The sequence below is a fragment of the Mugil cephalus genome, chromosome 1 (genome assembly GCF_022458985.1).
Source record: "Mugil cephalus isolate CIBA_MC_2020 chromosome 1, CIBA_Mcephalus_1.1, whole genome shotgun sequence".
Lineage (NCBI taxonomy): Eukaryota > Metazoa > Chordata > Actinopteri > Mugiliformes > Mugilidae > Mugil > Mugil cephalus.
This window is the reverse complement of record NC_061770.1, coordinates 6,911,525-7,137,165: the sequence shown is the minus strand read 5'-3', so window position 1 is coordinate 7,137,165 and position 225,641 is coordinate 6,911,525. Positions and strand designations below refer to the sequence as shown.

Here is a 225,641-nt window from a genome sequence, read left to right as displayed (position 1 = left end):
GCTGTTGAATGCAGTTTGATTTTTTTTCTTCCTCTTCCACATCTTTTACAACAGTGGTTATGTTGCCAGCTCATCAGTGTTAATGGTTTTACGAATAATATTGACATTGCTATGTTATCCGTAGATCTGTGATGAGTTTTTAAGCTCTCATCGCACGTTCAGGCTAGCCTCTGCTTCTCCTTGTTACCAGTCTTCACGTTAGACTGGATTAAACTGGCTAGCTTCACATTCAACTGTCAGACGTTTGGCTTTACGCCGAGCTGTCCCTTCAAGGCCTTCTTGCTAAACAGCCAGCGCCAAACGACCAACCTAAACTGTCCTTCTGTCGATAACGTTTCCGCTCAGTAATATTTCTCTGAAGCGGTCAGCTTTTCTGCTCTGATGACGTACGTTCCCGCTTCGACCCTGGATGACCTCGCTCCCTGTCGTCCTTACACCTTTGCCGTGATGATCTGGGCATCTCTCAATTTCTGATACGGTTCACGCTGACTCAGTGGAACGAGCTTCCTGAAATGTACTTTCCCTTGTTTTTTTGTTCCAGCGCTTCCATCCCTGACCCAGCACTCACCCTCTTCACTCTGTATGAGATCCTGTCACTGTTTCCCTCGCGGGGACCACTGACAGGAACAACACGCACCGCACTGGATAAGGAGCCGCGACACTGAAGGGCTTTTGGTTGTAAAGCCAGTGACTCCGTAAGCAATTAGGCTTAATCCTAACACGATTAGCGCACAAAGGAGGCAAGGTCAGAACTTCTAATGACTTGCTGCTCCACTGAGAGTCTGTTTATTAGTACGCTATGTTCCTAAAGATTGACAGCATGCTACATAAGTGTGCGTAATAAATGCCAATGCATGACAACAAATCTTAGGTCATCAACAGTTGTGGGAGTTTCCTCACCAATAAAACTCAAAAATACTCGTAGCCCGCTCTTTCTGTTTGTCACTACATCCTAAATGGCCGTGTCTTCAATTTTCAGCACAAAGCCAAGCATTCCTTTTCATACATACGAACATTTCAAGCATTTTAACCCTTCAGCATGCACTGGATATTCATAAATTCTATATTATTCGACTCCAGATTTAAATCCGGTGCGTCCTGACCTTTTAATCACAATTTTCCAAGTCCAACTTACAAAATACAGTTTATGGTACCTTAAAGTATGCGTTTTGTACCATGTTCACCCAAAAACTAGTAGTGAATGTTTCAGGCAGGAGGATTGATATAAATAATCTATAATGTGCCTGGTAATGAGGCAACAGTGTATTTTTAGTAGGTCAGACATGGATACACAACCAGTTCTTGTTATCTGATCGTGTCATTCTTGCATTTTTTGTTTTCATGGGAATTGTTAAGGGGATAGTACTTTTTGCGGGAGGTTTCTCTTTGGGTTTAAAATGCAGTTGTAGAATTGTCTGCGTAGTTTTGAAATGTTTTCATGAGTGGGCTTCAATTGATCCATTTTTATAGCTCATGTAAAAGCATGAAAATCAAATTACTGCAGCAGCAGTAGTGAACGGAGGCTGTGAGGGACAAGAGAAGCACTCTGGATGAGGCATGAGCTTCACAGGCTAATGTGCATCGGCAGGACTGTTAAATAAGTCAGCAGTGATCTTAACACGACTGCAAACAGCTTCTGGCAATGTGGAGTTCAAGCTCTGAAAGGTCATGTGTCAAAGGCTGTCAGATGTGAATCAGTATGCAGATTATAAGTTATTAAAATAAGTATTATTAACACAGCTTCCTGCATCTGTTAGTTGAGTGGCTTCTAATGATTTTTTAAATGAAATACACATCTATTTGTGATCCCTCTTTACTCATAAAAGTTGTGAGGTTATGCACTGGAAAATAAACAGGTTTCTTAGAAGTCTTAGAAGTCTGTAAACGGAGCACAATGGCAGCCAGCTGATGTAACATACCTAAACACAGGAAATTGACTTAGTACGCTACTTAATTAGCAACATACAGTATGTTCAAGGCTAACTGTTGCTCTCAGTCTTTATGCCAAGCTAAATAAGATGGCTACTAAGTGCTGATTAATTTTTCCTGTACAGACATAACAGTAACAAAGTCTACTAATGTAACTGAAGTCCGCAAATGAGGGTATAACCTATGTTTTTAGGGAGGGGGGCTAGCTGTTAAGAGTAGCCCCCTGGTGGCTGGTGGCAGTATAGGTCAAACGCACTAACTGCTGTATTTACTGTACAGACATGTCAAAACTATCAGTCTTCTAATGTAATTCTCAAAAAGAACCCCAAACGTTAAACAATAAGATTTCAGTTTAATATCGAGAAGTAGGGAAATCTGCTCAGCTGAAAACCACACAAATACTCTCTATCCTCATTCATTGAAAATTGAAAATACACTTTGGCAGGAAGACCCTGCCAAAGTGGTTCAGGAAGGCTTGCACCTGCAGTCAAAAGGGATAACATTACAAGCTGTGTGCTCAGCAGTGCGACTTGAGGCTCTCTACGGCAGACCGAAGAGGGGAGCAAAAGTAGGTCACCATCCCAGAGACCCGAGCATCTCTCTCCCAGCGATTCCACGCTGCAGTGATGTTTGTGTCTGCCTCTGATGGAAGCAGAAATGGGAGTCGACAGCTTCCTCTCTGCACAAAGGCAGGAAAGACTCATCCCTGCTCCTGTTATGTGCCACGCAGAGTTGGAAACCAAGACAGCAGAAGATGGGTAGCATGAGCAGGATATCACTGATATCATAGCATGTAATCCCCCCTCCCACACATTCTCAGAGTTTAAAATCTTAAATGAATTCTTTATAAATGACACTACTCTTATATTGCTTTAGTCTAATATAAAGCTAGAACCAACACGTGGTTAGCTTAGCGTAAGGGTTGAAAAATGGGAAACACTGAGCTACAAACATTGGTAATAACATCATGACATTTCCCTTCAACAAGTCATTCTTTAATAAGCTAATGGTATCTAATTTGTTTGTATGTAGCTAGCTTGACTTGTTGACGCATTTTGTTTTCTATTTTAATACGGATAAGGCTAGCTAACACCAGAAAGTTAGAATTCTCAAATGTCTGTTGTGTAAAATTTAGCTAAGCATGTCAATCAGTTAGCATAAACCAAAGCTAGATCAAAAGTAGGGTGACCGGACATGTCCTCTTTTTGTAGTATGTTTACATCTGATTTTTATCAAGCTGAAGGCTGCTCTTTTTCCTGGACTCAATCTGGGGGTCAAACGTTATTCAGTTAATTAATTTCCAAGGAAGACATGAATCTAACAATAGCTCCAATTAGCTGAGAGAGCTAGACAAGTAGCAAAACTTATTAGCATTGTTTTAATCTAAGGCTTGCGTTGGACCACATGCTCAGCAAACATTGCACATGATTTATAATGCTAACATGCTAATGTTCTGCATGCCCATCATTGTACTTTAGTGTGTTGCCATAACGTTTGCTAATTAGCATAACCTAAATTTACGAAGTTATGTTCTATTGATCTTCCACTAGTTTGTGGGAGATCTCACTTAATATGTCAAGGCCCCTCTGATAATTACTGGGATGTTTCAGTTAGAGTCAGTGGTTTATGAAGCCTGGTGGTGTCGTTAAATTTACTAATTTAAATCCAAGTTGGTCTTTGATTTCACACCTTGGTCTAAGTTTAATCAGACTGACATTTTTCAAATCTTTCTCCTCAGCTTAGTGACCTGCTGCTACTACAGGCTCACATTGAGACTAGTTTGAGACCAATATCTTCTCTATTAACTAGGACAGTAACTAGTTGAGTATGTTTTCTTCTCGGCTTAGTTCTTTATTCAGAACGTGGTACAATTCTTTGATGCGTCTACCCGAGTACAGCAGGCAACAGCAGCCAATGAATTGCCTAATCAAATAAAAGAGGACTTTTAAGAGCTACCCCTGTGCTCCAACACATCACACATTGTGCTAAGACCATGTGCCACAGTAATCAGCTCCAGAGCGGTGTGCTCCAAGTTTACCGTTAAATTTCTCCTGCAGTGTGCACTTTAAGATCAGCCGCCTGCTGACTCAGCAGCTTTTTAAGAAGGAGAAGGTGCTTTGATCTCAGATTAGTAAAAGGAGCTGGGAGTGAGGCAAAGACGGAGAAGAGACTAGAGGTTGGGCGAGTCCAAATTCTCTGCTTTAGTGTGAAAACTAGAGGAAACATTTATGTGACATGGAGCACACTCTTCTCAAATACTAATATATTTATTTATATCTTATTGTACTGGTAGAGGAAGAATTCAAAGTCTTTACTTTCCAGTGGTGAACTACCATTATAAATACCATTAATGACATTAATCTAGATCATCTGTAGCTGCCTTTAGGATAATGATTTGAGAAATGACGTGAGTGCACAAATTAAAATTGACCTGTTAATGACCAAGGAACTGATTAGGAGTGCATGCTAGGGGGAGATTGAATGGGTCACCAGAGTTTCATGGCAGTCCACCAGATAGCTATTGATGCCCTCTGCAATCAAATGAAAACCTTAGATTCAGAGAATATTTACATGTATGTAGGTTAGTGGGATTCATCCTCTGGGGACAATGAATATTTATACCAATTTCTGGGCCAATCCATTAATTTATGCATTTCACTAGATAAATTAAAAAAAAAAATCATCTGGTGGAGTTGCTAGCTGAAAAGACGGATTATCGCTAAAGACCGTAAGATTCAACCTCTGAGGACTATGCATATCATTAAAATAATTTGTGCTAACCCACATATGAGATTTTTCTCTTGAAAAGTGAGAACTTTATCTGGTTGTGATACCGGCTGAAAAAAATCACCAGATGCAGAAGGAGTAAACTTCTGCGGACCATGAATATCTTTATAAGCATGTGAGTTTTTTTTGATAAATTTAAACAGTTTACTCCTGGAGACGCTAAATGAAAAGTCCGGACCCTAGAAGCAGAGGGATTCACTCTCTGGGGATCATGAATATCTGTTAAGAAGTTCTTGGTAATAGATACAATTTTTCCTGAAATCTTGGACCAGCCAATGTAAAGAGAAAACGTTTTCCTCTATAAATCTCAGCTGTGTCATTCCTCCGACATTTGGTCATGTCACTGAAAGACATAAGCAGTTCATAGAGGCAGTGCTGAGTTGATGAGATCATCTCCATTCATGGCCTGAGCCTCAGCCTTTTTTAAAGCTGGGATAGGAAGGAACAATGGCACTCAGTGAAAACCTGCAGTGAAATCTCAAGCAGCCGCTCTTTTCTCTAAGCTTTCCCGGTTCCTGTGAATTAATAATAGCCTGGCTAGGGAAACATAGAGTCCATTCAAGAGTGGCATGGGAAAGTAGGATGAGATAAAAATCATAGGATACACTAAAGGTAAATTTCACATGTTCTTTTGAAGGAAACAAGTCATTTTTTGTTTAACGTGGCTTTCACAGCAAAACAAACTTAACTGAAACGGCAAAAATACTGTATCAGGGGGATTCTTTTTTTTATCTTCTTATGTTTTAATGTTTCCTTCTTAGTGTTTTCAACAGACACATTACTGAACAATGTCAGAATAACTGTGGCGGGATTGAGTTGCTGTATTCATTCAAATGAGTTACACTGTGACGTCAGCGTTGTAACCGTGTTGCTTTCAAATGCTATCGGAAATGTGGTAATCGTTAAGAGTTGCGCACAAAACAACATTATGGGAACTCAGAATTTAGCTGTGGTCTGTGGTGCAAGGTAACGCAGCACGTTTACATGCTTATGTTTTAAACTTACTGTACTAAGACACTGCTTTAAAATATATGTGAGATCGTTTTTGCAAAATTTTCAGACGGAAATATTTGACTTTTTAGTCTGATACATTTACGTGACACTTGTAATTACATTGAAAATTACGAATTAGCATACAAAGAAATATCTGGCCAACGTACAGTTGCTACACGTACGTAAGTAGACGTACTTAAATAGTACTAGTAAATACTTAGTATGTAGGCCTATAATATTTGTATATTGTGGTACAACGACTTCTAGTTAGTATAAAAGATCATAATACTCCTTCCACCTCTTGCTGTTCCTTGTACAAATACATTATGATGCTTAGGCAAAGTGGTGCCCTTCATGCAATAATAACATTATTAATATGTAGCGTACCATATTATTATTTGGTCATTTAATATTTAATAGTAGCTGTGGTATATTGTAATGTGTGAATGCATTGTCGTTAACAGTATTTGAAAGCATCGTCTGCAAACGGAATAATTACCATTTGTGTTGAAACCTAGGTAAAAGTAACTTACCTTTTATTTCGATCTTGTGCTACTTTACAGGAAAATGCTGCACTTTATTATCTGCTATATGTATTTAACAACTTGGTTGCTTATCGCAGATTCAGATTGATAACACAAAATTGGGCTTTTGCTTGTATGGAGGCAGATGTTTTTATTTGCTCTGACTAGAAGCCACTTCGGGTCAACTTCGGGCTTTGAATGTGCCATATAAACAGAGACAAAATTAACAAAAATACTTTAAATCGTCATTTAAATTATAATCTCTTATTAATGGTTAAGATCAAGCCAGATATGGCTTCAGGAAAATTGACAACCACAAAATAATCATGTGTACTACTGAAGAATCAACATTTAAACAGTCCACGTTTGATTCATCGGTGTATGAAATAGGAGAGTCTGAGTAGTATGAACTATTTCATGTGGGACCAGTTATACTTTCATGCATTATATTGTATTGTTTTCATTAACTAAATAAATAAATAAATACTTCCACGTGCAATTCAGTAGCGTAAATAAAAACGTAAATAAAACACGAGTGCACTGAAAGTGTGTTTAAGTGCAGCAGTAGTTACTTTTCATTACTGATTGCATGTTTCCCTTTAAATTCAGGCATCGAGTTGCAAACTGGTCGTAGACCGGAGTGTGGAGCTGTAAAATCCGAGTTTAGTTGGAGCAAGTGAAGGCACCAGCTGGTCCAGTACTGAGGGCAGCGGCTCCGGATCATCAGAGCGGGACTGAGCGGTGGGGGACTGATCCGCAGCAGGAGGAGCAGGAGACGGGAGGAAGACTCGGATAACTTCCACCTCCACACTAATCCAGCCAGGAGATGAAATCTTTCTTTTAACGCGTGGAAACTTCTCTCCGGCCCAAAGATGACTGTGGATTTTGAAGACTGCATTAAAGATTCACCCCGGTTCAGGTAAGAAAAACTTAACAATGCGTCTTCCCCGTTGACTTCAACTGTTGGTTCTCAGTGGGACTTCTGTTCGCTGATCCGATAAATGGCGGGTTGCGATCACAGCTGAACGTCAGTCCGATCTGTGTGCATTTTCACAGCCTCGTTTCTTCTGCTAAGCTCCTTGATGAGCACTGCAGCCGTACGAGTTGTCACATGGGGCTGAGTGGAGCCGCTCATGGATCAACGCCTTGCATCCATGTGTCATCTCCCACAAGATGTCATTGTCCCAGTCCGAAAGAAATAAACGTTTCTCGCTGTGATGTATACGACTGATTTCCCTTATACATTAGTTCATGCTGAGCTATGGCTGCATTTAATCATTTCTTTAATGATTTCACACAGGGAGCTGGAGGAAATTAATTTAGAAAGAAAGAAAGAAAGAATAGCTGCTGATTATTTTTCTCAGTCCACATGAAGATAATAAACTCAGTGTTTTAGCACCGGTTCAAACAGTTGTCACTAATCTGTGGATCAGAGGAAACTGAAGGCTTCCACACAGACAGTGCCAAAAGCCCCTGACCGCCGAGCTCCAAAGGTTACACAAATAAGGCAGGAATTCTTCTACACCCACATCTAAGCCTGGTCCTCTCCTCCCGCAAAGTCCTGTCCGGCTGTGAGGGGAGGTCTCGGGGTCCTTTTACTGTGGTTCTGCAGAGGACCAGAGCATTTACTGAAAGACAAATAGTCTGTTCAAGAAAGTAAAAGGTGCTCCGCAGGGAGTACGAGGCATTCAGATGGTTTTAAAACAATAGTAAAAGGCATGAGTCGGTGCAACATTCAGGATGAAATCAGATGGACACGTTTTCCTGCTGCATTTCTCAGACAGCATTCTTGTTCTCACTGACAACTTTAGTCTTTGCCAAATTTACAAGAATGGTAGGTCCAGCTGGAAAAAAATGTGGGTGCACCTCAATTATTGGCGGCTTCAAAGATGCTAATCAAAGACAAAAATGAATGAAATTTGGCATCAGTTAAAGAACTGATGCCAATCTAAACCGGCACAGATGTTTTTTAAACTCTAATCTTTTTCTTTTCTATGAAATAAATGCATGCTCTTATTGTTTTATGTGTGTGTGTGTGTGTGTGTGTAAAATCTTAATTTAGAAGCTCTCAGATGACCGTAGTGGACTAAAACAACAGACTAAAGTTAGGTAAAATGGGAATTCACAGTTATAGTATTGTGATTGTTCTTGTCTCGTTACTTCCCAACGCTGCACTTGTGCACTCTGTTCGATAAAATCTCTGTTTCCAAATCAAAGACTTCCAGACTTGGCAGCAGCACCTTAATGACTGCCACCTGGAACCGGAGGAAGGCACACATCTCAGCCTTCTCCTCACACGTTTCATATGCTGAGGAGCGCGGCGAGGCCACGGCGGGACAAGCTGCATGCTAAAGAGTCACATTGCTCATTATTTAAAGCTCTAAGACCCCGTGTCGCTAATGGCTGCATAGAGTTATCTCCTATCTGCCCTGCGACGCCGTGCTTCCGCCTCCCCTTCGTAGACACTATTTTCAGGTTCGTCTTCTGGCTGATGTTCCCTTAAGTGAGCCTTCCTCTAGTTTACAGTCTGTTAAGAGTCTTTCATCTGCTGCCCAGGATGTTTAAATGACTAGAAGAGACGCTGAAAGAGACAAAGTAAACCGATGCTCTCACAGCCACTGAAGCCTGTAACAGTGTTTTCAGGCAGCTCCTTTGTGGAGCTAAACGCGGCGATGCTGTATGGAGTGTTATGTAACAACCGTGGAGGTGGATGATTGGAAGGAAGCGGCAGGAAAATCGGGGCTTTTCACTGTTAGGGTTGGCGTGACCCACCGCAGCTTCCCACACATGTGAAACGCTGAGGAATCAGTTTGTTATTGCTGTTATCTCCGATGTTTGATGGCTCCTCTTATTGATGGATCACCCAGAGGAGCCAAACAGTTACATTCTTCTCGTCTTTCTTTTGAGCTGCTCTCAACCTGAAATGAAAAAAATGAAGGCCTCAGTTTTAACTGTAACAGGTCTTTAACCTGACTTTTTTCCAGCTCTTCCTATACTTGAGTTAGGTTCAAGGTTCAAGGTTCATTTATTGTCATTTGGAACATGTCGACACATGAGGGGAACGAACTTTATGACTCAGGTGCAGCAGTGTACGGTAAAGACAGTATTCATGATAATAGTTACCAGTTTACATATTGTCAGAAAATACTGAACTCGAGGTGTGGTACTTCCACTGATCAGCCATGATGTTAAAACCACTGATAGGAGAAGTAAATAACATTAACCATCTTGTGGCAACGCCCCCCCTCAACCCATATAGAAGACCCTTCAGGAGACCCATGTCCATTCTCTGATGAGGGAGAACCGTTTCGGCAGCAGGAGGAGGACCATCACAGTATTAGGAAGGTGGTCATAATGTTGTGTCTGGTCGACATAAGTGTGTTGTCACCACAATCTAAGCGACCAACCTAAACGTAGCCATGGACCTTTGCTCAGACAACTGTTTCGCTATGAGTTGTTTCACTCAATAAGTCTGCGTGAGTCAGCTGATGTTTCCTGACTCTGAGCATGTGGGAGAGAACAGGTCCATAGATTTAGCGCTGCAGTGTTTATGCATTACTACTGTTCTTTCATCTTAGTGTACAAATGTTGAAATGGTTTAAATTTGGTTTTAGTTTGTCCTCTTGCCCTTGTCCTCTTGATAACAGAAACTGCATCCTGGACGCCTCTCAACATCCCAACAAAAAGACAGCTTCCACCGTAACTGCCGTAACTTGAATTCAGGCCTCTTTTTAGGCTTTCATCAGACCTCGGGCGCCGTTGTTTGTTTACATCTTTCCGTCCGGTCGTCTGTCTCTAGCACCTCCAAGTCTTCGAGCTATAATTGACACATTGGAGCGTCTTAACCAGACATAGATGTGACAGTGGAGATGAGTTAATGGCCCAGAGATCTCTTAAGCCAACTGTGAGTTTACTCTCTGTGACTCAGGCAGATGCGGGGCTGCAGCCGGCGATGCTCTGAGCGTCTGTGTTGGTCTGTGATGATTACACGGCCACAGGAACTCCTGTGTTTGTGTTTGCTCTGGAACAACATCGGCAGCAGGCGACGGTTGAGCTGTTTTCTCCCCACCGACATGTCAATTTGAAGTCACACTCGCAGGCTGATGGAAGATAATATACGAGACACAGCGAAAGGACGTGTAAATGTTTGGACTTTGGAAGTTGATTGATTCCTTCATTAACTCGTCCTCCATCAAAACCATTCCTCTAAGGCTTTGATAAAACATAGAGGCGTCTTGCAGGTCGTGAATGTCAAGAGGAGACTTCACTGATGCCCATTTTGCCAAATTGGCGGGATTCACTGCGTCCCCGCTGGTCCGTTCCCGTGAGCTTCCAGTCCTCCAGCAGAATATGACTATTGTCCAGTGAGCGTCTCACTTCCGCTGAGAGACAGACTCCTTTCTCTGCGTCTGAATGGCCCAGGGCAGAGAGCCCTGATGAGCCTTCCTCCCCTCCAGTGTCACCAGCTGGAGGCGGAGAGCCGGGGCGAGGCCGCCGTCACCATGAAGGCCTCCTCAGTGAGTCGCACAGTGTGGGGCAGAGAGCCCCGACAGGCGGGGAATCCGGGGCCAGTGACCTGTGGCGCTCGCTGCATGCGAGTCGCCAGCATCTGTGAGAAAACGACTGGATGGATGGATCTGTGACACATGACAGGGGGGAGGGAGGGTATGTGTCACATTCCTGGAGAGGCCAGGAATAGAGGATGGATTTTGTGAATTAATTTAGTGCAAAGCAGGAAACAAATGAAGTTGCCGAGTGAAAAGTTAGTTCTCGAAATCACACCTCACACTGTGTTTAATACATGCACATTATATATTGATTGATCAAGCTGATGGTCAGTGCTGGACTGGGGTAAATTTTCCTCTTAGTTTTTAAAAGTCACAGCCACAATATGTTTGTGGAGGAGTTTTGGTCTGGAGTTACTCTGTTGGGAACTGATTATGCTCCAGCAAAGATCTGCCTGGCCAACTGAAGAGTTTGTGCAGGTTTTATGTGCTGATGGACGGAAGAGTAACAGCAAAGAACAAAGTGGAGTTGAATGAATTTACAACAAAATAACTGATTGGATCCAGAACAATTCTGTTGCATGCTGACGCATTTTTTCTTCATCCAAAACACCAGACTAGTTCCATCTCATCACGGTCATGTGTTTCCAGCTACTGCATCATTTTTTAGTTCTTAATAATACCAAAAGTAATACATTAAAAAATCTTCCTCCTCCATGTCAGGCCAGTTCCCAGGCATCGGGTTCGCCTCGGTCTACGGTTGTGACGAATCGTTGCGGAAGCCTGGCGGATGTTTCTTGTTTTTCTGGAGGAGCAGCATCTCCAGCTGCATGGAGCTGGAAGGGATCTCTGCTCCGCCGCCTTGTTGCTTCTGCTCTATTTCAACCTGACCTCCTTCCAGCTTGAATCTGTGTCAGTGGCCCTTCTGTTCAGCCAAGACTGCTCCTCCCAGGACCGTGACTCCGGCCGGAGAAGGGCGGAGGATTCACCAGCGTTGTGGCTGAAATGCCCAGCTGTTCTCCATCACCTCTGCCTCCTGTCTCTCTCTCGTGTCATATTTCATGTTTTCTAGTTCGGGCGGGAGCAAAAAACAAAAAGCTGCTCTGTCTGGTGTGTCATCGGTTTAATGACCTCTTCTGGCGATTCGGGCTTCGGATGCGTTACACATATGCTCTGCTACCACTTCCCCACCCATCCAAGTTCATTCTGCTGTTTTAATTTTCACACGTGAGCTCGTTTTAATGGCCTCATTCAGCTCAGTGGCGCTGGCCTCTGGGCTTCTTTACCATCTTGTTAAGGGTGTCGGTAGGTTGTGTGCGTTCCAGGTAATGAAAGTGACAGGGATTATGTCCCCACTGTGCAGTTTGATGGTCTTAATCAGGGATTGACCCACATTCACAGGCTCTGTCTCTGGACGGTAAGGTGTGACACCTGGAGGCTTAAAATCCAACTGGTGTCATCCTAGTGCAAACAGAACCAGTGATACATACGGGTATGTGATTCTTCAGTCGCAACGTTGTCGCCCTCCTGCTGAGAAAACATGGCACCATTAGCTGGGAATGGCTTTTATCTTTTAAAAAGTAAGACCAGGTGAAGGGCTTTTCCTCGTTTGGAGTGTGGAAGCTCACCAGGCTCCACAGCATATAGGGCAGCTATAGGAACGTCATTTCAAAGAGTGTCTTCTGTGCAAATGCAAAAGCAGCAGATAAAAAATTCTTCAGGAGAGAAGGTCTTTCTTTGCACTGCATGAAGGTGGACTGAGGCCACGTTGGCGTTGATATAGCAGAGGCAGCATTTGTGGATCGTAATCCCAAAGCTTGGAGCTGGAAGTGTGGAGCTCCGCTCAGGCCACTCTAGTTTCTGTTTTTCTTGCAGCTATTGAGCAATAATTTAGGTTGACACTCAAATGAAATGGTGCAGGGTAAATGTTGAATAGCATAGAAAACAGGGATTTATTCCAGAAAATATGTACAGTGTATGTAATGTGCACCGATCAGACATAACATTATGACCACCTTCCTTATATTGTGTAGGTGTCCCTCCAAAAGTGTCTCCAAAAACGTTGTGACTCATCAGTGAATGGACATGGGTCTTTTAAGAGTGTCCTGTGGTGTCTGGAAACACAATGTTGTTAGTGGGGGCCTTTGGGTCTTATGGGTTGAGGGGAGGGGCCTCTGTGGATCATCACACAGATACTTGATCAGTTTGGGATCCAGTGAATCTGGAGGTCAGGTCAACACCTTGTACTTTTTTTTAGTTGTTCCTAAACCATTTTTGTATCTGTGTGTGTGTGTCAGGCTGCATCCTGCTGGGGATGGATGCTGCCATCAAGGAGTGTCATTGCTATAGGGTGGGGGTGCCTGCCTGGTCTAGTTGGGTGGTACATGTCTAAGTAACATTCACATGAATGTCAGGTCCAAAAGTTTCTCAGCAGAACACTGAATTGTCACAAGATGGACAGTTCTTTACTTCTCCTGGCAGTGGTTTTAATATTGAGGATGATCGGTGTATATAAAAATGGATCATGCTTTGTTCCTCGTTTTGTGCAATACTGAAGCCAAGGTATTGATCTCATGGGCGCTGCCATCAAGCATTGTTGACGTTAGTGCATCAGTGATCAATTGTAAATCGAGGTTTTGCCTCCTGCCTCACCAAAATGTGAGCAAAGACCCTTTGAACATCTTATGGCCAACCCCTTACAGTCTATGCGTGTCATGGGCCCTCAATATTATCATTAGCTAATTGTTTGCTGGCTCGCTACATATCAGTTATTACTATTCCCCATAGACCGGTTGGCAACCTGACAACTAACTTCTGTCACGTCATCCATCTTCATATCTGTGGTCTATGGTTGAGACTACCCGTCATAAAGTCAGGTTTTGTAGCTTGCACAGGAGCCCATTTAAATAATGTCATTCAGTGCTATATGAAGTGTCTCTATTTATACTGTATGTTGTGTTTCCTGGAAGTTGAATGATGCTTTGAGTAAATGGAGATTAGTCCTATGCAAAATGCTTCGGGATCCAGAGATGATGTCATCCCCTTTTTTAGTCTTTTGTGTTGAAGGAGGCGACTCGCTGCAGGAACCCTGGCTGTCCCCTCTCATTTCATTATAACGAATGGCAATGCGCTTCACACACTGCACACACAAAGAGCCCCCAAAAGCCAGGCGCTGCATACCGGAGGCTGTGCTAATCTGCTTCTGTCGGACATCCTGAGACGCGACAAAGACCTGGGCCTGCATGCACGACCAGCAAGAGCACCAACGGTTTATTAAGTGCGATGAAATCTAATAGCCAAACCTCACTGCTGCTGCTCTGCTCAAATCCTCTTACCCCTCTTTCACATGAGCCATCCGGTGTTGCCACAGGTTGAGCACGCTGTGCCGCAGACATTGAATCAGCACTATGGCAACATCTTGAGCCCTTAATGATGGAGGAGTTGTAGTAAATTGGCATTAGTATTCCTCGCACAGCCCGCTGTGAAAGGGAACAGCAGTGACTAATGCAAGGCAGGGGAGTTAGAAAACAAGGGCCCGGCCAGTAGCGCCACACAATGAGCAGATTTTTAACGCCGATCAGTCTTTGGTCTTAGTTCACAGTGCGGCTGAACAAAACTGCTCCAACTTGGCGTTTGTTTTTCCTAGCAGATTGGATTATGGTAATGGCGGCCGAACATCTGATCTCAATTCTTTATGCCTTTGGATATCAGATGTCTCATACTGTTTGCAGGAGAAAATCCACTTTTCCCTTGATATGCAGGCGAAGGGTTTCAATTTGGCCGGATCATGTGTTTTGCCCCGGGGTGGCAAAGAGAGAAACACTGAACATTCGTATACTGGAGCGTAACTAACAACAGGTTGCAGGAATCTTCTATTTCACAAGGCCGATAATGCCTGGTGAAATGGACGATGATTCTGAGTTTATAAAAATAGTCCACCTAATGTTCCTATTGGATTAACCACACTGTAAAGTGGAGCCCTCAGACGTTCCATAGCAACAGGACAGCAGCTATTATCCTCCACTCTGCCCTGACCAAGCCTCTGTTATTTGTAGCTCTTATTCTACATTAAAGAAATAGCTAAAGAGTTTTAGAAATACTTTTTGTGTACTCACTGTACCAGCCGTAAATCACAAGAACACAGCAACCGTTGGCGTCTAGATGTTTCTGACGCTAACAGTTTGGCAAGCTAATGGCAGGCTAACTTAATGTAGGTAATGTAAAGATATAATGAAAGAGGGAAGGGTAAAAAATTGCAGCATATTATCTTATATCCACCCCCACCATTTCTGAAAGATTATTGGCCCGTCATGTCAAGTTAAAACCGTGGCAAACCAAGTTGATGGTCGGCCGTTTACTAGTTTCTCTGATTGGCAGCTTCATAAATTGCTGCCTGAGGACAGAGACTGAATTGCTGAATGTAGCCTTTGACCACATGCTGTTATGAAGAGTTTATTTATATCACATAGATGTCCCAGCTGGTTGTTGGCGGTGTGTTCAAGTGCAGCTTTCTGATCCAGACACAGGTGACATGAGGTGGTGTCACAGTCAACCTTTGTTGAGATGAGACAAAATTAGTTTACATTTAAATTAAATGCTCCTTGTGTGCACTTCTACACAAACCACAGAGAAATTGTGAGACTTCATATTGGATCAGTTGACTGAAGATCATGGCTGATCAGATATGACAGTGGTATTTGTCTTTTAGCCCATATAATAGGTCTCAGCCTAGGCGCTTTAAAATGGTCCCTCTGCCTAATGTAGAAACACCACACAAGCTTTAGCTTTTAAAAACCAGATTTATCAGTAGATTTGTCTCCGATCTCGATCACTAATTGGAAAATACTCAATTTCCTCAGCGCATACCAGCTGCACCTCTCCTATCTCGGGTGTTTCAACCGCGTTAGAGGAGATTTGCTGTTTTTTTTAAAGGCTCGCCATCTCCATCTCAAAGGCAGCATGTGAGGAGCCGTCCTCTGGGCTTTGTGCTCGTGTCATTGAGTCGTTTGTCAGCAGACTCACAGAAAGCAGACATGATAACCTGCATTTGGCCTCCTTTACGCTCTTAATATTTTAGCTTATTTTAAATAAACTTTACGCAGGGTTGAATCTGGGTTTGATAGGACCAATAGAAAGTTATGACTAACATATTTCACTGTTTAATGTCTCTGAAATGTCTCCTGGGCTGCTTGGAAAGCTGGGTAGTTTCCAGGTGTGTCAACATAGGCCCATGCTGCACGTTTATTATCAGATGGGTCGGGAAATGGGATAGAACCACCGATATCTCCACAGCTGTGGCTGTTTGTCATAACCTGGGGAATATGAAATGACTTCAGGTTCAACACAGATACTCGGCCGTTAAGTGTGAAGTGGAGATAAAGGGAGATTTGGCCGGGCTGCGTCTCTGCTCAGCTTCGAAATGCTGAATCACACGTGTACAAGCATCTGTTTTTGATTTGTTCCATCCCTCTCACTCCCTGCCTCACACTCTCTCCTGCTCTCCCCCTTTTCCATCCTCCCTGCCTTCCTCTGTGTGCGGGGGCAGACTTCTGGTCGCGGCTGGGCCAGAACCGGGTCTGGGGACGGGTCAGGAAGTGCGTCAGCTCGCTCAAATATTAAAAGCAGGTTCGGAGTAAAGGGCAAATCCTTTGGGAGACGGTGTGTGAGAGGAAGTCGCTGACTCTGATGTTATGACATCCAAACCTGAGTCAGAGCAAAAATCCCTAAAACACCCTGAAACGACTTCTAGTGTTAAAAATGCAAAAGACAGTCCGACCCTGAACACGAGGAGAAGAATTATTCTTTCTTTCTTCAGTCCACCAATTAAAAAAAAAAATGCTTCTGACTTGTTTTTAATCAAAGGAATAAAGAAGTGTTTTTAAAGTTTAATTTCCTGGTTCCAGATGTTTTGCTTCTCTGTTTTGCATGTTGAATGCTTTCGCATTGGCCTTCTTGGATTCCTTAGTTGGCAAAAAATAAGAACAATTCAAAGAAACATCTCTTTGAATATTTAAAACCTAATCTCCTCACCAATCATTTAGAGCTGAAGAAGCCGCTTGGATGAGAAATGAAACGTCCTCAAGAACAGTCAGTTCCCTTTGTTTAAAAGCTGTGATGCACCAAACCGACGTTGGGCAATTTGCCGGTGTCGTGCCGTCAGCGAGCGTCTGTGGTCCTACATTTTTACCGGTTGCTGTTTGACAGATTCCAAATGGCAGGTTTTCATATGTCTCATATGCTGAAAGAAATCTCCATGATTGCACACCAAGGCACGAGACGAAAAACTGAAGTGACGGAAGGTTTTAGGTCCGTTTTATATTTTCATTGAATCTTTCTTTATAACTAAAAGATATTTTCGACATGATTCACCTGCTGACCCACATGATTCAGGAGAGGTCAGCTCTGTCCTGAGGGCTGTGCCTCTTTGTAGCTTTTTAGCCTCCCTGCTAACAGTAGCTCATCATGTTTCCCCTTCTGAATGATGAACGCAGACTACAGCAACCTACTTCCTGTAGTCTACTTCCTGCTTCACTTTTAACAATGGCGACTGAAACGTTCTCCAAAATTTCACCGAAGACGAGTCGTACGAATGTTTGTAGCTCAGAACCTCCTCGGTTAGCCTTTCCTCAATTTGTTTGTTGTTATTTATACAAAACAATACATTTGAAAATTCACAAATGGTGAAGCTGCAGGAAAATACTAAAGCAGAAATACACTACTTGCTGTCTGCTGGCATAGTTACATTTCTGGAGAGGTGCTAATCAGGCTTGGCTAGCATAAGTCAGTGCCACAGTCGGCTCATAATTGCCGCTAGTTCTGTAATGTTTATTGCGTTTGACATTCGTTGATATGAATCTCATTTGTTTGGTACTTTGTGTGATTTCCATAAAAGACGTGCAGGATATCATTTCCATAAATTCATTTGCCTGTGTTTTGCCTGTGTTAAATGGTGCTGTCTTGATCGTTCAGGGCTACTAGAAAGTGCCCTGTTCAGTTTTCTAAAGCTCAGGCTGATTTTTTTGTGTTTTTCCAGCCAACCGTTTGAAATGACATCAGAGAGTCTGTAACTGGTAAATGTTTCATGTTTTTGCTTTAAACTATTACCTTAAGGTCGAACTAATGAAAAAAAAAGGCAGGAATGATGTTGGAGACTTCAGCCTGTTTTTCTTAACATTTTGATGAATCTGCATCATAAATGATGGCAGAGGGGTGGCTTTGTATTGAATATTGATATAAATGCACAGCCTTTTACTAGAATGACTTTTAGTCAGAAGAAATATGACTCTGAGGTGAGATCTGGACCTTCAAAGTGTGGCTTTTCCCCAATGTTTTTGGACTCCGAGTTTATTGTATTTCCCACCCAATTTTCAGTCACTAAACTGGCACCCGTATCGTATCATTTCCTTGACCTTTTCTACATTTTGTAAGCCGACCGTTGCATTCCACTTAACTCATTTTTCATTGTTTCCTCACGGTTGTTGACGTTTGGAACGGCTCTCCCTGGAGAGCGTGGTTTAGCGAAGAAGCCAACGAGCCGTGACTCGGCTTCATTTTTCTGTAATTCTCCTGTTTTCTTTCTTTCCTCTGAGTCTGGTGGAGCTGCTGTGGCTGGGATTCTCCGGAGGGCTGTTTTCGGTTCCGTGATAGCGTTTTTATCTGAGTGCATGCGTCTTTCCCACACATCGCCCTTTGGACGTCACTTGTCGCTCACACTTCATATGAAGATTTCAGATTGAGGAAGAATAACTGCAGCCTGTCGGTGGGACTCATGATTCCCTCTCTGGCTTTGTTTCCTAGTCATGCTTCTTTGCAGGTGGTGTCAGGGTCTGGTTAGATCTGTTGTTAACTGACGCAGGAGTCACGTTGACGTTCACGTGTTGGGGCTGATGTCGAAGGGGTCAGGGGTCATGAACGAGAACCGGAGAGTGACGTCAGGGCCATGCTGCTGACTACAGGGGGAAGGAAACACCTGGGGGAAATCCAGGAGGACGTGACGGCGCTTTCTGTCAGTCAGCTGAACTTACACTGTGACACTCACATGACGGCTCATTGCTGTTTAACTCAGTTCCTCATGTTACTACACATCTCATGTAAAAGGCAGTTTGTTTAATTGTTGGACCAAATGTAAGAAACCAGACTTTCAATTTGAATGAGAAGGATGTGAGCATAATTCATTCTTGTCGTCTGCACTGTTGTTTCTGCGAGCTCCATCTCTCAAGCCTCTAGACAGGAAGGAGCTGAATGCTTCACACGTCTGGTATGTCTTTCTAGTGCAAGCCAAGCTGCTTGTTTAGCCCACAAAAATGCTGGGAAGACTCCCAGCTCAGCCCCACCACCACCACCACCACCACTGCTGCCGCCGCCGCCGCTGGACGCATCACGCCTGCGTAAGGATTTTCACTAAGGGGAATTCAGCTATTTCACCAAAATGTCAGGGTGTTACGCTGCAGGCCCGGCTTCTATTCTGCGCTCTGTTTTTCACCCAAGCAGCCTGGTGTGCTGCCCAGAAAAAGCCGGGAAGAATCACCGCGTCTGTAGGCTTTATTGTCTCCCTCCCTTCAATGGAACATTGTCCAGGCCGGCTCTCACAGCCCAGGCCTCTCATGGATCCTCCGCGCGTGTGTGTTCCCGCTTTCGTCTCCCTCGTCCCGAATATCTTCATTGACATTTTTGCGTGTTGCAGTCATCTCGGACCACCCTGAGTTAATCTAAACCTGCGCCGCGAAACTCACATGCTGACCTTTCTTTGGCAGCCTGATCACCAGCGTCCCTCGTCCCTCCCCTCTGTTACAATGCCGGTGTGACGTCGCGCACATCCTCTCGTATCCTATGCAATAATAAACACGCAGACGGAGACTGTCCATTCAAGAATGTTTCCCTTGTGACGGTGCACAGGAAGCTCCCATAGACCAAACTTGTGCAGGGGGCGACACAGGACACAGGAGTGGTGTAAATACTACAGTGCGTTGTAAAGGGTTAATCTGCATCACATTGCCCGTCTTTGTTGCCGTTTCCTCATGGGCCGTGGTCGCCTAATTGCGCACCCCCCCCCCTTGCTGTAGCTAATGGGGATGGACCCGGCTCTGCGTTATGTATGGCGACTGAACCCAGCTGGTTTGTTAACTACAGCCGCAGTTAAATGCCTTCTCCCTGTTACGAGACAATTTTATAAAACTCTCTAACTTGCGGTCCTCTAAGTTGTAATCGCTCCACAGTTTAAGCTGAACACAAGAAGGGGTCTGCCCTCCATCTAAAGAACTTTTAAAATGAAGACCTACACGAGGAGTTAAATCTGTATTAACGTCGCGGGTCCACCTGGATGCAGTGTCGGGAATTACTGTGAAATTTAGTGCAAACGTTAAAGTTTCCCTCAGGAAGAGCTGAACACACTTTTATTGTCATTCCAGAGTTGTAACATATACTGTAGTTATGATCCAGTGACTGAAAAACAGCAGTTTGCTGCATTTAGCAAATGTCATTCGTTTTGGTTTCAACTTCTTGGTCAGTTTTGATTGTTTACATGTTGGGGTCATCTGAGAAACAGAACAAATACAGTGGTATTTCATAAAAAGCAGTCATATCAGCATTGCATTCTGTGAAGTTTCAGGCTGTTGCATCACATCCTCTTTTTCCCTCCTATAAATCTGCAGTTGTGGTTTGCACTCATGATTTCTCCTCTAACGCGGTGATAGAGAAAGCAGGATGGCTGTATCTTCCTGTGTTGTTATTGGAGTGGGAGTTTAATGTTTATGAGCTCTCCAGAATGACTTCACCGCTGACACACAGCAACTCAAGGTCATGCAAAACCTATCTGGCCACGTTCCCAGTCATTGTCTGAGGAACATTGAGGAACAGTGGGATGTTTAGAACACGTGTCTGTGTCCAAATCCACTGTAAATACTGGATGCAGCACTGTAAATACTAGATTGGTGGTTACATTTATAGATCTACTTCCTCCTCTCATCCTTATTACGTGCAGCAGATTGAGCTCTTTGTCCCAACCCAGTATCATCAGCTGATCTCTATAATCTTCTGTGGTTGCAGTGTTGGCTTCAGACTGGAGCTCTATTAGCAGCTAATACAGTTCTAACCACAAAGCTCCAGAGGCTTTTAGGGACCTGATTGGTGAGTGGAAAACTGCAAAAGAGCTCACATTAACAGCACGAGATGTCACTTATGGTGTCTCTAGTTAAAGCATCTAGAAAGAGCTGCTTAAAAGCCAATTTAAACTTTTATACTAGACGGCTTTCTACATCAGCTTCAACTTCAACAGTTATTAAGAATTCATCAAGTCAAAAAAATGGCAGAATATAATGAAAAAGTTCCACAACAATTGTTATTTTGCCTGACCACCAGTCTAAATCCAGGAAGCATTTGATTTCTAATGATAAAGAAAACGGAAAAAGACATTAGTCTTCATTTTGGAAAGACCAAAAACCAAGAAAGATATCATGTATAAATATAAATATTAAATAACTAATCAAACTGAAATATAATGTGAAATAGCTGGGCCCTCTCCTGGTTTTACCAGTAAGAACAATTTGCTTAATACTGACCCTTTATTTCCAACTAAAAAGTGAGAACAGACTTTGTAACATACTTTGTAGTATCATTATTCTTAATTATTTGAATCAGTTGAAAGATGCAGAAGTTATATCCATCTTCTATGAGATTCAGCTTCTCAGTTCACATAAAATTGTGAGTAATTAGCTGCTGGAGGAGCAACACTAACAATTAATTAGATGTGAAATGAATTACCAAGCCTTCCTTTTGCTTTGTCAGTAACTGATTAATAGTTTCATATTCGATTGATATATTTTAGCCTCAGTGAATTGCTCACATTGTCTATTTATATGCAGTTAATGGTGCCCATGTGGCAGCGTCTCACAGATATATATTTTAGCCCGGTCTCATGGGAAATTATCTAATAGTCACAAAATTTGATGAAGGACCCAATAACTGGTGTCTTGGACTTGAGTTACATATTTTATTTTATTTTTTGAGGACCTAGGTCAATCAGGTGAGCTAAGATTGTCTTTCAACCCAATTCATAGTCTCTTTCTAAACCTAAACAAGTAGAACACAGCAAGTGAAAACTAACCTAGGTTCACCAACCTCGCACCTTCACCCTATTCTTTTCGCCAAGAAATATGGAAAGTTTTGTCTGTGTACAAATTTCGGTTAGTTCAGTTTTCATTTGTCCATTTCACAGACTATGTGTTTTCATTTTATTAAGTAGTGGGATGATGATGCCCATATATTAGATTGGCAACAGCCAATCTAATAGTAGTATCTCATTGGTTCCCAGGGCGTTCTAACAATATGTTTTCAGCTATCTGGATGAAGAGATCAAGAGGATTATTGTAAAAATAACAGGGAGACGCACAGTCAAATGGACAAAGGACGTGTTTTCTTTTCGGGATAAATGGGATTCGATGCTGCTTTGAGACACGTTGAGTCTTCCTACTGAGTGTCTTCAGCGTTGAAATCTCTCCAGCTGTCTGAGTGCAGAATGAAAGGAGATATTGTGCAGGAGACGTCTGTTCCAAAGCTGACCCGTAGTTAAAGCTTTGAAATATTAGTGGAAAGGCTGACACAGGAAAGAAAAGCCTCGCAGATCCAACTCAGATGTAGCAGAAGAGAGGCTTTTTTTTTTTTTTTTGCCACATTCTGGCTTTTTAGTTTGACACATCCGTCCATATTCTTGACGCAAGCAGAAGAATTCATGTCTGATGTTGTGCTAATGGGTCTGGCTTCAGTCGGGTCGTGTACCCTCAAATGAGTCTCTCAGAGTCAGAGAAGCTAAATTTAGATTCCTCTTTTTCTCTGTGGCACAAATCGCCGAGCCAGACCAGTTATTAATGGAAGCCAAGTTATTTTCCTTATTATAGGCATTAAAAAAATCTCAGAGGATGATTTCAAGGAGAAGAAAGCAGCGGTATTCAGCACATTTCCATATTGTGTACATGAAAGGGGCCTTTTATCATGTGGTGCCTGACTTTCACTCATATTGAGATATTTATTCGATTTGGTCCAAATGAGGAAAGCGTCCGTTGGTTGTTGTGATGGATTGTGTTCTGGATTTGAGTTTGAAAAAAGAAGCGGGAATGACCTCCTCAGCAGTTGTTCTTTTGGCAGGCGAACACTCCTCTTGTCTCAGCGTAGCTGAGCCTGGAGAGTGATCAGACGGAAGCTGAAGGCAGCTGCTCGGAGGTCACTGCAAGGCTGGGAGTCAGGGTTTGGCAGCCAGTGTTTACTGTATGCGTGAATAAGTATTACTCAAAGACTTTGGCTTTGAATAAAGCTCAGGGGATTGTGAGCGCCTGCTTCATCCATTAGTTTATGTAGCCAGGGTTGCAACCAGGCTGTAACCATGGTAGTGTTAACCGGTAGCTCCGATAAAATATCTTAATATCTGACATTCATGGTTCCCAGGTGATGAATTTGATGATCCCCTGACATTTTTTACATTCGTTTTACCATGAGCTTGACCTGTCTTGACAACTGTTTGCTATGTCCTTAGATGCATTTGAAACTTAAGTGGTCTCTTCACTTTTCCCAATTTTTAATTTGTCCAAAACCAAGTTTCAGGATCAAACACCTGTTAAACTACAGCATCAACTACACTCTTACTCAACTAAACTAAGTGATCTCTGAGGCTGGGAAATGAACATGGTAGATCCCAAAAACTCAGTGAGTCAATCCCCATAGACCCACGCGTTGAAATGCTCAACTATAAGGCCGATATAATGCATAATGTGGGTGAAATCATATGGGGACAGCTAATGCTTCAGAAGGAGTGCTATTGTGGCATCTTTATATATAGGTCTAATTAGCAAAGCAAGTTAAGACACACTCAATGGTACCATTTAAACAGTCAATCAAAGGCTATAAAATGGTAGAAAACATGAAGATGAATCCATAAAATGTAGAGTTAAGCTCAGCAGCCAAGCATGCTTCTGTCATGGCTGTGCTGTATTTAATATCTTTAGGTGGCACCATTGGTACATCAGCAATTACAGATAGTGACAAAACACAACAGTGTATGGTCTTAGGAGCTTTGAAAACAGGGGATATAAAGGGATATTTTTAACTGGGGTTGTGTGAGGTACTTAACGGTCGGCATGTCACCAGTTTGGAGAAGCAGAGGCAATGAAACCAAGCAATGAGCTGCTGTGGACAGTATCAGCGCTAATGTGTGTTGTAGCCACCTTAAAAAAAAATCTACAACAGTTTAAGTGAACAGACTCTTGCTGTCTTTCTAATGGAGCACAGAATCAGTTGTACCAGACTCCATTGATAAAACTAGTAATTTTACCTTGCAGGACACAGGAGTTGCTGACCTCTAAGCCCAATTGCCATTTTATACTTAGCTACACTAAATATGAACAAAATAAACAAAAGACAAAATTAAAAATTCTATGAAATACCTGCTCACTGTATTTATAAATTAGACACCTACATACTTATTTACGGAAAACATTTTATACGCAAAAATTATGTTTGTTTGCGACATCTTGATTGACAACTTGATTTTGAAATTATAAATGTACTGATTACCATGGCAACACTTCCTAAAGTTAATCAAATAGGTCCATCTATTCTATAAGTGTTTATATTGGGTGTTCACATTTTTTATTTTCTTTTATTAATTAGGGCATGCAAACCGGCATCATTTTTCATTACAATAGTAATAATAATAATAATTTTTACTTTATTGCTCCCACATGGTGAAATTCTCTGTCTTTCACTGTAGTCTCCTGCATTTCACTCTGCAAAACAGACTTTCTGTTGTATCACCAAGTTTATTTTCTCAGACCCTGCAAAGCCTTAGAAGACGTTACACAACATTTGTGCTCCTCGTGATTAGTAAACAGATCTCCGTGTGTAAAATTGTTGGAATGCCCCTTAAAGATGCACGAAAACAAAGCAACACGCAAGGAGAGGACGATCAAAAAAACCTCTCTGTGAGTCCTTGATTCACAGTTTCACGCTCTCTCTGTAAACCGTCCCCACTGTATTATCCTGTTAGAGTCTTGTTCGACCTTGAACAACATGTGCGCATATTTTCCCTTTTCTTGGCAAGAGAGGTTAGTCCTGGCGCTGTCCGTCAACCGGCGCTTCACAGGCCGTAAAGCAGCCAGGCAAACGGTCCCTGAGCCGGGGGATAATGTTCCCGCTACAGTCTGAGCTAATGAATCTCATCTTCTCAACATCTACTGCGTGTGAAGAGAACAACAACAAAGAGACATTCTTCAGCACAAACATCCAGATCACAGAACAATCCCTCAGCCAAGGTTGTTCTCTGGTATGTCCCGTCAGATCCAGAACTTCAAAATAAAATGAAACAACTGTAAAATCTTGCTCTCACATTGTGGGGTTTTTCCTGCTTTTTTTCTTTCTTATACATTGATGATCATTGTCACATCTGTCTATTTAATATACATCACAGCCATTGGACATATTTAAATATTTAAATACATGTTAAAAAATACCGTGGAATGGCTTTACTTTTATATTTGTCTCTACAGTTACACTCATCAACGGCTCCTTTGAACGGCTTATAAGTCATTTTGTGTTTTGTTGGTAAATCTTTTTAAATGCTTTTGTTTAAGATTAAAATTCCATTTCAAACAGGAAAAACTCTAAAAAAGACCCCAAACATTTGCAATTCTTCAAGCAGAAAGGACATAAATGGGCACCAGTCAATGAGATCTTTGTTATAAATACTTAAAACCGTAGAAAGCCTTTTGTTTTTCAAGCATAGCTTCTGTTTGTGTTTTTCTTTACGCTAACTGCTTGTTTTCCCAGCATTCTCGGGCCACTTTCTGAAAAGATTCTCGAAGCTTTGGTCTGATTTATGCGCTGTGGTCTGAGAAACAGTCGTAGGAGGGAGAGTTTTTCGGGGGTGTGGCAACGGCAGAGGAGGAAGAGGAGGTGGTGGAGGGAGCAGACAGGCAAAAGTTCACCCACAGCAGGCAGACTGGTCATCTGAGGTGGAGCGCTCAACCGCTGCCAGACTAGATATCCCCTTCAGTTTGAAAAAACATAAGGAGTGTTGATTTTGGAGAGGTTGTGCGCAGCCAGGAGAGATCACTATGTATTGTCACCCTGATTTAACCTCTCTCTTTCTCCCTACGCTCCTTTTACCTTTCCCCTCTTCTTTCACTCTCCTTTTCAACGCTTCCCGCCCTTTCTTTCCGGGCCAGACATCTCTCAACTGCAAGATGGCGACCTGTTACGATAACCTCAGCTGGGCTCCACATGCAGAGACGTTTCTGATATCTTATCCAAATTTAGGCCGTGGTGAATTCCTTGCACTGAAGTCACAGCAGCGCATGATGGATGATCATCCAACAGCTCTTATGATAAAGAAAAACCTCAGTGAAGCTCAAAGCTGTCTGAAGATTTCTTGATTCAAAGCAGCAAAGATAAGAACAGAGAAGTATATATTTATAGTGCTGTGGAAGTTTGCAGCTCTTAACTGGAAGTGCAAAGATTCCTTAACTGCTGAAAATGTTTTCCATTTTCAGACACGTGTTAAAACTTACTTGCACTTCAGAGGCTTCTTATTTCTTGCCACAAGAAAGCTGTGCAAATTGGCATGAAGGGGTTCATTTTAAAGAAACTCATATACATGGCTGTTGGCTGTTCGGTATATTATTATATTGTCGAAGGCTTTACATGTGAATATTTGGACATTTTATGATTTTTAATCTAGGTAAAAACACTGGAGATTTTCAACTGATTCAGAATTGAGAAGCTCTAAACAACAGGTGTTTCCCATTTGCGCTCAGTAAATAACTTCTAATCATTAGTAGATCTACAGCAATGTCTCTGATGCGTTTTCTCTAGTCTTAATTTATTGATTAATTGCTCCTCAGGCCTTGTCTTCTTTTGAACTCATCTCCAGACAGTTTCTATGCAGAGGGCCAGGGATCAGACGCCCGAGGCCCCTGTGAGGAGATCTTTGGTGGCCTCTCTTCTGAACCCTCTGAATGAGTGGGTGGGCTGGGAGTGTCGTCTGTCTGCCAGGGTGGATGAATGTGGCTGTAGAAATGGGGCTTGGTGAATGGTTGCCACTCAGCTGTTTGGCAACTCGCAAGTATTTGGCACAGAAGAAAAGCACAAGGGGGGTTGGTGAGGACTAGCTTATACTTGTAGAGGCGCTAACCAGGCCTTGATGCGTGACCTGACGTAGCCGATGTGAGACGTTGGTGTTAACCCAGTGATGGAACGGCATGGCTGCAGCTCTGCATTCAGCGAAGGCTTAATGCCCCAGCGCACTGTAATCGGAGCATAAATGAGAATTATTGCTGCAGCAAACATGTCACTTCTGCAAAGCCATTAGTGCAGATGTGTGTTGCTGGAAAGGGTCTGAGGTTTAAAGCCGCTGCGCACTCTGCAAAGTCTGGTGTAGAAATGCGAGCAGTGTTTATGGCGCCTGATCGCTCTCAGAACAGAAAGAAGGCCATTTTAAGGATGAGGCACACATCTAAGCTTTCTAGTGGAAATAAAAGCCCGGGTTTATGAAACAATAGTCGGGGCTTTGAACACATGTTGGGGAGGGTATTACCGGAGACATTTGAACTCTCCCTGCACCTTAAACGCATTAGGGTTGGGTTACTGCAGATTACGGGCCTGCGTAATTCTTAAATTATCAGGATGATAGAGTGAATGTGACACCAGCTGGATAGGTGAAAAGGTTTCTTTGGGGGTCATGAGGTTGAGGTCAGCGATTGCAACATTAGCTGTTTACAGCGCAGCGTGTTGTTTGTTCACCCCCACCCACTTGTTTACTGCTACTTCAGGCAAAGGGGCAGCAGCCTCTCCAGATAAGGGTGCTAGCTACTTCAAATATCATCTACATCTGAAATCTGAATTTTTGCAGTTCTATAAAAGTGTATTTGAATATTGTTGTTTTTTTTTCCAGTTAGCACATATTCATTTTTCAATCTTAGAAATGAAAAGAATTTGAGATAAAGGATAGATGTGTTTACCAAGTACAGGCTAAAGAGCTGCGAGCGTTAACTATGAAAGCAGTGAGCAGTCAGGACAGAAATATTTTCCGATGGATGTCAGTTCACAAACTAATGTCATGCATTCGTTGTTTTTTTTAAATGACATCAGCTATTTCATACACCCTTGTGTTGTTTGTTCATAAAAGACACACACTGCTTGAGTGTTCGGAGAAATCCATATCTTCATGTGCCTGCCAGTCACTGCTCAGGGTAGCAGTTTAACAAATGATTACACGTGCCGGGACGAAGGCATTTTTGAGTGTCCAGTTAGTGCTCTGAAAATGGTCTGTGAAGATTTATTTTTAAGAGGTTGACATCTAAAACCAGGGCTCCTTGACCCTTCTTTAGTTTATGTAGAAGTCTGGACAAGTAGGAGGAGGAAGAGGAGGAGGAGGTGGAAGAAGAGGATAGGGCAAGTCAGGACAGAGGGCATTAAGAGCCATGCAGCTAAGAATAACCTGAGCCTGAAGGGAGAATGCTGAGGTCCCCAACCCCCTTCAATCAACCATTCAACCCTGCAATCTAACCTCAATTAGGGCACTAAAGCAATCAATATTACAACAAAACGCTGCTCCAGACAGGAAGCTGCTTTTTCACAAAGGGACAGAGAGACAGACAGACAGACGGCCCCCCTCCTCCGCCTCCACCACACCCTTTCAGGCACACTGATGAAAGCTTCTGAATTAGGATGAGGCTGAAGATGCTGAAGAGCGTAGGAAATAGCAAACAGCCTGCTGATTGCTGAGGATCTCTTGAAGCTTGCATCAGGTCTGTTCTACAGCTGCTCTCATTTGTATGCTGCATCGCTCAGTGGTTAATTCACTCTCCCCGGCGGGCCGCCGTCTGGAGTTTTCATCTGCGCGCCCCAGCTGGAGGACGAGGTGGGTTCGGTCGTATTTCAGGGGTCACTACCTGGACCAAGCGCCGGTGTTGTTCTCAGCGTTCCACCTGCTCTCTGCCCAGACCACCAGACAGCCCCGCCTCCGATCACCCTCCAAAAACACGACGCTGTGGGACTTCTGGGCCCAGCTGCCTCTGCCTCGGCCATCCGGCTCACAAACAGCAGCCAAGATACCCCTACTGGGAGTGGTGCAGAGTAACTAGTGCATAGCCACAACATTAAAACCACTGACAGGAGAAGTAAATAACTTTCACCATCTTGTGACAATTCAATGTTCTGCTGGGAAACTTTTCGACCTCTATTCATGTGGATGTTACATGGACATTTACCACCGAAACAGACCAGACCAGACCAGACCAGACACCCCCACCCCATAACAATGACACTCGTTGATGGGAGCAGCCATCCCCAGCAGGATGCAGCCTGACACACACACAAAAATGGTTTAGGAACAACTCAAAAAAGAACAGTTGTTGACCTGACCTCCAAATTCACTAGATCCCAAACTAGTATCTGTAGGATGATCCACAGAGGCCCCTCCCCTCAACCGAGACCCCCACTAACAACATTCTGTTACCAGACACCCTCAGGAGGCCCATGTCCATTCTCTGATGAGTCACAACTGTTTTGGAGACACAAACTAGACAATATTAGGAAGGTGATCATAATGCTTGATTGGTGTTTAATGGTGCCTTTAGTTCCCATACTTCCTTTGGAGATAAAAAAAATAAAGAAATAAAGCTAAAAGGTGCACTAGGTGATTATCCTTCCCCTCTGTTTACTATAATGGAAACATTTTTTTTTTCATCATGGAATTCTTTTTCTTTTAATTATGCTGGTGGAACCTCTAAAAAGCAAAGTTTCACACGCGAAACAACACCAGCATGGAGAAAATGTTTATTGGCGTTGGCCTGGCTTCAAGCGAAACTGGTTAATGTGCGCAGTAACTTGTGAATTAAAACTAAACAGAGGTGTTCTGCGACTTCGGGCCAGTCCGCGGCACCTCAGCCGCTCCCCTGGCCATGCCCCGTCAGCATGTCACCAGCCAGAAACCACCAGAGCTGCAGCTTGCTCAGCACAGTCTCCGTGTTTATTATGTTTATTCACCGCTGCTTAAATGCGCTGCTTCATTTCAAATAAATGATCCCCGGCTAATCCCGTCTGACAAGGTTTAAACGTACTGTGTTGTTTCTGTTGTTCGGCCGTAATCAGCCATTAAGAGCAGCCATGTTTATTTGAACTTAGTCATGTCTGTGTAGAAGTAGTTGTCATGTGACCCACAGGCAGATATATTACAGTTTAATAGTCTCCTGACGAGCTTTTAATGGTGGCCTTCTCTTGTCACAGTAGCCTTGATGCTCGGCCGTGTTATTGTCTGTTAGCTTCTCCGCTCCTCGTGGTGTGAATGAGGGTCAACCTAAAAGAACGTCAGGGGGGACCTCTGCGGCCCACTTAGGAGGTGGTTGCCACGGCTACGGGCCTGGGGCGCTGTGTGCATCCATTACGGGAGGCATGTGCAGTGAGAGAGGGGCAGTGGGTGGGGGGGGTGGGATACAGCCTGGGGGGAGCAGCTGCCTCATGGGCAGGAGTCCACACATCTGGAGCAGCGGGCTGGAGGACGGTTACCGTCTAGAGCTGCTGGAGAGGCAGCAGAAGCGAGGCGGTCCCCGTCCATCACCGCGGGGGACACACACTGTTGACATGAGGGTATTTTTAGACTGCTACCGATATAAAAATTTCTGCCATCTTTGATTTATTTATTTATTTATTTTGTGGATAAAGGGTCACGTTTGTGAAGGCGGCTATTCTGCCTTTTCCCACAAGAACAGATTCAATAATGAATGAAAGATTTAAAGACCTTCATATTATCACTTTTAGACCGCATCACATCCCTGGCAACTGTCAACGTTTGACATTCTTACAATAATTAAATATGAGAAGCAGCAGAGAGATCAGATCAAAAAACAAAAGAAAACAATATTTTAGTGGGAACTTATTGCAGTTGATTGATGGTTGAATGTCCACATGTGTGGTCTGTTAAATGAACATTTCATTACCAAATGATTTTGTCTGCAGCTTCCCAGAAGAATGAAACCAGCTGATTGTCACAGCTTCTTAAAGCCTCTGTGGAATTTTACCAACAAGAATATGTCTTATTATAATCAGCCTGTCTGACTGGCTGCTGCTGCTCAAAGACGTAGGGAGAACCATCCTCCTGAAAAGCGAGAGCCCGCTAAGCTCTGCATTACGAACATAAAAAGAGCAGTTTCAAAATGACATCAGCAACCAAAACAGCTTTGCTCACTGCAAGATTATCCCTGGGTGTGGTTGGCTCAAGGCTGCTCGGTGGGAGATCAGTGACAGAAACCCTGGTGCACATGTGGAATATTATGGTATCGATTATTTAGGTAATGCACGTTTCCATTCTGCGTGAGTTAGAGCTTTCGACAGATACACTCTCTCTGGAGTGTTCATTCCACTCTCCCACTTCCATATTAAATTAGAGGGTGAGAGTAAAAGCTGTGGGGGTGGAGGACGCGTGCCATCCTTCATCCCCTGTGCCCGGCCAGGCAGGCTAATCCAGCTCATGAAGAGATGAGACACAGATATAAGTTATACTGGCGATTCTGCCATCCATGACTGATATCTGCCACAGATGCTCTCATCACACGGTTGCTGTGCAACACAGCCTCAATACCAAATGGAAAACAAGTTGAGAAGATGGTTCCCTCTTTACAAATTAGGGAGTGCTGCAACTTTCCAGAAATCCAGGATCCTAATTCACACCCATTTCCTGTTTTATCCCTCTGGCTTGTTATACTAGTTCTGCCACATTTTAATCCACATGTCAATAACTATATTTAAACATCTTTCTGGATGTGTCCGATGTTGCCATGGACAAACAATGTAAATAACATGACGCCTCCGTTCTCCAGCAGTGTGAACCCGGGCACGTTCACAGCAACTTGTGTAAACACGTCACGCCTGATGCTGCTGCTAAAGCTCAGCTGTCTTAATCAGTAAAAACTAAACAAAATTAAAATCCTCAGCTAATTCTTCCAAACACCCTTAATGAAGTGCAATTTGAGCGAATCTATTAAATGTTAGCAGTTCATTACCTTTGGAAACGGCTTTGGCGGCCATGAGATAATCATGTTTGCTTGCTGTTGACATAATTTCAAGTCAGATTCAGCTCAACTTTCGGAAATTCGCAACTTGGTAATTACACAGACTGACAGAAATTATGTTGGCCATCATTAGAGAGCGCTGCGACTGTTCTAAATCGAGAATCCAACGTTCGCACCCTCTTTTCTCTCTCTGGCTCGTTACGTAACTTTGACTGCCGCTTATTAATACACATGTCAATAGCTATAAATATACTTCTGCGGTGACGTCTGAAAATGTCTGCCATTATTGCCACATTTCAAACAACATAAATAATGTCTCTAAGTGGCTTGACGAGCACATAAAAGACTCCCTCCCTCCCTCTGCTCCCTGCACACCATCTACTCTGACGTCTTCTCTCTTTCCTGCTTCGCCGCAACTTCACCAAAAGTAACTGCGGTTCCACATTTACTAGGTCCTACCAAACCATTAGCCTCCCGGTTCCAGTCACCATAGTGTGAAGTACACCGAGAAATGCAACGCAGTCAACTAGCCACAGACTAGCAATTTGCCGGCACAATTACTGATCAGTGCAGACAGTGCGGAGTATAAATAAGCAGTGTGAATGCTTCTGATGGTATAGGATTATCGCGTGGGTTCTGGTGTAGGATCTGCAGAGGGGTGAAGAAGAGCGAACATGTGCTAATTAGTGCATATTGGAGTATCGTCAGTTTTGGTTCATCCTCTGGGCTACATAACTGTCTGCACAGTTCCACACAGAACCAAAGCCCAACCAGCTGACTGACGTTTCTAGGTTGATGGAAACGCAGCAGCGGTTAAACGAGGCTGGCTATAAATCATCTTTATACACCACTGAAACCACAAGATCCCACTGTGCAGAAGGAAGACCTCAATGGATGAACGGCACATAGAAATTGACACATCAGGGCGATGAACACAGATCAGTTGTAAGTCAGTCAGTCACATTAGCTCAGAGAGAAGCGGTGTTTTTAGGGGCTACGTCATGCAGCCTCTGGGTGTAAATCACACCTCTCCTCTCCCAAGGGTGGGGTGTGATGGGGGGGGCTCCAGATGCTGTTGGGTGTGGTTTTGGTGGTAGCGGTGTTGACACAGATTTGGGGTTGTGGGATGAGCCAGGGAGGCATGTTCTCCTCACTGCGTCGAGACCGTGTCACGTTGTTTTGACAGAGTCGAACTGCTCCCCGGACAGCGTCTCACTCGCTTTAATCGCAGCCAAACTCTCGCCGGCTGCTCGAACACGTCTGGCTTCGGCTCCACAAAACTCCGTCTGCCACTCACAAGATTTATGGAGTCGCTCCACGCTTTCTGAGAACGTGGGAAATCACGAGCAGATTGTTGAACGGCTGCGTTCCAGCAGGATAAATGACTTCGATGACATTTCTTAGAGTCGTGCCTTAACACATTACCACGCGAGTATTAACTGACTCTGCTGCTTTTGTTTTTCAGGGCAAATATTGATGAGGTGGAGACAGAGGTTGTGGAGATTGAGGCGAAACTAGATAAGGTAAGGCCGTGCATCCATCAGCTCCATAACTCAGCAAATGTTAATGAGACCATTCTTGATTCATTGCTCTCTATGGGAAACTTTTGGTTTCCCCCTTTTGTCTTCCTTTCAAACACTTTCTAAGTTATGCTGAATAAGGTTTGTTTGTTCGATTGCTGCACAATTGCTTAAGAAAACCAAAAATTGCGGCTAGAACTTGTCAATTTGACCAGTATTTAAAGTTATCGTCTTATAACTCTCTGGCAAAAACAACAAAGCATTTTATTCATCTGTTACAACCAACATTTGTTGCTTTTCTTGCTCCACAGGCCACCAGCTGATTTACTTTGTGCTGAAGGCAAAGTTACATAATGTGCTTTAAAGCAGCAATGATTTGTTCCAAGGGTGTCCTCTTGGGACTTTAATTCAGAAATTAGAACCGTGTGATCTGTAGGATTCAACCCTTATATATTACTTGGGTGTGCAAAATTCAAAGCAGCTAAATTTGGGAAGGTTTAAAAAATATTCTTAATTATTTTCTTGTTATTTGGCTTGCGTGGACATCGCAGTGTGATAGTTGTTTTGGTTGCACAAATACTATAATTAATGCATCCACTGCATATGAAATTGACTGTAGTTAATTTTAAGCAGTCCAACATACGACTGGCAAAATACGAGAAAAAAAAAAACAGGTCCTGCAGGGTTTAAAGCACCAACCATTAATAATGATGTACCCAGTTGGTGTCTGTCTGAGGGCCTTTTGGAGAATGAGCTTCATCTCTCTAATGTCGGCATAATGAAGCTGCAAAATGAAAATTCCTTTTACTACTCAACTAACCCATTTCTTAAAAATTAGTTCTGTGTCTCACAAGTGCTGTGCTGAACGTTTTAAATAATATATAAAGGAATCCATGAAACATATGGTGCCCCATGGTTTCTCACTCTCATTTCTGCTCCATGGTACAGTAGTAATAGCGCATAACAAATTACGGAAAAGGAGAATTCGTGGTCGTCCTTCACATTCTGTCACACTTTATAGTGTCACGGGCAGATATTAGACACAGCTTGCCATTACAGTCAGCTGCTCACTGATGGCGATGCATTACTCCGCAGTGCCTAATCCCATAGTGCTAACATTCCTGGCCTGCACCGCTCGCAGTCCTCTCTCTGCCTTATCTGCTGCACATTACGCCGCTCAGTCAAGTTGAAAAGTTCAGTTAAGGTTTGGTGAAACGTGACATGGCAGCAGTGCAAGATGGGAATCACGGAAAACATCAGACTGCGCGGTTTTCAAAGCTTCCAGTTGCCCTCTAATGAGGCAGCCAGATGCTGTTCCTGCAGCGCTCGTGTCGCAGGTCCATCTGGTCCTTTTGACTCCGACGGTGTCGAGGGGGCCACAATTACTGGAGTGCTTTTTCTGCCGCAACACATACTGCATGTGACACACACATATTTACCTCGCACCTAAATTTGATAACATCTGCGGGTGTGGGAACACTCAATATATATTTTAAGTACTTTGGAGAATTTGATCTAATATAAACCAGCTGAAAGGTTTAAAATTAGACCTGGAAAAGGAGAAAAAGCTGGGGGAAAAAAAGCTGACTTACCAGTGTAATTTTCTACGGTTAACAAGACAAGGCTCTTAAGGCTGGTTAAGTAGCAAGCTCATGTTAATTGAGTAGGTCAGTGTTTTTGATACTGACCTACTTTCCCAGTTTAATTTGAATAGTAAATATGAAGTGAGACAACCAGGCGCACCACAAATGATGCTATGCTAAAAAGACACTGTTAGCTTAGCGTGGCATAAAGAAACAGGGGAACAGCTAGCCTGTAAAAGCTTTTTATCTTTAAATTATGTCTACTGTGCGACATGTATTTACCTAATATTTATCTAAATTTGATAACGTGTTGTAAGTTGTAGGATTGCTATGAAACGTTCATGTCTGTATGCTCAAACAAGTTTTCTCATCTAGCCATCTGCAAAAAACAAAAGAACTAATAAGTGTTTCTTCCCAAAATGGGAAACATGTCCTTTAAAGTCACGAAAAGACTTCATCAGCCTCATGTCTGGTTAGCAGCTGGGAGGAAATAGGACTGGCCTTAGAACAAAGGGTTGAACGTTAAGAAGAAATAAATTTTCCTCCCATGAAAGTAGAAGCTAAACAAAGCAGGCTTCACGGTAGACGTCACAAATTTCACTGACAGTCGCAGAGAAAATGCACATTGACGTACACAAAAACATTCATGCTGAATTATCGGTGTCTGGCATCAATTATCCGGCCCTGGCTAACGTTAAGCCACTGCGCGCATGTGTGCTTGGTGGCATGCTCATGTGAGGCGCTAACATGTGGAGCCCACCTGTACCCACTACTGTACTGCATGCGAAAACAGGTGGACAACAAACGTGCAGCTGCGTGATCATGACCAGAGGCTGGAGCAAAGTAAAACAAATGTTTGAGGGTTTTTACTCGGCACATGAGGTTGGGCCGTAAACATTAACGCCCTCGAGCGCTGATTGCGCCTCACTGATGGTCACGTGAGGCCTCTCGGTGGAGCGGAGTTCTGTTTATGTCAAGCATTGTCACACATCAAGAGGCGGTGTAAACACTAGGAAGTGTAAAACCTCATTGAGACATGATTAACTCATCGTACTGGACAGTATTTTACCAACAGTAGCATTTCCATGGTGGGATGGGTTAAGCTTGGTTTATAGTAATGTATCACCTCTACAACATAGCTCCAGACCTTACGGGTGAAGTCGAAATCATAACTTGTAAAGAATGATTTTCTTCACCTTCTCAGGATGCTTCTACCACCTGTCACAAGTTAACACACACACACACACACACACACACACACATATATATATTCACACTCTCACAGTCTGTTTTTGGCATTGGCATGACTGTAGCACAATTTGTGGCTTCCATCTGCTCATGTTGCTTCAGACCAGCTCAAATAACGTTAAAAACATCCCTAAAAAATCCTTCAAAGTGTCTGCACCAGCCAAACAAGACACGTCCTCATTGTCCCTAATGATAACTGTAGCTCTGCTAATATGATATGAATGCTGAAAGCTTCACACTACTCTACATGCTGTGGTCCCTGCGTTTAACCTCCCGCCTGTCTCTTCTCCACAGCTGGTGAAGCTATGCAGTGGAATGATCGAAGCGGGGAAGGCGTACGCCAGCGCCAACAAGCTCTTTGTCAGTGGCATCCGGGATTTGTCTCAGCAGTGCAAGAAGGACGAGATGATCTCGGTGAGGTCTACAGCCGCACTTTGATCCAACAAGGCCTTTGTTGTGGCTTTCATGGCTTTATTCGTAATTTAGTGGAGAGGGTTCTTGCAGCTTGTGTCGTCAGAGAACGGGGACTTTCCTCCTCTTCGGGCGTTAGCCGTGCAGCCCGGCCTGTGTGTGAACAAACCTGATTACTAACAGATTAGTCAGTGAGAATCAGTTGGGCCTGGAAACTTACATCTGGCTCGGCTCGTAGCACCGTTGGACTATTTTCATTGCTGCTGCTGCTGACATTAAGTACTATTAAAAGCCTTCTTGGCTCCGGTCGTATGACTAATTGTGAGTTTCTTATTAAAGTCTTGTTCACATTTGTAGTTTCCATTGTTAAAAAAAGAAAGGAACTGAATCAGCCGGGCGGCTATTAAAGCTCTTTTTTCCCGTACATGGTTCAAGTGCACCTTAGTGACATTAACCAGGTTTGACTTCACTTTTACATTGCTGATCTTTTCATTTTCTTCTATTAAAAATTCAAATAAATTATGGATTCAGTCTGTGGTATTGTCAAAAATGCAATAACAGCAGCAGTTAAGTGAATATTTACGAGTATGTTATGTTGTTAAAGAATGTTTGGTGTCATTTTCTGTGCAGGAGTGTCTGGAAAAATGTGGGGAAAGCCTCCAGGAGATCATAAATTACCACATGGTAAGTGAGCCATTAGCTCGACATACAGTAGATGAGGCCGTGCAGCACAATCCTAAAGTAATACATGACATTTGAAGGCTCACTAAGGTGCTATATTCCCTTTACTTTGATGCTGAGGAGTCACACTGAGCTGCGTTTTCATCTTCTTTTACATGTCAGTATGGTGCAGTCTATCTGCTGCTGTATCGGCATCAGACTGCAAAAAAGGACCCAGCTAAGATGCAAGATTTATATGATGCCTCACATAGCATCGCTAACCAATAGGACTTTAGTGAACAGATAATGCTTTATAATTTAGAAGCCATTTATAAAAACAAGTTTGAGGTTGCTGGGTTGTGAAAAAATCCTGTCTTCTAGGTCATATAAGTCTGCTAATTATCAATTAAGTCTAAATTGATAGTCTTGAGGATCTTTAATTATCAAATAATTGTTGTTAATAGTCCTGTTTGGCAGATTGTTCCACTTTATAGGATTTTGCATTTTAAAGCAATGTATTTAAATATGAATTCATTGACTATATACAGGTTTGTGTTTCTTGATCTGCGTGAACCTTACATCTACCCACAATTACATCATAGTGTAAATCATAGTGAATATATGAGCAATGTTTCGGAGGTATTACACTGGAATGTGTTATGCTGGGATGTATTTCTGATACTTTTCCCACCATTTTGAATGCAGTATGAACCACTACTCCAAACTAACCTCACATTAAACGTTAAGTTCTATTAATTCCCCTCTGCTATAGATTAAAGGCCCTGTTAACTCATTTATAAAAGACTGATCAACCATTGAGTTGCTACTCATAACCTGGTAACAGTTACATTAAAGCAATATTTTCCTGATTCCCAGGTTCGTTACTGTTATTTTCCCCTTTACTTACTGGGTCATTACCTCCTCCCAACCTTGAGGGCTCATGACCCCCTGCCTCCATCCTGCCCCTCCAAGGCCCTTTGAACTCCATTAGCTTAAACCCGTGCTTGGCAATGCTGTAAAGTGCAGAAGGTGTGTGTGTTTGTGGATCACATTCCTTTCTGAAGCCGTGAAAAAGATATGTCGCCGTAAATCAGCGCTGCCTCCGCCCCACCAGTTCTCAGTCTGTCGGTCCAGCAGGAGGTCAGCTTTCCACATCGAAGGTTAATGGCCCAGGTCGCTAAGACAGGCGTGGATTAGCATTAGCTGGTGGACAGTAGTAACCCTATATAACCTTGACTTGTTGTAGAGCGTGTCAAATACAGTCAGTCTTGTGTACAGTACGCATGTCAATACCGTGTGTGCATTCAGCCTCTCTCAAAAAAATAAATACCTTAAAAGGTATTGAAAAGAATTAAGTTTCATTTACAAAGGTCTTGAATAGTTGTTTTTGGACGTCTGATGTTTGGCAGTAATGTTGGTTGTAAAAAATCTGTGTGTAGCGGGAGACTTTCTACTCCCATAAACTGAAAGTACGACTGTTGCAGCAAAATTTCAAGCACAGTCGCTGCTGCAGCTGCTCTGCTAAAGTAAGGAGGTCCATCAACTCAGAAGGAAGTTGGTTTATCCATTTAGATCGATTCGATAGGGAGAGGCGGTGTAAGCATTTAACAGTCTGTTCAACAGGAAAATATTAATCAACGCTTGATGTAACCGTGTGACTCTCTGTTCAGATTATGATTCCGGTTGGGTTGAAGAAATATTGACCATTTAAACATCTTTTCTTGTTGTCACCTTTTAAAAAGCAGACTTCAAAGCTTCGTCTGTCAGTCAGTGTTTGTGTCAGGCTGACGGATTCCCTGTATGTCTGGTTCATTGTGTCACAGTTTAGAGACCACGAGAGAGCGGTTTGGCCTGGGACCAGCTGGCCTCCGTCACTGTGATCTCAGCTGGGTTTTCAGCCTCCTGCTTCCCCTCTCCCTCCCTACAGTCCATTAGAGCCGAGAATCTGACTGGACATTAATATGATTGTCTCTCAGTGGTTCCTTTTTTTTTCTTTGATGTGAAAGTGGAACAGAGCAGGGCGGGAGGGCCATTGTAAGAGCACTGTGATAAGAGGGATTCCCCCGAGATGAAAGAAGATACGCAGTTACATTTTCTACTTGGCATAATTTGCATGTTTGTATATTTAACCAGGAATGTGCATTTTACTGTGCCATGATGGTGTAGCCGAGGGACTCCAGCAGTGCTCCAATGAATAAGAAATGATGATGGTTATATCTGCTACTTGAGATGGATGTCCCTCGGTGTGCATGCTTTGCCGTGCAGCTGCCGCTGTGCTTTCCCAGCACAGCAGACACTCAAGAATAATAAATGCCATCGTTCAAATGGGGTGCTGAGTGCCAGCCAACCCTGTCTCAGCCGCGCTCTGATGCCTTTAAAATCTGGAGGAGAAACACAAATGGCACGTATGCTTGAACATATACAGAGACAAGCAAACTCAATGATCCAAGAGAAGTATAAAAGAGTCTTGGCCCTCGCTTCCCTCCATTTCCTGATAGCTTGGCTCTCTTGCCAGTCCAATACCACACAACAGAACAAACAGGCTCTGTTTGTATGAACGTCGGGAGCAGGCCAAGTATAGCTCTTTTTAGTTCAGCGCCAATCCTGCGAGTCCTTTTCCTTCCAAAGATTTCACAATAGCGTTTTCTTTTACACGGGCAGAAACATCAACTGAATCAGGCCAACATTTTATCAGTTTCTGTTCAATTCAAGCATGAAACTCCATTTGAATACTCAATGAATTATTGACTGATGTTTGACTCTCTGAACATACATTAGAAATGAGGGGGGACTGACATAAAGAGCCAAGGAGAGGTGAGCTGAACTCTCATGTTCTAATGTACTGAAACCTGTAAAAAGGTCATATTTAGATGGGATTCACAGTAGGTAGGTCACAGTTAAGTCTCATGTATTTTCAGTATGATTTCCTGGATTTGGATGCCTTTGGATGAAATAATTATGTTCTTGCAGTGGGATGTAAATACTGAATGAGTGAATTCCCTTGTGGGATGCTAAAGCCAAACCATCTCTCGGTTATATTTGGAAACTGGAAAACAAAGCAAGGCACAGTAGGACGGAAAAGAAATCCTTACGCTGCTCTTTATTCATGGAAAGAAGTTACATGAATGTGAATCCTTCGAATCCACATGTGATGCTTTTCCTGTTGAGAGATCAAGATCACTTTCGTGTTTATGAAGTAAATGTAAAACGTGGGGTCTAAGAGTGGAGTCTTAAGCCCCCTTCATGTGTAAAGCTTTTCGCTTGTCACCCATCGCTCTGTGCCAGACAGATGGTTGTTAGTCGGGGTTCCAGACTCCGGTTGCCTAGGTAACCCTTTTGCATATTTTGCACCCCAAATATGTCTAAATGATTTAAATAAAACCCTAATATGACATTATGGATCGCCAAGAAGTAGCTCTTCTTGGTGTCTCTGCTTTCTATGTGACAACAAAACAACGCAGCTTCATCTGGTTTCACCCAATGCTTCAAGCCCAATAAAAGCACAGAGATCGCTTCCTGAATTTCATTAACATAACATATATAACAGTCCAGTGCCAACAAAAATCCTCTAATCAGCACAATTAATACACATTAGTTTGCTTCATCCAACCAAAGACCAAAGTGTAAAAACACTGAAGCCTCATCTTTTCATGGAGGACCTGTTATTGAAATGTATGATGCATGAACCATAACTGGAGCAGCACGGTGCCAACAGGAAAATGTGGACAACCACATGTCATTATTTTAGGAACTCCAACCATTTATATGCTGTAACTTCCTGTCTGAAAGTCTAAAAACACCAGTGATTTATAGTAATGAGATTTTTCCCTGATTTAACAGACATATGTGTTCTGACACTTGTGCAGGTCTGAGGGTAATTGCTCACCTGATTTCATGACATTATTCTGTCTGAACACGCTGGTGGACTGAGAGGGGAATTAGCAAACTGACAGTGGGTACAGTAGTCCCTTGTGATTTATCAGTATCCGCCTCATTCCTTAGCGCTGAAATCAGGTTGCTGAAGATGTGCCAAATTTTCTTGACTTACTTACAACATGTTTGACAATGTTTCCTTTACATTCAGTCACATTCCAGCTCCATTACCTGTTTCTATCTGTCAAGCGTGGGAGTAAAATGCTCTGGTGGTCTGTCTTTCAAGTTCATACAAAACAATGGCTCGTTCATTAGGCTAACATGACTAATCTGTTGCTACAACAGGAGCTTTGTGAATGTGTAGTGAGCAGCACTTTGAGCTAACATAAGCTAACTATAATGCTAATGCAAGAAACTTAGTTGGTCCATATGTTTATACAGTTTGAAACTAATAATCTAAACATGCAGCCTGTTAAGTAATAAAATACATTTTCCAAAAGTTGAGATATGCTGTCTACATGGAGCCCTCTAACCCAGGATGTTACAATGCTCACAGTTAGCACATTGGAATGCCTTTGTTGTTAGCATCTTAGCAAGCTAACACTCTCAGCAGAGAAGAAAAGTTTTATTTCTGTACATTAGAATCATCATATTGAGTTTAGTTTGTATATATTTTAGTTTGTATTATATTTTATAAAAATACATATTTTTTATAACATATAATTGAGGGTGACCAGATTTAAGTCTTGGCTCTAGTAGAACAAAATCACAGACAGTTTTGAAATTCTTTCAAAGTTTTGGTTTGACGCTTTTTCATGTCTCAAAAAGAGGACATGTCTAAAAAAAAAGAGCCTGTCTGGTCACCTTAAATAATATTTCTTGTAATGCTATCCCATTGTTTTGGTTGACTAGCTAGGAATTGAACAAACCCTTGATTATTAGCTTGTTGTGTAGCAGCAACAGAAGAAGAAGCTAAAGGTGAACTGTGATCAAAACATTTTAGCATGTTTTGCTGCTGTAACAGCCTGTGAACATTTATTGTAAAAAGTATATCATTTAGGCTTATTACTTATTATTTCTTAATACTTTTTCCACATGTAATTTTTGGAAATCTGCATTGTTTCATATTTTTAAAATGTTTACAACCTTATGTATTTCACTAGCAGTTATTTTCCATCTCTCATGGTTCATAGCCGCACTTAAAGGTAACAGTTGGTCATTTGAGCAGCATCAAACAGAAAACAGAAAAGTTTGTTTTTTTTAAATAAACATGGGATGTAATGTTCAATGATCAAAACTCAAAGTGGTACCTCTAAGCTCAAAGTACAGCTTAAACTGACAGAAATTCTGTTTTCTTATGTATTAGAGCCTAGACTAGAGTATCTGATAAGTGGAGTTTTGACCTGATGCTGACCTGCCAGATGATGTAGCTGTTGTTAAGGTTCAACCTTTGTTGTCCTTGAATGTCTGTTATTCATTTCTAACAGGCAACTGACAGCCACCACCATCCCCAGTACCCAGTTGTCATTTATGCAAATTAAATATGGGCAAACTTCGTAGCTTGAGGTCCCGTATATTTAGTGCTGCTGTCCCCTGTTACAGTTGGTCTGTTTCACGTTTCGCAGAGACAACCTGTGGCATCTTGGTCCAATGAGAGTAGGGTGTCAACTTGCCACAAAGCAGCTCAGGAATGCAGCAGGCTGTGCTTACCCCCAGAGCCAGGACGTCTCCCAGCAGCTCTCATGCCACACACAAACATCATGGAGGTGTGCCGGTTGAACTGACTGCATTTAAAGACGTTAAAGAAGTCAACATCAAACCACCGTCCATCTCCGATGGACTAATCTGACGCTGGTGTTTGTGTGGATTGTGCGCCCCGCTGCACTGCTGATTTTGTCTTGAGTCATCACCTGTTTGTGGGAGTCCTGATGGCACAAGCTTTCAGTTCTCACTTGCACTTTTCTAAGGATGCTTGTTAAACTGCATCCATGGAAACAGATTGGCCACACATGTGCAATCAGACCTGAGTGTTTTGCTGCCTTTGAACATGCTGCTTTTTAAGAAGTTGCCTCACCTTTGAGCGTGTAACTGGGGAGTAACATAAGGCAGAGTAGTGTTGCTCTTCTTGTTTGTCCTTTAGCATGAAGTCTATAATATAGACTCCTGCTGTGTACTGATGCAGATGTAAGAAGGTGCCGTTTGTGTCAGCTGGCTGTTGGCTGTGTTATTTGTGGTGTGTTCAAGTGCTTCGGTTTGGCCCAAACACAGCTAAATTGTTGCCGGTTGGTCTTTGTTGTCATTTATGCGTGTCCAGGCCTTGAGAGGCGTTAGAATCACAGTAAAACTGATCTCTTCCATCTGAGCCACATGTTTATTTTTAAGTATAATCCAACAGCAGTCTCATCGTCACTGTTTGTAATCTCCAAGCTAAAACACCTATAAGCTTAGATTTATCGGGCCTGGCAAACTCAAATCATCTAATCCACACATACACTTGTTTATCCAATTATTCAGGTAGGATGAGAGTGAAAACCATTTAACGGGTCCAGCTGCTCAGGAGTGGCGACAACACATGGGCTTTGACAATTTCACTGGTTTGCACACTGCTTTGGATGCAGACTCTGCAGTGTCACATTGTACCTAAAACCTCCTCTCCTCCCTCGCGCTGCTTCCCTCCCTCCCTCCCTCCCTCTCCACCCGAGTGACCTATTTAGAAGCAGCAACCACAGATGAAGTGCTCAGAGGGTGAAGGAGAATAGGAGGCATCTTGAATGTAAAACACCTCACTGAAGGCAGCGTGCTATTGTGCTAGACCGGGTGTATTCGAGTCAGAGTGCCACATTCCTCCTCTATTCATTCCAACAGGCTTTAAGGTCTGATTTGCATAATCTGCATGCATCTTGTAAAAAAAAAAAAAAAAATCAAATGAAAATAAAATGTGTACTTTGTCGCCCCCTGTTGGTTAAGAGTGCACCTCCCCTCCAAATTACCTAAAACATGAAAGAGTACAAATTACTGTTAACGTGCATTCATTTTCAGTTTTTTGACCAGGTGACAATTTATAACTATAAACATTTTTTAGTAACACCCTATCTAACAATTAGTCATATTTAAAAGTAACTTTATTTTTAATAGATTACAGCAGATCACATTTTAATTTAGCTTAATAACAAGACTGAAATCTAGAATATGCTGCTGCTAATTGTTTTTCATATTAAATATTAAATAGTCATTTCTGATTTGTCTTCAGATATTTCCTAAAGGTCTTGTTGTTACATTTTAGATGTTTTACAGTGTCTGGTATTTTGACTCGGTTATTAAAATGGTAATCTGGCAGTGTCCGAAATTGGTTGCTTTTCATCTCCATTCGAAAATGATCAAGAAGCACTAATGTCATGTTTTCATCTGTTACAGATTCTGTTTGATCAAGCCCAGCGGTCCGTCAAGCAGCAGTTGCACAACTTTGTGAAAGAGTGAGTAAAACCTCCAATTTTGCTGCAGAATATTAAAAAAAAAGTGTATTAAATATTGAGCACAGGTGGAGAAAGGCAAAGTCTACAACCTTTAAAAGGCAAACATGTCCTTGTTAACCCTGAAAACCTTTTTAGTGTGCTGAAATATTAAACATGACACAATCTGCTACAGCCCAAATATGTTGTCTGGGACGTATCATGAGCGATGCAGCTAAAGTAGACGACTGTGGGGAATACTTCTTGAATCTAAATACTAATCCAGTGCGAAGTTTCTGTGCTGACGTGTCACGTGAATTTCTGTCAGGGATGTTCGGAAGTTCAAGGAGACCAAGAAGCACTTTGACAGGGTTCGTGAAGACTTGGAAATAGCGCAGGTGAAGAACGCTCAGGCGCCCAGGAACAAGCCCCATGAGGTTGAAGAGGCCACTGGCACACTCAGCATCACCCGCAAGTGCTTCCGACACCTCGCCCTGGACTATGTACTGCAGGTCAGAGAGACGACTGTGAACCAATACTTCTTCATTGTTCCTGCATAGTGTTTCCTATGGAGTAGTGGTGGAAGAAATAAACAAGATCAACCAACAGCATGTACTTAAAGTATCCAAGTAACTGTCCCCTATGACTGATCCCTATATGGATACATGTGTGTGTTACCAACATTACTGTTGTGGCTGCTGGCTAAATTATTAGAGGTAGCTTTAAAGTTAGTTTATTTTGTTGCAAAATTCTGTATAATTACTAATATAATAAATTAGGAATAAATATATTTAAACACCAGATCACAGAAGCATGGAGGTAGCAAGTGTTTGAAAAGATAAATGGATGTGGAATAAACGTGGACAGCAGCGTAAAAACGTAAGTGTGGACACTGAACTTAAACTACACATTGAAACGCTGATCTTTTAATGTAAAATCTTTTCAAGACTGAAAAGTTACTGACATTGAAATATGTCAGATACCACATTTGTGTATAGGTGTTTGTGTTCAGACTGACCAGAGAATTTTTACTTTTTATATTCAGCTTTTTCTGAGAAAAAGATACATTTGTCGCAAATCAGGTGGGTGACAGGGACAGATGTCGTCTATTTTCAAATGGTAATTAGTTTGCGTTGCCACTAGATGAACTGTTGTTGGCAGTACGCTCAGGGAATGATGTACCCCGCTGGCCTGCGGCGATGCTTGTTTCCGTCCTTCTGCTCGTCGGTCGCTTTGGTCATGTGCGGCACGGGTTTATGTCGTCCACAAGTGGTGCCTGCGGGAACAAAAGGAGACTGATTCAGAGCGATCGCTGCGGTGGCCGTGCCCTCCTTCTATTCTTCAGCTTGTCTGCTGGCACTTCTCTCTCACGGCTCTCAGACATATGACCCTTTTGAGTCTTAATTGAAAGTGTCTCAAGGCAGAAAAGGTCAAAGCTGTAGGGACTACAGCACTATATATGTCAGTGACCTGTTAAATGTAGCTCAAAATACCATTTAGGTTTGCATCATTTATGAAGTACAATGAAAAGGCTTTCGTTTTGCTTCTGAGTACATCACACAGCGTGTGATAAAGTTTGTCTCAGATCATCCTCCGCGGTGTCGCAGTGAGAAAAAGGGAAGCAATGTCCACTAGGGGGAGTTATCAGAGTGTCTTGTATCCCAAACACTACATGCATGTTCATTTTCTGTCCTTGGTTTTTCTACAGATCAATGTCCTTCAAGCGAAAAAGAAGTTTGAGATCCTAGACGCTGTAAGTCATTTAATACGTTTTAATAAAGCATAAAAGTATAACATTTTCCACACGTACAATTTGACTTTTCTTTTCTGTATTTTTTGCACCTGTTCCATACAGATGCTGTCATTCATGCACGCCCAGTACTCGCTGTTCCAGCAGGGCTACAACCTGCTGGATGAGATCGACCCGTACATGAAGAAACTGGCTGCTGAGGTGAGCAAAGCTTCTTCATCAGCATCACCGCCACCAGCCAGGCTCCGTCCTCCCCTCAGTCCGTTTCTGTCTGAATTCAGTTTGTTTAAATTTGTGCTTGATTATTGAAACATTAGATATTTTACTTCTATTTCCCTTTGAGAAGCTTTTGCTTTACAGTAGCTGCACGTGTTAACAGTTATCATGAAGCAGCTTATTTGTCGCAGTGGGTCGAGAACCGAATCAATGCTTCATTACAAAACACTGACCCAACATGTGATTGCAATCTGTGTTTGCTTGTGTTCCAGTCAGCGGCTCTGATTCACTCCAGCTCTGCAATGTTTACTGTTTACCAGCCTGAGTTAGTGTTATTTCACTGCAGCGTGTATACAGAGGGTACTTCTGACTGATGCGACTCCTTTTTTTGTCTCTGTGAACTGACCTTTAGCTCGATCAGCTGGTGATTGATTCAGCCATGGAGAAGAGGGAAATGGAGCACAAACATGCAACCATTCAGCAGAGGGTGAGTCCCCATTATTCATAAGGGTGTCTGAATAAAATTTGAACGTAGTCATTTATACAGGTTTGCTTAAGTTACCTCAGAAATGGCTAAGAGTGTGTGCGGTAAAAGGGTTTAAATTTGATTTATATACATCTTATTCCGTAATGATGGTTGCAGCCAGTCTGTGATCTGTTGGCTGTTAAAAGTGTGTTTGTTGTGACAGTGGATTGTGCTGCAGGAGGCTTTGTGTTGGTGGAGTTTGGGTTAGCAGCGTCAGACTTGTAGCGAATAAATACTGTTTGATTGGTAATACATCACAGTGGGTGCAACATTACTGGCAGTGCCAGATTTAACTAGTTTAAGTTAAGTTTTATAAATTAATTAATTGAAGGAGAAATTATGTTTATTTGTGTCTTTGGACTTTTGTGGTTTTGTTTGTATAGTTGCAGATACAAGACAATACATAAAAGTGTAGCAGTTACTACTGCACATGGACACTGTTATTCAACTTATATTTGAAATAAAAATCAGAACAGATTGGTCTGATCAGAAGGAACTGTCAGATTGAGGTGGGTGGTGTAAACATTTGATAATCTGTTCTCTAGGAAAATATTACTGGAATGCCAAATAACCACTTATAAACTCATGATTTCTCTCTGGATGGAACAAGTAAATTTTCTCTGTGCTACTGCACCGTGTGGGGTTAATGCCAGATGTCATGACAGGCAGAAACATGGAGGTAGTAAAACAACGTACTCTTCAAGCAAAAAAAAAGAAGAAATATGGAATAAATGTTTTTCAATCCATTCACTAGATATCAGGCTGTTATCCGAGTCCTGGTCACATACATTTAATATCACTATGAACTGTTCCCATACAGGTGACTGCAACTATTCCATTTTTTTTCAGTGGTGTAAATGGATGTCAGACATTACCTCTGGTTTGAGGTTACGCCTATGAAATGTGACTGTTCAGTCGGCTGGTACGTTGCTGTCGAGCTGTTCTGAGCCGCCAGGGTGTGAATGTGCTCACATCACACCTCTCAGATCCAGTCTGCCACTTGGTCCAGTGCGTCTGTTGTGACTGGGGAGGGATTAGACCTGGGCAGCTGGGAAGTGTTTGATTAATCTCCCTAACAAAGTGCAGGCATTGATTTAAGCATTAATTCAGGTGGAATTAAGTGTTTTAAGAGATATTAATCCCACTGTTGTCTGCTGTAGATGGAAACAGTCAGCATATGTATGTACTGATGAATATGCAGGAGGCTTTAGGGCGTTTTAGTCCAGTGAAGTGCTGACGCTACGGTCTGTTTAGTGTTAGCAGAGTGGCTCTGTGAATGGCTTATCCAGAATGAAATATCTCAGCAGCTATGGTTAACTGTGCTAATACACACTTACACACTTTACTTACATTCATCCTTCTGGCTTCAGTTGTCCACTGACTGTATCTCTGTTGCCCCTGTGAGGTCTGTGTTTTTAGTGGGATATTTCATATGTTAGTTGGAAATTTCCTATAACCACCGGCAAACCTTCCTCAGAATTTATTATCAGGTTTCATTTCATCACCATAAACTTCTGCAACCTCCAGCGAGGGTCATGTGAGTGATGACGAGAGCCACAGGTGTCAGCGAGCTAGTTTTAATTAGCTTCGCTAACTGACCTTGTTGTACTGAAAATAAAAATGGGATACAATTCAGACGAACCTAACAAAACACAATTTAGTAACAATTTTTTTTGTTTGTTTGTTTTTTGTTTTGAGGTTTGACAAAATTGGCAAACTAGCCTCCATCATGAATGTGGCCTGAAAGGCAGCAGATTGTCAACGTACAACACATTGACATGTTAATAGACAAACCTCACTTTCTTAAAGTAAATAGAGCCTTTTCTGAGTTTCTTGGTGTCAGTTATCAATAATAATAATGATGAATAATGGTAATATCATACCAATCCACAGTCTACAGCCTTCCTAGATACATCAGGATGCTAAAACACTCACGGTAGCAATGCTAACATGCTGGTGATTAGCAGGGTCAAAGCTAATGGTGTGGAATTAAACCAATAGAGTGAACACTGCAGTGTGTTAGCATGGTAAAATTAGCAATGAACATAAACTACAGCTGATGGTAATCCCGATAAATGCACAGCTGTTTGGTAATAAACAAAGTAAACAGATGAAGTTAAAGCCGTTAGCTGGAGTCAGAGGATTACCAACGTTTCCTCAGAGGACCATGGATGTCTGTTGTTTTTTTTTGTTTTTAATTTTATTTTGTGGTTATCATTTCAATTGTGAATTGGTTCATGGTGGACCACAAAATACAATCCCTTGGTAGTGCAGAAGTAAAACTCAGTGACTCACCAAGTCTGCATTTTAGCTACCAAACATCAGATTTTAGCATCTATCTTAAATCACCAGCAAGTACCAAGCGTAACCGTATTTCCTGTTGTTCAAACAGCACAACCCATAAATACAGGGTGCTCTCCCTGCCTCCATCTTTAATAATTCAGAAAGCCTTATCTTCAGCCGGGCTGGGCCCGTGTCTAGCTCCCCTGTACCCCAGGATCAGTGACCATCTGTCAGACAGCTCCAGCCTCCGGGCGCTGTGGTGTGTGCTGTGGAGAGACCCGCAGGGAAGGGCTGGGTCACATGTGGGGCCAGTTATTGATCTGTTTTTGCCAGAACTTTTAGACACTAAGCTTCATACAACATCCATCACCAAGGGACATGCAGTGGCAAATCAACAAGGGAACACACTGAGGCCATTTTTAATGAAAGATTGTGTTGTGAGCTGTTTTTTTCCCCCCTCTTGCTGAAGTGTGATGTGTGGAGCCATCAAGGAGGATAAGAAGAGAAGTGCACTGGTCTTGAGAGATTATTGTATTATCCTTGTTTAAACCAGACAGAGGCTCTAATGCTCTCTTCTGTTTTCTTCTGTTTTTCTGTTCCCCATGCCACCCCCTCCTCAAAGACCCTCATGCAGGTGAGTACACCTCCATTTGTTTTCCTGTATTCTCTTTTTTTTTTACTGTAGTTTTGTGTGTGAGGAGGTTACTGTGTAGCCCACAGTGTTTGCAGGGAACATTACCAAACCCCTTTGAAATTTTTGTAGTTGGACTCCAGAAGCCTTGGGGGCAAGCTGAAGTGCATCCTGAATCATTTATACAAAACAATTAGAAACTTAGTTTGGATGGCCTATATACGCTAGATACTGTCTGTTACATCAGCCGTCCTAAAATAGGTAACCCTCTTTACCACAGAACGTGCTTTTCCTGCATAAAATTAAGCCAGTGAGCTTGTCTATTTTTACCTTCTTATACTTTATCACTGTTATTTCACTTTATGTCTTATAATTAAAAAGTCATATTTCTGAAGCTGAAATATGTAATTACAGATTTGACAAATTAGATTTATTCGTGCACACAAGTTATTTTATTTATGTATTTTTTTTTTTTTTTTTTTTTCATTTTTTAGCCAATTTTAGAACAGTACGGACTCTTTTTCTTTGCTCCCTTTTCCTCCTCATCCCGTTCAGTGTGTCCAATAAGCCTTGTGTAAATTTACACAGGACAAAGGGGCAGCCTTTGCTTAGCGCAAGCAAAAACCAGGAGAGCAGAAAGGGAGTTAAAGTGCTCCGACCGTGCTGGCAGGGAAAGCAACTAAATGCCAGGGCCATTCATTTTTAACCGCGGGTTTAATGGAGAAGTCCTGTCCAATGGCAATGGCTCTGTCTGCTTCTCTGTGTTTCTGTGTTTACAGTGGCAGCACAGCACTACCTACTGCCTCTGTGCATTGCTGTTTTGTTTTGTCTTTTGATCATTTTCATGCTAAAAATTTCCTCAGAAGTTGTTTGTCCTCTTTGTTTAAATATCCCTCTCCTTCAGGAGTGAAAGTGGATGAGCGAAAATAGGTCTTAACACGTTTACTAATTAACACATGCTGTTTCAGCCCTCCAGCCTTCATTAGATCGACTGAAGGGCCGAAACATCAAACTCAGCACAGCTCATTAGAGGAGTCATAGGGAGTCATGTTTCCAAGGGTTTGTTTCCAGAAAAGTAAAAATGGTTTTGTGAGGGATTTGGGTAATTTCTTCACATGTGCTCCTGAAGACTGTGGCTAACTTGGGTCTGTCTGATCATCACTGTTTGATGTCGCTGTGTTGTGGTAGTTTCCATCACTTTGACACAAGCAATCAGTTACAGGACACCGCGGACTCGTGCTCGCTGTCTTTTGTGATCGGTGGTTCAAGGTGGGATCCTGCTTGAACAGACGTTCTGTGTCTTTGTGGTGAAGTGGAGCGGGCAGGTTGAGGATTAGATGTAGGAGGCAGAGCAGATGCCGGGCAGGTACTGTCCGTGCGCCTCAAAGCCGGACTGAAACAGGTGAAAGCTGTCTCGCTGTAGTAATAATGAGACACAGAAGGAACCCGCAGACCATAAACGAAGCAGACTGAGTAATCACTGCGACCAACTGGACTCTCCGTTTGGAGCCCTGCAGCATGGCCTGTGGCAGCAGGTGAATGAAGCATCGGGGCGTTTTGTCTGCATCATGGGGCTGTTTTTATTTTTGCCTGCCTGCGGCCCCACAACAGTTTACTTATTTGCTCGAAACATTTGCAGGTCTGCCTCTTGTTCAATTATTCACCGATATTCAGTTTCTGTCCGTGTGACGTTGCCGCATTAAAAATAGATGATCTTTGTTGTGGGCTTGGGAGATTGCAGGGTACCACCCAGTGCACATCTTGTTCAGCGTTTCTGCTCATCTGTCTGATCTGCCTCATTCAAGGCAGATAGGATCAAGGTAAGCTGAAATTGCAACTTTTTTTTTTACAGATTTATTAGTTGCATTGCAACGACTAACGCTGCTGTCGTTGTCGAGTCACTCGAGCCTTCGGTCGTATCTGTTGGTGATCTTGGCCGTCTGCCAGATAGATTCCCAGTGGGTCAGTGTGGGGCTGAAACTCCCACCTACTTCAGTAAGGGAGGTGTGTTTAGGGAGTTGTAAATCTGAGACAAACTCAGGGCTGAAGCGTCAAAGCAGCCCGTCTGTTTTTGGGTCAAGGGCTGCTCCAGTACCATGAGTCCACTATGTCTCTACAGCACCCAGCCATGGACTCATTGGCAGCTGTATGGTAATTCGCTGTAATCCCGAGGCTCACGGGGCGGCAGGCAGGTGGCTGGAGTGGAGGGCACACATGTCAGTGTTGGAATCGCGCTCTTCGGTGCTGCAGCACAGCGTTCGCTGCAAGAGCTCCGAGACTGGAGACTGACATGTTTCTACTCTGAGTTTTGAGTTTTTTCTTCTTCTTTTTTTCTTGTTTTTGAGTTGCTACTGGAACACAGTAAGCGTTTGAAAATGAAGATCTTTTGCCAGTGGGACCACAGTTCGGTGGGTGGATTTGCATTATTCATTGTACATGCTCAACTTTATTTTTACCTAGCCTGTCACTGTCTCTTCCTAGGTCAAAGAGTGTGTTGGTCTGTTGTTACTTTTTCTCAGCAGTCTCTCAGATAATTTTCATTTTTATTTGTGTTTTTGTGTCACACCTGCGTTGATTTATTTTTATTTTTCATGGATAAGTCACTGACGTGCTGGCTGAACAGTGATTGGATACAACAAATGGTGCTTTTAGTGTGAAATCGTTTTCGTCTCACGTCGTGGATTTTAATCTCTGGGGAAAATTCTCTACAGGAACATAGTCAGAAACATGTATCACCTCCCGCATTTTAAGGATCAGTGATGTGTTTCTCCTTCTCTCTCCTTCATGATGCTCAGTGACGTATGTATATATATATTTTAAATAGATGCACACATGTGTATACACATTTTGAATAATTCATGCAATATTAGTATAATAACTTCATATTTCCTTAATTGCAATTTATTCGTCTTCGTCATTTGCTTGTTTGGTTATGAAACTTCTTTATAAATGGTTTATTTTGAATTACTCTTCTCTTTTCTTAGCATATTAAAATAGTTTTGTTCTTGCATTGGTTGCCTGACTGTGTAGTGGATTGGTTGCACCACACAGTCCGTATTTAGTGTAAAAATGTTTTGTCTCGTATTGTGATTTTAATGCCTGATTAAGGCTCTCGACTGAAACGCTGCCTCCAGGAATTCAACCTTTATCTTTATATGTACACGGGTTAAAATGGTGACACGCACTAAGGCGTTCTATTATTCAAACAAGCAGGAAGAAGTTAGTGGTGTGCTGGGAGCTGCTGTGAGTACATACACACTGTTATGAAACAGTAGTTGGAGGTTGTTTTTAAATGGGTCACGCCAGCAGAGACATTCATAAATTCTCTGCATGTTAGCGGGAAACAGCTAGAATTTGCTCTGGTGGGAAGGCCGTGTACCATTTTCAGCTGGCTAGCGTTAGAGTGCCAAGTGTCACGCTGTAAGTCATAAAGAGGTTAGAGGTCAATTTTAAATGAATCGTTCTAGGTTTATGTAATAATGTGCGTCACACTCACATCTGTTGAGTTATGAAATGCCCCAGTGTGCCACACAGGAAGATGGTATGCCACTTCTATGCATACATGGACTCACACGTGATCGTTTCTACACGATCGCACAATTTATGTTGATCTGGCTGGTTTATGGACTGAATGCTGCTGTCGTTCCATGAAGATCTCACATGCCGTCTCTTCACTGCAGACGAAATGTTTAGCGTAGCGTTTGATCATCACAAGGTTAGATAAACATCCTGGGAAATAACCAGCAGTCCTCCGATTTCCAGCCAGGATTAAATTCGCCTCGCTCTTTCTTCTCCTCCAGGACTTTGCATATGACGACTCTAAGGTGGAGTTCAACGTGGATGCTCCCAATGGTGTGGTGATGGAGGGCTACTTGTTCAAGAGGGCCAGTAATGCTTTTAAAACCTGGAACAGGTAACTACTATAGCTCTATAACTCTGTTTTTTACATTATACATAGGGAATTTATGATGGGATGTGTCAGTAATGTTTGCCATGAAAACAGAATTAGCGGTTTACTGTATTTCTAACATTACACAGTAATGTGGAACTGCGCAGGAAATTAAGTCTACATACAGTATAAACATATACTATAAATTGTTCATTTAATTCTTATTTGTAGCAATTTAAGTTAGTTCATGAGAATAAAGCCAAAACAAATGCGTTAAATGAGTTCAACCAACTTTGAAATTAAGACAGTTACTAAGCAGTAAACGCTTAAATATCATAGTCCTATGTTGTCTTAAATCTTCATGTACATTATCCACCATAAAGCTGTAAGTAAGGTGTTGTAGCATTGTAGCTTATTGTATTGTAAGATATTGTAACGTGCATAAAACCTTGTACTCCTTCTCAAAAGTATATTGCATACATTGCAGAGACTAATAGTTCAGCAAGCTAATGACTTATTGTAGGAAATACAAAGGGAAAGAGAAATATCAACTTTTTTCAGACACATTATAAGAGAAAAAAAAAGTATCTATGCAGTACAACTCGTGATAGTTGTCTTTACATCCACTGGTACACTTCAAACAGAAGCTGCTAACAGCTGATTCAGTCACCGTGTAAACCAACATAAGCAACAAATACAGGATGAAGTGGAAACCTCTGCACAATGTCACGCTATAACTGCATTGAAATATATACTATGTAAAATCTCAATAGGATAGCAAGTGAGTGTTTCATCTTTGTGCACCGACCCTTTTGAGGGATATCTCATCATGTTTTATTTATCTCCCCCTCTCTAGACGGTGGTTCTCCATACAGAACAGTCAGCTGGTCTATCAGAAGAAGCTCAAGGCAAGTCCATATATCTTCCAGCTACCAGCCTTCCCCTGGGGGTAACGTGGGCTCTTTGTGGTTAAGTGCAGCTTGGAGTTCTTTACCTTGATCTTCACTGCAATCTATCATTGCTCACCAACCGAGTCAACAGATTTCAGATGATATCGATGTGCGGTGTGGCTTTCAGGTTATTTTTCTGCTTGACAACGGTGTGTAAATATGTAATGATCTGGTACGCCTAGGCTTCTATCTGCCTGGAAAAATGTTTTATCAGAGAGAGAGACAGCTGTTTTCTGCTCATGTTGTGTAGTTAGCTGTTAAGGGTTGTTTTTGTGTTGGCAGGATTCTCTGACGGTGGTGGTGGAGGACCTCAGACTATGCTCTGTTAAACCATGTGAGGACATTGAGAGGAGGTTCTGCTTTGAGGTCGTCTCCCCCTCCAAGTAAGGCCCACTCAGCCACACTAACATCGTTTACATAAGAATGCCAGTGTCAATCGTTTGTTCCGTTTTGGTCTCTTTGATTGTCATGGACCTTCGTGGAGCACACTGACTTTAACTATCCCCTGACTCTTCCTATAGCAGCATCACAAAGTTAAAATGTATCTCGTGCTTTGGTTTATTTCTAAATACCTGCAAACTATCCACAGTATATGGGCTTTCAGTTAAGAGCAATTTAGCACATGATAGCTGTGCTTTTATGTTAGCATGTTTCGTTAGCATTGCAAAGTTGAGGTATGATTAGTTCTTAACAGTAATTGGTAACATAGATGTAATGACTCTTTTTCTTAAGCAAAATGTAAACGGTGGCTGTAGCTCTTCTGTGAGTTTAGTGCTATTTTGTGAGTATACGCAATTAATTCAGCTAAACCAATAGCAGTTTAGCAAATATTAGCATTCTAACATAGTAAACTGAAAAAATGGACACCGTAGACATTACAATATATATTAAACATTAGCATGCTATGTTTATTGTCCTTGTTAGCAAGTTCATGTTAGCATTGTAAAAAAGTGCACTTTCATCATGTTTCATTAATCTGTTTAATTGAACAAATATATTGTCATTGCATGGATGTTAGCAGGCTCATATTAGCATTAGCCACATGTAAACTCTTATTACTCTATCATGAAATGATAATTGCAGTACAGTAGATCTGTGGTTTGGTAATACTTCTTTATCCGTCTTACAGGAGCTGTATGCTTCAGGCTGAGTCTGAGAAGCTAAGACAAGCGTGGATTCAAGCAGTTCAAGCTAGCATTGCTTCAGCTTACAGAGAGAGCCCAGACACCTACTATATAGAGGTGAGTCATAAATACATTCCACGGTTTCTTAATGTCAAAAGCTTTTTTTTTTCCCATGTGTACAACAAATTAAGTGTAAAAACAACAATTCACCAAAAATACAAACAATTCTCCTGACCATAAGTCAAACACAACTCAAATCTACTTGTGATTTGTTCATTTTACATTGTGAACAGACAGATTCACGGAGGGAATTCCTACAGTCCTAATGCATGTTTCTTGTTTTTATTTTTAGCATCTGGACAGAACAGCCTCTCCATCCACCAGCAGCATCGACTCAGCCAGTGAGCCACGGGAGCGCAGTGCCCGAGGGGAGACCATCCTCCAACGCATCCAGTGTCTGCCGGGAAACGAGCAGTGCTGCGACTGTGGTCAGGCAGACCCTCGCTGGGCCTCAATCAACTTGGGCATCCTGCTGTGCATCGAGTGCTCCGGCATCCACAGGTACGGTTTATTACACTGCAGGATCTTCTGTGTCTCATTGTAAATTGATAAGTGAACAACTTTGCCAGTCTGCTGTAGATATTGATTACAGTTTCTACCTCATTCACTGTCTTTACTTCAGAAACAGGTTAACATTATCAAACTAAATTGGCAAGTTTGTTCACTTGATTCAAGAATGGAAACATTTTTCACTTCCACACCACCCCACAACTGTATGACATAAAATAAATAGAAATAACTCAGCTCATATTTGCACTTTAAATGATGTCTTATAAAAATGCAGGAATTAAGACTATATAAAGCAGGTTAAATGGTTGTCACACATACAAACCTTGCAGTTGAAATTAGATTACCTTCCACAATTTAAAAACTATTATAGAAGTGATGTTTTAAGGAAATAGCTTCTATTTCCTTCTTTGGATATTGCGTCTAAATATGTTAAGGATCTGAATGCCTCCTCCAGTCGTGCCATGTGCTGTGGGGCTGCTGGCTCTGAAGACAAGAAGAGGATCCAGTTGTCTCTTATTACTTTGGCTTAAGAGCTGCTAAAGACAGCGAGCACGTTCTGCCACACACACTGCCGAAGGATTAAAGTGCAGTACGTTGCTTATTGGATCAGTCGGGCTTTGATTGAGTTTTCATTGAGGAAGGAAAGCTAGTATAATTCAGTTCCTGGTGAACAGGATGCTGAATGAAACTGTCATTGTGCAGATAAGCACAGCCTCTCATTATCCACACCAGTGCATTGCAACCTTGTTCTGTTACATCACACAGTTGCGTCATTGATGTTCCCGGTGGGAAAAAAGCCCCCTTGGAGTTCTGTGTTCATTTTTAAATTGAGATTATTTCTGCTTACGTAATCACAAACCCCCGTTCCAGTGTGTGTTCCCACCTGTTGAATATTCATGCACTCTCTTTGGGCTCGTCTTCTCACAGTGAGATCAGACGTGGCCTCTTGTTCCAATGCACTTTCTTTCTAATGTGCTGCTGTTGCCTGGATACCAGACAGTGATTTGCATGACATTAGGAGCTGGGATAACACTCGCAGCTATTCAAACCAGGTCACCGCACAACAACATAGTGCATGACTCATTTGTTAAACTTCCTATTTTCATTTATTTGACTGGTTCACCATCTGCTAACTTACTGCCGTAACAAAGTTAAATTGTTCTGCTACAAATAGTTGGACCTTAGAACATCAACAACATATTTTGAATATATGTTTGTTTCTTGCAGGAGTCTTGGAGTTCACTGTTCGAAGGTGCGCTCGCTCACGCTGGACTCATGGGAGCCAGAATTATTAAAGGTACACTCTCAAAATATGAGCCACAGAAATGTTTTTGATGACCTGTGTGTGTGTGTTTTACATAGAACTTGATGGGAAGGTTGCTAGTATCATCTTATCTCTCTGTCAAACAAGAGGCCACATATAGAAGCTTGTCACTTAGCTGAGCATAAAGGCTGGAAACGAGGGGAAACAGCTAGCTTTGCTCTGGCTGAAGATCTACCAACCCACCAAACCCACCTTCGGACATTTCTAAAAGTGATGCTATCTGATATTATTAGAAGAAACTTATTTCTAAAATGCGGTACCTAAATTATTAGTTTTCACCAATAAGTAGGCAAGCACAGGCTTTAAACCGCTCTCAACAAGAGTTTAAATGAGCACTTTTCCCACAATGTCATGGCTGGTGTTTGAAGTTACAACCTTGATGTGAAGACTATTAAAGTTACACTTCTTATGTTTCCTCATAGTTAATGTGTGAGCTTGGAAACAGTGTCATCAACCACATCTATGAAGGCTCATACCAAGAACAAGGTCTGAAGAAACCACTGCCTTCCAGTTCAAGGTAGGAATTCCCAACCAGTATAGACAGTAAATCCTGTACATTAGTGTGAAGGCGTTAAAATCTGGAAAACACTCTGTTGTCCCGGGCAGGCAAGAAAAGGAGGCGTGGATTAAGGCAAAGTACGTAGAGAAGAAATTCCTCAAGAAACTAGGCTCCACAGAGATACTCATCAACGGAGAGAGGAAGTCGGAGCGGCGGTGGAGCGTGAAGAAGTGTCGGAGACACAACAGCGCCACCACGGTGCCGAAGACACGGAGAAGATACCGTCAAGAGCCTGGAAGCACCTCCCCTTCTACACTCTCCTCAGGTATATCCGATGATCTCTATCCGATGGTTTATGTGGTTCCTTTGTTTTCATATTATGACATTATGGACAATACAGTGTGATCTAACAGGTATCATTGACCTGTGTTTGTCTCACAGCAGCTGCTAAGTTCAGACGAGAATCTCTGTTCTGTCCTGATGAGCTGGACTCTCTGTTTTCCTACTTTGACACGGGATCTGGGCCTCGAAGTAAGCGACTCACTAGTTTGATACCTTTAACCACACAAGCACACTAATCTCATGTGGTCAAAATGTATAACTCCTTGGCATCAGCCTGAAAGTGACTAACGTGTCCATGTGGTGGCGTCTCCCGGTCCGGCAGGTCTGAGCAGTGATAGCGGTCTGGGAGGCAGCACCGACGGCAGCACAGACATCCTGGTGTTTGGCTCAGTGGTGAACAGCGTCACAGAGGAGGGTGAGTCCAGTGGACCAATGTTTTAACAGCTATCATCAGCTGCAGGAAGGGTTTATTTTGTGTATAACGTGTTGTGTGAGTTACGTATTCACGGTTATGTTGTCCTCAGAATGTGAGGTGTCCGAGGACTCGAGTGGCGAAGCGGAACTGGAGGTAGAGCCAGAGACGTCAGACCCAGAGGACACGAGGGACCTTCACCCTGGAGCGCTGCTCTACAAAGCGTCTAAAGCCCGCAACCTGCCGGTCATGGCTGAAGCGTTAGCTCATGGCGCTGATGTTAATTTGGTCAACGATGAGGACGAAGGAAAGACGCCCCTCATACAGGCTGTGATCGGGGTTCGTCATTTTTTTCTATTTTAAACTCCATTTGACCTCCAGAATATTTAGTCACCATTGCCAAGCTAATTAGTGTAACTGCTAACGTTATTTTAGGGCTCATTGATCGCCTGCGAGTTCCTGCTCCAGAACGCTGCTGACGTCAACCAAAGAGACGCGAGGGGGAGGGGTCCACTGTATCATGCCACAAGTCTGGGACACACAGGGTGAGTCATGAGGGGCAGTGGAGCTGTTTACTCCTCAGGTTACATTTGTTCCATTTGGAACCACTTCACACACTATTTACAAGTTGGTAAAAATCCCCCTTGTGGACGTGATGCTCAGCATGTCTGGTACAGTGGGACTCAGGACTCAGAACAGTACAGATTTTCTTAAGGTGCATTAGTAATCTAAGAGATTTTAATCCTCATAAGTAGTTTGGACTTGTACAAGTCTGTAATAGTCTAAGTTAAAGTTGCCACAATTGACACTTTAGCATTTTAGCTGTTTGCCTGCAGCTTTATTGATATGGGTCACTGTCATCACTCTCATAGTCGAACATTGCCTGCAGGAGGCATTTGCATTCAACAAAAAAGCTCTTATGCCCTACTGTTTATTAAATTCTCAGCTCTGAACAGCAGACAAACACAATTTAGCAGTTGAAGAGTCAGATATTTCCTCAGGTATGGGTAGATACCAAAAGCAGAGCTAAAAGTTAAAATAAACCCTCCATTCATGGTCTGGACAGGAACACAAGTGAAAACAAATTAAATCTGTACAGAACACAGAAATATAAATCATAATTGTTTCCTAATTTATTACAGTCCACTTTTCCCCCAATTTACAAATGTGCTGGCATGACCAAAGTGTTAAGGGACTTGTGGGTCAGAACTTTGTCATTTGCCCTTGAACATAAACATAAATTATTAAACTTCTGATTTTAAAATGCTGCAGTTTGATTTATCTCTGGCCCTTTTTCTTAACATTTTTGTGAATGAAGCAAATTAAGCCAAACCAGAAGTCTAATATATGAATATATCATATTATGAGTCCACTTCCTTGTGATGTAGCTACACATGTAGACTTTATACAGACCTTAATGATCCACAAGGGAAATTTCTTGGTCACAGGAGTTTAGTTGCACATAAAAATACTCCTAAAATAAGATTAAAATGAATAAAAATGTTTACTGGTATTTATCTCCATTTCCTTTGTGTTTCCAGGCAGGTGTGTTTATTCCTCAAAAGAGGTGCTACACAGAACGATGGCGACGAAGACGGCCAGGACCCTTTGAGTATAGCCGTACAGCAAGCCAACGCGGATATAGTCACACTGTATGTTAATTTATGTACACGCTTTACAGTCAGTCGGGTTCTCTCCTGTCTTGATGAATATTTAATGTCCTCCCTTCGTCTCCCCGCCTTCCCTTCAGGCTCCGTCTCGCCAGGATGAATGAGGAGATGCGGGAGTCAGAGGGACCCTTCGGACAGCCAGGTCAATACCCAACCAGCAGCCCCACTGAGCAGCAGTATAAGAAATGCATTCAGGAGTTTATCTGTCTCAACATAGCGGACTGCTAATCACGTCCAGTCAGGTTTGACCACAGTGTTACACTAGCGTTCAGGGGGTGCCAGAATACAGATGATGACACGTTTGGGATCTTATAGGAGGAGTTTTTGTCGTCTAAAAAAGACTTTTCACTACCAGATTATGTTCTTGTCAGCATACAGTATTTCTAACGTTCTTCCACCCCAGCATGACCTTAGACCAGAAGCCTGCTTGCGGTCAGTTCCCATCTCAGGATCAAACAAGATCTCAGCATTAGCCCTTTTTAATGATGTCACGTTTAAGCAAATAAGGTTGGCATAGATGATTTTAGTGCGGTGCTGATTAACCTAAACACAGCAGATAAATCACTGCCAGGCAAAAGTTCACTTTTTAATAAATGGACCACTAGTCACCAGAGTATTTGGGACCAACGCTTCCCTCTGTTAGGAGGTTTCAGAGGGAGCGGAGTGCTCTGAACCAAAGACCGGCTAAAGAACAGCTCCTTTCTTCCTTCTCAGCAGTTCTAGGTTTTATTTCATCATGTGGCTGAGTTGTTGTTGTGGTGGGAGTAGATATTCTGGGCACCGCTGGTTCCTCAATTGAAAGGCTCTTGAATATTTCGCACTGACCTTTTACAGGACTCACAGTTGGGGCGTTTTTACAGCGTGGATTGGCACGAAAACCTCCAGCAGCTTGTTAAGAAAAACAGATTTTGTAATTTGCAGTTCAGTTTGTGCCTGTAGCTGTCTTTGTCTCCGTGGCAACAGCACCCAAGGAGTATCTTTTCAATTGAGTATTTCCCTTTAATGTCGGTCCCACTAACTTTGCACTCTTAGCTTTTGTTGTTGAGAAACCAGTGGTGTTCAGGAGGACATTTCCATGAAGAGCTTATGCATCAACTAGCAAACTGTGATGACATCCAACTGTGATTCATGCAGCCGCACCCAGAAATATCGATAACTCTAAGGGTCTGTGTAGGGTCCACGGCGACACCATAACTATGCTGTGAACATGCAGTGAAGTATAAATCGCGCTTTTAAATAATTTAAACAGATGAGTGATATAAAACTTTCCCCCTACAGTTGTCATTGCTGGGGAAATTAATTATTTTTTGTCCCTGGCTGTAAATGTGTTTTTTTTTTCCAGCTATAAAGTTGGACATAACACAGAGGTCTATGGGGATTGACTCACTTTTGGAGAAAGCCTCAAGTGGTCATTCAGGGAACAGCGGTTTTGCTGTTTAATTGTTAGCTTAGCTTTTCAGCTGTAGAGGTTGCTGCTTGGCCCTTCATGACGGAAATGATTCCTATGGAAAGTCCCTCTTGCTAACTGCTCCACTGATGGGTATTACCTATTGAAATGAATTGAAATCTTTCCCACTTCATAACTCTGCTCACTGTTTGTAGCCCAGTAATAATAATAATAATAATAATAGATAATGCTGCAGCCAGTTCACTTCCCTGTTCAGTGAGTCTTTTTTTTAAATTAGGGTCTGTTCACCATTCACGTGTGGTAATAAAACAGAGGAGCTTTTTACCTAAATATTATTACCGTCACAAGGGGAAACTGTGAAACTAGCGATAACTGTGACTGAGAGTACATGATCTTAGAATCATGTCTCTGTATTGATTGAGAGATTGATCAGGTGAAGCTTTTATTCATTTGATTCAAGTGAAACGATGCACTTTTTCTTACCAACAGTGATTTGAATTCAGTTCTTGTTGTTTTCATTTTCTTATTTATGACAAAACTCCCAGAGCAATAGTGCAATGGTTATTTGGGTGCAGATAATCAGTATTTTTTCTATTATGTTTACCAACAACTGCAGATGGTATTTTTTTAAACTGGATATATTTTGGTAGATTTTATTTTGCCGTGCACTCACATAGCACCGGTATACTCCACAGCTTCATAATATATAATCACTTGTCGGTGGAGTTATTCTGCAGAACAAACTGCACTGGGAGATGGACGTTTTTTTGATAAATCACACTATGTATTACTGTATATACACTATTTGTATGTTAAAATGTTCATTTATGGTATTCTGATGTATCACAGCTCGGCCTATAATAGATTTGTTCTTTGTTTATAATGCATGGGTGGCTTTTGCCCAGGTCCTCCAAAGCCCTGTTGCTTTAGTTTATTTCTGTACCCGGTGTATGTGAATATTTGACATGTAGTATTGTTGAATAATGTTGATATCTTATGATATACTGCCAAATCATGGTGATAGTGCATGGAATGCCATTCATGACACAAATCAGTGGGTGCAAAACGCCCTTTTGCTGTTTTCCATTAGCTGGACACTGGTGACAGTGCACATGGCTACATTTATCCATCCCATCTGTACTCTAAAATTTGTCTTTTTAGTTGTAGCGCACAGTAAATGGCAGTACGTCCAAATACACTGGACATACAACGTTGTGTTTTCTGAGGTCAGTTCAGCCGACAGATAAATATTGGTGAATTTCCAAAGTTTGATGCTGTTGGGGTTTAGTTCAAACCAAAGAATAACTGCAGTTTGTCAGAGAGCCAGCGGGTGTTCTTACCATTTTTTTTGTGCCGGACATGGACGAATAATTATTATTAACTGCAAGGGACTGTGCAAAAATTACTGAGTTGTTTTATTTGCTGTTTTTAAACGTAATAAGCTTATTGAATAGTCTTTTCATATGTTGCCCAGATTGCACATAGGGAGTGGAATTAGTTTTTTTCAAATTAATAGTAAGTGTCAGAAATGGTGTGTCTGGTTTACTTCTTTATCCTGGAAAATAAAACCCCGCTACAAAGACATGGTTGTTTAGGAACCATAGTGCTCATTAAGAGTTTAGTCAATCTTGTATTCACCGTAAAATTAAAACCAAAATACATAAACAAAATATAAAGCTCCAGTCACATCAAAAGTCACCACAAAAATAGCAAATACATGCTTGAGTTTGTGTTAGTAACTATTAACACGCTAACCAGCCAGGAATATGCTAATACTGATGCTAATCAGTCACAACAGTTTGTATTGTTTCTTCTTCTTTTTCTGAAGTGTTTTATCCCCCATCTGACAATTTTTTCTTTTTAGTTTGCACATACACTAATTTAAACACGGCCAAATAAAGAAAAAAAGAAAGGGTGTTAACCGAGATAGAAAATGCAGCAACTGCAAAACTCTGTTCTGTAATATTTGTGCAGTCCCCCACTTGTATTCGCCGATTAAATGTTTTAGAAAAGCATGGCCGTCCTTCGTCATCAGCGATAGATTCAAAGCACTTTGAAAACACACCGTCTCTCTCTCTCTCTCTCTCTCTCTCTCTTAATCAGCCTTCTCGTGCAGTATGTGGTGTGAGGGCCGTGGGAGCCACGCAGCACAGTTCAGAGATGAACGACAAAAACAATCATTTGCATTAAGCCATTGAAGGATCACGTGTTGTACAGTTCAGTGTGTCTACAGTGACTGTTGTGTATAGAAACTAAAAACTACTTACACTTTAACTTCTTGCTTCTAACCTGCTGTTTTTAACCTCCTTGTATTTTTTTCCTGTCTCTTCCTGTTATCTGTACATTTTCTTTGAATATTGTGAATATAGAGTACCTGTGCATATTAACACTGCTACCTGCCCCCTCCCCCCGAAATGATACTGAAAATAAACTAATGTGTGACTAAAACTAACCTCTCCCTTTGTTTCTCTGCTTCGTTTCTTGATCCTCTTTCACCGCCTTTAGCAGCCTTTTTACTAACGTCACATGTTAATTGTGACATATGGAATTATGCATGTGTATTAATTAGCTTATGGATTCCACACTGATGTAACTGATAAAGAAAAGCACATTATTTCCCTGTGCAATGCAGCTTAGTAACAATTTAGTTTATGCATGTAACAAATAACAGGCACATGGCCGTACAAGAAACAAAATAAAGGTTTCTGTGGTGAAATAAAACTAACCCATGTGCAAAACATAAAGAGACCAGTAAACCTGATTTTTGGTTTTGAAAAAGTATGGTACAATGACATGAAACCTGTACTTGTTAAATATATCTTCCCAACAGTGTAGGGGTTGGAGTTCTTTTCAAATATTTTTTATATTGGGAACAGATTAACTGCCTCCTAAGCATCGTTTGGCCTTAAATATATTAAACCTTTTACTTACTTTCTTAAATCTTTTTTTCTTACTATCCTTTGCATGTAATCTTAAATCTCACTATTATAACTTGCATGCTGCTTTACATGTTTTTCTTTGCGGGGTCCTTGTGTCAGTCTTTTAATACTTTTATTATAGATTTTTTTTCACAGTTATTACAATGTAAATGTATTTTTAAACGAATAAACCTAGAATTTTCACGCAAGTCTATTTTTAATAACTTTTAATGATGAAGTGAAAGCATTTTTTTTTTTTTTTTTTTTAGAAAATATTAATTCTTGATGGACAAACAGATGCTCTAATGGCTGCAGCTTTCTTCTGTGCTTATTAACGCCAAACAGTGGGGGTTAGCGAGAAAGCTGCACATCTGAGACTAGACGTGAACTCTTTGTCACTCGCTCAGACGCAAACAGGGAAGACCAGGAATGTCCGTCCCCTTTTTAATTAGCCGACTCTGGGAGCTCTCACGACACAAAAGAGTTCAGCTGCCTTTGTTGTGGCTGCAGATTCAGCCGGTTGCCATGACGACAGAAAAAGTAAAAGCCCTGTTTGTAAAGTTGAAAGAGAGGAAGCTTCATGGTGCCTCTGCGTGTTTCTGAGGCCTTCATTCATGAGGCTCCTCTGCTGTGCCTCCTTCGTTGCCTGTATTCTTCATATAAAAGATGTTTTGACTCTGACAAGGAGAGCTGTGAGTTTCATTGTCTTTTTTTTTGTTTGTTTGTTTGTTTGTCTTCTTCAGCAGGAGACGCCACGTACCTCGACATCTTCAGAGAATTTTCCCACATGGCATCCCACAACCCAGAGAAGCTGAAACGAAGGAGCCTGCACTTCCGACACTCCTTCAGGTAGTCCTCCGAGCATCCGGAGAGGAGGAAGGAGGAATACTTGAAGTGCAACTCTCCATACATTAGTCACAGCTGGAGTTAGTTTAATGGCAAGTGATCCTTGAGGAGAAGGCCTGATACTGTTAAATAAATCAAAATGTACTACCTGGTTTGCTTTATTCCACAAACGTACAAGAGTCATATTTAAAGTGCATTAAAGCAAAGAAAAGAAGCTTAGGATAGCTGCATTGTATCTCAGATTTAAACTTTTATTTTGATAGGATTGTGTTCTGTGAGGATCTGCGGGTCTTTTCCTCTTAAATGCGTGTATAAATACAACATTGCCTTTGTGCATTGATAGATAAGCACTTGTTTCTTCATTCATTTATACGCTGCCATCCTTCCATCCAAGGAATTTCATCAACACTTTATATAGATGTTGTTTCTCCTGCATGCATGTACTCCATTATATTTCATACTCAAACTTGAATTCTGCTATGGATAAAAAAAGAAGTGCCGTAATATCATTATTGTCGTCTTGAAGCTGCAGTCTGATTTTATTTTGCATGGACTATGCTGGTGTAGTCTTCGTGATAATTTGTTAAAATGTACTTTTGCAGTACCACTATGAAATACAGGGCTTCTGTTTCTGTAAACATGCTGTAGAGGTAAAGATGCTAATATATCAGAATGATGAAAGCTGGATGGGAATAAACAGTGTCTGTGTTTGACTGACTCACGCCTCCTTCCTTATAGAAGAAGCAACGGCGCCCCCCTGTGTTGAAATGTGAGATGGCGCCGTGTTTTTATACCATTATGCAAGATTTCTGATTAAAACATAATTTTTATTTTATTTGTCTTTTTTTAACCGGGCATATTAATTTGGGTTGGGCGACATCATTACGTTTTCCAGTTAGAACAACACAACGTCAGACAATAGAATAGAATAGAATAGAGGGTATGCACGTGACGTCACAACAAGCGTCTGTGGTTGCGGTCACTGAGTTTCAAGAAGTGACAGTTGAGCATGGAGATTAGCAGCATTAGTTTGTATCATAGGCTTTAATAGCGTCTAAATTGAAAAATTAATTAAGAAATGGGGAAGTGCAAATGACTATACCACCATGTTTGAAAAGCAGATATATATTTTATATATATATTTACAGATATCTGCCAAAGAAAGGAGAAGTAAATGGATCGCTGCATTACGAAGAAACAAATGGAATCCAGGAACAGAAACCTGGTGTTGCTGTATTTGTGGTGTATTTTTGATGAAGTCATACCTTAAGTTACTTCTTAAGTTACGTTGAAGGCTGTCAGACAAGCTTGTGGGTGTTGTTTTTTTGGCGTAGTTTCGGCTGACAATAACTATTTCAGTTCCAATAATAAATAACAATAAACGGAATATTTGCGATCACTCCTCGTCTGGTCGGACGCTACAGAATTGTATCGCTACTTACAATATGGTTACTTCTTTTATTTAGCTACATTTATCATAACTGAAATGACCTAAAACTAACTTAAACTAACTGAAACTGAGCCGAGTCCACTTTTCCAAATCCATACTAGTTCGTCATTGTCGAGACTAATTATCCTTTAATTGATCTGTATTTCACATTTTTTCCCGGTTTTGCTGTATTTACTACATTCCTGTTTTTGCCACTCAGGGGGGCGTGGCTGAAGGCGGCAGTGACGTCAATGCATACCCTCTATTTCCATTAGCACAATTAAAAAAAGTACAGATACATCGGAACCATTGACTGTATATACTACGGAACTGTGCGAAGTTCTCTGAATCATAAATACATTTATTAAAAAAGAGTCACACAGGTTGATGATGGTGTTATCACGAACTAACCCTAACTACTGAACAGTGTCACTAAACAAGCTTGGTTCTTCCACAGATGACTCAAATTGATTCATTGCAATCTTTTCACAATGAATTTACTCTTCACAATCAGATCACGTTCCCGCTTCCTCATATGTGACCACATAAAGTGAAACGAGACATTTCCCAAATAATAAACTGTTAATAAACTGAATTTTATGGATGATGGATTAAATGTTTATCAATTTATCTCTCTCTCTCTCTCTGAGAGGATGAGAGGATGATGCTGAAGAGCCTTTTAATCAGTTCTCACACAGGTTAAAATCAGTGAACAGTCGTGAACAGCTGGGACGAGTTTTGTGAAAACACCAGATGCCCTTGTGCTGCTGAAGCTTTCCGTGTTTCAGCCACACCACTAGAAAGAAAGACTTCATCCACCCTTCACTGCAAATTAATTTTATAAGGCAACACCCAGCCGTTGACACATTATTTCTTAATGAGTAACCAGCTCACATTGGCCTACCTTCAGTTGACTTTGGTGTGGTGAGAAACACATTATCGTTGTCTGCATGTGAGATCTGCTAAACTTAAAAATTAAGATGTTTTCTGCATGCAAAAGAAGTATCTATACAACTTAACGGCCACTCGTGAAGATCCTTAAGATCAATATATTTCATAACCCCAATATCAACAGTAGTCTAGAGTCTAGACCATACAATTTAATTCATACTATTCAAGTTTCCCTAACTGAGAACAATAAATCAAGGTGTGGCAGAAATGAATTACATTAAAAACTTAAACCTGAGTTTTGAGAAAGCACTCTGCACCTTGTGCTAGTCAGATCCAGTCAGTCAGGGTGATGGGGAAGTCAGGTAGTGTTGTGTGAAATGTTCATCAGTCTGAGGGCTGATAATGTTTGTGAGTCCTGTTGGTGTAGGGGAGTTGGGAATGAAAAGCCTATAAGGATCAGATAATTTTCTCCCCGAGAGAATAAATCTTTATCAGATTTCAAAGCACATGTTCGCATTAGAGTGCAGTCCATTGTTTCGTATGATCTCAGTGGATGTTTACTGGTCCAGCGTGTCCGTGGTTGTGATTGTTTCTGTCAGCTGTTCTCAGGAACCACGAAGTCCTCTGCAAGTGAATAAAAGTTTTCCTGCATTGCAGTCAGAATTTAATCCACCTGTTATGAAGTACAGGTCTGGACGTGGAGACAAATTGTCATATATTATTTATATTAATTATCCCGACCGTCGAGGGAACGGATTCTGATACACCTCCGCCGCTGACGTCATTCACGTTTCTCCGTTGGTTGGTTACGTCGGCAGGACAGGAAGTAGCGAGCAGAGACGGAGACGGGCAGACCGAGGTGATGGAGCTCCGTCTGTCCGGGCTGCGGTGTTGCTCGTCATGATCTCGTTTGACATTTCGAGTGACATGCTTCACGTTTGCCGATGTGACAGCGCTGATGTGACAGTCAGGTATGACTCACTCGGGTGCTCGTAACCAGTAGCTAGTTAGCTGTTAGCTCGGTGATCGCTCCCTCCTCCAGGCTGCTGCAGCACGGAGCCCGGCGAGGAGGAGATGTGACGATGAGGATGAGGCCTTAGATGACAGATCAGCGACGGTGTGCTCAGTCTTCAAATACAGGTACATGGTTGGTGAAACGCTTGGTGGCTGGTAGGGTTTGACTAGTGGCGCAGGGCACCGAGACCTCAGACCTCATGTGGGGGGACATATAGAGGAAGTCTGAGGAGGACGGGCTGCTCAGAGGGAGGACAGATGTTACAGGTGTTTTATGTTGGGTTTGTCTTGTTAATTCAAATGGATCTGTTTTTAATCCCGTTGACGAAGAAGGTGTCACAAGTCTGAGACAGTCTTTAGATTCTCTGAGCTGATGTGGTCCAGATGGGACAAGTTTAGGTGAGTGTGGTTTCTAGAGCTGCAACAGTAAACAAATGAAACCTGTTACAAATGAGAGGTTTGCTTTTGTTGGTCCAAGAGTTTGGATTTCTGGGCTTTGGTTTTGCTCCTGAACATTATTTGGAGTTGTTGACATGGATGCTTTATTGATCATGTTACGTTTGATTAATTAGAAAAAATAATCCACAGGTGTGTGTGATCAATGTGTGGTTCCTCATCAGGAGGTATACAGGAGATATATTTAATTTAGACCTTATCCAGCGTGGGCTGGATGGAGAAAAATACGTGAAATATTTCTACTGATTGTTTTTACAAGTTGAATAAAGGTGTCACAAATCTAAAACTCTATGTGTTAATTAATATGATGCTGATGATTGGTTTGGAAGGTGTACAGACATGTTGGGGGTTTTAACACTTTAGATCTGACCTGTTGCTGTCTGGACAGGGAAGAATATAGATTTTGTTGCTTCTATAAATCAAATAAATATTACCTAAATAAGATCTCTTAACGTTCCCAGCATCGTCAGTCTACATCACGGAGTCGATGAATCAAGAAACTGAATGAGAAAATTCAATAGCATCTATATTGATGACTGATTCATTATTCAGGCTATGTTTTCAAAAAACTCTCCAGGTTTTCTCTCTTTTATCCCCTTGAACTAAATATTGTTGATGCTTGGACTTTGGACAAATCAACAATTAAAAATCAGTTTGTTGCACAGAAACACATCTGAGACAAAATGGACTAGTCCAATGGGACTAGCTAGAGTTTCAAACTAAGTGTAGCTGCTGTCCTCAGAATTCACCTTTGTTGTATTTATTGCATAATTGACTTTGTGTAATCCAATCTTTGACGAATCATAAATGATTGGTAAATTAAAAAAAAAAAAGTTCACATAAATAAGGTTACTCAAAAAAAATCCTGGCCTGAAAAAAATGTCATAACAATCTCCCCTTGTATTATGTATTTATTAGTGTTATATAATGATCCATCTGGAACATGATTATTGAAAAATGTTGGGAACTACTGCACTATGGCAACAAAACAAATTAATTTGCGGCTGATAATAGTCTTTTAAAAAAAACAGGTTCTGTCTTTTTGAAGGGATTCGCAAACGATAACAAAAATACAGAACACAGCTTATTTAAAAGTTACTTGTCCACAGATAGATAGATACATGGATGGATGGATGAATGGATGGAGCCCAGTTTTACTACCACTTACCCAAGTAGCTTCTTCAGTTTTAAATGGGTGAACATTTGTGGGTGGTGTCCACCTGAAATTTACATGATTCTGGTCTGTTAACCACACAATACTTACCTGTAATTAGAGGATGTTGTTCAGATCAACCTGCGAGGTATCCTCTTTTCATGGCCCGATGTGATTGTGCCATAATGGAACGGCCAATTATGTCTCCGTCCACCTCCCTTGTTCAGAGAGGAGTTCTCCAATTTTAGCTCTGATCTAAATCGCGTACGTGCCACTCTGCACGATGTCTTGAAGCTGTGCAAGGAAGTGGTGCCTGTGGGTGCCTGGTTGAAAAGTGAATGGCCAAATAATAAATGTGGAATAAACAAATGATTATCTTATCTCTTATCAGAGTCTCATAGAACCTGAACATGTTCAGCCCTAAACCTAATAATGTACCTATGTGTAAAACAAACAAAGGGGCACATGTAATAAGCTAAAACAATCAAAAGTTTATCACCAAAGTTGAATGACGGGTTGTTAAGGATCAAGATTCGGAAAAAGGTGCAGATTAAGTTTCTGTAACCGTGGCAGCTTTTGTCTTTGGAAAATAAATATTAACAGACATCCCAACAAAAATACATTCATTAAAGACGGTTAAATACCATGAACAAATATGACATCTTCACTAAAGTGACCAGCCTCTTGTCCTGATGCTTGTCTCTAATCTCCTCTGCAGACATGGCGTCGTCGCAGCTCCAGGCGTTCTCCTCTCCCTCCGTATCCTCCAGTGCCTACTCTCGGTCAAAGAGGCTCAAAGTGGAGAACCCTGCCTGGGATGTGTCCAGTCAGCTGGGAGACAACGGTTACTACCAGCAGAGCCCCACGCATGGAGCCGCCCCCTCCACCTCCGGCTCCGGCTTCAACCAGGTGTACAACTCCAACCAGGTGCACCCGCCAGCAGCCGGCTCCCGGGAGCAGACGGTGGTGAGGGCGGCAGACAGCACAGGCAGCCTACGCGGGCCTCCTTCGTCCTCCTCCTCCTCCTCCTCCTCTAGCAGGCGCATCAAGGATGCAGAGTCGTCCTCGCAGCCGTGCGACCTCTACCACAAGCAGTACAGCTTGAAGAGGAAGAGCGAGGAGGTGGACAGCAGCGACAGCGTCCAGATACTGGAGGAGCTCTCGGCCCCCGTGGTCTCGAACCGCACCGGCGGCGGAGGGGGAACCACCACGGCTCAGTCCATAGCACACTCCACCTCCACAACCAAGAGCAGCAACTCTCACAGCGAGGGCGACTACCAGCTGGTCCAGCACGAAATTCTGTGCTCCATGTCCAACAGTTACGAGGTGCTCGAGTTTCTGGGGCGCGGCACCTTCGGTCAGGTGGCGAAATGCTGGAAGCGGGGCACGAATGAGATAGTGGCCATTAAAATCTTGAAGAACCATCCTTCTTATGCTCGGCAAGGTCAAATTGAGGTGGGTATGAGGCTGATGAATAGAGGGCTGATCTGTCCATGTCTCTGCTAAAAATACTCTCTACCACACACTCTATTTTTCTTTTTTAGCCACATTGCTGCTAGTTTCTTCCAGTGTCCTCTAGCATTCAGTATCGCCAGAGCACTGAAACCCTTTAATAGATATGTGCATCATTCATTGATTCCTTCTTTCCTCCCTGTAGGTGAGCATCCTTAGCAGACTGAGCACAGAGAACGCTGACGAGTTCAACTTCGTCCGTTCCTACGAGTGTTTCCAGCACAAGAACCACACGTGCCTTGTGTTTGAGATGCTGGAGCAGAACCTTTACGATTTTCTGAAGCACAGCAAGTTTAGCCCTCTGCTGCTCAAGTGTATCAGGCCCATCCTGCAGCAGGTCGCCACCGCGCTGATGAAGCTGAAAAGCCTGGGGCTGATCCACGCCGACCTGAAGCCTGAAAACATCATGCTGGTGGACCCCCTGAGGCAGCCGTACAGGGTGAAGGTGATTGATTTCGGCTCTGCCAGCCACGTGTCCAAAGCGGTTTGCTCCACTTACCTGCAGTCCCGTTACTACAGGTGAGTGTTTCAGTCCGAGTTGCGCCGGTTAGGGCTTGTCAACCTGTTGTGTCTGTCTGTAAATGACCTGCTGTGCATTGCATCATTCGTCTGTTTTGACAGAGCTCCAGAGATCATCCTGGGCCTTCCTTTCTGTGAAGCCATTGACATGTGGTCTTTGGGATGTGTCATTGCTGAGCTGTTTTTGGGATGGCCTCTGTATCCTGGTGCCTCAGAGTACGATCAGGTCAGTTTGAACCATTCACACTTTAAAGTGACATTTTTGGTCTTCTTAGTAGCAAATGCTAGTAAATAATCCTGCATATCTTAAATATTAAAATATTAATGCTAACAGGAACAGAGTTGTCATAAATTTCCATGAACTTTGACTAGCAACTAGGTTAGGGCAAATACTGGAGGCTCTGAAACGAAATGACTGATTGGATCTCAACGGCTTCCTCATTGTGTCCCAGGTGTGTTCACACCTGCACTGTAAGATGAACGTTTACGATCAGATTGCTCAGGAACTCTGTTTCCTTCAGTTTCAGTCTTTATGCTAAGCTAGGCTAACAGGCTGCTGCTGCCAGTTAGCCTAACACAACGCAGCGTTGGCTTTAGGGTTAGGGTTAACAGTGGAGAACACAAGCACAACGCTGTTAATCACAAACTGTACATTTCTCATGCATCCTTCTCTGTGTCTGTCAGATTCGATACATTTCCCAGACGCAGGGCCTTCCAGCAGAGTACCTGCTGAGTGCAGGAACCAAGACCAGCCGCTTTTTCAACAGAGGGCCCGACTCCAGCTACCCACTGTGGAGACTCAAAGTAGGTGACTCCACGCACGACGAGTCAACTAAATAACAAACACCCTAGTTCCAAGTTCACTGTATGTACAGTACACATAATGAATTCATGCTGTGGCTATTTTTAATGCAGACACCTGCAGAGCATGAGGCAGAAATGGGCATTAAGTCTAAGGAGGCCAGGAAATACATCTTCAACTGTCTAGATGATATGATGCAGGTGAGGATGTAACTGTTTGATTTTAGATCAGCTCCTGCTCCTCTTCTTCTGTGATGTCATTTACAATAAAACACTTTTATTTAAGCTGGTATTTTAACATCAGTGAGGTGAAGGGATGTTGACAGATTGACTTGCTGCAGGTGAACATGACAAACCTGGAGGGCACAGACATCTTGGCGGAGAAGGCCGACAGACGGGAGTTTATAGACCTGCTGAAGAAGATGCTGACACTAGACGCGGACAAAAGGATCACTCCCATGAAGACTCTGAACCACCCCTTTGTCACCATGACACACCTGCTGCACTTCCCTCACAGCTCACAGTAAGGAGATTAGTGAATGCGTCTTTGGCAGACGATTGTGGTGGCTGTGGTTTAGCGTAGGATTCCTGTCTGACGGCGCTTTTTTAATGGTTTTCATTCCGCAGCGTAAAATCCTGCTTCCAAAATATGGACATATGCAAACGCAGATGCAGCGCCTTCGAGAATGGGAAAAATATGTTCGCCAGCAACAACACCCCAAGTGCAGCCACCAACCTCACCGTCACATTCAGTAGCCAACTAAACCAGCACAATCAGGTGACTATATCAACACTGAGCTGACTCATTTCATAACGTCATTCTTAGTGATCCAGTTAATCGTGGTCAGCAACTTTGCGAAGCGAGAGCATTTGTATTGTTTTGTGTGTAAGCCATGCACATGCAGACTGTTTCATTTAGACTCTGAGTCACACTAACGTCAAACAGTAGGAAGTAATGCAGAAACACGTGTGAAATAAGACTTTTGTTCTGATTTGCTGTCGTCCATTGCTCTGAAGCTGTGGACGTTCCAGGCTCTGGTTGCCTAGATAACCTCCATTTTTCCCAGCCCAAATGTTTTCCAAGTGGAACATAAAAATACTAAAATGCTAGAGTGTGGACGGACAATCTGAACACATTTCATAGTTTCAGGTTCAGAGTTTGATCTTTCCTGTGTGCTGTGTTTTCCAGATGGCCTCCACAGGAGGTCAGTCCTTGTCCCTCAGCAGTAACGTCCCGCTGCTGAACTACCAACCCGGCCTTTACCAGCAGGCCACCATCAATATCCCCGGTCTGACCCAGCAGGGCGTCCCTCTGCAGACCAGACCCACTCAGCTCTGCACCCAAACCGAACCCTTCCAACAAACGCTCATAGTCTGCCCGCCAACCATCCAGGGTCAGAAAGCAGTAACAACCAAATGCAACGTTCTGGAAGCTTTTGTGCCATCGTGTCCATTGACATAATCTGCCTGTTTTTTTCCATGTAGGTCTTCAAACGTCCAACAAGCCGTCCAGTTACCCAGTAAGAATGGACAACTCAGTACCCTTAGTTCCTCAGAACCAGCCCTCCCAGTCTCTTCACATCCAGCCCAGCATGCTGGCGCAGGTGAGAACTTTAGTATTTCTCCTGTTTTTCCAATTTCAGCATGAAGTAAGCAAAGAAGCATCAAAGAAACATCCCCCCTTAAAACAGTTTGTTTCATTTAAGTCGATTTTATGGCCCAAATAGATTAATAAGATACACTCAATCAATTAAAACAGGGAAAAAAAAAATCTGCACAGTTGGATAGTCCCTCAACCAATCAGTTTGATGATGTTAAATCACTTTGTTGCAAACAAATTCAGCTTTTTGATGCTCAGCATGTCTGTTCCAGATATGTCTGCTCAGACTCTGCCATGTTTAACATGTGTTTACAGCAGGTGTTCATTTCTGCAGACACCTCCATATGCTGTCTGTTTAGATATCCAGACAGGTGGCCTTTGGTTCTTCACGTCGTTGGGAATTGATGTTGTTTTTAACAAATTCAGTTTTTGGTTCCTTCTCTGAGAATAACCAGAAGTCACCAGCAGTTGGTTCTTCAAAAAACACAAACAACAAAAAAAATATATGCAAAGCTACTTCCCCCATCTGTTTACATGGAAAATACTTCTTCCAACCAAGTTCATCTTTTCAAACACTTGTTTCATAACTCGTTTGGCTTCTTCTTTTGCTGTCACTTCTGGATAAACATGGTCAGAAAGAATAGATGAATGGTACAAGACCCTTCTTAATCCGCTTGAAAATTCCTCCTGATCAGATCACTCGGTTGTGATTGACGTGGTCATGTGAGGCATTTTCATTTCTTGTGAGTGGAATGCTTATATGTACATAAAAGCTAATAATTAGCTGGTTTAGCTTCGTCATGGTCTGAATGTCCCAACACATCCTCCGCCCTTCCCTTCACACCTCCTCTCAGGCCTCCTTTGGCCCCCTGCTGGTGGGCTGCCAGTACACCTCAGTGGCAGGAATGGCAGGTTTATGCTCAGCCCAGCTGGCGCTCAGATGTGGAGGTGGAAGCCTCAGGGGCTCGCTGGATCCGTGGGCCTCCATGCCGGTAAAGCACCATCATCACAACCTTGGATGAACTTGCTTCTCTCCTCTTCATAAATCCCAGCGGTATGCTGCATGTAGCAGTCTGTTTGTGCTTTAGCCTCCGGTCTTCCCCGTTGTTTCACAGCGTTAAAAGAAGTGCAGAATAATCTTGTTGCCACACAAGTGTGTTCAGTATTTTTAATGTGACTAATATTCCGTTACAGATTATTTGTGTGATACTGACACTGACACATCTCATTATGTTTACTACTTACCTACTACTCTGATACACGGCGCAGTTTGAGGGAAATGATGTGAACTCCTCAGGCTACCTATTAATTTGCCATAATGTTAATGAGATGTGGCCTCTTTGTCCTTACAAGCTTCTGTGTTTATTATTGATCATTTCTCAATGCCCTTCTGGATATAATTAGATTTACATTACCCACGATGCATTTGAATGAGGACAGTTCAGTTGGAGTTTTCTGGTGTGTTTTTCTAGCTGCAGACAGTACATTAGGACACCCCACAGCTGTAGACAGCAGGACACCGTTCTTATACTTCTCAAACTTACACATTCCTCTCATTTTCAGGTTGGCTGGATTGTTATGTTTTCTTTTTAGGACTGTGGCATGAACATTGGGCACCTCGAGATGTATTCCTGTATTCTTACATTTGGTATTCTCTGCTTATGTAGCACATTTCCTTCTCTTCAGTTTCTAATGCAGTTGTCTCTAAACAGAAACGGAAAAGTAGAGCGAAGATGCAAGAAACCAGGCAGCATTGTCCAGCTGTCAACCTATCTCAGTTTTCTTATTAGAGTTGCTGAACGTCTTGTTGTAAGACAGAGGCGTTTGTCTGCAGACTGCGTGTGCTCATTAAATCTCCTCTGTCCATGTGATTCTGTGAATAGCTCAGACTCCTGTCCTGCTGACTCATTGGATTGTGAATTTATCGTCTGTTTCTTGCAGTTTATCAACTTAATTGTGTGTGTGTGTAAACAGCAGGGCTGGCCAACAGGAACACAGCAGATCCTCATCCCTTCCACGTGGCAGCAGATGCCCGGCATGGCCCTCCACAATACCGGACAGGCCGTGGTGCCCGACTCGCCCATGGGAGCCTCCATCTCCGACAGTCAGCAAACGTCTGGCTGGAGGTCAGTTTGGTCTGACTTGACTTTGAGCCGTGCTAATGTTGCAGGTGATTGTTGGTCACTCATGCAGAGGTGATGTCTCCTGTTCCTAGGGGTCGTCACGGCAGCCAGTACGATGGTGGCAGCCAGCAGGACTCTGGTGTTGGCCGTCACGCTGCCTCTCAAAACCAAAGCTCAGGGGCCGCGCACTCAAGATCCCAGCAGGGCAAGAGATCGAAGGCTAGACATACGGAGAACAGAGCCAGGTATTCGGTCAAGCTATCACAAACTTTAAGGTCTTTAGATAGTATTTAAGGTTAAATCCATCATGTGTATGTTCATTACTATATTTATAATGATAATTTAGAGCTGCCCTTTTCAGTTTACATGTTCAATATTTATTTTTCATCATCATGTTGTTTCTATTTTAAGTTCCTTCCCAGATTGGGAAGGAATTTAGGATTATTTTGTATTGTCGTGGATCAGGGTTGTCACAGGTGACAAAAGAACACTCCCAACACTTTTGTCTTTTTCCTCTCCAGGCCGCTGACGTCTGTGCATTCTGCCACCACTGTAGTCCACAACACTTCTTCATTTGCTGGGGACCAGTCTCAGCCCATCGTCATCTCCGACACACCGAGTCCAGCCGTCAGCATCATCACCATCCACAGCGACTCAGAAGATGAAGATGAGACCAAATTCCCTGCTACCTGGTGGGTTCACTACCTCTCTATTCCAGTGGTATTTCAGAGGTGAAATGGTAGTTTACTCTTCTCTTATTCTGACTTGTAGCTCTGGAACAAGCCAGAGGACCAATGTGATCAGCTGCGTGACAGTGCACGACTCTCATGACTCCGACTCCTCCACCAGCAGCCCCCTGAGCCCCAAAAACTCCTCCCAGCCCACCAAGACTCTAGCCATCATCATGCCCTCTGTTAAGAGCCAGCCTGGAGAGAGCACAACCCACAAGGCTCCAGCAGCTCCAGGTTCTAATTTCCTCAGCTTTATTTATTTCAGTCCATTTTGGTGGACTAGTGTGGAGCCACCATCAAGTGGATATTAGTCATGATGATTTTCCTGCCACATGCAAACTTTTAATCACTTGATATCGCAGCTAAACCAATGCTCATCAAATGCTAGAACTTTGAGCAACATCCTATGCTTTGTCTGTACATTTTATATTTGTGGGTTACTTCTTTTATTCTTTCAGAGGAAATTTATAAATCCCGAGCAATTTGACTTTTTATTATATTCTGATTAATCACGGGTTAAATATTGGACTGACACAGATTTACCTCCTGCAGCTGTAATCTGTACTCCTATTAGTGCTCACAGTTTCCTGTCTGGTTTTGCACCTACTAGATGAGGCTACGAGTGGATCGGGAAAATCCAAGAAGGCGTCCGGTCGACCCGGAGATTCCACCACCGATCGCCATCAACGGGCCGCATCCAGCAGATCGCAGCCTCTCAACCTGAGTCAGGTAACGGGTTTTAAATGCAGCCGAGGGGTGAAGCCATTCATTATTACACAGGATGAGATGTTACAATCCCTCGTTCCAAGATCCGAGGCAAAACACATTTAGAAACCCAGTCCAACTGAAAAACACAACCAGCAGGCTAGCAGTCAGCTACCAGCTAGCAACCAACTCCATCTCACTGTACAGTGGTTTTACAGGAGTCTCCACCTGGTGGTTTAAAGGGCCACCACCACAAATCTACATTTGCATGTTAATATATTTTTACAGGAGTCATTTCATCTAAAAATGGTAATAAATATAAATGCAAATACATTAAGAAGTTGAAAAATAAATGCATTTATGTTTAGAAGCAAACCTTACAAAGCACAGCCTCCTGAGGATAGTCATAAAAAGATTTCAGAAATCCAAGTCTTGTGAAGAAGTGAACATTATTAAGATTAAATACTGTATCTACAGTAACAATGAAGTGGTTGTAAATAAATAACACTACCACAAGTGTTATTACTCAGACAGAGCATCAGTTTACATCTTTCTCTGTCGTTGCAGATACAGCAGTCTGTGATTCCATCGTCACACGACCAAACAGGAAGCAGCGGTTCCCTGAAGCGTCAGCCCACGTACCCTCCACCCGTCTCCTCCCACTCATCCTACCGCCTCCATGAAAGCACCCTCTTCAGCTCAACTCCAAACCTCTACGCTTACCCAGCCTCCGCTGCCCTGGCGTCCGTGTCTCATGCTGTGGACCAGATGCAGGGCGGCTCGTCCCGCCACGGCTGGGCGAGCGGGGCTTACTCCTCCCTGGCTCTCCTCCAGAAGAACGGAAGCTTAACCCTGGCGGGGTCTGCCCCGGGTCAGTACGGTAACCACCAACAGCAGCAGCAGCAGCAGCAGCAGCAGCAACAACAGCAGCTGGGGGGGCAGCCGTTCCACCGCTCCAATGCTGCCTACCAGCGAAAACTCAACCAGTATCCCTACCTGTAAACACCAAACCAAACTGAGAGATGAGAGGAGCACAAGCTCATCACAGTGATCGAACTAGCTTTCAACTCGACTTTTTTACTTTGATTGTCCAGTCCCAGAATGTGTTCATGTTTTAATCACGGTTAGTTTTTATTTATCACTTCCACCTTAAAGGTTTCTTTCTGTTGCGTCAGATCGCGTGAACCAATAGATGAGTCCGTTTAATGTGGTTGATCACAGCGTTGTACTGCAGCACGTATGATTGGAAATAAAACATTAAGGAAAGTTAAAGCCTAAAAGCATACAGGACTGTTTATAACTATGTCATGTAGGAACTATAAGCACCAAATTTAGGAGACTGAACATGAAGATTTTAAAGTTCATTCTTCACCTACAAATCCCAAAATATGGATTTTATGTGGGGTGTATGTTGCAGAGAAACTGAAACTAAACTGTTATGCTGCTCTTTTATTATTTTTAAAGATCATGATTGATTGTCGTAAAATAGTAGTTTAAAAGTATAAATTTACATATACACATTTGCCATGCTTAATTAGCCACATGTCTTATTTTAAAATTTAACGTGCACATTTTCATTAATATTGTACTTTTTATTTATGAATATACTGTGTGTGTTTAGCTGTGCTCTCTGAAATCCTAAGCTACGTACTGTACTGTATAATAATGTGTCACTGTTTTCCATGTCGATTCTGTTTACTGAGCTTTGGCTAATTGTATTTATATGTTGAGGGTGTTGAATGACATGGTGCATTTTGACTTAGTAGGAGATACTCAGAGGGGACTTTTTTTTACAGTTACCGTTAAGGTTGCATGTGTCTGACATGGAGTAGCATTCAGGAGAGATTTGTAATCTGCATCATTGCCTTCAGACGGATTAGTAACGTTAATTTGTGCAGCAAACACATAATTAATATTGGGAAAATGTCAAAGTTCTTGTCTTGTGAAGTGGTGTCTGTGAAGTAAAGTGTGCACATAAATAAAATCCGATTGGCGATCACACACTTATGTAAAAGTCAAACCATTTAGGTGAAAATTCACAGTGCTGCGTTTGAATTGTGAATAATCAAATCTGATTTATAAGAATAGAAATTGATGTTCAGTATGTTACTGCTTCTAAACAAATCATTGGTCTGGTGAAATGATGGTTGTTCTTCCGATCCTGCTGTGTTGTGAAGTGCTACATTACATTGAACACACGATGAACCTTAACCCGTATATACGCAATAAAATCTTCTTAAAACAGGATTTGGGACTTTGTGATAATTTAAATATAAACAATACTGAAATACAAAACCTTAAAAAAAGAGTAAATCAGTACACCCAATCATCTATGTCTATCTATAAACTGTGCTCATTTTATTGAAGCAAGCTATGCACCATGGGAAAACAGCACGTTAGCGGCGGTAGGTAAAAACTTTCTGGATGCGCTGGTCTACTTTTGCGCTTAGCGGAGGTAATTTTGACCATATGATTAGAATTGCCTAACATTAGCTTCACAATATTTTTTTTAAAAGACATCTGGATATTTTAGACATTGCCTGTACTTTTAAAATAAGCGTTACCTGTGAGACTTGTATGCTAATGCTCAGGAGGCTAGTTCAAGCACAGCTGTGAAACAATGTACCATCTCTGACCATTTGTCATCAAAAAATAAAAGAATGAAAAGTAATCAAATACTCAAAAGAAAGCAATCTTCATTTGGTAGAAATATTCATTTATTGGTATATTTGCGGTAGTTTTTTATAAAGCTGCGTCACATTCTGTTATCATAAATCTTATTTTACAGTCGGACCATATCGGCAGGAGAAACTGCAGCAGGATCCAAAGTCTCCACAGGTTACTGAGAACTGCAACGAAAATCCAAGGAATATAACTATTATTTGTCCATGCATTTGAAAACAATTACATATATTAGCCGTCAGCATTCAAGACTTCGTCAAAGTGATGACGAGCTAAGCGAGGTGAGGACTAAATAAATACACCTGTGTGACGGTGAGAGATGCAGCTGGTTCAGATGAAACCAGTCGAATAAATTCGTAGACTAGACAACTTGTAGTGAAGAACAAAACACCAGGCTTTAATCCGAGGGAACATTTTGAACGGACACAGATGAAATCATGTTGCTAATGGCTGAATCTCATTTAGGTGCTATTGTTATCATTGTGGATGACACCTGTGATTTTCCATCAATGGGTCAGAACATCACACACATTGTTCTCATATATTAATATTTTTCCTACATTTTGAGCAACTAATAATCTGTAATTATAATCTTTAATTATTTTTTTTTTATTTAACTCTGTCCTAAGTTGGTTTACTGCTTGTTGTAACGGCTGCTTTTAATTACTGTGGAAGGACGGATACAAACTATTGTGGAAACAATGCTGGATTAGGAGAACACAATAGTAACACATCATTTGTGTCTTTTCAACAAGGCTGTAGTATTTATCTAAGGGTTCAGCATTTTATCCCTAACAGAGGCATTAGTTTGTGACAGATGTGACTATTTACACAGAAGCCAGACGCGCCAGCTAAAAACAACAGATGCAGTGGAACAAACAACTCACTGAGCTGCAACTGAAGATGAAGTTAGGGATAAAAGTCCTGATATACACAAATCTCACAATATCACATAAATTAATTTGGAACTGGTGCATCGCCTCAAATTTAAGGGAAAAATTTAAAAGTCAAAACGTCCGATGGCAACGCAGAAGGCTGATGGTCCAGGGCTGAAGGAGGGGAGCATTAAGTGGAGCCAGCGGTGATGGAGGCTGTCGATGCCGAGTTTTTAAACACTGAATTGCACACTAGAATATTTTATTGTTATGGTGATTCCCCCCCTCAACCTCTTTGTAGGCTTGTCCCTGAAGGTGATGTAGGAGAGGGGGGAGGGTGAGTCTGTCTTCAGAACTCCTCGTGAACGTTTCTGGCGTAATCCATGAGCTTGCTGCCTGTGAAGTATTCGCTGTATTTGAGGATCTCATCCAGCTCCAGGTTGTGATTCTGGTTCTCGTCTGCCACAGCGATCATCTGCTTGGCCTCGTTCAAAGCGTTGTGTTCGTTCATTGGATCCATGTACTCCTGAAAGATGAATCATTGAGAGAGAGAAGGAGACAGAAGAAGAGAGATTGAGACATTACACAGCTTATTGATTTTATTAACAACAGGAAGCTTTTATACCAAGTGCAGATTGATATATTCATGTAATTTAATTTATTTAAACTATAACATAATACAATTATGCAAACTGTGAAGGGATATGAGACATTTCTGAATTAACTGCATGTTTTATGTTCTTGTTACTTCCTCTAATATTAACCATCACCAGTTAATGGGAAGATGGGACCTGTAGTTCCATGATTTGAAATGATCTTTAAGATAAAAAAAAAAAAAACAGCCTCCCACTTATTCACCTCTTCTGTCACACCTGTATTATTACTATACTTTGTTTTATTGAGTGAAATGATTAAGAAATATTGATGTGGTGAATTGCACTAAACGGACACAAAACAAACTGGACTTTTATTCACCTCCAGTTCCTCCATGGTTACGATGCCGTCGCGGTTTGAATCGATGACATCCTCAAACTCCTTCTTCCTCTCCCGGACCCAGTCGTCGTCGATGTCCTGAGCCTGCTGGTTCTCCACGGTGCCCACAGGTAAAGAGATGAACTCCGACATGGTCAGTTTCTTATCACCGTCTTGGTCTACGAGAAAAGGACAAGAAACCTCAGATTTTTACCCTGCAGTGGCTGAATTCACCTGTTACACGGTAAAATATGCAAATGCATTATTTATCTATATGACACTTGATTAATTCATTAATTGACCGAGAGACAATTAATCTGCAACGACATTAAATGTATAATCTCAACAATCAACAGACTTCTCTTTGTAAACTAGTCTTTTAGATAGAAACTCATGATGACTGACATAACCTTACCAACAGATGACAACAAGGCTGGTTTGTGCAGACAGAACTGCAGAATGGAGATATTTACATGACCTTTGAATGTTTCATGGGTGACCTTAAGATGGTAACCAAAACTGAGGTGTAAAATTAACATTCACTGACACAAAACCAGATCATCCAGCAAAGTCTGGAATTTTCAACATGTACAGCACCATCTTTAGTAAATCACACGCTTGTTGTTGTTTATGCAGTTAATGACACAGTTTCTGTCAGCACTGTAATCTGTTGGGGTTAACATGTATTATGTTTGCAGTTCATCAATGTCAGTGTAGGCCATGGACGCATGCTTATTCATCCATTATTGATAAAGTCGACAGACAGAAGCCCATCAATTTATCAGCTGCTCCATATTTTCTGGTTATGAAAAGAAGCCACTATCTGCTAACATGTTTGACATATCAATTTAACATGGTACCTCTACATTTACTTGACAAAAACTTGACACTGTGGGCTTGACACAGCGAAGCACAAACTATGAATATTGAGTAAGTAAACTGTACCCAAGTCTCGCACAATCTCCTTGACCATGTACTTGAGCATGCCCCTGCTGTGCTCTGGATGGAGGAACGACAGGAACTCCTGCTCGTTCAGCAGCTGGTCAGCTGGAGGGTTGTCAGCCTGAAACCAGCGGTCCTTCAGGCTTTCCAGGACCTCCTGAGCTGCAGCGATGAGGACAAGAAATCAACCTGTGACATCTAGACAAGAATCTATGAGCGTGTGGAAAGCAGCTAATCCATTATGTTGTGCACTTACTTTCCTCATCCAGCTTCAGATCTTCATTGTGCTTTACTTTCTCCGCAATGTCTTTTTCGTTGAAACCTTTGCTGGCCAGAAATTTGATTCTGTATTCGTCCCATGTCACGTGACCTACAGAGAGAATGAATTTCAAACATGTGTTTTCGTTCGGTTGAGACAATGTGCTGCAAAAGACGCTGGAAGCAGCTTTCTCACCATCGCCGTCCGGGTCAACAGCACGGAAGCTGTTCTTGTTCTCCTTCACGGCCTCCTGGAAGTGCTCCTCCGTCTTCTCCATTATCCAGCGCTGCATCTCCTTGGCACTCACACTCTTGTCTTTGTTGAAGTCAACTCTGTGAAGGGCCACTTTAAAAATTAAAGTGGCTCCTGATGTTAGCTCCAGCTATGGATCATTACTGGCTCTGTAATAATATGGTTTGACTGAGAAGTCGATCTCCGTCTGGCTTGTGTAAACACGGGCTCGTGCTCATGCCTTTAATTAACACTGTCACTAAAAGGAAATTTGAGTCGGTGTCAATATAATTTAAATTGTGGCATGACTATGCAAACAAATATTTGCATTTGCTTGTTTTTTTTCCCCCCTCTGGTACATTCGTTCTTTGAACAGAGTGGTATAAGAGCTGCCATGTCTTGAATCTGCCTCCTACAAAGAGGAACGTCACTCAGATATAACAATATTGGGGTTTCACAACCCTGTAGCTCAGTCTGTCCACTCTACGTGTGTTCTGCAACATTGTGTTGTTGTGACACAACCCAAGCACATCTACATCAAACAAACCTTCCAGTAACAATGATGTGATGAGGCACAATTGCACACAGGAGTTATACAAAAGGAAGCACCCTTTATTATTATTATCTAGCATGTCAAATGAACAGCAGACTTCATGTTACTGAATTTTGACCAACTCAATGAGCAGAAATGATCTAATTTAGGAGTTGCACCAATTGACCTAAATGTCTCAACATGGTAGAGTCAACTGTTGCATCATACGTGTTGTGACATTTGAGATAAAATCTTACACACTGTCACTTATGAGTGTTTACGGTAAAATTAGTGGAAATGGTGTGTGACTGGCCCAGCAGATCTTTAACAACCTTTCCACTGAAAAGACTTTGTGAGCGGGGGAAGTTTGGCCGACTTCTGGGCTAGACACCTGTTACAGTGGGACTGAATTGTTTCAAGAGATGCACATGTGATCACTGCAGCAGCAAAATGTCTAAAAAGCCACGTTTTGGTTCTGAACTGAGAAAGCAACTTTGATGAGTGGTGAAAAATCTACAAGAAAACTTTTAGATTTCCAAAATGCAGTTACTGATACAATAAATGTAAGCGAAGGAACGGACAGCCGCGCAATGTACGTTTTTGTGCCTGTTTTAAAATGCTTATGAGAAAATTCATGAATAAAAGATTAGAGGATCAATGTAGAACTTAGAGTGATTTTTATTAGTAAGTAAAATTTAGGACATATTGACTAATCTTAAAAATAATAAAAGCTTAATCAACTCATCAAGAAATCAACTAAAAACATTTGTCACAACCGCTTCTGTAACCAAACATATCCCAGATATTCCCGTCTTGGAGCTGGAGCTGGAGCTGGAGCTTGGCTGCCTGACATTCATTCTTTGGTCACTGTGGACTGTCCACAAACCTCATTTTACTCTACGTCACTGACCCGTGAAAGTTGAAAGTCGAGCCTTTTCTTTTTAGTCACCGTTTTGTTTGCGTACCAAATCATCCATTCAGTGACTTAATGTAGGCTTAACTCACAATCCGAATGAACGCATTTCTGTTTAAACATTAATGTATTTATTGGTCCTCCAAGTTATAAAACAAATCACCTGTCACTGCAGCAGCATGTGTCAGCGTGAATGTTCCTACAATACACTGGGCGTATCTGCCCCTAGTCCTAACACAGGTGTAAATATTTATTATAAGCTGAATGGAGCCAAGCCTGACGCTGGGCCTCTGAGGAATGTTGTAACTCCTGATTGAACCCGAGAGTGACAAGCATATCTTACTTGGTGAAGATGTCGATGAGCTTCTTCCTGTTCCTCCTCGGCTCTGAGTCCTCTTCAAACTCCTCGATCTCTTTCCCGAGGAAAACCTCCTGATGGAAGTCCTTGTTGAGGTGTCCGTCCATCTCCATCTTCAGCCCGTTCAGGTGGTCCGGGGGAAGGATCTCGTTCTCGTCCTTGCCGGCAGGAGCCTTGTCTTTGACGGCTGACATGTTGGCCGGACGGGCGTGAACATCCACGGAGAGGAGCAGGGCAGAGAGAAGCACGGACACAGCCAGCAGGTTCCTGCACCACAGTTTCCTCCAAGTAGCCATGGTTGCCTTTAGAAACATAAAGCAAAAGATTAGTGCTGCGAACAAAGACGGCTAAGGCAAAAAAACACCACAATGCTGCAACACACAACACGGAGCTGCTTCAACTTTAAAGCCGCGTCCACGCCCACTGGAAGATCCGGTCCGACCCTGACCCCAGGATACTAAAATATTAAAGAGGAGGACGAATAGTCTCAGACAGAGTAAAACGAGCACAGGCAAATTAGGCAACGCAAATCTAGCCGGCGACGTCACTTTGATATCGTTAACCTGAAACCATCTACGTGAGCACAAGAACACCCGAGGGCTTCAAGCCAAGGTAACTGTTAGCAGGCTAGGCTAGCCTCGTCACACACTGGTACTGATCAGGCGCTACTTCTCAATGCTAAGCGGCTAGGCTAATAACAACATTATGGTTAACGACAGCACTGGTTAGTGAGTAAATAGTCCACGAACCTCTAACACGCAACTAGAAACGACTCTAAAGACAAGTTAAAGCGACTCGAGGGACAGAGAGGCTGCTCGCTGCTTGACAGAGTTACCATCCAGCTGATGCTACTAATAATATTAGCGGTGAGGTCCTCTTCAAACAGACCTCAGTGGTTCCAGTCAGGCAGTCAGGCTGTCAGAGTCCACTTCCTGTACACGTGGCTCCTCCACAACACTCCCTCTCCAGAAGGTGGGACGGCTCCGTCTAAACACAACACTGGAGACACGGCGCGGCCGCCAAACTTACTGCCGACGTGCAAGTCCGTGTGAATTCACACAGGCTGTCACCGGAGCTGGTGGCTGGTGGCTAACCGCAAACAGTGACTGTTCATTAACAGAGACTCCACACGCACCACTTCCGCTCAGCACTTTCAGCGTAAAACACTGACTTCAGGACTTCGACTGAACTTCTATGAATGTGATGTGGCTCAAGTAATTTGAAAAAAAAAAAAAAAAAAAAAAAAAAGCCTTTATTGTTAAAATAAACCAGATAATAAGGAGCAGTTGAACAAAAGTGTTGTAAAGGAAGTGCATCTAGCAAGCAAGGAGAAAGAAGCAGCTTGGAAATTTAAAAAAATAAATAAATAAATAATCCGTAGATGGCACCAAGGTTATAGAGAATTTATGAATTTCATGAATTATGTACATAGTTCACAGTCATGGATATTGATTGCTAATTTTTTTGTGTGTGTGGTCAAACAGGTAATGTCGATACAATCAACTGAGAAATATCCAAAATATCTTAAAGTAATGGGTGAACAGATATAGATAATGGATTCATTCTTAATATAACTAAAAGCAAAATAGATAAAGTAAAAACAATTGTGTTACCAGGCTAAATAACTATTAGTTAAAGGTAATGATGGTTTATAAGCATATAGTAATAAGTAATAATTACTAGTAATGAATGGCTGTAATAACTACATAGCTGTAGGTGAGAAAAGACATTGATAGCTAAGGTTAATTTTACATGTGTAATAAATACATAAATACTACAGTATAATACTACTAAGTAGTCCATAAATAGAGAGGGATCTACACATTGTGAAAATAGCTAAGAGTAATGGATATAGATTAGCCAAAAATAATGTAGATCAAATAGTTAATATCTATTTTTAGCTCTTGACCTAACTGTAGCCTTAAAATTACCAATGACATGATTTGAATGTAATCATAGAAGTAATACAACTAAGCATAAATAACTATAATTAATTGATATAGTCTGTCTGAAATACTTAACAACTCATGGATAAACTGAAAGTAATGAAATAATTGTGAAAAAGTATAAAAAGCTTGGATACTGAAGCTTTTATATAAATGAAAAACAGTTCAAATAGTTACAAGTAATGTATAAATAGTTAAAACAGCTAAAAATAGAGGATAGTGGTAGATAAAAGTTCAGATAACAGATAAAAATAGTTAAAAATATGCATTTGAAGCTGTAGATGAAAGTTAAATGCTTGAATTTGCTGAAACGTATTTATTAAATAACAGAAAAACAAGCACAATCTGGTGTGACGAGAAGATTTTTCTTCATTTACTTCAACTGGTTTAGTTTGAAAGCAGATTCCGATGGTGTTCTGTCTTTCATCGTCGAGCTTGACCTTTCTTGGCTCCAGCTTCCTGCTACGTTTGCAGACAGACGTGCCAGCAGATACAGGAACGGAGATGTCACCAGTAAGAGTACTTCAGACTGCTGCCTCTAGGTGGCACTATGTTAAAATGTAATAATGTTACACAGACCAAACAGCAGACTGAAAGTGTAATTTGTAAAAAAAAAATATATATATATGTGTGTGTGTGTGTGTGTGTAGCACCCATGAGCTAACATGTTATTTGAGCAAATAAAAGCATGAGAGAACTGAATTCCTTTTAGACAAATGAGGGTATTGTAGGAATACCCACACCAACAGTTTATTCTCATCAGTCACCGGGGTATTTACTGAAACCCGCAATTTACACCGGTCGAAATATGAGTATTACTTTCACTCTTTTTCTTGCTTGAGAACTTAGAGAAGTGAGGCATTTTACTGAAGGGTGAATAGAATAAGCAGGTATGCAGGGCAGCGTATTTGGCAGATTTTCAAACAACGAATTACAGAAGATAATGCCTTCAGGCCACAAAAAAACAAAACAAAATATAACAGTATATCAGTTTGTTTCTATTTCACGTTCTGGTCTAAATACAGGGCTTTTCTAGGGTAGGTCAGCATTGAGCCAAAATGACAGATACTCAACTTCACACACACACACACACACACACACGCAACTTGACTGCCAAGGAACCTCTTCAGCTTCATCTATGAGATAAAACAGAGCTGAATAGGCTAGTAAGGTTGCCAATAGAAAAGAGGCAAGGGGGAGAGAGAGAGAGAGAGAGAGGGTGAGGGACAGGGGGAGGGAGAATGGCTGATGATAAAACTCCACAGTGAGCTCTCCTGTAAGCTCAGTCAGAGAGCAGCTGAGACCAGAAGGGCAGGGAGTGCGGCGGAGCAGGCGAAAAGAGACCTACCAGGCACTAAATCTCTTGGACTTGTTGGGACAGACAGTAGGCAGCAGCTGAGCTGTGTCAGACGGAGGCAGAGGAGCGCACTGCTACCTGTAGAGCTTCACGTTGTTGTGAGGAGTTTGTGCTTCAGGGGGGTGAGAAGAAAAGCCCAAGATCAGCACTGGACCTCATCCATCTCCTCCTGAGCTCTGTCGCCTCTGCATCCCTGTGGGTGCACGGCGTCCCGGCGGAACAGACTGATCTCGACGCCGGCCCTGAAACTTCTGTGGATCTAGCAGCTTTTTTTTTCGACACCACTGTGCCGGAGTCTGGATCCACTGCTCAGTGTGAGAAACAGCAGGAGAGAGCAAGGGGAAAAGAGAACATTGCCATCCATCTCTGGCTCCCAGCAGCCCTCCCTCAGCTTCTCGGACGCCCCTCCTCTCTGCCTCTTCCTTTGCCCCCTGCACACCCACCCCGCCCCACCTCGACCCCCTCCAACACTTCACCCCCCAACAGAGCAGAAAGCGTGAAAAATCTCACTAATGGGTTTATTTGCTGTCAGATCCGCGCCGATCTGTCATTCCCTTGGACCATTCTGCTTGACACATTTCATAGTTGAGTAAGCCTCCTGGCTTTCTGGCTAGACTTAACAGTGCCCCCGCAACGTTGTTCTGGCTGAGAGCTCATCAAGAGAGGAGCAGCGGCGGCAGCAGTCGGTCTGACAGCCTCTTGGACAGGGAGTCCCTGAAGCCTGCATTATTCTGGTCTCCTTCTCCCCTTTGGGACTGCGTGTTTGTGAGCCTCGTGGGCATCCTCGGCTTCTGCCTGAAGGCGTCCTTGCGCTGACCCAAAGAGCGTGAAGATGTGGTGCGGCGCTGGGCCTCTGGCCGTGGTGGCTGCTGTGTTTTGGACTCAGTGTGTTCTTCTAGATGGGGTGGATGCCAAGAAGGAGAGAAAGAGGCTAAAGGAAGCCACTCCACAACACACAGAGGCGTACAACGCAACCCTGTCCAACAGCGAGGAGGTCGGAGGCAGCACCAAGGCAGTGAGTTAACTTTTTTTTTTTTGTTGTTGGTGCATTATTCTCGTTGTGCATTTACAAGTTTCAGGTTAGAGTTTGAGGTCAGCCTGCAGATCAGTCCCTGTCAGGACTGCAGGACAGGCGGTGTGGGAAAGGTAGGAACCCAGACGGGACAGGTGTGCCCCACCAGGTCAAGCCTCAGACAGTGTGATGGACCAGAATGTGTGAAACTCTAAATGGATGACTTCCGGAGGAATGCCAGGAATGTGGATGTCTGAAGGCCGATCAATGCATCAATTAGTGCGCGCCACGGGTGTCTGCCACCAATTTTCCAGCTTATGGTAAACGAATCAGGACCCAGATACTCAGAAACACCTCGACGCTGCAGCAGGAAATTGATTTCTAAACAGGACAGATTAAGATAGAACATTTAGAGACTTGTTTGAAAAAAAAAAAAAAAAAAAGTGTTCACTGGTAACTGCGGAGCCACGTTGTTTTCATTAGAAACATAGCCCTCTTGCGAAAGAGCACTGCTGTGGTATACTTCCATTTTCAGGAGCAACAGTTGGCCCTTGACTCCTGCTATTTATTGGTTTATTGCTGGTGTTGCATATTTGTGAGGGTATTTGTTTTGCTTTCAGCCCACCCATTATGTTGGCATTCTCATGTAGCCCTCAACGCTCTATATACCACTCCTCACTTTAGTCTTACCAGGCACTAACCGCCGCTGCCTTTCAAACCACACAGTGAGGTCTCCTTTGTAACTTTAAGAACACTTTGTAGGTGGTTGCGGCCTAGCGCTGTTTATTTGTCTTGGACCGCCCCGTAAAAGCGGCAGCTATGAGTGATGACCTTGTGTCAACCTATAAGCTTCACGAGGATTGCACCCCACTGGGATCCCGCTCCGTCGCCTCGTCCCTCTGGGAGCAGGGTGTCTTCACAGCCGCTGCTTTCCCCAGGCAGGCGCGCGTTACAGGCCGCGCTGCAACTCCTGGGAAAGTTAGGTGGGCAGATATTTAAAGACCTGCGCCGACGTTGTTCCCAGCCCATTGATTCTGTCATTCACAGGCCCGGTCTGACTCCGCTGTGTCTGGGACATCCGATAGGGGCGGTGTGGCTCTGAAAACTGGGGCAGCGTGTCGTGTAAGCCCCTCACAAAGCCCCATAGAAAGGGTCCTGAAAGGGAACACCTCAGCGAGGATTAGCCCCCCGTTCCTCCCTCTCTAACATTCTTTTCATCTTATCTCCCACAATCAGACAGTAATGACATAATCACTCTTAAGACGCAGTGTTATGCCACATAGGGCCTTTGCCAAACATTGTCACCTCTGATGGAACTTGAGATTTAAGCTTGACATCAGTGGAAGTGGTTTTATTCAGGGTCGCATTTGTTGGTGCCACTCTATCTGGGTTTCTGCTCATCGGGGGGGAAAAAAAAGGGAAAAAAGCATGCCACACACCATGAAGAGTGGTAAACTTGCTTTTCTTGGGCAGTTTGTGAGTTTGTCCTATTACACATCTGTTAGGTCTCAGAGAAAACAACATGTCCGTTGGAGCTGTCTTGGCAAGCAATTTGTATTCTCAAACAAGCCAAACATTTACACTGCACATTTACATTTTTTTCCCTTGTGCCCAGTGGAAACAGTTCTTATGATGGCATTCGTTTTCTGTCCGACCAATCCTGCGTGTGGGCTGCTGGCAGCGTGCGCTCCAACGCTGCATTCCTCTGGAGATTTTCCATTTGAAAGTGATCACAACAGTGAGGTGTGGAGTTGTGCTGCGGGTGGAATTTTTTTAATGAGATGATGAACATTTCAAACAACCGTGATCCCTGTGAACCGCCACGTCGTACAGTTTTAGAGCAGTGTGTCAAAGCCTTATTGCTCTCCACTCCGAAGATGAGAGGGATCTGTCACTGCTGAGAGCAGCGAGGGATCTGTGATGGCTGTAATGGAGGGAGTCAAGTCAAACATCACGCCTGGCGTGTTGAGTAATGGCTGGGTTTTAGCCTGAGGCGAGGGTTTTTGTTTCCTCTCTCTCATCCCTCGTGATGATTAATGCAGCAGCGTGTGGGACCTTTTGGATCAACCTTCACATAAAAGACGGGGTCCAGTTCCCCAGGAAACGGGGCCACTGTGGGAGCCCACGCCCCCCCGTACACCACCGACTCTACCTGTGGCCTGTGTGCCACGATAGTGAACTCCACTCTCAACGTGCCAGACAAAGGTTATGCTTGTTTAACATCATACAATTATCTAATGAAGTCATCTGAAAGAGTGAGAAAAAGAAACAAATAATAGCCCTTTGTCATTTTATCCTAAATTTGCAAGTAAAACAAACCACAGGGTTGTATTTCCATCTCAGCGACACAGTTTAATTTGGATTTAGTTCTATTTATAATTACTTCAGATTGATGCCAGATTTATAGAAATCCCTTAATCTTGCTTGATTCATGTCATGTGCTAGTTCATGTTCTTCAAACCACAATTTTTACAATATCTTGAGTAAACTGTGGTTTGAAGTAAAACAACTCCAGTGCTCATTCACCTGCATGTGTTTTTATTTAGTTAATTAAGATGACATTTCAAGATGATGCCGCAGATGTGTGTATTGAAAATTTTCAGTATTTGTCTGGGAATTATTTAATATTTCTCTAACTAAGGTTATGCACTGTTGTATGTGACATATAACAGATGCAGATGCTAGCTTATTTCCCCTTAGTTTAGCATAAAGACCTGAGATTATAAGGTTACAAAATCTGCTGTAATTGACCCAATTTGGTGCAGCTATAAGCTCATTTATTAATAACTTGAAGTTGTGTCTGTTTATTCTGAATAAAAATTACAGTTTGTTAACTTTGTTAACTAACAAAGAGAAAACGTGTTGAACCAGTCTAGCCCTTTTTATTATTTTTCCAATCGTTATGCTAAGCTATCTTGTCTGCTAATTTTGTACATATACATTTTTAGTACCCAGTTACCCAGTTATGTTAGGTTAACCTGCAGGACAGAACTAGGATGTTTTTAAGCTAAGCTAAGCTAAGCTAAGCTAAGCTAAGCTACCTGTCTGCTGCTACTCTGCGTTATTTGCTGCTCCTGCTTAAGTAACAGAACGTGGCTACTTGTTCCGCCCTAAAGTCTTTATGCTAAGCTAAACTAGTAGTTTCATTTAATATCCTTAGCCGTTTACATTCCCACCTTTCATATTTCTACATATGTTTGTAACCCAGCTGGTCTGGGGCAAATTAGTGACATAAATGTATAAAAAGATATACAGTATGTAACATTAAGCTCAGAACTACAAATGAACTGTATAAAATGAGGAGGCTCTAATGACTTCCTTAGAGTTTTGCCCACTGTTAAACCTTGTGGCCTAAACCCGTACCTGATATGGAACGAGATCACTGGTGCTTTTCAACAGCTCATTTTACCTACCACAGAGAAAATGAGCACTCGCTTCGATTTCAAAGCTGTAATTTGTACACAAAACAGATGTGACACAGCGATCAATGTTTCTTTCAGCTTAGATTGCCTTTTTATTTCACGAGGAAACCAAGATCGTCTCTGGTGATTTCTAAAGCATAAACACAAATTTATTCACTTTCTCTGACAACAAAAGAGACACACGTCTGTTGGGACAACAGAGAAGCTCTTAGAAACAGTAACTGAAAATCAAGAGCAGGTTTAGCCCTATCATTATATAATAACCATATTTAATTTACACCTCCATATGTGCGCCCGCAACATTTGTTGAACTAATAACAAGTGTCTTCATAGTGGAAGGCGGCTTCCCAATTGAGTAATAATACAGTAGGCAGAGAGCAGAGTCAACATTGCATGCCTAACTGTATTTAGCTGTACAGCGATAAATCCTCAAGACAATCTGTGTCTGTGAAGTGCAGCGGAGGGGAACATGTGGGTGGATGCATGACGACTGGGATGCACGCAGGTTAGCAGGATCCCCTCACCCCACACAGCCCGGGGATCCCTGCTTCTCCAGGGGCGGCACTGGCCCAGCATTAGGCCCTTCCACCCATGCATGGATGACTGCACAGGGAGCAGTATAGGGATGTAAAAACAAAGGATTATAGAACACTCCCCATCATCCTGCCCAACCTTAAACCTGCATCTGCAACATTTTTATCAGCGGCCAAAAGTTTCATGTCGCCCAGTGCGTACGTAAAGGTAGCAAAACAGATAAAATCTTAGAAAAGAAGATAAGTTCCACTGTACACATGGAAATATTCAGGAGCTGCCTGCAGAGGAGTAGTGTTTCAGTATCTGGTTGCGGCCCCAGAGACATGTTTTAACAGTTGTGTTTGTGTTTTTGGTGGCATGTTGCCCCAGGGAAATATTTCCCATTTTATGGCTTCAAATAAATTCAACCTAATTTTCCCCAAACTGCATGACAAACACATTTACAGCAGCGCACGTAGAAGAGTTATTCATGCAGACCAGAGTCATTCTTTTCTGGGTCATAAAATCTTACAGGCTTCTGTGAATGATCAGCAATGATTACAGCCGATCCACTAATTGATCCAAAAGCTTTAAACTCACTATGTTGCTGATTAATAAAACAATCTCTCTTCACTGTTATTGTAAGCCGTGGATACCTGGTAGGATCTGCAGGAGAACAGGACCAACTACAACCCAGCATTTAAGAATACTTTATCGATCCCCATTGGGGAAATTCAAATGCTACAACAGCACAAGCCAAGAAAAACCAATGACCAGAAAAGAAATTAAATAGGACACATTTTTGACTGGTGTTACAAAAAATGTCATTTAAACCACATTTTATCTCTAAGATGTATACATTCAAAATACGAGTACATAAGAACCTTCAGTGCACATTTGTGTCACTGTATTTCACGCTTCGTCGTCCCCCATATCATAATCTGGCAATTTCTCATACACTGTTGCCCTTAAAGCTTAAATACCTTTGTTTTCAGACAAATTCCTCTTTGTATTCCTATTAAATTTTATTCCAACTTCATGGGCAACAGTATATATTTCTACACTCTAATTCACCTAGGTTGGGAACTACATAACAAAATAGTTTAAAGAAACTACCTGCAGTAGCGAAGTGATGCTTCTGCTGTGTTGCACCCTTGTCAATACTTGTTTTTCATATAATACATTAGACATTTTGGAAATATTTTCTTATTTGCTCTCTTCAAGAAATCTTTTTCCTCTTTATAATGTAAGTATAAGATGACTGCCAGTTAACTTAGCTTAGCATAGAGACTGAGCTGGAGTGTACAGCCTCCTGAAGGCTGTGATGGAGGTAACTTGTGTAATGATACTAGTTCCTTCAACTCAAATGACTCAGAAGTTGCCTGCAAAGAAATATTCATCAGGCTTCCGTAAAACTGCAGTGTTTTTGTATAGAATAAACCAAAAACAATATGACATGTTAATTTGAGACCTTGTTTCCATTTTTTTTTTTTTTTTTTTTAATTAGGCTTGTTGTTTCCCCTGCTTCCAACCTTTTAGTCTGCTAAGCTAACCTATGCTAAGCTAAACTAAGATAAAATATGATAAAATGAGATGAGATAAGATAATATAACTAGCTGCTGGTTGTAGCTTCAGGCAAGAGAGTTTGTTATCAATCTTATCAATGTCTCTGCAAGGAAGCAAATAAGCTCACTCTGGTATTTTTACTTTACTGAAGGGTCTGATTTTTTTTTTTCCGCTCGTAGACACAATGCATCCCATTATTATGATCTGAGCCGTGGTAATGTGCTGGGATTTAGAGCCCTATCAGCAAGGATAAACACTGTCTAGAAGATTTAACATTTCTCACCTTGAGACAAAATACCTGACACATTCTCGCGGTCCGTGCTGCGACGGCGTACGCTCACACCTGCTGACAGACGAGGCCACTTTGAGGCACTCACACATCAGCGGTGATCAAAGCCAGAGCTCCGGTGTTCTTCAGCAGCTCTCAGACTGATACCTGGATCCACTCCCTCCCCACTTTGTTCAGGGCTTGTACGTGCTGATACAGAGCTATGCCAGAGAATCCATAGTTTACTTTACGCTGCGGTCAATAACAGCCAGTGAGAGACTGAACACCTCTGACAGCTTTTTCTGTGTCTTCAAGCAGTGTGGTATTCATGTCTGCTTTTGTGGAGTCTTTGAAGTTCTCGTTTGAGACAAACGCCAACCTGCATACAATGAATCAGATGGTAGTTGAAGAGTTGTGTGAGCCATCCCAGCCGGCACTATATATATAGCATGTAAGTCTTAACAGCACAGATGGACGAGGACAGACCACTGGAACTGTATTATTTACATTTAATGGAAAGAGTTGAGCATGCCCTAGCTGATGATTAAATTATTTATACACTGATTTGCTATTATTTTTCTTCGCTCAGAAATGGAGGTAATAATTATCTTGGTCGTAGCCTTTCTTCCTTGAGCACAGAAAATCCTCGAGGGCAAGGGTTTAATGGTTTAATTACAATGGCGTGTGTTAAAGAGGATACCAAGCTCAGAGTATGGATGATTTCCTGGCAAGGACATGCTGTCTGTTTTATTTTTTTTACATAGGGAATGGAGGAGAGGTGTAATTATAAGTCACATGTGTGGGCCAACTTGCACAGTTTTGTACCCTTGAAAAAAAGACCTAAGCCCTATGAGACTGACTTAAGCACAAGTACAATTAGTGACTCTAAGTCAGAGTTGATAGAAAGTGTCACAAGCTGTTTCCATTACAATATTTCGCAAAATAAAGGCAATATTTCCAAAATTTCGATGAAGTACAATTTGTTTCTATTGAAAGGTGTTTTGCAGATGAGCTGTAATTCTCGTAAAGTCTCATCTCGCAATATCCCATAATTCTCCTATATTCTCCTCAGGCTAGACTTCATTTTGAGGAAGTGGACTTCAGATGAACTGGTCACATGACCCCCAGTGTCACCGGGGAAATGCGTAAAACTGTAAAACTAGCAATATTGGAGAGTTTTTTTTGGAATATAGACGTTTCCATTACCAGTTTTTAATTGCGATATTTAGGTTTTGCACATTTCTAGTGGTAATGGAAATGCAACAGTTGTGCTATTTTACGTCCAGATGTTATTAAGCTCACCATCGGTATTTAGACAGACAGACAGACAGACATCAGCCGGTTTGCTCAGCACAACATAAAGACCAGAAAGACGTGGAAACAGCAGGCCCACTCATTAATGTTATGTTTTGCATGTTCAGTCTAATCAAAACGGATTTAAATTTTTTGTTTAGTGTCAAATTGAACGGAGGGGAAAGAATGCCAAGTTTACATGCAAACACATTACCTGACAACTGGAGTGTGTTGCGTGGTTGCAAAGTTGATTGTGGGCGTACGTTTAAAATACTTTCATTAGCAACATACCACTGTATATTTATACATCAAATCCAAGTTTCGCCCCAAGGGTCTCTGCCCCGGGACCAGACAGTATCTCATTAATTATAGGTGTTAAAGCTGATGCCATTCATAGACGTGTGGCACATTCATGGAGCTGCTGCTCAGTATTACTATGATTAAAATGGGTGTGGCGTTGTTGTGCTTAATGTCTGTTGCGTAAAACTTAGGTAGAGTTGCAGTGGAGAATTTATAGTGCGGATTCAGTAACAGCAGGGTTTATTTAGTCACTGTAATAGGGTTGTTCTTCACTGAAATCGTGTCTCACTCTTACCTGTATTTTAGTAAATCTCCCAAACTAGCCATAATGACGAAGATTTATTGGGCTTGAAGGGTTACATTACACTGAACAGTGGGATTTGGCAAACACAAGTTTTCTATGTGTGCTTGCTGTATTTTATTAAGTCAGATACACAAATGTATTAAGGCAAATCCAAGCATTCAAATCTTAAAAGCCACCATTAAGTAATTGTTTATAAGAACTCACCTGTTTAAATAAAGACTTTATTGTCATTCAGCAACACACACCATCTGGGCATATATTAAATGAAATTTCGTTACCTTGGCTCACAGTGGAGTAGAAACATAAATTATCTAAACTACACATATTCACAAAATTTTAAAAGTAAGGCGTAATTATGGGCGTGACCGTTTTGAGTCACACGTAGTTGCCGAGTCTGGGCTCAAATCATTTGCCCATTTTTGAATCAGAATGGAGCTAGTTGGAGTCAGTCACTGCCAAGATGGCGGCGGACAGTCACCTTCATTGAGCTTCAGAACCTCTTTTCAGGAAACGTGTGGGTGATGTCATAGAGCGGTTAGTCCATCTTCACAAAGAGTCAATGATTAATAGCAATATGATGTGTTTACAGGCAGATTTTGTTTCATTTGCAGAGTTAGCTGTTTCCCCCCAGTCTTTATGCTAATCTACGCTAACCTGCCTTAGCTTCATATTCTGTAGACAGACATGAGTGCTGTCAGTCTTCTCATCTAAATTTCAGCAAACAAGTTTAAAACGTTTTATCAAAAATTTCCACTAAAGCTTGCAGAGCTGTTGCGCTAACAAATATGAAAAATTGACATGGCAAAGGAAAAAGCAATTTTTCTCCCAACAGGCCTCCGATATTTTGGAAACAGTTGTGAGCAGTGTAAGAGTATTCTTGACCAAATCAGCGCTGCTTTTATCTGACGCCAAGCCTCAAAATCACAACAAAAACACAGAACAATCCGACATGCAGCCAGCGCAGCGCCTGTTAAGTTGTTTATTTTGTCTGCTGTCAGAAAGAGGAGAAAGTCGGAGAGAGGGAGAGGGAGAGAGAGCTGCAAAATCCCACACATAAAAAAGCTGATTTTTTATTCCAGCATATTGAAAAGACAAACAAGGAGTTACTTTGTTGCGGTGAAACAAGAGGCACGTCTTTAGCAGTGAAGAAAGGGGCATGTTGGTTTAGCAGATAAGTGAACCGTGTCCTGCTGCCAAACCTAAACAAATTCCATTTCAGACAGCTCACCTCCATGGCTCGTCTTTATCTCCTCTTCTATCTCAACTGAAGGCTCTTGACATTTGGGGAAGGGTTAGGGTAAGATCTGAGCTTGCTGTAATTGGACTTCATTCAGCCTCACATTTTACCAAAATGAAAACAAGTCAGTTGTAGCACTACGCATAAAAATACTGCCTCCATAGTCCTTCCTTGATTTCTTATCTCCCTAAAAGATCCCAGGCATCTATACAGCAATTTATTATAAAAGAGTCATTTCAGAGCGTGCAGTCCGATTACAAAACAGAATCACATCTCATAAAACACGCTCTATATACATTCGTTATCTGGCTTATTAAATTTTCCATCATTGCATAACTCACACAAGTCAAATAATAAAAGAAAACGCTAGTTTGTCTTTGGGTGAGGGAGAAAGTGTTGGCCACTTTGACATGTTGTTATAAACTACAGTAATTGAGGCCTGCGGTCCACGGGATCGACACACACACAGGGGCAGACTCATTTTTCACTAGGGTGCTCATGGAAATTTCGATGTGCTGAGAAAAGAAAATCACTTGACAAGGTTTGTTTACATTCATCCGAGTCTGTTGGGCAAATAAGAACTGACGTGGCACCTGAGCAAATTATCTGGGAAGAAAAAATAAGCATGAAGCGAAGCTTTCGGAGGAGAATGGTGACTGATGGCAGTCTGAAAAACCCTGCAGTCGATCGGGCAGGAGAGAAAGAAAGAAAGATGTTTCCGTGTTTGACCCTTCTTGGCGTCTGGCACAGTGTAATTGCAAGAGATAATGACTCGGGTTAAGATTCATACAGTATTTACAGCCTTTTGCACAACATGACAATGAGCAGAACTATCTTGATATAAAATGATAACTTTTTTACAGGCTTGTTTGGCTTTTGAGAAAAATCCTTTTACCCTCTTAAAGGTGTCGTCAAGTTTGCTATCCCTGGGTTCAAGTCTCTTGATGTTCCCTATTTGACTGGTTGAAATATACGTGGCCGTCTTTTCTGCTGCAGATTTCTGATCACCAGAGGGTGGACCCACTAGGTTCATGGATGGACTTTGTCAAAAGACCTGTTGGAAACTTTCCTGGAAAATGTCGCAAACGCAAACGACCCCTGGTAAACCCAGACAGTGTATCTCAAAAAGTATCTCTACATCACATTTCGATTTATTTATGCATTACAGTGTTTTGTGTATCTGTTTTCCATCAGCCAGGTCCACCTGGTCCTCCAGGTCCACCTGGCCCCCAGGGACCTCCTGGCTTTCCTGGGGCTGAAGTGACCCAGGAAGTCCTTCTCCAGGAGTTCAAGGAGATGATTAAAGGTAAAGGCAAGTTGTTCTTGAAATGACCTCAAGTTTAATTAATATTTCGGACTTTTCTGTGAATCATCTTTAGAGAATAGTTTAGTTGTGGTCCTGCTCTGTAATAACCTGGTTGTGTTTCTGTCAGAGGCTACAGAGAGGAGAGCAGCAGCACTGGACAGACAGACCAGCCCCAGCCAGCTACCGACAGCCCTCCTCACCCTGGAGGGGATGACCTCCTACCGCCGAATAGAAGAGGCTTTCCACTGCAAGCTCAAGGGACCTGTGGTGGTCGACAAGAAGACTCTGGTGGAGCTCCAGAACTTCCAGACAGTACGTTTGTTTGAAACCAAGTAAATGTTTATGAATCGGTTAAGCTTCGCTCCCTGCTTGTGGCTGAAAAAGTGAAATTTGGGCTAATCCTCCTCTGCATGGTTACATGCTTTGTTTCTCTGTCTTAACTGTGTTTGAAAGAGTGAGTGTTCAGTAATCGTTGCTTAGGTTGCATGTGGGAGAATTATGAGAGGATCATCCCCTCTCTGGTAACTGGCACTGGCAAAGCATGCGGTGCCACTCTGAGACTCTGACTGCCTCTTTGGTCAAAAATATCTACTTTTTCAATTCTACACATCACTCTCTGGGCGGCATACAAAAGGCACTCTGTCTCCGACTTGGAATAAAGTGTGGAGAGGACAGAAATAGACACTGTTTGAAACAGCATGCTGTAGTGGAAGAACTATGCCCTGTTAGGACGGGCTGACAAGGCTGGAGGAGGGAGGATTAAGCTTTGCAAACTATTTATCATGCTAACACAGGACGATGTTATGAAGACGTGTTTATGTGGCTTTGGAAATTTAGATTTGAATGTTTTTGCAGAGTCAGAAATAAAGAGGCACACAGTGAGGGGGGACATAAGGAGGCGGCAGGATAAAAATGAGGTCTGAGTCGAGGGGCCTTATTTATGAGCTAAGCATACACGCAATTTATGGTCATATGTAGAACCTGATCCGTCCGTTTCTTCCATCCATCAGTTCCATCAATGTATACACAAGGCAGCGAGATTTTCATTGTCATTGTCTTTGTCTTTTGCTGGCAGGATTGTGCATAATTTTATCAATTAATGATTTAATGAAGGTTTTCCCTAGCGGTCTGGCTAATGCAGTTTCTTTAAGAGACATGTTTTTATAACTGTTTAAAACATCTGTGGACAATTCCTCTTATTTTATACTCAGATGTTTGGGATACAATGCAGCTGTGCTACAGTGTCTGCCTCCATTTTTGACACTCTGCTTCTTCTTATTCAAAACTGGTATTCAGTCTGGGTTTACTGGTGGTATCTGGTTACATTTTAGGTAATTTAACTGACTTACAATCAGTGTTAACAAACGTTGCCAGCTTCATTATAACTTAAGGTTTATGTACCATTTTTTTGTGAACTCAGAGAAGATACCAATGTATTGTCACCATGAAATGTTCACATATTAATTCAGGTGTTTTCATGTGTTTTTCAGCCGCCCGCTAAAGGAGCTTTTCTTAGAGGGTCGGGAATGGACCAGTCCACTGGGAGGTTCACAGCTCCCATCACCGGGATCTACCAGTTCTCCGCTAATGTCCACATTGGTAAATTGCTTCCCACATATACCAAAGCCTTAAAGATCCTCACTCCAATAATCTGCCCACATATGTGTTGACGCGTGTCATAAACTTTCACTGCCGGATGATTTGGAAACACCAGTGGTTACTCACAGTAACACTAGTTGTGGCTTGAGCAGACACAGCAGAAGTTATACTAACTATTTAAAGAGCACATCCCTGCCTTGAATAGCTATTGTCTAATTTCAAGGGGGAGTCGACTACCGTGTTGGAAAGTTGGAGGTACAGAAGCTCTTCATCTAAGAGCTCACTCTAGCTGCTTTTTCAGACTCCATTAGTCCCTGCAACCTTTAAAAACTGACTCGATGTTAAAAATGCAGGAGGTTGTGTTGGGTTGCTTTGACATTTGCTGCAAGCTCAAATGCTAGTAATAAATAAATTAAATCTAAAGACACTGTGTGACTGGTTCTCAATAAAACATGCTGCTGTATGTTTCCGTTTAATGCTTTAAATGTGACTCAGAAGTCAGAAAATGTTTGAGCTGCAGTAAATAGTGAGGCTGAAACAGAAGCCTATAAATCCCTTGCGGGTATAAAAGGTAACTTGAGTCCTTACGTGCAGAAATGCAATACTTTAATTGCTTTATTTATATGTATCCTGTAAATTTTAGCCAGTTCAGTTCAAAAGGTGAATATATGTTTTGGTTAGCCTCTATATTTTATGTGACTCTCAACATTACGCCTTCTTGCAGATCACAACGAGGTGAAGAGGAGCAAGAGTCAGCTTAAGGCCAGGGATAACGTTCGGGTGTTGATCTGCATTGAATCACTCTGCCACAGATACACGTAGGTATTCTATAAGGTTATTAATCATGCTGGAGATGAGTCTCCTGCAAAGTCATCCAAGTCATAAATAACGCACCTATCTGGCGCCTTTGTAACCATGTGGTTTGCATTTGTTATGGCATGCTAGTGAGCAGCAGACCCCGCCGATCACCAATAAGGGCTCCTAAAATCGATCATTAATCTGACCCCGATAACCACACTTTGCATTCTCGACATTCTTGACAGTTTATTTATTTTTTCCTCCCTTTTAACAGCGATACTTTATTGGGATTTAATACTGCCTTAACTTTCACTAGAATTTATGAGCTGTTAACAGTGTTGTCTGTTACACTTTGTATGGAACCAGTTTGGCATTTCCTGTGTAAAAGCAGAGCAGGTTTTAAAAGGAAATGTCCTCTCATTCAGAGCCCTTGTCCCTGTCGCCTAACTAATCTTTATAGAGTCACCTTTGACACTTCAGGCAGAGCAGCACAGCAGTGAAATGCCCTTGTTTGGGATGTGGGAGACAGATAATGAAGTAAATGATGCAATGGCTGTACAAATAATTAAAAAAAATATGTGCAAATCCAGAATGAGTTCTTTCCAGTACTTCAAAACTTCTATTTACATAAAGTCAGTGAAAATAGTTGAACTGAATGGCTCCCTGAAGTCTTCTCCCTCCCCGAGTGAGGAGAGCTCCGCAGCCTCCCCCCCTAGTGTGGTACAATTATAAATAATATTATTATGAAAGGTAACCCAAAAGAGTTCTTGGCTTTTGGTCTTCCTGAGCCAAAACCCCGTCCAGTCTCGCCCTCCCACACATGAAAATGCAGAGAATGTGAAATGAGGCTCGTTGTGACGGCAGCTCGAAGTGAAGACAAACGTGATTGATTTGCCATAAAAATGTAGCATTTTCCACTTAACAGGAGCCAGTGGTCTCTCTCTGTGGTTATATCTGCAGGGATGTTACAAACCGTCAATGCAGGCTCTGAGCTGAGAACACTGAACTGTTTAAGGAACACTGTGACTTTTCGGAAGAGTTAAATGAGAAGATACCACTCATATGTCTTTTTGCTGAATAGCTACAGCCACCAGCTAGCTAAGTTAGCTTAGCATATGGACTAGAAACAGAAGGAAACAGCTAGTCTACCTCTGTCCATGTTAACAGAATCCACCTATCAGAACTCTCTATTCACACATTGGATCTTGCTCAAATGACAAATCTCAGAAAACCTACTGTTTCACATTTTAATCCATGACCACTTAAAACACAAAAATGCCTAGCTCATCCTTTGTGTCTAAAACTAACTTAGCTAGCAGCTAATGGTGGCTCATGTTTACCATACAGGTATTATAGTCATGATGCTATGTTCACGCTAGTAGCGACAGGTTACGATACATTGGTAAATGGAAGTCGGTGATATGAGTTGACACTTGTTGCTACTTGTTGGGCAAGAAGCACAACCTGCTATATTTACAGTCAATACCCACTCCCAATCTGCCTGACGTGACCGAGCACTTGAATGACACTCGACGACAATGACATTGGCAACACTGAACAACCTTTTGTCGCTTGTAGTGTGAACACATACATCATGAGAACATCGATGCTTGGTTAATGTTGGTGTCTAAAAATCACTAATGCTAATAGTGTAACAAGCTAACAACTAGGTAACCTAATCTAGGAAATGGAAAGGTATTATGAAACCATTCAGAATATCCATATTTTCCTCAGACAAATTATAAAGTTACAATGAAAACTCTATGCAACTAAATTACAATATATTAACTGACCAGCGCTGGACTCAGCCCTCACTGCAAATTTACACTTACAAAATCATGAATACCACCAGAGGGCAATGTTCATACTCATGTTTCTTGTAAACTTAACTCCATTTGACAGCAGCCAAGTCAAGTCAGTTTCATGTCTAAAGCTCATCTAAAAACTGAAAGAGTTGACCAACAGCCTATAAAGCCACGCTGTCAAAACAAACACACGGACGAATAAGAAATAATAAAAAATAAAACCTTAGTTGAAAAGATACAACGTAAAAAGCTGCTCTAATGCTAAATTAAACAGCCAGGACAAAAACGCGTGTCTTAAGATGGGATTTAAAAACAGACAGTGTCTGAGTCAGCCGAACATGCAGTGGCTAGTTGCTGAATGCAGGCTAAAGTCGTAGCATAGGGAAATAAACAATAAATACATAGTTTCATGTCAAGGAAAAATCCTCATTGATCCTTTCAACCAACGCTTGGCAAGGAAGCACACCATATGTCTATCACTTTAATAAAAGGCTTTTTACACTTGATTGACCTTCCAAACTCTAGAAGAATGCAATACTGACAATGTTATGTTATTTTTTAATATGGTTGCAGTTCACTTGAGATGATTGTTGGATTAGAAAGTAACAGCAAGATATTCACCGTCAGTGTTCAAGGTCTGCTGGAGCTACAGGTGAGCACCATGATAAGAGACTCACATATAGAACATAAAACATCTGTGCAGTCTTCAAACATTAAAGTTGTGTTTTTCTCTGCAGGCTGGGCAGTACACCTCCATATTTGTGGACAACGCAGCTGGCGCTTCCATAACAATACAGAATGGCTCAGATTTCATGGGCATGCTGCTTGGCGTATAGCCTCACACCTGAGCAGGGTGTCCTCCGAGCCGTCCACTGCTGCCATTTTCATTTTGCGTCTTTCAAGGGACTGCTTCTGAGCACTGTCACACAGGACCGAACCACAGGAGAGGTTTGAAGTAGGTAAAGGAAGTAAGACTGACACTGACCTGACTCCTAGTCAGATGGTGAAAGGACAGCGTGAAGAACTCAAGGACTGAGTTTGTTTTTCACAGTGCACTGCCACTTCCCCCAGGAACTTGGATGCATGTTGCTTCACCAATAAAATAACCTGAAAACAAAACAAAGAATATGTTTGTTACAGTATATTTTTCATGGTTGTTGAAGACCTTTGCAGTAATCCAAGCAATTGTTTTTTAAAGTTCTAGGGAACATGAAATAGTACATTGGTGTGTTTAATGTATATTGACATGTCATTGTTTTTGTCTGACTATATCGATTGTGTACACTCTCTTGAACTATTATTTTATGGATTAAAATTCACATTTATGGTACATAGACTCTGTGAGTACACTGGACAGTTGAAATACAGGCAGAATGTCCCATTTACGTAAATACACAGTTTGTAACATATTATTATCTGTGGCCCTCAAATAAAGTGTTATATCCCTTGCAAACCCTTATATTTAAAGTCTTAGAATTTTAATTTGTCCAATACTCTGGTTAGTGACTAAATACCTCAGCTGTACTTTGCCTTTTAAAGCTAATTAGCAAATGCTAATTCATACACAAAATGCTTGACATTCTAGTGGTAACGTCAGTGCTAAAGGGGTGTATCTACACACAGGAAGATACAAGCAGCAATCTGTCAACGTGAGACCATGAATGTTAATGAAATTCAGCAGATTGTAGCGACAATAGGAGAAGAAACTGTTGGTGACACAAAGTGGCCAAGTACCAAGCTAAAAATCATCTTACCTTTGAGGTGACACTATTGGCTGAATGGGAGTATCCGATACAGTTGACACAAGTGCAGAATTCCCCAAATGTTTATCACAAAGAAACATGTGACATGACTTTAGTCAGATTAGCAAATTATATGGTAACCATAGCGGATTTAGAGTAAACTCAGATGGATTTGGCAGTATTTTCAAGTAGAACTCTTGATCCATAATGACATGTACGGATCAGTGAACTAAAACAAAAATTGATGAATTGTCACTATTTCAGCCAGGCCAGCCCCACACTAGCAATATGTTTGTGTTGTGCTAGACCCTAGAACATCTGCACGTGACCAACTGTCTTATTACAAAATAATGGACGATGAGTGAAACACCATATGTGGAAGGGCTCTCGTCCTGAGAACACTGTTGCTAGGCAACTTTTGTTGCCTAAAGGCCATTATCAGTTTACCAAAATAATGACTGACTAGCTTAAAGAAAATAATGCAAAGCCATAACAAAAGGATGAGACCATATGGCTGGACATAGCAACATAAAATGACTAAATTACAACAATTACAATATATTTACTTAACATTCATCTCTCTATATTTGGCAAAATGAAAGGATTATCTTATCCTATTATCTTACAGTAAATGAGAACCCTTCCTGTTATCTTGTTTGAAGAGAAGGCATATCTCTGGCCTCTGCTTCTTTGCCTAAAAAATATCTAAAACACTAGACATCAATGGTCCTGTGTCATTACATTGTAATCTTGAGCATGTCTATCCAACAATGTGACTCCATCACTTTTATTAGGTTCAGACAAATCCTCATTTTTTTATTTTTATTTTTTTTGTATTGAAAGGCTTTTTGCTCTTCTGTGTCTTCTTTAGTTAATGTTGGCAATTTATGAAACAACAGATGTCACTGGAAAGCATTGGTGTTTGAGATGTAACCACAGTTTATGGCAACATCTGTGAATCAGCACAGATAAAAATTATATCTTTCCTATATTTTATTACTGTATGCTGTAATTTGAAAATAAACATGTCTCTATTTGGTCTTTGCATGTAATAATCCAGCATTTCTTTTCTTTCTTCATCTCCTCCTTATCCTTGAAAGCATCAGGCTTTTCATAACCATGTGACTTCATTTGAATTGTAGAATGCCCCAAATACCTCAAATACTTTTGCTTGGCAGGCTGCCAAGTAAATATGACTGCGCTTCCTTACCTATAAAATATTGCTAGAGCATATTGGACCATGTGTCCATACAACTATATCCAATCACTGTTTCATCCAGGCATTTTTATGCGTTTTATATTCCTCAAGTTTCCAGTTTAATTAAAACAGAATAACTATTGTCCCTCACAGTACACTGCAGTCCTGATAAATCAGTGCTACTATGGTGGGATTATTAAAACTATAATATCATATAATATCAGTATATTGTTTCTTGGGTGGTCTCACAATGAACGCTTGTCCTGCTAGTAAAATGAGCTTGTTAGCATCATTGCATGAATGCCTTATAATAGAGCCTACTCATGGAAGCATAGCTGAAATGCCAAGTGTCACATACTGTACCAGAAGACCGACCACAAGAACGTTGCACCCACGTGCTATTTCAGCCTCTTACTGTAGCACACATTTCAGACAGGAACTCGCTGAAAAGCACACCCAAAATTTGAAAAACAAACATCTTTATTTATACGTGAACTGGCAAACATTTTTAGGTACCACTTATTATGTGTTTTTATTTCCCCACAGTGTAATTTTCTACCAGTCAAGAGAAATAAAAATGAAAATAAAGATGTTGAAAATAGCACAACCACAATTTATAGTGCATTAGGTGAGCGGGATTTCTCTTCACTTTCCATTTTTTCATGGGCTGCAGTCTTTCAGCGTGTTTAACTGTGCGGGGATGACAGACGATATAATATTTGCCTTTTCATTGCTCAAGCAATAGGAGAATGGCACACACTTGTGAGTTTTGATTGTCTTATGTTTTTCTTTTTTTTTTTTCAATGTTTTATGACGCTTGTGAGCATCCGTACGCATTCGCTGCCTGCATGTTGAGTGAGTCTGTCAAAGGTGGTTGGAATGACCGCTTGCGCACGCCTGACAGGATTTCCCATGCCTATATCTGCAAAGACGAAGCTGAGGACTTGCAAATTACATCGCCCAATTATAGAAGACAACAATGCATTACTTGCTGTCACTGCTTTTTCTCTTTTCCTTCGGAGAAGTGAGGTATTATGAAAGGCTCCATTGTGAATCTCTGAGGTTCCTGTCTGCCCTGTAAACCAACATAGTTGGGCTGTGTAGCTTTAATGAGGCCTTAATTATGAGATTCCTCTACCTTAGTGACTGACTCATTGGGGACGGCTATAAGCAAATCCCTCTGTGGGCAGTTTCCTTAAGACAAAAGGAGATCTAGTGGGGTCATGTTTACAAGAAAAGTCACAGATTTTTGATAAGTTTGGAGTCCTCGAGTCTTGACGTGTTTGTTGACGTTTTCAGAAATGGTAGATGGTTGTAATTTAGTTGTTTGACGTTTTTCATAGTTTTTTCCTTTATGTTTCCTGCATTAAGTTAGCCAGACCTTAGCTTGCTAAACTGTTAGCCTCAGGATTTATAGAGTCACACAGAATGATGGGGAGGAGTGGGGCTGTGTTCTTTCTAGCCCACAATCATCTCCACTGATTTGGCAGCGTTCAACTCCAGGTTGTTACGGCTACACCAAGTCACCAGGCGGTCAATCTGTGTCCTGTAGATGGTCTCATCTCCAACAGAGATGAGCCTGATGAGAGTGGTGTCATCTGCAAACTTCCAGAGCCTGACAGACTCATGACTAGGGCTGCAGCTGTTGCTGTACAGAGAGAAGAGCAGAGGTGAATGGACACAGCCTTGGGGGGAACCTGTACTGACGGTACAGGAGTCTGAAGTGTGTTTTAACAGCCTCACATGCTGTCTCCTGTCAGACAGGAAGTCTCTGATCCACCAGCCATGTTCAGCTGGGAGAGTTTGTCCTTTAGCAGTGACAGAACGACCGTGTTGAAGGCCGAGCTGAAATCCACAAACAGGATCCTGGCATATTGTTCTGATGGAGTCCAGGTGCTGGAGGATGAGGCAGAAGGACAGGTAGATGGCGTCATCTTTTTGGGGACTGGGATAATGGTGGATAATGGTTATCCTTGAAGCAAGCTGGCACATGACACGACTTCAGTGAGTTGGTGAAGATATCCATGAATACTGAAGACAGTCCTCTGGATGGTCTGGAGCCTCTCAGTGGTCATTGGACTAGAGGTGGGGTACACCCCGGACAGGTCACTGGTCAATTTCACAGAGACAAACAACCATCGACACATGCACACAAACGGCCAACAGAATCACCAATGAACCTAATGAGCATGTCTTTGGATGGTGGGAGGAAGCCAGAATACCAGGCAGAACATACAAACTTCACAGAGAAAAGCCCCAGTCAGTCAGTGGATTCAAACCCAGAACCGTCTTGCTATTACTGCAATTGGCTGAGTTTAATTCAGTTTTATTCCACGACCTTTTGTCATTGTGTGTACACCCATTTACGGTCAGTGTTACCACTTGAACACAAGTTTCATTCATTAGTTTACCCTAAATTGTCGCACTTTCCATTTCAATACACACCTGTCAGCATAATAATTAAATACTATGTTTATGGTCTGTCACTGGTCACTGCAGAGAAAATGGATAAAATACGATGGTAAAGGACGACTATCCAGCGACTGAAAGTTTTACTTTGCACCATCTCTTCTCCTATGTATCTCTGCCTGCTTTACTTCCTGCCTTTGTTTTCCCGTCCTTGTAATTGTGTCCTTAGTTTAGTTAGCTGAGTCCTTCTCTCTTTCCTTTGTGGCTTTGTTTGTGTATCACCTGCAATTCTTTCACTTGTGTTCCTCCTGTTTTCATCTAGTCCTACAACATTTAAGTCTTCTTTCTTTTTTATTCTAAATACATGTCACACCGTGGTGAGGGTGTCTTGTCTTGGGGTTGTTTTGTCCTGTCATTTCCTGTTTTATTTTGAAAAGTAACTCTCCTCTTGTTTCAGGTCACTTGCCCTTCCTCATGTGTCACCACTCTGATTGTCTTCCCTGATTCCTGATTGTGTCCACCTGTCCCCTATTTCCCTCCATGTGTTTAAGTAGTCTGTGTTCCCCTTGTCTCGTGCCAGAGTGTTATCGTCTTCTACCTGTTCTCGTGCCTTGCTTCATGTCTTCAACCAAAGAAGTTTCAAGTAAGGCTGTGAATCCTCTCGAAGAGAGAGTTTTTGTTTGTTTAGTCTTTTCTTAGTTAAATCCTTAGTCCTGAGGTTTTCCTCCATTCGGAGTGTTTTGTGTTATCTTTTGATTTGTTACTTTGATTTGAATTTCCTCCTTCTGGAGAGATTTTTGTTTTCACTGGTCAGATTAGCGTCTAGGTTTTTTTGTGGCCATTTGTTTGTCCCTCTGTGAGGGATCTCTGAGGAATCCAAATAAAGCCTTTTTGTCATCTCTGCATTCTGAGTCCTGAGTCCTGAGTCCTGCTTTGAGTCCCGGCCTGACAATACAGTACAATACAGAATGATGAATTCAGGGTAGATAATTACCCTCCTTGTATTCTATATTGTTAAATACAGTTTATTTTGTGTTTCCACCAGGGAGTGACTCACTAGTAATTCACTATTTAGTTTTTTTCACCAGATTTTCATCTGGATTTCAGGCACTTTCACATTATTTAATAATTTATTTATTCAAATCCCAAATCCCTTCACTCTTTAAGTCATGTTCCAGGATGACTTAATCAATCAATTTTAAAGTAGCACATTAGTGCAGTCTACTGTTTCACAGCAAGAACCTGCTGAATCGCTGCAGCCTTAGTAGCACTAACCAATAAAGTGAAACGATTAGTAATTACCAGGTGTACGCTCCTGGTTATAATGTCAAAACTAGATGTAAAACATATGTTGTCAAACTGTGCCCTAAGCATGCTCTTAGTTTATCTTAAAAGTTGCATTTTCAAGGGGTAGTTTGTTCTCTCAGTGCAACAAATACTTGAGCACCAAGTGGAAACAGAGGATAAAAAGATTACTACAGTTATTAATCAAAAATAATTTTCATGAAGAGGTAACATTATGAAGTTTTTAATCTATCACTAATGTTTGACCATATATTGACAATTCTTTGGTTGTATGCTGTCTTCACAAACTCCACCATTTAATATATAAGAGAAATATTCATCCAAATCACTGCTGGTATTTACGAAAAGCGCTTAAGTTTACTCGGAATACATACAATCAAGCGTGGTTATGAAAGGTGACCATAGTTGGAGCCCAAATATGAAGAGGATGTGACATTTTGGAGAGGGGCCAGCCACCGGCTCCAACCCCATGCTTTCTGTCTTTCTTCTCTGTTTGTCAGCACTTCCAAACATGGCTACCTGCAGAGCGCAACAGACAGGGAGACTCTCTCTTAGGGATGCCAGGCTCCTGTATATTATGTTTTTAGCATGCCTCGGATTTTTTCAACGCAGCCTAAGTTACTCCAAACAGAGTCGAGCAGTCCAAGTCCTGCTGATACCGAGGCGGCCCTAAACAAACCTGTTGCTGTGATACCGTCCTCCAAGTATAGAGAATGAGATGAAAGATAAATGCAGCGCAGTGAAGCTCATTGCATGCTGGTTTTCACATTAACATTATTCCTAGTGAGCTGTAATTAATGACTTTAATAATATTATTGTAACCATTAATAAAAACGACTTTTGGGGTAACAGGTTGTAAAAAAAGATCTTCCTCCAGAGTAGCACTTGTTTTGAGAAGATTTGAGAACATGTCTCACATGTTTGCATGTTACTGTCAGGTAACTATTCTAGAACACAACATCATATTCAAACCTATATACTGTTTTCAAATGCACTGTAATGATTTTTAATCTGCAATGAGTAGCTTTAATAGAGAGCACATTAAAAAGAGAAGGTGAATGAATATGTTCAAGTAAAGTGGTCCATTAGTTTGAGTGTATCTGGTGAGGAATGTGAAGCGTAGAGCAGGAAAAGTCTCAAATGTTCCTAGGAACTGGTTAAGACCAAAGCTAAAAATAAAGGCACTGTTAACTATCTTCCTAAGCTTACCCAGCATTTGGCTGGTACTGGCCTGGTAAAAGTTGTGTCACTGCAGTTTGGTTTTTAGCTCCGTTTTGTTGCTAATATCCACCGAAAATGATAATTTATATTTTATTTAAGTGGTGCAGCGGCGGATCATCATCTTATCCAAAAATGTAGGTGCTTCAAATGTTGCTACAAATAGTTGTTGTGCTAATAGCTCGAGAATGAGAGGGAGAGTAAGAGGCCATTTCGATTCTGATTTGTTCCTGGATGTTGTCGTCTCAGCCACTTATTGTCCTGAAGAAGACACAGATCATGTCTTGAGACAGCGCCTGCAGGACATTACCATAATATACTTGAGCAAACGAGTGCCACAACGACTTCTCTGAAGAGTCATGAAAGCTAACCGTGTCACATTTTCCTCTGTAAATGGGCGTCAATGGTTTTTCAAACTCTGACAGCAGGTATGTAAGCATTTTCTTCAATTTGGATCTCAAATTGCGGCTGTCAAGTGCATTTCGAGGCTTCCCTCAGTCATGCAAGGCCCCTTAAATTGTGTCTCATGTCTCTATCATGTCTCGATCTTTGCATCTTTGCAGGTTCACTCAGCAGCGTCTGGTGCAATTACACAGAAAGTTATATGAGGACACAGGACACATTAGAAACGCTGGTCCAGCTTGAGATTCACACAACGTGCACACACACACACACACACACACACACACTCACACACACACACCGCACAGCATGAACAGGCAGCAGGAAAGGAGTCTGTTGTAGCTGGAGTGGAGACGGTGGGTTTTAATGACGCAGTATCTTTCAGAACGCCATTCCCATAATTATCCTCTGTCTGACATGGATCTGTCATTAGCATTGATTGTTTGTCCTGATGCCCACCTCTTTAGGGAGGAACGTTTGTGAGTGGTGAGGAGATGGAGGGGAGTGGACATTTGGACTCCCCCGAGCTGGGCAGGTTGCATTCAGGAGCCCATGGGAGGCCCAAACTGGAGCCATTGGTGAGATTGGTATCGTATTAATGGCTCTGCAGGCTCCAAGATACATAGCAACAAAACCATAAGAGGCACTGGAATGTGGAGCGCCCTTGAATCATTGTCATAATTAGAGACAATTGCACACGCAGAACCAGGACCTATTGTGCTCATTTGGAACCTATCTTTCGCATGCCTCAATACACTGTGTGTGTGTTTGAGAGGAATTTGGGGAAATTAGTTTGTTTTTGACAAGAGCCAGATGAAAAATTTGATGGCACTCTCACTCTGAGGCTACAGCTGGGACCTTCCATCTGTTACACATTGTTGGCAGTGTTGAAAGTGTTTAAAATTATCTACTGATAGTTCTCGCTTGCAAAGTATCCATGACTGTAGTGTTGACTTGACTTGAAGAAAGTCGACCAAACTAACATCAAGAAAATACAGACAATGAAGACTTAATATTACAGCTTCTCGAAGGCTAGGGGGCTAGAAAGAGCTACTTCTGTCTCCTGAATCAACTGATAGGTTGATCTACAATTTAATCCTCAGTGAGATCACAGAACCTCACCATGATGAAAATGTTTGCATATTTGGTGTGTTCTGATAAGATGAATGTGTGCCACTTGTTTTCTTTCGTTTCTGTCGTTTCCCTTCTCCTGCAATGGGGTCTCGTCTCCAATCAGCCAGTCATAGATCTTGCTAATGGTTTCATTCTGTCCCTAATCCAACATGCCCCTGCCAAACCACCAACTAATCCGACTAGTTGCAATGGTTTGCAAAACGCTCACAGCCACAAATAGGCCACCAGCCGACCATTGGCTTGGTATGTCATGCTTAAAGAGGATTGTGTTTAGATTTGGTCACTGTCGTAGGCTGGCCCAATGAGATTAAACACTATTATACTTGTACTTATATAGAAACTAGGCTTGGTTGTTATGAAAAACATGTCAGGCCTCTCCGTATGACATCATTAGGCCTTAAATAGCAGTATTGACACTAATAAGGGAAAATGTCCCTCATTATCTGTTCCCTGACTGATAACAGAGGATGGAGTGAGGGTTACGGATGGGGCGACTCAGTTCTCGGAGCTCCTGGGAATAAAAACACCAGATCTGCTGGTCTGCTCGAGGACATGTAGCTCATATCTCAGGCTGCGGTGGGGTTGATGGTGTGGATAAGGCAAGGCCTTGTGGTGATAAGAGTCCTGAGGCTGACGTGTGGACAGCTGAGTGATGAGGCGATGTCAGCTTCTAAGGAGTCATACAAATGCTCTAAGCTTGCTTCTCAAATTTGTGTAGCTGACCACACATAATTAATATAAACTGTACAAAAGTCCACAGGAGCAGTGTAAACTTAATGTAAAAGTATAAACATGAGTTGTGTTTGGTTCGCAACTGGCATGGTATGTTTAAATATTTATGTGAGTAGATAAGTACATAAACAGTGGATTTAGAAAATATTCAGATACATTCACTTTCTGTGTAAATTGATAAACTTACATTTTTCCATCAACTTAGACTTTGTAATCACAAAACATACTGTATTATAAACATAGTATATGTATATACTTATTTACATGAAATATATGTATATATAAACAAAAGTACTTCATTTATGTACTTATGTCATGTTTTGGAAACTGGCGCAGCCATTGCTTGCATTATGATGTGTATGTTACTACAATGTCCCAATCAAGTTATTTTTATGCTCCGGATCCAGTTTTATTAAATATCAATCAATGCAAGTCCCATTGTTAAAAATAATTCATTTGCAGGCTTTCTGAATGAACAAAATGTTCATCACTTGTTTCATAAAGGCTTTCCATATACTTGCAATACAGAAACGTCATCAAATTTTGGCACATTTGCAGTTAAATAGATCTGTGATGCTTTAAGAAACAAAACTGCCTCCAAGCCTTCAAGATTTTCACTTTATTTTATAGATGACAGTATCAACTTCCACGTTGTGCAAAATAAGTAACGGTAGAGAAACTAAAAGTAAAGTAACAAACTTACATTTCTCAAATAGTGGTGTAAAGTACTGTCACAGTAAATGCTAAATGACAGTTCTCTTTCGATCAGTATTATGAAACTTTACAACAGAAATCTCAGGTCTGTAAAGTACTTCCACACAGCAGATATGTTTAGTCACCTTCTTTATATATATTTGGTTTTGGTTTAAAGGTGCTGTAAAACAAATACAAAAGATGGGGTTTGGCAGCCTGATGCCCATCCCCTGATACCGATCGGGACATTCCTCGTTGCTACTAGCTTTCAGTTGGAATTTGTGAGCTTGTGGTTACAGCATGGGATGTTGTGTAAACAAAATGATTCCCCCACTGTTGGTGTTGCTAAAAAATACAAAAAAGCATAATGAAACAAGAGAAGAAATTTTGATTCAGACTTTATAAAATTACAAATTAAAACACAAATAAATAACATATCCTTTATTAACTTAGCATGCACCTCAGACCTGATCAAAAATGTTGAGTTGATGACATTGGTGTAATATCAAATATAACAAGAACAGACTCCTACGGGAGTTACAGCTAAGGTTGACGGGAATTATATTAGTAATGTAGGGAGTTAGTCATAAATCCAAATTTCACTGAGCTTTGATATCTCGTCGTGGCACTGGATGAGACATAAGGTTATCAGTGTTTTTGCATTTCATATCCTCTCATGACCATGGAAACACCGAGTAGTAAATGTCAGCCTTCTACTGGCTTTTAGATGGAATATCAGAGGATCATGGAGGATGACTGCTCCTGAGCAAACCTGAAACTCGTCTCATGAAAAAAAGTTCTAATCGCCATTTAATTTGTGCTGTTGACAAGATGCAGCATGTGAGCAAATCTCTGTGGAGTCGTCCCACCACAACACTTTTTCATCACTTTTTCGCAGCGTTCACTCCTCTTGTCGCCGACAATCTAATGAACTCTGAACCTCAGACTGGACCACCCCCTGCCTCATTATCACGCGTTAAATCTTTCCCTTTTGGGCGTCTCTTTGCCCTTCAAGCTTGAGGGGAAGATGCTTCTGCCGAACCCCTACAACTTGACCCTTGAAACGCCCGAGTCAGTGTCCAGCACCTTTGTGTCTTCCACAGAGTGAGTTTCCATGACTCAAATCAAGACATCCCAGCAGAGACTGATCCTCACGAGTGCTCAGACGTCTGTCATCCGTTTACTGACATGTTTGATCTCATATAAAACACTTATGACTCTTAAGCAGCTATAATCTCCCAGAGGCTTTTAGGAGAAATCCTTCTGCCAGGGTTTATTGAAATACCTTGAGATAAATCTTTAACACATCTGTGGGACAAAAAGAACCTTTAAAAACAAACCGCACAAAAAAGTTAAAATAATCTGATACATTTTCCAACTTTTTAGGTCTTCTGTATGCCTACATCATCCAAAGATCTGGTGTATTATCGCCTTAAGGCATTAGGATATAATGAGACGGCTTACTGATCAAACATTCAGTCTGAAAGGATAAACACAAACCAGCAGTGTACTTTCACATGGTTCACACACTGGGAACTATAATCTTCCAAATCCTGTCAAAATCTCAGATGTAAAGTACGGTTCACTAGTAAATACACACACTTGTATGGACCCTCCCTCTCCCACTGCTGTGTGACGTTGTTCAATGAAGAAGAGGATCTAATAAAAACTTTGAGAAAAGTAATATTTGTGGACGTAACTCTTCTGCTTTGAGACAGGTTTACAGTCTCGTGCTGGCAGGATGGATTCCTGAAATAAACTTTCCAGACCCGGGGAGTGAAAACAACTCCCTTTCTTTTGTGAGGAAGACGAGGCTCGGCCCGATATTCATCAGTCGGGATAACCTCTGACCCCGGAATCATATGACGCTGAGTGCTGGAGATCCCGCTGCAGCCAGACTGTCTGTCTGAGACGCCATCGCTCTCTCTTCCTGACACTTTCTCTCCCTCTGTCTCTCTCCCTGTCTCCCACTCTTCCCTCTTTCCTCACCTCTTTTGCTATCTCGGGGACTGTATGAAATGTGTTAGGCCAGGGAGGGGTGTTGAACCTCACGTTGCCCTTGAAGGAAAAGACTCCCCGGAGGAGCTAATATTTACTTTGGAAAGAAAAACCGCAACACGTCAGAGTAACATGATAGAATTGATTATGTTCAAATTCATTCAGTCATCATTAGCCTTTAAATACCAACTTGAGTTATTAGCCACGCTGGGTACAATTCATTGTGTGTTTGTACTTTGCATGTGACGTCACAGCAAGCAAAGTCTCTGAACTTAGTTGCAAAAAGTGACAGTAAAGTAAAGTTCTTAGCATTAGCATCTTTTATGTGCTAAGTTGTCCTTAATTTGAGTTGATAATCCACATTTTTCCTGGTGTCACTGTATTTACTGATCCATTTCACTATGTTTTTGTCACTCAGGGGGCGTGGCCCCAGGCGGCAGTGACGTCAGTGCATACCCTAAAAATTCTGCTTCTTATTGTTTATTATGGTTTTTGTACTATTTCAGTTTCAGTAAAGAAATAACTGACATCTCCTCCAGTTGACTGTGTCTGGACCAAAACGTTGCACTAGAACACCCACACGTTGTGCACCTGCGTGAAAGTTAAATAAGTCTTCTTACCATGGTGGCAATAGTCTGTATTATTTAAGATGATCTACTATTAGCTGGGAAGCTAGGGAGCTTGGAAGCGCGACAAACTGTCGTGCACAGCTGGCCTCTCCTGAATCAGGCTGATTAGTCGGTCCACAGTCAATTCATTCTAGATGTCGTAAAATAAATCTACATATTTGAATGTTCAGATGTAAAATGAGAAGAGCCTTTTGCCTGTGGCGTTTGAGCTGCACTGTTTTGTTCAGTTTCTCTGCTAATGCACTCGCTCGCTATCGTCTCTGTGACCGCTTTATCTCCCCACTGCATCAGCATGCAGAGGTTTGTTCAGAATCAGACAGAGGAAAAAAGATGAAACACCCCGGCTTTAATTAAAGCACAAATCTCCCTAACTAATGCTTTCTTAAAATTCATTCAGTGAGATAGCTGTGAATATTCTACTCACTCTAAGATGAGATCAGATGGAGACACATGTAGGAGTATGTGGCCCAGGCCTAATGATGTGTGATGCTGAACTGAGTATTGAGTGGATGGATGTGACGCGTCTAAAAGTCGCGTCAGGCACCAGGTGATTGTGTTAAGAGAGACAGGATTGTTGTCATCAGCATTTAGTAAATTGCCCCATAAGGCACACCAAAGTCATCACTAATACATGTCCTTTTTTTAAATAAATAAATCGTACACAGGGAAGCTGAAATAAAGAATAGGAAAAAGTACATTAACTTCTGCTTTAAGAGACTTAGAACAAGCTGTAGCCCTACCAAAATGCACATAATCTGAGAGACATCTTAAAATATCCTGTAACAGACACCCCCCTCTTTCTCTCTGCTAGCACTGCTGTCGCCTCCCCTGCAAACCCCTGAGATACCAGCATGCAGACAGGACGGTGGGCTCTCACCGCTCCAAACAATTACCATTAGGTAGGTCATGACAGAGCTTTTCCACACCATGCAACGGACTGAAACAGCTGCTGACAAGCCCATCTCTCCTGAGCCCCTCTAGAGTCTGCTGTGACGCACTGACAGCGGCGCTGCTTTTCGGGTGAGGTGCTCTCAGGACATACCTCAAGATGACGGGCCGAAACACAAAACATCTGATTTAAATTAACCGAAATCCAGCGAATCATTCCTTTCTTGCAGCAGCATATTCGCGCTAATTGTAGCTGCTTATCGGCACGATCACAGGTTTCAGCGTGACGCAATGGATGTCATGGCTGAAGTATTGTAGAGTTTTTTCATACGTGACATGTGGTAATTATAAAGCAACTATAGAGAAAGCTCGGGGCAGGATGCATTCATACTTTCACTAATCCAAACATGGGGCCACTAAACGTGTAATTACCTTACAATAGAAGTATGGCCTGTTAACATGCATTTAACAAAACTTAAAGCAAGCTAATCTGGTCATTTTCAGCAAGATAAGTACTTGGATCTGGTGTTTACACTCCAATCACCGCCTAACATAATGACCCTGAGCAATTACAGCAGCTGTAATTTAATGTCCACAGACTATTGCCTCATTTTTATTGCTCTGGTGTTTACCGTAAATTAAATATATGTCATGGTGATGTATGGAAGCAAAACATGACGGGAAAAAAAGGGGGTCTTGCAGGTGGCTGCCACTTACAGGAACACGAGGCCTAACCCCACGCATACATTTCTGTTCACTTCATAATCTGGCAACCATAACGTTTGAGGCATTTCACTCAAGTGAGTCATGGTTAGCGTGGAGCGCCCTGCCAGAAAGGTGTTGGGTTTGAGTGCCGCGGCGCTCAGAATGCGGCGGACAGCATGAGGTGACATGTTTTGCTGGTATAGAGGATATGGGAGACACTCCTGTAATGAGTGCTTTGTGAGATAATGGTATGCACGAGTCCACCTCCTGCTATGTTTCCTCACTCGGATCCAGAGGCAGAAACAACGGGAACAATGCCGAAACATGTCATGTAGACAAGGTCGGGTTGACGGGGTGTGTAGGCAATATAATCTGATTTCTACATGGCACACGATTATGAGGGGATGATTGCACTAAATAAAACTCCAAAGTACTGCTGACAGCTTGGAAACTCTTTGTTCCCACTTGTAGCTGTCATCCATGTTGAAGGGAAATCTGTCTTAAAACAATCCTTTACACGCCTCTGTTGAAGTCCTTCCATCTATACTGGTAAATAAAATAAAAAAAACTCTTTGTTCAAATGCACAAAATGTAATCGAACAACTGTTTTCTAAAACTTTCAACTGGACAGGTTGTGACTTTGAATGGTATCCACAGTTTAACTCATAAGCCTTACCTGGTTGATGCATTTTTTGGACACTAGTGAGAAACATACATCAGAGATGGCGCAACATTATCATCACTTTCTGGTCAATATTCACTCTACTTTTAGCTCAGATCTCGGTCTGAGAAAACAGCCTGAAAAATGAGTGGTGAGAACAAATACAAAGAGTAGGTGTGCTCTGCTAAACAATAAGTTCCAACATGCCATGACGCTAATCTTGAAGGTTCACCAGTACCAGCTCCCCTTTTCACATCAACTGATAAATTGTTGTTATGAAGAATAGATTAGGGCTACTTTCATACATTTTTGGATAGGTTTTGGCACAGAACAGGAACTAGAAAATCTGTCCCCACACTCCTATAAAGAAAGAATAATGGAAAGAAATATTTTGAATTCAGTTTTTACTGCGAGCTAAATCTTATGAGCTCATAAAACAATCCTTTAAACTACTAAATCCAATATAGCGCTGGAGCCTCTAGTTTGGAAGCGCCTACGCTGCCATGAACAATATTTCTTCAAACTGATTGAAATCATTCTGATAAGCGATTCCAACTTAACCGTTTAGGAGGCTTAATAAAATGATATGATTATAGGTTTACATGCCACAAAACAAAGTGGCTCTGCCTTCCGTTAAGTAGAACAAAAGTGCAATTATTCTATAGAGGAAAATAACTAGAACCAACCTATGTTTTCAAAGGTGTTGCCCACATCCACTTTGGCTGCTTTCGTCTTTTAATTTTTGAAAAAAATGATTCTTTTGCTACTTCAATGTTTCTGTTTCTGATCCCATGTGCAAAAAGAATGTATTAATGCCAATCACAGAGAGGTCCAGTCAAGTATTCATGGTTATCATGCACTAATATTTTGCTGCTGAAAGGATTATCAAAGGTTTACACCACCCCTCTTGGTGTTGCTTACATGATGTTAGCATTCTTAATATTGGCAGAACACTGGTCTCCACATAAACGCAGCAAATGACTTGAACTTGAGCTGTTGGTGGACGCTCAGCAGAGAGCGGCGTCTAGACCGTGCAGCAGTATGGCTAACAGCTGTGTGCCCCTGTCCAGGGACAACTGCCTGTGACGGCATTTCCTTGGATACTCTCTCACATACTGTGTCTTTATTTCCAGCGGTCAAGCTCCCATGCAGCTCCCACCATGGATAAATGCAGCTTTGTCAAGAGTTTTTCCCCTCTGAGCAGCTGTCCGCAGCCCCTTAGGCACTCGTCTGCTCAGCAACCCAAGCAAGTGCATGTCGACTGTCAGTGAGCGTTCAGGTTGAGAGACAGTTTTCATTATAGAGCGCGGTCTACCTCAGATATCATGTTGGGGAGAACTATTTTTGTCAAGAAGGCCCTGTATGCATTAAATTAAAAGTGGACACACCTGTGTAATGTGTATACTTGATGTGTGTATATAATGCATACCTCACTGAAATCTGGCGTGGATACACCTCACACCTCAAACCATTTCACAATTCCTGGTAGTTACATGACTCACCGATGGTCTGTGAACGTTCCCAAAGTCGGTTTGTAGTCTCACTAAGCTGTTAACTTTCCAAGATTATGTAGCCAGCAACACAAACACGAAGATCTGGCGCCGCTTTGACAGTATATAGACAGTACTATTGTGGATTATGGAAAAGTTTTCACTGCAGAAGATGCAGAGGTGACGAAAGACCAGAAACCAACCTCTACAATCCACAGTTACGCTCTGATCACAAGTTATACATACATACAGCATGGACGCTGGACTTCCTGAAGGGCTTGTTTTAGTAATAACGTGAACTGAAAAACAGCCACCTAGTGGTTATTGGTGGTGTTGTTGCCCGAGTTACAAAGCAAAAACCAGTTGTTCAAAGTAATGTGACACGGTCTAGTTAGCCTCATGTTCATTTACCCATCTGCTGGGTCACTTTAGACATTGCCCAACACCGCCAGCAGTTCCCAGCTGGAACCACCCCTGCCTTGCTGTATTTGATCCGGGGCTAAACAAAGTGCACGCCCCTTCATCATGTTGATTTATATGTGAGAAAAAGAAAAAAGAAAAAACACCTATAAAATACAAGGAGCTAGGCTTCAAAATAAAAGCACACAAAAAAATTTAACTAAAGATGGGCACGAAAATATAAATATAATATAAAGCATGGATGAGACTACTCCCCCTTTCTCCAGTAACTCTTCTAGCACATTTTTCTTTTGTGCTTGTTTTTATGGAGAACTTACTAAAACATGAATTATGAGCCTGATAAAGTTTTATACTTCTTGGTTCCCTCACTCCTCGTCCGCAAATACACAGAATTTCAAGTCAAACGTTTTGATTCGAATAAGATGCACTTGGTTTTAAAAACCAGATTAAGTTGGGAGATTTTCCACATATTTGCAGGCCATGGGTTGGAAATAAAACCTGCATTTTTGTGATGGATATCTCGGTTTATATTAATGAGCTATTTAAGTAAAGAAATCATGTGAAGCAGCTCCGCAGAAAGAAAGTCTTCATTCTCTTCCTGAGATCATAAATCCCAAAAACCTCATTTCACTTCCCAAGAAAGTTGATGTTTCTCCCTCTGGGTTCCAAACCGATCGCTTCAAACTCTTGCAATAAACAGAAGAAAAAAGAGGTTGGTTTCTGGAAAACTTGATAAAAAAAAAAAGAATGTGGCGTCAGCGGCTGAAACCAGCAGATGAAGGTTTGTAGCCAGGCAGAGCAAGCGTGTCACTAATCAGGCCTTGACTATTACCTGGACTGACAGCCAGAGAATGGGAGGAGAAGGGCTGGTTCCACACTGCTCAGTCAGCCAGAAAGACCCCAAACGGCAAGGCTAACGCAGGTCAAGTGATTTGGCGCCTCGGGTGTATTAAAGCTATTTACAAGCGACTAAAGGATTTACGTTGCTGCACCCACTCGGTCTGCGCTTTTATACGACCTGGCACCGGACTGCTGGGTTTTTCTGACCCCCTCAATCAATACGAAAGGGTAATAAAGAATGTTGCGTTTACGGGTATTTGGCTTTTTGTTTAGCTGCAGAGGAAAGAGCTTTTTATGACTGGCTCCTGATGCCTGGTGTGAAGGCAAACACACAGAGAGCCGTGAGATTAAATGAGATCCTGCACTCTGTCACACACACACACCAAGACACACAAAACACACACACACACACATGCACAGAAACCTACTTACCATCCCTGTATCACTTTAATACTTCATGACTCCCAAATCTGTATTGGAAATGCTTATAGAAGATATATAAATAATAATAAAATAATGGATTACTTGACTAATAACCTTAGCATTTGACATTTTATTCTGGTTTACCCTTTGTCTCTGCAAGACTCTGCTGCATTTTAGTGATATGTCTTTCCACATGTAGACGCGTTTCTGGGAATATTTACCTGAAGAAAATCTGTAGTTAATTTTAGAGGAAATTGTGACACTTTAACTGCTGTAGTTTTGAGGATGCACAACTAACTTTGTCTAATCGACATCATATGCTTGAGACACACAGAGAGTGTGTATCATTTGGTTTTAATAAAGTTGTATGGAAATGTGAAAATAAATATGGAAACATTTTGTCAGTGAGGAAGTCATTTATTCAAATTACCTGATTTGCAGTACAATATCATGGTACCTTCCTTCTGAAACACTGCTTTTAATAATGTGAAGTGTAAAAAGTTTAAACATGAAGTACCAATCAAACCCTTTCAGAGTCAGACTGAGGTCTCCTGTCTAATATCAGATGTCTGAAAGTTGACATCAGTTTTATTTATGAAACATTTCAAATCTAAACTTCTCAGGTTATTTAAATAACTATTTACAAAACTAAAAGAGGTGCAATTGTTTGATATTTTGGCACAAAGTAACTGCAGAGACGTTGTGTTTCTTCTTTTCTCTTCCATCAAACATGTAAAAGGACCCCTTGTATTTATCTTGTCACCCCTTGTAGGAGGTGAACCTTCGGGTTGGAAACCACTGAACAAAACAACCCAACTATTTAGTTAACAAACATGTGTCAGCGATAACAATTTTTTCAGTAAAATATAATGATATAGCCTCATTTCTTTATAACAAATACTTTAAAGTACTTTTTCGCTAACATATATCTATTTTTTTCTTTTTCTGTAGCATTTGTACTTTATTTCAGTAAATCTTAGAACACAAATGTCATCAGTGACTTTTTCACATAAGGACGGATGCTGCCATCTTGTGGATAACTTTGTGAAGGAACGGTGCTCGGCGCGCTGGTTAGAAAAACTTGCCACAAGACATTTTTCCTGAATAAATATATCAAGACACCTCCTGATCAAACGTTTTAGCCCCTCACCGTACACCAGCCTCGAACTAAAAGGTTATGAGACTGAAATATGCCGATGCACAGTGGAACATAATGAATCTTGAATGATGTTTTGCCCTTTGATCACACCAGAGTACTCAATGGTGCAATTAAGCCTGTAATGAATAATAGATTAAAAATCCACAATGAGTGGCAGGCACTACGTGAAGCTTGCTTCAAATCGATTTTGCAAAATGGAAAAGGGGTCTGAAACTGTAATTACTTGCATCAATCAAAAAGTATGATTGACTAAACCCCTCTAAGGCATAAAAAAAAACGCATGCGGTTTACAGCCGGTGGCCTGTTAGTGCCCCCGCCTGCCAGCCCCAGACAGGCAATGTATTCCAGATTAGATCAAACTCCAGGTTGCCCATTTCGAATCTAAGAGCAGCCGTTCTGCACTTTGTTACCATGACGACTCTCGCAGTCTGGCCTGCTGTCTGTTGGCATAAAAATAGACAGGGGGGTTGTGGTTCAGCTCGGGACTCACTGAGATGATAGTGGGCAGGGGACAATAAAATAAATAAATAAATAAAAAAAATACAGTATGATTAGACCGCAGTCATCAGACTGTTGGAGTATCTGGCTCCGGTGCTTAATCAAACTTTGACGATGAACCACCAAGGTCAGTGCAACTTTGTGGTTTGTTTCCTCAAGTGTACAACAACAGTTCCTGGGTTACAGCGTAATCTGTAGTGGCAGTGGTGAAGACAGAGGGGTAGCCAGGTTGTGCTGTTTTTCATTTTTTTTAAGCTCCTGTTCCTAAACCATTTTTGTGTGTCTGTGTCAGTGCGTCACTGCGTCAAGGAGTGTTGTTGCTATGGGGTGGGGGTGTCTGGTCTAGGTGGGTGGTACATGTCTAACTAACATCTACACGAATACCAGGTCCAAAGTTTTCCCAGCAGAACGCTAAATTGTCTCAAGATCAATGTTATTTACTTCTCCTGTCAGTGGCTTAAATGCTGTGGCTGCTCATCACTGTTACACTAATGTGCAGTTTGCGGGATTTAAATGTCAATCTTAACACATTTACATTCACTTTACCTCCTCTTGGAAATAACAGACCTCAGTTTCTAGCCCCCGCATATGAACGTTTCCAAACCACCTCTGTCAGGTCAGAGGTCACATGTTGTCATTACCTGTGTAATCAAACCCTCATGCACCGATGCCCCTGCAGAGAGAATAAGCCAGGATATATACGCCGCGCGCTCGTATCAGAGAAATGCAATCCCCTTCCAAGCAGCAGTGTAGAAGTATTGACTCATTCTGGCTGTCAAAGTGGGAGTAGAGCTGCATGCTCAGACCAGTGAGACAGCTCAACCATGAGGACCACTGAAGCCATAAATGTCTGAATGTTGTTTAATGGAGCAAATGCACCACTGCAAATGTTTTTTTTTTTTGTTTTTTTTTCCTCATAGAACTTTTAAATAACTACTGTTTGGCACTCGTTTAGTTGCTCTGGTATCCAAATCTTATGTGTTGGCAGAGTTTCTCTCTAAACTCTTCACCTAATCACACATTTTTGTGACATTTTCCTATTTTTTTTTTATTCTTTCTGTGTATTTTTGTTCAAATATTGTAATTAGACTAACACTAACACTGAATTACTACACATTTGTACCGTACCGTCTAATTACATCTCCAAGGAAAGAAGTAAAGAAATAAAACTTCACCACGCTGACATGGTGTCAGGACATACATGCTCACTGAAGTTCTTCTCCTCTGTTTTGACCATCAGATTGATTTTACATACAAAGACTACAACGCTGCTCCCAAGTTTAACACAATTCCTAGTTAGCCAGAGGACTTACCTTCCCTAAGACAGGCCACTGGATTGACATAAACTTTGAATGGTGCCTAATAACTATGTATCTGATTGTTTCCCTCTGGCTGCGATCCACAACAGACTGAAAGACTTTTCCCATATCAAAAAAGCTATAGCCTGATGTTTTGTGTTTTTGTGATTTGATAACGGGGCTTTTCATTGTGGACGAGGCTGTCAAATTGTCATTTACTTACGTGCTGTTATGTGCAACGAGCCCAGCTTGTAAGATGTGCAACAAGCACACATGCACAAAGTGAGTGGAGCACATTCACTTTCTGAGGCTCAAAGCTCCTCCCTGAGAGTTTGTGAAAACATTCCAGCAAAGTGAGAGCGGTCGAAGAAACTCTCAGAGCGGCCTCTTGCTCTCTCTGTATCCTCTTCACCTTTTTGCTTGGGTAGCCACAGTTCAGAAACGTTCATCACGGCGCATATCTCAGGACAGCTCCGCGGAGGAACACATCAAAGAGAGAAACCTGAGGACAAAGAGACTCAGCTGTCCCATTGATCATATCACAATGAAGCCGCTGTTTGTTCTCCTCGTTTCCACTGCCTGGACTTTCACTGGAGCTCAGTATTACTACCAGGGGCTGATGGATTATCTTGAGAACAGATTGTTGGCTATTGAGGTAAGAAGCAGCTCCCTTTTTAAAGTATTTATGCTTGAAGATGTAGCGCAGACCTGTGTCTGAAGTCATTAAAAAATTTGAAACACCAGTTGACTGCATTTCTTTTATTTGACTGTAATGTCTTAACCAATTCAAACCAATTAATGCAATCACTGCCCAGCTCATCAGCTTTGCTGGGGCCTCTAGGAGGGGGGAGGGGGGGTATCAGCTGATGCATGCAGAACTCTAGTTCTCATGCAACACGCAGCTTCTGTTCAGCAACATTAGCATTTCTTCTGCGTTTAAGACAATGACCCGCCAGTAATGAGTACAAGCTCAACCTTTGCTGCTGTGGCATCAAACACACCGAAAGCGTGGCAAAGGTAGGGGGAAGCTGTATTAAAACTAAGTGCCTCGGGGAAGGCATCAGAGTACTCATGGTTTAGTGTTTTCTCTTAAAAGGGTGGTTGTTAGGCAGCGCACTGGATCAGTGTCAGGTAAAGTTTGTGTAAGGTAAATAGGCTGTTGTGTTCAACTGACTGCGATATAAAATGCAAGGTGATTTGATGTCTGCTCACCTCGGCAGGTAATTTTACCCTCTTCTAAAGCCTGAAGTTTTCTGTTTCATCAAAACTGCGCCCAAGACGCAAAACAATGACAATATTAAAGTGTTCCATGCGTGAAATGAGTCATCTGTTTACAGCTAAATCCTGCTGACTTCCCTTCAGTCTCACTCCCAATATGTGGGCCTTCGGCGCTGATATGAACACGGTGATTCGTCACCGAGCTTTCACTGAACTTTCATTTTCCATTTGACCACAGGCCTCAGCAGGCAAAGGTAGAAAATGAAACCGAGGCAGAGGAGACGTCAGTTATCACATCTCACCCTGAAAAATCCACCTGTCGCTCTCCCTGTGCTAGTCTCTGATAAACACTGTCCTCTTTGGTCAGGGTGCATTGACTAAAACAGGGATATTTGATTTATCTATGATTTATTATAGTAGGAAACAGAGTCAGAGAGGCTGTGTAAATGCAAAGGCTAGCAGGTTAATACGCTACGACCTCACTGATGTGTTGCCTTTTGGTGAACTACAAAAAGGCTTGTGTGGGATAAATTGTGGCTAAGACACAGGCATTCATCGCTTTTTACTAAATTCCAAAATGAAAACTACTCCCAAATGAAAGGGAATTGTCGCGAATTTGGCACCTGCTCACTCATAGCTTTATTAGTTTGTTATTCGTTCAGCTCTTCCGAGGATTCATTCGAGCTAACATGCAGAACAAAACAATAAAAACAGATTGATTGATAACCGCAATCATAAACCAGAAGGAGACAAACGGGGACCTGTGGAAAATGAGGAAATTGCAGAGCTGCAGCAGCTGTGAAATCAAAACCAAGGACAGCATAGAGGAGATGAGAGCGCAGACTGCAGGTCATTACCTTTCTCTGAAATGATGGTGTTTCCTGGCACAAATTTGTGTCTCCAGTGAGAGAAGACCACATTTAGAGGGATTTCAGAGACGCTTGCCCAGTGCACACACAAAACCTGCATTTATGTGGCATTAGTATGAAAATATTTATGCCAACGTCATCCGTGTTAAAGCTGCCATTAGGATCAATGTTTACTATTGTTAAATACGGCCTCGCTCTCACTCATGTTATATTGAATTTATTTATTGAAGGTGCATATGACTACTGATGTAAAATCCATACATGCCTCAGTTCCTCAAATGGCCACTAAAACATAGGTCTTCAACTGGGGGTTTGTGACCCCTAGGGGGTACACGGCGGTACTGCAAGGAGGTCACAGAATCTTTGGTTGATTAAACATTTTTTTATACATATTTTCCCCCCACAAATTTAAAGAGAGCCTCTTCATCAGTTTGGAGATTACTTGCCCTGAAAAATGTTGAAGACCCCTGCTCTGAAGTGAATCAGTCCCCATAGACCTTCAAGTTAAAATGTCATAATTTACAGCAGAAATAAACATGTTTACAGCCTGGTAAAAAAAAAAAAAAAAAAAAAAAAAAAAGTAAGTTTAAATTATAATAATTTAAAGTTATCATATTATTATGTCCCACTGCACCCCCACCAGCCTTACAGTGACAGCTCAAGTGTCACTGTCAGACGGTGTGGCTAAAAGACACGGCTAAAGAGACCTACTGCAGCGACTCACTAACAGGGACCACAGCCAACAACCACAGTGAACACTTGGTCAACTTGACTCATCCAAGAATAAAACCCCGACGTTCAGTCTGCACAGTGGAGACCAGCATCAGAGCTACAAAGATAAAAGGTTTATTTAATTTAAATCGGGCGTGGGAGAAGAGTCTCTGCAGCTCAAAGTGTTGTGTCCCCAGGCCTCTTCAGCCAAGTCTTTCACACACACCTTCTGACTCGTGCCTGCTTGGACTAATTAAGCCGACGCACCAGCCAAAGACACTTCAGCTGCTACTGAAAAGTCAGTGGGGGTGAAAGGGGACATAACATCATGGATAATTGAGGTCATGGCCAATATGAGTGACAGGCAGGTGCCCTTACAGGTACTTAGGTGTCTGCCTTGATCTCACCCCACTGCCTCACCTCCAGCTCTCTGCACATTTTTGAATAAGGCAGGACTTAGACGAGCTCTTAGAGTCAAGCACAAACCACACGGTGACACCACTGTTTGAATGACGTCATGGAGGGTTTACAACTTCATATAAAGTGAATGGACTGACTGAGCTCTAAAAATCTCAACTAACTAGACATACGTTTTTGTCCTCACTTTGCAGTACATTGTAACACTCGAGTTGCTTTCTCCGTCTCTATATAGGACCAGATGCAGCTGTGGCACGAACAGTTCCATCGGTACCACACAGAGATGCAGGATTTCAAAAAGCTGAGCGCTCAGGCCATGGAGGGGCTGAAGAACGACCACGGCATGCTGTTCAAAGACCTGGAAGGAGCCGCGGTCCGAGTTGACAGGATGGAGCGAGAGATGGACTTTGTGGAAGCCCAGACTTCCCCTCGAGCCTGTGCAAACAGGGCAGACAAGGTGGTGGAGCAGGAGGCCTGGGGGCTGGAGGAGAGCAGAGGAGAGGAAGAGGAGGAAGAAGAGTGGGAGGAGTTGCACTCTAGAGTCTCTGGTGAGCTGCGCGCACACACTTCAGCCAAACGTCCTCTTGAGGTCTTTGATCTTTCAGTTTCATTTATTGCGGTACAAGCCTGGTAAAGCTATAACTTGCAGGACGGACAGGATCTATGGTCTATATACTACATTATTTCCACCAGGCATCTTTCGCAGACTTGCTGTCTTGGAAAAGCCACTGGAAAATGGGGAATAAACACACCGCTGTTACAAGTCATTTAGTGGAGTGCTTTGAGTCAGGGTGCCGTCATGTTTTCCAGCAGAAATGTGGCTTAATGCAGCTCATTTATTTCTGCAGAGCTACTCCGCCGTTTGTGCTGTTTGAGCACAGCGTTTGTCATTATAATCTCTGCATCCCAAAGCGTGCTGCTACTAACGATGCTGAGACACCACAGCTGCACTGAGTCATTTACTTGGGTAATATCGGGACTTAAAGTTTGTACGGCTGGGAAGTTATGAAATCAGATTTCAGTTCCTGACTGTGTCTTGGCAGGTTTGACTGAATGTGGTGCATTAAGAAATAGATCTATTATTTTTACACTTAAACGTTTCCAAAAAAAAATATAAAATAAAAATAATAAACCCCTGAAGATGGATCATTAATTTCCTTTGGAGTCATTTAGACTTCTCGCAAAGGAAATCAATGTCGCATAAATACAAGAATTATGCAGTGATATAAGACCTCAGCTCTAAATCATGATGTTAGACATGCACAACAAAGTTAGTGATGGTACAGTGCCGGGAACAGTCTACTCTATTAGTGTTTGTAGGCAATGGAGGAGGAGGGACAGGAAACTGGCCTGGGGTCAGTGGCATTACTCTCCAAGCTCATGTTCACAGCAGTGAGCTCTGCACACAGTGATCCATTGTGAATGTGTGTGAGATGACCCAGAACAAACTTTATAGCATTGCACGGACCGGGTTCAGATCTGTGAGTATAATGATGATTTTGCTCCTGGACACATGAGGCATCAGGGCATCCTTTGTTTGTGCATTATAGTGAAAGCATGCCCTTCTTTTCCAGACAGCATCTCCAGCTCGCCTCGACGCTGAACTCATACTTTGTCTCATTATGAGTCTGTGTCCAACTTCCCCCTGACTGGTTTGAATTTACCTTAATTTGGAGAGCCAGATATTGACGACTGCAGGCTGCTCAGCGTTTTCTAAAGGCCGCAGAGACACATCTCACCCAAGCAATGGCACTTTAATGAAACGTGCTAATGGATCTAATTATGATCTAAATTATTATTTCAACTTCACATCTGTGAAACATTTCTGTAATTGTGTATTTTTTAATGTGTTTTAATCAGCAATCTAAAGGTGCAGCATCTGGATGCTGCCTTTTGCAGATTTCATTTTTTTTAAATGTCTGCTTTTCGCTTTTGTTTTCCCTGTTCCCCTAAGCTTTTTTTTTTTTTTTTTTTTCACTGGGTATCTGCAGAGTTCAGCAAGCTAAATTTAGGACTGCATGGACTACATGATCAAACTGTCCCAGTGAGAAAGAACACTTTTGTTAGATATTATATTTTGCCCTCCCACTATTAATTAACATTTTGCTTGAAGCAGGAAAATGGATGAACAGCTTTTCCTATTAAAAATATAACTTAAAAATACAGATCCTTCCATTTCACTTCCATTTTGCATCAAATGAGAAAGCAGGGCTTAGTATAACTACAGTACGGTTACTGTGAACATACTCTCTCATGGTTGATTCACTAAGTGCTAAAACAGTCCCTTCGTCTGGTGTTTTCTGTTTCTCGTTGCAGACTGTGTGGAAATCATCTCTGGCATCCGATCCGTAAAGATCCTGAAGAGAGTGGGAAGTCCCAAGGGCATGTGGACCAGAGACCCCAGGTCGTCCAAGGTGTACATCTTTAACGGGACATCAGGAGACACCATCTACCAGTTCAACTCTGTGCGTGACTTTTCCCGCTCTCCGGGAGTCACCCCCAGCAGTAACGTCAGGCTTCCCTCTGAGTGGAGCGGCCCTGGTAATGCCATTTATAATGGTTATTTGTACTACATTCAGCAGGAGGCTGATGCAGACATGCAGGTGGTCAAATATGACCTGCTTAGCGGCTCAGTGACAGAAACTGCCATGTTCCCTGTGGAGAGTCAAGCTAGTGTTTACAGCCTCAATCCAGAGACCGTTGCAGACCTTGCAGTGGACGACGAGGGCCTCTGGCTCCTGTATGCCACCAGTGACAGTGAACCAAACATCAACCTCGCAAAGATGGACGCTGCCACACTTGACATAGAGCAAATCTGGGACACACGGTGCCCACGGGAGAATGCAGAGGCGGCTTTTGTTGTCTGCGGGACTGTTTACGTCGTTTACAACACCCGACTGCCCAGCCGCTCCCGGGTCCAGTGCGTGTTTGACGTCAATGACATAGTGGTCAGCGAGGAGGCTCCTCTACTCTACTTCCCTAGGCGGTACGGAGCCCACTCCAGTCTCAAATACAACCCAGAGGAGAAGCAACTCTACGGCTGGGACGATGGCTACCAAATCATTTATAGACTGACCATGAAGAGGAAACTTCTGGCCTGACAGCACAGAAGTGGTGGTTGAAGGCAAGCATTTAAAACAAGGGAGCAGTGTGGTCCACCCTTTTCCTTGTCCCACAGTATCCTGCCAGGAAAAGCTTAGTTTAGCATAAAGTTTGGAGACGATGAAAGAACTCGTCTAGAAATAACCAAAAAATCATAACAGCACCTCTAAAACACCTCGCTGGAACTACACTAATAAACATATTTTTACCACTTTTTAAATTGTGAATAATTATAAGGTAATATTGGTGAGATTTAGAGGTTCCTTTGACAAAGACAAGCTAACTCTTTGTGACCTGGCTTCACATTTAGTGTTTAAATAATGAGGGGTATTAATTTTTGGATGTAACTCTTGCAAGAAAACAAATAAGCATATTTTCCAAACTTTTTCTCAACCTTTATGGATGTCACAACACCAGATATTTGGTATTTGGTACCAATACCACTAAAATTCTACAATTCTTATGAATAAATCTGTCTCATAAATGTTTTTCAAGCAATTATTTCATTCATTTGAACTGTTATTAGATATCACTGCATCAGTCTACAAAGATCATACAATAACCTTTGTGTGCATTGCGAGCATGACCACAACGGATTCAGCTGAGCTGTCATCCTAGTGTCCAGTATCTCTAGACGTCAGTTACTCACATCTGACAGCGAGTGTGTAACATGCTGTGTGCTCTCACAAGCACTGGTTGTAGATGAAGATGGACAAACCCTCTGTGACGTCATCCACAGGATTCCTGAAGAGTGGTTTTGAAGTTAAGTGCAGTGTCTCAGGCCATTGTCATTTTGATAGAGCTTGGCTAAGCCTAACTCCTGTCGCACTGGCCAAAAAGAATGAGTGGAGACGAAGCTGCCCTCTCGGCACCTGTGAGGTCACACAACAACCACCCGAAGCGGCCATTCCACAAAAAAACTTTAATGTCAGATACAATTTAGACTCAAAGTGGTCATTCAAGGTTATTTTATAGTGTGTAGTCTCACTGAAAGACTGTTTGCCTCTTTTGCTGCTATCTGCTATGGCCGACAACGTAACAAAACAACCAAAAATCTAGGGTTGTCAACTCCCTGAAATATAAATAACAAACTAGGACAAAAAATCGGCCCTGGCATTTTAGACCAGACCGGCCCACCAAATTTGCTAACACACACCTTTTCGGTCGTTGTTTTGGATTATCTGATAGGCATAACACTGGCAATGAACAAAATCATGTCATTTTAAAAAGTGTGATTTTCTTTCATAGTAGCCTGCCTTGTCTTCAGCCACCTAGGCTACGTAAAAATTGACCCAAACACAAAAGTAACAAAAACAAAAGTAGCTTAGCATAGGTCTACTAGTTAAACAATTAATAGCCTAATGATGAAATCAGTTTTCATGTTAGTATGTCATGGTTTTACATTTACAAATATACTTATTGGATTGTCTTGTAAATAGGGAACACAGCTGCATTGGCATAAGATGGGCAATGGACAAAATGATGTAATGCTGTGTGAAAAGTGTACTTTTCTTTCATTTCTGTACATTGTCCTTAACCGCCTACATAAAAAACAATTTACTTTTTCCAGCTGTCACAGTTTTAAAAGACTACGTAAGAGCGAGACATTTCATTGTTTGGGTGCTACAGAAAAGGTGCGCTTGTAGGCGGTGCAGTACGCCTTGTACACATTATCATTGTCTCTCTCCAACCGTACGTTGCTATTCTAATCTGTTTTTTTAGTCCTTTTTAGACACGTTAATGTTACTGCTCGTTCAAGGTGTACCAGCCGAGGCCATTGCGTCAGTGTCGTCTATACTGCTTGTTCTTCTGTGTTTAAGGTTTGTTGTCATTTCCTAGCAACAGGTAGGCCTGGCAATAAGATTACCGCAAATGTTCATATAAAGCGCCCCTGTCATTCATTGATTCCAGTCACTTTTTTTGGTTCGCATGGAAACACGGGACAGAGTGTGCCCCAGTTCAGCTTGATATGAAATGCGTAACTTTGTTTCTAAATACAGGACGATTCTGCTTTTCAAGGGACGGTTGGCAACTCTGTCAGCTAAAATTCAGCTGTTGGTCGTCATCCATTTAAAAATGAATTAGTGAAACAAAGTTAGTTGAACTTTGACTTGTGCTGCATCACATCCATCACAGCGTCTAGTGTCTAGCATCAGTTTGTAGCTTCATATCTCCGACTTCCATTGAAGATGACTCGTAGTCTGTGGTGTTTTTTCCGTCGCTAGTGTGAACACAGTATTTCATGTTAGATTAGCGCAGACTTAAGTCAATGAGGTTGACCACGAACTGATCAACCTTAAAATGTTGCCTTTTAGTTTTAAATTATTTTTAGATTGTTAAACACTATACATGTATAAAATGATATGTATGCTTTGTTAAGCCTTTGCTAGTTGAAGGCTGATGTATTTTTACATTTTCCATTTTAATTTACAATGTACTGTGTGTGTTGTTTTTTTTTTTTGTTTGTTTGTTTGTTTTTTAATCATTATTCAGTTGTACATAGCTGCTAACCCTCGCAGACCAGTCATGTAAGAAGAGTAGCCAGAAGTCATAATATCTGCAAGGTATCAACATTTCGGTAGCTCTTCAGTCATGGTAAATGTAGTGCAGAATACAGATAATATCACACATTTCAAATCAAATCAGCTAGCCTTTGAACACTGATTTGATCATTTCCATATATGTACGATATAAACAGAACAAAGAAAAAAAAAACATGAAATGCCGTTCAGTTTGAAAGTCTTACTGCTGTGTGATGTGCATGTCCTCCCCTCGTTTAATTCGACTGTTTGATTCAGATGAAATCCCATTTCCTTTGTGCCGGCTCTTGCGTGTTAAGCTACAGGCTTTGTGGTCATTATCTGGTGTGTTTGCCAGAAAACTCACAGCTCCGTGCCCATTTTGCATAAGTCTTTTAATCAAAGAAAAGAAAACCATGTCACAGAACTGATAACACATCACACCCCGTGGAAGAAAATACAAAACAAAAAAAAAACAACAAGCAATTTTCTGATGTTGATTTTCAGACTTGTTGAAACAAAAGAATGACAATTTTTAGTGGTGGAAATACTGTATGCTATTTCGGTTTACTTTACACACTCGGGTTATGAGTTTTCATAATTATCAAGAACCTAAAAGGATAATAGATATTAGTCTGAACTAACATTTTCTCAAACATTTCTATTGTTACAAATACAAAATGTTCAATAAAAAATTGGAAATTCGGTGCTATCAGTTGCAAGGGATACGAGATCATATCAAGAAACGTTACAATATTAGGCAAAGCTAGAAGGTCTTGAAACAGTCCATGAACTGAGGCAATTGATTTATCTACTATGAAAACACAACACGTCGTCAGAGAAATATATGACCATCATAAAGCACGTTTCATAAAAGAAGGAACAGAAACAAGATTATTATTATTGTTATTATTAATATCATTATTATTATTATTCAACCACTTGTTTCAAATCGTACACTTAAAGAATATATTAGAAATCTATAAATAATGCCATTAGTCTAGAGAGGAATTTCACCATTAAAACGACTGCGCGAGTGAGAGCAAATTTAAGACCGTCACATTAGTGGAGGGGTGTTGATGCTATGGTGGATTACAGCAAGCACTAACAACAATGCACTGACTCATTCTCGCTACGACAAGTGCCAATTAGAGAAATGCCACTTCTCAGTAGATGCTGACCCCTCCACCCATCAGCTGCCCCTGCTCTGTCATCTCAGTCTCTTCCACAAACACAGAGCCGCTGCAGCTCTCTGAGTAAACTATCCGCGGAGGTAATGGCTAAAACAGACTCTTCTGGATCTGCTGAATGCATCTGCTCGTGTCTTGATGTCTAACCCCCAATTTTTCAATGACATCTTCAAAAACGTGGTGATGGATAGCTCGTTTCGCAGCGGACGGAAGCTGAGCTGTGCCAGAGATGTCTAGACTCATCTCCATCCGGGCCCAGACCATATCAGACTAAAGATGCTGCTGTAGAGATAATACAAAACTACTGTTCAATAAATGTTCTCCTCTCCTATCAAAAGGAAACGATCCGTGCAAGCCCTGCTGAATTTAATCTGTGAATGTTGGCTGGCAGCTTTCCTGCTTGATATCACTTTTTCTCTGTAGCTTAACATTTCCTGGTGTGAACGTACTGATTGTATCTGGGCTTGCCAATTACAGCAAAATAAGTCTACTGACACGGGAGGAAAATCCTGAAACTGGAATGAAAGAATTATTAAGGTTTTGTTTTTTAATTATTATTATTATTTATTTCATTTTTTTTTCAGTTACAAAGCTATCTCCAATCGCTAATATTTTATATTTTAATTATTAAAAACTCAGGATGGGCACAAGACTGGGAGGTAGAAAACAACAATAATTCAGGGGCATAATTTAAAAACCTTGCAACACCAAGGAAAGTTATAGGTTGCAGGTGATTTTCTCTCTCGTTTCATATTGTTTCTTTGCTCATGATGTAAGCTTTCTATTTCAATGTCACACGGAATGTTTGCAGTGATAACACAAACTCTGGTTACACAAACTTGCAGGAATTAAATGTGCAAAGGCCACTCATGAAAATGATGCCATCATAAAAAGGTAAAGTTAGCATAAATTTGTGCTGTGTGGTGTACATGGCAACACGTGTGAACAGTTTACAATGTACTGTAAACAATGTGTACCGCATTAAACTGTCCACCACTTCTTTAAAACACAGGGCTCTGACCAGATTGTCAGATAGAATTTAGACTCGCTTTTGGACTCAAGTGGTCATTCCAGGAACTGTGTTTTTTACGACTTCTGCATTGGCTTAAATTTTAAGTCCCAGAGATACTATTTTTATTTATAGACAGTGCAGTCTCACTGAAGGAATGCTTGTCTCTTTCACGGGCCTTATCATCTTTATACTTATACACAATTCTTTGGTGTCACAAAGGACATAAGGGTGACCTGACCTGAGTGTCTTTAGATAGCAATAATGCTACATGCTAATGGATAATGTTGGTTTCTTAGGATTTTGTATGGTTTTCTCCTCCTGTTTTGGCACAACAAACAGTTCTCAAGTTGTTTTTTTCTACCTCCCGTGTGTGTTGCTGCCTTCAAATAGGGTTGTGTTTTTGCAGAAAACAGGATATTAATGCCGCCCTCTTGCAGCAGTCACAACCTTGAATGTGAACAATTAGCTGACGTTTTCAGAACTGGTGGAGGAGGATGTTTAGTGAATATATTGTAATTTACAGTCATTTTACAGTATGTCTGATTGCCAACGGCTTCATGCTTTCATTAAGTTACCCAGTCTTTAGCCTGCTAGCTCGCTAAATTGTTAAGTCTTCCAGACATCGACAGCTACCCAGTGTTCCCATGAGTAACAACTGACGTTACCACTCGAACAACAAGCAGTTTAAGGGACACAACTTCCCATGTGGTTCCATTTAAAGGCAACAAAACTATCAATCAGCTGTTTAAAAGGCAGCGCTTTTAAGCAGAACGCTATGCTAACAGTATGTCTATTGAGGTTTATGTGAGGTTTCCTTCTTGAATTATAACTATTTACCAAACATTACACTGGGATTTGGCATTTTATGGCACACAAACAACTTGTTGTCGTTTTTCTACCCTGCTTGCATGTATCTAATGCTGTAAAACAGGAAAACAGAACTAGTACTACTACAGGGTAAATGCAACCCATATTATTCAACATATATTTTTATTAAAACAACTACATTACTACTTTTCACCTGAACGAGTATAAATTGATTACAGGATAATCAAGGCCTTAACTGGGATTTTGTGCATCGTCTATCTGATAAAAACCTTTATCTGTCTTTGCAGGCACCCACTTAAGGAATCACACAGATAAGAAAACTTTTTTTTTCCCTTTCACACCAAATATCTTTTAAACAGTAACAACAGTGGTCTATGCTGCAGATCAATATCAAGCATCTGGGTGGAAAATACAAATACGCATATTCTGTGTACACCAAGCGAACAGTGTAATTACTGACAGAATAAATGCAGAGTTGCATGTCTCTGAAATAAGGAGTATGTCTGCTTTTTTTTGTTTCGGATTTCCTCAGTCATCAGTCACCAAAAGTCAAATTTTAAAATCTTTTTTTTTTTTTTTTTCAGTTTAGAAAAACAAAACGTATGTACGGTAACCAGAAGACACCTGTACATTAAGCAATACACATCCACCAGTTTCTGTAAAAAAAAAAAAAAAAAAAAAAAAAAAAAGAACAGTAGGAGACAACAAAGTGCTTTAAAGAGTGTTTTTTGGAAGGAAAACATTGTGTGTGAGTTTCCACTTGGAAGAAAAGGTGAGATTGCTCAAAAGCGAACGTCAAACAGAGAAAGAGGTAAGGGTGTGTAAAGTGTGCTCAAAATGTCCCTGTGTACAGAAACCTTTGCAGCTCTTTTTGTTGTCAAAATTCTCTTTTAACATCTGTTTTTTAGGTTGGTTTTCAGTTGGTAATGTAAAGTAGTTGTGCCTTTTTTTCTGGTAATTTAAGCTCCCACTTCCTGTATTGAAAAAAAAGAAAAGAAAATGCAGCCAGTTTCCTCTACTGTGAATTCCAATAATCCTGTTGTTTCTTCTTCTGCGCCATGTAAAATGGTTGCTTTTGAAGACAAAATTGCGAATGTTTTAAGCTGTAGACCAAATATTTGCACGTTAGTGACAGTGAACCTGGAAGTACGGTAAACTCAGCTGGAGCATCACAAATGATAATAAATTACTTTTTAATGTCTAGTTCCAAAATGCTACAGTCCGGATACGTCTCATGGGAATGCAACATTGTAAGATTCACTGCGAGCGAGCTGTAGAGGTTTGAAAGTCCTTCAGATCTCTTTTAAGATCGACTCTTTTTGTACCACGGCCGTGTCCTCAGCTTCCCTCTGTAGAACTTCCTCCGCTTTCAGGTAGCGATACCCGAAGCACTTTTTTTTCCATCAAAGAGTTTCTGCGGCCTCTGCAAAGCTGAATCTTCAGTGTTTGGAAAGACTCCTTTGAGGACGAGATCAGTTCGCCTCAGCGCGGACAGCTCGATAATAAGTGTCTAGCAGACTGGATGTCCAGCCAATCTCACGGACGACAAAGCTGACTCTGGGCCATCACAACACCCACATTTCAAATGGACAACCTGAAACTTTAACCCGAAGAGACGGCGCTTCACACAACTAACTGACTGATGGTAGATCAGTTCTTGGAAGTGTTCTGGGACTAGACTTGAGGAAGGTAGGGACAGAGAGAGAGGGAGAGGGAGAGGGAGATAGAGAGGGGGAGAGACAGTGGGGTTGTGTTTCTCCTCAATCAGACAGACAGGAAGTGGATCAGCAGGAGGGAGGAAAACCCCCTTCTGGGCTGCTGGGTCACAGGTGGCTCTGCTCAGGGACTAGCAGGGGGCCTGGGTGAGGGGCAGGAGCCCTGGCTGTCAAAGCTGGCTGTCCTCGCCTTCCACTGCGGGACACACAAACACAAGGCAGTGATTCATCAGGCATATGCTGCTTTCAATACCAGGCAAATATCTGTAAAGCACAGTGCCAGTGTCCCAGGGTAAGACAGAGTGCATTCATACGAGGAAGCCTCAGTAAATCTAATAAGAGACCTGTGTGAAATCGCAATAAAAACAAAATAAAGAAAATAAAAAAAATATATTTTCCTGCCCAGTTTTTTGAAAGCTTTCCTATTAATTACCTAATAAATTAATTAAAAATAATTAAAATAACACATTTAGTGTATCGTGAAGACATGAAGACATAAAAATATCCAACCTGTTAGCCTAGAAATAAAAATAATTATAATGATAATCATGTAAATGTAGTCATGTGCTAAATGTTTAAATATTTGAATTTTTAATTCCCATAATGCTTTGCTGTGTGTAAACAGGAAGTGTTTGGATTCAGTGAGTGTGATTGAGATCTTTGATAAACTGGCCATTCATTGTTCCTGTTTGGAGTGTGTTCAGGCACCTCGCAGCTATCACTGCAGAACTTTAACGCAGAGGAAAGTTCAAAATGAGACAATGCTCAAGAATGTTCTGGACATATAAAGGCTCTGTTCTTGGTGGATTTCTAGACATTTGTTGTAGGACTTCAGATATGGTGACGTCTTTGGCGAAGGTAAGTCATCCTAGCTTTAAACATGTGTATTTCATGTGTTTGTCACAGTAGTCAAATTTAATAGTTTGTTTGACCCTTGCAAGTAGCTTGCAATTCCTTAAGAGGAGCTGTTGATTCTGCTGTTGCTGCCAAACTAAACAAATCACTAAATTTCATTGTTATACAAACACCAGTAGGCTCCCATCCCTATAACAGAGGACACATGAGGTTATAGTAGAACCTCATGTGTCCTCTGTGCCACCCTTGCAACTCCCTCAGAGTTTAAAAAACTCTCACCTCCAGCAATATTCTTTAATGTAGGCTCAGGATTACCAGCCAAGCATCTTCATTACTAATTTGAGATGATAAACACGTACAGAGTAATCCCTTAACCCTTTAACATTCTGCTTGGTCTTACATGGGACAGCAGTAGCCTTTTGAACCAACCAGAGCTCTGTATACGAGTGATGCTTGAGTAAATTCTGCATGTAATTTCACCGATAAAAGTTATTATAGGATTCAACACATTTTTTCAAAACTAAAAGAAAAAATCAGGTCAACTTCTTATTTTTTAACTGTGTGCCAACTTTGATTCCTCAAGAACAATAGTGATTCTGACTTTGTCATAGGACCTTCAGAGTCTTGACTTTCAAAAGAGACCATGACCATACATGAGCTCCAATATGGTCATGAATGGAATTCAATTCACTTTGGATATAACCTGAATGGGTATTGTTTTTGCCAAAAACCTGGAATGATGAGAGGTAAGAAATGACTTCAGCCCCAGACTTACCTCCTTCTCAGACTTCTTGGACTCCAGCAGGGGGTGCCAGTGTGCAATGGGCTTCCTCGGATAAGCCAGCATTTCGTTCCAGTGGTCCCTGCCAAGTCCGTCGGCGTGGCATCCAACCCGCATCACACCAATGATCTCATTATGACCTACCCTGTGGGGACACACGCATACTGGTATGAATACGTCTGATTTAACCTGACATGACATCTCATACATCACACTGTTCATAATTGCAAGAAGAGCATTTTGTAATCAGAGGAGACACAAGTCTCAATGCGTACGTCTTGTCCATTGATACAGTGAATCCGTGACCGATTGTCTCTGTGACACCAGAGCTGACTCACTTCAGGGAGGCATTCAAAGCTGATCTTTGCTCCGTTAACGCTGTGTGAAGTGTAAATGAAAGCAGACTTTGCTTTCTCCATATAATCCCCGGATTATTAGCACAACCTGAGTTAATCCTCTCATAATGGTGGACTGTAAAGAGAACAAGTGTCTAATCCTGCAAGTAGCCACTCTGTTCATAGTACACAGTCAAAAGAATACACACAGCCTGACCTTTCTCATCCTGTCAGATGCCCGCACTGCACTCTTTTCTTTTTCCTTTTATAGATTCACATAGTAAACACAAAGGTAGGTATGAAGGTCTATCTATCTATCTATCTATCTATCTATCTATCTATCTATCTATCTATCTATCTATCTATCTATCTATCTATCTATCTATCTATCTATCTATCTATCTATCTATCTATCTATCTATCTATCTATCTATCTAATTATATTATTGGATGATGATTAACTTCTAAACTCTTCTCGATTTATTGCTATCAAGCTGGTCATACAACCAGATAAATTTTTAAGTCAGGACTTCAGATTTAAGTAAAACCTTGTCTCTTGTGTCAGACTCTGCACATGCATTATCCTGCTCAAGATGTAAAGAGTCAAGATGAAAGTAAATTCCATCTTTTACATCTTATTTGTGCTTGATCCATTGGTTTCAGGCACACCCACCTATTGAGCGTATTATTCGATTTGTTCTGCTACCCTTAGTGTGACTTTTATTTTTTTAAGTAAAAAATAGCCATCACGTGTGCTCCTAGTGCCAGATAGCGTCCTGAGATGTCTGTTCAAACAAAGTCCCAAAATTCAAAGTTATTTCATTTAGGCAGACTTTTAACGAAGAAATTCAGCAAAGCCTTCCCTCTTTTTTCATTATTTATCACCAAGCTAACCAGTCATTCTGGCTCTGTTATGTACGTACAAGTCGTAGTCCATGACAGAGATGTGCAGGCTGACGTGGTCCATGCTGTCTGGCGGGATGTCAAAGATGATGGCCTCGTTGTAGGTGGGGTTCAGAGTGTTCTTCTTGATGCTCGTCTTCTTCTTCTTCAAACGCCTTCCGTCGCAGATCAGTGACACTTTGACGTAGGGATCTGATCCGCGAGAGGAAAAGATTAAGAGCAACTCAGAAAACTTGACTTTACATTTAAATATAACATCGTGTTTGGGCGTGCTCCGAGCTATCCATCTCATTTAGGAACTGCCAGGGCGGTAATGAGATCAGTCTTCCGGGTTTATTAAATGTTTCGGTGTTTGTTTTGACGGCCAAAGCATCTTGAGAGAAATCTGCGAAGACGGTTCCAACCGTTTCCTATTTTATTATCCCTTGTGCATGTCTGTGTGTGTTTTTGGTTTCTACTTGAGCATGAAAGTAACCCTGGAGGACCTGGCATCAGTAATGTGCAGAAAACTAGATGAGTCAACACCTTGCGTAAACAAAGTGGATGGGAGGCCACAGATAGCTACTAAATAGCGTGACTGAGAAAGCTTCCTGAATGCTGATTTGAGTCTTTGTCCGTCAGCAATAATTCGCCTCGTATGATCCATTATGGCACGTTTTAGTCAGATATGAGCAGCGCTGAATCTATAAACAACAATCAGCTGCGTGTACTTGAGAACACAATTCAATAGATCTTTGTTTTATGATTCACAGATTGAAATAATGGCAGACAGCTAAATCCCCAAAAAACTCAGTGAAGGGGTTTTAAAACTGTCATTAAACGTGGGAGGATAAATACCACCTTCGTTCAGAGTTACACCTGATCCCTGACATTTAATGCCCAACAAATGTCACATTTTACAAGCGATATCAGTATTGTAGGGAAACATGCGATAGGAAATTGGAGCGGGAGTCTATTAAAATGAGCCGAGCGCCTGCATCTATTCGCTGACAGTGTCTTAATATCGCAAGTGCTGAATGTTATTAACTGCTGAGATAAACAGAAGGCAGCGGCGGCCAGGGCCTTCCACTGTTTGTTCCCTTCATGTGACATGCTTATGGTTGGATATTCAGAGGAGGATCGCTGCAGCTGTAATGAAATCACAAAAACACACCTGAGTATCCGGTGATGTCCATGGCCTTGAGGTTTCTGCACTTGATGACAGTAAGTGTGAGTCTGCCTGCGGTGGGCAGGTAGCAAAGTGAGAACATGATCTCCCCAAGGTCAACGCTCTCCTGTGGGAGGCAAACAAAAAAACAAAAAAAACAACAAGTTTTTGTATTCAGCTCCGATGCTTTCAGTCCAAAGTGAAGCGGTGTACAATAAAAGAAGGGTCTCATCCTGAAGGTCTGTTGCTGGGATCAATGCCTATATTTTGTTTAAAGTCTGCTCTATGTAACCGAAGAAGGACTGCCTAATGGGCCTTGGATTATATGTTATCCTTTTCAACCTTGACCATGAAACCGCAAAAACCTTGAAAATATATGATGTTGTGATGACTTTCACAGTTGTGGTTCGTGCTTAAAATACACATAGAGGTGCACTGAAGAGGCGATATAATGAAAACTTTTATATTTTCAGTTTGAAAAAGAGCCTCATTACGAGCTTGCTGTTTGATGATTGCACTTTCCTTTTAAAATTGTTTTCAGAAAGGACGCAGGTATTGCGGCGTGGTATTTTATTTTAAGATGTGAAGCACACTGCAGTCAGAGAATGAGTTGTATGAAATGCCAACATTCTCGTTTTGTGCTCGTTTTGTTCCTGGCTTTGTTAAACAGAGCCAGGAGTGAAATGACAGCCTCATTTAAACTATGGAGATTGGGATCTGTTTCTGTCATATTATCAGGATTTCTTAGTCAAACATTTTGTTCAAACGTTGTTCATTTAAATGATTATTTGTTGATTTCGCGATTGAGCACCCGCAGAGCACGGTTAGAAATATTATGTAAGAATAAGGACGGGTGTCTTCCTTAACCATTTGATTGATTTACACTGATCAGGCAAAACATTACGACCACCTGCCTTATATTGTTTAAGTGTCCTTTGTGCCTCCAAAACAGTTGTGACTGATCAGAGAATGGACATGGGTCTTCTGAGGGTGTCCTGTGGTGTCTGGAAACAGGATGTTGTTAGTGGGGGTCTTTGGGTCCTATGGGTTGAAGGGAGAGGCCCCTGTGGATCATCCCACAGATACTTGATTAGTTTGGATCTAGTGAATTTGGAGGTCAACACTGTGCTGTTCTCCTTGTTTTTTAGTTGTTCCTAAAGCATTTCTGTGTGTGTGTCTGTGTCGGGCTGCATCCTGCTGGGGATGTCTGCTGCCATCAAGGAGTGCCATTGCTATGGGCTGGGGGTGTCTGGTCTGGTCTAGGTGGGTGGTATATGTCTAAGTAACATCTACATGAATGTCAAGTCCAAAAGTTTGCCATTGTCACAAGATGTTCAGTGTTATTAACTTGGCCTGTCAGTGGCTTTAATGTTGCCTCTGACAGGTGTATGTGACTGTTTCAAACCACAAAATGAAGTCTCCTACTAAATGTGTGTGTGTTTTGAAGGGTAGCACAACCATATGTCCATGTAATTTAATACTTGTCTTGTACACTCACTTGCCACTTTATTAAGTGCACCTGTTCAATTGCATGTGAACAAATGTAGCAATTCGATGCATTTAGACATGTAGAGGCGACCCAGACAACCTGCTGAGGTTCAAACCGAGCATCAGAATGGGGAAGAAAGGAGAATTAAGTGACTTTGAACGCGGTATGGTTGTTGGCGCCAGACTGACTGGTCTGAGTATTTGAGAAACTATTGGAATTTTCACGCACAACCATCTCTAGGGTTTACAGAGAATGGTCCAAAACAGAGAAAATATCCAGTGAGCAGCAGCCGTGTGGATGAAAATGCTGTGTTGATGTGAGAGGTCAAAGGAGAAAGTGCAGACTGGTTGGAGATGATAGAAAAGCAACAGTAACTCAAATAACCACTTGTTACAACCAAGGAATGTGGTTGTAACCATCTCTGAATTTACAATTTGTCGAACCTGGAAGAAGATGGGCTACAGCAGCAGAAGACCACACCGGGCGCCACTCCTGTCAGCTAAGAACAGGAAACTGAGACTACAGTTCACACAGTGAAGTAGATTGGGAAAACGTTGCCTGGTCTGACAAGTCTCGATTTCAGCTGTGGCATTCGGAGGGCAGGGTCAGAATTTGGTGTAAACAACATGAAAGCATGGATCCATCCTGCCTTGTATCAACGGTTCAGGCTGGTGGTGATAGTGTAAAGGTGGGGGGGATATTTTCTTGGCAGACTTTGAGCACACTTTAAATACCTAATGTGACCGTGTCCATCCCTTTATGACCTGACGGCTACTTCCAGCAGGATAATGCACCATGTCACAAAGCTCATATCATCACAAACTGGTTTCTTGAACATGACAATGAGTTGGCAGTGGCCTCCACAGTCACCAGATCTCAATTCAGTAGAGCACCTTTGGGACGTAGTGGAACGGGAGATTAGCATCATAGATGTGCAGCCAACAAATCTGCAGCAACTGTGTGATCTCTGAGGAATGTTTCCAACACCTCATTGAAATGCTACGAGGAATTAAGGCAGTTCTGAAGGCAAAATGGGGTCCAAAATTTTACTGGCAATCCAACGTTTTTTTTAGTCGTTTGGACCAAACGGGTATTAATGGCCCCCTCTTGTGGAAAGGTTTCCCTTAAAGGTCAGAGTTCATGAGTTGTGTCGTGTTTACTCAAGTTTTCAGAAGTAAGTTTCAGAAATGTACTGTATTTTAGTCCTGTAGAGTTTTCTTTGTGACTTAATAAGGCCTCATACTTTCATTATGCCTTTGCATTTACCATATTGAGTTATCTGGTTGTTAGTCAGCTAAACCGTTAACCTCAATGTCTTCTAGACACCAGCATTCACTTAGCAGTGGTGTTCTGGTGACTGATGTTACCACCTCAACGCTAAACGTATTATGTACTTGACTTCCCATATCGTAACCCCAAGTTCATAAGTTCCATTTGAAAGCAGCATGACCAATGGACCACATCACCACCACAGCTAATCAGAAATAATCCTGAGTGAAAGAATATGTACTCTGGACTTTTCATTAAAACCCTGATGAATCCATGAACAACTTAAACTGAGGAAAGCTGAAGGTCTCACTGTCAACATCTGACAAAAAGTGGAAAGAAAATTGCTTGAACTGTGAGATTTAATTATTCTCATTTGGATTACATACTCAGAAAGTATGCATTTTGATCATTTTTCCACATGATCATCATCCATTTCAGTAAATTGAAGCAAAATTGGGAGGATATCAAATTTACCGCTTAATGCTTTGATGTAATTTAACTCGATTACTAACATAAATTAGAGTGAATGATACGGCTTTGAAGGCTTGTACCATCAAGATCTCTTATGTAAGAATGTTTTCTACATTTTAAATTACAGACAGAAACTTTCCAAGCATAAACTAAAATATAAACTCTTATATGTACAGACAACCCTGTGTGAGCCCCCACTGAGCTAATAGTCTCAAGTGTAATGAATGTCCTGCATTCTGTCCCGTGTGAGCTCTCAGCCCCATCCTACAAATGGTATTAAGGTCTCACAGACCCCTAATCACCCTGAATGAGCTTCGTGAGAACCCGGTTGATTGGCAAATCCCAAAACGTCTGAGTGCCGCATTCTCAGTGTCTCGTCACACATGCAGCTGCAATTTGGCTTTCTCTGCTGTGGAAGTGAGGGATTTTATATGAAGGGTGTGAAGGTTCAGCCCAATGTGAGAGCACAGCACGTGTCAAGTGTTGTAAATGCACAAAACGACACTTGCTTGTGGAAACACGAGCTGGTTTTGTGCCAGTCAGTACCATCTGCAGTACATTAATCTTTTTTTTTTTTTAGCCTTACAAAGGGAATTGTGTGCTTTGCCCACAACTACTTTATAAGTTGCCGTAGTACTTAGTAAAGTTTGTGGACTTCATCTTCTGACAAACTGAAGAATGTTCTCATGTATCATAATCAAATACTTTTCTTCTATGTACTTTGTGGTTTTAATAGGCAAAAACAATAGGCAGATGAGATGAGACATTCAGTCAGAGCTTGATATGGACTCCAGCTGGACTCCAGTCAGAGAAGCGAGCTCTTGCTGTAGGACACGAGAGTCGACAGTGCTTGACAGTTGGTGACAAGAGTGCTAAACTTGATGTTTTTGAGCCACTAATGTTGATAAATGCTCTCCTGAAGGCAGTTTTTCATCTTTTTAAGCTCCTTAAATAATTAATAATAAAACACATAAAGAAAGAGAACAGGACCTTTTCCACATCTCCCTAACACAGTTAACCATAATGTGCACTTTCAAATGCAGCTGCAGGCACCAGATTAAAATGACAGGCTCTAAAATCAATCGAATGAGGGAGCTTTTATTAGAAATAAATAGCACATTGCTCCTTTTCTCCTTGCAACTCTGAAAATGTTTTAGACCCACATGTATTTAATTCATGCTTTCGTTCCCGATTTATTTTTTTTCTTTAATATTTAATTTGGTGGCACAGTGGTTAGCATTCTGTGTGGAGTTTGCAGTTCCTGTTGACTCATATAATCTATATGACTGATTGATGGACTGGTGAGTAATCCCCCCCACTACCCCCCTACGGGATAATCTGTTATTGAGATCATTACTTTTTTCTTTAATTGCATTAATTATTGAGGGGGAAATGAGTTTTAAGTGTTTTAGAAAACATATATATTCAAAGAATAATTATGGATGGAACTGTGATTATGAACATGGTAGCGTGCTTCAATTTGCATTAAGTTTAATGAGTCTCAATTCAGATGAATAATATATTGTAGTCACTTTTATACTGACTACCTGCCTTCTGACTGAATATTTGGGGTTTAGTCGCCTCTGCAGTTGATAAATAATCTTCACCCAAGTGACTGATTAGCCTGTAAAAACCTTCCCACAGTCCTTATGCTTTGGGTCGATGCTATTGACGAATATGCCTCATCGATCTGTGAAATGAGGAGAGCTGCTGGCCGTGTCTTCCTGCTCGGTGCACTATGCTGCGCAGTACTTCGTCTTTCTTCAAGCCCCCCCCCCTCCATATTTGTTTTTTGTTTCATCTGAAGCTCTGCCATCTGTGCATTCTTTATGTTGCCAATCTTGAATTTATCGCGAGCAAGGGATTTTGTCATAAAATCATTTGGTAGTTCAATAAAGTTTGCGTGCCAAGGAGAACGCCGCCTGCGTTTCTGTCCACTAAGCAATAATGTTGGGATTATTGAACAGGCCGGGAAAAAGTTCAACATCTTGAGGAGGCAGAGGACTGTCAGATAAAAGGGGCTCTGAGGACGTGAGAAAGTAACAATGTGACCTAACATGGTGCCAAAGGCAAAAACAACAACAACAGCAAAAAAAAGAACATTTTCATCTGAAACTGGCCCTTGGACATTGTCAACAACTGTATCTGCAAAGAGGTGTTTTACTGAGTTTATGGGTTTTATGAATTTTGGGAGTGCTGAGACCCTTTTACATGACAACTGTAGTTTTCATGTAAAATGCAAAAAATAAAATAAATAATGATGCATCGAATTCACCCTTTTTTTTGTTTTGTTTAATTTGTCTGTAAATTCGAGCTGAGGAATATTGCGTCTCTACTTTTAGAGCCTGAATATAACAGGAGCTTATATGTTTGGGCTAACACACGAGGAGCGCTTTTTGTGTAGACTCTGCTTTAGTCTCAGATCACTTTCATTGTTTCTTTTGGCTCGGTGGTGACGGTCAGGGCTAGTCAACTCAGGGTTGAAGCCAGGTTTAGTTACTGTGGATGTGAAGCAGCATATGTCTTTTTATGGCCCTTGCTTTGATACATCATTGCAGGAAAAGCGCAGATGGGACATGATATAACAACCATTTCATTTACATGAGCCTAATGTCCTATCATCCTGTATAGACCCTTTTCACAGCAGACATTTTGACTTGTCACAGAGGGGAAAGCACAAGTCTATTGATGATGACTCAGATCCACTGAACCAGCACGCATGAAAGCAGGACCTGTCTCAAATGGAATGCAGCCATCATTATTACACCTGTGCCCGCTGGGTCATTGTCAGAACCCATCGTTTTCTCTCACCTGCACTTTTCCTGCTACAACAAATCTAAACATCTGCTGTGAACATGGGGTGCGGGCAACTGTTTGTCTGTTTGTCTTCTGCTGAGAACTGTTGAGCCGCTTACCTCCACATTTGTTCCCTTTGTGAACAAAATTTGAACAAAACACCAGAAACAAACTTTAGCTTAGTGCTAAAGTGTACGTCAAGTAGACACTAAATAGAACACCAAACACAACATGAGTTTAATCATATTTGGCAAATATAACAAGGCAAAAGTGCCCTTTATCAATGTGTTTTTGTTTTTTTTGTTTTTTTTTTATAAGTGTGTCTCTGAAAGTCGTCTGTATAACAAAAATTTAGATCTACCCTCGGGTGATTGGTCACATGATCCACATAGACATGCCCAGAAGTGCCTCCAGCCAGTAGCTAATGGCTAGTAAGACGTCAGAGTAATTAAAAAACGGATGGCCTGGCAAGTAGGTTTTGCAGCGGTATTCGTTTGTAGCAAGATGATTGACAATGTGAAATGAGCATCCTTCCTGTTGTGCATCTGACTCTGCACACACCTCCCATTTGTTTGTTAATAAGTCCACTCGTTAACCACACACACCGTGCTGAGAGGAAAGAGTATGTCAGGTTTCCTTTTATTTTTAGTGCATTAGAGAGATGTATCATTTTACTGTCAAGTAAGTTGTAGTGTTTTTCCTCCAGTGTTTTTAGAGACAATGAAGCTTAGGCCTATGTTATTTCACTAAAACTATGCAATGTACATGCATGCTTATATAATTTTGGACTGTTACAGTATAAATATAAGAACAAAAATAATTTGAAGAATTTGAATTGTCATTTCAACCTCTCATTAAACATAACATATCAGTACACAGAAATTAAATATAATATATATATATTTTTATTATTATTATTATTTTATTATTTTTATTATTTATTTATTTACTTAGTTGTCAGCATTAGGAATAATTATGAATCAGCAAATTCCTGGCTATACAGTGTAATTGTTGAGTTAGAGAATGTCACTGTGTGTTTTATAAGCATCATTTTGTAGCTTATCAATCATATTTCATCCTACCTCGTAAGGAGGCGAGGTTGGAGCTGCGTTGGGGCGGCAAAAGGCAAAGACTAGACTACTTTTGCTTTTCACCGCTCTCTCATTTATGGTATGCTGTAGTTCCATCATACATTTATGAGTATGGGCTGCTACAATTCAGCCAGTTATATTGTAGGGTACGTTTCTGTGTGGTGTTTCAAATGCATGCTCCATGTGCTGACGTTTAACTTTGAGGTCTGCACGGCCCTGTTAAAATACTATGTAGACCAACAAAGAGTGTCAAAAGTTTTTGAAATGTCCAATTCAGTTTTACCCAACATATGCATTTTAACTGTGGAACATATTGTCATGGTGGCTAAAGCTGGGCCGTTTTAATCAGCCTTTCTGCACTGACTTTTAAGCACACAATGTACGGATCAATTAACCAGCCACGATGTGGAGCTTGTGCTGCATGTAAACAAACGTGTTGATTTTCTCTATTGACATTTCTAGTAAAGTTTATTCGACTGTCTCATTACCGACATTGAATAAGAAGAGAGAAAGGCACCATTGCTTTGAGAAATCCTGCAATGAGCAGAAAGGGAACAAGAAATCTGGAGCTGCAGATGGCTGGAAAAGTCAGACATTATGTTTTGTCTGTTCGTCAGAAAACGTCTAATATCGGAGCCAACTGTAGTTTAAGCCACAACATAATATAAAATATAGCTGCAGTGATATTAAACCAACCCCCTATATTTTCGAACAGATCTTTTCACTGCAGCCGTGTGAGGAATCAGAAATGAGATTTGCTCAAACTGACTAGCCGGGCAGGCGCGAGAATATCAACTGATATCTAAGATGAATAAGGGGAAACAATGGTTGGCATTGTGTGGATCACTGCGTGCATAACTAATTAAAGCATTACAGAGGATGTGTCTGCAGTGTAGCAGTGCCTCTGGTTTAAACTGATATGTATAGATACATCCTAACCCAAGAACCTAAGAATCACTCTTCAGTTAGTCTTTTCACATCAAATCCAACAGAAGGAACAATAAAAGATAGATTCTTACACTGGTGGCATACTGGATGTCCCTCCATATGTTTGTCTCCCTGGACAGGTCTGACGTCTCAAACAAGTTCTCCAGAACCACCTCCCCAATCATGTCGTGCCGTGAAAAGCGGTCAAAGTCAAAGACGCTCATGTGGAGCTTCCTGGCAGCCAGGTCATCGTAAGGCACAGGGAACTGGAAGCTCTCACTGAATGTGGGGTTGAGCGTCTTCCGGTGGACACGAGTCTGGAACTTCTTGCGGTCGGGTAGGAGGTAGACCTTCACGTACGGGTCGGACGTGCCGCATAAGTCCTTGGCAGGAAGGTCTACTGCCTTGATGATGTTGACCAGGAGGGCCTCGTTTTCGTAGTCGTACTTGAGGGAGAAGTTAATCCTGCCACAGTTTTTGCTGCTGCCGTTCTTGGATGACTCCTCTGACTCCGCGGCCTTCTGTTGGTAGAGCTCTGGCTGTATGCGGCCAATGCTGGTGGGCTTTTCATCCTTGTCCACCATGTAGTCATTTCCGAGGTCTAGACTGCCTACTTGCATCTGCCTGGGCAGGTGTCTCTTGAAAGAATTGTGCCTGCAGGGATAGATAAGACGAATAAAGAGGGAGTGACAGGTGCTGTTAAAGAGCTGTAGTGAAACCCCAGGACCTTATTGAATTAAGGGACACCTCAAAGAACTACTGTTGACCAACGGCAACGTTTTATCTCACCTCATGTCCTCTGTTGAAGTTGCAATTAATCAATGATAACAGCCAGCGCCTAGGTGAATTATTTTGTTTTTATCTTTTAGCAAAGGGAAGGTGCACTTTATTAAAAAGCAACAACAAAAACAAAACACGGTGGCAGCTCAATCAGGCCCAGAGTCGAGGTCATGAATGCGAATCACTCCTGCTTCGGTTCAACAACAAATAGATGTGCTTTTAAAGCGTGTTTACATAAAAGATTAAATGAACCACCGCGGTTCACTTATTAATATGCTGGAAATGCACAGGTCTGCTGGTAAATGTACAACAAATGTTTTCCATTCTACACCATTAGTTCTTATAAAACCAGCATCACATATAATTAGCTTTACCAGAATGACCTGCAGAGATACCCCGAGGCAGGGTTTCACATCCCTAGTATTTATTATAATTAGCTCTGTAGAAATCGAATCGCTTAGAAAGAATATTTAGAATATTTCAACCCTTATTAGAGATACTTTATATTAAGGTTATTTGGTGCCTTCTCTATGAAAACGTGTCACACCAAGGCTCCTCCTGATTTACACAAATGACTTTGTTTGATTAATGGCGCTTCTTGGATTCTGTACGCATGCTTGCATGTAAGCCTGAGCATACTTGCACACGGATAACCACATCACACAGGCTTATTGTGTGTGTTAACAGTTTTGCATGCTCATGCATATACGTGACTAACCGAGTGGAAGAGGCCGGCTCAGTGGTCTGTCTCTGCATGCGTTGCGTGCGGCGCAGGAAGTGCTCCCTCATGGAGAGCTGAACGTCGGTGGGGATGTCGGGGGAAGTATGGCTTATCTTCACCGCCGCCTCCAGGAAACCCATCGAACCCATGGGGTCCTTCACCTTCTCTGTCGCCATGGTGACGGGTGACTGCTGGGGGCTGGGCAGCAGGAGAGGCGGCTGGAGCGGGCAGTGCTGTGGGCCGCAGGCCGGACTGAGGGATGCACTGGGGAAATGGGCCTTAGTCCGCCAAGGCACCCAGCACAGCTTCCAGGAGACGAATGTAAGAAGGCCCAGCAGAGCCAGGCCACAGACCACAAACACACCAAGCAGGAGGCCAAAAGTAGCGTCTGGTGGCGAGCGACGGGGACCAGAAACAGAGGATCACACAATATGGACAAACAGATGGTGATTACAAGGGTGAGAGAGGACAGAGAGAGAAAGAGAGAGTCTGTTAGAACATGATATTTCATACAGTCTCCAGCTAAATCAGTCCTTTCTATATAAGACTACAGACACTGAGCAAGTAGGAGACTGGAAGATATGCTTCATAAATATTAATCTCCATTAGTCTTCTGCTCAGCTGCAGGACATGTAAAGCATTCTGAATTCAAATGTTCCTCTAGTAGTTACACACCCATATGTGCGTGTATATATTTTACATCATACTCAACACAAGGGTAAGAAAGAGGTAAAAATAATTAGAGTCTGGCAAATTATTTAAAAACAAAAACACAATTGCAAACTATTTGAATTAGTAAAGAGGCTCATGGGAACAGGAACAAGGTGTCAGGAGGCTTCCTCGGGGACTTTTAGCAAGGAGCAGATAAAAAAGAACCAGGCACAGTCCAACTCATTTATTTTGTGGTATGAATAAAGCATCCAGGGAACAAGCAGCATACAAAGAGCTGGAGACGCACCAAGAATGCTGACAAGCACCCTGCATGGATTCACATGGACTAAAGGATAAAAAAAAAAAAAGAAGAAAAAAACAGAGCAAACACTGCTGTATCTCTGGGACATTTTCCTACAAGTAATTACATTTCATCACCTGATGCTTGGATTGTTTTCCGCACACTAGAGCCGGGAACTGGAGTCAGTTTTCTAAAATCTTGCTGGGGTGCTGTTTTTTCCGCACACCTTGATTGCTCGGATTTATCTGCAATAACTCGCAGTGAGGAGCATCGCGTGGCCTCTCAGAGGATGCTTCTCTCCTCCACATAAACACACAGCAGATAGCAGGGAGCTGCCTCTCAGCACACTGGATTTGCTCTTTTCTAACATTTACCCAACTCGTCCTTTTTCTCAGTAGAACCTGAGCGTCAGCGAGTTCAGAATCCTGCAGATTATTCTGTATTTACTTAGAGTTACATTATGACATGTAAATCAGGTAAATTGTCAGCGGTGAAGGGATGGAGTTTGCATTTCTGCTGTACTGTACTTAAAGCTATAGTACGGGAATTCTGATAGAAAGGATTGTGTCACGCAATGCTGATTGATATGATTACGTTTTTCAGCAGGTTGAACATAAGTTCTTTTTTTAACTATTTTACATATGTAAATATGTATGTCATGTCAAAAACTGTAATGTAACAAGTCAGATAAATGCAGAGGACGAAAATGTACAGTACATCCATTTAAAATAGTAGAAAAAGGTTTAATGAAAATGCTCAAATAAAGAGAATTCATCACTAACTCTTTTAATATGACACACTGCTGCTTTTATGTTAAACTATGCTACTCAAAATTGCCTTTTTCTTTTCTTTTCTTTTTTTTCCACTACAAATCAAGCGCGTTCATGTCCAACACTTAAACTAAATGGAGTGTCCACTGAGGCAGATTTATAGCTCAGCCAAGTGGCAGACAGGATTTCAAGCCTGGAGGATTTATCCCTGAGGAGGATTTCTCGGCTGTCCGCAGCCCTTGCCTCTCCGTGTCATCTGAAATTTCACACAGCTCTCCACAAAGCTTCATCTCGACCGGACTGTCGCTTGCAGAGTCTTCATCCTCCGTCACAGCAAATGAAAACTGACCCTGCACCGCGCACCGGAATATGCCATTGCACGCTCGTACGGATGACAGTTTTTCGCATCGGGATGGCGTTGATGGGTCAGAAACTTGTATGTGGGCATGTAACTCTGGGTTGTTTTACTTTTTCAATTGCAGAAACCCGTCACAGTGTGCGCTAAAATCGGACAAAAGTCAGAAAACCATACCCAAACCTCCATGTCAGACATCAAACACTTAGAGTAAAACACAAGGTGATAATGCTCTAACTGAAGTTCCTATAATGCTTGGGGGATACAAGTAGGAAGTATAATGCTTCCATGGTTTCAGTAGAGTTTCAGTTTGCTAAAACCCGAGCTCCATTTTTGTAAACTAGCCCCATTAAAAGTTAGCAGAATCATCTTGTAGCAATTCAAGTTTGCTGTGGAAGAGAAGTTATTAATGGATTCCTTTGTTACTGAATAATCTGGGGTCACAAGGATCGCCTATTTCTACGATACCTGAGCACGGTTGATGGATACCAGAGATAATGATACCCTTTAAAAGTCACTCTGTCTCAGTGCGTCATAGCCGTGTGTTCGGATCTGACTCAGAGACGGAGTATGAATGTTGATGCCGCAGTGCTGACCATGAAGATGAATGTTTTTTTTTATCCCCCCACCTCTCCTTCACCTCGCACAATGTCTTGAGGTGAACTTCACAGTTAGAATACCTCTGCACTAAAACTGACAGGGTGCGAGCAGACTGGCACACAAAGTGGAGGCTTGCGTACCTGGGAGTGTGGACATAACATTTTCAAATCTGGAGACTATCTGCATGCAGAACGGCATCAAATGTATGGTAAACGGCCGGCACTGCCTCTGTTCATTCCTGTTTATATCTATGTTTACATGTACATATAAAGAGCCACAGAGTTCAGCTGAGTGTTGGCAGCAAATTATATTTAAACTCTGTGGCCAAATGTTATCCTCCTGTAGAAATTGTATCATACAAAAGCGATAAGGACAAAAGAACCAGCGGTAATCTGCCGAAGGGTTTTGAGATAAGACCGACCGGATGTTGACTGGCAGGGTGGTCTGGAAAGGTCTCCCTCAGCAGGTCCGTCCTCACGTCTTGATGTAACATTCGGCCACTTCTTCGCTTCAGGAGACTAAAAGCTTGGAATGTGCTGGTGATAACAAAAAAGGGAGGAAGCTTCTGTTTGAAGCTTGCTGTGTACGCACTCTTACTGCAAAGTGGGTACCATCGAAATGGACTTGCATCAATCGAATTACGACGTTCCTGTTTGTCTAACTTGATCCAGAATGGGCTGATGCTTAGCAGTCGTCACTTTCACTCGTCACTTGATGAGAAGCAGGCTTGAACAGACGAAGCGGCAGAACACACGACACAAGAACACATATCGCGAGTCATGTTGTTTCTGTAATTATATTCCGTCCACGACACAGCTCCGCTTCAACTTTGGGGCTTTGTAGATGTGCCGATGCCTTAATTGAACAAGGTATATTGCGAAACAGAAATCCAGATTTGTCTTATATTATAACAATCACAGTAGCTGGTTCTGAATCATGCATCTGCCACCGCCGGTAGTTAGGTGTGGGAAGGTTAATGAGAGGACTCTAGCTTTGCAGTGGCTGCCGTACAGCAAGTCATTTCTAACATAATGAACGCAAAAATAGAAGTGTTGAAGATGAAATTCTGCTAATTTCTCAGTTTCTGTAGCCTCCGAGTGTTGAGAAAGTCAAACTGTTAATGACCCTGCGGTGGAGTCGGTGTGAATGTTAGAGAAATATAGAGTGATAGAAAAGCCATTGTTCTTCCTCTCCAGACAGATGGGTAATGGAGCTGAGCTGTGTGAACACATTACTCGCTCTGGAAACAACCTCCTCTGACAGCGTGAGACTAGACTGACCTCGGGGTTTAGCACGCTATTAATGATCACACCCGCGCCATGGAGGAGTGGACTATCACTGTCCACTAGTCAATCAGAGGAGTCTTTTCGTGTCCTTTCGCAAAAAACAAACAAACAAAAACAATTCACCATCAATGCAGCAGAGGCTGAATCAGTCTCACTGTAAAGCCCCTTCACTGGGCCTTAGAACGGGGGCAAATAGGCAAGGACATGGGTATTTAGTTATGTTTAGTTATTATGGCACTCTGAGCTGAGCTGTCTTTCACGGATGCTGTGACAGCTCCAGTTTTAAAGGCACTGCGGCACCCATTCTCCGCCGCCACTTTTGCATGTTCGAGTACGGTCTTTGATCCGGTTGTGGAGTTTAGTGTCGGGGTGAACTTTCAAGTTCTTCTGAAAATGGCAACGCTACAAATGATGAGGTGTTTCTGGATGTGTTCACATTTAATTAAGGTTTGTTTTGAAGTTGAGTCAGAGTGAAGCCTGAGGGTTTCCTTTTTTTTTTCCATTTTAAATTGAGTCGAATCGAACCTGGTTTCCATAGTAACCTGGTCATTAGAGAGAGCATGCACCCTCTCTGTTTGCTATTATGAATTGATTCATCTTTGGCAGGAAAAGTCCACCTGGCTCAAGGTAACACACTAAGATCACAGAGATGTCCAAATGTGAGGAGTTGATTTTCAGTAAGTTTGGTTGGAAACCACTTTAGGCTTTGGTAGAAAATGACGGCAGTTTTATTCTAATTTAGGGGATTAAACAGGTTTAGGATTTTTTTTTTTGTTTGTTTGTTTGTTTTGTTTCATTTCAGACTTAAATCTCACAAGAATGATTGTGTAAATGAAGGACCGTGAGGGCTTTAGCGTGGGCCATAAAAAGTGCACTTTGCTAAAAGCAGAGCGGAAACGTGTCTGTGTTTGCAAAATCAATCCGTAGATAATGAACCCAATATGTCTGCTTTGAGAAAAACAAAACACACTTTGTCTCCATGGACAACTATCATCCGCACCGTAAGGAGAAACATTAAATGTATCATATAAATAAAAACTCTGAATCGCAAATCGGCCTAGTTCTCTTATTCTGTTTAATTACTGATATTATGTCTAACTTTTGTCTGGCATATAATAAGGTATCTGTCATTTATTTTTATTCTTTTTTCTTTTTTTTTTGATGGATGGTCCTAACCTCACTCTGTTGCCGCGTTGTTCAGCTGGACAAAACCAGACAGAAGAACGATTCCTATTTACCAAGCAATGCTGACCCTCTGTTAACTACACATACACTTGCACCTATAGCTGCATTAATGTACATAGAAAGAAATGTAGAAATGCAAATAAATAAAAGTCATATAATTGCTGTCTAGCAGAATATATTGAAATATACATATACATAGAATAAAGCTATGAGTGCCATTTCATTTTGACCTTTTACATTTCTAAGGGGTTCTATTTATTTATTCATTTTCATAATTACTGTACCTGTATTATAAACCAGATAGAAGCAAACGATTGCCTAACAAAACACATCTACATGATCAAAGCTAACATTGTGTAAGGCACACACAGTGGCTTTGAGAGGAGTCATACTGCCAAATATGCAGATGCAGAAGTATATAAAGAAATAAATGTAGAAATAAAGAGTCGAATTAAAAAGAGAAAAACAGTCTTAATAAAAGTGTATGCATTGCAAAGTGGAAATATATCAACCAGTCATTTAATGTTGCCCCTTTCCATTACCAAGATCATTTTTTTTTATTTATATGTATTTAATTATTTATGCATGCACTGTTCTTAAAATATTTGTGTTTACTACTCGCCCAGTTAAAAAATGGACATTAAAAACCTTGTAGAAGCTCTCATTCTGCTGGTTGTAATGGTTCAGGATGAAAAAAAAGTATCTCAATTAGTTTTTATTACAGCTACGCTTGTATTTGTGTGTCTTTTAGGCAACATATGGTGTGCTTGACTTTATTGCTCAATCTGAACTGATTTAGGTGCGACATTAAAAATTTAAATAAGAAATCGGACTGAGAATGCAGAATGAGGGAAAACACTCGCTTAACTAGTCTCCGCTTACACTTCAAAACTGTCAACTTGATACAGTTTCTAATTACGCTCACTGATCAGTGGCAACAGCTGCATCTTACGCTGCAGGTTTTCTCTTAACATACATGTACATGATAACTGCAGGGACAAAAAAATGTGGATGTGAATGAACCGCAATTTATGACTATAGGGGTCACAAAACCTTGATTGATTAGTGTCACACCGTGGTGAGGGTGTCTTGTCTTGGGGTTGTTTTGTCATGTCATTTCCTGTTTTATTTTGAAAAGTAACTCTCCTCTTGTTTCAGGTCACTTGCCCTTCCTCATGTGTCACCAGTCTGATTGTCTTCCCTGATTCCTGATTGTGTCCACCTGTCCCCTATTTCCCTCCATGTGTTTAAGTAGTCTGTGTTCCCCTTGTCTCGTGCCAGAGTGTCGTCTTCGTCAACCTTCTCGTGCTTCGCTTCACGTTTTCTTCCCAAGTAATTTTCATGTAAGCCTGTGAATCCTCTCGGAGAGATTACTTTGATTTGTTTAGTCTTTTCTTAGCCTTTTTCCTCAGTTCTGAGGTTCCTCCTTTCGGAGTGTTTTGTGTTTATTTTATGAATTGTTTCTTCATTTTGAATTTTCCTCCCTTTGGAGAGTTTTTTTGTTTTCCCTGATTTGAATTACGTCCAGGAATTTTTGTGGCCATTTGTTGTCCCTCTGTAAGGGATCTCTGTACATTCCAATTAAAGTCCCTAGTCATCTCTGCATACTGAGTCCTGAGTGCTGCTTCGAGTCCCGGCCTGACAATTAGACATTTTTTATATATATTTTAAATTTTCCCCCCACAAATTTAAAGAGAGCCTATTCAGCCCCTAGGCGTATGTATGTATGTTTATGTCAGGTGTGTTTATGTTTACGGCAGTTGCACAGCCACCCTACTGTTTCACATGTTTGAAATACAAAAAATTATAATATTTGAAACTATGTGGTATTTGCATAGCTTAATATTGAATGCAAAATGATAATAATAATGTATTTATGTATAAATAGCACTAGTCAGAGTTTAATGTAGAGCACATATAGTAGGTAGGGGGTCCCTATGTAATCTCTCCATCAGTTTGTTCATTAATTTATTTAATGAACTATTTAATGAATGTTATGCTGCACAGTGTGTCTTTGTTGTACTGAATAACCTCCAGAAAGTTGTCTCAAGAATGGAACACAAGAGGATGATGTGCAGCAGGCGTGTTATTAATGGCTGTGATTTCCAGAGAAAATTAAACTGTTTCAGGAAAAGAGTACTATACATAACAGGCAATGGCATTTTGTGGAATTGGAAACTCTGTATCGACCCACTACATCTGGTTTCAGCCCTAAGTAGGGTTTTGTGGTCAGCGATCCTCCTTAAATTGTAAATGTTTCACAAACACGCTTGTTTCAAAGCTGTCACCAGTGACTTTCCTGTCATTTGTCCCTAAGGGGTGAAATAATACGCTCTAATCTTGATGTGGGTACCTCAGCCATTTTTGGATTCCTGTATCCCATGGTGTCTTTTTCAGAGCCATCAGAAAATCCCATAATCCGCCCAGATCCCCAAATCCTAAAGCCCCACCACCGCATTCGAAGAGGAGTTTAGACCCCAGCGGATCAGCCGGAGGTGTGAAGAGGAGGCAAAGAAAAAAAAAAAGATTCTCACACTCCTCATACCAGAGTGAGAAAACTGTGTCACATTTACAGGAAAATTCTCTCAATTACCCATTGCTTTTAATGTGAATAAATCATTTCCCAGCAATGGTGGAAGGAGAGTATACTCTACTTCAGAGGCCTAGGCTGTGTTGGCAGTAAAGATAAAATGGGACAGAACGTTTAAAGACACAATAGATAACTTTTTCCCATTATGTGAACTCAGCAGCCTTAAGCGAAAAGCAGAATATTGGGCCCTACGTCAAAAAGCAACAGTGCAGACAAAACATTCAGGCAATGCATCTCCTCAGCTATATCCTCTTAAAACCATTCGCCCTGCTTTGTCAGCTCAATCACTCTGTGTGGTTGACAGCTCCAACCTGCTAGGCCAAGATATACTGTCAGCTGGGAAAATGCTCAAATATTTTAGAGCTGTCCGTTAAAGCAGGTGGTGTTTTTTTCCTGTCTCAGTTTTGCCAAAATATGCCACAGAGACGTCTTTTCCGGGAAACAGTCACGCTGAAAATGTTCAAACTCAGAGATGACGCAGACAGCCCAAGGACAGGGTTTTGTCACAGGAAAACAAAACGCCAAACACTGTCACCTTTTTCATCCCTGCAGTATAATTTCAAACAAAAACAGCTCCAAGACAAGTTACTGTAAGTTTGTTAATAACGTATTGTGTAGTGTAGGGTATATATAGGCTTGTTCAAACTTAAAACATGAAATAACAGAATGTTAATATAAGTGTAATACATTCATAATTAAATTAAACAATGCAATGTCAACTTAAGGACTGTGCAAAAGTAAAAACAGCGTAGTGTGCATTGACACTATAAAAATCACAGTCAGCACTAAACTTTAAAGACCAACCCTGCTACACCTGAGACACAACAACTATTATAGGTACAATATACTGTGTTATTACTGAAGCAAATGTCCCATATGGAGTTAAATAAATTTATCCTTAGTTTCTGCTTTCTGATTCTCCATTATAGTGTTTCATATCAGGCAAAACATGCATTTATTTATTTCCCGTATAAAAGATGGCCAGCTTGGCATTAAAGGACCTGATCTCATACGATCTAACTCTCAATACAACATGATAACATTTATATGTCTTCTAGCACACAGGCAGATTTTTACTAAACTAGAAACAGGCTCGACCCGATTCACTCTGCCCTTTTGAATGATGTTATGCAACATTAACAATTAGAAAAAACTAAATTCTCATTGAGAGGGTGTGAAGACAAATACTATCAAATCGGGCGCCCCTTTATAGATTACTTCACCAGAAGCAAACCAACACTTCCTGCAATTTAACCTTATGTTAATATAAAGACAGCATGAGTTATTCTCATGTGTTTTTTTATTTTTTTATTATTCTTTGGTGTAAAACAGTGTTAAAAAAAAAAGATGGCCAGCCTTATTAAAATATTAACCATGTCTGTGGTCTTTCCCTTAAATATATATATATATAGTACCTTAATGTCACTTTTATCTTTGCATCCATGACAACAGGTTCATACTGAATGCATTTTAAAATGCTCATATTCATGATCTACCAGCAGATGTCCTGCTACTATTCTTTAACTAGTTCCCCCCACGACCACGCCCACCTCACCTGAACTTAATTCCCCAATCAGGTCTCCTGTAATTAATAAATAATTGCATTTGTCTAGCTCCTAATTTTTATTTTTCACGCCTGCTTTCCCTATAACTTGGTAACTGCAATCTCTACTTTGCTCCCTGGGTTTGTTTGCCCAGACTATTTAAGCACACACTGACGTCCTCATCCCTCCTCTCTGCTACTGTATTAAATCCAAATTCCATCGAGCTAATAGCCAGCTAGTAATTCTGCACTAACGGCAACGTTTCCTTATTGACCGTTTTTCACCCATCCGTGCAGCACATTAACAACTCCCCATGCTGAACTCTCCACAACCTCTGCCATTTGAAATAAACTTTCAGAAGTTCATGACTCCTGTTGAAAACTCATTCTGCAGCTTTCAGCACACTGGCGTGACGTGTGTGAATTTCAGGTTTGTCTTTTTAAAGAATCTACTTGTTTTAAGTTAATTTCTTATCAGCAGAAGTGTGCATCCCCGATGCCTCTGCCTTACTACGTAATAACTGGAGTTTGCTAATAGACTTTAAAGGGCTCATACAATGTGCCAGTACTCACACTGAATAATCCACCCAAGAGAGACTCTCAGGGAGCTGTTATCTCCTCCACATGTGCGAAAGTAATCAAGGTGCAGACTCTCATCTCTTTAGCGTCTTTCAACGGTCCAAAACGACCCTTATCTCGCCAGGAAACTTAAAATATTAAACTCATTACTGAATTCATGCGTTTTGGCCTGAGTGTGCTCTCCGTATGAAGAAGGCCATTTGTTTGCTGTGTTCTGTGGCCAATCAGAGGCCACAGGGGGGGAGCGTCCCACGAGGCTTCGGGTGTTAAGTTCCCTTGTATTAGCATCTGGTCCTATCACACAATTAACCTGCTTGTTGACCAGGAGCCCCTATCTCTGTCACACAGCTTTCGGTGTGCCTTTACTCAAGGGGGCCATTTGCACTAAGCAAATATTGTACTTCACAGCCAAGCTTTACAGACCTGCATCTCCTCGGTTTGAGAGGAAATAAACATTTAAAATAAAATAGAAAGATTATTCTGAGTAGTAGATGAGAGCCGTAAACAGCAAAACCAACTCATTACTCATTAAGAGACTACACTGTGACTTTCCTGAGGGTAGCCATAAATGAAAATTAATTGGATTCATTGCATACAAATTAAAGGACTAGTGTGTAGAGTTTAAGGGTATATATTGGCAGAAATGAAATGTATAGCATTCATAATTACGTTTTCATTAGTGGAAGAATTTCTGTAATTATGAATCATTGTGTTTTTGTTAGCTTAGAGGGTGTGAGTATTTTTTCACTGAATCCGCCATCTTACACTGCCCTGTTTCTACAGGAAACCAAACATGGTTGCAGTCAATTAGTTAAAAAACAAAGCAAAAAAAACAAAACAAATATGGATACTGGACTACTAAAAGAGTGAAGCTCTGGACGCACCAAACCGACATAAAGAAACACAGACTGTGACATAACACCGTCTGTGTCTGGACCAAAGAAAATGCATTTGAACACACTGCAAAGACCACAGCCAATAACCAGCTGGCACATACAGTACATTGTGGCTTTGGAAAGGAAACAACTCTCCATACTAGCAGGTGGCAGTAGTTTGTATTCATCATTCAAAAGGGGAAACTGGACTGACTGTCCCATTTCGCTGCCGATCCAATTTGCATTAGTGTTCTGACTTGACTAGTGGCAGTGGTGCAGAATACTTTACAGCCACGGACGCTTGGAACAAAGTTGTCCATCGCCTTGGTGTGTCACGGCCTTAAACATGGACCACTATTAAGGCAGGACTTTCTGTAACTGAAGTAAAATTGTTATTCCAAAGAGACAGGCAAAAAAGTAACGCTCAAAACAAGTACATAACTAATGTAAACTGAACAAAGGCTACGCTGCAACATTAATTTCAGTTCAATCATTTAAATATGTTTATTTAAGGAGCACTTTAATAAAGTATCAACAGTATCATACTGTTAAAAGTTCACGTCTTGCTGAGAGTTCAAAACCTCTTCATATTAACATGTTGTGGCATAAGATGTAAAATCCAACAGTATCTTGTCTGTGGTGAGCGTTTGTTTTAGCTTGGTCTCTTTGAATCCTGCTGCTGCAGGGAATTGTGGGACGGCACTGTCTCCTTTCTTCTTTGTAAAGGATGGTCCAATGTATCCTATGCTAACAGAGATAAGAAAGGCATTAAAGCACCTTTCCTTCCTTTCTGTATCATGGCTGCCATTTAGATTTGTGTGGGCTACTTCACTCAGGAAAGCAAAAGAAAGGAGTATTGAAGTGAAACCTGGCTCTGAAGCTGGCATTTTTAGAATTTGTCTCGTAGGTTGGAAAAGCAGAATTGAAGGAACGTACAATGCCCAGCTGCATAACTCTCATACACGTGTTTGTATGCTTACTACAAATAAAAATGCACAGTATAAAACTGTGGGGACATGGGAAGTTCTGTATAGAGAAGACTTGTTGGTCACATGGTCAAATCAGCTGTAGGTCATGAGAACGCTGCTGCTAGGCAACCATTGTCATCTAGAAGACACAGAGGCTAATGGTTTAGAAAGCTAACGACCAGCTAATTTAATGTAGGAAATGCCACGTCATAACAAAAGAAGGGGGCTGATGGAACTATAAACATTTTCCTCAGACATATAAAATTGCGATATATTATTGCACCATCCACCTCCAACATTTCTGAAAATGTCAATAGACACGTCACTCATGAACTAATGCCCTTTTAACAATTTCCACCCAACAGGTCAATAATTCCACAAGAGCGGGGTCGTTCTTATGGACTGTTCTCGTGAACACTGTAAACATCTGAAGGCAGCAAAAGTGGTATGTCGCTACAGTATATACTGCAATTAAAAATCTAATTTCTGTCAAGGGATGAACTGCCGATGGCCCCAAACCTCCTATGAAAATGTGCAAAATGCCAGAGTCTGTTCTTACACCTTCCCCATTTAAAGTGATTGATGTATTGTGACTATGCTGAGCTACCGTGACAAATAACAGTGGAGACATTTCGCTCAGGAAATGAACTTCTTTATGTGCCTGTGTGGTAGCAACGCAATAAAAATTACCATGCAGCTTGAGCAGAGAATGTAAATTACAATACACTATATGCTTATTTAAAAACACCTGCAAGTTTCAAGCTCCTGAGAAGCACAACACTCCTTCTACTATATAACTGACTTCAAGGGATGCCCCCGATCTGCCCTGATTGATTATTTCCTCAGGCACTGCATTTGGTTTGCACAATTCCCAGCGTAGTCACATATAGGAATCTGCCCCCATTGTTCAGGTGTTATGAGCCCATGACCTTGAGCCACCCCATCATTGCCCTTGTTGTCAGTTAGACACATGCCATTTCCCAGCCACCTGACCCGTGTTACTCCTGCAACCGCCGCACCCTGTCTCACGGATCACCGTGTCGCTCTGTAGATAATAATTTTTTACGGTACAGAGACCCATAAATATTATATCCAATATGAAGGCGCATGATTTGTTTTATATGAGATTCGGAGGGAAGGAATGTCATAAACCCGCTGGAGTTAGAAGCTCAACGTCGCGCAAACTCCAGAGACGGACAGAGCGTCTGTAGGACGCCATCAAATAAAAAAGGCAGGCAATTTACGACATTACAAAGGTGGATGACCTTTATCGATTCGGGCCATGCCTACCGCTCACAACTATATGGATGTTTTCATTTCCATGAGTATAGCAGTGAAAATAACAGTCTGCAATCAGTCCAGGTAAAAACAGCTTAAGCTCATTTTCAGTCTCTGTAATTTCCATCACTAGGGATTTCAAATGGATCTGCTACACCCATTACAGACACAACTTAGAATTGCCTGGCATTGCACGATTAAAGCTTTTGCTCTGCTCAAAATGCTTCATTGGCCCGGAATATTGCACTGTTAATCACGACAAATAAATATGAGTAGCTGCTAACCTGTCACGTGTATAGAGAGGTTGTGAGTGATGTGGAGGCGGCGTGAAGATGCTATAGCTTCTTAGTGTCGCTGATTACGTTTAGGAAAAATATGTGGGAGAAACATAATTGGAATGAGAATGTTACTTGAGAGCCTGTTAAAATGGTTGATTGTTTACTAGAGGCTGAGAGGGCAATGGATATTAAATATAGTTTGTTTAAAAGACAGAGTGAGACAATAAATGTCTGCATTCATATTACAACTGTATTAATGTGACATAGTGTTGTTGCTGGATGCTGTAATTTAAAGGGATAGTTGGGGGATTTGGGGAAATTAGTTAACATAATTTGGACAGTGCCAGGCTAGGTTGTTGCTGTTTCTAGTTTTTATGCTTCTTAATGCGAAGCTAAGCTAACCAGCTGCTGGATTCAGGAAACAGATTTATGGTGTATTTGTTGTGTTCAGAGTTTGACATTTTGGGGGAAATGTTGACTGGCATCCCAGAGTGTATACCACTAACATGTTTGTCCAGTGATTATGAAAATGCAGCCAGTAGCCAATTAGCTTAGATTAGCATAATAACCGAAAGCAGGAAGAAACTGTTTACTGGGCTTTGTACAAAGGCAACATAATTCAAGCCTGAAGCTCACAGAATAACACCTTATTATAACAAATTAAATATACTGTATTACTTACCAATGTCATGCTAAGCTAGCCTGCTGCTTGCATATGTCAATAGCAGCCAGTTAGCGTCTGCTTTGCTTGTGTGCAGATTTTATTTTAAACTAATCAGCTGCGAATCAGCTGTGACGTCGGCCACTCTTGTACTGATATTTGCCATACTCAGGCTTCACATCAAGGGGTTGGGGGTTGCAGGAGCTTGGTTTGACCTGACCTTCGGCCCTGGGGCCCCGAATGATGGTAGCAAACAACAAGTCAGCATGAGGAAATGATGCATCCATCACTCTGGCTGTGTTGATTCAACCAAGGCCTGACATTTGGGACCCACGTGCTCAGAAGCCAGTAGTCTTATGATGCATTATCCCTCAGCTGATAACAAGGAAAAATGGCAAGCACAAAGCGTTTCATCATGACGGGAGAGTTATCGGGCTAAAAGGGGCTCAAGCGTAGCTCTGAAAGGCAGCTGAACCCATTCATAATTCTTCTTCATATCTGCACTGATCCTTCTTAATCTTGATTAATGGTTATTGATTGTGCAGTGCAGATGCAGAAGCCCTCTATACTATATGTGCGTCCATGTAAAGTGTTTTACTGTAAAAAATTTCTGCGATGCCTTTTTAGATGTTCAGCTCAACCACGAAAGCACATTTCTCTCCTGTAAAGGAGATGCAGCCTCCAACGCAGAAACTGTCCTTATCGACTTCTTGTGTTGACCGTTTGAAGATACCTAAATTTATGTTCCTCTGTATACCAAACCAAAAACAGGACCAAACAGGGGCTTGAGGGTGTTTTGGTGTAATCTGTGCAGGTGATGTTTGAGGAAGAGATCACAGTGTTCAGCAACAGCATCAGGTTGAGATGAAAGCCTTGGTATACAGCTGCAACGGGAGTTACATCACGGAGCAGCGCCTGAGCCTTAATGAAATAAAAGGCTTTTAAATTCTCTGCCACTCATGGCTGCCTTTATATTTTTATTTACCTATTCATTAATGCATTTCAAGTTCAGATAGAAAGTGTAATTATGGAACAATCTCATCAACAGTATGTAGAGAAGCTGTTGAAAACGCATTTGATATGAATTAGATCAATTTATCAAACCTTTTCAGCTTGTTTTGCTGCTACTTTAATGACCAATGCTGCCAAATATTCACAATTAACAGCTTGTTCTGGTTCAGTGTGTCCCAACCTGGGGTGAATTACCCCTCTTATGGGTCACATGATGAATGTTTGGGTGCAAATGCCCATAAGTGAATTATTACCTCCAGTTTCTGTCTTTTGGTCTCATATTTTTGGGATCAAAAATGTGTTCAAATGGGGCGATAGTGTCACGTTTATGTTTCAGTTTTGTTTTTGTTTTTTGTTTTGTTTTGTTTTTCTTTGCACAGTTTTTAAAAATACACATAGAATATGGCAAATAATAATGGAACAGTGCGGGGAGAAGCAAAAAAACACAGTGGCCTCCACCTTATAATAATAGTAACATCATAATATATCGACATTACAATTTCATGTTGTTATAAAACATAAAACATCAGAAAATATGACTGATAACAACAATAATAAATAAGAAAATGTGGGTGAGTGTGCTAACCCTCAAAAAGAAGGGCCATAAAATCCTACAGAGCCACAATAGACAACTGATGGTCTGTGTTAAGAATTAGTATTTTGAAGGAGGCGTACTCCACCGTGAACCTTGTGTTAAGTCCACTTCAATCTGCTGCCATCGGACTGCAGCTCACACCCTGGCACCACAATGCAGCATCTCGCTGCATATGAGAGAAAACCACAGGCTGTGAATGTGAATATACAGTATTTGTGCACACTGTTAAGAGTGAAACCCAGTATATTTCATGGATCTCCAGCCCTCATTTTTTTTTTTTTTTTTTTTTTTTTTTACTGTCAAAGACAAGTTCACAAAACATTCAGCATTTGACGAGTATCTTGGTGAACTGACTCATGCAGCATGTCTTCTTTCTAGGAAATTGCATCAGTTTCAGGAGTTGCATTCTCTGCTTAAGCATTCATTCTTTTATTTGTATTTCAGTAATTTATCCAGATCATCTCAGTAGTTCTGAATCAGGACCAGTATTTGACTCGAATAGCTTGTGATAATTGGAAACAGCTTTATTGGCCAAGTTGAAACTATAAAGACTTTGGTTCCAGTCGTCGGTCAATAAATGAGGCGTGTCAGATTTAGTAGCTCTTACTACTGTCGATAACCCTATTTCTACTGAGTATCTAGGCTTGAAAAGTATTTTTAAGTTAAGGCTTTCTGAGATGTTTAGTCAAACTGATAAAATATATATATTAAGGCTGAGAGGCAAAACATCTACGAGAGACGTGTTCAGAGCGCAGCTTCACAAATCAAGATGATTTATCAAAATGGACATGGTGATCCGAACCCAAAACAAACAGCCATGTTTATCTCAGCTGCGGCTTTTCTCACAAGTGCAACATTTAGCCACCTCATGAACAAAAGCTTCTCTCCCTCAAGTGCTTTATTAAACATTAGCTTTTTGTGCTTCTGCCAAACAAGTGCAACGGTTGTCAGCATACCGTAGCACATCCCCTTGTTTACAAGAGCAATATTGTTTCCCCTCGTGAACACCCGGGGTTATTGATCCTGGCCACGGGCTTGTCAAAATTCGGCCCAATTTTATATTGTATTGAAACAAATTGTGCCTGGAAGGCGGGTGTCAGATAGCTCAGCATTATCTCGCACATCCTGCGGCCGTGTACTCCCATTTGTGTGCTTTAGTGGGTTTATCACACCACCTTGCACTATTGTTCGCACTAGGCTCCCGCCCAGGGACATTTTACAGTCCAGCCTTAGTGAGTGACATTTTAACAAGAAGTCATAAAACATGTCACAGGAGAGACGGAGGAAGACAAAATGCCAGGATCCTTGAATCCACTCACAAAGAAAAGCAAACGACCCCTGCGGCCATCCTGATCACACACAATCATGTCAGTGCTGCTCACTACACACACACACACGTGCGCATGCATGCACTCAGTCACATGAGCTTTGTAACCATGTATATCTGCACATCCATAAACACACACACAGCTTGCCAGGAAGGCCACCGGGGTCCAGTCATGGCAGGAGCCAGCAGAAAACTGATAAGGCTGGGTGGATTTGTTTAATTCAGCCCGCTCCCAAAGCTCCTGCTGCTGCTGCTGCTGCTGGAGGGGGAGGAAAAATATATAACTGCACTGTAGGAACAGGTGAAGGGAGGCAGGGATTACACTCAACATAAGTTGTGCATTTACACACTATTCCCCCATGTACCTTTTATGATAAATTCAAAGCAAAAAATCTGAGCTTATCATCGCAGCTGAAGTACTTTAAATCCCAAGTGACAACATGGCAGACAGGGATCTGAATAACACAATTTCCCCTTACACAGGCTGACATGAGGCACAGGCTATCCTGCTGTATTTCTCCCCTATTAGCCCCTACAGCTCTTGCGCTTCATCAAAGTGTCATGATGCACGTTGATCAAACCCAGCAAGAGCGAGAAGAGGGGAGCGGGGGGTAAAAAGTGACATAAGCGCGTGCAAACAGAAGCAGACAGAGACACAAATAGAAAACACGCACGCGCCCGCACACACACACGCAAAGCAGTGACCCGGCTTAACATTTTACGCTATGCAGCGGAGTAAGTCTCCTCACTTCTGCCGTACAGGTGGAGCGATGCACGTAAAGCATTAGTTGTTCAATAATTGATAAAAGCTGCGGAGAGGACAAGTCAATATCTCAATGATTTCACCAGGGTTCAGCAGCAGTATAATGTTCAGAGGTGTGTAAGACAGAGGCGGAAAGTGCAGCTGCAGGCATCCACTCTGATCAAATATTAACACGGTGCTTCATAAATGATAGAGAAGAGTATGATATAGTCATAAAGGCTTCCTAAAAAAAGAGTTTTACATCCACATGCATTATTAAAAAGTAAACACACAGTGTTAGCCCTGGATTACCAGCTGAGAGGTTACAACAGCATCAAAGACTGATTAAGAAATAAAAAAGCTGCTCTGCATCTGTCCCTGCGTCTCAGTGGGAAGCGGCGCGAGTCTCACCCTCTCACATCCCCCAACAAACTGACAAACCTGCAACCTGTTTCACAGCACCTCAGCAGCACTGAAACCAAGCCAGAGAAATCAATCGTCAAAAAGCGAACAAAGACGAGGGGGGGAAATAGGCACTTAAAGCGTCAGATTTGAAACCAACTGATCCAATCTGCTGTGACAGCTATGTACTCACCAGTGACAGTGCCTCTCACTTTTTCTTCTCTTGATCCTTCGCTCTCTCTCCCTCTCCTCTCTTCTCACTTCTCTCTGCTTCTCTTTTCCTCTCTGCCTCTCTTTTCTTTCCCCCCCACCTCACTCTCTCCTCCTGATCCTCTCCCTCGCTTGCTCCTGAACAGAATGAGCCTCCACTGCACTCAGGAACCCTGTTTCTATGGCAGTACGAGCAAGCAAGCAAGTCAGCAGGATACTGTAGTGCAAATGTCTAGGGGCAGATCCTTCACTCAGCCCAGCGAACAGTCAAACCGGCTCAATAGCCACTCACTTCAATTCTTTTTGTGCTAAAACACCCGCAAGCCACTCCAACTTCTGTTTTGGGGAAACACTGTAGCGCAGCGGAGTAAACACGCAGCGAAGGAAAAGTGAAACAGTGTGGAAACAGATATTTGCTCCCTAAAAACACACTCACTGCAGCACCAGAAAGTAAACACACGTAAGTTTGGCTGCATGAATATTGATGAGGGTATCCTCATAAATATCAAAGCTTCCCTGTGAATAGATGTCCAGATAACACATTCAGAGAGTTGTTTTATTCCCACACAGAATGAGATTAGGCAAATGCGCCGTGAAGGATCAAAAGGGAGACTTTTTTTTGATGAGCAACACATGCAAGCCAGACGCTTTGTTCTGTGTCAAGAGAGCCTGCGGTAAGCTGCTGTGATGAACACATGTACGTCCACACACAGCGCTTCAAGAGCCACGCACCATTGATTTAATAAGCGCTGGAGAGATTGCGCCCCAGTCTGCAGTCCTGACCATGGTCATGCGACATATTGCAGCACAATCTGTACAATCTTCAACAAAGAGAGGGAGGAGGAGGGAAGGAGGGGGTGGTAGGAACAGAAAGTGCAACCTCCAGTCTTCCCTCTATCTAGATTAGCATCAGTTCCTCAACAGCTTTGGGTCCGCAGGGGATGCTTCTCTGACCAGAGGCTCCGGCTGCAGGAGCACCCTGAAATCAATTGGCTGCGCAACACTGACAAAGAAGCAAATAGAAATTAATTGCATCGGAAGCGCTGCACACATGTATGAAATAGTGCAGTTGGCAAACGTTCAGAAGTGAGATCCTAGATAGAGTGTTCTATATACCGTGAAACAGCACAGGGCTACCAAGGGATGGGGTTTCTTTGCTAACAGTTACAGTGGATAATGCATTATTCATTCCTCTGAAAACTCTGGCAGAATGTTTTGAAATTCCACCATGGCAATGCTGCGTATTGGATCATCCTTGATACATATTTTATCTTCTGAGAAATCAGGACACTACAGAGACTGTCCTCCAAAGAAGACTGGCGGCAACAGCAGCCCATAATATGTGTTTACCAGCAAGGCCCTCTAGTGGCTGGAGTTATAATGAGCGAAGGAGGAAGTCAGGGAATGTTGTTTAAGAGCAGGGAGGGGGTTGGAGTAGATGGACGGGTCAGTAAAACGTGCTGTTTCACCAAGATCAATCCCAAATGCTTCTAGCAATGATGAAAACGCTCCTCTAGCCTGAATGTACTCGTTTTAAATCTAAGTATAAGACCTAACTCAGTCAGTCGTTACATGGACAATATTTCTTTAACTTGATTGAAATCAAATCCAACTTAGCTGTTTACATGGAGGCCAAAAACGTTTTTACATCAATTAGAACTTTTTCTGTGAGGTGATTCTGCCTGCTGGAGTGTTGAATCAGATGGAAATATAACAAAAGAAGAAGTTTTTATTTCCAACTTTATCGACAACACTGAATCAATTTGAGACGGCCAAGATGAACCCCCATGTTCAATTCATAGATTCTGGCTGTGTTCAAACACTTGTTTGAGCAGCACATTGATTTTCTACTTGCACGTTTCTGTACCTCATGGGAAACACACATGTCACCTGATATTTACCCCTCATATGCAGAAAGGATGTACTTAGTCCAAACTGAGAAAAACAATCAAAGTCTTAACATGGTTGGTGATATTAATATTTTCCTCTTAAACTGACCGGGCTGCTATTCTGATAATTATTTCCATACTTCTTTGTTGGGCCAGTGTATGGGAAAGAAAGGGTTTCTCTAGCTGAGAGCTCAATGCACTGCAGCTCAAAAAAACACATGCAAATAGACAAAACACAAGCGGAGTAAAAAAAACAAAAACATCTACGTTAATTTGAGAAGACATGCCCTGCAAATGCTTACAAAACCAGCAAATACAGACACGTGCTGCAAAAAGTGCACATTTTCAGAGGTCACAAAAAAAAGAGGTAAATCAGGCTGGGATGCGCTAGTTATTCAGATTTGAAATTTTGTTGACATTTGCTACTAAAATGTGTTTTTTTATTTCATTGTATGATTCCTTCTAAGCCTTTTGAATTTTATTAGCTTGTCACACATGTGCCATAACTGCCAGGGTAGACAAGATAAGAGGACTTGATTAACACATGGTAACATCTCCAGCGAAAAACAACTCCATATGTGGCACTGTCGAACCTTGCACCTCCTCTGTTAAGATAAACCTATTGTTAATTCTGTGAGAAGCTAGATACACAACGGGCTATGAGTCTCTCACCTTCTCTCATCTTGCAATAAAACCGTTACAGTTATTGAATGCATCCAGTCTCTGTGTTTCCCACCAGAATCTATCTCTGTACTGAAGGGAGCTGAATTCCACAACATGTGTCAACTCAAATAATTTGATGACATACTGTAGGCTACACAATCACATTTGCAGATTGCTGGTATTATTGATATTTAAACATTTCTATCAAGCCTTTTCATCACTTCTTGGAGTCCCCAGGAAATATTTCCATTTCTGTCTGAGCCACTTGCAGCACATTTCTGTATTTGGCTGTGAGGAGCTGCAGCATGGGTTTTGTCAAACTGATCAAGACATTTTCTTTATTTTCTTGTGTTTTGTCTATTTGTATGTGCTTCTTTGCATTGCAGCACATTGAGCTCTTTCAGCTACCACACATTTGTCAGTGATCACATGAACATTTTTAATCCACGTGCTTGGAAATGAGTAAATAAGTGAGGTAAAGAACATTTGTGTCGCAATGTCTGATGGTTTTGTCTCAGCGTGTTATGATGTCTGATAAAAACGCTGCATTTCTTCCCAGCACAGGATGTCTTGCTAAGAAGATTATTGTGATTTTAACCTACAGCTCTGTCGTTTCAGTCAAATCAAGGATTTTTAAGCTGAACAGCCAACAGCATTGTGTAATCTAAAAGAAACCAATGCAGTCATGATCAAGTGGTGCTCTGGTTCAATTAATCCAGCTTCTTGTGATGTAGCTGCTGCAAACAGCATACACAACAACATCTTTTAAACACTGACACTGCATGACAGATTGGTTTATAAGAAGCAAACACGCATGACAATCAGCTGAAAAGGGCTGGACAGGCCTTTGATGGGGCATTGATGATGGGTGTAAGCGTAAGCATGGGTGTATTACTTGCTGATTGTGATGCACATACATTTTAATTGCTCGGGCGTGACGTCTCAGTCTAATTTTGATTCAGTTTAAATAGATATTTTCACTGTGAGTCCAAGATATAAAATTACAGGATATAGCCTCGTGAGATCAAAGTAATTAAAGGCCAAATATAACTTGGGCAGACTGGCATTGTTAAGTCGGGTCGATACGAACAAAACCACACACACCCACTTATCCTTGCAGTCAAATTAATATGGTTAATTACACTGTGATAATTTAAGGGCAAGAACTGAAGCTCAGATTTAGCAGTAGCAGAAAGTAGGAGTAGCAGAAAAACCCATGCAGCGTTCACTTCCATTCTTATAATACGCAGTTTATTCATACAACTGTGATTGTACATATAACTGGCAGTCAAACATGAGGCATTTTGAAGATTAAACCAAAGTTGTTGTTTTTTTTTTCAGATCCTCACTTATTTTAAAAAGCAAAACCTCAAAAATATTAGTAGTTTTTAATAAGAAGATGTTTTCCACAATTACATAAAAAATACATTGTTTCCCTTTTATGGGAATCACTTATCTAAACTACCTAACTCACAGCTCTCTGGACTTTGAAGCTGAATTTGTCATTCAAAAGACCTCTTTCTCCATGTATTTCTGCTCTTTTGTTTCTGCTTGCTTTCTTCTTCCTCTGCTTCTTTTAGGACTTTCGGAACTTTTGATGATACAGGACATAAAACTGTGCTCTGCAGAAGTATTTATTACTACAGCTGTTCAGAGTCTGCTTGCTTTCCATAGCAGCTTTGATCACTTCCTGATTTTCCAAATCGCGGTTGGGCTGAGATCATAAAAACAGAACGTGGTTGCGTTAATCGTATATTAAAAAATGTACTATGCTACATTTACATCAGGGATCTTTAACCCCTGACTGATGGAGAGATTAAGTAAGGACCCCCTACCTACTATATGAGTTCTATATTAAAGTTGGTCTAGTGCTATTTTTAAATATCATTTTGCATTTTTACTTCAAACATTAAGCAACAGTGGGGGGGCTGCGCAACTGCCGTAAAAATAAACATGCTACTGTTAGCTTCTGTTCAACTAATATTGCTTCTGGGTTTACATGGGGACTGAGTAGGTTCTCGGCCAATTGCGGGGAACCTGACAGAGTCAGCGTGTAATATGCAGCCTCATGATTGGCTCAGCAGTGATGGGGCGGGGCCTACTGTGTACAGGAAGCTTAGACAGGTCGGGGCTAGTGCTGTAGAGACAGCTCCTGTATCGCTAAATGAGGGACGTACTGCCTCCATTTATCCCTTTACAGAAATATGTTGGATTCATGTTAATGTGTATTTAAAGAAATTTAAACTTGTGGGAGAAAATTGTGGGGGAAAATCTATGAAAAATGTCTAATCAACCAACGGTTTTGCGATGCCCCTACACCATCTCTGCGGAACCCCTGTTGAAGATCTGTGGTTTACATGTTATTCCCGTATTACTTTTTGCAGGTACGCTAAAAATCTATTTGAGTCTATTGGTATCATTGAATGTGATTTGATATTCTACAAATTCTTCCTTTTTATGGTCATTTATAATTCATTTCAGCTAATAACACTCCCGGCAGAGTGCATTTAGAGCTTGTGGTTGTTTAATCAAACTTGGCCTGCAATTTTTGATTCAAGATGAAAACGAATCAAAACATTAGGAATGAGATTCTCACAACCGGTTTTGTTTGAAGTCAGAATCGATGTGGGAAGTGCCTTTGAAAAAGTGTGGGGGGGTTTAATTGGATTTGAGAAATATTCTCCATGTTAGCCTAAACCGTGTTGGGTGTGGTTACACAGGGCAAATGAAGGTGAAACAGACTGCAGCAGTTTTCTAGTTACCAACTAAATATGTCTAGATTTCTTTGCCTTCTAATTCATTACTAAGTCACAAGGCTATAAAACGGAGGCTTCCGTGAGGACTACAGTGAGTATTTATCAATATTTCAAACCCTTTAAACCCCTCAAACCACCTTTGTGCTCAGTTTTATTGTACTCTCAGGTAAGGTTGTTTGAACAACTTGGAGAAGTTGTTACAGTTGTCCTGTGGATTTATGTGTCAGTGTCTTCTCTCTTCACATAATCCCAGACTCTTTGAAGTTGAGATCAGGGCTCTGTGGGGACCAAACTATCTGTTGCAGGACTCTTTGTTATTCTAGTGGCTGTAGACGGCACTTTATGACTGCCTGGATGTTTGAGGTAATGCTGTAATGCAGCAGAATGGGACCAATCAGATGCCTCCCTGATGGTATTATGTGCTGGATAATAATCTAACTATCTGAAGTGCTTAAAGGCTTTGCGCAGCACTGTAGGTGGAGAAACATACAAACATGTACCAGCTAATCCACAGGCTCCATTTCACTCTAGTAATGAGCTGCTAATGAGGAGGGCCAAGAGGGCATTTGTCTAGGTAGAGCACAAGGTCCCTGTTTTGCTTCTCTCCCATCAGTACACCAACTGTACACATGCACTGTTTTGTATTTGTGAGGCTCTAACGTTACTCGCTTTCTCATTATGAATGCAAGTGACTACGGCAGAGTCTGCCTCAGCGGACCGCAGGAAAAATGTGTGAGGCGGGCATGTGATGAGAGAATTCCCAATGTGGCCCAGAGTAATGAGTGTCATGACATGAATGTGAACCAGGAAGCAGAGCTCACAGGGGTCTTCTTAGTCTCTCAGCGCATTTAGACCAGTATGCAGAGACAAGCGTGCTGCATGGCTACTACACACCCGGAGAAATCACGTTCAGCCTGTCTCGGGAAAGAGGCGTGCACTTTTCGTCCTCCTCACATAGCAGATTATAAGTTCAAGTTGCAGGCAGCGAATTATCCTCCTGGCTGATGATGAAGACGCTGAATGTGGCTTCGAGGGTTGTCACAGGAAAAACAGATGCACCACCAGGATGGACAGAAAAAATGCTCTCAGTTAGTTTTGCAGAGAAAAAAGATCACCATGGTGCCATTTTACACGCGTCTGCTATCAGAGAGAGCCCAGCATGATTAATAACTACAAGCAAAGTCACAAAAGGATAAAATAGCTGAAGAGCTCCAGCAACCACACACACACAATGAAAAGTCAGCCGTGCCGCCCGGGGTGGTGTGCAAGCCTGGGTGAAACTGGGCAACCACAGACAATACAAAGTGGTAAGGATGTAAGGAGAAGTATGCAGGCGACGAGCGGAGGAACAAGGCGGAAAGTAAGATTCAGTCCTAAGCAGCAGACAGAAATTCAAACAGATAGATGGATAAAGCTATTCCTCCTGGAGCAGTAACCTGAGCATGTGCAGCTGACTAACATAAGTGGATTAACGCTGATTAGGGAGCACTCCGGGTTGATTTCTACCCAAGGAGCCAAGAAGAGAAATACTCATGCTACGTAGCACAAGATACACTATCATATGAAGAGAGACTTTGCTCAGTTGTGACTACAATTTTAATGTACTTCAATGAGTATTTCCATTTTCTGCAACACTACTCCCTACATTACACTTCAGAGGGAAATATTGTTCATTTTACTCAGTTTACATAAAATAGGTCGGTGCCGAGTTTATAAACCAACTTTAGAGATTAAGCCAAGGATTCAGTGAAACCTATGAAATATTTGTAGTTTTTAATAAGGAAATGTTTTCCAAAATTAAATATAAAACAATCTACAGAACAAGATACTTTGTTGCCCTGTTATAGAAATCACTTACCTAAACTACCTAACTACTGTCGTGACAATGCAGTTAAGGTGTCTACAGTAACCTAAGGATTGTATTTTGCTATTTAACTCACACTCACGCAATATCACCAGTAATCACTAGTAGTCACTGTTTGCATCAGCAAGCAAAAAAGAGAGGTTACGAAAAATGAAAGCACGACAAGCTTTCCCACAACCCATTCAGATTGCACAGTAGTATCTGTAGTTTGGGGGAAAAGTGCAATATGAAGGTCTTTGAGAATGACCAGGGCTAATTTGCAGCCAATCTGAAATCACCAGCATTACGCTTATTAGACATCACTTACGAACATGTGAACAGCTTTGACCAGTGACAGCCATTGACAGGTAGCCAAACACTGTGTTGAATGTAGGAGAAAAAAATTCTTTCTCCCTTTGGTATCGTCCCAATGGAAAAACCACCCATGGTTGACAAAGTAATTTCCCTTGTGGATCATTAAAGTCTGTCGAAGCCTAAGTCTATATGTAATATGGTTAAAACTAGCTTAAAACTAAAAGCAGTGTGTTTATACATTGACACACCTATTTCTATAAAGTCAGTTTTATTTTTAGTACATAATGCTGGTAATATTTCTACTATTAGTAACACTAATAGGTAGTTTGAGTACAAGAGCTGCACTTTTACTGAAGTACAGGATCTGAATTCTTCTTCCAACTGACTAACTGAAACTGCATGAGGCTATTTGCAGAAAGACAGCTGACTGACAGATGGACAGATTTCCCTGATGATGCGCTTAAATGTAGGGCGTTATGTGGAAAACTAGTGGCTTGGCAGTGACCTGTGTGCATGGAAGTCGATCTTATCTGCTATTAAACACTCGGTTAAGTGACAAGGCAGGAAGAAAGGTTCTCTACCAATGGCTTCTTTCACTTTTTTTTTTGACATCAGTCTAATAACAGATAAGGACATCACTTCATGAACAGTTTTATGACCTCGGCTTTGATCGTCGTTGCTCCCATGATGTTTGTCACGATGTTTCCAGCTCTTCCCTTGACGGCTTTTCTGGGTCAGTTCTCCAAACTTGCAACCCGTTTGCCCAATTTAGAAGATGATCATAGTTTAACAAATGGTACAACTGAAACTTTGTCTCTTGCTGACTTTCAAATTTGCAACAAAGTTTTGTCATTAATGGTAGTAGGAGCAAAGGAAATCAGATGATGTTGTGTTATATAGAGAGGAGGTCTGGGTTGATAGGTCGTTCAACAAAACATTAGAACTTCGAGTTGTTGCACATATTGTTTGAATAAATGGTAATATAGTAATATGTATGTTTTCAGATGTGCTGCTCACATGTACATATCACTCCATGAGAGCCTCCTTGTAACCATTGTTGTCCAACCAGCTCACCGCTATAGGTGTCTACAATATACGACAGAGTTTCAAAACTCAAAGGAATATGTGATAATATAATAACTAGCGAGATGCACCCTTACACTTGAATTGAAGAATTACTGAGTTCATGCAAGTGCTGCCATGATCACTGGCTTCCATGTGATGTTGCCCTCCCTGCTGGAATATTTATGCTTGCATACTCTAATATATCACTGAAAATAGTATGCCCTTCACTCACCATTGGTATCATATGAAATAAAACTACATGGAAATGGTAGGGTGGGGTGAATAAATGGCATATAAGGTTGGAGGACCAGTAGTTTTACAGCAGTGTCCTGTCATTGTAATGTAGATGGTGAAGAACCATAAGACTCTACTTTTCAGTTTAATTTATTTATTTTTATGTTTAACTTGCTTAATATTATTGTACAGTTGGTACACAATACATGGTTAATGTTTTTATTTTCTTCCAGGAACAGAAATACTGTGTTCTCCTTTCTGACTGGTTTGGCTTCAGATTTTTAACTCAATCCCCTTCCTCTCACACAAGGATATAGCCAAAATATTCTCTTGGGGGAAGCTCCTGTGGCTTATTGCCTCATACCGAAAATGTCATGTGTCATAGCACAGTGTGCTCTTCTTTTTAAAGGGAATGAAAGAGAAGTGATTTGATGGGTCCAATAACTTGCCTCCTTACAGCTTATTTCTTACCTCTCTGAGATTCTTTGACACTAAATTATCAAATGTCTGTCAGCACTTTAAATGCACTCACACAGCCTAATCTGTGTTCAATGTGGGACTGCTCAACAACACTAGAGCCTTTAATCCATGTTTGCAAAGCAGACAGATCTCGTAGACTGATCCTACATTGAGTAGTTTCAAATGCTAAATATATAAATTTGGATTTGCCTGTTTTTTGACATATGAGTCTGTAAGAGTTCTGCAAAACTTGAAGCTGCAGTGCTTTTGTTTTAACTGTTTACTACTGTCCTCCTGCTTGACATGGATGTGAAGGAAGCAGTGGCTTCAGTACATACGGTACATAACTTCGGAAATTGCTCAGGCATATACAGGAAAGTCAATCCTCGTTAAAGGTGCACTCGGCACAATTTATCTTTCCAACGAGCCATAAATCAAGAGTCTCAACAACACACAGGATCTGCTTATGGCCAGCAGCCCAGTGAGAAAATCAAAGTCAGGTTCAAAGGGAAGTGGCCTCAGGCTGGAGGTGCTGTGTCCCTTTGGGGCTGATGCCTCAAGAATGAAATGAAATCACAATCCACCCTGCTATTCACCTGAAGAGCTTTAATACAGCCCCCTGAAATCCTTCCACGCATCAGCAGGGATAACCTGAAATTGGGCGTCAAACTTAGAGTAGATGGGAGGAAGGTTAAATGAGAGATTTCAGAGGGGCTGGACTCAAGAGGTGAAGGGCAGAGCGGAGAGAAGGCAAGAGAGCACGTTCAGAAGTGGAAAAATATCTTCTATGGGTTTAATGAGGGAAATCCCTTCTGTCTATGGTTCTGTTTTCACAAAGATGCATTTATTTTATCACATGATACACCAACACATCTCCTAACTGGAGACAGTGTTTTTTGTTTTCATTGATGCATGACAAAGTAGAAGAGCATTAATAATTGTATATAGAAATATACATGTTTGGGGAAGTAAATAGTCAAAGGGAAAATAAAAACAAACGAAAAGCAATGATGAATAAATGTTAAGTCAATTAAGCAGAGGAAATTGACTCAAGGTGACAAAATAGACCCCTTCATAGCCTACATCACTGTGAAGTCACAATGTTAGCTAGAGGCAAAACAGAAGGAAGCTTGAGGCGAACACTGTCACTTTCAACCGTGAAAATGTTGTCTTGCTGTATTTTTGGTGCTAAAACCCAAAAATCAAAAACACTAACTTGAAGTTTTATTACATACCAGCCACTGCCAGTCCTAGACAACTTTGGTTTGGCTTTAGCGATTAAAAGAAAAGACTGGAGTGAGGCAATCAACAATGCGCCTTCATATCAGATAAGATTAATATGTAATGCATCATCAGTTTCAGCCTTGATAACATTTGGGTTAGATTAAATAATGACCATTAAGTTGATCTTTATTTGGGGGATTCTTGTTACATGTTAATGCTAACCGCTAGGTAACGCAACGTTAGTTATATGTTTCAGCAGTGTGCAAGCAGAAGTTGCATTTACTACATTACCCTCCACAGTGGTTCCACTTACTTCTTGTAATATCGTTGTTGGAGAGACTTCGCTTGATAAAGACAGACCAGACTTCGTCCCCTCTGTGTCCTCATTTGGTCAAATTGACCATCCAGTGAGTGAGAGTGTAGGGGTTGGTGAATGTAGTCACATCAGTCAACTGAAAGTCTTTTCTTAAAATAATACGAGAGTTAGTGTATTAATATGTTCTCTAAATGATGTGTTTTCCTTGTCCATTCGTGCCGAACAGTCCATTGAAATATGCTAACCGCGGTTTACAAGCTATAGTGTTGAGATGTTTTGCATCCAGTTAAGCCCCACCCCTCAAAAAATTGTTTACAAACCCAGAAATATCAATTACATAGTGCCCATAATTTTTTCTAACAACATTTTGGTGAATTTAATAGAATATGCATTTATCCATGGAATCAATATTTATGTAGGATTTTAGACGTTTTGGTTCTGTATAAAATGTGTGTGTGTGTTTTAAGTAATACTTATAATGAATGTTTTGAAAATGTTCTTCTGACCTTAGGCTTAGTATACCCTCACTTAATCACAGATTGGACTCATGGATGTCATGGTTATAAAACACGGCACAGTTTGCTGTTTGATGTCCTCAGGGCCACAAATCAAAGATTACAGGGTTTTAAAGGTAACCACTGATCTACCTGGAAGTCTTCGAAACCTCAGTGTAACCTGAGGCAACACAACTTTCCAATAAATAACATGATGCATGATGCTACTGCCTGTGACCATCTTCATATACTGTATATTAATACAAATCTGTTTTTATACATGAAGTAGATACAAAGGACAAAGCAGTGCCGTGTTTAGAGGATCCATTTGATCCCCTAAGCTCCATTTTAGACAAAAATGCAGCCGGCGTGTACAGGTGCTGAAAACCAAACGTTATGCCCATCATTAAACTGGCTCCAAACAAACAGCCACACAAACCACAGTACTCTATAAAGCTCTCACAGGGCAGAACACTTTCCTGGACATCTCGTAAAACTTTAAAGGGCAGAAAATACTAGTTTAATCTCCTTTTGAAAACATCCATGCAAACAAAAGTGTAAAAAATGGATCAAAGTGACTTTACATTCCTCTTGATTTCCATGTTTTCTGCAGGGATGAAACAACAGGATGTTTACTTTTGGAGGACGCATATATTTATTTTTTGGTATGTATCCATTGAGCACTGCTTATTTTAAACCAAGTCAGCTTTGAATAATTGGCCCTTCAAACCTCCTCAGTCAATCTTTTTTCAGCGTGGTCCATCTTTATCGATCCAAAACAGTCAATTTAAAAATTGCGCAGATGGAGAAGCAGACAGAAAATACTAAAGCAATACACCATCGCTGTGGTTCGTATAAACCATGGATTAGCTCGGTTAGTTTGGTTAGTTCATAAAAATCTTGCAATTCAGCAAAGTCAACTATTTATGGGTTAGGGCTAGCTTGTGTCTGTCTCTTTGTGAAATCAAGGAACCATTTCTATTATAATTACCAATAAATACTATTAAAACTTAAATACATGAGCTCTCTGCAGAGGCTCACAGAGACATATCAGTTCCTGATCAAGTCAGGCAGAGGCCGGATATTACAGGATTTCTCCTTCTAGTGGTTTGAGCAGTCCATGGAGAGCGTTTCCATTTCCTCTCTGAGACGGAGCTGCTCCACTCTGAATGCGTGGCAGCTCTCCAACACCGACACATTCTCTCCTCAGTCTTGGCCAAATGCCACAGAAGTTGGCCGCGCCTATAAGAACCCCTTTCAATGAATGTATTATATTTGCAATGTATAGTTTGCTGAGGACTCATTATCATGTAGAATACCTGTTGGTATGCAGAACACACTCTCCTTGAAGGGTATTTTTATGGTGCGGAGGACCCACAGTGAATTTACGTGAACAGTATCCTTGAAGAGGCGATTCAGTCACTGTCAGCTGAACAGAGCTCCTAGAAAAAACTTTGTCAAACCCCTTAACCAAACCTGAATTGTGCACAGTTTCAATCAGCCATTAATCCTTCACAGTCAGACCATTTGTTTCATGATGGTCCGATCATAGCGTTGATTTCCAGCAGATTACACACTTTCTGGCACATTGATGCCTTCCACAGTATTACAGAGCAGGTTTGCCCCATTCACGTGTGAAGGTTTGTCAGCTGGAAATTTAATAACATGCTACACCATCAAGATGGCCGCAGCTTAGCACACTGAGATAACGTGCTTGTTTTATCATGCTGAGTTGTGGGAAATGAGGCCGTGAAACTGCAAGACCAACAAAATTTCTGACATCCAGATATTTAGCTGAGTTAGATCATTGATCGGTATAACATAATCAGGACATTGTGCTCTTGTTGGAAGAGAAAAACAACTCGAATGAAGTGAACAAATAATCAAAGTTTGAGAGGATTCAATAGATTTGCTGTAATATGCAGAATAATAGAGCAAACCAAGGCTGGCTCACGAAGCAAATCCTAACAAAAAAGTCAAACACCTCCTTTTTTTTATTCTGTTTTTGAATAATATAAACTGTCCCCTTGAGAGGGCTCATCTTTATATACTGTGCAGTAAACAACTGTTCTCAAGATGTAATGTGTGAGGCGTGCGTCATCTTATTCAAATGTAATGGTGCAGTGATGACGTGGTGAGCCTTTAAATTTGTAGATTTCTCTGGACTACACTGACACAAATACTCATGCTCATATTCACATTATGTCCGGATCCGATCACCAGACCCAATTAGTTTCACGCTTTGTGAAAACAGGTCGGCTCACAACAGCAGCACGAATGCTAGACGTGAACATCTCAACAGAGAAGATCCTCCGGGCTCGAGACAGAACCAGACAGTAACATCAGTATTTGAACTATTACAGTGAGTGGTTGTGGTGGGTGGTGTGGTCGAGACATCAAGTCAACTCAGTCTCTCTAGAATACCTGTGCTATTGGCCAGTAAGCAGTTTGTTTCTGCACACGTAGACCTATAAAACTGAACGACGTTCCATTAACGTTACACTCGGAGTAAGTCGGAGTAAGCAACCTTTTACAGATAAATAATAAATCTGCATTTCCAGTTAAAATCAGCACAGGCCACTAGAGTTAAATCAACATTATGCATACTTGCTACATACATACATATACTACAGTACATGTTACATCTTTTTTCAATCAGGCCTACACTGAATAAATCTGAACTTCTGGTAAATGGTACCAGTTGGTAAAAAATTTACTTTTGAAATGATTTCTTCATTCATAAGTTTTTATGCTAAAATTAACAAATGTTCCAAAAGTTTATTGGTATAAGTGATTTACTAGTAAATAAACCAAAAGATCCATCTCTGACTAATCAGATCATTCTCAATAGATAAATCAAAACAGATAATTGACAGATATACTGATTGCAAAATAAATAAATACTTTTATTCCTGCCCTACTGTGAAACTCTGCATGTGAAGATATTTAGTTCAATTGTATGTTATGTTTCAGGGTTTTATATTTCAGACTGTATTTAAATTTGCTTTTATAAAAACATATTTTAGAAACATATTTTCATTCCTAAGAGCATAACATGTTTAATATTATACATAATATGTTCTATAATGTTAAAAGATGTGTTCTCTGCATAAGAGGCAAATGGACTGATGAAAATTAAATTCATCAGCGACAGCATTTTAATTAAAAGTTCCACAGATTTGTTGCTTCTTTCTGTCGTTTGTGATAATAAGTGAAATATTTCCTATTCAAACAAAAAGGAGACACTAGACGATGTTACCTTGGATACAGTGTAGCTGGAATGGACTTCGTATTTTATTTTTTATTTTTTTTTTTAGTCTTCTTGACATTTCAAAAAATAAAGAATTAATCCAGAGAATAATCTAAAGAGCAGTTTGTAAAGAAAATAATTGCTTGCGGCAGTGCTGCATTTACAGGTAGAAATTCAATATTTTTAAATGTGTCTATCTGTGTTTTACTATATTTCATTAAATCATTATTCATCTAAAGAAATAACTAGTGAGCGTAAAATGGGCACACTGAGAAACAGAAACTGTCTATTTAACTATATTTCATTTGCCTGGGTTTGACTGATAAGCCACACAACAAGGCAAACAGGAAGCTGCTTGGTTTAATATGATAATGTATGAGTAAAAGGAGTGCTGACTAGACTCTCTGGAACAAACCCTCAGGTATGTTTCTGCTGCAGTGAAGTGATTATGATATGGATCCTGCACTGTGTAAAGGATGCCTTATGCCTGAGGCACCAAACACCAAACCCCCCCCCCCCCACCCTCAGCCTTAAAGCAGCATAATAAAAGACACATCGGTGGTTTGTCGCAGCCTTATGCAGATGAAACATCCCGTCAAAGGTAAAATTAGATAATGATTTTGTATTCATCACTCAGTGACGCTCCTCTTCCCTGCCTTCTTCCACACCTGGCACATCGAATGCCTTCGTGACTGTGTTTGGTCAGCGACAGGTGATTAGACCGCTGCTTCGCTGTCATGTCACTTGCGCGCGATGCCATCCCAGCATATTCAGCTCTGTCCTTAATTACACGCTTGGCTGAGGATTAGCTTGTCAAAGAGGGGAGCTGTGGTCTACCAGGGGATGAGTTGCCATCTGTAAAACTTATTTACATAGAGAGCTCTCCCTAAGTGACCTCCGGGTCATCGCTGATAGCTTGTAAATTGGGGTGTCTCATTCCTGTACCGTTCACGGCACCTGTTATAATGTGAATGTCACACAGGTAACAATCTAATACAGACATCACAGCGCTCTGTCGACCAGCACATAATCCTAATGAGCATGTAAATGAAAAGGATCAGTATTATGATTACAGTTTAGCTGGTGATCCTAAATGCCAGTCAGGTAGTTGACTTTTGTGGAACCTAACAGACGTATAATCGTGGCTTAATTATAGTGAATATATTTAAAGTTTTTTTTGTTTTTCTTTTTTGATTAATCTCAATTTTATTTTTTGTTCAGAATATAGAATGCAAATTGTTTCTGTTTCCTGTTCTGTTGCTTGTTTGCTGATATTAATTCGCCAGTGAGCGGCCTCCAATAACAGTTAACCCTGTTAACCCAGAGCCATATGTTTCCTGAAGAGCTGTTGTGAAGCCCAGTGCGCTGGCTCCGGCCGCCACCATCTTGGCACTGCCTAACTCCCAGCTGTTTCAAAACAGTCAAGGAAGTGGAGCGTGAGTAGAACTGAGGCGGGAGGGTGACATGAATGCAGAAAGGAAGCAAAATGTTAGGGCACACACCTATCACTCAAGGTGGCATGCCCTTATTTTAAGTCTAAAGTTGAACCATTTCATGTCCAGGTTTCTGGTGATTGATTCACTTTTGGAACCGGCGTCAAGTGAACTTCAGTTTTTTCACACTTTTGCACTGACTTCATCTTCCCCGGAGATGTTACAGCTTGGCTGTGAGGAAATTTTACCACTGAGTTTAGCGTTCGATTCACATTGCCTCTAACAAATGAAATATGCACAATTATCCAATATCTTATTTCAGCTTTAAATTGTGTACTGATCACATTTCATTGTGATTAAATGTTTTATTTCATATTTGGAGGTAATAAGAAAGTAATTTGGCTTGGACAACTTAACGCTACTTCCAACCTCATTAAAACAAACCAGAAACGGTAACACTCCTCCTCCTGGGCAAAGCAGGCAAGAATCTACAGAAAAAACCCTATGAATTCAGCTATATTTGCTTGTCATGGCAGCCAGTTTTAAACATTTCACATCACATTTAAGTGGCATCAAAAAGCAAGGTGGTTGGAGTCAAAGCCAAGGACAGGTGTAGGCGGTCCTTAATTGAGACTACTGGATGTTAAGAACACGCCAAGTCAAAAATGTCTACAGATATTACCAGACACGACTGGCATGTTACTCACACGCTGTTGGATGTAGCGGGCTGCAAAAAAAGCACAGAAGAATAAATAATATATTATTTCTACTTCTATTCCTGACCTCCGATAGATTGTAACAAACTGCAGCATGAAATGGCTGAATGCAGTTCTCCTTAGTACATCAATAAAATAAAAGTGCACCCGTCCAAAATAATGGAAAACAATTTAGAGGAACATATTAAATAAATGTCACAGTCTCTTCAACTCTTCACACAGATCTGATGCTTTTGTCTGCTGCCATTTCTTTGTCTCGTCGGTGGATTGTAAATCAAATGTGTCACAGTTTATCGCCTTCTGACGGTTTGCTGTAATTTAACTTTTTATATGTCTTGGAAGAAACTTTTTTAAATGTAACTCTGCCTGGAAATCTGTCAGAGTAATTTACTTTGGTCCCTCCCATTTGTTGTCACATTGTGTTCTGGTCGAAACGTGCGCGTCTGCCCCAGAATTAATGGAGTTCTAGTAATTCTGAAGCGGAGCACTGTCTATATGTGGATATTTATTACAGCATCTAACAGATAAATGAAAAATGCTAATTTAATGGAGATGCATGCATTGATGAATAATGGAACATTGCTCCCTGACTGTGTGTGTGTGTGTAAAAGGTGATGATGTATCTACTTGTTGTCGAGCTGCACATCAAAAATACAATCTGCCGCGTATTTCGCTGAGTATTCTATATGAGGCAGTGTTTTCTGTAAGTTTGGGAGGTATTACACTGATGTTACGCAAATGATGAAAAAGCAACAGCTGTTTTCACATATCCAGTGTGTCACAGCGAAACCACTGAGCCGTTTTCCACCAGTGGACAAGCTGTAAGGTCACCCCATCAATTCTTGTCAGATTAGGTAACATCATTTCGGACCAGGGCAGCGGCTGCTTTGCAGAGGGCGCTAATATAATCACAGGATGAAATGTCACAACAAACCTCAAATTGCTCCTCTATTTCCCTGTTCTGCGCAAAGCAAGAGAAAAATCTAATTCTGTCTTTAGTTTTAATGAAACCCGATCGGCCCGGTGTTCTGCCGGCTGCGTGACCCTGCTCACCCGCATTAAAGAAAACAGAAGATACATGCACATGTTGACGTGCTCACAAACGGACACACACGTTGACGCACTTTTCTGTGCCTCCTAGTCTTTTGTCATGAGGTTGTTATTCAATTTGTCCTTCCCCCATCTCCCTGATTGTACTTCTTGTGGGTCATGTTTCCTCGGGGGATTGTTAATGGCAGTATAACTGAAAACACAAAATATAGGAAGCAGCAAAGATTCCAGGAAATGGGAAAGATAGAGTCTGAACTGATGGAGGGCCTAAGGCACCATATGTTCTAGGTGGACTGTGAGTAACACATTTTCTGGCAGCTCACGAACGGGATTTATATGCGGACACAGAAGACTACCTAAAACGGGAATCTACTACATCATTAACTAATATATAAATGTTTGCTCTTCCCCTTTGGCTGAGCCTTAAAACCAATGAAGAAAAACATCTTTAATCAATGTCACAATAAAAATTCAGTACACCGCTGGCATCGCAGTATAAATCAGTGCCGCGTTGCATGCTTTATCGCACCCTTAAGCGCTGGTATTTGTATTTAATTTAGCTTTCCTAGCGTGCAAAGTGTCCATCTAATTAGTGAGTAAAGTTTTAATGCAGTAGACCTCTTCCTCATTGTCTCGTCATAGCCTGTAGGTGGTTGCTGTTTTAGTAGAAGGAAGGCGGCTCACATCCTTCGCGCACAGGCAGCAGACGAAACAACACACAGCCGGCTGTTGTCTGGACCTCTTCTGGTCAAACATGACGGCTGAGAATAACGGCACCATTCCAATAATACCTATCTATATTCAGACAAACCAGGGGACCTGATTACTGCCACTGATCTGGTGTTTTGATGAAAATGAGTGGATCCTGATAACGTTAGGTTTAGCTTAATTTGATCAGTAATCTCCTGTTAAAATTAGTCTCTTGACAGTTGAAGGTACAGATTCACCAGACCAACATCCAGCTGGAACAAACTTGCCACGATTAGCTGGGAGGCTAAAAAAAAAAAAAAAAAAGAGCAACAAACTACTGCACAGAACGAGCCTCTGTATTAACCCTCTGGAGTCCAGAGTATAACTGGCCGTCATTGACTCCTTTGGTTTGGCCTTTCTATTTCATCTTAACAAATGGTTTTCATTGTCTTGTTTGGTGTCATGCCTTTCAGCACATCCTCACCTGTGTCATTTTACAATTCTTTTTTCATTTCGACAAACTGTATTAACACACTCAACCTAAAACTACACTAAAACATTAAAAAGTTTTGCTGTGAATACCACAAACATGTTTAATTTTTAGAACTTAGAATGCAAATCTAAAGTGTAACTTTCAAAAACTATGGACAAATATGGAGGTATTTATTACTATTTCCATTTTTGTACAACCATTTACAAAACCATCAGGTGTCACAATAATTAATAATATATAACAGTCCCAAATCTCTGGCCAAAAGTTGAAACAGAGATTCAGTGATGCTGCGTCTTGCTGCTACGTCGTCTTAAATTGGTCATGTGATGTGGACGCACCGGCGCGTCCGTCGACTCCAGAGAGTTAATGATCAGGTTACTGGGGAAATGTTTGTGTATTTGAATGTTCAGATTAGCTTACGGACCAGCAATAAAGCCAAGAACAGTGGGATGAAAAAACAAGGACATGGGACGCTCATCGCCTTGACTTGGTGTGTCACGGCCTTAATACCACAGGTCAGTGAATTCCTATTGCTATAAATCCAGCTACTCTTACTGCTGTCACTTTTAGCAGGCAGCAGTAGACATAAGTCACTATTACTTGTCACCAGAGTAATGGCGGTGCCGCCAGAAGTCGCACAAATTGTTGGCCAGATAGTCTGTGTAATACATCACTGTAGTAAAGTGAGGGACTTGTCAACTGACAAAAATGCACCCATGCATCGTCAAAGAGGAATAAGGAGAAACTAAAGCAGTCATTATGGGCTGGCTACTAGAGAAAAGTGCAGTAAGAGATTCAGGAATCTGTTTTAGATCAGATGCGCAAAGTGTTCATTGACTGTATTTCATGCTGTCTGGAAACGAAGACCTCAGTTCTAATGCACGCAGCAGCAACTCTACGAAATATGTCAAACTAATTTTTTTCTTTCTCCCTCAAATCCATGAGCCAAAACATGTGGTATTATCCAGGGCCCTCTAGTCCAATGTGGAATGGACCGTGTCAATAGTATAACAGGAGTGAAGAAATCTGTTCATTCGCACACTTCACAGCCTTCAAGTGTTCTGACCTGGAAACCCTTTCAGAGAGATGTGTTTTTGCCTAGTCGCCTGCTAAAATCTCTCACCGGATGAAATATTAGAAACACCTCTCAGTATAAATCAGCTCCACAGGCAGCAGCTTTCAAACTGACCATGAAGTGGGAAGTTTGACAGTGGAAGTAGTAGTAGTAGTAGTACCACACAGTAAAAATGTGCTATTACAAGTAATGGTGTGTTAAGATTATTGCTGAAAAAAAGAACTCAAAGGTGAAAAATAGCTACAAGTGAAGCTATTGTGTCACTTTTTTAAGCACTTTGACTGCACCTTCTTTCTCTCCTTCTTCCTAAAATGTCTCATCTGTCTGAAAAGGAAAAAAGAAAAAACTTCTTGCCGCAATTTAACCCAGTGCTTATTTACTGCACAATTAACAGCTTAGCAGTCATTGTGTGATTCTGTGGTATGTAACAAAATCCACCAAATATTACGTTTAGTCTTTTGTTTTTATTTTTTTTTTACTATTTTCATTTTTTTTTTCTGACATTAATTAATTAATTAAAATTTCAGAAAACAGTGAAATATCCTGGCACAGTGATCCAAAGTGACAGCTTCACAATGTTGGCTTTGTCTTGACTTCTAAATAAAAAATAAATAAAAAAATTATTTGAATTCACAAGGTTTTGGCATTGAATTTGATAAATTTACCGTAGTAAAATGTAAAAACACATGTAGGAGAGCAAAAACATTGTGGCAGTGAAATAAAACACTCAAGTACTTCTGATTTATACTATAATAACCTAATTTACTGAATTTACTGTAATGGTGTTTACTGTAGAGTATGATTAAGATACATCCTTATTTCTTTAGTACTTCCCTGTACTATTTAAATACTTTACTGTAAGAATGTCATTTGTAAAATTAATGAACATACAAAGTAATATTTCTGATAGTTCATTTACCGCCTCTCTAATATTTAACGCACCTTTAATTGATATTTGGCCTCCATGGGAGCTCCAACACTGACACACCATAAATTCATATAATTGCACGTCCACACAGCATGAAAACTGTTTTGATTAGATGTGCTAAAAATAACAATAGAGTATGAAACCAAGTGAGAGCACAGTCATTAAAGTAATCAAAGTTTAACATGATTATTATTGTTATTATTAGTGTGGTCTTTAATGAAGATGCCTTCAAGCCACATAAATTCAATTTTCACAGCCGCAAAGTCACGTAATTATACACAGCAAGGCTCAATCCATACAGTATATAGATGTTCCTCACGCTTGTGCTTGCAGCCTGGTCTAAGTTTGAAATAGTTTTCCCTTAAAATTAAATGTGAATGTTCAGTAGGTTACTACTAAGACACTTTTTAGACAGAAAATGTTGCGCAGACTGTGTTCTGTCTGGTGTCAGGCTGGAGAATGGAGCTTTCATTTGTTGTCGGACACCTTGTTTAAGTACTGTTTACATAGACATTTTCGTAATGGAACTGGATAACATCAGGTTGTTTCAGCTGTGCAAACCGTCGCAGCATGGGCGCCTTGTCCCATGGAGCGATGAGGCAAGACAGAGAGGGAATTTCTCCACCACGTTTAAGCACAGTGTTTGGCTAGCTGTCAGCGACTGTTACAGACATTTTGTCCACGTGAACATGGTCCAGGCAGCATCAAGCATCACCATGCATTGGACGTCACCTTATGGGAGATTTCAACATCCCTTTTCAAATGGCGCAGATTGTTCAGAGAGACTTTAATTCTCCGTGTGTCCCAGGAGTTCTTGAGCTCACGTGCTAACATCACACATCCCGTTTCTTCCAATCACTGGGGCAATCGAGACTTTCCTGAGGAAAGTCGCTATGAACCGGCTGGTTCCACTGGCTTTCCACAGGAAGGGATTTAATCAGGAACATGCCTGATTAGCTCCAGATCATATTACTCCACAGAGAGAGAGACGAGAAAAAATAAGTGAGTAATGTAATTAAAATTGAAAACTGATTACACTTAATGCATATTTAGTTCAATGATTGAATTATAAGTGTTTTGTTTAATTTTACATTATCAACCCCAGTGCCACTGCTCTCTAATTTAGATTTGCTGCACCAATGAAATGTGGTGAACAGAATCAGACAAGTGAGAGGAGTTTATTTTTCATTTAGTCTTTGCATTCAAAGTTGCTGAGCTGATAAATGGGAGCCATCTAGTGGTTACTGGTGGTATTGCTGCCTAAGGTGAGCAGCAAAATGCAGCTGTTCAACGCAATCTCACGATGTCTAGTTGGCCTACTCTTAATTAACCCGTAGTCACCTAAACCGCCACAGCAGTTAAAAAGTTATAAAGAGTGATTTGTAAAATGAGACAATATGTCAAAAACTCCTGTGTCAGCGAATACTGACACAAAGACTCACCACTGACACGAACAGGTCAAGGGGAAGTATGGAATTTAAAATGTTCAGAATTTACAATTGTAAAAACATACTGAAGCATGTTGTAGTTTATTTTATTTCTTCTATCAGAATTATGTATGGCTTCTCTTGTTCTCGTTGATCACTGAATGGATAATAAGACTATTCTCATGAAATGTCTTGATTAGATCTTAAAACTGTCTCAATAAGACTGAGACTAATGCTGGAAAAGAGATCCTTGCTCGAGCATTAGTAGTGACAGCAGTAGTTCAAACAGATAAGAGAGAAGACATCTGAGTACATGTGTAGGGAGGCAAAAAGAGAGTTACTGTCTACATCGCTGCATTATGAAGTTACACATCTGGGGCGATGCACATCAGGCCACGGTTTAGTTTGATATGATATGGAGCTACAGTGTAGTACAGTGTAGATCTGATGCACATTTGATCTGGCTGTCGTCGAGGAACATATATCTTGGCTGCAGTCATCTCCACTGATTATTATAGACTCCAAACCAATAATTTATTCTGGATCTACATGCAGAAGAGTACACAATCGTTAAACTATAAAACTACTTTCTAGGGTAATAACGAGGCATAATTTAAAAAAAACTAAATTAACATCACATTAAAAGTTATACAGTTAGTCAATCATCTGCCTTATTGCAAGTCTTATGATAATTAATTAATCTCTTCAGGCATGCTGTTAAAAATGTTGGTTTCAGATTTTATTGGTCACATGACTGAATAGTTTTTGGTTTTTGAATGTGCACATTTTGTACCAAACCCTCCAAGGTGGAACAACAGCAGCACAGTTTGTCTTTAAAGATCTCAGCTCCTGTTTTGTTCTTTCCTGGAAGGATACAGTATTTTTAGTGTTCAGCCTTTCAGTGATTGAGTTACCCTGTAAGACTGAACATTAATTTGTGTGATGAAGTGTGTAGGCCCCACGTCAGATTCTACCCCATCAACCCTGTCTGTGAGCGTGACAGGAGTGTCGGCCCCAGAGGCTTGGGGCTTTGAGCGTGACAGACAGCTCAACAGCCATTATGACAAAACTGCTACATGAACTGAGGCAGCCAGTGAAACTCCAAGACAGACGAGGTTTTGGTGCTTTGTTGGGAGAAGAGGAGGGAAACGAGAAGGGCTTGACATCAGCACTGTGAGAGTCAAATGAGGCAACGAAAAAAGGACCACATTTTCTCCTCCTTCTCTTAGTTTCTGCACATAATTGGATTCTCCCACTCACAGTCTCCATTATAGAGGGAGTAATGAATGAATGAAGGATACTGGCTAGGGTTTAATAAAAGCAGCAAGGTGACGGTCGGCTGTTGGCTGGTGTTGAGCCATTGGCAGTGTATACTACACCACTGGCACTAGTCCTAACCATGCCTGCAGCTTGATGGATTATAGGCAGATCAAGTCGGTCAGAAAAGTCCCTCTGATAGTCCAGTTATCGAACCCATCCTAGCTTCCTAACCTCTCAGCGAACAGTAGTTCCTCCAGTTTCTCCTTTTGAATGATGCATATAAACTACTGCCACCTGCTGGTATGAAGATTTATTTCAACGTGACATTTTTGAGGGGCGGGGCTCAGCTGAAGGCAAAACATGTCAAACACGTTAGCTTGTAAATGCCAGTTAGCATATGGCATGTTTTAGCAAGAATGGATGAAGAAAATGCATATTTTATAGAATATACTAATACACTTACTCCCCAAGACAGTGAGGGTTCTTTTAAAAAGCAGAGTGTGACTGAGGGGACTACATTCATGACCCCTTCACTTTCACTCACTGGATGGATTTGACAGGACTTCCTACCTGCAATGGCCAGACATTTACACGGACTTAACTGAGAAACTGACCGTCTACACAAAAGAAAAATCGAAGGCATACTGATCGTTAGACGGAAACACTGTGGAGAGTAATGGAGTAAATACAACTTCTGCTTGGACACCCCTGAAACATACAACTAACATTGAGTTACGTAGCGGTTAGCATTAACATCTAACAAGAATCCCCCAAATAATGATTAACTTAAAGTAATTTCAATCACAATTTAGTCTAACATTTTCCAGGCTGAAACTGATGATGCATTGCATATTAATCTTACCTGATATGAAGTGTGCGCCTCAAACATGACCGTTGTTGATGATTGTCTTGCTCCGATCCTTTCTTTTAATCATGTTCAACCAAAGTTGAATGACTGGCAGTGCCTGTTATGCTTTAAAACTTTGTGTTTTTGCTTTTTCACTTTTGGCCCCCAAAAATACCGCAAGGTGACATTTTCGTGATTGAAAGTGACAGTGTTTGCCTCACACTTCCCACTGTTTTGCCTCCAGCTAATGTTGTGACGTCACAGTGACGTAGGCCATGAAGGGGTCTTTTCTAACACCAATACTCTGATGCCAGGTTTCCCTAGCGGCCATTTGTGGTATTGCAACATCACAGGCAGATGTTAGACACTACAGTGGTTAGCACACCATGGTTCCACTGCCGATTCAAAGCTGAATCTTACACTCATTACAGATACACACTTGAGATAAAATATTGTGCACGAGCTGCCAATGACATGATTGAATTTTGACACTGACTATAAATGCTGACATAGTTATATGATGCTTGGTAGAAGCTGGTCTTCAACTGAAGGCCAATGCACTAAGGGCTATCAAAGTAAGTGAGTTATAGCCAGATCAACCTCTACATGGAAATGAAATCACGGGCTGACCTTCCCGCCACAAGGAGAAAGAACTTGTGACATTCATCATCACAACAAGAATGATTGTCCCGAGTGACGTCACATGACAAGAGATACATGAACACAGACACAGATCAATATTTTCTACTTACTATCGTAAAATGAGCTAGACTAAGAATAAGGTATGTCAAAGGAAGAAGCAACAGACATCGAAATTGCAACATAAAAAGCCTGGATCAAAAAATCAGTTTTTCTAATATGTAGACCACCAATATATAACAGATGTCTCATAATTTTGTTCTTCAGTGAAATGTTAAATGTTAGAACAACGTTAATGAAAACAAAGGTGATGGAAAACTCCATCCACTCCAAGCAGCAATTTTAATTCAAGAGCAGGGGCCCAATTCTGGGTTCCAGAAAGCCTTCTATTTCTGTTTTCCATCTGTGCTGAAACAGAGTGTACAGCACAGGAGCGACCCCACCACGACCCTAATCCATCCCAAATATATTTCCTTTTCCCCCACACCACTGACTTGTCATCATCTTTTAAGCTGAACCCACTTTAAATTCAAATTTAATTCTCCTTTTTGCTCCGTATTTTGTTTTTTATCTGGGCCTTTAGCTGATAAATGCTCCACTATGGTCACTATTTAGCGTTTAATAGTGCCTGCCTGCCTGCTGTTTGGTGATAAGGTGCCAGCGTGCCGAGTCACATTAGCTTATATAGCTAGCAAGGTAATCAATGCTCGCTGGCTGGAAATCGCAACCAGGATTTTATCTTTTTCTGAGATCAGGCAATAATTGTTAAATGGAGTGACTGGATTTTGGTGGTCTTCTCTGGTTTCACGTGAAAACCAAAGTAAGATGTAGTAAAAAGTAAGTTAGTATTCATCTGGTGCATGTATGTGCCAAATTGTACTGTAATGTTACGCTCCAGTGGGGCCAGCAGGAGAAGAAATATTATTTTCTCATGCTGTGCTGCACCTCTCCTTGCCCTTTGAGGCTCTTGGTGCTGTGCTCACTTGGGGCCTGATTCTTTAATCAATAAACCAATGTTGCTACTCAATAGCTCAGCAGAAGCCTTGCCCAGAGTGCACACAGCAGCTTTCCAAATTACTCACCCTCCAAACATTTTGTCATTAATAACATTAATTTATTTTGGAGTGAACTTGTAGAGAGCACAGTCCTGTGTTAGTATCCGGTAAGAAGGATGTGTTTCATTTATTCATAGAAATTAATTCTTGGTGTGTAACTGGAGAGAAGCCAACATCACTTGAAGCTGCCACCTTAGGGGATGTCCCACTTGCTATTGAGATTCAGAAATAAAACCTTCAGCGAAGGAGATGAAGGCATTTGAAATGCTGTTCACAGACTTCTATACAGAGGAGCTGATTGGTATTCAAGCTGGTCTTGTCTTTAATGCATTCATTTTAATGAAAAATGTGTTCCACGTGGCTGGTCATTATTTCCTCCACCCACTGAGCCGACTCACTGACCCGAGACAAGTGCCATGACGTGTGTTTGATTTTAACTCCAGGATGACAAAAGACCCTTAATGTTACTAGTCAACACTTTGAGGAGTAAAGAAGGGATGAATAAATATTGAATGCTCTAAAAAAGGGACAAAAAAGTGCTTAATTATTCTGATGATTACAGCAATGAAGGGACAAGCCTTTGAGGACTCATGTTTGGTCTTTTACTGACAGCTCAGATAGACAGTTTTCTGTGTGTTATCTCTCACAACAGGAACAGACGGTCTCCAGTGCTCTTTTGTGGTCTACAGTGAAATGTTGTATCAATAAAATACCGGGACAGTAGACAGTGGGTATGAATTATTGAAAGGCACAGCGGTTTCGCCTGGGGTTCTAATCTCCACAGTGCAGTTAATTTGATGTTCTTGTTTTTCTGTTTTGGATTGGACCTGCAATGCACCATCCTTTCCTGCAAATACCACGAACCAGAGAGGAGCAGACCATTGGGAACCAAATGAATGATCGTCTGATGCTAATGTCCTCTGCCAGCCAAGGTCTTGTTTGATGAAGCTCAAGATGAGATGGGCGTGCGAGAAATAATCAAAAATAAGCCTCGTGAATTCAAGCCCACACACCTGAAGCTGCAGCTGATAATGAAAGTGGAATTTGTAATGAGGGTGAGTGTTTGGAGGAGGGGGTGGAAGGTGCGCTGAGCCATTTAGGAGCTACGCAGGCTTAAGGGATATGCTTTGTAACCTGTATCAGGGCTCTGGAGTGAATATCAATATCTAAGGCAGGCAGCTGATCAGTGGGAAATGTTCGCTCAGCGCAGTGTGAGACGCTGATCCGAGCTCTCATTTATGCGCTGCCTTTTGCAGCAGGTGGGTTCAGCCCAGTGACTTGATTGGAATACAATCAGCCAGCTCAAGACTCAACAAATTGGTCAATAACAACAATAGCTTATTATCTGTTAGCCCCATCAGGATCAGGGAATTCACGTCCCAAGCTCTCCAATTAGTCATTCTTATTTGATCGTAATCGGTCTGAAACTAGTGGAGGGATACTCAGCAAACAGCGGGGGAGTTCAGTGGGAAATTTGCTCTGATAAAACGACTGCTGCTGTGAGCAAGAGGGCTGCGTGTTCGCAAAACAAATGTGCTCTTTTGCAATGTCACAGATAAGACAATGGGGCAAATGAAAAAATTAAAACCAAAATTTAAATATCATTAAATGGGACAAAAAGAAAAAAAAAGGCCCTCCAAACGTAAGCTAACATATGACTGAAACAGATATTAGGAATTTGTATTAAAGATCAACACATGACAGGTTCCTAGGCATTTAACGTAAAATAATCCAACATTAGTAGTATGTTGTCTGTGCAGATACAGCCACCTAGACAGATCTTGTCTGCAACTAGAATGCTGAGTTGCGTTGCATCATCAGAGTTACAGCAAGCTGTGTGTTTGATACATTATTCAACGTTTTTTTCACAAGTTCATAAAGCTTCCCCGAACTCACACCAGTCGCTGTGTCTGCAAATCCAAAAATGTTCACGACAGATGGAGATTTCACCGTCCATTTTCTTTTTTACTATTGTCGGCCATTCGATAACTCTTTTGCTTTTGTGCAATAATTTATCGTAATTTGTCTTTCATTTAATCAATGATTCCAAAAACTGCACAGTCATGTTGATGTCATAGCTCTTTCCAAATAAGAGCGAAGTGCTCAGGAGCTTATTGGAACCAGCCTAATTTGTTTCCATCATTATCGTCGTCATCATCATCATCATCATCATCATCACACTAATCATATCAATAATGTTTTACAGAAAACAGCACTTGGAACAGCTGTTAACCCATCCATTAATCACATCATTGCAGTTAAAAACCTTTTCAGTACACTTCAGTCCACATCGTGCATGAACAGTAGTTTCCATTGAATATGATACTTTGGAGTCTTTGTCTCAGTTTCTGACATTGTTGCAGTTTTCATCCTTCTTTTGTGGATGTCTTTAGTTATTTTGTTTTTACCAGTACCAAGTCAGCTATTCTTCAGTCAAGCCCGTCTGCCAAAATAAGAGACTACTTATTTTTTTATTTTTTTTTTAGTGCAGAAGCTTCATTTCTTCATTTCAGTTCCGATGTGGCTGACACAAGACGCCTGCACTCATCAAGTTCAAACGCATAGTCTGATTTCCCTGATGCATATAAAATGATTCTCATGACTTATAACAAAGCACACAGAAAATGTTCATTCACCAAGTTACGACGATGAACCAACGCTGTTGCATTTGGAACTTTTCTGTACGTTAAGACACTGACTGCAGCTGAACGAAAGTGAAGCGAAAAATATCACCAATATGGAGACTGCCTTCTTTTTTTGGTGACATCATTTACCTTTTGAACCTTGCCTAGCCAAGCATGCCACCTTGACTGTCTGGTATTGTCTTGGACGGTTGCTGCACACGTGTCATTTACCAGATAAAAAGCTGCTACCTAAAGATCCTTCAGGAAACCGCAGCTGCCATTTTTGGACACAACTCTCTACTGCGACCGAATCCACTCACCTTACGGTGGAACTTTATTTCAGCAGCTCGCATCTGCAATCCTTAACTACGGTGACATCCCAGAGTTCATGACCACAGCCGAGGGCAGGAACTTAGATGGACTATCAGTCAAACGCTTTGCCTTGGGGCTCAGCTCTGTTTTCACCACAGTGGTGGTTATAAGTGTAAGGACATTCCACAAGATTCAGTGTAATAAGAATATTTTCAAATAACTTGCAAGCCTGCGGTTTCCAGTGAGTAATAGCTTATGACACGTTTAAAGAGAATAAGGCTTAATACGCTGTAGTCTCAGTCCACACCTTTTTCCGTGTGTAGAAAATCATTTGTTTCACTGTCAGCCTCATCTCCACCCTCCATTATGCTCACCGAACACATAACCACATATTGCTCTCTGCGGGATCTACGCATTGTTGCACAGAAAATACATGCGAGGAGACATTTCCTACAACCCCCAACCTACACATCCTCCAACATTATGAGAAGCATCTTGTCTTTAGCTTCCATGTGGCAGAAGGAATTTGCATCAATGGCCACATAACATGCAATGGCATTTAATGTCCCCACAGCTCTGTAGTGGATGCCAGTGGCACTGTGATGTACGTTCAATTCGTCTGCTGAGGATGATGTGAGGTGACAGTGGATTTGGTCAGGATTGGTGTGGCATGCACTCTGTGAACAGAAAAGCCCACCCTCGAAAAAAGAGCCACAAATAATATTTCCTCTTTGCCGTGCACCTGCTGACAAAGCTAAAGCTTTTTCTGTCAAACACACAGCCTCAAAATCAGCCACAAAGTCTTTTGTTGTACAAGAGATAAAAAATCCAATGGATTAGGTAACTAGTAAGGTAGCATATCACAAAATAATTGGTATAGAATTATATACCCCGACGTCTCTCTCTCTCTCTTTTTTTTTATAGACACCCGTGTTTATCTGCTATCTACAAATCATCACAGAGAGAGCCTGCCATTCTAAATTTATCTATGCACCTATATCGGCATCTTAACTTCACATTAACTTTCCTCTGCTTCTAGTAAACTGAGCCTATATGCGCTGGATTAAATGGTTAAAATTCATCACACAAAGAGACACACGGTCTGTAGTAGTGCTGCTGAATTTATAATGCTTTTGAGGAGAGGGATTATTCCTTTAAGAGAGGGTGAAGCCCACCACAAGTGCCAAAGCAACAGATGCACAGGGCTGCAACAGATGTGTAAATCAGCTCTCATGAATAAGTCACACATCCCTTTCAGGATGCTGAAACTTTTCTGTGCTGATTAAACACACCACCTCACTCGCTGCATCAGTACATGTGTTTGTATTTGTTACAAACGCAGGCGGAGAACATGCATTCCTGAAAAGCTTATTTTTTTCTTTGTAAGGCTGAGCGGTCAGGACGGCATCAGCTGGCATTAGTCAGCCTTAAGGCTTATCTATTAACAGTACGCAAGCTCTGCTCTCTGGAGCAAACTGGGCAGTCAGTGTGTGTTTGTCTTATTCACCTATTACTCCCTGTTGCCCTGGGGGTCATTAAGGTCCCATTAATGGATTTGAGTGTTCAGTCAAAGCAATCATGTGATTGTACATGTGATTAAATAAAGAAAAGAGGCAAGACAACCATGTATTCAATCACACACACACAAAAAAGGCAGAATGGAACTTCCACAATCAAGATAAGCATTCACAAGCAAAATCCTTTACAATTAGCTTCTTTTAGTGAGGAACAAATATGCCTTCCGAAGCACATCAGGAGGGCTTCTGCCTTACACCCATTATAGATCAGGAGTTAATTACTTACCCTGTTCTTTGTGATCAGAGCTGTAGCTGGACAGTAGGAAGAGGAAATCCTGACAGGTGTCCTCGTCCAACAGTGTGCTGTTGTGCAGGCAAAGGTCAACAATTAGGGTCACAGCTTTCTGACAGACCATGTCATTCTCCTCTCGGTCAGAACTCATGCTCCCAGCTGCATCCTCAGCCTCGTGTGCTCATCCAAGGGGACTAACACACCCACACACTTACACACACACACACACAGACACGCAGCAGCAGCAACAGCAGCAGCAGCCTAGCATGCACAAGATAGATGCAACTTGTCTCCGTCCTCGGCTGATTCTTCTCCTTCTTCCACGCTCTCTCAACAGTGTGTACACACAAATACACTCAAGTGAGCGTGTGCATGTTTGTGTGTGTGTGTGTGTGTGTGTGTGTGTGTGTGTGCTTTAGTCTCTTTGTGTGTTGATGGGTGCACGCTTGTCCGAACAGGGATGTGTGCGTGTGTGTGTAGGCTGGGCTAGTATTGTGAAGTGCATGAACATGTTTGTGCTATTCCATATTCCGCATCTGTGTGTGTGTGTGTGTAGACTTAATGAATCACATTTGTCCCCAGGTGATATAAGGGCGAAAGTATTGCATCACGTCCAAAGAAGCAGGACAAATGAACCAAAATAATCACTTGCAAAATATGCTAGCAAATGTCAGCGCTTAATGACCCCACACCCTCCACCCTGACTGTTATGTCACCACTCTCTGAGTGTGCGAGATATTAAAAGAAAAAAGAAAAAAAAAATCAGCACGACCACTAGACTTGTTTTTCTCAGGTCGACTGACATGGCTGGTCTCTGGAGGTCAGAGCATCTCTCGTGACAAATTTCCCCTGAGCTGAACCACCTGTGACTGCCAGGTCTCCAGCTCCCACTGACAACCCCCCCCAACGCTTCGATTGTGATCCCTGAGTGTTTACGACCTGTAATGATGATGGCTGAAGTGTTTGTGTGAGAAAGACAGGGAGAGAGAGAGTGAGGCTGCATACGATGTGTTGAAATGGTCACTGAGAAATGCTCATGCAGCCGCTAGTTTATTAGGCGCAGAAAACCGCAATAAATTCTCCTTTCATAGAGGTTGTAATGTTTATGAGAAAGCGGTTGATTTACCTGTATTCAGCTGTATTGCGCCGGCAGATGTGTCTCTGATGCCAAACACAACTAAACTTCATCCATAAGGACACTTACATAATAATCAGCATAAAAAATGTCTCGTGTAACCACCTGATTTAGAACAGACTGACATGATTGGAAGAATCAATGAGGTATTAGCCTTTACTTTCAACCTTTGGTAATTTGTGCAATAGGAAAATATTAACATCTAATAACCATTTAAACATATCCCATTTTAGGTTGTTTCTGAGAACGTGATCTTAAGGACGCTTTAATGGGGAAATGAATGTGCCGTGTCCTTGTACTTCAAACTATATCCAAAATAACGCCTTTGCTAAAATCAGATGTTAAAAAGTTACTAAAATCAAACATTTAAGAAGTTTATTTTTTGTTATTTCCGCCTAGCCTGCCTGCTGGGGAGTCGCCATTTTGAAGAATCGAATACGTCACGGGGTTGGTTGGATCCCTCTGAATGCTATTGGATAGGGATGAGCATTAAATGAAAAGAGGTCTTGAGTCCGATATAAATCCTATCCTGCATGTCCTGCAGTAGCTCCATGATGTTCACCTTTTGTGTTATCGGTTGTTTTTTGTCTATTGTTTCTGTGCCTTGAACCAATCAACATGGTTTTTGGTCATTTTTGTGCTGTTTTTATTTATTTACTTTTTGCGTTTGGCTGTGTCGTTGGTTGTGGCGTTCAGTGTCCATTTGTGTATTCCTGAGACCAGCTGCTAGCACTGTCCGTGTCCCCTGAGCTGCCTGGACTGAGGCTTGAGATTCCAGATGAACTTCACAAGAAGTGCTGGGGACGCCAGGCTGGAGTTGGAGGTGGAAGAGCGGCCGTGCCGTTCTCGGGGAATGTGAGGTATTTGGCAGCGGGATGGATGGACTGTGTGCACTTGATGGAACCCAGAGGGAGTGTGTCATGAAAAGTGCTTTGGAGACCGGGTTCATACGGACCACAGTACGTCTGTGCCCGGCCTCGGGACTCTATGAGCAGACACGCTCCATTGGAGTTTGTTTGAGTTCATAATGCTAATTCTGTTTTTGTTTTTTTGTTTTTTTATTATACTGTTTAATTTATTTTACTAGATAATAAATTTGTATTTTATTTTTAATCTAATCTTATTTTATTTGTGTTTACTTTTATGTGCAATGAAGCTACTGTGACAAAGTAATTTCCCTCGTGCATCATTAAAGTCTGTCTAAGTCTAAGTCTAAGTTAACCGATACAGTGTGGAAACCGAGCAGAAGAGGTGGTGAAAGTGGTGGTTTGCAGAGAAGAGCATATTGGCAACACCGCTGGACCATTTAGTCTTGGTCTGTCCTGTATCACCACAGTGCGTGCTTTTGACATTATATGCCTGGAGGTGGACGTGTTAGAAGTGGCACTGCTTTCAAGATGAAAGATGTTTGAGCAGAAACAGTGCATGTAAACAGTGCGTTTACATGCAGAGCTTAATCGAGCTATGCTCAAAATTCGACTTTCTATCTAAAGTCCTTGTCCCAGTTTACGTGCAGCGCAAGAAAATCGAATAACTGTTCTCCTCTTCCACACTAGGTGGCGATACGTGTCTTTTCAGCGGGTTAATACCACGTTAATACGGCCCAATTTCCGGCTGGCCTATTACGTGATATAATAAACAAGAGTCGTTCATGCGCAGACCGGCATTTTAAACCACAACCAGACGGATAATAGTACATTTTTTAATCTTGTACGTAATGTTCGCGTTACTTCTGCTGCAGGTAAGATCCGCGCTATCCCTCAGAAGGCTCCGTTTCTCTTTTTCTTCTTCTACGCGATATAATGCGATATAAAACAAGTACATGCTACATGTATCTGACTGAAACGACCTATCTTCCACTATCTATCTTTCACTGTCCATCTTTCTTAAGCTCTCTCTTCTCCAACTCTATGAGAATCACCAACCCCATGACGTCACAGGCCCCAGTGCAGCCATGCTAACAAAACATAACAGACGTCGTATTTTCTCCTCATATGCTAACATTTGTCAGTAGTGTTATATATTGTTGATAATAGTGGAACTCCATCTATAAAATTCAGTTTACTCGATTGAGTGCTTCATTTCCCCTTTAAGCATCATGTAGACGAGTCACTGACCAACTGACAATAACAACAAAGACGATAGGTGAGGAGCCCAGTGGGACATTCCAGCAAGCTATTTGATTCCTCAAGTGTGTGAAAGTACTTCACTAAAGATGAGGCTCATACTGAAGTCATTCCTGAAATACTAACAGAGAGAAGATGGCTGCACATCAATAATTTCCTGGTGAAATTCATGATCAAAGTTGTTTGAACTTTACCTGTAGTACACAGAGAAGGCTTCAGAGAAATACCACTTTCATCTTTTAACAGTCGACATCTGAATTGGTGCAATCCCCAGTGGGTAGCAGTGTTGAAACCTTTGTCATCAGCTGAATTAGACCCATTTGCAAGTTTTGTGAATACATGCACCAATTAGCCACAACATTAAAATTCCTACCTAATATTTCACAAGGCTCCCTTGGGTGTATCCTGTGGTGTCTGGCACCAAGATGTTGGTAGTAGGAGTTTCTGGGTCCTGCAGATTGAGAGCAGGAGCCTGTTTCAGTGTATCCTGCAGACGCTCAGTCAGTTTGGAAGCTGGATCAAAACCTTGTGCTATTTTTAATGTTTTTGGAGCTGTTCCTGTGTCTTCAGAGAGTGATGTTGTCTGTGTAACATCCACGGGAATAACAGGAGCTTGCATTGTAACGAGATGTTGGGGCTGACATCATGTGATGTCGCATCCATGTAAACAGTTATGCTGCATATAATATGTTAAATATTGGTCATGCAAATGCAGACATTCTTGTATTACACTGCACACAACAGAGTGCACTTGTTTATTTTATATAACTTAATGTGAATTTGCAGCGATGCAAAACTATGAAATTACCTTAATGCGTCAGCTGGAACACAGCAGCTAATGAAGCCCAACCAGCACACATCTCCACTTGCTATTTTTTCCTCGTAAACCTCTCAGGATTTATTTCAAATTAATTTCTCTTATTAAATCAGACCATACATATTTTCAAATCAAGGAAGAAGTACAGAAGAAGAAGAAAGAGAAGAGGGAGAACGTAATTGGTTTGCCTTTTCCATTATGTCACACTGAACTTTATGTGAACTTGGTTGAACTTCTCTCTTAATTATGGTCTTACCAACTTAACCATTAATCAAAGTAATTTAATAAACCCTGTGACGAACAAGAAATGATTTTATGCCTATCTAATTACAAAATGATATTGAGTTTAACCAGATCTTCCTTGGCTCGCCTCCTTAATTGAGTTAAATACTACAGCAGCCACGTTGGTGGGCTATTGTTCTGAGAGGGCTCAGAGCTTATCAAAGTTGCCCTCTTCTCCCACTCGCGGTTGAGTCTGGGGTCTTCTGCGCTTTTCTTTTAATGGAGATTGGATCTACTGTTCCCGTCAAATGCTGATTAACGGGCAAATAACAAATTGTTTCTGGCTGCAGGTTTTCTAAAGAGTCAATTACTTTGCTGCGTCTGCTGTAGCTGATAGTGACTCGCACCCTCCTCATTTGCCCTTTGATAGCGGTCCGCTCCTATCTGTATTCACAAGCTCAAAACAAAACTCAGTAATTACCTCCAGTGCTGCTGCACCGTTTCAGTGGTGTGCACCAGTCATTCCTTCTTCTTCCATTACATCACTTAGAAAGTATTGTCCAAGGATGTCTGACAATAATGCGACGGCATGTTATGGTTCCTTGTTAACTCATATCCCATCATTTCGGGGACAGCTCGGAAATAGCCTGCCGTGAAGAAACGATAATGCCCCATTACCAGGAAAAACCTGTTGCTTCCTCTTGCCACTTCTTGTCCACTCTAATGGCAATCCTTCCGATAAGTTGAGTTTGAGGTAAATTTCAATTCACAATGTGAATCCACAAGAGTAAGGTGACTAGTTTTTGCTGTAGACAAAGGTTCAAAGCAAAGGTGTAACAGCTGGTATAGAGGTGGAATATGTTAAAGAGAACAAAGCGTTGCTTAAACAGCTCAGATTTAACTGCAAAGTACATTTTATCCTCTCTGTTAATTATTCATGAAACGCAACAGAGAACACAAAATGCTATCTCTGTCTCTAAATAATTTAAATCTCCGCAGCTACACAAGTGCGTTAAAGAAAACAAACAGAAGCCCTTTGTGTGGTTAATTGTTGGCGAATAATCACAACAACCGCTGAGAGAGCTTGTTTCCCATTGTAACGTTAACAACGATAACCCTGCAAATTTACAGAACGGGTCTCCACGTTGTCATTCCGGATTCTGCCTATAAGCTATGAATAAATGAGGAAGGTTGTGACGGCCATATTGCAGTTTTGTAGCAGGTGCGGGCATATTTTCCACAGCAAATGAGGGGGCTGTGTCACTTGAGGTTCTCAGTTTGATATGCAAATCAACTTCATCTGTGGTAAATCTTTCTGCGGTGATGGCCCGGTGGCTGCAGATGTTGAACTTGATTCATCGTGTCAAATGCATGACAAAGGGTTGGCTCACTCAAAGCTATGCTAATCAACTTCCAAACTTCTCCGAGGGCTGCGTTGGCGGGATTTCTGCAGTGAGTGTGTATCGGAGTATCCTAGCGTGTGTGTGTGTGTGTGTGTGTGTGTTTCATTGTCACAATGCGTTAATCAAAGATTTCCAACTCAGCTGTGGGGCATTGAGAAAAATATTTCTATTTTGACTCGCATTTAAGCTCGTTAGCAACAGTCTTAAATTGTGTACGCAGGATTTTATGGATGAGCCACAATACAGATGAAGCGATGATCTGCGAACAAATAGACCTGCCAATGAACATTACACAAGAGCCTGTAGGATTTACAGTGAAACAGTGGCACATTATTTCCGGGAGGCCCTCAAAGGGGCTTAAAATTCTTATGGAGACATATCGCATGTTTTTCAATAAGGCTGAGCACACAGCGCAGTGACGAACGAGAATGTCATTAACCCTGGCATGGACGGGGATCAGCAATAGCATTCTGTGTCTATGCGCACGGAGCGGTATCTCATCCAAACATGTCCTGAATGTCATTGAGATGAGGTGTTTAATTGAGCTCCTGTCAACACGGCCCACGAGAGCGATAGAGTCCAGAGGAGTCGATTCTCCTCGTCTGCTGTCATGCCTATTAATCCCAAAGGCATGTAAATGCTATCACCATTTTCCCCATTCAATATTCACATAATTGCTTTACAGGTCAGCACAATGCAAACTGTCAACAGAAACGGCCAGGACTGGAAGGACGTCACCCACTTTTCATGGAAATTAAGACCACTGGGAACTGTGGGGACAAAACGTTTCTGTCTCTGGTGTGAGAGGCTCTGTTTATTGTAACGTTAAGGCCAATTCAAGCCCTGGACGTGCCACATCAAAGATCTGCCAGCAATGAAGGCCGACAATGACGTCAGCTCATATCACCTGCGCCTGGACAAAAAAAGATGCACTTTATCCCACAGGAAGAAGACTACAGCTAACGTCCAGCTGGCACATATTGTGTGAAAGGACACAACTCTTCATATTAGCAGCCTGTACTCATCATCCAAGAGGAGAAACCAGAAGAGCTACTTTTAGCTGCGAGGCTAGAAAGAGCTACAAGCCGTCGTACATAGCTGGCCTCTATTATTTGAACATTCAGATGAGAGCCCGGTGCTTTGGCTTCCTCTTACACTTCAACTAATTGGTGATTCTAAATTGACCCCAGGTGTGCATGTCAGTGTGAACGGTTGTTTGTGTACTCTGTGTTGGCCGTGTGATGGGATGGACTGGCTCCCTATCCAGTGTATTCGCTCAATGCCAGCTGGGACGGGCTCCAGTCCCCCACCGTCATCTACTGAACATATGCTCCTAAAGTATCCTCTCCAAACAGTAAAATTCCTAATTTTAAAGTTTGAAATTTGTATGCTCATCTCCTCTTCTACTACTGCTTATCCTGACTAGGGTCACGGGGGGTTGCTGGAGCCTATCCCAGCTGGCATCAGTACACCCTGGACAGGTCACCAGTCCATCGTAGGGCTAACAACCATTTGCACTCACACCTAGTGTGCAAACTCCACCCACTCTTTTAAGTATTATACTTTCTTAAATGAAAGTAACTGTTTAGCATTGTGACGTGTTAGGCTAATTGGTGATGCTACATTGCCCATTGGTACGCATGTGATTGCGAATGGCTGTTAGGGCATCACAAAGGGTGGATGGGTGGAGTGAACAGGAACTGCTCTCCCCTCAACATCCAGGACTGAGGTGGCCATGAGCAAGGCACCGAACCACCAAGCTGCTCCCTGTGCATTGCACACAGCTTGCCACTGCTTCAGATGCGCTTATTACTGTGTGGGTGTAACACGCAGACAATAAAGACTTGTTTTTTTGTTTCTTCGCAATAACCCTGTGATAAACTGGCAGGCTATACCCTGCCCCACGCACAATAGTAGCTGGGACTGGTACATCCATCGGATGTATGTTATATCTTTTTTTTTTTTTTTTTGCTAAGTGAAATGGAGACAGAATTATAGCTTCGGTGTCACTTGGGTTCCTACATCTTGTTTCCCCTGTGAAAACGACAAAAAAACTCATTAGACGACATAACTCATGCTGCTGCCATTTAGACCAGCGACTCAGTCTATCACAGTGCACTTTGATTCATTACTGCAGACATCTTTCACACGCACTTCTGCGAGTTAGAAGTCGTTATCTGTGTCTTCATTCATGAGGCACATTTAACATCCGTAGCTGAGCGATGATAAACATGACAACAGATCACAGACCGGCTTCTCTTATCGACACTGAACTGGGGGAAACTTGTTTCCAGTGTTCTGCACCTCACTGCTGAGATGACAGCTCGAATCAGAGGTCCTCATTCCTCTGAGAGACTCTCAATCTTTGCCAACGTGGATCCTTTCAAGCATATACTCGGGACTCTCTCTTGCAAATGAAGCCATGATCTCAATCCAACTTAAGTAAATGACTAAACCCTATGACCATTTATTTGGCCCACTGGGTAAAGTGACCGCTGTGCCAACGTCCTTTAACATTAAAAGCACGACAAATGGTTTAGGAAAACACCCACAGTTTTAGAACAGTAAATGTACAGGCCCCTCTGGTGTGTACAGCAGATGATTGCAGCAGAGTGCTTCTCTTCAGATCTGAGGGCGCATGAAGGCGGAGAGGATCAATGGCGTCTTTGATCTGTTCTCTGGCTTTTAGAGAGACAGAAGTAGAAGAAAGGTTTTGCTTTGAAAGTTGTCCTAAAGGGGACTGTAAGGTCTGCAAGGAGCATTTCAATGTTTCATGTCGCGTTTCCTTTTTAATCTTTAAAGAGTTTGTCGTGTGATACTAAATCCCCTTTCCAGGTGGCTTATAAAACCGTTTTTCATTTGGTGTGACACATGTTTAAGTGAGAACATAAGCACCAGTTTATTAACTCTATCCCAAGATATGTTGTTTGTCTCACTGCAGATCAGTCTTACCTCTACAGCTTGTCAGCTGAACAACGAAATAAACGATGCTTTAAACTATTCACAGCATCCACATAAACATTTTTATTCAAATGACATTGCTGGGGAACTGAAATAACCCCTTCATAATAATCTTCACCACATAGCTGTGACTCAAGCAAAATCATTTAAATATTGCCTAAAATCATTGTAATGCATGGTGGTCCACAAACAGTTGGAGTTTTTTTTTCCCTCCGATGACAGCAGCTACATGTCATCTTGTCTCTCATACTTTTTTAGGTTTGCCCTTTTAGCCGTAGGTTTGGGAGACGCTGCTGTTGTTGCTGTTGTGCGTGGTTCTGTCAACAGACTGCAGTGTGTTTACAAGCCACAGTCAGCCAGGAGCTACTCGGTATGCGAGAAATGACAGAATCGTCATTGTGAATCATTCCTGCTCGCAGGTTAGTGTCTGGTCAACTGCTTTGCATCAGGCTGTGAGCTGGATCAGATGTGAATCTGCCAAAAAGATTCAGCGGAAACGTTTGAATTATTTTATTAATTCTAAAGACGCTGAGTGCATCTGATGGATGTGGCAGGGTGGCGGACTGAATTAATGGACGTTTGTCTGCAAGATTGCAATTGGGTACAAGATCAAGTGTGATGCTGGTCAACTGGACGATGACTAGTAGACTATGACACAATTACAAAGACTATGCAAGAATAATATACGAGCATATCCAAAGGCAACTGGTGTCGTTGAGTTTCGCATCCTAGCAGCTTCTTCAGAAGACCACCCATTAGAAAAATAAAACAGGATCAAAACTGATTCCTGTATTCCTATGTATTCATATCTAGTTGTTAACAGAAATGGCATTTTCAAGTGTGCACCATCCACAGATGTCTCTAATGAAAATCCACACTTCCCACCAGTCCTGATGTAGAACTGTAGAAATGTCTTCAAGAAAATCCATATGCCTTTGTTTTAGCTCTGTCCTTCTGCATATACCATGACCTGGATGACTGAGAATCTTCACACGCATAACATATGAGCATAAAACATTATGTGCGTGTTTAATCCATCTGCTCGGCATAAGTGGAAGTATTAATGTGTTTGGAAGAATTTCCAGGAAAGAAAATAAGTAGGTTGATTGTTGAGGCGAAGGAAACGGGGCAACCTGGAGGAGACTGTTTTTCAGAAAACTTTATTTGTTCAAATGTTGTGGCATTTACTGATACAATCTGTCTTTTTCCACCAGCATGTGTGATATTGTGGTGATCATCCTGTCATTCGTTGTTTGGTACCATAGACTGTTAAAAAAGCAGATACAGTGACAGCTGCTCCAAAGCTCCCTCTGTTGGCCGGCTGATCGTTTTGGTCATTTTAATGTCAGTTAATATAATGATAATGTGCTGCATGTTCACATTCCTGTTTTTCTGAGAAATGTTTATTTTAGTTCTTTAATTCTATAAAAACAAGATCATGATGATTGAGAGTTACCATTGACAACCATCCTGCAGGAAGACAATAAATGAAATGCACACCATAGCAGTATTAATGAAACACAAATATCAGTGAGTCTGGTGGAAGTGTGGTTTGGTCATTGATAACATGACTCCACTCATGTTGGTATGATGGCTCCAAACTCAGACGATGGCGCTGCCCCTATCCCAGGGATGGAAGTTGTCTATTTGTCCAGTTTTTTCCAGGCTATGGTCGGTAGCAGCAGTGACATTATGAGACAGCAAACCTTAAATTCTGACCGGCGAAATTTCAGACTCCTCGTTGGGCCATTGATTTTGTTATCTCATTTATATATTGTTTATCTATAGAGTCTTGGATCTAGCAGTGGTAATGATGCTCAGACTGAAATCTGGAGGAACAACCATGGAATTTTGTACAAACCGTCATCATCCCCAGAGGATAACCCAGAGATTTATCTTAGCTTTTAAACAAATCTGAGGTAGAGATATGTGAGGTTGTTTACAAAATGTCGTAATGCTAAAGTTTATGATACCCTTAGAATGAATCCAACTATTAATGGTTTACTTTAACAATCATCACTCTGTGTAGCAAAGAAGTTACAATGATCAAAACCTACTTTTTGAGTAAAATGGCTGAACTGGTAATCTGTAAAATCCCTATTGTAGTTGTTAATACGGATGCTTCTTCTTCCTCTTTTTGAGCCTCTGAAGCTCACGTCCAAGCATGCTGTGCTCAGAGTTAGTCCTTTCTGGCCTCATAGGTGTGTAAGTAATTTAAGACGTCCGCATCCTCGTATCGAGCAGGTGCAGCTTCACAGAGCCCGGAGATGACAAACTAAATGAGCTTGTTTTCATTCCACAGGAGGAAATGTGATCCGGTCGCCACGGCAACTGAACCCAGAGGTGCGCACCGGCTTAAGAAATTAAAAACAAGAGGTTATTTGAGCAAAAGGAAAACTTCAGCGTTTGATCAGGAATGTGTCAGGAGCGTTAAGTGGCGCTGTCATATCCTTCAGGCAAAATTTAATTACCTAATAAACTCATGAGCTGGTGTATCCTTGTTAAGCTTAAAAACGCAGAGATGTTTTTGGTTAAATACCGTTTAAGAGAGTAAATCAAGCACATGCTAAAGGGCTAAGAGAAGACTGGAGAGCAATAATGAGACTACATACCTGTGCTAAAGCGTGGGCAGAACAAATCCGTTTTACTGCGCTTAAAATGTGCTTCTTCCTGTCCCTTCCTACCTGATATATTCCTCCAAACCGCAGCTTCCCCAAGCATGAAATCATTCGGGCAGAATGATAAGGTGTTTGGCTGTGGAGCCGCAGTGTGAGATTTGTTTCTCTGTAGATAAACACCGTCTTGACTGTTGTCTCAGCAATTGAGAACACTTTCTATTTCAATTTCAGAGTGTACAAGGCAGAAACTAATCACACCATGAGCAAACAGGTCCAGCGGCTCTCCTAACTATGGGTGTCTTAGTAGGCTTCTTTTAAGCAATAAAGATTTTTGTTTTGATGCTGCTCCTCAAGAACAGACCAATAATTAGTAGAAGAAGACACAAGGACACAACCAAAAGGCATCCAGGCTTTATTAACTGAAATTTTGCGCACAATTTCATATGGTGTGTTTTTAATAAGCACTGCCAAATACCCATAATTTAAGAAAATAATCTTTTAATACATCGTGAATCCATAATGTATTTTTTAATACATTTTTAACGATACTCTTACAGTTGAACTCAAGGTGATCCACATAACTTGCAGTTTAGAGCTAATCATATAACACTGGCTGAGATACTTCCTTGATATGAAACAATAGTTTATTCAAACAGAAATAACGTGTGATACTTGGCTAACTAACAGGTTTAACCTTGTTGCTCTTAGATTTGTAGAATGATTCAAAAATAAATAAAAACTGACTTATGTTAAGCAGAAGTTATCCGTGCAACACTTCTTCCTCTTCCTTTACATCTAGAGAACCGTTTCCATAGTGACAGCTTCAGAGATTTTCACAAATAAATATCTCTTAAGTGACTGTCTGTGATTGAATTACTTAATACAATAGCTGCTGCCCATTCGTGAAAGAACCTGGGAGTCTGTGGCAACGTTCCCAGAAACAAAATACAAGATTAAGTTACAGCTGTAAGCAAATAACTGGATGTGTTGATGTGTTCAGAGGTTGCTGCTATTGCAAACTAAAGATGTATCGCTGCTGCAGCTTCACGTCAAATCCATTTAGCTGATAACAATTTTTTTTTATAATGAAACCAATTATGGAAAAGACAGCATCACTGTCTTTTTTTTTCTTAAATATTACTTTCTCAGTGAGGTAACCAGCTCTATTGACTGTGCCCTTCTTATTAAATCATCATTTCTCACAGAATGATGGAAAAGGTCCAATTATTGCTTTACTTCTTATTAAAACAACATTTTTTGTTTTGCTGTCCCTGAATTTTATGACCTGGACTATTAAATAAAATTTGCTGTTAGTTACCATTAACTGCATCTGTCAGCAGATAGGACTGTAAAGTTTGAGATTGGAGATCTTTGCTTGTTTTTTATTTGTTGGACTCTTTGTTGAATTATTTCAGGAATACTTCCATCCAATCAAATTCCTGAAACTGTGCAGCAATGAGGAGAACTAAAGGCTTTTAAAATGGAAAGCATCAAGGAAAACTTATCCCGCATGCAGCACTAGCTGATATTTCAAGTCTTCTTCTGCACTGTGGCGTATCCAGGCTGCTGGCCCTACCCATCGGTTCCTACTCTGTCCATAGACGTTACATTGTGATGGCTTCACAAAAATAAACTCCACTCAACATCGTGTGGAGGAAGATTGCCTCAAGGGTCTTATTAGTTTACTTACAAATGGATTTTCAGCAGGGTTTCCATATTTTTATCATAAAATCCAGGAAGTTCCAGTTTCTCCTCGCACACCTGACAGCTTATCACATGCCGCCTTCGCACAGTCCAAGAACCATTTAAACATAAAAGGCTCCATTTTTTTTTTTTTTTTTTTACAAATCCTTTATTGAACCTTTTTAGTGGCTTTGATTTAAAAGAGAGAACCCTGCGGCCCTTTAAATCTTTTTTTTTTTTTTTTTTTTTTGTCCCAGAAAATATTTAAGAGCACAGAATAATTGCACTTAAGCAGGCCACCCTTAGCAGGCAGCGCTCTTTGTTTCCCTAATAATCAGTTGAGGTCTTCTTCTGCCCACCAGCACTCAGTAATCTCCATCCATAATAACACAGCTGCCTCAGAAATGTGGCAGGAGGCAGGAGCCCCCAAATCTAAGCGCCTTTGGAGAGAGGGAGGCAAAGCCGCTCTTCGAAGACAGGCTCCAAGGAACATACGGCTCTCCAGCCCTCCCAGGGTTTAATGTCTTATTATTTTCCACCGACAGAACCAAAATGAACAGTTTTGTCAGCGGGGACTCTGCTGTGTTGGTGTCACTTCCTCTGAACATGCAGCGAGAAGAGAAACAAGAGTAAAAAATCACTTTTTATGTTCATTTAGCTGGTCTCATACATTTGAAGAGAGTTTTAGGGGATGCTGGTGAGGGATCAGTCGTGTACTCGGGATGAATTAAATAAGGTGGATGATTGGAACACACAAACATTGAGCCAAATATAGAATTATGCAATTATTTCTTTCAGTCCTTTGAGTGCCACGACATCTATGGCTTGGTTCCTGCTACAACACTTTGTCTTATTCAATTTCCGTGTAACATGTTGCTGGATTAAGGCAGTTTGTTCACTTGAATTTGATGATTCGCGTGAGTCATAGCGCTCCAATTAGCTGCACATGATGAGCAGTTAGAAGGAGTGTTAGAGACGAAAAAATCCTTTTCATTTGGTTTAGTGAGATTCATGTTTGCGCCTGAAAAGAGAATGACATCTTTGAGAAAATCTGATGGAGTGATTAAAGTGGACTGTGAAATAATTACGTGAGGCGCGATGACGAACGCATAATCCAACTGTCTCACATTTTAAGTCCTACACGGGCGCACTGATTATTAAAATCCGTTTTTTTGTTTTTTTTTGGTTTTTTTTTGCACATAAGGGAGTAGTTACCATCCTCTGCCATGTTGTTTGACTGTTTCCCTCTGTGCCTGGTTACCCCGGGTCATGTAGCAGTCATGCAAGGATTGTGTGACAGCATGATTAATTGTGTCGTGTTCGGAGGCAAACTAAGATAGCAGATGGATATGTGAGGAGTCCTCAGCGGTGGAGGAGCAGTAACTGTTTACTTGCTGTGTGAAAGACAGGACCTCTATGGTGACAAATGAAAGTGCCGAAACGTTTCGCTGATGTCTTAGGAAAAGACTGTCGAGGAATCTCAAAACAATATATACTTCAGAAGGATAGATGGGCTCTAATCTTCGGTTAAGGCGCCTTGATGGTCTCTGTAATGGCAGCATAAACTACTGCGGTCATATGCAATTTAAAAGACAAAGAAGGGGGCGTCGGCCAATTTTACTGCAAATGCAGAGAGAATAGAGAAGGTTTTTGCGAGTGCCAACTATATTTCTTTAACCGTGGAGTCAGCAAGTGCAGATGTGCCAGCAGAGATAATATCCACAAGTAGTGCCCCCACTCATCAGCAGCATGAGATTGGATTAGATTGAAGATTATCATGTAGGCTGTGAGCAGCGGGCGAGCACATAACCATGCCTTCAGAAATTATTAATCACAATAAACCCACACTTAAGCGTTCTGCCTCCAGTGAATGCAGCGGCAACAGAGAGGAAATAACCAGACGCACATCTAGAACAAGATGTGTAAAATGTGTAACTGCGAGCGCAGCAACACTGAGTCTGAGTGCAGGAAATGTACATATTCATGCAGTGAAGCCAGACACAAAAATAAACGCTTTTCAGTCTACTGCACTTCAATCAGTGGCCGAGTTTACATTGAAAAAATAAATCAATCCTCAAGCTGACTTAAATAATTCAGATAAGAAAACTGTTTACGTGGATGTTAAAAAAAAATGACCTGAATGAATGAATGAATTTATTTATTTCTGACATTAAAGAAATACAGTTAAAAGCAGAAAGAAAGAAAAAAACACAAATTTGTGTCTGAAAAGGAGAAGTAAAATGTACATGTCCCTACCCCTTTCTCACTTAGAAATAAATTAAGACAAAAACTAACACAGCTTCAAATGAGTCAGATGACAACTGAGAACAATTCAACTGTAACTAAATATATATATAGTGTTCACACCCCTGTCCTGACTATATTTGCAGCCCCAGTATTTAAGACAACTTGTCTTCTGCCACGAAGATCATTCTGTAACATTATTTAAATTGATTCGTTTCAACCCATCACCAAGCACATTCCGCAGATCCACCCCACAGACTGACGTACACATACTCTTTAAAAAAAATAAATAAAAAAATGAAGTTCTCCTCTTAAATTATAACCCCCTTCCATGTGACCTTATAAGATATGCAGCACTGTGGAAGGACCCGAGGCAATCAGGTCATGTAAGGAAAACCACGAACGTCTCAGAGCAGCAGCGTACTGAAGAATGAGCTGTAGACGACTGATGAGCAGTTAGTTGCTGGCGGGGTGACACCAGATACTGACAACAAGGGTTCGCCCCACGGGGCAAACCTGCAGAAAGCTATTTATTTATTCCACCCAGAGAAATTTGAAAACATACGGCACATAAAAAAAATTCTAAACAGTCTAATAAAGTGTTTCCAACATTTTCACACTGAACGGATTATCAAAGGTTCAGTCCACCGATCTCCCCATCTGGTTCAGAGTTCCTTCAGATCAGGCAAGTGTGTTCACGATCAGGATTCTCAAAGGAAGGACTGTGGATGTAATGTTATAATTTTCCAGTTATGTTGCAGTGGCACCGTGTCATGTAAACACTAACTTGATCAAAACAGAGAGTGCTTTAAGAACACGGGGGTGGTTTCAATGTGTAATTTAGCGTTAACCGTGTATTTATTCATGAGTCATGGAACCAATGTGGTTTTTACAGCGGATCAGTGCATGCTGTTTCACACATGCACAAACACACACAGACACAGAAATGCTCTTCGTGATTCTGTTGACAGTGCAGATAGTACAAAGACTATAGCGGGGCTGCACATGGAGAAGAAGGAGGTCTGCGAATAACTGCGAGCCGTGGTGTTGGAGAAATAAACTAAACCGAGCTGCACGTCAGACAAAGCTGTTTAGAGAAAAGTAGCTCTGGTGCTCTGAGATACACCCTTCACTCAGAATAAATCAACCTAATTATTTTACACAAATAAATGATGATATGGTCCGTGTAGAACATCCTCTTAAACTGCCGCCGCATGCTGAGTGCAGATATTCTCTGTCTTCACTGAAATAAATGTGGCCTATTTTGCCAGCGCTCCGGACAATCACAAATGACCTCGCATGTAAAAATAATAAATAATAATTCTACTTCGAATGCATGAATAGTAATGGGTTTAAAAAGAATGCACATGAAAAAGTTCTCAACCCTTTTTGTATCCAGGGAAAGGTTTGCTGAGCCAGCCATCGCATCCTCCACCTCCTCCCGAAAGAGCACAATAAAGACGAGTTTGTTCAATATTTCATGCTTTGCTTTTCCCATACAACAACCTTATCCACAAATAAAACACACGCTTATTCAAAAAGACCAGGGTGTGTTATTATCAAGCCCTTCAAAGCTGTCACCCTGTGGAGAGGCGCTGCAGTGCAGCAATAAATTTGGAATTCAATTAACCGAAGCACATCTTGACCTTTGCTATTGTAACGGAACATAAGGAGGTAGTTCTCATCATGAGTTATATAACCGTGTTCAGGTGCGCTAAAAATGTGCATGCAAGCGACAGCTTTGTTTTTCAACTTTATCAGCGGTCCCCTGGGTTTGATGTCTGATCTCTCGTCTAACTCCTCTTCCTCTCATTGGGTTATTCCACTTCACTTATCGCGAGCCACCCACCTGTCACTACTGATCAAACTTCGGTTTCTTCCGTATCAGGGGTTTGTTCATTTTCTGTCTCCGGGGAGATGTATTGACATTCAAAGCTGCATGCTGTCATATAAAAAATTCATATTGTTCTGTGTCCTTACAGTAAATGTGCTCCACAACAGCACATAGTTATAAAAATCAGTGAACTGTGATCATTTATTTTATAAAGTGAATATTTTCCTGCTTTTATATCAAGAAGAAGGGTATAATGTAGCAAATATACTGGTGGATTGATTGATGGGCAATAAATTATGCTCTTTGAAATCAATTTCCCACAGTATCTGGAGGTGACTGAAATTACTGGTCCTCTTCAATTATTCACGTCAATCCATTTTCCCTTAGTGATACATTCATTTATGTTTTTTGGAGTGAAATTCTGAAGATAGAAACCATGATTCTGCAGCAGCCAAATACTCTGCACCAGAGTGGATCAATGCTTAATGTTCCTCCACAATTACTTGCACAAACTTTTATGAAATAAATATGAATAAATCACTTAACATTTAATCACAAAAACAAAAGTACTAACTACTAGGTCAAGTTATTGAACTACAAAACGTTAGCTTGCGTCATGACTCAAAACGCAGTCATTAGAGTAAATTACCATATTGATAAATGTTGACACAGCCAAACACTTGGACTTTTATAAAACTTAGCTAAACCAATGTTAGCATGCAAATGTCCAGACACTGGAGCCCATCCCAGCTGTCACTGGGTGAGAGGTGGGGTACACAGGTCGCCAGTCTATGTGTTAAACTGTAAATTGCATATATACTCAGTACTAAATCAAAGCACAAATTAAACTTGTAGTTATCGCATTGGTTAGCTGTTACTAATGATTTTTGACTTAGCTGACTGACTTAGACCAAATTATTGTGTTGCTAATGGAGCTAAGCTAACGTTAGCTTGTGGCTATGCGGTATGAATATTGTCAAAAATAACATGTATCATAACACGAACATTATGCCATTAACAATAAGGTAAATGTCCCAATAACAATAGTTAGATTGACACACTGATATGTGCAACTTGAAACTGCATAAAAAGTTCCAATTTACGCTTTCAAATTAAACAACCCACCTTTTCCACATATGTTATCTGTTACTAAATATTCACATTTATGCTCTTCATCTTCATCTGCTGCTTTGAGAGGCCACATTCACCGGTAAGCAGGCAAACGCACAATTCTTCTAAATAAATGCAGTGAGTGATTATTCTAGGAAGTCAGAATTGTATTTGGAGAAATTATTTGGTCAGAAATACACAGAATGAGGGGGATTATTTTTGTCCCGATGGAGAGCGGAGATTTCAGCGTGGTTGTGATGTTAAAAACGATAAGATGTCTCCATCTAGTGACTGAACAGGTGCAAACCTTTATTTTTCTTTCTAACAAACAGCACCTAGAGATTAGCTCTCGCTTGGCTGAGTAGACGGGGGAAGTAAACACACAAAGTAAAGGTCAGATCTTGGGATGATGTTGTCTTTGTTTGAGGGTTTTTACACTATTTGGATTCGGATAAGGTTAAGACACAAATGGAACAGAAAAACCTCTAAAAACCTGCTGTGCACCACCTGCCCATTACCAGTAATAGCAGTAATAAAGCAGCTTAAGAGCCAGATATTTCACTCAGGAGACCAATGAATTAACTAATATTAGGGTGAATTCTGGACAGAAATGTGGCTCCTACAGAGTATAATGTGTCAATAATGTGTCAACCAAGATTAATAAGACACAGCACACATTATATAACATGTTAATTGGAGAGCATTAGACTTGCTAGATTTTTAGATTTTGTTTCCTCGGGACAGGACCATATAGGACTTTTCTGCCTCTTTCTGACATTTCCATAAAGGTCAAGCTCTTTCTTAAAAAAAAAAAAAAAACTATGCCCCATGAAACTAGGCCTAAAAGCTTCCAGCACATCCCCGTTCCCTGCGAGGGTGACAACCAAGAGTCACAGGCATAATGTAATTACTAAATTACAAAAGTCAAGTGATGTAAAATGTCAGTGTTAATTGTCAGAAGACAATCTGAGCACCTCATTTGTAAGCATTCGTGCAATGTCACCCCTGCAGAAGAGTCCCACGTGTGCACCGCCTGAGAGACACCGTAAGGCCAGAGAAGTTCAGCAGCAGGTCACTCCTAATTGCACTGCAAAGGCTGTTTCGCTCTTTATTTCCCATGCCTGGCTATCAAATCTTTCTCGCCTTCTCATTATACCCCTCTGAGCGATGAGTGGCAAAGGTAGCTACACGTGTCCTTGATAGGCTGAATTTTAAGCGGATTGATGAATTAAACATCGAAGGTATCTCCTGTCAGGGTTTCTGCTGGTTAGAAGTGGTGCAACGAGGGCTTGAGGGTTGCATTTATTACTTCACATGGGAATGATATGAACTTAAAAGGTCAGTTTATGTCCTTTTTCTTTGGCTGTTTTGTTTCTTTAGCCTGGGAGCGAGCAGGAATATTAATTGGTCATGTTTACAGAATAGTGCTTACTGTGGTTATTCATAATTGTATTTACTGCCGTGAGCAGATGTTTGTTTGCTTTTTAAAATGTGGGCAGTGGGAGAGGGAACATATCGACAGCGTCTGCTTTTAGTTTTAATTACAGAATTATGAGAGTTGTCAACACTGCAGGGCATGATGGAGGACTAGTGGGATATTGAAACTCACGGTATGAAAGATGAATGCGTCTCAGTGAAATAAACAAGTTGCAGACATAATTACAATTTTAATGGGATACATAAAAACTAATTTCAGGAAGTTCCTTATTACTGTAACCACTACCCTTGAGGGGGTATTTTAGTTCCTTTGGAGTTTGGCACCACTTATCCATAGTCAGTATATTACCTGTAAGAGATGATGTTCAGCACTGTCCCATTTTGCAGAAGCAGCTAAGAGTATGAGCGCTAAAACGACGAGGCCTGTCTAAAAAGATCAGCATCTCTAAAGGAACGCTATATTTAGATTACAAACTCTGCTCTACGTAGCTATCAGGAAACTTTTAAACTGGTTGTTACTTTCTGGAACTTCTTTGCCACCACTAGACATCCTTCCACTTCATTTGATTTTGCTTTCGAATCACAAACATCATTATTATGTCTCTTGATGAATCAAACCAAACTGGGATTCAGCATGCAATAAAACCTTAAGACAAAAATATTCCCAACAAAGAAAAGTTCAGCTCTCACAGCCTCATGAGAAAACAGATTTGGCGATTTCACCAGAAAACTTCCACTAAACCAAAGCATTTTGGCTCACAGCCTTCATCAAAGTCCCCCTGGAGACGGCCATTAACTGAAACACATCAGTCTAATAGAGAGGTTCAAAATACTTCAAGTGTTGCTGGAAGTTTTGACCACTACATATTTCTTTCCCTCCTCCATGCACATTGAAAGTAGGTAGACTTGTGCCAGAAAACCAATCCACTTTTACACTTCTATACTTTACACAATAAATAGTAAAAACCAACCCCACATGTAGACCCACGCACGCACACAAAATGAGCACACACATACACATGCACACCCACACATATTCACGCATGCACACACACAGCATGGTAGAAGGTCCAGTAACATGGCAGGGCACTGAGGGTCCAGGTGAGGGAAAACCACCAAAGGGGGGCCGTCCACACTGAGAAGCGCCACAGCCTTCAACCTCAAGGAGGGCCGCCACAGAGTCCACCCCAACGCGGATAGACCAGGGTAGACTCCACGCAAGTTGCCAAACCTCGTCAGTCGTCCAAGCCTGAGGGATCTCCAAGACGACGTCCCTGCAGGCAAACCAGACACACCTCCCAGTGTGGAGGAAACACTGGAGCTAAAAACTAAAAATTAAAAGACATCCTTAAGCCCAGTGTGTGGCTGGTAGGCACGTTTGGGAACAATCTGGATCTAGGATTTAAAAAAAAAATTGAATTGCTAACAACAAAATAATAATAACTGACAATCACTGGTGAACTATTTAAGAATGTTAAAATTGTAATATATACATATCCTTCAAGACCTTCCCCAAAACCACATAGAGTACGCTGTTGCAATAACAAGAGACTTATGATGCATTTGAGTGCTCATTTTAGTGCTCAGTGTTCTTGTGTTATCTGAATGACAGCATGATTTCAAAAATAAGTCATAAGTCAAACGAGGTAGTAAAAAGTAAACATAAATGTGACATAAAGTGAGAATAAAGTGAGGTAGTAGTAACACTGTTAATAAAAGGAAGCAGAAAAATAGAGAATAAAAAATAACATGACAACTTTAACTTTTGGCCCAACAATACAAAAGTTATAACCCCGATTTCTGTTTATTGCACAAAATTCAAGTTACTGCAGAGAGATGTTTTTTTTTTTTATAGCAGCTTGTTAGTTCGTATTCTTATAGTCTTGTGAAGACTATTGACGCTGGTGGCAAAGAAACAAGCAGACTGTGGCGCGGGTGGGTCGAGCATTTACTGATGCTGCTACCTCTCTTATGTAGGCTGCTACCATACGCAGTGTACAGATCTGGGAGGACAGTTCCCACAAATCTTTCCTGTTTTGTGTGTGATGTACCACACCGTGGCACAGTGACACTGGGTGCTTTCTGTGGTGCTTCTGTAGAAATTCACCAGAAGCTGAGAGGGGAGTCTGGCTTGCTTGGCTGTTGGGCTTTCTTCACAGGGTGAGAGGTGTTGACAGTCCATGTAGGGTCTTTAGTTATGCGAACTCCCTGGAGCTCTATGTTGTCAACTTTCTCCATCTCCTTGCCATTTATGTGCTGCGCCGTGGTCTGTGGTTTCCCGTACCTCCTAAAATCCAAGCCATTTGGGTTGACCAGTTGCTGGAAAGTATCCCTGTGATGTCTTCCTCTTTGCTGGATACAGGCCCTGATATAGTGGTGTCCTTGGCAAATAAACGGGGGCAGTCATGGGTGAACCGCCTGAATAAGGCATGAGGATGTGTAACTAATTCTACAGAAGAGTTTTAGGGCCACCCATGGAGGATAAAATGAGAGGAGGTAGATTTTTTTCGTCAAGCACTTCGAGAAAAATTTCGAAATGTTGAGAAAAAAGGCGAAATGCAATATTGACATTTTCAATACAATTATCAGAAAGTGCAGTTTGAATATTTAACAGTTTTTAAGTAGTGTACATGATATTAACCTAATTTGGAAATGTAATAAATAATATGTAAATTA

The 225,641-nt window shown here is 41.4% G+C and overlaps 6 protein-coding genes across 21 annotated transcripts; 4 read left to right on the top strand and 2 right to left on the bottom strand.

Moving 5' to 3' along the window:
* Positions 1 to 6,862: 6,862 nt before the first annotated feature.
* On the top strand, positions 6,863 to 66,607 carry LOC125007880 (arf-GAP with coiled-coil, ANK repeat and PH domain-containing protein 3-like). Of its 11 annotated transcripts, none has more exons than XM_047584825.1 (25): positions 6,863 to 7,152; positions 33,254 to 33,311; positions 36,434 to 36,553; positions 37,181 to 37,234; positions 44,498 to 44,556; positions 44,861 to 45,044; positions 46,241 to 46,285; positions 46,388 to 46,483; positions 46,911 to 46,985; positions 49,930 to 49,941; positions 53,739 to 53,851; positions 54,684 to 54,735; positions 55,060 to 55,160; positions 55,907 to 56,018; positions 56,254 to 56,462; positions 57,699 to 57,768; positions 58,218 to 58,312; positions 58,402 to 58,619; positions 58,739 to 58,825; positions 58,959 to 59,051; positions 59,161 to 59,387; positions 59,484 to 59,593; positions 60,590 to 60,700; positions 60,799 to 60,860; positions 65,788 to 66,607. In XM_047584825.1, exons 1-25 carry the CDS (start codon positions 7,106 to 7,108, stop codon positions 65,895 to 65,897), a joined length of 2,520 nt encoding a protein of 839 aa, XP_047440781.1. In that variant the 5' UTR covers positions 6,863 to 7,105; the 3' UTR covers positions 65,898 to 66,607. The 11 variants fall into 11 exon arrangements, with proteins under 11 accessions (XP_047440781.1, XP_047440748.1, XP_047440809.1 ...); XM_047584792.1 differs by having other exon boundaries at positions 58,950 to 59,051; XM_047584853.1 differs by having other exon boundaries at positions 6,864 to 7,152; positions 58,736 to 58,825; positions 60,799 to 60,960; positions 65,791 to 66,607.
* A 2,430-nt stretch (positions 66,608 to 69,037) lies between these two features.
* On the top strand, positions 69,038 to 81,071 carry hipk1a (homeodomain interacting protein kinase 1a). Of its 3 annotated transcripts, none has more exons than XM_047568961.1 (16): positions 69,038 to 69,181; positions 71,552 to 72,288; positions 72,491 to 72,864; positions 72,967 to 73,090; positions 73,549 to 73,668; positions 73,780 to 73,866; positions 74,007 to 74,188; positions 74,293 to 74,443; positions 74,855 to 75,059; positions 75,151 to 75,269; positions 77,240 to 77,391; positions 77,481 to 77,633; positions 77,910 to 78,080; positions 78,160 to 78,353; positions 78,730 to 78,848; positions 79,392 to 81,071. In XM_047568961.1, exons 2-16 carry the CDS (start codon positions 71,554 to 71,556, stop codon positions 79,824 to 79,826), a joined length of 3,321 nt encoding a protein of 1,106 aa, XP_047424917.1. In that variant the 5' UTR covers positions 69,038 to 69,181; positions 71,552 to 71,553; the 3' UTR covers positions 79,827 to 81,071. The 3 variants fall into 3 exon arrangements, with proteins under 3 accessions (XP_047424917.1, XP_047424908.1, XP_047424899.1); XM_047568952.1 differs by having other exon boundaries at positions 69,038 to 69,350; positions 77,243 to 77,391; XM_047568943.1 differs by having other exon boundaries at positions 69,038 to 69,350.
* Positions 81,072 to 81,519: 448 nt separating this feature from the next.
* sdf4 (stromal cell derived factor 4) lies at positions 81,520 to 87,648 on the bottom strand. Of its 3 annotated transcripts, none has more exons than XM_047568973.1 (7): positions 87,424 to 87,648; positions 86,574 to 86,890; positions 84,750 to 84,886; positions 84,552 to 84,665; positions 84,299 to 84,457; positions 83,357 to 83,532; positions 81,520 to 82,907 (listed from the first exon to the last, which is right to left on the bottom strand). In XM_047568973.1, the coding sequence occupies exons 1-7, from the start codon at positions 87,424 to 87,426 to the stop codon at positions 82,731 to 82,733; spliced, it is 1,083 nt and encodes a 360-aa protein (XP_047424929.1). In that variant the 5' UTR covers positions 87,427 to 87,648; the 3' UTR covers positions 81,520 to 82,730. The 3 variants fall into 3 exon arrangements, with proteins under 3 accessions (XP_047424929.1, XP_047424938.1, XP_047424946.1); XM_047568982.1 differs by having other exon boundaries at positions 87,477 to 87,646; XM_047568990.1 differs by having other exon boundaries at positions 87,338 to 87,476.
* Positions 87,649 to 87,856: 208 nt separating this feature from the next.
* On the top strand, positions 87,857 to 108,108 carry c1qtnf12 (C1q and TNF related 12). Of its 2 annotated transcripts, XM_047569003.1 has the most exons (8): positions 87,857 to 90,906; positions 100,803 to 100,907; positions 101,001 to 101,112; positions 101,240 to 101,424; positions 102,603 to 102,711; positions 103,436 to 103,529; positions 105,888 to 105,966; positions 106,052 to 108,108. In XM_047569003.1, exons 1-8 carry the CDS (start codon positions 90,724 to 90,726, stop codon positions 106,148 to 106,150), a joined length of 966 nt encoding a protein of 321 aa, XP_047424959.1. In that variant the 5' UTR covers positions 87,857 to 90,723; the 3' UTR covers positions 106,151 to 108,108. The 2 variants fall into 2 exon arrangements, with proteins under 2 accessions (XP_047424959.1, XP_047424965.1); XM_047569009.1 differs by lacking the exon at positions 100,803 to 100,907.
* A 19,407-nt stretch (positions 108,109 to 127,515) lies between these two features.
* olfml3a (olfactomedin-like 3a) lies at positions 127,516 to 137,763 on the top strand. Its single transcript, XM_047594549.1, has 3 exons — positions 127,516 to 127,811; positions 130,607 to 130,919; positions 132,688 to 137,763. Exons 1-3 carry the CDS (start codon positions 127,701 to 127,703, stop codon positions 133,470 to 133,472), a joined length of 1,209 nt encoding a protein of 402 aa, XP_047450505.1. The 5' UTR covers positions 127,516 to 127,700; the 3' UTR covers positions 133,473 to 137,763.
* Positions 136,370 to 203,611, bottom strand: syt6a (synaptotagmin VIa). The gene is made up of 7 exons (XM_047594537.1): positions 203,370 to 203,611; positions 154,300 to 154,690; positions 152,894 to 153,455; positions 144,765 to 144,885; positions 143,632 to 143,803; positions 142,368 to 142,518; positions 136,370 to 140,933 (listed from the first exon to the last, which is right to left on the bottom strand). Exons 1-7 carry the CDS (start codon positions 203,524 to 203,526, stop codon positions 140,862 to 140,864), a joined length of 1,626 nt encoding a protein of 541 aa, XP_047450493.1. The 5' UTR covers positions 203,527 to 203,611; the 3' UTR covers positions 136,370 to 140,861.
* Positions 203,612 to 225,641: the final 22,030 nt, after the last annotated feature.

What these genes read in the sequence shown, in the direction of transcription:
- hipk1a (XM_047568943.1), top strand. Translation starts at nt 69,311, where the DNA reads ATGACAGATCAGCGACGGTGTGCTCAGTCTTCAAATACAG. An exon ending in TGCTCAGTCTTCAAATACAG is followed by an intron (nt 69,351 to 71,551) that starts GTACATGGTTGG and finishes TCTCCTCTGCAG; the next exon opens with ACATGGCGTCGTCGCAGCTC. An exon ending in CAAGGCTCCAGCAGCTCCAG is followed by an intron (nt 78,354 to 78,729) that starts GTTCTAATTTCC and finishes TGCACCTACTAG; the next exon opens with ATGAGGCTACGAGTGGATCG.
- sdf4 (XM_047568973.1), bottom strand. An exon ending in GGAGATTGTGCGAGACTTGG is followed by an intron (nt 83,533 to 84,298) that starts GTACAGTTTACT and finishes CTTTTCTCGTAG; the next exon opens with ACCAAGACGGTGATAAGAAA. An exon ending in TAACCATGGAGGAACTGGAG is followed by an intron (nt 82,908 to 83,356) that starts GTGAATAAAAGT and finishes TTCATCTTTCAG; the next exon opens with GAGTACATGGATCCAATGAA.
- c1qtnf12 (XM_047569003.1), top strand. Translation starts at nt 90,724, where the DNA reads ATGTGGTGCGGCGCTGGGCCTCTGGCCGTGGTGGCTGCTGTGTTTTGG. An exon ending in TCGGAGGCAGCACCAAGGCA is followed by an intron (nt 90,907 to 100,802) that starts GTGAGTTAACTT and finishes TTTCTGCTGCAG; the next exon opens with ATTTCTGATCACCAGAGGGT. An exon ending in GCAAACGCAAACGACCCCTG is followed by an intron (nt 100,908 to 101,000) that starts GTAAACCCAGAC and finishes GTTTTCCATCAG; the next exon opens with CCAGGTCCACCTGGTCCTCC.
- syt6a (XM_047594537.1), bottom strand. Translation starts at nt 203,526, where the DNA reads ATGAGTTCTGACCGAGAGGAGAATGACATGGTCTGTCAGAAAGCTGTG. An exon ending in CTCTGATCACAAAGAACAGG is followed by an intron (nt 154,691 to 203,369) that starts GTAAGTAATTAA and finishes GCTCGCCACCAG; the next exon opens with ACGCTACTTTTGGCCTCCTG. An exon ending in CCAAGAAGTCTGAGAAGGAG is followed by an intron (nt 140,934 to 142,367) that starts GTAAGTCTGGGG and finishes TGTGTCCCGCAG; the next exon opens with TGGAAGGCGAGGACAGCCAG.
- LOC125007880 (XM_047584774.1), top strand. Translation starts at nt 7,106, where the DNA reads ATGACTGTGGATTTTGAAGACTGCATTAAAGATTCACCCCGGTTCAG. An exon ending in TCTATCAGAAGAAGCTCAAG is followed by an intron (nt 54,736 to 55,059) that starts GCAAGTCCATAT and finishes TTGTGTTGGCAG; the next exon opens with GATTCTCTGACGGTGGTGGT. An exon ending in CACGGGATCTGGGCCTCGAA is followed by an intron (nt 58,826 to 58,949) that starts GTAAGCGACTCA and finishes TGGCGTCTCCCG; the next exon opens with GTCCGGCAGGTCTGAGCAGT.
- olfml3a (XM_047594549.1), top strand. Translation starts at nt 127,701, where the DNA reads ATGAAGCCGCTGTTTGTTCTCCTCGTTTCCACTGCCTGGACTTTCACT. An exon ending in ACAGATTGTTGGCTATTGAG is followed by an intron (nt 127,812 to 130,606) that starts GTAAGAAGCAGC and finishes GTCTCTATATAG; the next exon opens with GACCAGATGCAGCTGTGGCA. An exon ending in GTTGCACTCTAGAGTCTCTG is followed by an intron (nt 130,920 to 132,687) that starts GTGAGCTGCGCG and finishes TTCTCGTTGCAG; the next exon opens with ACTGTGTGGAAATCATCTCT.